Here is a 220,111-nt window from a genome sequence, read left to right as displayed (position 1 = left end):
TGGCCAGGGGGCCCATGTTGGGACTACAGCATTGCGGCAGCATATGCAGCGTTGCCATTTGGTGGCCTGGGAAAACCGTGATAAAGATACGGCGGTTCTGCCCGCCCCAGCCCCCGCTCCATCACCCGCTCCGTTACTTGCTCCGTCACCCGACGTCAATCGCCCTCTATCAGCCAGTCAAGGCTCCAACACCTCTGCTGAGGGGAGTTGTCGCTCGTTGGCATCTTCCGCTCGTTCTGATGCTCCTTCTCCTGCTACTCCTCTTCACAGATTCCGTCAGCAGTCTTTCTTGGAATCCCTTTCCAAGAGACAACAGTTTGCGAGCACGCACCCGACGGTGCAAAAGCTGAACGTCCTCCTGTCCAAGTTGCTGGTGCTGCAGTCCCTCCCTTTCCAAGTGGTGGACTCAGCACCTTTCCGAGAAATGATGGCTTGTGCCGCACCGCGGTGGAGAGTGCCAAGCCGTCATTTCTTCGCCAAAAAGGCAGTGCCAGCCCTGCATTCACATGTAGAAGAGATGGTGGGCCAGTCTTTGAGCATGTCGGTCTCTGCCAAAGTGCACGGCAGCGCCGACGTATGGAGCTGTAACTACGGTCAGGGACAGTACATGTCATTTACGACCCACTGGGTGAACGTGGTGCCGTCACAGCCGCACCAGCAACTTGGACAGGTCACGCCGCTTTTGCCTCCACGTTTGCACGTCCTTGGTCCGGCAAAGATGTCCGCCTCTACCACCTCTTCTTCCGCCGTGTCCTCAGCCGCCACCCCCGTGCCAAGTCCCATTACCCCACCGGCATATCACATGTGCAGGGCGCAACGGTGTCACGCTGTGCTGCACCTGGTATGCCTTGGCGAACGTAGTCACACAGGGGAGGAACTTCTCAGTGTAATGAACAGAGAAATCGACAGATGGCTGTCTCCGCGCAAACTTAAAATCGGAACCATGTTGACCGACAACGGAAAGAACATGGTGTCTGCTCTGCGTCAAGGAAGGTTGTGCCATGCGCCATGCATGGCTCACGTGTTCAATCTGGTTGTCAAGCGGTTCCTAAAATCCACCATCCCACTGCAAGACATCCTTAAAATGTCACGTAAACTTTGCAAGCATTTCAGCCATTCCTACACCGCAAAGCACACCCTCCTTGAGCTGCAGCGGCAGAACGGAATTCCACAGCATCGCCTGATCTGCGACGTTGCAACAAGGTGGAATTCAACCCTACACATGTTAGACCGCCTTTACGAACAGCGAAAGGCCATCACCGATTTCCTGATGTTACAAACGGATAAAGGTACTCCCCTGTGTAACTTCGATGTCAGCCATTGGCAGCTCATGCGTGACACCTGCCGCTTGCTCAGGCCCTTTGAGGAGGCCACGCTATTCGTGAGTCGGCAGGACTATGGGATGAACGACGTCATTCCTCTGTTGCACGTCCTGGAACAAATGCTGTTAACAATGGCTGGTCAGGGTGCGGTAGACGTGGCGCACAGATCTCAACGCCACATGACCCCTGTGGGGGCAGGACAGGAAGAAGAGGAGGAGGTAGAGGAGGACATTTGTGCTCAGGAATTATTGAGTGAAATGGGTGGTTTTTCCACTCAGCGGACAGGAGTGGAGGAGCAGGAGCATCTGGTAGAGGAGGAGGAGGAGACAGAGGACCCAGATGCACCGTGGCAGTATGCTGTGGAGATGGAGGCAGGGAGTCCCTCGCATTCCTTGGCACAAATGGCCCATAGCATGCTCGCTTGCTTGCGTAGCGACAGCCGAATAATAACCATCAGACAGAGGGATGACTTTTGGCTGTCCACCTTGTTGGACCCTCGCTACCGTTCAAAAATGGTGGCCTTTTTCACACCTGCTGAGAGGGAGGCCAAAATAACGTACTATAAAAACCACCTATGTAGTCAGTTGGTCTCTGCCTTTCTGCGCCAACATCCATCCTCAGACACTGTGGGCCCTGTGCGCTCGCGTTCCGCTGCCATGGCAGCAGGGGAGGGGTGGGGTGGTAGGAGCAGTGGCAGCTCCACCAGCAGCGGCTGCCTCAGTCTGCAGTCGATGATGAGTAGCTTTCTTCACCAGCGCAGTGAGGAAACTACTAACCAGCCGCAGCAGCAGCAGCAGCATCAGGTGGACCTGGAGCAGGACCTCAAACAACAGGCTTGGGCCTACTTGGACAGCACCCTGCCAACCGAGGTAGACAATCCCCTTGACTACTGGGCAACGAAACTTGACCTTTGGCCCCAACTAGCTGAATTTGCCCTTGAAAGGCTGTCATGCCCGGCCAGTAGCGTGGCATCGGAGCGCGTGTTTAGTGCGGCAGGAGGTATTGTAACTCCGCGGAGGACACGACTGTCCACCCAAAGTGTGGAGAGACTCACGTTTGTGAAAATGAATCAGGCGTGGATTAGTCTGGATTTCAAACCACCGGTTCCTGACACAACTGACTAAATCCGCCATGAATCATGCCCCAAACATGTGCCACTTTCAGGTCTCCTCACACTGCTGGTGGGTTCCATTTTTTGTCATAGGGTGCTGGCAGATTACGGGCCTCCCATAGCTGCTGCCAGGCCCCTAATCTGCCATGGGCCCCTGTACCGCCTCCTCATGCTGCTGCCAGGTCCACAGTGTCTCATGCCATGTGCCACTTTCAGGTCTCCTCACACTGCTGGTGTGTTCCATTTTTTGTCATAGGGTGCTGGCAGATTACGGGCCTCCTATAGCTGCTGCCAGGCCCCTAATCTGCCATGGGCCCCTATACCGCCTCCTCATGCTGCTGCCAGGTCCAGAGTCTCTCATGGGTCCCTGTACGGCCTCCCATTGCTGCTGTCTCCATCGCCACACTCTGCCATGTGCCACTTTCAGGTCTCCTCACACTGCTGGTGGTTTCCATTTTTGTCATAGGGTGCTGTATGGCCTCCCATTGCTGCTGCCTCCACCGCCACACTGTGGCTCCACACTCTGGTTTTGGCCCCGTGACTGCCCAAATGAGTGAAGTGTGCGGTGATTCTAAGATCGACGGCACTCATCTGCATGTCATACTGACTGTCAGTATTATTTCTCTTCCCCAGCAGACTCCAAGGGCATTTAAATTAAAGGTACAGTGTTCTGCACTAATATAAAGGCTCTCTGAAGCCTAGAAACACCCTTTTATAAGTTAAATTCGCAGCGAATATATTCGACTCGAATCGAAATTTTTTCACGAATTCGCCGAATCAGTCGAATCGAATTTTTGAATAATTCGCTCATCTCTAGACATGACATTTTCACCACATTGGTAACAACCCATGCAATCCATACATACAATGAAACCAAAACAAAGAAGTTCAAAAATTCAGGTATGTGTAGTAAAATGGAATGACACAGGGAAAAAGTATTGAACACGCTAACTGAAATATATTTAATACTGTGTACAAAATGTTTTGTTGGTAATGACAGCTTCACGACTCCTCCTGTATGGAGAAACTAGCCGCATGCATTGCTCAGGTGTGATTTGGGGCCATTCTTCCACAGAATTCTTGAAGTTTCCATGGTATTCTATGAACTCTGATCTTTAGTTCTTTCCATAGATTTTTTAATGGATTGAAGTCAGGTGATTGGCTGGGCCATTCCAGCAGCTTTATTTTCTTTGAAACCAATTGAAAGTTTCCTTTGCTTTGTGTTTGGTATCATTGTTTTGCTGAAATGCCCACCCTCATTTGATCTTCATCATCCTGGTAGATGGCAGCAGATTTTTATCAAGAATATCTTGGTACATTTTTCCATTCATCCTTCCTTCAATGACATGAGGTTTGCCAGTACCGTATGCTGATTAAACAGCCCCACACCATGATGCTCCCACCTCCAAACTTCACTCTATGGTATGTTTTTTTGGTTGTGATGTGTGGTGCCATTTGACGTCCAAACATGGTGTGTATTATGGCATCCAAAGAGTTAAATTTTAGTTTCATCTGACCAGACTATATTCTCCCAGTATATCACAGGCTTGTCTAAATGTTGTGAGGCAAACTTTAAACGAGCTTCAACATACTTTTTCTTCAGCAATGGAGAGCGTACATACAAGCCATGGTGGTTGAGTGCATTACTTATTATTTTCTTTCAAAACAATTGTACCTGCTAATTCCATTTCAATCTGAAGCTCTCCACAAGTGGTGCTTGGCTCTTGGACAACTCTTCTCATAATTATTTTCACTCCTCTGTCAGAAATCTTGCAAGGAGCACCTGATCGTGTATGGTGAAATGATGTTCTTTCCACTTCTGGATTATGGCCCCAACAGTGCTCACTGGAACATTTGGAAGTTTAGAAATCTTCCCAGATGTGACACTTTAGTAATGAGACACCTTTTTATAGGCCATCATTTGAGACTGAACCAGATGATATTACTTTGTACTGACAAGGGGCAGGATTGCTTTCTAATTACTAATAGATTTCAGCTGGTATCTTGGCTTTTCATGCCTTTTTGCGCCTCCCTTTCTTCATGTGTTCAATACTTTTTCCCTGTGTCATTCCATTTTATTACACATAGCTTAATTTCTGAACTTATTTCTTTTGGTTTCTTTGTATGTATGGATTGCAGGGATTGCAGGGGTTGTTCCCGACGTGGTGAAAGTTTCATGTCAACAGTTCCTGTAGAAATATATTTGCTGAGAAAACAGGTGACGTGTTCAATACTCATTTTACCCGATATATATATATATATATATATACACACAGTTGTGTTCAAAATAATAGCAGTGTGTTGAAAAAGTGAATAAAGCTCAAATTCCTTCCAATAGCTTTTATTTCCATACACACAAATGCATTGGGAACACTACACATTCTATTCCAAATCAAAACAAGAAGAAAAATATATCAAATTTGTGTTGCTGCTCTAAAAAAATTGAAGAAAAGTGAATATTAGACTGTTAAAAAAAATAGCAGTGTTTGTATTCTTCTTTACAAACTCAAACATTCACTATATAAACTGAAAAATGTTTGAAGATTTTGCTTTCCTTTGAATCACTTAATGAATATTTAGTTGTATAAGCACTGTTTCTGAGAACTGCTGTACATCTGTGTTGCATGGAGTCAACCAACTTCTGGCACCTGTGAACAGGTATTCCAGCCCAGGATGATTGGACTACATTCCACAGTTCTTCTCTATTTCTTGGTTTTGCCTCAGAAACTGCATTTTTGATGTCACCCACAAGTTTTCTATTGGATTAAGATCCAGAGATTGGGCTGGCCACTCCATAACGTCAATCTTGTTGGTCTGGAACCAAGATGTTGCACGTTTACTGGTGTGTTTGGGGTCGTTGTCTTGTTGGAACACCCATTTCAAGGGCATTTCCTCTTCAGCATAAGGCAGCATGACCTCTTCAAGTATTCTGATGTATTCAAACTGATCCATGATCCCTGGTATGCGATAAATAGGCAGAACACCGTAGTATGAGAAACATCCCCATACCATGATGCTTGCGCAACCATGTTTCACTGTCTTCACAGTGTACTGTGGCTTGAATTCAGTGTTTGGGGGTCGTCTGACAAACTGTCTCCGGCCACTAGACCCAAAAAGAACAATCTTACTTTCATCAGTCCGCAAAATGTTGCGCCATTTCTCTTTAGGCCAGTCAATGTGCTGTTTGGCAAACAGTGGGACTTTGCGGGGGCTTCTTGCAGATAGCTTGGCTTCACATAGGTGTCTTCTAATTGTAACAGTACTCACAGGTAACTTTAGACCTTCTTTGATCTTCCTGGAGCTGATTGTTTGCTGAGTCCTTGCCATTTTGGCTATTCTTCTATCCATTGGAATGGTAGTTTTTCGCTTTCTTCCACGTCTTTCAGGTTTTGGTTGCCATTTAAAAGCATTTGCGATCATTTTAGCTGAGCAGCCTATCATTTTCTGCACTTCTTTATAAGTTTTCCCCTCTCCAATCAACATTTTAATCAAGGTACGCTGTTCTTTTGAACAATGTCTGGAACGACCCATTTTCCTCGGAATTTCAGAGAGAAATACACTGTAACCAGCATGGACAACATTTGCTGCCTTCCTTCCTTAAATAAGGGCAACAATTGCCACCTGTTTTTCAAAGAATGAATGACCTCACTAATAGAACTCCACACTGCTATTATTTTGAATATGCCCCTTTCAATTAGTGATTCAATTACATAGAATCAGCAGCATGCATGTCATGACTGTTGGGTCTGTTGGAATTCTATTACTCTACTACACCTGCTAGTAAATTATTTGCCATGTAGAAATATCATTTCTACCAAAAACAGTGATTGATCAGGTTAGTGATGTCTGACTGCTATTATTTTGAACACAACTGTATATATATATATATATATATATATATATATATACATATATACACACACATATATATATATATACATACATATACACACACACACACCCTGGCCACTCCATCACAACCAACAACGCCACCATCAGCCCCACCCCAAAAGCCAGAGTACTAGGTGTCATTCTAGACTCCAATCTGTCTTTCCAGATCCAATCGCTGACAAGTTCATGCAGACTCCACCTCCGCAACATCTCCAAAATACGTCCGTTCCTAACTCCAGAAACTACAAAGCAACTCATTCACTCCCTTATCATATTACGACTTGACTACTGCAACTCCCTCCTCGCCGGCCTACCCCAACACAGGCTATCCCCGCTTCAGTCTATCCTGAATTCTGTGGCCAGACTCATCCACCTTACAAACCACTCCGTATCCGCCACCCCCCTCTGCCAATCCCTCCACTGGCTTCCGATTGCCCAACGCATTAAATTCAAAATACTAACATTGACGTACAAAGCTGTTCATAACACCAAACTACAGTCAGGTCCATAAATATTGGGACATCGACACAATTCTAACATTTTTGGCTCTATACACCACCACCACAATGGATTTGAAATGAAACGAACAAGATGTGCTTTAACTGCAGGGGAGGTACATATGAAAACTGTTGTAATTCCTACACCGTTCACCTGATTTGGATGTAAATACCCTCAAATTAAAGCTGACAGTCTGCAGTTAAAGCACATCTTGTTCGTTTCATTTCAAATCCATTGTGGTGTTGTATAGAGCCAAAAATGTTAGAATTGTGTCGATGTCCCAATATTTATGGACCTGACTGTACATCACCGACCTGATATTCATCTACCACCCAAAACGCACTCCCCGCTCCTCACAAGAAATCCTACTCTCCAGTTCTCTGGTCTCCTCCTCCCATGCCCGTCTCCAGGACTTCTCCATGGCTTCCCCCATCCTCTGGAACTCACTACCCCAATCCATCAGACTGTCACCTTCCCTCCTCACCTTTAGATGCACCCTGAAAACCCATCTCTTCAGAGAAACCTACCCTGCCCTCACCTAACTGCTGATCTCCTCCGCTCTCCCCACCACTCCATCCCCCACAGCTATTTCCTCCTGTACCACTTTCCCCTCCCTCCTAAATTGTAAGCTCCAAGGAGCAGGGCTCTCGAACCCCTCGTGTATTTTATTGTATTGTATTGTATCTCATGTATTGTCTCCCATTGTAATGTACAGCGCTGAGCAAACTGTTGGCGCTATATAAATACTGTGTAATAATAATAATACACACACACACATATATATATCTATATACACACACACACATATATGTATATACACACACACACTATATATTATATACACACACATTATTATTATTTCAGGTACTTATATAGCGCCATCAATTTACGCAGCGCCACACACACACACACACACACACACACACACATATATACACATACAGTGAGGAACAGAAGTATTTGAACACCCTGCGATTTTGCAAGTTCTCCCACTTAGAAATCATTGAAATTCACATTGTATAGTGGGGCAAAAAAGTATTTAGTCAGCTACCAATTGTGCAAGTTCTCCCACTTAAAAAGATGAGAGAGGCCTGTAATTGGCATCATAGGTGGACCTCAACTATGAGGGACAAAATGAGAAAAAAAATCCAGACAATCACATTGGCTGATTTGGAAAGAATTTATTTGCAAATTATGGTGGAAAATAAGTATTTGGTCACCTACAAACAAGCAAGATTTCTGGCTCTCACAGACCTGTACCTTTTTCTTTAAGAGGCTTCTCTGTCCTGCACTCATTACCTGTATCAATGGCACCTGCTTGAACTTGTTATCAGTATAAAAGACACCTGTCCACAACCTCAAACAGTCACACTCCAAACTCCACTATGGTGAAGACTAAAGAGCTGTCGAAGGACACCAGAAACAAAATTGTAGACCTGCACCAGGCTGGGAAGACTGAATCTGCAATAGGCAAGCAGCTTGGTGTGAACAAATCAACTGTAGGAGCAATAATTAGAAAATGGAAGACATACAAGACCACTGATAATCTCCCTCGATCTGGGGCTCCACGCAAGATCTCACCCCGTGGGGTCAAAATGATCATAAGAACGGTGAGCAAAAATCCCAGGACCACACAGGGGGACTTAGTGAATGACCTGCAGAGAGCTGGGACCAAAGTAACAAAGGCTACTATCAGTAACACACTACACCGCCAGGGACTCAGATCCTGCAGTGCCAGACATGTCCCCCTGCTTAAGCCAGTACATGTCCGGGCCTGTCTGAAGTTTGCTAGAGAGCATTTGGATGATACAGAAGAGGATTGGGAGAATGTCATATGGTCAGATGAAACCAAAATAGAACTGTTTGGTAGAAACACAACTTGTCGTGTTTGGAGGAGAGAGAATGCTGAGTTGCATCCAAAGAACACCATACCTACTGTGAAGCATAGGGGTGGCAACATCATGCTTTGGGGCTGTTTCTCCGCAAAGAGACCAGGACGACTGATCCATGTACAGGACAGAATGAATGGGGCCATGTATCGTGAGATTTTGAGTGCAAACCTCCTTCCATCAGCAAGGGCATTGAAGATGAAATGTGGCTGGGTCTTCCAACATGACAATGATCCCAAACATACCGCCCGGGCAACGAAGGAGTGGCTTCGTAAGAAGCATTTCAAGGTCCTGGAGGGCCTAGCCAGTCTCCAGATCTCAACCCCATAGAAAACCTTTGGAGGGAGTTGAAAGTCCGTGTTGCCCAGCGACAGCCCCAAAACATCACTGCTGTAGAGGAGATCTGCATGGAGGAGTGGGCCAACATACCAGCAACAGTGTGTGCCAACCTTGTGAAGACTTACAGGAAACATTTGACCTCTGTCATTGCCAACAAAGGATATATAACAAAGTATTGAGATAAACTTTTGATATTGACCAAATACTTATTTTCCACCATAATTTGCAAATAAATTCTTTCCAAATCAGCCAATGTGATTGTCTGGATTTTTTTTCTCATTTTGTCCCTCATAGTTGAGGTCTACCTATGATGCTAATTACAGGCCTCTCTCATCTTTTTAAGTGGGAGAACTTGCACAATTGGTGGCTGACTAAATACTTTTTTGCCCCACTGTAGGTGCATTACCACTCTGAGAGACAGAATTAAAAAAACATAATTCAGGAAATCACATTGTATGATTTTTAAAAAATGTGTTTGTCTTGCACAGCTGAACATACTGTAAGTATTTGAACACCTGAGAAAATCAGTGTTAATATTTGATACAGAAGCGTTTGTTTGCAATTACAGAGGTCAAACGTTTCCTGTAGTTCTTGACCAGGTTTGCACGCACTGCAACAGGGATTTTGGCCCACTCCTCCACACACATCTCCTCTAGATCTGTCAGGTTTCGGGGCTGTCGTTGAGCAACACGGAGTTTCAGCTCCCTCCAAAGATGTTCTATTGGATTTAGGTCTGGATACTGGCTAGGCCACTCCAAAACCTTGATATGCTTCTTACGGAGCCACTCCTTGGTTATCCTGGCTGTGTGCTTTGGGTCTTGTCAGGTTGGAAGACCCAGCCACGACCCATCTTCAATGCTCTGACTGAGGGAAGGAGGTTGATGCTCAAAATCTCACAAAAAATGGCCCCATTCATCCTCTCCTTAATACAGTGCAATCGTCTTGTCCCCTTTGCAGAAAAGCACCCCCAAAGCATGATGTTACCACCCCCATACTTCACAGTAGGGATGGTGTTCTTGGGATGCAACTCATCCTTTTTCCTCCAAACACGGCGAGTGAAGTTTAGACCAAAAAGTTCTACTTTGGTCTCATCTGACCACATGACTTTCTCCCATGCCTCCTCTGGATCATCCAGATGGTCATTGGCAAACTTCAGACAGGCCTGGACATGTGATCACTTGAGCAGGGGAACCTTCCGTGCAATGCATGATTTGAAACCATGACGGCGTAGTGTTCTACCGACAGTGACCTTTGAAACTGTGGTCCCAGCTCTCTTCATGTCATTGACCAGCTCCTCCCTTGTAGTTCTGGTCTGATTCCTCACCTTTCTTATCATCAGTGATACCCCACAAGCTGAGATCTTGCATGGAGCCCCAGTCCGAGGGAGACTGACAGTCGTCTTTAGCCTCTTCCATTTTCTAACAATTGCTCCAACAGTTGATCTATTTTCACCAAGCTGCTTGGCAATTGCCACAATTCCACAATTTTGTCTCTGGTGTCTTTTGACAGCTCTTTGGTCTTGCCCTTGGTAGTAGTTGTTGTCTGACTGACTGTGGGGTGGACAGGTGTCTTTAAAGAGCTTAGACAGGTGCTACTAAGTTAGATTAATGAGTGGAGTAGAGGTGGACTTTTTAAAGGCACAGTAACAGGTCTTTGAGAGCTAGAATTCTTGCTGTTTCTTAAGTGTTCAAATACTTATGTTCAGCAGTACAAGACAAATAAATTCTTTATAAATCATACAATGTGATTTCCTGAATTTTTTTTTAAATTCTGTCTCTCAGAGTGGGAATGCACCTACAATGTGAATTTCAGACCCCTCCATGATTTCTAAGTGGGAAAACTTGCAAAATCGCAGGGTGTTCAAATACGTCTGTTCCTCTGTGTGTATATATATATAATATATATATATACATATATATATACACACACACACACATATGTGTGTGTATATATATATATATATACACACACACATATATATATTCCCACATCCTGGTAGAAAAGCTGTTGGAGCAGTGGTCTCTCTGCAGAGGTCCAACAGGTCCTCTGCTGAGACTTGGGCCAGACATCCAAAACTATTGAAAGTGTTGGATGCAGGAGATTCGTCTGCCAGCAGTATTCCCTTAAAACAGCTAAGATTAGCACTTCAGACAGGTGGACAGGCAAGTATTAATTGCCTTCTTTTCTAAGCACTATTTAAAAAAAAATAGAATTGGCATAACAACATCTCTATTATTACACATGAATTGAATTTATGGCATACTTTATTGTGTTTTAAATATACATATATATCTTTCTAAATATACTTGTTCTCATACCAATCCCATGGCTTCAGTACTTTCCTTATCACTTGCCTGAAATAAAAATGCAGATTAGAATGTCTGACTTTTGCTGATCTGCATGCTATTAGATATGATTTTAGTCAATGAACCAAAACAATGACTGCACTATATTGGTTATTCAGTTTCTTTATCTAGAACATGTATAAAAAAAACTTTGAGATTAAGGCTTATGCACACTGGGCATTTTTGAAGCTACTTCTAGGGAAGTCTGGCGTTTTTTTCCTGCCTCTAATCTGCCCTGCATGTTATCATATGTGTTCATGTACATGTGGGCTTTTTGCAATGTCTTGTGACAGGTGAGTTTAGTGGCAGCAAAAAACCCAAATTCGCATCCTAGAGCAGCAGCGTTTTAGCAGAAAAAACACTTGATGTGCTTAAACACGCCTAAACGCTAGGCGCGTTTGGCTCTTTAGCGCTCATTTATTTTATGGTCAAAATAAATTGTTTATTCTGGTCAATGAAATTAATTAATGCCCAAAAGCTTGACACGGGTAAACACATGTAACCCTAGGCTCACACCTAAGCGTTTTCTGCCGCATTTTGCAGAAACGCAGTACAGTCCATTTAACATGATTTCCTATGGGACAGGTTCAAATCTCCACGTTTTCTCCGGACTTCTTTGAATGCAAAACATTGTGTTTTTTGGTTCTATAGACTTCAATGGGAATGCTGCAGAAAAGCATGTATTGTGTTTTTGCTGTGTTTTAAATCTGCCTAGCAACAAGAGAAAAAATTACCCTCCCCAACAAAACGCATAAAAAAAGCAGTCAAAAAACGCACAACGCAAATGCAAAAATGGCAAACGCAATGCAAAAGCCTCAAATGCAATCTGCATAGGTGTGACCAATTATAGGATATTGAGAACCGTGCTTTTTCAAAGTACAAGAGATGTAATTTTATCTTTTTTGTTTTGATAATTATACACTTTGTTAACTTTATTAAGAGAATACTTTTTTGACATAAGCCTCTTTGCCTTCTCAGTAACTTCTCAGGGGCGACTCTTTTTTTCTTCTATGCATAGGTGTGAATCTAGACTAAATGCGTTACACACTTTTACAAGCGTCAGATGTTTTTTTTGGCCAAAACGATGGTGCCAGGAGAAGGCATCTAGGGGTGTTATGAGGCCTAAAAAAAGTAGTAAATTTGGTAAAAAGGTAGTATAAACAGCATATAAAGTACAGTGTCCCCCATCAGTTTTCAGCAGATTAAACTACCCTGAACAAAGAATTCTCAGTGCTGGTTGGCTGTTATGGGCAAATGCAGGAAGACCCTGAAAGCTGGGGTGGGGTAATATTTTTACTTTTCTTCACATGTTCTATGGTATTATTGCTCACTGAGGAATAATAATAAATGCTTTTTCCATTAATGAAGCCGGAATATGTGAACTATGCAAAGTACAAATATATACAAAGTATTATATTTTCCTGTATATGTTGGTATTACATTTGGCTGTCTATTTAGCTAGTCACTAGAGATGAGCGAATCGAACATGGCGAAGTGGAATTCGTTTAGAATATTGGGAAATATTCGATTCGCGCCGAATCCGAAAATTAGCCAACTTCGGATGCACGAATCGAATTTTCCCAAAAATGGCGGCGACATGTGTGGCGACGGAGCGGGGATCTCTGGGAAGGCGCGCAGACAAGGCGCGCTGACCCATAATGCATTCATTCATGACATGTGATCGCATTAGCCAATCAGCAGCCAGCCAGCCAGCACTGTGTAATGGTGGAGCTATAAATTGCGGCCATCTTACAATTCTCCATTAGCCTGCGGTCATTCAAGAGAGACAGACCTGTCTGTTTTAGGGACAGAGTTAGGGCCAGAGAGACTTTAGGGCCACAGAATCGTTACTTAGGGACACAGAATTGTTACAGAGGGACACAGAATTGTTACTCAGGGACAGACACAGAATTGTTACTGAGGGACAGACACAGAATTGTTACTGAGGGACAGACACAGAATTGTTACTGAGGGACACAGAATTGTTACTTAGGGACACAGAATTGTTACTGAGGGACAGAATTGTTACTCAGGGACAGACACAGAATTGTTACTGAGGGACACAGAATTGTTACTGAGGGACACAGAATTGTTACTGAGGGACACAGAATTGTTACTCAGGGACACAGAATTGTTACTCATGGACACAGAATTGTTACTCAGGGACAGACACAGAATTGTTACTGAGGGACACAGAATTGTTACTCAGGGACAGACACAGAATTGTTACTGAGGGACACAGAATTGTTACTCAGGGACAGACACAGAATTGTTACGGAGGGACACAGAATTGTTAAGGAGGGACACAGAATTGTTACTGAGGGACACAGAATTGTTACTCAGGGACACAGAATTGTTACTCAGGGACACAGAATTCTTACTGAGGGACACAGAATTGTTACTGAGGGACACAGAATTGTTACTCAGGGACACACACAGAATTGTTACTGAGGGACACAGAATTGTTACTGAGGGACACAGAATTGTTACTCAGGGACACAGAATTGTTACTCAGGGACACAGAATTCTTACTGAGGGACACAGAATTCTTACTGAGGGACAGACACAGAATTGTTACTGAGGGACACAGAATTGTTACTCAGGGACACAGAATTGTTACTCAGGGACAGACACAGAATTGTTACTCAGGGACACAGAATTGTTACTCAGGGACACAGAATTGTTACCCAGGGACACAGAATTGTTACTCAGGGACACAGAATTGTTACTCAGGGACAGACACAGAATTGTTACTCAGGGACACAGAATTGTTACTGAGGGACACAGAATTGTTACTCAGGGACACAGAATTGTTACTCAGGGAAACAGAATTGTTACTCAGGGACAGACACAGAATTGTTACTGAGGGACACAGAATTGTTACTCAGGGACAGACACAGAATTGTTACTGAGGGACACAGAATTGTTACTGAGGGACACAGAATTGTTACTGAGGGACACAGAATTGTTACTGAGGGACACAAAATTGTTACTCAGGGACAGACACAGAATTGTTACTGAGGGACACAGAATTGTTACTGAGGGACACAGAATTGTTACTCAGGGACACAGAATTGTTACTCAGGGACACAGAATTGTTACTCAGGGACACAGAATTGTTACTCAGGGACAGACACAGAATTGTTACTGAGGGACACAGAATTGTTACTGAGGGACACAGAATCGTTACTGAGGGACACAGAATCGTTACTGAGGGACACAGAATCGTTACTGAGGGACACAGAATTGTTACTCAGGGACACAGAATTGTTACTCAGGGACACAGAATTGTTGCTCAGGGACAGACACAGAATTGTTACTGAGGGACACAGAATTGTTACTGAGGGAAACAGAATTGTTACTCAGGGACAGACACAGAATTGTTACTGAGGGACACAGAATTGTTACTCAGGGACACAGAATTGTTACTCAGGGACAGACACAGAATTGTTACTGAGGGACACAGAATTGTTACTGAGGGACACAGAATTGTTACTCAGGGACACAGAATTGTTACTAAGGGACAGACACAGAATTGTTACTGAGGGACACAGAATTGTTACTGAGGGACACAGAATTGTTACTGAGGGACACAGAATTGTTACTCAGGGACACAGAATTGTTACTAAGGGACAGACACAGAATTGTTACTGAGGGACACAGAATTGTTACTGAGGGACACAGAATTGTTACTGAGGGACACAGAATTGTTACTGAGGGACACAGAATTGTTACTGAGGGACACAGAATTGTTACTCAGGGACACAGAATTGTTACTCAGGGACAGACACAGAATTGTTACTGAGGGACACAGAATTGTTACTGAGGGACACAGAATTGTTACTCAGGGACACAGAATTGTTACTCAGGGACACAGAATTGTTACTGAGGGACACAGAATTGTTACTGAGGGACACAGAATTGTTACTCAGGGACACAGAATTGTTACTCGGACAGACACAGAAATGTTACTCAGGGACAGACACAGAATTGTTACTCAAGGACACAGAATTGTTACTCAGGGACAGACACAGAATTGTTACTCAGGGACACAGAATTGTTACTCAGGGACACAGAATTGTTACTGAGGGACACAGAATCGTTACTGAGGGACACAGAATTGTTACTCAGGGACACAGAATTGTTACTCAGGGACACAGAGTATGTCAGACAACACGCAGAGGAGTGGCAGAGGAGGCAATGTTTCAGGAGCGAGCAGACATGGCAGCAGATGAAGGGGTCGAGGCAGCACTAGTCGCAGCCAGAGGCCAGTGCTCCCGGTGTCATCCAGCGGTCGTGTCTCCACCGACAACCCTGCCGTCATCGATTGGTTGGCTCGGTCGTCTTCCTCTTCCTAGGTCACCTCTGACACCTACAGCCAACGGTCGGTGGGTACGTCAGACACAACCGTTAGTTGGCATGGCCCGGGAGCAAGCCCACTGAAATCACGTGTCCTCTACCTGCCCCTGTCCTTTGGTGTTTTTTCACCAAGCGAAGTATCGCATGCTGTGGGCTCAGCCCCACTGTACAGGAACGGGGGGAGACATCCGCCTCTTCAGCAGCCAGGCGAAGAAGTACTGGCGAGGAGAGTGGCTCGGTAGCCGGTCTAGAGACAGGTCTGTCTCCTGACCCACACGCAGCCGAGGGGGCTAGTAGTGAGGCGGAGACCCTAATTGATGATGATGAGGCTGATCGCACTTGGCAGCCTCGTCGTCATCAGGCTATTGCTTCCGCATCATCAGGAGAAGAGGGTGCCAGCTTGGCAGCGAGCAAAACAGTCGGTGGGTTGCCCAGGAGGCAGCAGGGTCGCAGCAGTGTCAGTGGAGGCAAACGGCCACGAAGTAGAGCACCAGCTCCACTGCAGCCTACCACCACGGCCAGTAGTGGTGCCGGTGTGCACGGAGGAAGTAGCAGTCAGCCAGTGAGGAGTAGCGGGGGCAAAGTTTCCTACTCGGCGGTGTGGCAATTTTTCGTCAAGCCGCCCGAGGAAGTAAACGTAGCCGTATGTCGACTATGTGGCCAGAAAGTCAAGCGTGGCCAGGGGGCCCATGTCTCCATCGCCACACTCTGCCATGTGCCACTTTCAGGTCTCCTCACACTGCTGGTGGGTTCCATTTTGTCATAGGGTGCTGGCAGATTACGGGCCTCCCATTGCTGCTGCCAGGCCCGTAATCTGTCATGGGCCCCTGTACCGCCTCCTCATGCTGCTGCCAGGCCCGTAATCTGTCATGGGTCCCTGTACGGCCTCCCATTGCTGCTGTCTCCATCGCCACACTCTGCCATGTGCCACTTTCAGGTCTCCTCACACTGCTGGTGGGTTCCATTTTGTCATAGGGTGCTGGCAGATTACGGGCCTCCCATTGCTGCTGCCAGGCCCGTAATCTGTCATGGGCCCCTGTACCGCCTCCTCATGCTGCTGCCAGGCCCGTAATCTGTCATGGGTCCCTGTACGGCCTCCCATTGCTGCTGTCTCCATCGCCACACTCTGCCATGTGCCACTTTCAGGTCTCCTCACACTGCTGGTGGGTTCCATTTTGTCATAGGGTGCTGGCAGATTACGGGCCTCCCATTGCTGCTGCCAGGCCCGTAATCTGCCATGGGCCCCTGTACCGCCTCCTCATGCTGCTGCCAGGTCCAGAGTGTGTCATGGGTCCCTGTACGACCTCCCATTGCTGCTGTCTCCATCGCCACACTCTGCCATGTGCCACTTTCAGGTCTCCTCACACTGCTGGTGGGTTTCATTTTGTCATAGGGTGCTGGCAGATTACGGGCCTCCCATTGCTGCTGCCAGGCCCGTAATCTGTCATGGGCCCCTGTACCGCCTCCTCATGCTGCTGCCAGGCCCGTAATCTGTCATGGGTCCCTGTACGGCCTCCCATTGCTGCTGTCTCCATCGCCACACTCTGCCATGTGCCACTTTCAGGTCTCCTCACACTGCTGGTGGGTTCCATTTTGTCATAGGGTACTGGCAGATTACGGGCCTCCCATTGCTGCTGCCAGGCCCGTAATCTGCCATGGGCCCCTGTACCGCCTCCTCATGCTGCTGCCAGGTCCAGAGTGTGTCATGGGTCCCTGTACGGCCTCCCATTGCTGCTGTCTCCATCGCCACACTCTGCCATGTGCCACTTTCAGGTCTCCTCACACTGCTGGTGGGTTCCATTTTGTCATAGGGTGCTGGCAGATTACGGGCCTCCCATTGCTGCTGCCAGGCCTGTAATCTGTCATGGGCCCTTGTACCGCCTCCTCATGCTGCTGCCAGGCCCGTAATCTGTCATGGGTCCCTGTACGGCCTCCCATTGCTGCTGTCTCCATCGCCACACTCTGCCATGTGCCACTTTCAGGTCTCCTCACACTGCTGGTGGGTTCCATTTTGTCATAGGGTGCTGGCAGATTACGGGCCTCCCATTGCTGCTGCCAGGCCCGTAATCTGTCATGGGCCCTTGTACCGCCTCCTCATGCTGCTGCCAGGCCTGTAATCTGTCATGGGTCCCTGTACGGCCTCCCATTGCTGCTGTCTCCATCGCCACACTCTGCCATGTGCCACTTTCAGGTCTCCTCACACTGCTGGTGGGTTCCATTTTGTCATAGGGTGCTGGCAGATTACGGGCCTCCCATTGCTGCTGCCAGGCCCATAATCTGTCATGGGCCCTTGTACCGCCTCCTCATGCTGCTGCCAGGCCTGTAATCTGTCATGGGTCCCTGTACGGCCTCCCATTGCTGCTGTCTCCATCGCCACACTCTGCCATGTGCCACTTTCAGGTCTCCTCACACTGCTGGTGGGTTCCATTTTGTCATAGGGTGCTGGCAGATTACGGGCCTCCCATTGCTGCTGCCAGGCCCATAATCTGTCATGGGCCCCTGTACCGCCTCCTCATGCTGCTGCCAGGCCCGTAATCTGTCATGGGTCCCTGTACGGCCTCCCATTGCTGCTGTCTCCATCGCCACACTCTGCCATGTGCCACTTTCAGGTCTCCTCACACTGCTGGTGGGTTCCATTTTGTCATAGGGTGCTGGCAGATTACGGGCCTCCCATTGCTGCTGCCAGGCCCGTAATCTGTCATGGGCCCCTATACCGCCTCCTCATGCTGCTGCCAGGTCCAGAGTGTGTCATGGGTCCCTGTACGGCCTCCCATTGCTGCTGTCTCCATCGCCACACTCTGCCATGTGCCACTTTCAGGTCTCCTCACACTGCTGGTGGGTTCCATTTTGTCATAGGGTGCTGGCAGATTACGGGCCTCCCATTGCTGCTGCCAGGCCCGTAATCTGCCATGGGCCCCCGTACCGACTCCTCATGCTGCGACGTTGCAACAAGGTGGAATTCAACCCTACATATGTTAGACCGCCTTTACGAACAGCGAAAGGCCATCACCGATTTCCTGATGTTACAAGCAGATAAAGGTACTCCCCTGTGTAACTTAGATGTCAGCCATTGGCAGCTCATGCGTGACACCTGCCGCTTGCTCAGGCCCTTTGAGGAGGCCACGCTATTCGTGAGTCGGCAGGACTATGGGATGAACGACGTCATTCCTCTGTTGCACGTCCTGGAACAAATGCTGTTAACAATGGCTGGTCAGGGTGCGGTAGACGTGGCGCACAGATCTCAACGCCACATGACCCCTGTGGGGGCAGGACAAGAAGAAGAGGAGGAGGTAGAGGAGGACATTGGTGCTCAGAAATTATTGAGTGAAATGGGTGTGTCAGGGATCCCCTCGATCCCCGCCGCGTTGGTCCCGGCGCAGGCGCAGTATGCCGCCCAGCGCAGGGACTCGAGCACTGGTTCCGGGCCGGCCGCGGCGTTCGAGTTCGCGCATGCGCAGTAGAAGCCGCGGCCGCCCGCTGGGCACCAATGGCAGCGCAGGGCGGGATATTTAAACGACCCTGAGCTGTCATTCAGTGCCTTCTGGTCTTTCCTGCATTCTGAATCCTGTGAACCTGTACCCTGTAAGTTATTGACCCGGATTGAACCTGACCTTGCTGTTTTCGCCTGTTCTGACCCTTGCTTTGCCTGACCTCTCTCCTGAATGCCCCCTATTGGATTTGACCTGCTGTTGCTGACCTGGCGTGTGACCCGACCATTCTATGCCCGCTGCCTTGTACCTTGCCGCCCTCTCTGTTACCGACCCGGCCCGTCTGACCCTGCTCATCCATCCATCCCGTGCAGTGGGGTCTTCTGACCTCCTCACATCAGACTCTTCCCCGTGGGAGCCCCTTGCGCATACTACTACCACTGACGGACGCACCCGGTAGTCACGACCTGGTCTCAGGGAGCTCCAAGTCCATCCCCACCATCAGGGGCCCTGGTGAACAAGCACCCTGGGACTTAGACTCCGTGCGCTGGGGACGCCTATTCAGTGGAGTGCTAGTAGTACCGCCGGGCGGTCCCTTACAGTACCAGAAGGCCATGACTGAGTCTAGAGGAGGTCCCTCGCCGCTGGAGGAGATCTGCAGGCACCTATCCAATTTGACACAGGCCGTATCGGCCCTGCAGGATAGATGTCAGCAGATTGAAACTCAATTCCAGGCCTGCACTATATCCGTTCCTGCCCCACAGGCCGCGGTCCCCACACCTCCAGCAGCCCCTGTGCTGGTGTCTGGGGCACTCGCACCACTCCCGGCGGCCGACCCCCGAGTACCCTTACCAGAACGTTTCCACGGGGACCGCACACGGTTCAGAGCATTCCGCGAGTCCTGCCTCCTCTATTTTGAGCTACAACCCCGAACCTTCGTGACTGAATCCGTGAAGGTGGGGTTCGTCATATCCCTCCTGCAGGGTGAACCCCAAGACTGGGCCCATCGATTACGGGGAAAAAATGACCCTCACCTTGGTTCGGTTGACAGTTTTTTTGATGCTATGGCCATCCTTTATGATGACCCGCAGCGGGCAGCTTCTGCTGAAGCTACTCTGTACACACTCCGGCAAGGCCGCCGAGCGGCGGAGGAGTACGCATCTGAATTTAGGCGGTGGATGGGGGATACTCGCTGGAACGAGTTCGCACTCCTGCATCAGTTCCGTGTTGGCCTATCAGACGGCCTGAAAGACGAGCTCGCCCGGGTGGAGGTACCTGAGACTTTAGAGGACCTAATAGCACTGACCATTAAAATTGACCGTAGACTGCGGGAACGCAGGTTTGAGAGGTCCGGCCAGGGTCATGGAAATCCCTGGGGATCATTTCAGGGTCCCAGTCAAACACCTAGGCCAGTCATCCAAAACCGGCCACCTGGAGACAACCCCGAACCCATGCAGCTCGGCCTGGCACGGCCTAAACTATCCCCAGAGGAACATCTGCGCAGACGATCCCAGAACCTGTGCCTCTATTGTGGAGAAGCTGGTCATATGGCGCGTTCCTGCCCGCAGAAACTGAGTAAGTGCACCTCTTCTTCCTTATCCCTTGGCAATGTTGGTCCATCCCAATACTTAGTGGTGCCCCTTTCCTTTCAGCTTCCAGAAAGGACCGTGGAAGTATCGGCCATAATTGACTCTGGGGCATGCAGCTGCTTCGTGGATATTAATTTTGCTCACCAGCAGGGTATTCCCCTTCAGTTGAAACAAAAGGGGTTCAATATTTATTTGGCCGACGGTTCTAGAATAAAATCGGGGGTAGTGAACCAGGAAACCCCCTCCATCACCACTGTCATTGCCGGCCAGCACCAGGAACTCCTCCGCCTGGATGCTATAGCTTCACCCCTCTTCCCAGTCATTCTGGGGCTCCCATGGTTACGGGCCCATAACCCCCAGATTGACTGGGAAACCGGAGTAATCACGTTCCCTTCCCCATACTGTCGGATATACTGCCGCACTTCGGGCCCGGGGACCCCCCAAATCCTCCTGTGCTCTGAGGTGGAAGCTGAATTAAAACAAGTAATCCCTGCGGCCTACCATGGGTTTCTAGATGTGTTCAGCAAACGGGGAGCTGATACTCTACCCCCCCACCGCCCTTATGACTGCCCCATTGACCTGTTACCCGGCTCAGAAATTCCTTTTGGGCGAATCTTCCCCCTTTCAGAGCCCGAATTGGGGGCCCTAAAGGAATATATCGAGGACAGCCTCCAGAAGGGGTTCATCCGCCACTCCACTTCACCGGCGGGGGCGGGAATCTTCTTTGTTGAAAAGAAGGACAAAACCTTAAGGCCATGTATCGATTACAGGGAATTGAACAGGGTCACGATAAAAAACCGTTACCCACTACCGTTAGTACCTGAACTGTTCCAAAGTTTAAAGTCAGCAGTAGTTTTTACCAAGCTGGATCTGAGGGGGGCGTACAACTTGATTCGCATAAGGGAGGGGGACGAGTGGAAGACGGCCTTCCGCACCCGCTTCGGTCATTTTGAATATCTGGTCATGCCGTTCGGGTTGTGTAATGCTCCGGCCACGTTTCAACATTTTGTAAATGATATTTTTAGAGATTTTCTGGATGTCTTTGTGATCGTTTATTTAGACGACATTCTGATTTTTTCCCCGTCTCTGGGGGAACACAGAATACATGTAGCAAAAGTATTGGGGCGGCTGCGGCAGCATGGGTTGTACGCCAAGAAAGAAAAATGTTGTTTTGAACAATCCAGCATTGCCTTCTTGGGCCTGATTATCTCCACCGCGGGGGTCGCGATGGATCCCCAGAAGGTCGCTGCAATACTGGATTGGCCTGAACCCACAGACAGGAAAGGCGTCCAGCGATTCATCGGCTTTGCAAATTTTTACCGGAAGTTCATCAAGAACTTCTCGGGTCCGGTCTCCCCCATTACTCAGCTAACCAAGCTGGGGACCCGATTCAGATGGACACCAGAAGCGCAGGAAGCTTTCGATGCCTTAAAGAAGCTGTTCACTTCGGCACCCATTTTGGGTCACCCAGACGCCGCTCTGCCCTACATCTTGGAGGTAGATGCATCGGAGAATGCGGTAGGCTCCATCCTCTCCCAACGAAAAGGCACCAAGGAACTGCTCCACCCGGTAGCGTTCTTCTCACGGAAACTGACCCCAGCGGAGAGGAACTATGATATCGGTGACCGTGAGCTACTAGCGATCAAAACGGCGTTAGAGGAATGGAGGTACCTGCTGGAAGGTGCGGTGCACCCCATCTTAATATTTACTGACCATAAGAACTTAGAGTATCTGAGAACTGCCAAGCGTCTACGCCCGCGACAGGCGAGATGGGCACTATTCTTTTCAAGATTCAACTTCCATATTACGTACCGGCCGGGATCAAAGAACACTAAGCCGGATGCGTTATCACGGATGTACGAAGACGCCAAGGAGACCCCAGTACCTGACACCATCCTATCCTCGGGTAACTTCTTGGTCCTTCAGTCGGACCTTCGTTCCAGGCTAATGGAGGCATCCACAAACTGCTCTACCCCAGGCGGAGGGCCACTCCAGAACAAGGGGGGACTCCTATGGAGGGAAGATCGAATTGTGGTGCCGGAAGAAGCTCGAACCCTGGTCTTGGGGCATTGCCACGACCACCCAATGGCGGGGCACTTTGGCCCAGAAAAGACCCTGGAACTTCTCCGACGCTCATTCTGGTGGCCAGACATGGCTAAAGATTGTAAGGGCTATGTCAGGTCCTGTGTCACCTGCCAGAAGAACAAGCCCTCAAGAAACAAGGTTTGGGGTCTGCTGCGACCCTTACCTATTCCTGAACGGCCTTGGCAAAAGATCTCACTAGACTTTATAGTCGAGCTTCCGCCATCCCGAGACCACACGGCAATCCTGGTAGTCGTGGACCGCTTGTCCAAGATGGCCCACTTCATCCCGTTGAAGAAGACCCCCTCGGCGGCCGAGACCGCGCGAGTCTTCATTCGTGAGGTAGTCAGGTTGCATGGGGTCCCCGAAGACATTGTCTCGGACCGAGGGGTCCAGTTCACGTCCAGATTCTGGAGAGCACTGTGCAAAGCCCTGGACATCAAATTATCTCTCTCTTCTGCGTTCCACCCTCAAACTAACGGTCAAACCGAAAGGACCAATCAGACCTTAGAGCAATATTTGAGATGCTATACCTCATTTACTCAAGATGACTGGCTGCCACTTCTTCCTTTAGCGGAATTTGCGTATAACAACGCCCGCCACTCAGCAACAGGGCAGTCCCCGTTCTTCGCCAACTATGGCTTTCACCCAGTCTTCCTCCCGGATTTGGTGTCGGAATGCCCAGTACCAGCAACACAAGATGTGGTAACGTTCTTCGCTGCGAACAATGAGAAGCTTCAAGTGGCCATCAGTCGGGCCCAGGAAGACTACAGGAAAGCATTCAACAGGAAACGGAGAGGAGATCTGGTATTGCGGCCTGGGGAGAAGGTTTGGCTGGCGACGTCCAATCTAAAGATGCTTTGCCCATCGAAGAAATTGGGACCCAAATTTATAGGCCCCTTCTGCATTAAACGGATGGTTAACGAAGTAGCCTATGAACTCGCCCTCCCTGACACGCTCAAGATCCACCCGGTCTTTCATGTGTCCCTTCTGAAGCCTGTGGTCCCAGATGCCTTCCCTGACCGGGAATCTAGACCCCCGGAAGCGGTAACGGTCGAAGGAGAAGAAGAATTTGAGGTTGAAACAATCCTGAAGTGTCGAAGGAGGGGAGGCCAGACCCAATTCCTTATCAAATGGAAGGGCTATGGTCCTGAGGACAATTCTTGGGAACCAGCCCATAATGTCCATGCACCCAGACTTGTCCGGAGGTTCTTTCGCGATCACCCGTGGTGGAGAGATCGGATGGGCATCCGGAGGTTGCCCGTAGGGGGGGGGCAATGTCAGGGATCCCCTCGATCCCCGCCGCGTTGGTCCCGGCGCAGGCGCAGTATGCCGCCCAGCGCAGGGACTCGAGCACTGGTTCCGGGCCGGCCGCGGCGTTCGAGTTCGCGCATGCGCAGTAGAAGCCGCGGCCGCCCGCTGGGCACCAATGGCAGCGCAGGGCGGGATATTTAAACGACCCTGAGCTGTCATTCAGTGCCTTCTGGTCTTTCCTGCATTCTGAATCCTGTGAACCTGTACCCTGTAAGTTATTGACCCGGATTGAACCTGACCTTGCTGTTTTCGCCTGTTCTGACCCTTGCTTTGCCTGACCTCTCTCCTGAATGCCCCCTATTGGATTTGACCTGCTGTTGCTGACCTGGCGTGTGACCCGACCATTCTATGCCCGCTGCCTTGTACCTTGCCGCCCTCTCTGTTACCGACCCGGCCCGTCTGACCCTGCTCATCCATCCATCCATCCCGTGCAGTGGGGTCTTCTGACCTCCTCACATCAGACTCTTCCCCGTGGGAGCCCCTTGCGCATACTACTACCACTGACGGACGCACCCGGTAGTCACGACCTGGTCTCAGGGAGCTCCAAGTCCATCCCCACCATCAGGGGCCCTGGTGAACAAGCACCCTGGGACTTAGACTCCGTGCGCTGGGGACGCCTATTCAGTGGAGTGCTAGTAGTACCGCCGGGCGGTCCCTTACAGGGTGGTTTTTCCACTCAGCGGACAGGAGTGGAGGAGCAGGAGCATCTGGTAGAGGAGGAGGTGGAGGAGACAGAGGACCCAGACGCACCGTGGCAGTATGCTGTGGAGATGGAGGCAGGGAGTCCCTCGCATTCCTTGGCACAAATGGCCCATAGCATGCTCGGTTGCTTGCGTAGCGACAGCCGAATAATAACCATCAGACAGAGGGATGACTTTTGGCTGTCCACCTTGTTGGACCCTCGCTACCGTTCAAAAATGGTGGCCTTTTTCACACCTGCTGAGAGGGAGGCCAAAATAACGTACTATAAAAACCACCTATGTAGTCAGTTGGTCTCTGCCTTTCTGCGCCAACGTCCATCCTCAGACACTGTGGGCCCTGTGCGCTCGCGTTCCGCTGCCATGGCAGCAGGGGAGGGGTGGGGTGGTAGGAGCAGTGGCAGCTCCACCAGCAGCGGCTGCCTCAGTCTGCAGTCGATGATGAGTAGCTTTCTTAACCAGCCGCAGCAGCAGCAGCATCAGGTGGACCTGGAGCAGGACCTCAAACAACAGGCTTGGGCCTACTTGGACAGCACCCTGCCAACCGAGGTAGACAATCCCCTTGACTACTGGGCAACGAAACTTGACCTTTGGCCCCAACTAGCTGAATTTGCCCTTGAAAGGCTGTCATGCCCGGCCAGTAGCGTGGCATCGGAGCGCGTGTTTAGTGCGGCAGGAGGTATTGTAACTCCGCGGAGGACACGACTGTCCACCCAAAGTGTGGAGAGACTCACGTTTGTGAAAATGAATCAGGCGTGGATTAGTCTGGATTTCAAACCACCAGTTCCTGACACAACTGACTAAATCCGCCATGAATCATGCCCCAAACATGTTATTATTTTTAACATAGGCCTCTGTATGGCCTTCAATTTAAGCTGCTTACGCTTCGCCACTCTGCCATGGGCCCCTGTACCGCCTCCTTTTGCTGCTGCCAGGTCCAGAGTGTCTCATGGGTCCCTGTACGGCCTCCCATTGCTGCTGTCTCCATCGCCACACTCTGCCATGTGCCACTTTCAGGTCTCCTCACACTGCTGGTGGGTTCCATTTTGTCATAGGGTGCTGGCAGATTACGGGCCTCCCATTGCTGCTGCCAGGCCCGTAATCTGCCATGGGCCCCCGTACCGACTCCTCATGCTGCTGCCAGGTCCAGAGTGTCTCATGGGTCCCTGTACGGCCTCCCATTGCTGCTGTCTCCATCGCCACACTCTGCCATGTGCCACTTTCAGGTCTCCTCACACTGCTGGTGGGTTCCATTTTGTCATAGGGTGCTGGCAGATTACGGGCCTCCCATTGCTGCTGCCAGGCCCGTAATCTGCCATGGGCCCCCGTACCGCCTCCTCATGCTGCTGCCAGGTCCAGAGTGTCTCATGGGTCCCTGTACGGCCTCCCATTGCTGCTGTCTCCATCGCCACACTCTGCCATGTGCCACTTTCAGGTCTCCTCACACTGCTGGTGGGTTCCATTTTGTCATAGGGTGCTGGCAGATTACGGGCCTCCCATTGCTGCTGCCAGGCCCGTAATCTGCCATGGGCCCCCGTACCGCCTCCTCATGCTGCTGCCAGGTCCAGAGTGTCTCATGGGTCCCTGTACAGCCTCCCATTGCTGCTGTCTCCATCGCCACACTCTGCCATGTGCCACTTTCAGGTCTCCTCACACTGCTGGTGGGTTCCATTTTGTCATAGGGTGCTGGCAGATTACGGGCCTCCTATTGCTGCTGCCAGGCCCGTAATTGCCATGGGCCCCCGTACTGACTCCTCATGCTGCTGCCAGGCCCGTAATCTGTCATGGGCCCCTGTACCGCCTCCTCATGCTGCTGCCAGGTCCAGAGTCTCTCATGGGTCCCTGTACGGCCTCCCATTGCTGCTGTCTCCATCGCCACACTCTGCCATGTGCCACTTTCAGGTCTCCTCACACTGCTGGTGGGTTCCATTTTGTCATAGGGTGCTGGCAGATGACGGGCCTCCCATTGCTGCTGCCAGGCCCGTAATCTGCCATGGGCCCCCGTACCGCCTCCTCATGCTGCTGCCAGGTCCAGAGTGTCTCATGGGTCCCTGTACGGCCTCCCATTGCTGCTGTCTCCATCGCCACACTCTGCCATGTGCCACTTTCAGGTCTCCTCACACTGCTGGTGGGTTCCATTTTGTCATAGGGTGCTGGCAGATTACGGGCCTCCCATTGCTGCTGCCAGGCCCGTAATCTGCCATGGGCCCCCGTACCGCCTCCTCATGCTGCTGCCAGGTCCAGAGTGTCTCATGGGTCCCTGTACGGCCTCCCATTGCTGCTGTCTCCATCGCCACACTCTGCCATGTGCCACTTTCAGGTCTCCTCACACTGCTGGTGGGTTCCATTTTGTCATAGGGTGCTGGCAGATTACGGGCCTCCCATTGCTGCTGCCAGGCCCGTAATCTGCCATGGGCCCCCGTACCGACTCCTCATGCTGCTGCCAGGCCCGTAATCTGTCATGGGCCTTTGTACCGCCTCCTCATGCTGCTGCCATGTCCAGAGTGTCTCATGGGTCCCTGTACGGCCTCCCATTGCTGCTGTCTCCATTGCCACACTCTGCCATGTGCCACTTTCAGGTCTCCTCACACTGCTGGTGGGTTTCATTTTGTCATAGGGTGCTGGCAGATTACGGGCCTCCCATTGCTGCTGCCAGGCCCGTAATCTGCCATGGGCCCCCGTACCGCCTCCTCATGCTGCTGCCAGGTCCAGAGTGTCTCATGGGTCCCTGTACGGCCTCCCATTGCTGCTGTCTCCATCGCCACACTCTGCCATGTGCCACTTTCAGGTCTCCTCACACTGCTGGTGGGTTCCATTTTATCATAGGGTGCTGGCAGATTACGGGCCTCCCATTGCTGCTGCCAGGCCCGTAATCTGCCATGGGCCCCCGTACCGCCTCCTCATGCTGCTGCCAGGTCTAGAGTGTCTCATGGGTCCCTGTACGGCCTCCCATTGCTGCTGTCTCCATTGCCAAACTCTGCCATGTGCCACTTTCAGGTCTCCTCACACTGCTGGTGGGTTCCATTTTGTCATAGGGTGCTGGCAGATTACGGGCCTCCCATTGCTGCTGCTAGGCCCGTAATCTGCCATGGGCCCCCGTACCGACTCCTCATGCTGCTGCCAGGCCCGTAATCTGTCATGGGCCCCTGTACCGCCTCCTCATGCTGCTGCCAGGTCCAGAGTGTGTCATGGGTCCCTGTACGGCCTCCCATTGCTGCTGTCTCCATCGCCACACTCTGCCATGTGCCACTTTCAGGTCTCCTCACACTGCTGGTGGGTTCCATTTTGTCATAGGGTGCTGTATGGCCTCCCATTGCTGCTGCCTCCACCGCCACACTGTGGCTCCACACTCTGGTTTTGGCCCCGTGACTGCCCAAATGAGTGAAGTGTGCGGTGATTCTAAGATCGACGGCACTCATCTGCATGTCATACTGACTGACAGTATTATTTCTCTTCCCCAGCAGACTCCAAGGGCATTTAAATTAAAGGTACAGTGTTCTGCACTAATATAAAGGCTCTCTGAAGCCTAGAAACACCCTTTTTATAAGTTAAATTCGCAGCGAATATATTCGACTCGAATCGAATTTATTCCGCGAATTCGCCGAATCAGCCGAATCGAATTTTTGAATACTTCGCTCATCTCTACTTTTAATGTTTTAAGAGTGTGGGAAATGTTACACAGAAAAAAGGGATGGGTTTTTAATTCACAGTTAATGCCACTAAGGAACACAAAATATTTTATCCCTGGACAGGAAAGTATCGCAGGGAAATGGATTATAAAGCAAGAGGCGCAACTGAGAGATATAATGGTTGGGGAAGAATTAGGATCATATAGAGAGATGGAGAAAAAAAAGGGAGAAGTTTTTAATAAGATGGATAGATTACGATATTATCAATTGAAACACTTTTTTGAGAGTCTCCCAAAGCCTATAAGAACTAGAAAAGAGTGGAATCCATTAGAGAGACTATTGGAGACACGGGGAAACGGGAGACACGGAATCGCGAAAATACACAAGATATTAATAGAATTAGACACTGACACAAAATTAATACACATAGAGAAATGGGAAAGAGGTATGGGAAGAGAAATAGTTGAGGAGGAGCAAAGGAAAATGCTTAGATTAATTCACGAAAACATTAGTATGAGGGAGGTGGAAATAAATTATAAGTGTTTGACGAGATGGCACATTACGCCTAATGTAGAACATAAATTGAATGGGGAAATTTCACGGTTATGTTGGAGAGGTTGTGGAGAGGTGGGCACGTGGTATCATGTATGGTGGGAGTGTTCAAGAATACAGGTGTTTTGGTGGAAAATAGTTTATTTAATAAGGAAAATCACTAGAATTAATATAGGATTAGACCCAGAGTTATGTCTTCTCCATATCACAGAGATCCCAGTGAAATTTTATAAGGTCTCGGGGATATGGCATTATTTGAGTGCAGCGAAGAGTTTGATACCTAGGTTTTGGAAAAAAAAGAGGTGCCAACTGAGAATTGGATGGGCAGAATGAATCAGATTTGTGGGACAGAAAAACTGTATTACATGCATATAGATAAGATGGAGATGTATAACACAAAATGGAAAAAATGGGAAGAGTATAGAGAAAAAGTGAAATATATGAGGATTTAATACCCCTAGAAATGGATTTAGAAATAATAGAAAGGTATGGTGTAAAGGAGAAGAGCAAGAACGTAGAGTAGGAGAGGGAGGGGGGGCGGGAGGGAAGGAAGTGGGAGGTTGAGGAAGGGGGGAGGGGAAAGAGGGAGGGTGGAGATGAGGGATTTAAATAATTTATGCAAATAGATATTGTTTGAATATCATTTTAATAGAAATGTGAAAGTGATTTGCATTGGAACTGATAAACTAATAAATATGTATAATAAAAAAAAAAAAGATCTTGTTGTGCTGTATGGTAGGTGTGCCTGAATTGCAAAACAGGTTGAAAATAATTACAAATCATTTTTCATAAGTGTATTAACAGTTTTTCTGGAGTTCAATTTTAGTTCCATTTTAGATGGAAAACTGATAGAAACAAAAAGTAACTCTTTAAAGGGACTGTCTTGTGGAGTTAAAACAAAATGTAGCAAAGTACAGTCTGCTAAAGAAATGACTCATCGCTCCTGTTCCTCCAATCTTTGATTTCTTAGTCAGAAATAAAGAGGCAATTGCTATCATACTTTTGGGTGAGATTCCTCGCTGCATACTGTAGTACCTTCCACCGGTCTCTGCGCCACTACAGACCACAGAAATGAAGTAAGGGTCTGCAGAAGGATCCAAAGTATGAGGAAGAGGAAGCAGACAACTTACATTCTTGGAAATTTCAAATGTAAAGATCATTTAGGTAGGTCACTGGAGCAAAGTGAAGATCTGAGAAAATGGCAGGGGGCAGGTAAGTAGAAGGCCTCTTCGTTTGCAGGTCATACTTTGTACCATTTATTTTAACCTTGTGTGGCTTTAACTCTAATAGTCAAACACATAGTATAAGTTGATTACTCTTGATTAGAAGGCAAACCTCTACTGTGGAAATATGACATAACAAAGCAGTTGCTTTCCTGCGAGATGTTGTGTCACATTGAACTGGAAGAACAGAATTTAATATTTGTGGTTGATGTTTTCTGATAAACAGGAAACACTTGATTACTGTGGATGACACATTGTAATCTAATCGTAGTACGATGACATTCTCTATAATGCTGAAAAAATTGAAGGATGTTATCATTCCATAAGATTATTATCATAAGCAAAACTGCCACAAACACTCTGAGCGATGCAAGCCAACACCTTAAAGGGAAAGAAGAGGGAAGTTTGTTGTTTATTTCTTTACATGGTAATTTTGGTAACAGCCGAATTCCAGAAAAATTAAAAACACCAACTACTGAAGTTAAAGTAGTAGTAAACCACCAAAAAAAAAATCAAAAAAATTTTCTCCCTGCAAGTTAAGAGCATAATGTGCATCGCACATATCGCAGAGCATAATACATCGCATACTAGCACATTATGAAAGACTTAACTGAAAATTAAGCCCTCCAGTGGAGTGCTGTCATGGCTCCCCGAGGCTTCAAAGTTCACCAGGTCATCCTTCTGGTTCGCGATCTGTGGCCATCTGATTGGCCAAGCCGCGATGTTGTCAATCCCACACATGTGGCTTACCTGTAGGTAAAAGATACAAAATTGGTTTCACTTCCACTTTAAAAATTCATTAAATCTGAACTTTGGACATAAATTTTAATAAATGGGTAAAAAGGTGCTTCATATCTATAAAAAAATAAGTCATCCAAGCATCATGAAAACAAGACTTCTTTAATTCACGTGAAGTCCTCTGTCCTCTTAGTGAAAGCTAAAGCCCACTGTGGCCTGATATCACTCACCTGATCCAAGCTCTGAAAAGATCCCGACCAGTTGGCTCAGGCTATCAGTTCTCAGTCTGGATCGATAGTACAGCCACCTAGTTGCGTATAAATTCTTTCTTTTTTTAAACCCATACATCTCTTATAAAGCGGAGACGATTCATCCAGCTCTGAGGGAACACCTCACTTTCTCCTCCAGGCTCTCATGAAGGGAGCATGCAATAATCTTCTTGCTTTCTGTCTTTATGCTCGAAAAGTGCGCCATCAGACAGGATCAATAAATTGGAGCTTAAACCCCATGACATCAGTCCCTCAGCTGACACATTCAGCAGGCCGAAGCTGCACACAATTGTAATGAAGTGCTGCTAACCATCCATGCAACATTTTGTCTTCTATCTCATTCTGCTTGAGCATGCGACTTCAGATATGAAAGATTGTTCAGAAATCAAAGTTTTTGACATCTGTCAATCTGCCAACAAGATTGGCTGCTCATCACATAATTTTACTGGAAAGAAAAAATCTCACATTTCCTATACACTGAAATAGACATTTCAATATACAGACAAATCTAAGTCATCAAAGATGACATGTTGGAGTTTTAGGCTGCACACTCCTACTGTTTGTCTTCCGTAAAAGGGTAAAACTTCTTCCCCATTTGTTGTGCCATTGCATTCAGACAAACTGATGTGAAGAGATTCACACATGACTTAGTGTAATAAGCCTAACTGCACTGTATCCATAGGGACACTTCTGTGCAAAAAAGATGAATCTCAAGAGGCCAGTCACATATTTTACCCTGAGAGAAAAATTACATTTGCTATACATCAAAAATTACATTTCAATCTACAGACAAATTGACAGAACCCAACGACTTACCATATATCTACTTTGCACAGTCCATAACATTAAAGAGTTTTTATTTACAGGGCTGGGTTTCTGGCCCTGCACTAAACCCTCCTCCTTTCTCAGCACAGACTTGAGACCGGCCTGGGTGGAGTTAAATTCGATGATCATATACTGAGAATCACTCCAAGCATACTGAACAAGAGAAGTGTTACTTACTGTGCAGAGCTTAGACATATGGAATAAGAACACAATAGCCCCACGTTCCCACAAAATATGGATTTCAAATGCTCCTACCATTCATAGGGGATCACCTTCTTATTTTGGCTCTGAGACGATTCAAACAGCTCTGAGAAAACACCTCACCGTCTCCTCCAGGCTACTGTCAGGAATGGACTCGCCAATGGTGGTGGGACTCATCTGCCGTGTGGGCTGCAGTACCAGGGCTGGCCAGCGGGTGCTTTCAGCAACCAGAAGCTCACTCCTGCAGTCAGCCATCACCTGAGGCTGATTGCAGGAGGTGTATTTAAGGAATGGCCAGACCGGCAGTCAGTGCTTTGGTGTATGTTTCCCATGAGCCCCTGTACCTGCATCCTGTCTGCTTCCTGCCTGATTCCGCTTTGATCCTGACTCTGAATGAACTCCGCCTGTCCTGACCCCGGCTATTCCTGACCACTCTCCAGCCTGCTCCTTTGGTACCTTGTCTGCCTGATTGTTCCTGACCCAGCCCTTCTGACTACGCTCTGCCTGCTCCTTTGTGTCTTGTCTGCCCAATGGTTCCTGACCCGGCCTGCCTGACCACTCCACCTCACCAGTCCTGACTGCTCTTGTCTGTGTACATTCCGTTATCAGTTGGAGGTTTGGTTTTGTTATATTGTGCGTATTATATTTGTGTATAACCTTTAATAAATGATATTGTTACACCATATTGGAGCCTGCGTTTCCCTGTGTCAGTTCACACATCTCTGGTCTTACCGGGAGCCCTGACACTCTCATGCATTTAATGATTTACCAAAACAATTATATTCAAGGCATGTCATGAACAATAACTGTAACAGTTGCTTGTTCTCTCAACCGAACTGTCAAACCATCAAATGTCTGGTGTCATACCGATCACATGTGCAGCACCATGACAACTGCAAATCATAAAGAGGCTAAGATGGCAGCTTCTGTGGATGTAAAGGACAGGAGGGTTTAGTTCTGCCTTAAGAACCGGTTCATAAGACCGGTTCCTGCTATGCCATCTACCCCCCTGGCCAATGGTCTTGTAATTTCCCCACTATAATTTTTGTTTGCAGTGGTAAAGACATAACATTGATGCCCACTGTAGGGGGCTAACTGCATTGTTTGATTGACAGACCAGGAGACTCCTGCTATATCCCACCTCTCATGATCTCACAGTACCAGAATCTGTTTTCACTTCAAGAACAATCACATTGTAGATTACAGAGTCTATTTTAATGTAGCATGCTTAACACAGCAAAAAAACAGCTGCCAGGTTTCTTACTCCATCTATGTCTTATTAGGGAGATTTCACTTCCTGTCTTGTAGACACAGCAAGAAGTGAGAGGATATCTTTCCAATATTTACGAGATGGAGAATGTGAGGTCACCGTCCTGCCTCTCCATCTGGTCCAATCAGAGAATGCCTTGCAATCATTCAGCAACACAGTCTCTATGGCGACCTTGCCAAGCAGCGGACCTTCTGTTTTCACAATGCATTAGAGCAGTCCTTCGGAAAGAGACCCAGAAACAATTGGAGATCAGTGGAGTAGGAGTCTGCTTTTAGCTTCTCCAGTGATCTCCAGATTCCAGAGGGATCAGCCAGGTATGGTACATGCATAGTTACATTGGTCCACGATGGACCTATATAACCACATATAAAATATCCATATATGGAATTCCTCTTTAATTACTGGGCCAAAAGCAAGGTTCTCACACACACACAAACTTCAGGACAAAGAAAATATTTTTTAAATTAAAACCCTTCCATTACATATGCTTCATATGCACTTTGTACAACACGACTTACAGTGAGGAACAGAAGTATTTGAACACCCTGCGATTTTGCAAGTTCCCCCACTCAGAAATCATGGAGGGGTCTGAAATTCACGTTGTAGGTGCATTCCCACTCAGAGACAGAATTTAAAAAAAAATTCAGGAAATCACATTTGTCTTGCACTGCTGAACATAAGTATTTGAACACCTAAGAAACAGCAAGAATTCTGGCTTTCAAAGACCTGTTACTGTGCCTTTAAAAAGTCCACCTCTACTCCACTCATTAATCTAACTTAGTAGCACCTGTCTGAGCTTTTTGACCCCACAGTCAGTCAGACACCAACTACTACCATGGGCAAGACCAAAGAGCTGTCAAAAGACACCAGAGAAAATTGTGGACCTCCACAAGGCTGGAAAGGGCTACGGGGCAATTGCCAAGCAGCTTGGTGAAAATAGATCAACTGTTGGAGCAATTGTTAAAAAATGGAAGAGGCTAAAGACGACTGTCAGTCTCCCTCGGACTGGGGCTCCAGATCTCACCTCGTGAGGTATCACTGATAAGAAAGGTAAGGAATCAGCCCAGAACTACAAGGGAGGAGCTGGTCAATGATATGAAGAGAGCTGGGACCAGTTTCAAAGGTCACTGTCGGTAGAACACTACGTCGTCATGGTTTAAAATCATGCATTGCACGGAAGGTTCCCCTGCTCAAGTCATCACGTTTCCAGGCCCGTCTGAAGTTTGCCAATGACCATCTGGATGATCCAGAGGAGGCATGGGAGAAAGTCATGTGGTCAGATGAGACCAAAGTAGAACTTTTTGGTCTAAACTTCACTCGTCTTGTTTGGAGGAAAAAGAAGGATGAGCTGCATCTCAAGAACACCATCCCTACTATGAAGCATGGGGGTGGTAACATCATGCTTTAGGGGTGCTTTTCTGCGAAGGGGACAGGGTGACTGCACTGTATTAAGGAGAGGATGAATGGGGCCATTTATTGTGAGATTTTGAGTAACAACCTCCTTCACTCAGAGCATTGAAGATGGGTCGTGGCTGGGTCTTCCAACCTGACAACGACCCGAAGCACACAGCCAGGATAACCAAGGAGTGGCTCCGTAAGAAGCATATCAAGGTTCTGGAGTGGCCTAGCCAGTCTCCAGACAAAAATCCAATAGAACATCTTTGGAGGGAGCTGAAACTGTGTTGCTCAGCGACAGCCCCGAAACCTGACAGATTTAGAGGAGATGTGTGTGGAGGAGTGGGCCAAAATCCCTGTTGCAGTGTGTGCAAACCTGGTCAAGAACTACAGGAAATGTTTGACCTCTGTAATTGCAAACAAAGGCTTCTGTACCAAATATTAACACTGATTTTCTCGGGTGTTCAAATAGTTATGTTCAGCAGTGCAAGACAAATTCTTTAAAAATCATACAATGTGATTTTCTGAATTTTTTTTAAATTCTGTCTCTCAGAGTGAGAATGCACCTGCAATGTGAATTTCAGACCCATCCATGATTTCTAAGTGGGAGAACTTGCAAAATCGCAGGGTGTTCAAATACTTCTGTTCCTCACTGTACATAGCAGCATTGTTAAGACTATGTAATTCACAGCACAGCTAACAAGACTATGTACCATACAACATTCAAGAGTATGTAATGACCTGAGTACTTGGCTTCAGAGTGTAACACAAAGCATGCAGGGCTCAAAACTGTATTTTGTGCACTGTATCAGTGCACAAGACTCAGGAGTGGGTGACACAAGCCAGCGTACAACCAAAAATTTCCTTCTCCCCTACACTCAGTCTCCCCTAGTACAGAGCTCTACCCTAACTTCCCCCCTCCCCAGAGTACTCCCTTCAATCCTTCCCTCCAGGAAAGAGCTCTCCCCCCAATACTCCCCCAGTACAGAACTGTCCAGCTGACCCATACCCTGTACCCCATCCCCACAGATCAGTACAGTGTCAGTGTTTTTTTTTTTTTTTTTTTGCACTGATAACTGTATTGGTGTCACTGGGGTTGTCAGTGACCCCCAAGTCGGTTCCCCCCCAGTGTCAGAATGTCCGCCGCAGTCCCGCCATAAGTCGCTGATCTCTGCTATTATTAGTATAAAAAAAATCCAGCATCTATACTGCCATTTGTAAACGCTATAACTTTTATGTAAACCAATTAATTTACACGTATTGGGATTTTTTTTAGCAAAGGCATGTCGCAGAATACATTTTGGCCCAAATGTATTACGAAATTTGATTTAAATTGTTTATACTAGACATGTTTTATAACAAAAAGTCCAAAATATAGTTTTTTCTCTCAAAATTGTCTTTTTTTTTATAGAGCAAAAAAAACCAAAACAAACAAAAATGCACAGGCGATCAAACACCACCGAAAGAAAGCTCAATTTGTAGGGCAAAAAGGATGTAAATTTCATTTTGGTGCAGCATTGCATGACCGCGCAATTGTCAGTTAAAGTAATGCAGCGCCTTAACACAAACCGCTTATGTAACCGTTTCCTGACCTACCTAAAGCAGAAATACTGCTAGAGTGGCACGGGTGCACAAAATCACATATATATACGTGATTCGCACTCCCGTGGATTTCACGCCCCTCCCAAATAGTGTCAGATTGCTGGTCAGTACACCAGTAATCACATTTAACCCCTTGATTGCCAGGAAGATGCTCATACACAATAAACCTCCATTGCTAGTATAGTGTCTGAATGGATCAATATCTTTGATCAGATCAGCACTATACCAGCATCCACATTAGTATAGTGTCCCCAAAAACGCAGCATTAGCGGGATTAACCCCAGCACCTGCATTAGGCCCTACGCTTACCCCCTTCTCCCCCAGCAAGTGCAGTCAGTAGGTCACTGTCACTTGATACATTGCACACAAAACTGCAGTGTTGGCAGAATCAGGCCTGATCTGTTAGCACTTGCCAGTAAATTGTACAAAAATACACTCTGTTGTCCTCGGGGTGACCCTGAATTTGACCGGCTCCACAAAATTCAGCCCCTCATAAATCACCTTAACCAAAAATTCGCAGATATCTATACTCCCCAGCAAAAAAATCTGCATTGATGAGTCTCTCATTAATTTCTCTGGCCACCTTGTATTCAAACAATTTCTTCCCAGCAAGCGTGCCAGATATGGGGTCAAGATCTAGAAGACCTGTGAGAGGGCAACAGGCTATACATATAAGTTTCAGATTTACGAGGGAAAAGAAGTCATGTGGAGCCTCCCGGATGCCCAGACTACATGGGGAGCAGTGGCAAGAAAGTTTGGGACTTGGTGTCATTCTTTTTCCATATGGGGTACCACTTATATGTGGACAATTTTCATTCAAGTGTGCCACTATTTAGACATTTGTAGAATCTTGGAACTGGCGCATGTGGCACAGTGCGATCTAATGTGTGCCCACCATTAAAAGTGGGTGGATGCAAGGTGGTATATTCTAACACTTTTTCTGGCAGAGATTACTTCTCTTTTTTCATTCAGCATACAGGCTGCATACAAAAAAAAAAAAAGAACATAGCATATATACCCATCAAGGACCAGGGACGTACTGGTACATCACTGGACTTTGAATGCTTATACCAGGATGATGCCTACAGCTGCAGGCATCATCCTGGTATCATTTTTTTCAGCCAGTGATCCGCTTTCATGTAAAAGCAATCCTAGTGGCTAATTAGCTGCAGGACTGCTTTAACAAGCAGCGGGAGATGATGCTCCCCATCTGCCTTCCACGGCCTTCTCGGGCAGTCCCGAAAAAGAAATTGAAAGCTACGAGCATTTCATCACTTCAGTTTCGCAGGATATAAACAGAGCCATTTGTAAATTGGGAAAGCATCTGATCACACCGATCTTGGTTTGATTAGATAATGTAAGGGCAGAGGAGATATCTAGAGTCTGATAGACCCCAGAGTTCTCAAAAAAGAATACATGACAATGCCCATTGAAGTTATAAGGGATATTTGCATTCCCTGTGATAGCACTAAAAGTGATAAAAAAAAAACTAAAGGGACAGTGAAAAATAATAATAAAAAAAAAAAAAATCACCCTCGCCCCCCCCCCCCGTGCATGCACACCTGCGTGCGTGAGCGTTGACTCTGTGCTGGTATGTAAACAGCGGTTGCACCATGCATGTGAGGTATCGCCGTGAATGTCAGATCAAGGGCAGTAATTCTAACACTAGACCTCCTCTGTAAATCTAAAATGGTAGCTTGTAAAGGCTTTTAAAACATTGCCTATGGACATTAAAAACATATGCAGTTTGTCGCCATTGCATGGGGCATGCGCAGTTTTAAAGCATGTTTACTTGGCATATCATCATCTTTTATATCTTACCAAATAATTAGCCAATATATTGTGTTTTTATGCATTAAAAGTAAAAAAAAGTTTTTAAAATTGTGTTTGAAAAATCGCTGCACGAATACTATGTGACATAACAAGTTGCAGCACCCACCATTTTATTCACTAGGGTGTTTGCTTTAAAAAAATATATATAATGTTTAAATTAATTTCCTAGCAAAAAATACAGATTTTTTTCAAAAAGTGTCAGAAAAGGCTTGGTCTTCAGGTAGTTTGAAGAGTGAGTGATGTGTGGCATAAACTTCTAATGCCCCCACCCCCAAAAACGACTCCTTTTTGGAAAGTAGACACCCCAAACTATTTGCTGAGAGGCATGTTGAATCAATAGAATTAATTTTTTTACCACAAGTTTTTGGAAAATGACAAAAAAATGTTTTTTATTTTTTTACACAAAACTGTCACTTAAATGATTTATTGCTCACACATGCCATGGGTATATGTGGAATTACTCCCCAAAATACATTCTGCTATTTCTCCCGAGTATGGGGGTACCACATGTGAGAAACATTTTGGCAGTCTAGCCAAGTACAGGACTCCAAAATCCAATAAGCACCTTCAGGCTTTTAAAAGGGCTTCATTTCCTCATTACACTTCCCGACTACCTATCACAGTTTTGGAGGCCCTGAAATGCCAGGATAGCACCCCCCCCCCCAAAATTACCACTTTTTTGAAAGCATTAATTCAAGGAATTTGATAAGCATGGTGAGTATTTTGCAGATCTTGTTTGTTGCCACAAGTTTTTGGAAAATGGAAAACAAAAACAAAAACTTTTTTTTTTAATATGTCAAAACCTTGTGAGAAAAATGAGATCTGCAAAATATTCACCATGCCTCTTTTTAAATTCCTTGGGGTGTCTACTTTCCAAAAAGGGGTCAATTGAGGGGGGGGAGGGGGTTTGTTGCTATCCTGGCATTTCAGGACCTTCGAAACTGTGATAGGTAGTGAGGAAGTGAAATGAGGAAGTTACTCACTTTAGGCTTTCAAAGTGGTCATTGGATTTCAGGCTCCTGTATGTGGCTAGGCTCCCAAAAAGTCTCACACATGTGGTATCCCCATACTTGTTAGAAGTAGCAGAATGTATTTTGGGGTGTAATCCCACATATACCTATGGCTTGTGTGAGAAATATATAATTTAACCGCCTCCCATATAAGGAGATGAAGGGCACAAGGCGGTTCTCTCGTTCTGGGAGGATGTCATATGACATCCTCCCACTCTAACCGCGCATGCACGGCGATCGGTGGTGCGCTGCGTCCCTCAGACACAGCGGATCACCCATCAAAGAAAAGAACTGAAGACGTCGGCTCGGTCATGTGATCAGCTGTGTCCAATCACAGCTGATCGCATGTAAATAAGGAAATGCCGGTTATCAGCATTTCTCTCCTCACGAGCTGTCACAGCCACCAATCAGTGCCGCCTGTCAGTGCCAGTCAGTGCCTCCTATCAGTGCCAGTCAGTGTCACCTATCAGTGCCAGTCAGTGCCGCCTATCAGTGCCATATATGAGTGCTGCCTTTCAGTGCCCATCAGTGCAGCCTACCAGTGCCTCCTCATCAGTGCCACCTATCAGTATCCATCAGTGCAGCCTATCAGTGCCCATCACTGCAGCCTCATTAGCGCACATCAGTGAAGGAGAAAAATCACTTATTTACAAACTTTTATAACAAAAACTAAGCAAAAATGTTTTTTTTTCTTCAAAAATTTCAGTTGTTTTTGGTTTAGCAAACAATAAAAAACCCAGAAGTGATTAAATACCACCAAAAGAAAGCTCTGTCTCAAAAAAATTATAAAAATATCATATGAGTACAGTGTTGCATGACCGCGCAATAGTCATTCAAAGTGTGACAGCGCTGAAAGCTGAAAATTGGCCTGGGCAGGAAGGGGGTAAAAGTGCCCTGTAGGCAAGTGGTTAAATGACAACTTTGTGTAAAAAAAAAATGTTTTTGTCATTTTCCAGAAACTTGTGGAAAAAAAAAAAAAATCTTCCATAGACTCAATATGCCTCTCAGCAGATAGCTTAGGGTGTCTACTTTCCGAAAAGGGGTCATTTGGGAGTGTTTGTACGATCGTGGTATTTTAGCACCTCAAGAAATGTGATGAGCAGTCAGAAAGGAAAAGCTGTGCAAATTCCATTATCTATACCATAGTGTGTAGATGCTACAACTTTCACACAAAGCAATCAATATACACTTATTGGGATTTTTTTTTTACCAAAAACATGTAGCAGAATACATTTTGGCCTAAATTTATGACGAAATTTTAGTTTTTTTGGATATTTTTTATGACAGAAATGAGAAAATACCATTTTTTCTCAAAACTTTTTTTTCTAGCGCCAAAAATAAAAAGCGCACAAGTGATGAAATACCACCAAAAGAAAGCTCTATTTGTGTGAAAAAAGGACATAAGTTTCATTTATGTACCATACTGCATGACCGTGCAATTGTCAGTTAAATTAGTGCTGCACTGTATAGCAATAAAATGGCGTAAATTGCAGTATCTATACCATAGTTTGTAGACGCTATAACGTTCACACAAAGCAATCAATATACACTTATTGGAATTTTTTTTTAACAAAAGCATGTAGCAGAATACATTTTGGCCTAAATTTATAATTAACTTTGAGTTTACTATATATTTTTTATAGCCGAAAGTAAAAAAATATAGTTTTTCTTCAAAATTTTCGGTCTTTTGTTGTATAGAGTGCAAAAAATAAAAAGTGCACAGGTGATCAAATACCACCGAAAGAAAGATCTATTTGTGTGAAAAAAAGGACACAAATTTTGTTTATGTCGCAAAATTATCAGTTGCATTAGTGCAGCGCCGAGTAGCAAAAAGAGGCCTGGTCATTAAGGGGGGTAAATCCTCTAGAGGGCAAGTGGTCAAAAGGGCAGCTCCCTTCCTTCATATTCACCATCTATTAAGGAACTTCTGCCTTTGCTTCAAGAAAAGTTTTGAATCCTTATATGCACCAAATATGTCCATCGAGCACACAGAAGATCAGTAACTGCAGTTAAAGGGACATTGGCCTATTTATTATTATACAGGATTTATATATCGCCAACTGTTTGCTCAGCACTTTACAATATGGTGGGAGACAGTACAGTAACAATACAGTTCAATACAAGAGGGATTCGAGGGCCCTGCTCCTTGGAGCTTACAATCTAGGAGGGAGGGGATAGTGGTACAAAAAGGTAATAACTGTGGGGGATGGAGTGGTTGGGAGAGTAGAGGATTCCAGTATTAGCTGAGGGCGGGGTGGGCTTCCCTGAAGAGATAGGTTTTCAGAGTGCGCCTAAAAGTGAGCAGAGTAGGCGATAGTCTGATAGATTGGGGTAGGGAGTTCCAGAGGATGGGGGAAGCCCTGGAGAAGAGCATGGGAAGAGGAGACAAGGGAGCTAGAGAGTAGGAGGTCTTGTGAGGAGCGGAGAGTACGGTTAGGGTGATATTTGGAGACAAGATTGGTGATGTAATTTGGGGCAGTGTTATGAACGGCTTTGTATGTCAGTGTTAGTGTTTTGAATTTTATCCGTTGGGCAATCGGAAGCCAGTGTTGGGATTGGCAGAGAGGGGTGGAAGATGCAGAACGGTTAGTAAGGTGGATGAATCTGGCAGCAGCATTCATGACAGACTGAAGTGGGGATAGCCTGCGATGAGGTAGGCCAATAAGGAGGGAGTTACAGTAGTCGAGGCGTGATATAATAGGGAGTGAATGAGTTGCTTAGTGGTTTTCGAGGTTAGGAACGGTCGTATCTTGGAGATGTTGCGGAGGTGAAGTCTACATGAGCTTGTCAGCGACACCTAGTACCCTGGCTTGAGGGGTGGGACTGATAATAGTGTTGTTGATCTTGATGGAGAAGTCGGGGGGGGGCGGCGCGGGCTGGGGGGAATACTAGGAGCTCAGTTTTGGAGAGATTGAGTTTGAGGAAGTGGAGTGACAACCAATCCGATATGTCACTTTGTAGGCTAGTGATACGAGTGGAGACTGAAGGGGTGAGGAGAGGGGTAGCGAGATAGATTTGTGTGTCGTCAGCATAGAGATGGTAATTGAAGCCATGGGAGTTTATCAGTTGGCCAAGGGAGGAGGTGTAGATGGAGAAGAGAAGGGGTCCGAGGACAGAGCCTTGAGGGACCCCAACAGAGGGAGTGAAGAGGAGGTGGCAGCATTATAGTTAACACTTAAGGAGCACTGTGATAGATAGGAGGAGAGGCAGGAGAGAGCGGAGTCTCTGAGGCCAAGAGAGTGTCGTTTTTTGAGGAGGAGGGGGTGGTCAACCGTGTCAAAAGCCGAAGAGAGGTCGAGAAGTAGGAGTACTGTATAGTGACCATTGGTTTTGGCGTTTAGTAGGTCATTGGTAAGTTTGAATAGGGCAGTTTCAGTGGAGTGTAGGGGGCGGAAGCCAGACTGTAACGGGTCGAGAAGGTTGTTGTCGGTGAGGTGGGAGCTCAGGCGATTATAGACTAAGCGTTCTAGGAGTTTAGAGGTAAATGGCAGATTTATAGAAGAGCTCTTATTTTATGAGAATTAGACTCAGCCCTCAGCCACTGAGAGCCCAAAGTGAGTAAGTCTTTCTGCTTGGTAGCTTTTTTTACTCCCTGGGGAAGAAACATCTCAGGACTGGGGCTATCATTTAAATTCTGAATGGCAGGACATCTAGAACTGATTGAGATTGTGCTGTGTTGTGACACTTACTTGAAGTTACTAGAGTGACAGCTGTTGTCTTATGCACATATTTTGCTGTTGCTTTGTTGTGCTTCCATTTGATCTCTATACAACCAAAATATCTGTGTCTATGTTATGGTTGCAGCCAGAGGATTTTAATAGTCACAGGTTTAAGGTGGTGTCAACAGGGGTTGGGCTTCCAGAGCGGGGTCAGGAAAGATAGGAAACCCAAAAATTACTCAGTGGTCCCTGAGGGGTAGTGCTCATATTTGATAGTGGTTTACATTAGCACCGGTAATCATGATTCATTTACATATTTTTTACTCCCAGCACGAGGCTTTTGGTTTTAACAGCTTTAGGTTCTGCCTTGTACTTGACAATTAAACCTTTAAGCATGCCCATTTTTCTGAAGTCCTGGTCTACATCCAGCTGGTAACAAGGAAATATGGGATGTTGGAATTGTGCAAGACTTGGATGTAGTTGGTGGAAACAAATAATTCACAGTATGGAGGAGATGCAGTTAAGAATTGGATCACCGGGAACCCAACAAAGATTGGTTATGTCTAGAGATGAGCGAATCGAACATGACGAAGTGGAATTCGTTCCGAAGATTTGGAAAAATTCTATTCGCGACGAATCCGAAGATTAGCAAACTTCGGATGCACGAATCAAATTTTCCCAAAAAAGGCGGCGACATGTGTGGCGACGGAGAAAATGGACAGAGAAGATGGGGCGGGGATCTCTGGGAAGGCGCGCAGACAAGGCGCGCTGACCCATAATGCATTCATGACATGTGATCGCATTAGCCAATCAGCAGCCAGCCAGCACTGTGTAATGGTGGAGCTATAAATCGCGGCCATCTTAGAATTCTCCATTAGCCTCCGGTCATTCAAGAGAGACAGACCTGTGTGTATTAAGGGACAGAGTTAGGGCCACAGAGACTTTAGGGCCAAAGAATCATTACTCAGGGACACAGAATCGTTACTCAGGGACACAGAATCGTTACTCAGGGACACAGAATCGTTACTCAGGGACACAGAATCGTTACTTAGGGCCACAGCTATCAAAGAATCGAAAATTTTAAGTGACAAACACCCTTTTTTTTTTGGTGGCTGTCGTGCACAGTTGGTGCTGCAGTTTGCCGATTGTGCAAAATAAACTGACTTTCCGCTTCACAACCACTATTGTACGTTCAAAGAGTTAAATCCATTTACACGCCGGCTGGCGGTAATATTTTTTGGGTGATTAGTGCATTCCAGTGACATAAACGTACAGTTTCCAGCCAACGGCAAGCTGCAATTGACCGATTGTGTACAATAAACTGACTTTCTGCTTCACAACCACTATTGTACGTTCAAAGAGTTAAATCCATATACACGCCGGGTGGCGGTAATATTTTTTGGGTGATTAGTGCATTCCAGTGACATAAACATACAGTTTCCAGCCAACGGCAAGCTGCAATTGACCGATTGTGCTAAATAAACTGACTTTCTGCTTCACAACCACTATTTTACGTTCAAAGAGTTAAATCCATATACACGCTGGGTGGCGGTAATATTTTTTGGGTGATTAGTGCATTCCAGTGACATAAACGTAGTTTCCAGCCAACGGCAAGCTGCAATTGACCGATTGTGCTAAATAAACTGACTTTCTGCTTCACAACCACTATTGTACGTTCAAAGAGTTAAATCCATTTACACGCCGGCTGGCGGTAATATTTTTTGGGTGATTAGTGCATTCCAGTGACCTAAACGTACAGTTTCCAGCCAACGGCAAGCTGCAATTGACCGATTGTGCTAAATAAACTGACTTTCTGCTTCACAACCACTATTGTACGTTCAAAGAGTTAAATCCATTTACACGCCGGCTGGCGGTAATATTTTTTGGGTGATTAGTGCATTCCAGTGACAGAAACGTACAGTTTCCAGCCAACGGCAAGCTGCAATTGACCGATTGTGCTAAATAAACTGACTTTCTGCTTCACAACCACTATTGTACGTTCAAAGAGTTAAATCCATTTACATGCCGGCTGGCGGTAATATTTTTTGGGTGATTAGTGCATTCCAGTGACATAAACGTACAGTTTCCAGTCAACGGCAAGCTGCAATTGACCGATTGTGTACAATAAACTGACTTTCTGCTTCACAACCACTATTGTACGTTCAAAGAGTTAAATCCATTTACACGCTGGCTGGCGGTAATATTTTTTGGGTGATTAGTGCATTCCAGTGACCTAAACATACAGTTTCCAGCCAACGGCAAGCTGCAATTGACCGATTGTGTACAATAAACTGACTTTCTGCTTCACAACCACTATTGTACGTTCAAAGAGTTAAATCCATATACACGCCGGGTGGCGGTAATATTTTTTGGGTGATTAGTGCATTCCAGTGACATAAACGTACAGTTTACAGCCAACGGCAAGCTGCAATTGACCGATTGTGTACAATAAACTGACTTTCTGCTTCACAACCACTATTGTACGTTCAAAGAGTTAAATCCATTTACACGCCGGCTGGCGGTAATATTTTTTGGGTGATTAGTGCATTCCAGTGACCTAAACGTACAGTTTCCAGCCAACGGCAAGCTGCAATTGACCGATTGTGTACAATAAACTGACTTTCTGCTTCACAACCACTATTGTACGTTCAAAGAGTTAAATCCATATACACGCCGGGTGGCGGTAATATTTTTTGGGTGATTAGTGCATTCCAGTGACATAAACGTACAGTTTACAGCCAACGGCAAGCTGCAATTGACCGATTGTGCTAAATAAACTGACTTTCTGCTTCACAACCACTATTGTACGTTCAAAGAGTTAAATCCGGTTTTATTTTTGGGGTGCTTATTGAATTAAAGAGTATGTCAGACAACACGCAGAGGAGTGGCAGAGGAGGCAATGTTTCAGGAGCGAGCAGACGTGGCAGCAGAGGAAGGGGTTGAGGCAGCACTAGTCGCAGCCAGAGGCCAGTGCTCCCGGTGTCATCCAGTGGTCGTGTCTCCACCGACAACCCTGCCGTCATCGATTGGTTGACTCGGTCGTCTTCCTCTTCCCAGGTCACCTCTGACACCTACAGCCAACGGTCGGTGGGTACGTCAGACACAACCGTTAGTTGGCATGGCCCGGGAGCAAGCCCACTGAAATCACGTGTCCTCGACCTGCCCCTGTCCTTTGGTGTTCCCTCACCAAGCGAAGTATCGCATGCTGTGGGCTCAGCCCCACTGTCCATACTGATTCATGGCCCCCTGTACCGGCTCCTCATGAACGTGGTTCAGCGGAATTGCATCACTTAACGGCAAATCGTTGACAAATGCTGGGACGTTCAGTGTTGTGCGCATTAAGCCAGACACCAAAGGGCAGCACAGACCTGTTATTACTCGCTCAAGCATGGCTGAACAAAACCAGTCTCTACCACAAATTGGACCCAGACCTGCCCAGGGTCTCGTAACTAGATTGCACGGAGGAGTAGAGTCCGTTATCGGAATTAAATAGACAAAACGCCACACCAAAAAGAGTGGCCATTTCCAACACTTATTCCAGAAAGAGGAACAACCCGTTTCATATACGGCCCGTAGACGTTTCACGTCTGCCACATTCAGTCGATTTAAGACGCAAGCTCCACTTCCTGTGGTCTCTGACCGTCGATATACCTTTAAGTGTCAGCTTTGAAGCTATATTCCCTCCGGAGCACTGACACTGGTGCCCTTCCGTCAACATGCCTTTAAGTTTCAGTTTTCAACCATATTCCCCACAGAAGCCAAACTCTTGGGTATCCCAGAAGCTGCTCAGCGGGTCAGGGCAATAAAGCTCCCGGTTCGCAGGTTGTTCCGTCTTATGGATGGAAGTACGACGGTATATGATCTTCGCACCCACGGCATTACCTCATAAAATTTCTGCATTGCATCTGCAATCACAACGCTGACTTCCCGGATCGCCACTCAGCCATTGGACTCTTGATAGTCGTCTCCCCACACTGCTGCTGGGGGGACTTTTTAACCTAGGCCTCTGTATGGCCTTCAATTGAAGCTGCTTCCGCTCCGCCACTCTGCCATTGGACTCTTGATAGTCGTCTCCCCACGCTGCTGCTGGGGGGACTTTTTAACCTAGGCCTCTGTATGGCCTTTAATTGAAGCTGCTTACGCTCCGCCACTCTGCCATGGGCCTCTTGGGTATCCCAGAAGCTGCTCAGCGGGTCAGGGCAATAAAGCTCCCGGTTCGCAGGTTGTTCCGTCTTATGGATGGAAGTACGACGGTATATGATCTTCTTCGCACCCACGGAATCACCTCATAGAATCTCTGCATTGCATCTGCAATCACAACGCTGACTTCCCGGATCGCCACTCAGCCATTGGACTCTTGATAGTCGTCTCCCCACACTGCTGCTGGGGGGACTTTTTAACCTAGGCCTGTGTATGGCCTTCAATTGAAGCTGCTTCCGCTCCGCCACTCTGCCATTGGACTCTTGATAGTCGTCTCCCCACGCTGCTGCTGGGGGGACTTTTTAACCTAGGCCTGTGTATGGCCTTCAATTGAAGCTGCTTCTGCTCCGCCACTCTACCATTGGACTCTTGATAGTCGTCTCCCCACACTGCTGCTGGGGGGACTTTTTAACATAGCCCTCTGTATGGCCTTCAATTTAAGCTGCTTACGCTTCGCCACTCTGCCATGGGCCCCTGTACCGCCTCCTCTTGCTGCTGCCAGGTCCAGAGTGTGTCATGGGTCCCTGTACGGCCTCCCATTGCTGCTGACTTCATCGCCAGACTCTGCCATGTGCCACTTTCAGGTCTCCTTACACTGTTGGTGGGTTCCATTTTGTGATAGGGTGCTGTATGGCCTTCCATTGCTGCTGCCTCCACCGCCACCCTGCGCCATGTGCCTCTGTCGTCTGCTCACGCTGCTGACGGCTTCCGCTTTTTAACCGAGGCCTGTGTTTGGCTTCCGAATACTGCTGCATCCACCGCCACCCTGCGCCATGTGTCTCTGTCGTCTGCTCACGCTGCTGACGGCTTCCGCTTTTTAACCTAGGCCTGTGTATGGCTTCAGAATAATGCTGCCTACACCGCCACCCTGCGCCATGTGCCTCTGTCGTCTGCTCACGCTGCTGCCAGGTCCATACTGATTCATGGCCCCCTGTACCGGCTCCTCATGAAATTCGCAGCGAATATATTCGGCTCGAAGCAAATTTATTCGGCGAATCAGCCGAACCGAATTTTTGAATAATTCGCTCATCTCTAGTTATGTCCACCATGATCTGCCATCTTGTGCACCAAGGCTTGATAAGGTTCAGTCTCCACTCATTGAGTAAGGGTGGGGGAGCCTGATCACAAAAAGTCTTTCATGTTTTGGGAACATAATAGATATGTATCTATCTTTTTGAAAAGCTTGGTGACACCACCTTGCGGCAGTTACATCACTTTTCATCCCAAGAGTTCGAGCAAATTCTGACCTGCATCTACCTGTTTTTTTTAAACTTAATGTGGAGGACTGACTATATTTTTATCATAAAGATTATTAAAAATGAAGAATTGCACATACGTAGAATAGCTAAATAGGAAGTATCAAAAGTGGAAATTCTGAGGTCATGGGTGAGGTCAGGTCAGGGCATGCTACTTGCTGCCAGCTACATGTGATAGTCAGGGAGAGTTCCAGGCTTCCGGAGAGCTTACTCCTGAAATATTTCTGCCACATAATTTCCCTTATGCTTAAATAAACTTCACAAACAAACCCCAGAATGTCTTTTTGATTCATATTTTTCCATCCATTCAAAACTGGACCCAAGGACACCGAATTGTCTAGGAGGTTCTTGCATTAGGACTCTTAGGGGACTCTAGCTGAGCATACAGTATCACCTGATATGCACATGCCTCTTCTAGGTTATTGGCACTCAGTGTAATAAAGAGAGGCTTGAGGAGACAACCATGTAGTACATACCTTCTAAAGCATGTTAGCAATGGCATCTTCCATGTGTGCCCCTGACAGATTCCTTCTATCAGCACTCATCCTGAACTATGTGCAGGATCCATTTAACCATTTTGCTGTCATTATCATACACATTATATTTTTCTGAAAGCAGAGACCCTGGAGAATAAAATAGTGGTAGTTCCAATTTTTTATGTCACAATATATTTGTGCAACGGTTTATCAAGCACAAAATTTCAGAGAAACACAGTTAAGAAAATAGAAGGCCACAAAAATGCAATATGTTACCCACTTTTTTTGGTAAAATATAAAAGTTGAGGATGTGTAACTTTTATTTTTTTACTTTTTTTTTCACTTTGACTAAAACTTTATATTCTGTAAGAGACAAAAAGTCCCCTATGTGATCTAATATTTTTAGGATAGGTGCTGTTTAATGAGACATGGGGGAGTATGTAATTTTGTGGCTTTAACCTGAAATAACCAACCTGTCAGCACGAGAGCTCCAAATGATATATTTATTCGTGAAGATACAGCTGTATAAGAGCATGCCCTCTGGCCACCTAGTGCTCTGATTAAGTTGCTCACAGTTCATATTTTTAAAGGGTTTCTTTAGCACAGGCTACACCCATCATTACTTATCAGTTTACCAACACCTTTAAGTATAGTGGACCAAAAGGAACATGTGTTTAAGAACACAGAAATTATTCAGACGCCACTTTAGCTGCCTATTACAAATAGAAAAATGCAATTTGTATTAAATGTTATACAGTATATATCAACTTATAATTGTATATATGTATATATGCATAACAATAATGGCCACTACTAGTATAATGAACCGTACACTAAGACACTCATGTACTTATGATATAATTGAACACTTTTATTACTGTTATTTCATTAAGATGTACTGTTATGATGGAGGAGATAGTAAGGATCACATTTAAACCTATACATTATTCCCTCCTTTTGACCTTTACTAATCATACATCTCGCTCCTAGCACACAAATGTGCACTGGAGGGCTGATTCTTCACTTTCATTATGCTTAACATTTTATCACACATTAGTTTTAACAATTACAATGCAGATAAGGGACATGTAGTCCAGCTTATTCACAAATGACCATCAGAGAGGCTGCAGAGAACAACAAGGTTCTCTACATTTTTAGCCTTCTTCTGACCACCTGCCAATCACTAGACCCACCTCCCTTTACCATTCACTGGTTGAGAAACCCAGAAGCATGACACCGAGGCGGCGAGCCCTATGATGCCTTCTTTTACTTGTCTCTCACAGACATGGCTCTCCACCTTCTGCGTCCTTTTGCCGCTCGGCTCTTCCCAAGTGGATGTTACAAAAGCTTCCTTACTAACTTGCCTATAGATGGACAACATCCCATCCCTGTCCTTTACCGGGACATATAGGTAGGCTAGACCCACCTGTATGCCGGAGGAATGCCTCCAACCGGGGCAGGTACACAAAAGGAGGATGCTGTCCCTATGCAATCACACCAGCAAACACTCATCTTTATTTGTATTTTAACTCTAAGCAATTCGCAAAGCTTTCACACGCTAGCTAATAAAATAACTTCAACTCTTATTTACCTATAGGTCACCCCTGCCATCCCAGGCACATAGTAACTGCCCTGCGTAGTCCTTATAGGAAGATGTAATTTCCCAAGTCATTCAGGTGTACCTTATCAAACTCTAATAGACTCGGTCCTGCTCATCTCCCACGGCATGCATTGTGCAATCCCCCAATCCAATTCTTCGCCTTGACACATTCCCCATTGAATATACAAGCTTTCTCGATCCTCTCCTTTCTCCACAAGGGTCCGGTTATAAATAATGACATTACTATGTGAGCTCTGGAGAACCTCCCCCTTATCCAATACACATCTTCCCTCATTCTACTCCACTGGACCTTAAATCATTACCCCCCAGGTGTATAATCACAGCATATGGGTGTAGTTGGTTATAGGGTATTGCTTCGATCACAAAATCTCGTAGACCTTTCCACAATAACCCTGATCTCCCCTCCCACCTTATCCTGACCCCTTGCTTTTTCATATCCCAGATTCTCTAGGCCCCTCCCAAGAGCCCTAACGTATGCTCTATTTATATATGAATGTCAGACAATTAAAATTTTTTTTTTCAATTTCTTGTATCCGGGGCCATGGATTGGGGTCTTGACTCCATCCACCGCTAGTTCCTGGTAGGTCAATTAATGCGGGTTTAGTCCTTTCTATTTCAGGACATATCTGGTGACGAACTGTGATTGGAGGGCCTTGGGCACCATCAAGCTGAAGCTTTTAAATCTCCATTTCATCAATAGGTTCAGGGTTGATTCCTGTATCTGTTATTCCAGGGAACACTGGTGTCAACACAGGTAGTTCAAGGAGTGCACCGAATGTGTGGTCAGGGCCTGGCTCATAGATGGGTGACAGCTTAGGCATCTCACCTTCTTCTATTCCGCTGTCCATTGTTCCTTTGAAGGCAAGCAACAAACACATCTGAATTTTTCTTACATTTCAATTGCTTATATACCTTCTTGCAAGCGAATATACTTAGCTTATAGCACACAAGCAAGCTTATTATCACTCCCAACACTATCTCTCCTATTTTTAATAATCCTAATAAAAATGTTGTAAACACTGAACCAATTTGATGGGTTCAACCATGATGTCCATGACAACACTCCTCTACCCTACTCAGATAAAGTTATGATTTAGGATGTCATGGACATCACCCTATAATTCTTCTGCTGCAGCCAAGTGGGCATTTATGTCATAACTTGTGTCAACCATATAGGTACAGCACTCCTGTTTTATTGCTACTCATAATTCTCCTTGAGATTCAAATAGAATGTCTAAACCCATATGGTTAGCAATCACCTGTCTTCTCATTTCTATCAGTTCTTCTGCTTCATCTTTTAGTGCTGCTAAGACATGATCCAGCATTATATCTGTTACATTTGCATAACTATTTATTCTTGTTGCCATCTCATGTCCCCACCCTGTCCAGGATGGAGCATAAGTCCATGCCTTAAATGCATCCCCAAATACTGATATGTTATATTTTTGTGCAATGTCAGTCATAGCATCTGAAGCAGCCTTTATTGAATATACCTTACCTTCTGTAGATCTCTTTTATCTATGTCCCTTTTGTTCTTTTAACAAATCAGACATATTTACTGGCCTCGTGGCATAAATAAGTTCTGCTATTATACAGGTACCATTGACTTTTAGGGGCAAACTTTTCCATGCTTTCCGTCCACACACGAAATCATATGGATTAGGTAGCACTCTTGCCCCGACATTTCTTAATTCTGAATTTACCAACTCTTTTAAGGATTGATTATACCTATTCACATCACTATCTACAGTGAAGAAAATAAGCATTTGATCCCCTGCTGATTTTGAATGTTTGCCCACTCACAAAGAAATTATCCGTCTAAAAATCGAATGGTAGGTGTATTGTAACACTAAGACAGAATAGCAACAAAAAATTAAAAAAATGCATGTCTAACAAATTATGCACTGATTTGCATGTTCCTGAGGGAAATAAGTATTTGATCCCCTTCACAAAACATGACTTGTTGGCAGACGTTTGTCAGATGTTACCTGTAGTTGGCCACCAGGTTTGCACACATCTCAGGAGGGGATTTGGCCCACTCCTCTCGGCAGATCCTCTTCAAATCATTAAGGTTTGGTGGCTGACGTTTGGCAACTCGAACTTTCAACTCCCTCCACAGATTTTCAATCGGATTAAGGTCTGCAGACTGGCTAGGCCACTCAAAGATCTTAATGTGCTCCTTCTTGAGCCACTCCTTTGTTGCCTTGGCCGTGTGTTTTGGGTCATTGTCATGCTGGAACACCCATCCACGACCCATTTTCAATGCCCTGGCTGAGGGAAGAAGGTTCTCACCCAAGATTTGACAGTACATTGCCCAGTCCATAGTCCCTTTGATGCGGTGCAGTTGTTCTGTCCCCTTAGCAGAAAAACATCCCCAAAGCATAATGTTTCCACCACCATGTTTGACAGTTGGTGGTGTTCTTGGGGTCATAGGCAGCATTCCTCCTCCTCCAAACACGGCGAGTTGAGTTGATACCAAAGAGCTCGATTTTGTTCTTATCTGACCATAACACTTTCAACCAGTCCTCCTCTGCATCATTCAGATGTTCAGTGGCAAACTTCAGACGGGCCTGGTCATCTGCTTTCTTGAGCAGAGGGACCTTGCGGGCATTGCAGGATTTCATTCCTTGATGGTGTAGTGTGTTACCAATTGTTTTCTTGGTGACTCTGGTCCCAGCTGCCTGGAAATCATTGACAAGATCCTCACGTGTAGTTCTGGGTTGATTCATCATTGTTCTCATGATCATTGACACTCCACGAGGTGAGATCTTGCATGGTGCACCAGACCTAGGGAGACTGACAGTTGTTTTGTGTCTCTTCCATTTGCGAATGGTTGTACCAACTGTTGTCACCTTCTCACCAAGCTGATTGGCAATAGTTTTGTAGCCCAGTCCAGCCTTGTGTAGGTCTACGATCTTGTCCCTGACATCTTTGGACAGCTCTTTGGCCTTTGCCATGGTGGAGAGTTTGGAATCTCTTTGATTGCTCCTGTGGACAGGTGTCTTTTATACAGGTAACAAAAAGAGATTAGCAGCACTCCCTTTAAGAGACTGCTTCTAATCTCAGCTTGTTACCTGTATGAAAGACACCTGGTAGCCAGAAATCCTGCTGAATGATAGGGGATCAAATACTTATTTCCCTCATGAACACGCAATTCAGTGCATAATTTGTTAGACATGCATTTTTTTTAATTTTTTGCTGCTATTCTGTCTCTGTGTTACAATGCATCTACCACTCAATTTTTAGACTGATCATTTCTTTGAGAGTGGGCAAACATTCAAAATCAGCAGGGGACCAAATACTTATTTTCTTCACTGTATATATGTGGTATTACATTCGTCAATGATTGCTTCAAGGTTTAATTAAAACAATTGGAGCATTTTTACATCGACACAGTCTGATTTAATATATTATAACACCCATTTAGTACAACTTGGATCTCACCTGGCACCTGGTAATCTGTGATACCCACCCTAGTTGTCCATTTAAGGTAATACCTATTCCTTTACCCGATATACCCTGGACTAACAGATCTTCGTCCTTGGCTGCCTTTCCTTGCTGCAAAGTTAATATACTATTTGTAGACAAATTTACTAATAAGGCATGATATAAGTCAGGGCTTGTCAGTGCCATAGCAATTATGGGTTTATGACACACACTAAGGGGAATCATAGTACATATCCAACAGTCTGAAAGATTAAATTGATTAGAGATCACCTCATGCAATGGAACCATCCTATTCAGGAAGGTTTGGCTTCCCACATCCATCGGGCCTAGGATCAGTATCATCAGGATACCCTGCCATGCTCCCATTCCTCTTCCACAGATGATTTTATTCTAGAAAAGGGACACAATTAATGTTTTTCCTAAGCACCGCCTGCCAAGATTATGGCCCCCCCCCCCCCCCCCGAGGCCTCATCCCTTAAGGCTGCTCAGGTACCATGGCCTTTTGCACGTTTGCAGTGTGATGTATGTACCCAAGCCTCCTTATCCTCAAGCTTTAAAGCTGTTGGGGTCAGCAATAAAACTTGATGGGGTTCTGTCCACCTGGGCTCAATAACTCTCCTCTGGTGCTTCTTAAGCATCACCCATTCACCTGGTTGCAACTTATGCGTCCCTTCAAGATCATATGGATCTGGAAGTGAGGTAAAGATTTTATTATGCAACTGATTAAGGTGTTTCTATAATCCTACTACCTACTCAGTGAGTGTACCATAAGATTTGGTTGAAGCCTGTGGATAGTACAAACCTGTCTTTGGCACGGATCCAAAAAGTATCTCATAAGGAGATAACCTTTCTTTCTGTTTAGGAGTGATTCTTAACCACTTCAAGTCCGGACACTTTCACCCCCTTCCTGTCCAGGCCAATTTTCAGCTTTCAGTGCTATCACACTTTGCCAATTGCGCGGTCATGCAACACTGTACCCATATGAATTTTTTAGCATTTTTTTGAGACAGATAAAACTTTATTTAGATGGTATTTATTCACCTCCTGGATTTTTTTTTTTTGCTATATAAATGAAAAAGTCCAAAAATTTTGAAAAAAAGTGTTTTTCTTAAAACATTTTTGCAAATAAATATTCTTTCTTCATAAATCTTTGCCAAAATTTATTCACACATCTTTTTAGTAAAAAAAAAATAACCCAAGTTAGTTTATACTCAAAAATTATAATTTTTCTAAATTTTTTTTATATTTTTACTTTATTTTCTTATATTATTTAATTTTTTTTACATACTGTCACCCTAGCAGTACAGTGTCACCACAGTGACACAGTACTACTTGTGGGGGGTTATGAAGATTTTTTTTTTTTTTTTTTTACACTGATTGCTTTTACACCTATAATGGCTGTAAGAGCAATAATTTCTCCTTCTCTCTGGCTGCATTCTTGCAGCCATTGAGAAATAATGTGTGAGCTGTGATTGGTCACAGCTTGTCACATGGTACAAGGCTGTTGAGAATAACCATGTACCATGTGACCTCTGTGATCATTCACAGATTTCACACGTAGTAAGCAATGATGTCAGAAGTGACATCTTGCTTATTACTCTTCATGTGATCATTGATTGGCCAATCAGTGATCACATGATCGGGACCTCACACGGAGGACACAGCGGGAACCGGATCGCGCACAAGCAGGGAGCGGGGAGGACGTTTATAAACGGCCACCTGCCCCTGCATTGCTCTCTTCCGGCCGTTTATATACACATGGCCGGACGGGAAGTGGTTAAAGAAAACAGTGCAATTGGTAATCCTTGTAACCAATTCAATCCTCTCTCAGCTTTAAGTTTCCCCAGCTTTGCTTTTAACAACCCATTATATTTTTCTACCTTGCCACTTGCAGCGGGGTCTTATGATGTATGTAAGCGTTGTTCAATATTGAAAGCTGTATTTCCTTCATTATTTGACCTGTGAAGTGTTTCCCTCTATCACTCTCTATTATCTCTGGAATTCCATACCTGCTTACTACTTCCTGTATTAGTTTCTTGACTGTTGCTGTAGCTTTTCCCACTGGGAAAGCTTCCAACCATCCTGAAAAAACATCTACGACTGTTAAACAAAATTCATACATTCCTACCTTTGGCAGCTGTATGTAATCTATCTGTAACCTCTGAAATGGGTATAAGGGTCTTGGGATATGACCAGACGGTGTTTGTACCTTTTTCCCTGGGTTAACCACTTGCCGCCCTGCCACTGTAGAAATACATCCTTTGGCAACATGAGAGGGGAGATGTGCCATGGAGCATAAAGCAGGATACATAGAATAAGGGGCACAGGTTCTCCCATCCTCATTATACCAAATACCTTTTCATCCTGTCTGCACCTGGCCTTTTTCCATTTTCCTATCTCTTACTCGGTGTAAGTAATGCCAGCTCATACCTGGTCAATCTGGCAGCAGACAAGTGTTTAGTATTGATATGATTCAACACCTGTTCTACTGCATGAAGGACCATAAAAATCAAAGTGTTTCCTAACACTATTTATTTCAGCAGTTTTTTCCACCATCACTGCTGCAGCAGCTGTGGCATTTACACATGGTGCTGCTGCACAAATGACAGGATCCAGTGGTTGACAATAATATCCCACTGGTTTGTATTTATCTCTATGTTTTTGTGCTAACACTCCGGATTCTTGATTGTTTGCCTCATGACAAAACAGATAATAATCTTTCTTGTAATCAGGCAAAGCCAAACATGCACTTGTCATAATAGCTCTTTTCAATGTTTCTACCGCTTGTTTCTGTTCCTCTGTCAACTCAAAATGCGTGACTTTACTAGATGTCAGTGCATATAAAGGCTGGGAAATCTGTGACATGTTTGGGATCCAGGTTCTGCAGTAACCTACAAGACCCAAAAATGCCCTGAGTGCCTTCTGATTCTTTGGTAGGGGGTGTGCCTATATTACAGCCTTCCTTTCTGATGTTAACGGTTTACCCCACTTAAAGATACAATGCCCCAGGAACACTACTTTTTCCTGGCACCATTGTAAATTTTCTTTTGAGATTTTACACCCTTGTCCTGCCAAGAATCGCAACAAACTCAGAGATGATCTTTCACAATTCTCAAAAGTATTGGCACATAAGCAGAGATCATCTACGTATTGAAGCAAGGTACATCCTGGGGGCATCTGTCACTGATCGAACACCTGTTTTAGTGCTTGATTAAACATACTAGGTGAGATGGATAAGCCTTGGGGGAGTCTCTTCCAGGTATAGGCTTGATTTTCAAACTGGAAGACAAAAAGATATGTACATGACTCCTCCATTCTTACTGAAAAATATGCATTTGCAATGTCTATCACTGTGAAACATGTTGCTTCACTAGGGATATTAGAGAGCATTGTATTTGGATTTGGTACTAAAGGGACACTGTTTTAATCACCTTATTTATTGCTCTCAAATCATGTACCTGTCTATATTTAACAGGTGCATTACGGCCTAAAGTTTTTTACTGGGTACAGAGGTGTGTTGCAAGAATTTACTTTCTCTAACACCCCTTTTTCCAAATACATTTTGATCTGTTCCCTGATACCGTCCTTCTGCTGCTGGGATAATGGATACTGTGGTAGTTTTGGCAGAGGAACACCTGGCTTTATCTCCACATTCACTGGAGGCACATTTAACACCCCCAAATCCTCTCTTGAGGTGGCCCAGAGTGTCTCTGGCAGCTCTTCAAGCACTGGGGGATGTTCCAGGTGTGATGCTGCTGCGACTAGCACATGCAGACCTGGCCAAAGCTTCTCCTTAATTGTACACTACACTCTTCTCCTAGAAGGTGTCTCTTTCCTGCCCCCAGGGCAATTTTCTTGCACCTTCTTCCTCACACAAAGAAGGTACACGTTCAACCCCGGAAGGCGAAACTGACAGCTGACTATTCAGGTTACCTGGATCACCCACTAACTGGCTTATGCTCCCAGAAACCCCACTCCTCCCCTGCTGCTACCACTTACTTGGGGTAGTCTCATGCACCCACAGTCACCCTCTCTAGTGTACTGTGACTCTGACACAGAACATGGAGGTAAGCCTATCTCTTACCTCTAGACTATTACCATTTACTTCCCTTTTATCCGTGGCACAAACTCACACTTTTTACTCATAACAGGAACTTAAGATCACAGATAATGAAACCCCTTTGCCTATCTGTCCAAATTTTCAGCCCCAAAATGAAAATACAATACAATAACATATGAATAATGCATCAATTAAAACCCCCAATCCATCACACATATCATGGGCCACTATTGGATAGCAAGTCTGGGTCAAATTGGATGGACCAAATGCGGTTTCTCCTGCGCTCCGGGACCCAGGCCGGTGGTGAGTAGATGAAATCAAAACTCCAAAAAAAATCACTGCAGAAACAACCCATACAACATTTCATTCACTCATGTGATTGACAATGACACATTAGTATTTCTAGATCTAGCACTTAGACATGAGAGTAATGGTGTGATATGCTCAAAAACACATTTTAAACCGACAGCAGGCAACTCCTACTTACACGCTAAGAGTAACCACCATCCCCAATGGATCCAGAATGTCCCTTTTGGACAGTTTTGCAGGCTTAAACGCACATGCACGCTCAAACAAGACTATATTGAACAGAGTCTTATCCTTAAACAGAAATTCAAAGAAAAAGGATACAAGGAAAGTCATATAGAGACGGCTTTTAAAAAATATTTAGTGATGTTTGATTCCAGTGTCCCTACAGAAATTGAACATAACTCTAAAAATACCACTGTCACCTTCAACAACAAGGAAGCAAATACTGTCCAAAAATTGGACTGTCCTTAAGAATGACCCCACTCTTGGTAATGTACTGCCTGATAAGCCTACGCTTATCTTCAGAAAACCGAGAGATCTTACGAGTCAAATAGCGCCAAGTAGAGTGTGTAAAACCACGACAGCCAACCCAGGCCCGTGGTCAATGATATTTGATCAAAAGGGTAGCTATAGATGTGGCATCTCAAACTGTGGCACCTGTGGGATCATATGTCATCGAAAACGAGAGTTCACAAGTACTGACGGGAAAAGGTATCCCATTAAACAATTTATAAATTGCGGCACCTCCTTTGTCATTTATGGCATAATTTGTCCATGTGGCTTATTATATGTAGGCCGTACCTCACGTTGCCTTAGGATCAGTGAGCATAAGAGTAGCATCAAACTAGGGAGAGATAAATACTCAGTTCCCCGCCATTTTAAAGAAAAGCATTCAAGCAACTATCACGGTATGAGAGTTTTCGGAATTGAGGCCATCACTAGGGACTTGGATAGTGGGAGGAGACACCAAGAGCTATCCAAAAGGGAGAGTTTTTGGATTTTCACATTGGGTACCCTGTCTCCAAGAGGACTGAATGATAACCTCGAAATTCATACTCTCATCTAATTTCCTGCTAGTGACAGACATATCTGGTGTATATTATTTGTCTGTTTAAAGGGAAAAAAAAAAAAGGGAAAGAAACATTTTTTTTTTTTTTTTTAATATAAAAATCTTTATTCTTATTATAATTTTTTACTGAAGTACCTATTACTTTATTATATTATATATATATTTATAAGATATACATTAGCCTTATGTATTATACACGATTATGGCACAGGTTGTGTGTATACATGTATGCATATATATATATATATGTATATACATACATATATGAAGAGGTGTGTGTAGGTGTTTTTTTATAAGCGTATATATATGCGTCTGTGTACATTTAGATTATATTTTTTACTCAATTATTTAATTATTTATTGTATATTTCCTATAAAATTATTTTTTATGAAGAGTTCTGATGGTGGGATTGCAGCTATAGGGTTTGGCTATCTTATTGGCAATTGCACCAACGATCTGTCGTTAATAATAATTTTTTACATACAGTTACAACCTATTGGCACGCATTCAATTGGGAATTAGCAAGTGGGGTGATAGAGAAACTAGGACCCTGTGGTGATCGAGCAGCGCCGCCTGATGCGCGCGCAATGGCCATTAGATGTGCCAGTGAGATCGCGCCGATGCCATTCTTAGTGCGCAGGCTGGTTCGCGCATGCGCATTTACTACCACGCCACAGCGGCGTGCGTTCCACAGGCTGATCCTGTCTGCAGCCATACTATTTACAGATTAAGATCTCCCTCTGCTGCCGAACAAACAACAACACAGAGATCCACAGGTGGATCCTGTCTGCAGCCATATCATTTACACAAGATCTCCCTCTGCTGCCGAACAGACAACAACACAGATATAACAGTTTCACTCGGAATATACCATCTTCTCCCTCCAATCTATATGAATCATCCCCTTGCTTGGTAATATGAATGAACGTCCATACTCTTCTTTTTTATATATGCTTTTATGTAAGAACATTGCATTATCTCTAATGAATGCTACTATCCCTATTAATTTTATTAATTTTACTATTTTAAACAAACACTCTGGCTGAATTGCCCACCTTTTATGAACAATCTTCAAATCACTAACCATCTATGGTTCATGCAATTGTGTGAGTTCCTGTTTCTATATTTTATGCATCTTACCATCAGTACAATGATAATAATAATTTTTTAATTTTTATTCTTGCATTTATAAGCTGCACTTATTAATGAATTATTTACCATTTTTTTTATTCTACACATTTATATACATCTTATTTTAATTTTACTTCCATGATTTATATTGCTTTATATATATCTTGATGATTAGTTACTGCACTTTGTTGACACCATGCCCCTCCTCCCAGCCCAGGACAGCCCAACCCATCAGGGAGGGCCCTATTTCAGTCTGGGGGCATAAATGGGAGCATACACTCTCAGTTCAGTCAGCTCTGAGGAAGAAGGCATGACCTTCGAAATGCGTCAGCTGTACTGAGTGCCTACCCCCATGATGGGATTCGCACTGGCCTCTTGCCTTTGAAGTCCCTTGGAGGACTTACATGCCTGTTTTTATTCGCTGTTTGTGAGTACCATTCTTTACTAAATAAATTTTGGTTACTGAGGTAATGCACAAGGTTGGTGCGCTTCTTGTTGTTTCACTTTAAATTGGATGGATTCATGGACAAAGCTTTGCAACCTCACATATTCTCCAGTCTCCTCATCGGTGATTTGATCAAGGTCACAGACACGAGGTGGAGTTAATCGTTGCCTAAATATAAAAATTGTCAGTAAAATCCAAGCAACAGCTCCCAATACAACCATTAAAATATCATATATATATATATATATATATATATATATATATATAAAAAGGAGTATGACATTTATCCAGTGTATTATTAATTTAAAACTTTCACCATTAGGCTTTACTTCTTATTCTACTTACCTTCCCTGTTGACAAAAACAAAATTACAGACCTTTTATTCCTACACTTTAGCACATTGAACGGTGTTATTTTTACTGGGTTAGTACATCTTACAACTTGGCAAGCAGCTAAAGTTCTCATATCAGCACAACCAGTTTCCTGGCTTCCACCCAGCAATAAACCAGGCCCGCCCAATGAGAACACTCAACTTTTGCAGTTAGTTCATTTTAACACTTCAGAATTAAAGGTAAGAAAATATAGATCATAGGGAGGTATATAGATAAGGACAGAAAGAGAAGGGGATCTTGAGCGGGCTTCGAGTCTGCTGTGGTACACTGACTATGCTTATTGACGACAGTCCCTGCCCCGGTGGTGCTTGGCACTTTCTTAATCTTAAAGAGTCTGAAAGATTAATGAATTGGTGGCCTGGGGCCTACCAAGGTTGTCCGCTACAACCTGTGAGCATCAAGGTACGCAACTTTGTGCTCGGGAGGGACCACCAGTATACAGCTTCGGTTTCCTTTGAAATTTTACCCAAGATGCTGTGGGTCAAAAGGTGTCTGTGCAGTATAAGTCAGTGTAGGAATGAATGTGAAACTTGATAGTAAAGATTATAAGACAGAACAGGCAGATAGAGGAAGAAGAATAGACAGTACTCTGCGTTTCTATTTGTTATTGTTATCTCTCTCTCATCTGCTCTGCAAGAGGGTCACTTACCACGACCACGTCTTACCCACAATCACTCACACAATCATAGCCCCTCCGTTGCAGTCACCAGCTGAAATAGTAATGACTGTTCTTCTGCCCATAAGGTCTTGGTCTCTGCTAGTCAGAGCCTGCACTAAAACCCACTCATACCGCAAGGTTGGTTAGGGAAAAGCAGTATTCACAGACAAGACAAATGATAGTCAATTACAATATTTGCATATGCTCTCTCATCTGGGTTCTTTTAATCATGCGTTTTAGCAAATGGATCACTACACACTCTCCATTCCGCAAGCACAGGCAAACTTTTTATGTGATAAACTCACCATAGGCCTTTTGTTTGTCCGTAGTTGTGAATTGTGGAGTCTGCAGTGACCCTTGCTTTTGCTAGATCCGAGTCACGGCACCATTAATGAGCATGCAATATTGTGGCTTCAACCTGAAATAATCAACCGGTCAGCGCGAGAGCTCCAAATTATATATTTATTGGTGAAGATACAGCTGTATAAGAGCATGCCCTCTGGCTACCTAGTGCTCTGATTAAGTTGATCACAGTTCACATTTTTATAGGATTTCTTTAGCACAAGCTACACCCATCATTACTTAACAGTTTACCAACACCTTTATGTATAGTGGACCAAAAGGAACATGTGTTTAAGAAAACAGAAATTATTCAGATGCCATTTTAGCTGCCTATTACAAATCGAAAAATGCAATTTATATTAAATGTTATATATATCAACTTATAATTGTGTATATGTATATATGCATAATAATAATAGCCACTACTAGTGTAATGAACCTTACTCTAAGACACTCATGTACTTACTTATGATATAATTGAACACTTTTATTACTGGTATTTCCTTATGATGTACTGTTATGATGGAGGAGATCGTAAGGATCACATTTATCCCTATACATGGGAGATGCCACACCCTGGGGGGATGGGCACCCTCTGGGAATTACAGAAAGCATTAGAAAACTGACTTAAAGTGTGTTGAAAGCCCACGCTGCCACCACTGTAAGCCTTATAACAGTGACAGTAAAAGGGTTAAAGCTGAAGATCTGTAATCCTTAATATAGGTTGTAATACAAAAGGGGTTATTTACTAAAATTGCATGGTGCATCTCTTTATAATAACCAGCTTCCAGGTTTTATTGTCAAAACGTAATGTTAAAAGCTGCATATGATTCTGATTGCACCAGTTTTAGTAAATCTCCCACTAAATGTATTTTTTTAAAGTACATGCAGTGTATGTGCCTGAATTTGACCTGGTATTAGGCTCTTGAGGTCCCTACAACAGGGCTGGAGGGTGAGAGGAAGAAGCAGCACAAACTGCCAACCAGTCCATGTAGACTGAAAAGGCTGATAGAAGTAGCGTGCAAAGTGATAGGGAGAGGAGCTCATCACTGTGCCACTTCTCCTTTCAATAACAGGCTAAGGGCAGGTCCAGGATTACGTCTGCTCATAACAAATGGATTAAATGTTGCTAGCTGACAGACTGAAGACACAAGAGTGCAAAAAAAATACTGTGGGGGAAATCTCCAGATTAAAGGCAAATACTGCTGAAAAAGCTGCATCCGCTCTCCTCCCTTCTTGTTGCTCACCTGGAATCGACATGTAAAATGTCACGTCCGTGTCCCCATGTCGATTTCCCCAGATGGCAATGCAGTCAGTGAAGCAAAGGGGGGACATCCAGGGTCTTTTAGACCCCAGATGTCCAATTAAAGAGAACTTGTCACCATATACAGATCATCACATATAGAAAATATAGGGTGCTGAACTTTGTCGCCATTTCACGGGCGCACAAAAATTTAAGGTTTGACATATTGGGTATCTATTTACTTGGTGCAACCTCATCTTTTATATTTTATCAAATAAAAAAATGGGTAATGCGTTTGTGTGCCCTAACATTAACTGTAGTGTATTTTTGTCATTTCTAAGACCTTTGTGGTAAAATCATGCTACATGAAGCACACTCTAGGGTGTCTGCTTCCAGAAAATATACAATGTTTTGGGGGTTTATGCAATCTTCAGGCCTAAAATGATTTTTTTAAACATACATGCAAAAAAATGCAAAAATGGCTCTTGCAGCAAAAGGGGTAAACCAAGAGATTAAAGTGGTTCTAAAGTCTTAAGATTTTTTACCTACATGCATTCTATGCATGAAAGTGAAAAACCTTCTGTCTGTAACAGCCCCCCACTTACCTGAACCTCCATCTTGATCCAGCGATGTCCACAAAAGATTTGATTCTCTGGGGACTCTCATTCCTGATTGGCTGAGGTGGCGAGAACCATTGGCTCCCACTGCTGTCAACCAAAGCCAGTGAGCCAATCAGGAGAAGGAGTGGTTGGGGCTATTTGCTAGGGGGGGAACCCAACAGGAGGGAGGGGCCAAGAGCGCCAGCAGGGGACCCAAGGAGGATCCAGGCTGTGCAAAACCACTTCACAGAGCAGAAAAGTATAACACGTTTGTTATTTTTAGGGACAAAAACTACAGACTTTAGTATCACTTTAAAAGGTAAATCAGAGGCAGCCTTAAAGGGAAATTACAGACCCTAAGAAACATACGAAGGAACAAATAACTACTTTACTCTTTGCAATGTATTCTTGTATTTCATCAACAGGCCATTTTCTAGTTCTTCTCCTGGGTGGATAACACTACATCCTTCCCCAGCGGCTCCTACAGAGGAGTTGCTGTGACTGTTTTGGAAAATGTGGAAAAATTTATACCGGCACGGCAGCTAAAAAGACAACTTAAATATGCAATTAACAACACATATATGGGGGGGGGGGGTTATGGAGTGTAATCACATCTCAGAAAATAGACAACAGTTTAGGATCCAACATGAAATCTGATTTCCCAGCATGCATTGGTCAAGCACATCATAAGAACATTTCCATAATATGGATACATTGACACACATTTTCATCATCATATATTAGAAGCGATCACATTTCCTGACATCTACAATGTAAATATATCTTATAGTTTATAAGTTAAAAAAACCTAAAAAAATGTTAGTGACCACATAATGAGTTAATACCCAACGCTGCTCATATACAAAATCATACCATTGATAAAACCATTTCAAAGAATCTAACCTTTCAGATATTAAACATATGTTTTCATTGATGGTATTAGTTCTGCAATAAGCTTCCACCAAATCAACAAAATCTCCATGCTAAAGCTGAAATTTCATCTGCTTTATTTACCTTCTGGGGTTCCTCCCTCCTCCATTAACATGCTGATAAATATGTCAAATAAAACATAGCTTATTTTAGATCTTTATCAGCCTTTTTAACATGGGGGAATCCTTGGAATAACTCTCCAGGCTCAAGAAACCCCTACTAATAATTAGTATATGTACAGCTCACAGTACATTAGCATGATGGTCCCTGGAAAGAATGTTCCTTACATTTGTGGTCACTGGAAACAGCCCCTCCACCCCATAGAGAGAAAAAAACAAGATCACTGGTGTCTGTAATTATATATTTGAAAGGCAGAAACTGCTCATTGCTTAAGAAACCTCTGAAGGAACCCAAGGGTTCCACAAAACACTGGTTGAGGAAGGCTGTTTCATACCTAGTGATGTTACTGTAATTCTCTATGCAATGGAGGCAGATCATGGCTAAATGTGAGGGACCAACATGTTTTTTCTTGAAAACACCACAGCACCCTGCCTCAGTACCCCTCAAACCTGAATATCTAGAATTATACAAAAAGCACACATGTTGCAATATGCATTACAAGAACAAAAAGATCAGTTTTAGGCAAAGAACCCGAACTACTGAAAGCAAAACGCAAGCAAATTTTGTATTTTTTATATTAGAATCTCTGCCGGGATTTAACTTATGTCTAGTCCTTAACAGAAGACTTTCCCTCATTACCTGTCCTGGTCAGAGGTGATCACCAGGGCATGAGGTTGGGGGAAATCCCTCCAACTGGGAGGCAGACAGAAACACAAAAATCAGTCTGTTGGAGCCTTCACTGTTACCATGTATGTACATGTTCCCCAACTCTTAAAAAACAAACAGTTTAAAGTGATATTAAAGGTTTATTTTTTTTAATTTGAAACAAAAAAGGTTATATTTACCTGCTCTTTGCAACCATATTGCACAGAGCAGTCACTTACCTCCTCTTCTGGAAGTCCCCACGCCTGTGCTGTCTGCTTACCTCTACTCTGGGTGCCCCCTTACCAAGCCGGGCTGTGTGTGTCCATAGAGACACAGTGCTGGTAAGCCACACCCTGCTCGTTCCTTACAGGAGTTTGACAGCAGCAGGAGCCTATAGCTGCCATTGCCATCAGCGTCTCCTGTGGAAGCAGGAAGTAAGAGAACACTGTTGCAGTCAGGACAATGCTGGATTGTAAGTGTTTAGGAGTGGGGAAGAACAGTTAGTGGGACCATTTTAACCTTAATGCAGGGAATGCATTAAGATAACAGGTTAAATGTATTTTTAAATGCAAGCAGTGTAACTACCCGAATTCGACCTGGTAGCCATCACTTGAAGTCCTTGTACAGTACAGCTGGAGAGTGAGAGGAGGAAGCAGTATAAGAAGCCAAATCAATTCAAATGCTGATAAGATGCATGCTAATAGGAAGAGAGAGCACAGTCACAGAGAAATAAGTTCATCACTAGGCTGCTTCCCCTTCCACCGCCAAGCCACAGGCTGGGGAGGGTCCAGGACAACCTGGGTTCAGAGGAAACGTGCTCAATGATACTGGCCATCAGACCGAGGCTAACGGCAGCAAAAAAAGGACTGTGGGGGTAATCTCTGGATGGAAAGTGAATACTGCAGCAAAAGTTGGCTTTTTTGAACTTTTACACGAGCTAACCATTTTTATCCTGTTATTTTTGGCTGGAGTTGTGCTTTAATATTAATAAGTAGATGATTGGAATTCCAGTTGAAGGAAATATAAACTTATGAAATATCTGAAAATAAAAAAAAACTAAATAAAAAGAACTGAAGCTAAAGTGTTTCTAAAGGCTGAAGATTTTTTCCCTTCATGCATTCTATCCATGAAAGCAAAAAATCTTCAGTGTGCAGCTTCCCGCTCAGTCCCCCCAACACCTGAGCCTGATTGTGATCTAGTGATGTGCACAAAAGCATCGGCTCACCCGCGTCTCACCCTCCTCGCTGAGCATCAGCCACTAGCAGAGGAGGGAGTGGGGCCAGAGAAAAGGTGCTGAGTGAATTATAGACACTCAGAGGAGGCTAGGGAGCAAGACTGCACAAGGGCCCCCAAACCAAGCAGCTCGCTTTGGGGGCGCTCAGCAGAAGGGAGGGGCCAGGAACTTCGGTGAAAGACATGAGAATGGGAGAATCGGGGGTGCTCTTTGCAAAACCACTGCACAGAGAAGGTAAGTATAACAGGTTTGTTATTTTTAAAAATATCTGAACCTTTAGTAGCACTTTAAATCCAAATTAAAGCAACAGCAAAAGCTACACAAAGACACCCCAACAAATGGTCACCAAGTCCTCAAACAATCTAAAATTTACTTGAGCTTACATTTTTGCTGACAACTACAGAACTCTATTATTCACAAGATACCCCACTGAATGCATTCCATTTCAAGGAGAAGCATAGCCAAAGCTGGCATCACTCAGCCGGTCCAGGCTCTGGAAAGATCCCAACTTTAAAGTCAGGATCCACCCAGTTGCCTGGACCAGCAGCTGGCTCAGACTCTCAGACAGAGAGAAGCCTGAGCCAGCCGCTCCCAGCTCCTCCACAGCCAAGCATTCCAGTGAGCACTGGAGGGGCAGAGCAGAGGCCAAGGGACAATATTTCTTCTTACTTTTAAGCAATTTTAAACCCTCATCTTTTAAAAGCACTTTCAGCAGCAGATAGTATGTTTTAATTCTTGCCTATGTTACTGTGTAAGCTGGTACCAAGACAGATGCCCCAGGCTTTCTATTTCATACTGGCTTTTTTAACAACAACCAGCGTCAGCTATTTTGCAAGCTAGCAAGTTAGTAGCTATAGCCACCAGCAGTGATCATTCTGCTCTATCTGTGGGGAAAGCTCCCTGCCGACAGAACATAATAGTGCTGTGGGAGGGATTCACTCATCAACACCGACTGTTGATGGGGGAATGGAGCAATGTACTTTCCTTCCACCTGGGGTGGAAGGAAATAAAAACTGCATAATCTATGGGCTGCTTAAAGGTTAAGTTCACCACTTATAACATGTTACACTCATATTCAGGGTGTAACATGACCGGCCCCTGCTACTCCCCGCTCCCCCGCTTTGACAGCTAGTGGGGGATCTTCTCCTCCGCTTTAAAAAAAAATCCTGATCACTTGCCCAGAGTAGTTCAATATCACAATGGTAACATTGTATTGCTTTGGTCACAGTGTGTGCTGAAAAATAAAATAGTAAAAAAAAGAAAAAATTTAATGAAAAATAAAAAAAATAGAAACATTTAACCACTTCCCGTCCGGCCGTTGTATATAAACGGCCGGACGGTGGCACTGCAGGGTCGGGTGGCCGTCTATAAACAGCCTCCCCGCACCCTGCTTGTGCGCGCTCCCTGGGAGCACGCATCACCGCGATCCGGTGCCCGCTGTGTCCTCCGGACACAGTGAAACACCGATCGTCGGACGGGACCTCTGTACGAGGTTCCGATCATGTGATCACTGATTGGCCAATCAGTGATCACATGCAAAGTAGTAAGCAAGATGTCACTTGTGACATCATTGCTTACTACGTGTGAAATCTGTGAATGATCACAGAGGTCACATGGTACAAGGCTATTCACAAAAGCCTTGTACCATGTGACAAGCTGTGACCAATCACAGCTCACTCAGTACTTCTCAATGAGTGCAAGAATGCACACAGAGAGAAAGAGAAATGATTGCTTTTACATCCTATATGGGTGTAAAATCAATCAGTGTAAAAAAAAAAAAAAAAAAAAAAAAAAAAATCTTCATCACCCCCCACAAGTAGTACAGTGTCACCATGGTGACACTGTACTACTAGGCTGACAGTATGTAAAAAAAAAAAAAAAAAAAAAAAAAAAATAATATAAAAAAATAAAATAAAAATGTAAAAAAAAATGTTTAAAAATTATAATTTTTGCTTATAAACTAATTTGGATTTTTTTTTTTTTACTAAAAAGATAACGGAATAAATTTTGGCTAAGATTTATGATGAAATATTATTTATTTGCAAAATTTTATAAAAAAAACACTTTTTTTCAAAATTTTTGGACATTTCATTTACATAGCAAAAAAAATACAAATCCCAGTGGTGAATAAATACCACCAAAATAAAGCTTTATCTGTCTCAAAAAAATTGGAAAAAATTCATTTGGGTACAGTGTTGCATGACCGCGCAATTGTCATTCAAAGTGTGATAGCGCTAAAAGCTGAAAATTGCCCTGGTCAGGAAGGGGGTAAAAGTGTCCGGTCTGGAAGTGGTTAAAAAAAAAGACAAATTCAATTATTAATATTTTCACCAAAGAAATGTAGCAGAATACATTTTGACCTAAATTTATGAAGAAATGTTATTTATTTGCAAAATGTTATAACAGAAATGAAGTGCGTTTTTTTTTCAAAAGTTTCAGGTGCTTTTTGTTTTATTTAGCAAAAAATAAAAAACTCAGTGGTGATTAAATACCATCAAAAGAAAACTATATTTGTGGGAAAAAAGGATACAAATTTCATATGGGTACAGTGTTGCATGACCGCACAATTGTCATTCAAAGTGCGACAGCACTGAAAGTTGAAAATTGGTCTGGGCAGGAAAGGGGTATAAGTGTCCGGTATTGAAGTGGTTAAAGAGAACCTGTCATTAAAAGAAGCTTATTGTTCCCTATGTGATGGAAAAAAAAGTTAAGTAAAAAATATTTTTCATTGTATGAAAAAAAAATTATAAAAATTACACCCAAACAAATAAAATTCTTCCCCCTAAAAAATTTTGAGGACATACAAAGGTACACATCGGGGCACCAACACATAAAAAAACTGTTGTGATACACATGTTGAATATTGATGTGAACAACAGAATCTACAAGATGCTAAACTGATGACCTATAGGGGGCTTTTAAAGTGTTGCCTACAGAAAATATAGGTTATAGGGTTTTATGCCATTTCACAAGTGCACGCAAATTTAACGTTTGGTATGTTGGGTATTTACTCGGTGCAACCTCACCTTTTATATTTTACCAAAAAATTGGTAATTATTAAATTTTTGTGCCTAAAATTAACTTTAGTGTGTCTTACTAAAAATTTTCATTTCCTAGACCAATACTATGTGGCATAAAAAATTGGAATTACCACTATCTAATTTTTCTAGGGTGTCTGCTTTCAGAAAATATATGTTTTAGGGGTTTATATAATCTTTAGGTCTGAAGTGATTTTGTTCAAATGTGTGCTAAAAAACCAGTAAAAACGGCTCTGGCAGTGAAAGGGTTAAAGGATAAGTTTCCCTTTTTAGGGTGGAACATGTAATATCAGCAGCAGCTTAGCGATCCCAGTTCTATGTGTGACAGCATTGAGTTCTGTGAATGAATCAACTACAAGCAGAGACATCCTTTGCGGATGACGGCAAAGATGTGGGGGCTTGTAGTTCTCAATGAAGCACCATGGTGCTGCTAGGTACTCTAGTATTTAATTGATTCTTCCTGTCAGTGTGAAATTGCCTGCCCATACCGTGTGCAATGTGTAGACAGACAGATTACACTGACAGTCTGCAGCAGCACTGCATTACACCCATGATCTGCTGATTGCTAGTGCAATGCTTTCCAAAATCCTAAAAATAAAAGAAAATGGAAAAAAAAAAATAGTAAATGCATATTTTTTTAACAGCAAAAAATGCACATTAATTACTATTTTTTTTAAAAAAGGTGAAGTTATTTTTTAACGGAGCAGACACTGGATGTTGATTTGGCTGCTCAGCATGCACTTGTACTGAGCACCCAAGTTTTTTTTTGAGAATAACCTGAGGGAATAAAGTTTTTTTTTTTCTTATTGGAGCCAGCGCCTCATTTACTTGCTCAACAGATGCGCTTCTGCTGAGCGTTTAGAAAGCCTGAAACTTACCTTTCCTGACATGCACCCAATCGGTGCTCATTACACTGCAAGGTCTCTCCCCTCCCTGCTAGTTCTCAATGATGGAAACAGACAGGGAGGTAAGGAGGAGATAAGCAGAGCAATGTTAAAAATATTAAAATTTAAGTCGCCATAAAAGCCCCAGACATTACTAAAAGCACCTCAGATTTAAATACGGTTTTGGTTATTTTTTTATTGTTTCAGGACGCTTCTCTCTCTCTTTCTCTATATATACACTGCTCTATAGTGGTGCTAGAATGTAACGGTGAGTAAATAGATACCTAACATGTCACGCTTTAAAATTGTGCACGCTGGTGGAATGGCTTGAAACTGCGGTACTTAAAAATCTCCATGGGTGATGCTTTAAAAATGTCTACAGGTTAGCAGTGTAAAGTTACAGAGGAGTTCTAGTGCGAGAATTATTGCTCTTGCTCCGATGTTCATGGTGATACTTCACGTGTGGTTTGAACACCATTTACATATGTGGGCATGACCTACGTATGAGTTTACCACTATGTGCGTAACTTTAAAATAGTGGTAGTTCCAATTTTTAATGTTATATCTGTTACTGAAATTTTGCGGTAATATCATGCAAGTAAGTGGCACAAAAAAGCAGTAAAATTGCCCAATTTTTTGCAAAATATAAAAGATGAGGATGCATCGAGTAAATAGATATCCAACTTGTCAAACCTTAAATTTGTGCGTGCTCATGAAATGGCGACGAACTTCAGTACCGTATATTTTCTATAGGCGACACTTTTAAAGTTATAGGTCCTTATAGGTCCTTATAGGTCATCAGTTTAGCGTTTGGTTTGCTGCTAGAATTATTGCTCTCATTCTGGTGAGTCCAGAGATATGTGACAGGTGTATCACAATCAAAGTTTTCATGCATAGGCGCCCCAACGTGTGCTTTTACGTTTGTATGTGAGTATATGTGGGGGTGGGGATCAATTTCTTTTTATTTTGGGGGGGGCTTTAATGTGCTTGGCTATAACTTTCATTTTTTTACAATTAAAAAAAATGTTTTTTTTTTTTACTCTCCCCTATGGGATTTTAAACAGGTTCTGTTTATTGAGACATCCAGGGGCTAAAAGACCCTGGATGTCTCCCTTGAATGTAGTGCAGTACAGAATGGCCATGGAGGCCGGGAATCTCTTGGACCTGGTAGTGACATCATAAGGTTAATTCTAGGTAAGGACAAGGGGAAGGGAGCGGATGTGCTTCACTATCCTCCCTCCACTATAGCCGATGGCGGTGAACCGGTCCTGTGCCTGCACATAGGCAAGCAGAGCCTGGGAGCCATCGTGAGGGAGAGGGGCTGGCACTGTGTGGAAGAAATTGGCGGCGGCGCTGCCGCCTGAATGCTTCCACCTGAAAGGTGAGCCCTGCTGCTTGCCTGCAGCAGGGCTAAAGAATGAAAATTAAAGAACCCGCCCGGCACCTGGAACTACATATCCTGGGCTTCGGACAATAAGAATTCAACATCCCTGAAGATTGCTTTCGGCTGGTGGAATTCCGGGGATAGAAAGATATATTGCATTTGCCTCTTATATTTTGCTTTTCCTACCCCCAGGTAGTGATACATTTGCTTAGTTTTAAGAAGCAGATTCCTCCTCCAGTGACTCAGTCTTGCCCTATGAAACCTTACCTCAGAACAGACTGCAAACGCACACTTTAACTCTACATGACACCTGGCACACAATTTACCCTGATAACGGGGACTATACTTTTTCTTTGGCTCTGCATCAAAAGTACTCAGGGATCGACTATTTCTTTCTTACACAGGCAGATCTTCCGTTCCTCCAAAAGGCTACAATATAGATAGTGGTGCACTGAAATGAACATTTTGGAGCCGAAACTGAAAATTCACGATGCCCTTGGCCGAAAAACAAAACCAAAAACGGACAGTTTTTTTTTTAAACCGTAATAAATATGGCTGGCAAATTTGCACTGAAGTCACTAAGGGGCATTTCTCCATGAAAGTCTATGTGACATGACTTTGCATGCATCGGCACCATTTTTCCTATTGGCAGAATGCTGAGAACACTATTTTTGGACGCCAATATATCTGTGCATCTGCACAAAAGGCTTGTGACCTAGAGCAGCAGTTCTCCCCAGAGGAGTTTTACACTGCATTATAATTAATATGTATAAAATGTGTACGTGTACATGTAAAGTGTAACATGTATTTTCTCTTTATACAGGATGGTTGTAATAGTTTTGAATTAGTTGTAGCTCTTGATGTTTTGAAAACTTTTTTTTTTAAATATATAATAGTAAAGATGCAAAGGTATAAATGTATAAAATGTAAATAAGTAAATATCAGATCTCGCTCCATTAGTTCCTTCCCCAGCCAGGGACACTAGAACCTGGAAATGATAATTTGATGACAGAGGGGGGACCCCAGTAGAGAAAGTTCAGGGCTACGCTGTACAAAACCATTGCACAGAGAAGATAAGTATAACATGTTTGTTAATTTAATTAAAAAAAAGACTTTACAACTGTTTAACATGGAAACGGCAGATAACCAAATAGACGTTTGCTGATCTCCCTTCCATCTACCCGATGGCACCCGCCATGCTGGTCCTGGGCTTGCTGATAGTGGCGGAGCCTGAAATTCTGGTGGAGGAAGAGCAAAGATCCCTGGCGAGTGACCCCAAAAGAGGAGGTTTAGGGCGGCTTTGTGCCATACAATTGCACAGAGAGGGTAAGTCTAAAAGACCCCTGATGTCTCACCTGCTATCTAATAACAAAAACATTTATTTGATTACTGAGTTACTGTTATAATGTTAACCAGTGCTGTTTTCTTTGCCGGAATGCCATTCAGCTGCAGCACTGATCTGTTTATTCTGACAGCAACAGGGTCTTGCTCTCAGAATACACATACGTGTATGCAGCACTGTTGGATGAGATTTTTAATCCACAGTTAAAAATGCCCAAGCATGGGGGCCTGGGGTGGCCAGTGGGTGGATGGCCCCTATACTTTGGCATATATTTTTAATGTTTTTTTGCAGAGATTTCTCCATCCACATCGATTGATGTGAATAGAGGACTCTATTAGTTTCTTTTTTTTTTTCGTTCAGCTAACGGGCTAAACAAAAAAAAAAAAAAGAATATTTTATGTGTGACCACCATTAGAAGTGGGTGGATGCAGGGTGGTATATTCTGATGGTGGGCATACCACACACTTTTTTTTGACGTCAAACGTCAGATACGTCACTTCCGGTCATGCGCACTAGGTGAAACGCACGCCGACCTACAAGGAGGTAGCCATTTCCACATGCCATGAGTCATGCAAAGGCTGTACAGGCGCCATGGAGAGGTTGGAACCCGTGATATGTCGGCTGATGTAAGTGGTGGTTCCCTGGATCCACACGGCAGTACCTATGAAGGTTTTCCTTTTTCTACTACCCATTGCACAGGTGGTGAGTGGACTGTTACAGGACATTAGATAAAAGGTCCCTTGCGACTTGCATGACAATATACGTCTACCATAGAGTGAAGGCTCTTACAAGTGACTATCTTTATATTGTTTGTCTTATTACAGGATGGGGACATTATGGTGTTTTTCATAGAAACAAGGCATATCATATATATGTCAACAGGCAGAAGATTCATTGGGCCTTATCTTGTTTCCAACAAAAAAGTGGTTTGCAGTCCACATGCTGTGGTGAAGAAACCATTTAAAGCAGATTTCTGCTACTGGCATCTATCTTTCCATCAAGGCAACAGGGACTCTTTCCATAATAAGAATCCTCAAAATCAGTCACGTTTTTTACAGATTAATGGGCCCCAACCACTTGTGCCGGTATAGGGTTGTACTGCATTATTTATGTTATACCCACCCATTGCCTAATATAGGCTTATGGTCATGCCTCTCTTTTGACGATTACTGTGCTCGCTGTATTGCATGCATGTGATATGATATACCCTCGGTATAATTTTTGGAAATCCCCCCTATATGGGGTATAACCTATATGGTTATGACATATGTCTATATATATAGCATGTGACATTGTATACCTATGGTATAATTTTTGTATACACCTCCTTTAGGAAGTGTTACCTATGTGCCAGTGCTGCAAGGACTTTAGACTATAGTGGTCATAGTCTCTGTAGCACATTTATCCAGACCGGTCTTGGTGTGATTTTATATGGTTTTAGGTCTGTGTGTATTGTCTCATACTGAGATTGCCCATATGTCAAATATTCATGTTTAATAAAGCATATTTTTTGGAAATTTTTCTGAGTATCACATTCTGTTCATAATGTAGCCGCTTTTCTGTGAATCTCTTTTCACAAACTTCTTTTTTCTGCATGCTTTTTGGCTACTGAATGGAAGCCATCCATTGGGTGATACGGTAATTCATTTTGTAACCTCTAAAAACTACCTTTATCTAAGTCTAAAAGACCCCTGATGTCTCACCTGCTATCTAATAACAAAAACATTTATTTGATTATTGAGTTACTGTTATAATGTTAACCAGTGCGGTTTTCTTTGCCGGAATGCCATTCAGCTGCAGCACTGATCTGTTTATTCTGACAGCAACAGGGTCTTGCTCTCAGAATACACATATGTGTATGCAGCGCTGTTGGATGAGATTTTTAATCCACAGTTAAAAATGCCCAAGCATGGGGGCCTGGGGTGGCCAGTGGGTGGATGGCCCCTATACTTTGGCATATATTTTTAATGTTTTATTTGCAGAGATTTCTCCATCCACATCGATTGATGTGAATAGAGGACTCTATTAGTTTCTTTTTTTTTTCGTTCAGCTAACAGGCTAAACAAAAAAAAAAAAAGAATATTTTATGTGTGGCCACCATTAGAAGTGGGTGGATGCAGGGTGGTATATTCTGATGGTGGGCATACCACACACTTTTTCTGGCAGAGGTTTCTTCTCTTTTTTTTTCCATTCAGCACACTGCTCTCCTGTATGTGTAGAGCAGTGGAGAACGCAGAGCTTTTATTTAAGGATTTTGAGGGCACACGGTGAAAATAGCAAGGTTTTGACAAACAAAAGTTAAGTGCGGAAGAAGGGCAGACTGGCAGTCAATGGGTAAGTCCGGGCACAAAGCAGAAAAGCAGACTGGTGGGCAATGGGTAAATCTGGGTACACAGCAGAAGGGCAGACTGGCAGGCAATGGGTTAAGTCCAGGCACACAGCAGAAGGGAAGACTGGTAGGCAATTAAAAAGTCCGGGCACACAGCAGAAGAAAGACTGGTAGGCAATGAGAAAGTCTGGGCACACAGCAGAAGGCAGAATGATAGGCCATGGGTAAGATAAGGCACACAGCAGAAGGGCAGACTGGTAGGCAATGAGTAAGTCCGGGCACACAGCAGAAGACAGACTGGTAGGCAATGAGTAAGTCCGGGCACACAGCAGAAGGCAAAATGGTAGGCAATGGATAAGGCTGGGGACACAGCAGAAGGGCAGACTGGTAGGCAATTAAAAAGTCCGGTCATACAGCAGAAGACAGACTGGTAGGCAATGAGTAAGTCCAAGCACGCAGCAGAAGGCAGAATGGTAGGTAATAGGTAAGTCTGGGCACACAGCAGAAGGGCAGACTGGTAGGCAATGAGTAAGTCCGGGCACACAGCAGAAGGCAGACTGGTTGGCAATGAGTAAGCCCAGGCACACAGCCCACCTGGGCACACCAGCAAGCTGTTATTATAATAATACTGTTTAAATATTATTATTATTTTATCTTTATAGCTATTTTCAGGTACTTTGTCATACATCGCCATTAGGATGCCGAGACCTGCACGTTGCAGATCCCAGGGAAGGCTATCATGTCAGGAAGGCCGAGAGTCTCCAATAGCCCATTGAAAAAGGTCCAGACTGCGACTTTGGCAGAGACAGGACGACGCTGCCCATCAACAGGGTTGCTCATCACCATCCAGCACCACCAGCCATGGAGCAGCACGGCGAGGAGCAGGCAATGTGTCCTATTTGTCTTGCAGGATATGAAGACAGCTAGCACACTACACTTTTGACCTGCACTCACCAATATCACACCAGCTGCATTCAATGATGGCTTCAGGAAAGTGCGACTTGTCCAATTTGCCGAGCTGCTATTCCTCAATAGCGCCGGAGACTCATAGCGGAGCATATAAACAGCAGGTTTGCCATTGAGAATGAAAATGCTGCTCTGTATCTGGTTTTAATCCGTATCTAACATATATTTTCTTTTAATACAGGATGCCTCTAGTTTGTGTTGTCATAATTGATCATTAAAAAAAAAAAAAAAATAAATGTATAAATTTGTAGTATAACAGCAATGGGTAAGTCAGGGCACACAGCAGAAGGGCAGACTGGTAGGCAATTAAAAAGTCCAGGCACACAGCAAAAGACAGACTGGTAGGCAATGAGTAAGTCTGGGCACACGGCAGAAGGCAGGATGATAGGCACTGAGTAAGTCTGGGCAGACAGCAGAAGGGCAGACTGGTAGGCAATTAAAAAGTCCGGGCACACAGCAGAAGGCAAAATGGTAGGCAATGGGTAAGTCTGCAAGAAAGATAAAATTCAGCGAGCGCTTAGATTCAAAGTAGCAGCTAGAACACTAAATGACCATATGTAAAAATATTAAATGTCCCACAGTGGTATGAATTATTCCAATGTGCTCTGTTCCGAGCAATTAATCCCCCAGGAACCCAAGGTGACCATCCCAGGGCACAGAGGAGAGATACCTGTTGCAGACCCTCACCGCAGACTTAAAGGGGACTTCTAGAAGTTGTAGAAGAGGTTGTTCCATTCCAGGCTACACCTTTCTCCAGAACTGAGGGAACCTTGGGCTTATCTGATTTATATGCGCAATTTTATTGCGCCTCTGGTGAGTGTGCAATTTTATCATTCCTTTTCGCACGTCACCGGACTACAGTCACTACTTGGATTAAGAGTAGTCACCTATTTATACAACTGTTTAATTTCAACATTGGAATAATTCATACCACTGTGGGACATTTAATATTTTTACATATGGTCATACGGACATTATCCATATATATTTTTTATAGTGATTTTTATTGTGTTTCACTGGTATAAATGATTAAAATCACGTAGATTTAGCGCTGCACTACATGTTTATATGGTTTTATAGAAGGTTTTACGGATTCCCTTTTTAGTGTTCTAGCTGCTACTTTGAATCTAAGCGCTCACTGAATTTTATCTTTCTTGTTGCCTTTTTAATTACCTGACAGCTTGAGCAGCTTACTATACATTTATCCAATTATGAGTATGGACATTTTTGAAATTAGATCCATGAGATCAGCTATCTCAGAGGATGTCTTCACTGTTAAGAATGACACAGATGACCTGAGGGGCTTATTTTTGCATTTAAATGTAGCCTCATCCAAAATCAGAACACTGTGGGATATATCTTTCTTAGAAAAATACATCAAAGGAAATATGGTCACAAGATCCCAAGATAGGTGGGATATTCCTTCGGAAACAAAAGATATAAATAGTGAGTCCGAATGGCAACAACTTTTTAATAATATGGGGTTGGACCTCTTAAAATTCCTTATTATTAGGGAAAAAAAAGAAACTTATACACCTAGATAACAAGTCCAAAAACGTCAGAGAAAAATTGATCCCTTACAAAGGTTCAGAAGATTACGTTGCAGAATCTAATAGATTAAAAAGCTATTTAGAAGGAGTTGAAAGAGATCAAAAAATAAAAAAGAGAAAAAAATACGCCAGAGACTCCAGGGACTATCAGGAAAAATGTATTTTTAAATGGCAAACACCCAAATTTGATCAAACATTTGATCAAACATAACAGATATGAACATTTACCACAAGTACCTGATGACAATATAGGTTCAAGAGACATAAGGTGGCACACTGTACATAACAAGAGGAAGAATCCGCAGAAGAAAGTTCAACACCCAACTAATTAGGGGAATAACAACAATTACCCAAATCGGGGGAACCAGAACCAACACAGACCCTATCCAAATAATACACCCATACGGAATAAGGGGACACCCCGTAATTTTAATTGGGATAATCAGCACAGTAAATTTATAACTATTCACACTACAGGAACGAGAACAACCGGGATAATGACTATGACTATAGGCCATATGATAACCGAGATGGGCCTCTTGCACAGTCCCATTTTTTAGGAGGAGCGAAGGCACGCAAAAGGAGCATCCAAACAGAGGAAGCAGAGGAGGGAAGAGGATCAATAGATCCAATAAAGGAGGATATAACAGATAAAGAGATCTTTAACCTAAGTGGAACTACCTTATCACAACAGGAACTAATAGTTCTCAACAAGGGCTTAAAATATGCCCCAAAAGCTAAACTTAATAAATTTCAGATGTATATTGATATACATAAGTTTACCAGGCGACTGGCAATAAAAAGGTATTTCTTGAATAAACCTTTATCGGCAAACCCTAACATACACAGAACATTAGGATCCAACTCAGGAAATGCCTCCCTTTTCAATCCCCCCCACAGACACAATCGCACATTATTATTTTCAAAGAAATGGTACTGAGGCACATGGAGTCGGTAAAAGTAAAACGGCCATATACCCATAATGATATAGAAGCAGGACTGAATACCTTATTAGAGAAGAAGGATCTTGTGATAAGACCTGCTGATAAAGGGGGTGGAGTGATTGTCCTAAATAAAACTAATTATATGAGAGAAGTCCATAGAATCTTGGACGATAAGGATACATATTTGGCACTAACGAAGGACCGGACCCACTCATAGGTTATAAACGTTCCCTGAAAAATCTAATCAATAAAGCTTATGATAATAACATCATTAGCCAAAAAGAAAAAGATTTTTTGTGTCCAAAGGTCCCCAGACTCCCGGTCCTTTATTGTCTCCCTAAGGTCCACAAGGACCCCATCAATCCACCTGGATGACCCATAGTTAGTGGGATCGGGTCTTTGTGCTCTAGAATTGGTCAGTACACAGACCATTACAACCAATAGTCTTAAATACGCCTTCGCACCTCAGGGATACAAAGCAGGTGCTGAATGAAATAAAGACCCTTACATGGGATTCTGATCGATTAACTTTTCTTGTAACCGCAGATGTTGCCTCTTTGTATAGCAACATAAACCACGAGGATGGCATGTCTGCGGTTGAACACTATCTGAATACAACAGATAATATTTCTGTGGCTCATAAGTCTTTCATTTTAGACCTACTTGATTTCGCAATGCGAAAGAACTATTTATGGTTCGACCAAAAATTCTATCTACAAACCAGGGGAGTCACCATGGGAGCAAAATTCGCTCCCAGCCTGGCCAATCTCTTTATGGCCAGGTGGGAGGAGGACATGATCTACTCCAGGGAGTGGCCAGAGCTCCTATTCTACAAAAGATATATAGATGACATCCTCCTCTTATGGCAAGGCAATGAAGAGGCATTAGTAAATTTCTTCGGGTCACTGAACAATAATAATCTTAATATTGAACTTTCATACAGTTGCAAGAAAAAGTATGTGAACCCCTTGGGATTACGTGGAGTTTTGCATGAATTGGGCATAAAATGTGCTCTGAACGTTATCTAAGTCACAACAATAGAAGAACACAGTCTGCTGAACATAATACTACACAAACATTAGATGTTGCCATGGTTTAATTGCACATAACATGTAAACATTCACAGTGCAGGGAGGAAAAAGTATGTGAACCTTTGGACTTAATAACTGGTTGACCCTCCTTTGGCAGCAATAACCTCAACCAAACGTTTCCTGTAGTTGCAGATCAGACATGCACAATGATCTGGAGTCATTTTGGACCACTCCTCTTCACAAAACTGTTTCAGTGTAGCAATATTCTTGGGATGTCTGGTGTGAATCGCTCTCTTAAGGTCATGCCACAGCATTTCAATCGGGTTGAGGTCAGGACTCTGACTGGGCCACTCCAGAAGGCGTATTCTGTGCTGTTGCAGCCATTGTTTTGTTGAATTACTTGTATGCTTTGGGTCATTGTCCTGTTGCATCACCCATCCTTTGCGGAGCTTCAGTTGGCGGACATATGGTCGTACGTTTTCCTGCAAAATGTCTTGATAAACCCTGGAATTCATTTTCCCATCAATGACAACAATCCGTCCAGGCCCTGCGGCAGCAAAGCAGCCCCAAACCATGATGCTCCCTCCGCCATGTTTCACAGTGGGGATGAGGTTTTGATGTTGGTGTGCTGTGCCTTTTTTTCTCCACACATAGTGTTGTGTGTTCTTCCCAAACAACTCAATCTTGGTTTCATCTGTCCACAGTATATTTTGCCAGTAGTGCTGTGGAACATCCAGGTGCTCTTTTGCAAACTTCAAACGTGCTGCAATATTCTTTTTGGACAGCAATGGCTTCCTCCGTGGTGTCCTCCCATGTACTCCATTCTTGTTTAATGTTTTCCTTTTTGTAGATGTGTCAACAAAAATGTTAGCATGTGCCAGAGATTTCTGTAGGTCTTTATCTGACACTCTGGGATTCTTCTTTACCTCATGCAGCATTCTGCGCTGTGCTCTTGCAGTCATTTTTACAGGACGACCACGCCTAGGGAGAGTAGCAACAGTGCTAAACTTTCTCCATTTGTAGACAGTCTGTCTTACCATGGACACATGAACATCAAGGCTTTTGGAGATACTTTTGTAACCCTTTCCAGCTTCATGCAAGTCAACAATTCTTGATCGTAGGTCTTCTGAGAGCTCTTTTCTGCGAGGCATGGTTCACATCAGACAGTGCTTCTTGAAACCAGTAAACCCAAAACAGGTGTGTGTTTTTTAAGGGCAGGACAGCTGTCAGCAACACATCCAATATCATCACACTGATTGGAGTCAAGGTTGGCTCACTCCTGGCTCCAATTAGCTCTGGGAGAAGTCATTAAGCTAGGGCCTCACATGCTTTTTCCTCCCTGCACTGTGAATGTTTACATGTTATGTGCAATTAAACCATGGCAACATCTAATGTTTGTGTAGTATTATGTTCAGCAGACTGTGTTCTTCTATTGTTGTGACTTAGATGACGTTCAGAGCACATTTTATGCCCAATTCATGCAAAACTCCACGTAATCCAAAGGGGTTCACATACTTTTTCTTGCAACTGTATACTTATAGTAAAGCTGAGATTCACTTTTTAGATATTACATTGGTTAACAAAGGGGGCTATTTAATAACAGAGGTGTAATTTAAGACGACAGACAGAAACAGCTACATCCTCACTGACAGCTGTCACCATCCCTCATGGCTAGCTAAAATCCCGAAGGGCCAGTTCATGAGGGTGAGAAGAAACTGTGCAGATATCAATACCTACCATGATCAAAGCTACCATCCTCAAACAAAGATTTTTAGAGAAGGGATATAACAAAGACACTTTAGACACTGAGATGGATAACGTAGCCAATATGAACCGGGACTCTATGTTATCCAATTCCATCACTCTTAAAGATAATACATTTTGCCCATTTTTATGTCGAGAGCCTTGCCAGAAAAAAACAGAAATTGTGTTCAGAAAGGCCCCCACACTCAGGAATAAGATCTCCCCCAATATTGATCCCCTTCAGAAAACTAACTTTTTTGCGAATATGAACGGCTTTTATCCATGTAATAAGTGTGTCATATGCAGATTAGAGGTACACACAATAAGAAAATTGAGTCATTCACATCCTCCCAGATGGGGAGAAAATATGACATCACATTTCTTATGTCGTTATGCAGTTTACCTTTTAGAATGTCCCTGCAAAAAACAATACATCGACTGCACCACTAGGAGACTGAGGGATCGGTTCAGGGAACATGTCAACAATATCAAAAAAGGATTGAAAGAACAATCATTATCCAAACACTTTAGATATTGTCATAATAAAGACCCGACAATGCTAAAATTTACTGGCATTGATATTGCTCAGGGTCATTGGCGAGGCACAAATAAATGTAGATTGGTTTCGCAACTAGAAACAAGATGGATATATGAGATGAGAACCCTGACACCCCATGGCCTGAATGCTGAGGTAGACATTAATGGTTTTATAGACAACAGTAATTTTATCCATTCTTTCATTTATTTTATCTAGAATTTTACGTCACACTTACATTTAGCTTTGTTCGTTACCTTTTATTTTTTGGTTATCCTGGTCAATACACTTCTATCCTGGTCTATATGTGTATTTACACATATGTATGGACCATTTATTTATTTTGTTTTTATTTTCTTCGTTCTTATCAATTCCTGTATACTCGCCCATGAAGCATTTGATCTTAGTACTGTGTTTTTAAGGTTTATTGTCCCATTCATATTATATTTACATTTTATATGATGTTTATATTATACGAGTATTTTAACGAGTATTTTTTACAGTTTTTAATGTGTATATATTTTTATACAGATACTCATGTACAATTGGTTTACCTTGAATATTTCTTTTATATGTTTTTCACACGATTACCCATGTAAAATTGGTTTTAGTGTTATACCAGCTAACGGCCTACCTCTACTTTATTATTATTTAATATTCCCTTTTATAGTTTTATTTTGCACATATTCATAGTATGCAAGGACACTAGTGGACTTTATCACATTCATTCTTTATTTGTATTAGTTTTAATGTGTTTCTAACTTAATAAAAAAGTTCTCTGCCCACAGTGCCCAAAACCTACAACAAAATGGCGCCCATGTGCTTCGCGCACATGCATTTGGTAGTTGATCGTTTTTCCTGATCTTACCCCTTTCCTTATAAGACACGATCTATTTGCAGAAATATTTATTACATCAGTAGAATTTGGGCCGTTGCTGTATGTGGGGCCGTTTCCTCGTTCGTGTTTGTCAGCTGCCTTTTGTGTACAGTGACTCACGAGGAGGCGTCTCTCTCCTGGACTGTCACAATCCACGAGGAGATGGCGCCTGTATCTTCGCGCAAGCACGGCTCATGCGGCTCGCTGGGAAAATGTCGCCCACAATCCCGCACGTTCGCATTTTGGCGCTGATCACCAGGAAAATGGCGCTGGTTTAATAACAGTGCCCAGTTACTATAAATAGCCCCAAATAGATGTCCAGCTGCTATGGCACACACCCCTTTTGAAAATGTACGGTTGGTAAGAAATGCATTAAGGAGGAGCCCTGCACGCTGAGACGTCACGCCGCCGGATCACGGAGGACCGATGGCCACCTTTTGTTACTAGCCGGTTAGTGCACCCAGTAGCTTATAGGCTGCATACCTATTTGCAGATTTCATTTCATTCCATGTTACCTATTCGCAGATGGTTTACTCCAAATTGACTCATGAATATTTTTTGAATGTGTGTTCATTCACTTTTTTACTAAATTAAATATTTTCTGTGAACTACTACACTATGGGCACCATTTTTTGCTATTTTCCGAGCACTTAATCCCCCAGGAACCCAAGGTGACCATCCCAGGGCCCAGAGCAGAGATACCTGTTGCAGACCCTCACCGCAGACCTAAAGGGGACCTCTAGAAGTCGTAGAAGAGGTTGTTCCATTCCAGGCTGCATCTTTCTCCAGAATTGAGGGAACCTCGGGCTTAGCTGATTTATATGAGCAGTTTTATTGCGCCTCTGGTGAGTGTGCAATTTTATCATTCCTTTTCGCACATCACCGGACTACTGGGATTAAGAGAAGTCACCTCTTTATACACCTGTTGAATTTCAACATTGGAATAATTCATACCACTGTGGGACATTTAATATTTTTACATATGGTCATACGGACATTAACCATATATATTTTTTATGGTGATTTTTATTGTGTTTCACTGGTATAAATGATTAAAATCACGTAGATTTAGCACTGCACTACATATTTAAATGAGTAAGTCTGAGCACACAACAGAAGGGCAGACTGGTAGGCAATTAAAAAGTCCGGGCAAAAGGCAGCAGACAGACTGGTAGGCAATGAGTAAGTCTGGGCACACAGGAGAAGGCAGAATGATAGGCCATGGGTAAGTCCGGGCACACAGCAGAAGACAGACTGGTAGGCAATGAGTAAGTCCGGGCAAACAGCAGAAGGCAGAATGGTAGGCAATGGGTAAGGCTGGGCACACAGCAGAAGGGCAGACTGGTAGGCAATTAAAAAGTCCTGCGCTCACCAATTTCACACCAGCTGCATTCAACGATGGCTTCAGGAAAGTGCGACCTGGCCCATTTGCCGAGCTGCTAGTCCTCAACAGCGCCGGAGACTCATAGCGGAGGACATAAACAACAGCAAGTTTACCATTGAGAATGAAAATGCTGCTCTGTATCTGGTTTTAATCCGTATCTAATATATATTTTCTTTTAATACAGGATGCCTCTAGTTTGTGTTGTCATATTTGATTATTAGAAAAAAAAAATAAATGTATAAATGTGTAGTATACCAGATCTTTTCTTTTCATACAGGATGCTTGCAGTGGTAGGCAATGGGTAAGTCTGGGCACACATCAGAAGACAGACTGGTAGGCAATGAATAAGTCCGGGCACACATCAGAAGGCAGAATGGTAGGCAATGGGTAACTCTGGGCACACAGCAGAAGGACAGACTGGTAGCCAATTAAAAAGTCCGGGCACATAGCAGAAGACAGACTGGTAGGCAATGAGTAAGTCCGGGCACACAGTAGAAGACAGACTGGTAGGCAATGAGTAACCCACCTGGGCACACAAGCAAGCTAACATTATAATAATACTGTTTAAATATTATTATTAATATTATATCTTTATAGCTATTTCCAGGTACTTTGTCATACATCGCCATTAGGATGCCGAGACCTGCACGTCGCAGATCCCAGGGAAAGCTTTCATGTCAGGAAGGCCAAGGGTCTCCAGTAGCCCATTGGACAAGTTCCAGACTGCTACTTCGGCAGAGACAGGACGACGCTGCCATCAACAGGGCTGATCATCACCATCCAGCACCACCACCACCAGCCATGGAGCAGCGCGGCAAGGATCAGGCAATGTGTCTTATTTGTCTTGCAGGATATGAAGACAGCCAGCACACTACACTTTTGACCTACGCTCACCAATTTCACACCAGCTGCATTCAATGATGGCATCAGGAAAGTGCGACTTGTCCCATTTGCCGAGCTGCTATTCCTCAACAGCGCTGGAGACTCATAGCGGAGGACAAAAAACAGCAGGTTTGCCATTGAGAATAAAAATGCTGCTCTGTATCTGGTTTTAATCCATATCTAACATATATTTTCTTGTAATACAGGATGCCTCTAGTTTGTGTTGTCATAATTGATTAAAAAAAATAAATAAATGTATAAATGTGTAGTATAATAGATCTTTTCTTTTCATACAGGATGCTTGCAGTGGTAGGCAATGGGTAAGTCTGGGCACACAGCAGAAGGGCAGACTGGTAGGCAATTAAAAAGTCTGGGCACACAGCAGAAGACAGACTGGTAGGCAATGAGTAAGTCCAGGCACACAGCAGAAGACAGACTGGTAGGCAATCAGTAAGTCTTGTAAAGGTTTTGGGAACCACAATTGGGCTCAGGGTTGAATGTCTGCTACTGCTCCTGATTTGAAATGTGGATAGGCGTGCACGCCGAAAATAATTACACTGACAACTGTCCAGTATAACCACTTTCACATCATCTGTTTATTGCAGGGCAGTGCTTAATCTTGTATACAAAGAGAACAATAGGGTATACGTCACTATTATGTAAATACAGTCACATTCTAAAAGGCACATATTGCTTGGCTGAAATACGGGAAAAGTGCAGAAACTTGATACTTCAGGCTCCTCGCCCGTTATCTCTTCACTCTCCCCCACACATATTCAAGGCCTAGGTACAAGATCCTCACAGCTCGACGGGAGGGGTTGAGAACATCACTCTGAACAAACAAGTTAAGGAGGACTGCAAAGCCCAGCAGACAAAATATATACGCACAACACATATATTTAGAAATATGAAAAAGTATAAAAGTAAATATATATAAAATGTATATTTTTAAACAGGAAACCGAATAGGCATTTTACCATATCCATCACAGTCCCCCCTTAAAATTACTATTTTACTCTGTCCCTATAAAGCCTAGCTCATCTGTCCTTATGTACCTTGGAACTCTTTTATGCTGTACGTTAGACAGGTGATGACTATTTCATCACCCCCCTTGCCACAGACTTTGTACATAAGGAAGTCAGATGCTATCCCTACAAAATTGTGAAATTGCTGTTGGCGGGGAGGGACCGTAGAGGAGTGAATGGTTTATCCTCTTCTATCGTAAGGGAGTCCTCCTCTTCTTGATGGAGAAATGTAGGTGTGTTGTTGTCTACAGCCTTGCTTATTAACTTCTTTACAAATGGTAGAATACAACATACAGAGCTAAAAGAACTAAAATTATTAATACCGTTACACCTATTTGGGCGAGCACTTTTTGCCACCCACTCATCCAGCTAAAATATTGATCCCACGGGTCTGTGATACCGGAGTCCTTCTTCAGCTCCACTGACAGATCTTTTAATTTCTTTATAGCCAGAGTAACCTTACCATTTGGGCCGGTATTGTCAGGAATGTAGGTGCAAGAGGTTTCCGTTCTTTTTATCATTTTACAGACACCTCCTTTCTCAGCTAACACATGTCTAAGGCCACCCGGTTCTGGAATGCCATACAGGAGGTGGGGGCTAATTGGTCAGCAATTCCCTGGAGGGCATCCCTGGTGTAATTCACAAACCTCTGTTGGTTATAGTATATATAGTTAATCCAATCCATATTTTTGTTAACAGTTATTATGGGGATTAACCACATGCCGCCCAGCCACTGTAGAAATACAGCGGCAGGGCGGCACGGCTGGGCAAAACCACGTTTTAAAACGTGTGTTTTCAAAACAGGTAGGGGGCCGCCGCCCTACCTGTCCCGCCGATCACAGCCGCGGATGTCAGTCGCCGGGTCACAGCTGGTCGTTACCGGCTATGTCCCGGCGATTAGCGGCAATCACTGACAGAGAGCACAGCTGCAGTAGCTGTGCTTTCTGTCAGTTCCCTGACAGCTCCTGACACGCTGATCGGGACAGAAGAGTTTATCTGTCCGGATGAGTGTGTGTCCGTGCAGTACACACCCCCGCCCCCTAGTAAAACACTCCCCTCACACAGTTAACCCTTTCACTGAATAATAAAGTTAACCCCTTCCTCCCCAGTGCCATTAGTACAGTGTCAGTGTTTTTTATTTTTGCACTGATCACTGTATTGGTGTCACTGGGGATGTCAGTGACCCCAAGTCAGTACCCCCCAGTGTCAGAATGTCCGCCGCAGTCCTGCTATAAGTCACTGATCGCCGCCATTATTAGTATAAAAAAAACCTAAAAATCCCAGTATCTTTCCCGCCATTTGTAAACGCTATAACTTTCACGTAAACCAATTAATTTACACGTATTGGGTTTTTTTTTTTTTTTAGCAGACATGTCGCAGAATGCATTTTGGCAGAAATTTATGACTAAATTTTATTTTTACATTTTTTTTACTGGACATGTTTTTATAGCAAAAAGTCCAAAATATTGTTTTTTTTCCTCAAAATTGTCAGCCTTTTTTTTTATAGCGCAAAAAATAAAATCCGCACAGGCGATCAAATGCCACCGAAAGAAAGCTCAATTTGTGGGGAAAAAAAGGATGTAAATTTCATTTATGTTCCGTATTGCATGACCACGCAATTGTCCGTTAAACTAGCGCAGTGCTGTTTAGCAAAAAAAATGGCATAAATTGCAGTATCTATACCATAGTTTGTAGACGATATAACTTTCACACAAAGCAATCAATATACACTTATTGGGATTTTTTTTTACCAAAAACATGTAGCAGAATACATTTTAGCCATACAGGTGCAGCAAGATGGCTGCTACCAGGAAGTGTACTGGGCTGGGGTGGTGGGAATAAAGTTGGCGTTAGACGAAGGGCAGGGCTGTCCCTGCCCTCCTTTGTTCTGAATTCTATCGTCATAGAGCGGTGGTTACAGCACACTTCCATTTTCAATCTTGTGATACACATACAGTGTACAATCGCCATTTTCTCAAATTTCTTCCAACCATCCTACTTTATGTAACGCTTTTGCAGTTCTATACCAAGCTTCTACCACATTCAGCAAACCTTTATCACATAAAATTCCTCTCTGTTCCTTCAATAATTTACGCCAGTCCTCCGGCTGCAATCACGCAACGCTGACCTTGAGCTCACAAACTTTTGCTACTTTAGATAACTTTTTAACTGCTTCCCTTCCTTCTCTCCTCTTCATAATATCACAGGCTAGCAATCCTTTCTGTGGTTTGGCTGTTTTCTGAGCCATCTCCCCCCCCCCCCCTCTCTCTGGGTCACCCAGCTCGTATCCAAGCTCTTGTCGCTCAGTTCTGTTCTTTCACCGTAGTCTCAGCTAACAGCTTCAGGGGCAGCGCGGGCAACTAATAGGTTAATATCCCTCCTCCGCTGCTTTCTGTTTTATCTCAGAACAAACAGTAATCCACAAATACACTAAGAACAGGATATTACACCTGCCGCCCCTTGCTCCGTGAAGCCTCAGCAGCTGAGCTAAACCCTCAGGGGTCTCACACCGTCAACCCCGAGTTACCGTCCGTAGACGCTTGTTGCAAGGTTTCGTCTTCCAGGGGCCAACAGCTCACCTGGTCAGAAAACTCGATTGCAACTTTCCTTTCAGTCTACTGAGTCGTCACAGTCGCTCAGGATGACAGACACTGAACAAATAATACACAGTCAGCAGATATCCAGTGGCAGGTTCGTTAAACAACCCCAGGCGAGGAATAAAAAAATTACCTGCCTCTAGATGGCCTCCGGAAGCCGACAAGACCGGCGACTAGACCGGACAGAAACAAATCGTACAGTGGTAATAGTAAAAGTACCTACCATACTCTCAGGGGGTGCGCAAATCCCTTTTGGTCTGTCCCGGCCAGCCGCTAAGTCCCTCGCGCGGTCTTCCGTCGACAGAACCTGGGGCCCCGCGTAGGCACCAGTTGTAAAGGTTTTGGGAACCACAATTGGGCTCAGGGTTGAATGTCTGCTGCTGCTCCTGATTTGAAATGTGGATAGGCGTGAACGCCGGAAATAATTATACTGTCCAGTATAACCACTTTCACATCATCTGTTTATTGCAGGGAAGTGCTTAACCTTGTATACAAGGAGACCAATAGGGTATACGTTACTATTAACTAAATAAAGTCACGTTCTAAAAGGCACATTTTGCTTGGCTGAAATATCGGAAAAAAGTGCAGAAACTTGATACTTGAGGCTCCTCGCCCGTTATCTCTTCACTCCCCCTCACATATTCAAGGCCTAGGTACAAGATCCTCATAGCTCGATGGAAGGGGTTGAGAACATCGCTCTGAACAAACAAGTTAAGGAGGACTGCAAAGCCCAGCAGAAAAAATATATACGCACAACACATTTAAAAATATGAAAAAGTATAAAAGTAAATATATATAAAATGTATATTTTAAAAAGGAAACCGAATAGGCATTTTACCATATCTATCACAGTCTGGACACACAGCAGAAGGCAGAATGATAGGCTATGGGTAAGATCGGTCAAAAAGCATAAGGGCAGATCGGAAGGCAATGAGTAAGTCTCAGCACACAGCAGAAGGGCAGACTGGTAGACAATTAAAAAGTCCGGGCACACAGCAGGAAAACGACTGGTAGGCAATGAGTAAGTCCGGGCACACAGCAGAAAGCAGAATGGTAGGCAATGGGCAAGTCTGGGCACACAGCAGAAGGGCAGACTGGTAGGCAATTAAAAAGTCTGGGCACACAGCAGAAGACAGACTGGTAGGCAATGAGTAAGCCCCGGCACACAGCAGACGGCAGAATGGTAGGCAATGGGTAAGATCGGGCAAACAGCAGAAGAGAAGACCGGTAGGCAATGAGTAAGTCACGGCACACAGCAGAAGGGCAGACCGGTAGGCAATTAAAAAGTCAGGGCACACAGCAGGAAAATGACTGGTAGGCAATGAGTAAGTCCGGGCACACAGAAGAAAACAGACTTGTAGGCAATGAGTAAGTCTGGGAACACAGCAGAAGGCAGAATGATAGGCCACGGGTAAGATCGGGCAAACAGCAGAAGAGCAGACCGGTAGGCAATGAGTAAGTCTCGGCACACAGCAGAAGGGAAGACTGGTAGGCAATTAAAAAGTCGGGGCACACAGCAGGAAAACGACTGGTAGGCAATGAGTAAGTCCGGGCAAAAGGCAGAATGGTAGGCAATGGGCAAGTCTGGGCACACAGCAGAAGGGCAGACTGGTAGGCAATTAAAAAGTTCGGGCACATAGCAGAAGACAGACTGGTAGGTAATGAGTAATTCCAGGCACACAGCAGAAGACAGATTGGTAGGCAATGAGTAAGCCCGGGCTCACAACCCACCTGGGCAGACAAGCAAGCTAACATTATAATAATACTGTTTAAATATTATTATTAATATTTTATCTTTATAGCTATTTCCAGGTACTTTGTCATATATCGCCATTAGGATGCCGAGACCTTCACGTCGCAGATCCCAGGGAAGGCTTTCATGTCAGGAAGGCCGAGAGTCTCCAGTAGCCCACTGGACAAGGTCCAGACTGCTACTTCGGCAGAGACAGGAGGACGCTGCCATCAACAGGGTTGCTCATCGCCATCCAGTGCAACCAGCCATGGAGCAGTGCGGCGAGGAGCAGGCAATGTGTCTTATTTGTCTTGCAGGATATGAAGACAGCCAGCACACTACACTTTTGACCTGCGCTCACTAATTTCACACCAGCTGCATTCAACGATGGCTTCAGGAAAGTACGACCTGTCAAATTTGCCGAGCTGCTATTCCTCAACAGAGCCAGAGACTAATAGCGGTGGACAAAAAATAGCAGGTTTGCCATTGAGAATAAAAATGCTGCTCTGTATCTGGTTTAAATCCGTATCTAACAAATGTTTTCTTTTAATACAGGATGACTCTAGTTTGTGTTGTCATAATTGATTAAATAAAAAAAAAAGTATAAATGTGTAGTATAATAGATCTTTTCTTTTCATACATGATGCTTGTAGTGGTAGGCAATGGGTAAGTCTGGGCACAAAGCAGAAGGGTAGACTGGTAGGCAATGAGTAAGTCCGGGCACACAGCATAAGACAGACTGGTAGGCAATGAGTAAGTCTAGGCACACAGCAGAAGGCAAAATGATAGGCCATGGGTAAGATCGGGCAAACAGCAGAAGAGAAGACCGGTAGGCAATGAGTAAGTCTCGGCACACAGAAGAAGGGCAGACAAGCAAGCTAACATAATAATACTGTTTAAATATTATTATTAATATTTTATCTTTATAGCTATTTCCAAGTACTTTGTCATACATCGCCATTAGGATGCCGAGACCTGCACGTCGCAGATCCCAGGGAAGGCTTTCATGTCAGGAAGGTCGAGAGTCTCCAGTAGCCCATTGGACAAGGTCCAGACTGCTACTTCGGCAGAGACAGGAGGATGCTGCCATCAACAGGGCTGCTAATTACCATACAGCACCAACAACACCAGCAATGGAGCAGCACGGCGAGGAGCAGGCAATGTGTCCCATTTGTCTTGCAGGATATGAAGACAGCCAGCACACTACACTTTTGACCTGCGCTCACCAATTTAACACAAGCTGCATTCAACGATGGCTTCAGGAAAGTACGACCTCTCCCATTTGCCGAGCTGCTATTCCTCAACAGCGCCGGAGACTCATAGCGGAGGACATAAACAACAGCGGGTTTGCCATTGAGAATAAAAATGCTGCTCTGTATCTGGTTTTAATCCGTATCTAACATATATTTTCTTTTAATACAGGATGCCTCTAGATTGTGTTGTCATAATTGATTATTAAAAAAAAAAAATAAATGTATAAATGTGTAGTATAATAGATCTTTTCTTTTCGTACAGGATGCTTGCAGTGGTAGGCAATGGGTAAGTCTGGGCACACAGCAGAAGGGCAGACTGGTAGGCAATGAGTAAGTCCGGGCACACAGAACAAGACAGACTGGTAGGCAATGAGTAAGTCTGGGCACACAGCAGAAGGCAGAATGATAGGCAATGGGTAAGATCGGGCAAAAAGCAGAAGAGAAGACCGGTAGGCAATGAGTAAGTCTCGGCACACAGCAGAAGGGCAGACTGGTAGGCAATTAAAAAGTCGGGGCACACAGCAGGAGAAAGACTGGTAGGCAATGAGTAAGTCTCGGCAAAAGGCAGAATGGTAGGCAATGGGCAAGTCTGGGCACACAGCAGAAGGGCAGACTGGTAGGCAATGAGTAAGTCTGGGCACACGGCAGAAGGCAGGATGATAGGCCATGGGTAAGATCGGGCAAACAGCAGAAGGGCAAACTGGTAGGCAATGAGTAAGTCTGGGAAGACAGCAGAAGGGCAGACTGGTAGGCAATTAAAAAGTCCGGGCACACAGCAGAAGGCAAAATGGTAGGCAATGGGTAAGTCTGCAAGAAAGATAAAATTCAGCGAGCACAGATTCAAAGTAGCAGCTAGAACACTAAATGACCATATGTAAAAATATTAAATGTCCCACAGTGGTATGAATTATTCCAATGTGCTCTGTTCCGAGCAATTAATCCCCCAGGAACCCAAGGTGACCATCCCAGGGCCCAGAGGAGAGATACCTGTTGCAGACCCTCACCGCAGACTTAAAGGGGACCTGTTGTAGAAGAGGTTGTTCCATTCCAGGCTATACCTTTCTCCAGAATTGAGGGAACCTCGGGCTGATCTGATCTGCTACTTTGAATCTAAGCGCTCACTGAATTTTATCTTTCTTGTTGCCTTTTTAATTACCTGACAGCTTGAGCAGCTTACTATACATTTATCCAATTATGAGTATGGACATTTTTGAAATTAGATCCATGAGATCAGCTATCTCAGAGGATGTCTTCACTGTTAAGAATGACACAGATGACCTGAGGGGCTTATTTTTGCATTTAAGAAATGTAGCCTCATCCAAAATCAGAACACTGTGGGATATATCTTTCTTAGAAAAATACATCAAATGAAATATGGTCACAAGATCCCAAGATAGGTGGGATATTCCTTCGGAAACAAAAGATATAAATAGTGAGTCCGAATGGCAACAATTTTTTAATAATATGGGGTTGGACCTCTTAAAATTCCTTATTATTAGGGAAAAAAAAGAAACTTATACACCTATATAACAAGTCCAATAACGTCAGAGAAAAATTGATCCCTTACAAAGGTTCAGAAGATTACGTTGCAGAATCTAATAGATTAAAAAGCTATTTAGAAGGAGTTGAAAGAGATCAAAAAATAAAAAAGAGAAAAAAATACGCCAGAGACTCCAGGGACTATCAGGAAAAATGTATTTTTAAATGGCAAACACCCAAATTTGATCAAACATTTGATCAAACATAACAGATATGAACATTTACCACAAGTACCTGATGACAATATAGGTTCAAGAGACATAAGGTGGCACACTGTACATAACAAGAGGAAGAATCCGCAGAAGAAAGTTCAACACCCAACTAATTAGGGGAATAACAACAATTACCCAAATCGGGGGAACCAGAACCAACACAGACCCTATCCAAATAATACACCCATACGGAATAAGGGGACACCCCGTAATTTTAATTGGGATAATCAGCACAGTAATTTTTATAACTATTCACACTACAGGAAGGAGAACAACCGGGATAATGACTATGACTATAGGCCATATGATAACCGAGATGGGCCTCTTGCACAGTCCCATTTTTTACGAGGAGCGAAGGCACGCAAAATGAGCGTCAAAACAGAGGAAGCAGAGGAGGGAAGAGGATCAATAGATCCAATAAAGGAGGATATAACAGATAAAGAGATCTTTAACCTAAGTGGAACTACCTTATCACAACAGGAACTAATAGTTCTCAACAAGGGCTTAAAATAAGCCCCAAAAGCTAAACTTAATAAATTTCAGATGTATATTGATATACATAGGTTTACCAGGCGACTGGCAATAAAAAGGTATTTCTTGAATAAACCTTTATCGACAAACCCTAACATACACAGAACATTAGGATCCAACTCAGGAAATGCCTCCCTTTTCAATCCCCCCCACAGACACAATCGCACATTATTATTTTCAAAGAAATGGTACTGAGGCACATGGAGTCGATAACACTAAAACGGCCATATACCCATAATGATATAGAAGCAGGACTGAATACCTTATTAGAGAAGAAGGATCTTGTGATAAGACCTGCTGATAAAGGGGGTGGAGTGATTGTCCTAAATAAAACTAATTATATGAGAGAAGTCCATAGAATCTTGGACGATAAGGATACATATTTGGCACGAACGAAGGACCGGAACCACTCATAGGTTATAAACGTTCCCTGAAAAATCTAATCAATAAAGGTTATGATAATAACATCATTAGCCAAAAAGAAAAAGATTTTTTGTATCCAAAGGCCCCCAAACTCCCGGTCCTTTATTGTCTCCCTAAGGTCCACAAGGACCCCATCAATCCACCCGGACGACCCATAGTTAGTGGGATCGGGTATTTGTGCTCTAGAATTGGTCAGTACACAGACCATTACAACCACTAGTCTTAACTAAGCCTTCGCACCTCAGGGATACAAAGCAGGTGCTGAATGAAATAAAGACCCTTACATAGGATTCTGATCGATTAACTTTTCTTGTAACCGCAGATGTTGCCTCTTTGTATAGCAACATAAACCACGAGGATGGCATGTCTGCGGTTGAACACTATCTGAATACAACAGATAATATTTCTGTGGCTCATATGTCTTTCGCATTGCGAAATCAAGTAGGTCTAAAATGAAAGAACTATTTTTGGTTCGACCAAAAATTCTATCTACAAACCAGGGGAGTCACCATGGGAGCGAAATTCGCTCCCAGCCTGGCCAATCTCTTTATGGCCAGGTGGGAGGAGGACATGATCTACTCCAGGGAGTGGCCAGAGCTCCTATTCTACAAAAGATATATAGATGACATCCTCCTCTAATGGCAAGGCAATGAAGAGGCATTAGTAAATTTCTTCGGGTCACTAAACAATAATAATCTTAATATTGAACTTTCATATACTTATAGTACAGCTGAGATTCACTTTTTAGATATTACATTGGTTAACAAAGGGGGCTATTTAATAACAGAGGTGTAATTTAAGACGACAGACAGAAACAGCTACATCCCCACTGACAGCTGTCACCATCCCTCATGGCTAGCTAACATCCCGAAGGGCCAGTTCATGAGGGTGAGAAGAAACTGTGCAGATATCAATACCTACCATGATAAAGCTACCATCCTCAAACAAAGATTTGTAGAGAAGGGATATAACAAAGACACTTTAGACACTGAGATGGATAACGTAGCCAATATGAACCGGGACTCTATGTTATCCAATTCCATCACTCTTAAAGATAATATATTTTGCCCATTTTTATGTCGAGAGCCTTGCCAGAAAAAACAGAAATTGTGTTCAGAAAGGCCCCCACACTCAGGAATAAGATCTCCCCCAATATCATTGATCCCCTTCAGAAAACTAAATTTTTTGCGAATATGAAAGGCTTTTATCCATGTAATAAGTGTGTCATATGCAGATTAGAGGTACACACAATAAGAAAATTGAGTCATTCACATCCTCCCAGACGGGGAGAAAATATGACATCACATTTCTTATGTCGTTATGCAGTTTACCTTTTAGAATGTCCCTGCAAAAAACAATACATCGACTGCACCACTAGGAGACTGAGGGATCGGTTCAGGGAACATGTCAACAATATCAAAAAGGATTGAAAGAACAATCATTATCCAAACACTTTAGATATTGTCATAATAAAGACCCGACAATGCTAAAATTTACTGGCATTGATATTGCTCAGGGTCATTGGCGAGGCACAAATAAATGTAGACTGGTCTCGCAACTAGAAACAAGATGGATATATGAGATGAGAACCCTGACACCCCATGGCCTGAATGCTGAGGTAGACATTAATTGTTTTATAGACAACAGTAATTTTATCCATTCTTTCATTTATTTTATCTAGAATTTTACGTCACACTTACATTTAGCTTTGTTCGTTACCTTTTATTTTTTGGTTATCCTGGTCAATACACTTTTATCCTGGTCTATATGTGTATTTACACATATGTATGGACCATTTATTTATTTTGTTTTTATTTTCTTCGTTCTTATCAATTCCAGTATACTCGCCCATGAAGCATCTGATCTTAGTACTGTGTTTTTAAGGTTTATTGTCCCATTCATATTATATTTACATTTTATATGATGTTTATATTATACGAGTATTTTAACGAGTATTTTTTACAGTTTTTAATGTGTATATATTTTTATACAGATACTCATGTACAACTGGTTTACCTTGAATATTTCTTTTATATGTTTTTCACACGATTATCCATGTAAAATTGGTTTTAGTGTTATACCAGCTAATGGCCTACCTCTACTTTATTATTATTTAATATTCCCTTTTATAGTTTTATTTTGCACATATTCATAGTATGCAAGGACACTAGTGGACTTTATCACATTCATTCTTTATTTGTATTAGTTTTAATGTGTTTCTAACTTAATAAAAAAGTTCTCTGCCCACAGTGCCCAAAACCTACAACAAAATGGCGCCCATGTGCTTCGCGCACATGCATTTGGTAGTTGATCGTTTTTCCTGATCTTACCCCTTTCCGTATAAGACACGATCTATTTGCAGAAATATTTATTACATCAGTAGAATTTGGGCCGTTGCTGTATGTGGGGCCGTTTCCTCGTTCGTGTTTGTCAGCTGCCTTTTGTGTACAGTGACTCACGAGGAGGCGTCTCTCTCCTGGACTGTCACAATCCACGAGGAGATGGCGCCTGTATCTTCGCGCAAGCGCGGCTCATGAGGCTCGCTGGGAAAATGGCGCCTGCAATCCCCAAACGTGCGCATTTTGGCGCTGATCACCAGGAAAATGGCGCTGGTTTAATAACAGTGCCCAGTTACTATAAATAGCCCCAAATAGATGTCCAGCTGCTATGGCACACACCCCTTTTGAAAATGTACGGTTGGTAAGAAATGCATTAAGGAGGAGCCCTGCACGCTGAGACGTCACGCCGCCGGATCACGGAGGACCGACGGCCACCTTTTGTTACTAGCCGGTTAGTGCACCCAGTAGCTTATAGGCTGCATACCTAATTGCAGATTTCATTTCATTCCATGTTACCTATTCGCAGATGGTTTACTCCAAATTGACCCATGAATATTTTTTGAATGTGTGTTCATTCACTTTTTTACTAAATTAAATATTTTATGTGAACTACTACACTATGGGCACCATTTTTTGCTCTGTTCTGAGCACTTAATCCCCCAGGAACCCAAGGTGACCATTCCAGGGCCCAGAGCAGAGATACCTGTTGCAGACCCTCACCGCAGACCTAAAGGGGACCTCTAGAAGTCATAGAAGAGGATGTTCCATTCCAGACTGCATCTTTCTCCAGAATTGAGGGAACCTCAGGCTTAGCTGATTTATATGCGCAGTTTTATTGCGCCTCTGGTGAGTGTGCAATTTTATCATTCCTTTTCATTCCTTTTCGCACATCACCGGACTACTGGGATTAAGAGAAGTCACCTCTTTATACACCTGTTGAATTTCAACATTGGAATAATTCATACCACTGTGGGACATTTAATATTTTTACATATGGTCATACGGACATTAACCATATATATTTTTTATGGTGATTTTTATTGTGTTTCACTGGTATAAATGATTAAAATCACGTAGATTTAGCACTGCACTACATATTTAAATGAGTAAGTCTGAGCACACAACAGAAGGGCAGACTGGTAGGCAATTAAAAAGTCCGGGCAAAAGGCAGAAGACAGACTGGTAGGCAATGAGTAAGTCCAAGCATTTAGCAGAAGACAGACTGGTAGGCAATGAGTAAGTCCGGGCACACAGCAGAAGGCAGAATGGTAGGCAATGGGTAAGGCTGGGCATACAGCAGAAGGGCAGACTGGTAGGCAATTAAAAAGTCCTGCGCTCACCCATTTCACACCAGCTGCATTCAACGATGGCTTCAGGAAAGTGCGACCTGGCCCATTTGCCGAGCTGCTATTCCTCAACAGCGCCGGAGACTCATAGCGGAGGACATAAACAACAGCAGGTTTACCATTGAGAATGAAAATGCAGCTCTGTATCTGGTTTTAATCCGTATCTAATATATATTTTCTTTTAATACAGGATGCCTCTAGTTTGTGTTGTCATAATTGATTATTAAAAAAAAAAAAATAAATGTATAAATGTGTAGTATACCAGATCTTTTCTTTTCATACAGGATGCTTGCAGTGGTAGGCAATGGGTAAGTCTGGGCACACAGCAGAAGGCAGAATGGTAGGCAATGGGTAAATCTGGGCACACAGAAGGGCAGACTGGTAGGCAATTAAAAAGTCTGGGCAAATAGCAGAAGACAGACTGGTAGGCAATGAGTAAGCCCGGGCAAACAGCAGAAGGCAGAATGATAGGCCATGGGTAAGATCGGGCACACAGCAGAAGGGCAGACTGGTAAGCAATAAGTAAGTCCGGGCACACAGCAGAAGACAGACTGGTAGGCAATGAGTAAGCCCGGGCACACATCAGGAGGTAGAATGGTAGGCAATGGGTAACTCTGGGCACACAGCAGAAGACAGATTGGTAGGCAATGAATAAGTCCGGGCACACATCAGGAGGTAGAATGGTAGGCAATGGGTAACTCTGGGCACACAGCAGAAGGACAGACTGGTAGCCAATTAAAAAGTCCGGGCACATAGCAGAAGACAGACTGGTAGACAATGAGTAAGTCCGGGCACACAGTAGAAGACAGACTGGTAGGCAATGAGTAACCCACCTGGGCACACAAGCAAGCTAACATTATAATAATACTGTTTAAATATTATTAATAATATTTTATCTTTATAGCTATTTCCAGGTACTTTGTCATACATCGCCATTAGGATGCCGAGACCTGCACGTCGCAGATCCCAGGGAAAGCTTTCATGTCAGGAAGGCCAAGAGTCTCCAGTAGCCCATTGGACAAGTTCCAGACTGCTACTTCGGCAGAGACAGGACGACGCTGCCATCAACAGGGCTGATAATCACCATCCAGCACCACCACCACCAGCCATGGAGCAGCGCGGCGAGGAGCAGGCAATGTGTCTTATTTGTCTTGCAGGATATGAAGACAGCCAGCACACTACACTTTTGACCTACGCTCACCAATTTCACACCAGCTGCATTCAATGATGGCATCAGGAAAGTGCGACTTGTCCCATTTGCCGAGCTGCTATTCCTCAACAGCGCCGGAGACTCATAGCGGAGGACAAAAAACAGCAGGTTTGCCATTGAGAATAAAAATGCTGCTCTGTATCTGGTTTTAATCCATATCTAACATATATTTACTTGTAATACAGGATGCCTCTAGTTTGTGTTGTCATAATTGATTAAAAAAAATAAATAAATGTATAAATGTGTAGTATAATAGATCTTTTCTTTTCATACAGGATGCTTGCAGTGGTAGGCAATGGGTAAGTCTGGGCACACAGCAGAAGGGCAGACTGGTAGGCAATTAAAAAGTCCGGGCACACAGCAGAAGACAGACTGGTAGGCAATGAGTAAGTCCGGGCACACAGCAGAAGACAGACTGGTGGGCAATCAGTAAGTCTTGTAAAGGTTTTGGGAACCACAATTGGGCTCAGGGTTGAATGTCTGCTACTGCTCCTGATTTGAAATGTGGATAGGCGTGCACGCCGAAAATAATTACACTGACAACTGTCCAGTATAACCACTTTCACATCATCTGTTTATTGCAGGGCAGTGCTTAACCTTGTATACAAGGAGAACAATAGGGTATACGTCACTATTATGTAAATACAGTCACATTCTAAAAGGCACATATTGCTTGGCTGAAATACGGGAAAAGTGCAGAAACTTGATACTTCAGGCTCCTCGCCCGTTATCTCTTCACTCCCCCCCACACATATTCAAGGCCTAGGTACAAGATCCTCACAGCTCGACGGGAGGGGTTGAGAACATCGCTCTGAACAAACACGTTAAGGAGGACTGCAAAGCCCAGCAGACAAAATATATACGCACAACACATATATTTAGAAATATGAAAAAGTATAAAAGTAAATATATATAAAATGTATATTTTTAAACAGGAAACCGAATAGGCATTTTACCATATCCATCACAGTCCCCCCTTAAAATTACTATTTTACTCTGTCCCTATAAAGCCTAGCTCATCTGTCCTTATGTACCTTGGAACTCTTTTATGCTGTACGTTAGACAGGTGATGACTATTTCATCACCCCCCTTGCCACAGACTTTGTACATAAGGAAGTCAGATGCTATCCCTACAAAATTGTGAAATTGCTGTTGGCGGGGAGGTACCGTAGAGGAGTGAATGGTTTATCCTCTTCCATCGTAAGGGGGTCCTCCTCTTCTTGATGGAGAAATGTAGGTGTGTTGTTGTCTACAGCCTTGCTTATTAACTTCTTTACAAATGGTAGAATACAACATACAGAGCTAAAAGAACTAAAATTATTAATACCGTTACACCTATTTGGGCGAGCACTTTTTGCCACCCACTCATCCAGCTAAAATATTGATCCCACGGGTCTGTGATACCGGAGTCCTTCTTCAGCTCCACTGACAGATCTTTTAATTTCTTTATAGCCAGAGTAACCTTACCATTTGGGCCGGTATTGTCAGGAATGCAGGTGCAAGAGGTTCCCGTTCTTTTTATCATTTTACAGACACCTCCTTTCTCAGCTAACACATGTCTAAGGCCACCCGGTTCTGGAATGCCATACAGGAGGTGGGGGCTAATTGGTCAGCAATTCCCTGGAGGGCATTCCTGGTGTAATTCACAAACCTCTGTTGGTTATACTATATATCCAATCCATATTTTTGTTAACAGTTATTATGGGGATTAACCACATGCCGCCCAGCCACTGTAGAAATACAGCGGCAGGGCGGCACGGCTGGGCAAAACCACGTTTTAAAACGTGTGTTTTCAAAACAGGTAGGGGGCCGCCGCCCTACCTGTCCCGCCGATCACAGCCGCGGATGTCAGTCGCCGGGTCACAGCTGGTCGTTACCGGCTATGTCCTGGCGATTAGCGGCAATCACTGACAGAGAGCACAGCTGCAGTAGCTGTGCTTTCTGTCAGTTCCCTGACAGCTTCTGACACGCTGATCGGGACAGAAGAGTTTATCTGTCCGGATCAGTGTGTGTCCGTGCAGTACACACCCCCGCCCCCTAGTAAAACACTCCCCTCACACAGTTAACCCTTTCACTGAATAATAAAGTTAACCCCTTCCTCCCCAGTGCCATTAGTACAGTGTCAGTGTTTTTTATTTTTGCACTGATCACTGTATTGGTGTCACTGGGGATGTCAGTGACCCCAAGTCAGTACCCCCCAGTGTCAGAATGTCCGCCGCAGTCCTGCTATAAGTCACTGATCGCCGCCATTATTAGTATAAAAAAAACCTAAAAATCCCAGTATCTTTCACGTCATTTGTAAACGCTATAACTTTCACGTAAACCAATTAATTTACACGTATTGGGTTTTTTTTTTTTTTTAGCAGACATGTCGCAGAATGCATTTTGGCAGAAATTTATGACTAAATTTTATTTTTACATTTTTTTTTACTGGACATGTTTTTATAGCAAAAAGTCCAAAATATTGTTTTTTTTCCTCAAAATTGTCAGCCTTTTTTTTTATAGCGCAAAAAATAAAATCCGCACAGGCGATCAAATACCACTGAAAGAAAGCTCAATTTGTGGGGAAAAAAAGGATGTAAATTTCATTTATGTTCCGTATTGCATGACCACGCAATTGTCCGTTAAACTAGCGCAGTGCTGTTTAGCAAAAAAAATGGCATAAATTGCAGTATCTATACCATAGTTTGTAGACGATATAACTTTCACACAAAGCAATCAATATACACTTATTGGGATTTTTTTTTACCAAAAACATGTAGCAGAATACATTTTAGCCATACAGGTGCAGCAAGATGGCTGTTACCAGGAAGTGTACTGGGCTGGGGTGGTGGGAATAAAGTTGGCGTTAGACGAAGGGCAGGGCTGTCCCTGCCCTCCTTTGTTCTGAATTCTATCGTCATAGAGCGGTGGTTACAGCACACTTCCATTTTCAATCTTGTGATACACATACAGTGTACAATCGCCATTTTCTCAAATTTCTTCCAACCATCCTACTTTATGTAACGCTTTTGCAGTTCTATACCAAGCTTCTACCACATTCAGCAAACCTTTATCACATAAAATTCCTCTCTGTTCCTTCAATATTTTACGCCAGTCCTCCGGCTGCAATCACGCAACGCTGACCTTGAGCTCACAAACTTTTGCTACTTTAGATAACTTTTTAACTGCTTCCCTTCCTTCTCTCCTCTTCATAATATCACAGGCTAGCAATCCCTTCTGTGGTTTGGCTGTTTTCTGAGCCATCTCCCCCCCCCCCCTCTCTCTGGGTCACCCAGCTCGTATCCAAGCTCTTGTCGCTCAGTTCTGTTCTTTCACCGTAGTCTCAGCTAACAGCTTCAGGGGCAGCGCGGGCAACTAATAGGTTAATATCCCTCCTCCGCTGCTTTCTGTTTTATCTCAGAACAAACAGTAATCCACAAATACACTAAGAACAGGATATTACACCTGCCGCCCCTTGCTCCGTGAAGCCTCAGCAGCTGAGCTAAACCCTCAGGGGTCTCACACCGTCAACCCCGAGTTACCGTCCGTAGACGCTTGTTGCAAGGTTTCGTCTTCCAGGGGCCAACAGCTCACCTGGTCAGAAAACTCGATTGCAACTTTCCTTTCAGTCTACTGAGTCGTCACAGTCGCTCAGGACGACAGACACTGAACAAATAATACACAGTCAGCAGATATCCAGTGGCAGGTTCGTTAAACAACCCCAGGCGAGGAATAAAAAAATTACCTGCCTCTAGATGGCCTCCGGAAGCCGACAAGACCGGCGACTAGACCGGACAGAAACAAATCGTACAGTGGTAATAGTAAAAGTACCTACCATACTCTCAGGGGGTGCGCAAATCCCTTTTGGTCTGTCCCGGCCAGCCGCTAAGTCCCTCGCGCGGTCTTCCGTCGGTCAGAACCTGGGGCCCCGCGTAGGCACCAGTTGTAAAGGTTTTGGGAACCACAATTGGGCTCAGGGTTGAATGTCTGCTGCTGCTCCTGATTTGAAATGTGGATAGGCGTGCACGCCGGAAATAATTATACTGTCCAGTATAACCACTTTCACATCATCTGTTTATTGCAGGGAAGTGCTTAACCTTGTATACAAGGAGAACAATAGGGTATACGTTACTATTAACTAAATAAAGTCACATTCTAAAAGGCACATTTTGCTTGGCTGAAATATCGGAAAAAAGTGCAGAAACTTGATACTTGAGGCTCCTCGCCCGTTATCTCTTCACTCCCCCTCACATATTCAAGGCCTAGGTACAAGATCCTCACAGCTCGATGGAAGGGGTTGAGAACATCGCTCTGAACAAACAAGTTAAGAAAGACGGCAAAGCCCAGCAGAAAAAATATATACGCACAACACATATTTAGAAATATGAAAACGTATAAAAGTAAATATATATAAAATGTATATTTTAAAAAGGAAACCGAATAGGCATTTTACCATATCTATCACAGTCTGGACACACAGCAGAAGGCAGAATGATAGGCTATGGGTAAGATCGGTCAAAAAGCAGAAGGGCAGATCGGAAGGCAATGAGTAAGTCTCAGCACACAGCAGAAGGGCAGACTGGTAAATAATTAAAAAGTCCGGGCACACAGCAGGAGACAGACTAGTAGGCAATGAGTAAGACTGGGCACACAGCAGAAGGGAAGACTGGTAGGCAATTAAAAAGTCTGGGCACACAGCAGAAGACAGACTGGTAGGCAATGAGAAAGCCCCGGCACTTCAGCAGACGGCAGAATGGTAGGAAATGGGTAAGTCCGGGCACACAGCAGAAGACAGACTGGTAGGCAATGAGTAAGCTCGGGAACACAGCACACCTGGGCACACCAGCAAGTTGTCATTATCATAATATTGTTTAAATATTAATATTTTACCTTTATAGCTATTTCCAGGTACTTTGTCATCCATCGCCATTAGGATGCCGAGACCTGCACGTCACAGATCCCAGGAAAGACTTACATGTCAGGAAGGCCGAGAGTCCCCAGTAGCCCATTGGACAAGACTGCCAATGCTACTTGTAGAGACAGGAGGACGCTGACATCAACAGGGCTGCTCATCACCAGCCATGGAGCTGAGTGGCGAGGAGCAGTGTGGCGAGGAGCAGGTAATGTGTCCTATTTGTCTTGCAGGATATGAAGACAGCCAGCACACTACACATTTGACCTGCGCTCACCAATTTCCCACCAGCTGCTTTCAATGATGGCTACAGGAAAGTGTGACTTGTCCCATTTGCCGAGCTGCTATTCCTCAACAGGGCAGGAGACTCATAGCGGAGGACAAAAAAAAGCAGGTTTGCCATTGAGAATAAAAATGCTGCTCTGTATCTGGTTTTAATCCGTATCTGACATATATTTTCTTTTAATACAGGATGACTCTAGTTTGTGTTGTCAAAATTGATTAAAAAAAAATACATAAATATGTGTAGCATAATAGATCTTTTAATTTCATACATGATGCTTGCAGTGGTAGGCAATGAGTACGTCTGGGCATACAGCAGAAGGCAGAATGATAGGCCATGGGTAAGATCGGTGAAAAAGCAGAAGGGCAGACCGATAGGCAATTAAAAAGTCCAGGCACACAGCAGGAGACAGACTGGTAGGCAATGAGTAAGTCCGGGCACACATCAGAAGGGAGAATGCTAGGCAATGGGTAAGTCTGGGCACACAGCAGAAGGGCAGACTGGTAGGCAATTAAAAAGTCGGGGCACACAGCAGGAGAACGAGTGGTAGGCAATGAGTAAGTCCGGGCACACAGCACAAGGCAGAATGGTAGGCAATGGGCAAGTCTGGGCATAAAGCAGAAGGGCAGACTGGTAGGCATTTAAAAAGTCCAGGCACATAGCAGAAGCCAGACTGGTAGGCAATGAGTAAGCCCGGGCTCAAAACCCACCTGGGCAGACAAGCAAGCTAACATTATAATACTGTTTAAATATTATTATTAATAATTTATCTTTATAGCTATTTCCAGGTACTTTGTCATAAATCGCCATTAGGATGCCGAGACCTTCACGTCGCAGATCCCAGGGAAGGCTTTCATGTCAGGAAGGCCGAGAGTCTCCAGTAGCCCACTGGACAAGGTCCAGACTGCTACTTCGACAGAGACAGGAGGATGCTGCCATCAACAGGGCTGCTAATCACCATACAGAACCAACAACACCAGCAATGGAGCAGCACGGCGAGGAGCAGCGCGGCGAGGAGTAGGTAATATGTCCTATTTGTCTTGCAGGATATGAAGACAGCCAGCACACTACACTTTTGACCTGCGCTCACCAATATCACACCAGCTGCATTCAATGATGACTTCAGGAAAGTGCGACCTGTCCAATTTGCCGAACTGCAATTCCTCAACAGCGCCGGAGACTCACAGCGGAGAACATAAAGAAAAGCAGGTTTAGCATTGAGAATGAAAATGCTGCTCTGTATCTGGTTTTAATCCGTATCTAACATATATTTTCTTTTAATACAGGATGCCTCTAGATTGTGTTGTCATAATTGATTATTAAAAAAAGAAATAAATGTATAAATGTGTAGTATAATAGATTTTTCTTTTCATACAGGATGCTTGCAGTGGTAGGCAATAGGTAAGTCTGGGCACACAGCAGAAGGGCAGACTGGTAGGCAATTAAAAAGTCGGGGCAAACAGCAGGAGAACGACTGGTAGGCAATGAGTAAGTCTGGGCACACAGCAGAAGGAAGAATGGTAGGCAATGGGCAAGTCTGGGCACACAGCAGAAGGGCAGACTGGTAGGCATTTAAAAAGACCGGGCACATAGCAGAAGCCAGACTGGTAGGCAATGAGTAATTCCAGGCACACAGATGAAGACAGACTGGTAGGCAATGAGTAAGCCCGGGCTCACAACCCACCTGGGCAGACAAGCAAGCTAACATTATAATTATACTGTTTAAATATTATTAATATTTTATCTTTATAGCGATTTCCAGGTACTTTGTCATATATCGCCATTAGGATGCCGAGACCTTCACGTCGCAGATCCCAGGGAAGGCTTTCATGTCAGGAAGGCAGAGAGTCTCCAGTAGCCCACTGGACAAGGTCCAGAATGCTACTTCGGCAGAGACAGGAGGACGCTGCCATCAACAGGGCTGCTAATCACCATCCAGCACCACCACCACAAGCCAAGGAGCAGCGTGGCGAGGAGCAGCGCGGCGAGGAGTAGGTAATATGTCCGATTTGTCTTGCAGGATATGAAGACAGCCAGCACACTACACTTTTGACCTGCGCTCACCAATTTCAAACCAGCTGCAGTATATGATGACTTCAGGAAAGTGCGACCTGTCCAATTTGCCGAACTGCAATTCCTCAACAGCGCCGGAGACTCACAGCGGAGAACATAAAAAAAGCAGGTTTAGCATGTAGAATGAAAATGCTGCTCTGTATCTGGTTTTAATCTGTATCTAACATATATTTTCTTTTAATACAGGATGCCTCTAGATTGTGTTGTCATAATTGATTATTAAAAAAAGAAATAAATGTATAAAGGTGTAGTATAATAGATTTTTCTTTTCGTACAGGATGCTTGCAGTGGTAGGCAATAGGTAAGTCTGGGCACACAGCAGAAGGGCAGACTGGTAGGCAATTAAAAAGTCCGGGCACACAACAGAAACCCGACTGGTAGGCAATGAGTAAGTCCAGGCACACAGAAGAAGACAGACTGGTAGGCAATGAGTAAGTCTGGGCACAAAGCAGAAGGCAGAATGATAGGCCATAGGTAAGATCGGGCAAATAGCAGAAAAGCAGACCGATAGGCAATGAGTAAGTCTCGGCACACAGCAGAAGGGCAGACTGCTAGGCAATTAAAAAGTTGGGGCAAACAGCAGGAGAACGACTGGTACGCAATGAGTAAGTCCGGGCACACAGAAGAAGGCAGAATGATAGGCCATGGGTAAGATCAGGCACACAGCAGAAGTGCAGCCTGGTAGGCAATGAGTAAGCCCGGGCACACAACCCACCTGGACTGACAAGCAAGCTAAATTAATAATACTGTTTAAATATTAATATTTTATCTTTATAGCGATTTCCAGGTACTTTGTCATAAATCGCCATTAGGATGCCGAGACCTTCACGTCGCAGATCCCAGGAAAGGCTTTCATGTCAGGAAGGCCGAGAGTCTCCAGTAGCCCACTGGACAAGGTCCAGACTGCTACTTCGGCAGAGACAGGAGGACGCTGCCATTAACAGGGTTGCTCATCGCCATCCAGCGCCACCAGCCATGGAGCAGTGCGGCGAGGAGCAGGCAATGTGTCCTATTTGTCTTGCAGGATATGAAGACAGCCAGCACACTAAACTTTTGACCTGCGCTCACCAATTTCACACCAGCTGCATTCAACGATGGCTTCAGGAAAGTGGGACCTGACCCATTTGCAGAGCTGCTATTCCTCAACAGCGCCGGAGACTCATAGCGGAGGACAAAAAACAGCAGGTTTGCCATTGAGGATAAAAATGCTGCTCTGTATCTGGTTTTAATCCGTATCTAACATATATTTTCTTTTAATACAGGATGCCTCTAGATTGTGTTGTCATAATTGATTAAAAAAAGAAATAAATGTATAAATGTGTAGTATAATAGATCTTTTCTTTTCGTACAGGATGCTTGCAGTGGTAGGCAATGGGTAAGTCTGGGATCACAGCAGAAGGGCAGACTGGTAGGCAATTAAAAAGTCTGGGCACACAGCAGAAGACAGACTGGTACGCAATGAGTAAGTCCGGGCACACAGCAGAAGGCAGAATGGTAGGAAATGGGTAAGTCTGGGCACACAGCAGAAGACAGACTGGTAGGCAATGAGTACGTCTGGGCACACAGCAGAAGGCAGAATGATAGGCCATGGGTAAGATCGGGAAAAAAGCAGAAGGGCAGACTGGTAGGCAATTAAAAAGTCCGGGCTCACAGCAGGAGACAGAATGGTAGGCAAGGAGTACGTCCGGGCACACATCAGAAGGCAGAATGGTAGGAAATGTGTAAGTCTGGGCACACAGCAGAAGGGCAGACTGGTAGGCAATGAGTAAGCCTGGGCACAAAGCACACCTGGGCACACCAGCAAGCTGTCATTATAATAATATTGTTTAAATTTTTTTAATATTATACCTTTATAGCTATTTCCAGGTACTTTATCATCCATCGCCATCAGGATGCTGAGACCTGCACGTTGCAGATCCCAGGGAAGGCTTTCATGTCAGGAAGGTCGACAGTCTCTAGTAGCCAATTGGAAAAGGACAAGACTGTTACTTCGGTAGAGACAGGAGGACGCTGCCATCAACAGGGCTGCTAATCACCATCCAGCACCACCACCACCAGCCACGGAGCAGTGCGGTGAGGAGCAGGCAATGTGTACTATTTGTCTTGCAGGATATGAAGACAGCCAGCACACTACACTTTTGACCTGCGCTCACCAATTTCACACCAGCTGCATTCCACGATGGCTTCAGGAAAGTGGGACATGTCCCATTTGCCGAGCTGCTATTCCTCAACAGCGCCGGAGACTCATAGCGGAGGACAAAAAACAGCAGGTTTGCCATTGAGAATAAAAATGCTGCTCTGTATCTGGTTTTAATCCGTATCTAACATATATTTTCTTTCAATACAGGATGACTCTAGTTTGTGTTGTCATAATTGATTAAAAAAAAATACATAAATATGTGTAGCATAATAGATCTTTTCATTTCATACATGATGCTTGCAGTGGTAGGCAATGAGTACGTCTGGGCACACAGCAGAAGGCAGAATGATAGGCCATGGGTAAGATCGGTGAAAAAGCAGAAGGGCAGACCGATAGGCAATTAAAAGTCAAGGCACACAGCAGGAGACAGACTGGTAGGCAATGAGTAAGTCCGGGCACACATCAGAAGGCAGAATGGTAGGCAATGGGTAAGTCTGGGCACACAGCAGAAGGGCAGACTGGTAGGCAATTAAAAAGTCGGGGCACACAGCAGGAGAAAGAGTGGTAGGCAATGAGTAAGTCCGGGCACACAGCAGAAGGCAGAATGGTAGGCAATGGGCAAGTCTGGGCACACAGCAGAAGGGCAGACTGGTAGACATTTAGACTGTTTAAATATTATTATTAATATTTTATCTTTATAGCTATTTCCAGGTACTTTGTCATAAATCGCCATTAGGATGCCGAGACCTTCACGTCGCAGATCCCAGGGAAGGCTTTCATGTCAGGAAGGCCGAGAGTCTCCAGTAGCCCACTGGACAAGGTCCAGACGGCTACTTCGGCAGAGACAGGAGGACGCTGCCATCAACAGGGTTGCTCATCACCAAACAGCACCACCAGCCATGGAGCAGTGTGGAGAGGAGCAGGCAATGTGTCCTATTTGTCTTGCAGAATATGAAGACAGCCAGCACACTACACTTTTGACCTGCGCTCACCAATTTCACACCAGCAGCATTCAACGATGGCTTAATGAAAGTGGGACCTGTCCCATTTGCCGAGCTGCTATTCCTCAAAAGCTCCGAGGACTAAAAGCGGAGGACAAAAAACAGAAGGTTTGCCATTGAGAATAAAAATGCTGCTCTGTATCTGGTTTTAAGCCGCATCTAACAAATATTTTCTTTTAATACAGGACGACTCTAGTTTGTGTTGTCATAATTGATAAAAAAAAAAAAAAAGTATAAATGTGTAGTATAATAGATCTTTTCTATTCATACAGGATGCTTGTAGTGGTAGGCAATGGGAAAGTTTGGGCACACAGCAGAAGGGCAGACTGGTAGGCAATTAAAAAGTCTGGGCACACAGCAGAAGACAGACTGGTACGCAATGAGTAAGTCCGGGCACACAAGAGAAGGCAGAATGATAAGCCATGGGTAAGATCGGGCACACAGCAGAAGGGCAGCCTGGTAGGCAATGAGTAAGCCCGGGCACACAACCCACCTGGGAAGACAAGCAAGCTAACATAATAATACTGTTTAAATATTATTATTAATATTTTATCTTTATAGCTATATCCAGGTACTTTGTCATACATCGCCATTAGGATGCCGAGACCTGAACGTCGCAGATCCCTGGGAACGCTTTCATATCATTAAGGTCGAGAGTCTCCAGTAGCCCATTGGACAAGTTCCAGACTGCTACTTCGGCAGAGACAGGAGGATGCTGCCATCAACAGGGCTGCTAATCACCATACAGAACCAACAACACCAGCAATGGAGCAGAACGGCGAGGAGCAGGCAATGTGTCCCGTTTCTCTTGCAGGATATGAAGACAGCCAGCACACTACACTTTTGACCTGCGCTCACCAATTTCAAACCAGCTGCATTCAACGATGGCTTCAGGAAAGTGGGACCTGTCCCATTTGCCGAGGTGCTATTCCTCAACAGCGCCGGAGACTCATAGCGGAGGACAAAAAAAAGCAGGTTTGCCATTGAGAATAAAAATGCTGCTCTGTATCTGGTTTTAATCCGTATCTAACAAATATTTTCTTTTAATACAGGATGCCTCTAGATTGTGTTGTCATAATTGATTAAAAAAATAAATAAATGTATAAATGTGTAGTATAATAGATCTTTTCTTTTCGTACAGGATGCTTGCAGTGGTAGGCAATGGGTAAGTCTGGGCACACAGCAGAAGGGCAGACTGGTAGGCAATTAAAAAGTCCGGGCACACAGCAGAAACCCGACTGGTAGGCAATGAGTAAGTCTGGGCACAAAGCAGAAGGCAGAATGATAGGCCATGGGTAAGATCGGGCAAACAGCAGAAGAGCAGACCGGTGGGCAATGAGTAAGTCTCGGCACATAGCAGAAAAGCAGACTGGTAGGCAATTAAAAAGTCGGGGCAAACAGCAGGAGAACAACTGGTAGGCAATGAGTACGTCCGGGCACACATCAGAAGGCAGAATGGTAGGAAATGGGTAAGTCTGGGCACACAGCAGAAGGGCAGACTGGTAGACAATTAAAAAGTCCAAGCACACAGCAGAAGACAGACAGGTAGGCAATGAGTAAGCCTGGGCACACAGCACACCTGGGCACACCAGCAAGCTGTCATTATAATAATATTGTTTAAATTTTATTAATATTTTACCTTTATAGCTATTTCCAGGTACTTTATCATCCATCGCCATTAGGATGCCGAGACCTGCACGTTGCAGATCCCAGGGAAGGCTTTCATGTCAGGAAGGTCGACAGTCTCTAGTAGCCCATTGGAAAAGGACACGACTGCTACGTTCCCCCACATATTTATTAGAATGCCCATGTTGGCTCCAATATGTGGGAAGAACGTCCAGGCCACTCCATAAAAGGTTGGGTGAACATGTCACTAATATTAGAAATGGGAAAAAAGATCATTGTCTTTCGAGACATTTTAAAGAATATTATAATTGTGATCCGAGTGGCCTGAGATTCTGTGGGATTGATAAAATAGAAACACATTGGAGGGGGGGTGATAAAATCAAGGCCATTTCCAAAAATGAAATGTTTTGGATTTTTGAGTTACAGACAATGAAACCAAAGGGCCTAAATGTAGATCTAGACCTGAATTGTTTTATTTCTAATTTTTAGTGAAAATTATGTATGAAGTAAGAGGGGGTTTAGTGAGATTAATGTTAGTATTGTTTTAATGAGGATTATTATAAAATATAAATAGAAGTAAATTTAATTAATGGTAAAAGAGTATGAAATAGTGAGAATGTATTCTATTTTATTTTATTTATTTTATTTACATGATTATTATAATAATAATCTGGAGGATTTTAGTGTTCATTTATAAAAATAAGCATTTAAGATATTTATGAAGCATTTTAGAATATTGTAATTTTAATGGTAAATGAATTTGTTTCTCTGGGGTAGTTAGAGTCCTTTTTTAATGGGGAGTTCTAATGTGATAATAGTGTTAATAGGAAATCAATTTATTTCTCTGGGGCAGGTAGAGTTCTTTTTGAATAGTGAGATTTAATGTGATAGGAGGTTATGAATTTAATATTAATATTGTCTAAAATAGATGTATTAAATTAATTATACTAATTTTAAGAAGAAGTGAATTAATATATAATAAGAAAAAAAGAGGGGCTTAAAGAAGTATTAGGGTTGATGAATTTTATTGAATGTATTTTGGTTTGATTCTTTATGAACTATAGGGTTGTACTATGTATAGAGGTATAGATAAATGAATTGCTTATGGAATATATGATTCTACTATATATGGTTTAAATTGTAGTAATTTATATGGATTAGGTGATCTATTTACATATACGCTGATGGGTTATCATGTATTTATTTATATAACTGTTTGGGCTAGTGGTAGTGATGTTCCAGTTGAAGAACGTAGATATAGGAAGTTACATCGGCGGATGTTCTATAGACAAGGACTTATCGGACATTACTGGCACTTTTCCATTTTTAAATATGGCGGTTGGATTTTCGTTGTAAGGATGAGGAGGGGTATAAATCGGACTCCTCTGCGTGACGGTCACACCCCTTAGGATTAAGTCGATGACGAAACGCGTCAAGGGAGAGTGACGTCAAGACGTTTACCGGAACCGGAAGTCGACCGGCGGCCATTTTGGAGAAGGGAAACGAACGTGTAGGAGTTCCTGGACGCTGTTCCGGATGGCTGTGAGGTTCCTTCCACTGTTTTAGAGCGATGTTTATAGTTATACAATGTGAGCAGTTTGAAAATAAAGTACATATTGTTAATTGGTCTGGCGGTATTACACTATGTTGGTCTATTTGCTTTCTTGGAGATATTGAGAGCAGAGTACCTGAGGATTCTAGAGGGTGTCGTGGTATCAGGATATACTTTTGATCCACAGATCTGACCCGTACAGTTCCTGGAGTGAGATAGGCATATGTTATGTGGATGGTTGGTAAGGGTACCCTGACTTAAATAGAAGTGTACACCATCCCGAGGTGTTTTTGGATTTTGCTGTGGCACAAAGGAATGTTATATATTCATTTTCACTGGTTGCCCACGGTTTTTTACTTTTTTTTCCACTTATTTTACACTTGGTTCACTGAGTCACTGTATGATTTATATAAAATCTATAGAAAGTGTATTTATTTATATAAAAAAAAGGGTAATGCACTATATGAATTTTCTTTTTTTGAGGTGGATGTGTTGAAAGAAGTGCTGTTCATCTTCTTGGAGTGGATTATTATTTTTGATTGCAATTTTTTGTAGTGAACATTGATTACTTTTGGTGATAATGACTTTGAGGGACTTTTGATTAATTTTGGATGTAAGGTTGATCAACACTTATTCACTATTATATAATTCCTCAACAGCGCCGGAGACTAACAGCGAAGAACATAAAGAACAGAAGGTTTAGCATTGAGAATGAAAATGCTGCTCTGTATCTGGTTTTAATCCGTATCCAACATATATTTTCTTTTAATACAGGATGCCTCTAGATTGTGTTGTCATAATTGATTATTAAAAAAAGAAATAAATGTATAAAATGTGTAGTATAATAGATTTTTCTTTTCGTACAGGATGCTTGCAGTGATAGGCAATAGGTAAGTCTGGGCACACAGCAGAAGGGCAGACTGGTAGGCAATTAAAAAGTCGGGGCAAACAGCAGGAGAACGACTGGTAGACAATGAGTAAGTCCGTGCACACAGCAGAAGGAAGAATGGTAGGCAATGGGCAAGTCTGGGCACACAGCAGAAGGGCAGACTGGTAGGCATTTAAAAAGTCCGGGCACATAGCAGAAGCCAGACTGGTAGGCAATGAGTAATTCCAGGCACACAGATGAAGACAGACTGGTAGGCAATGAATAAGCCCGGGTTCAAAACCCACCTGGGCAGACAAACAAGCTAACATTATAATAATACTGTTTAAATATTATTAATATTTTATCTTTATAGCGATTTCCAGGTACTTTGTCATATATCGCCATTAGGATGCCGAGACCTTCACGTCGCAGATCCCAGGGAAGGCTTTCATGTCAGGAAGGCCGAGAGTCTCCAGTAGCCCACTGGACAAGGTCCAGAATGCTACTTCGGCAGAGACAGGAGGACGCTGCCATCAACAGGGCTGCTAATCACCATCCAGCACCACCACCACAAGCCAAGGAGCAGCGCGGCGAGGAGTAGATAATATGTCCTATTTGTCTTGCAAGATATGAAGACAGCCAGCAAACTACACTTTTGACCTGCGCTCACCAATTTCACACCAGCTACATTCAATGATGACTTCAGGAAAGTGCGACCTGTCCAATTTGCCGAACTGCAATTCCTCAACAGCGCCGGAGACTCACAGCGGAGAACATAAAGAAAAGCAGGTTTAGCATTGAGAATGAAAATGCTGCTCTGTATCTGGTTTTAATCCGTATCTAACATATATTTTCTTTTAATACAGGATGTCTCTAGATTGTGTTGTCATAATTGATTATTAAAAAAAGAAATAAATGTATAAATGTGTAGTATAATAGATTTTTCTTTTCGTACAGGATGCTTGCAGTGGTAGGCAATAGGTAAGTCTGGGCACACAGCAGAAGGGCAGACTGGTAGGCAATTAAAAAATCCGGGCACAAAACAGAAACCAGACTGGTAGGCAATGAGTAAGTCTGGGCACAAAGCAGAAGGCAGAATGATAGGCCATAGGTAAGATCGGGCAAACAGCAGAAGAGCAGACCGGTAGGCAATGAGTAAGTCTCGGCACACAGCAGAAGGGCAGACTGGTAGGCAATTAAAAAGTCGGGGCACACAGCAGGAGAACGACTGGTACGCAATGAGTAAGTCCGGGCACACAGCAGAAGGCAGAATGATAGGCCATGGGTAAGATCGGGAACACAGCAGAAGGGCAGCCTGGTAGGCAATGAGTAAGCCCGAGCACACAACCCACCTGGGCTGACAAGCAAGCTAACATAACAATACTGTTTAAATATTATTATTAATATTTTATCTTTATAGCGATTTCCAGGTACTTTGTCATAAATCGCCACTAGGATGCCGAAACCTTCACGTCGCAGATCCCAGGGAAGGCTTTCATGTCAGGAAGGCCGAGAGTCTCCAGTAGCCCACTGGACAAGGTCCAGACTGCTACTTCGGCAGAGACAGGACCACGCTGCCATCAACAGGGTTGCTCATCGCCATCCAGCGCCACCAGCCATGGAGCAGTGCGGCGAGGAGCAGGTAATGTGTCCTATTTGTCTTGCAGAATATGAAGACAGCCAGCACACTAAACGTTTGACCTGCGCTCACCAATTTCAAACCAGCTGCTTTCAACGATGGCTTCAGGAAGTTGGACCTGTCCCATTTGCAGAGCTGCTATTCCTCAACATCGCCGGAGACTCATAGCAGAGTACAAAAAACAGCAGGTTTGCCATTGAGAATAAAAATGCTGCTCTGTATCTGGTTTTAATCCGTATCTAACATATATTTTCTTTTAATACAGGATGCCTCTAGATTGTGTTGTCATAATTGATTAAAAAAAGAAATAAATGTATAAATGTGTAGTATAATAGATCTTTTCTTTTCGTACAGGATGCTTGCAGTGGAAGGCAATGGGTAAGTCTGGGCACACAGCAGAAGGGCAGACCGGTAGGCAATTAAAAAGTCTGGGCACACAGCAGAAGACAGACTGGTACGCAATGAGTAAGTCCGGGCACACAGCAGAAGGCAGAATGGTAGGAAATGGGTAAGTCTGGGCACACAGCAGAAGACAGACTGGTAGGCAATGAGTATGTCTGGGCACACAGCAGAAGGCAGAATGGTAGGAAATGGGTAAGTTTGGGCACACAGCAGAAGACAGACTGGTAGCCAATGAGTACGTCTGGGCACACAGCAGAAGGCAGAATGATAGGCCATGGGTAAGATCGGGAAAAAAGCAGAAGGGCAGACTGGTAGGCAATGAGTAAGCCTGGGCACACAGCACACCTGGGCACACCAGCAAGCTGTCATTATAATAATATTGTTTAAATTTTATTAATATTATACCTTTATAGCTATTTCCAGGTACTTTATCATCCATCGCCATTAGGATGCCGAGACCTGCACATTGCAGATCCCAGGGAAGGCTTTCATTTCAGGAAGGTCGACAGTCTCTAGTAGCCAATTGGAAAAGGACAAGACTGCTACTTCGGTAGAGACAGGAGGACGCTGCCATCAACAGGGCTGCTAATCACCATCCAGCAACACCACCACCAGCCATGGAGCAGTGCGGTGAGGAGCAGCCAATGTGTACTATTTGTCTTGCAGGATATGAAGACAGCCAGCACACTACACTTTTGACCTGCGCTCACCAATTTCACACCAGCTGCATTCCACGATGGCTTCAGGAAAGTGGGACATGTCCCATTTGCCGAGCTGCTATTCCTCAACAGCGCCGGAGACTCATAGCGGAGGACAAAAAACAGCAGGTTTGCCATTGAGAATAAAAATGCTGCTCTGTATCTGGTTTTAATCCGTATCTAACATATATTTTCGTTCAATACAGGATGACTCTTTTTTGTGTTGTCATAAATGATTAAAAAAAAATACATAAATATGTGTAGCATAATAGATCTTTTCATTTCATACATGATGCTTGCAGTGGTAGGCAATGAGTACGTCTGGGCACACAGCAGAAGGCAGAATGATAGGCCATGGGTAAGATCGGGGAAAAAGCAGAAGGGAAGACCGATAGGCAATTAAAAAGTCCAGGCACACAGCAGGAGACAGACTGGTAGGCAATGAGTAAGTCCGGGCACACATCAGAAGGCAGAATGGTAGGCAATGGGTAAGTCTGGGCACACAGCAGAAGGGCAGACTGGTAGGCAATTAAAAAGTCGGGGCACACAGCAGGAGAACGAGTGATAGGCAATGAGTAAGTCCGGGCACACAGCAGAAGGCAGAATGGTAGGCAATGGGCAAGTCTGGGCACACAGCAAAAGGGCAGACTGGTAGGCATTTAGACTGTTTAAATATTATTATTAATATTTTATCTTTATAGCTATTTCCAGGTACTTTGTCATAAATCGCCATTAGGATGCCGAGACCTTCACGTCGCAGATCCCAGGGAAGGCTTTCATGTCAGGAAGGCCGAGAGTCTCCAGTAGCCCACTGGACAAGGTCCAGACGGCTACTTCGGCAGAGACAGGAGGACGCTGCCATCAACAGGGTTGCTCATCACCAAACAGCACCACCAGCCATGGAGCAGTGTGGAGAGGAGCAGGCAATGTGTCCTATTTGTCTTGCAGGATATGAAGACAGCCAGCACACTACACTTTTGACCTGCGCTCACCAATTTCACACCAGCAGCATTCAACGATGGCTTAATGAAAGTGGGACCTGTCCCATTTGCCAAGCTGCTATTCCTCAAAAGCTCCGAGGACTAAAAGCGGAGGACAAAAAACAGAAGGTTTGCCATTGAGAATAAAAATGCTGCTCTGTATCTGGTTTTAAGCCGTATCTAACAAATATTTTCTTTTAATACAGGACGACTCTAGTTTGTGTTGTCATAATTGATAAAAAAAAAAAAAAAAAGTATAAATGTGTAGTAGAATAGATCTTTTCTATTCATACAGGATGCTTGTAGTGGTAGGCAATGGGAAAGACTGGGCACACAGCAGAAGATCAGACTGGTAGGCAATTAAAAAGTCTGGGCACACAGCAGAAGACAGACTGGAACGCAATGAGTAAGTCCGGGCACACAGGAGAAGGCAGAATGATAGGCCATGGGTAAGATCGGGCACACAGCAGAAGGGCAGCCTGGTAGGCAATGAGTAAGCCCGGGCACACAACCCACCTGGGAAGACAAGCAAGCTAACATAATAATACTGTTTAAATATTATTATTAATATTTTATCTTTATAGCTATTTCCAGGTACTTTGTCATACATCTCCATTAGGATGCCGAGACCTGAACGTCGCAGATCCCTGGGAACGCTTTCATATCAGGAAGGTCGAGAGTCTCCAGTAGCCCATTGGACAAGTTCCAGACTGCTACTTCGGCAGAGACAGGAGGATGCTGCCATCAACAGGGCTGCTAATCACCATACAGAACCAACAACAGCAGCAATGGAGCAGCACGGCGAGGAGCAGGCAATGTGTCCCATTTGTCTTGCAGGATATGAAGACAGCCAGCACACTACACTTTTGACCTGCGCTCACCAATTTCAAACCAGCTGCATTCAACGATGGCTTCAGGAAAGTGGGACCTGTCCCATTTGCCGAGCTGCTATTCCTCAACAGCGCCGGAGACTCATAGCGAAGGACAAAAAAAAGCAGGTTTGACATTGACAATAAAAATGCTGCTCTGTATCTGGTTTTAATCCGTATCGAACATATATTTTCTTTTAATACAGGATGCCTCTAGATTGTGTTGTCATAATTGATTAAAAAAAGAAATAAATGTATAAAATGTGTAGTATAATAGATTTTTCTTTTCGTACAGCATGCTTGCAGTGGTAGGCAATAGGTAAGTCTGGGCACACAGCAGAAGGGCAGACTGGAAGGCAATAAGTAAGTCCGGGCACACAGAAGAAGACAGACTGGTAGGCAATGAGTAAGTCTGGGCACACAGCAGAAGGCAGAATGATAGGCCATGGGTAAGATCGGGCAAACAGCAGAAGAGCAGACCGGTAGGCAATGAGTAAGTCTCGGCACACAGCAGAAGGGCAGACTGGTAGGCAATTAAAAAGTCGGGGCAAACAGCAGGAGAACGACTGGTAGGCAATGAGTAAGTCCGGGCACACAGCAGAAGGAAGAATGGTAGGCAATGGGCAAGTCTGGGCACACAGCAGAAGGGCAGACTGGTAGGCATTTAAAAAGTCCGGGCACATAGCAGAAGCCAGACTGGTAGGCAATGAGTAATTCCAGGCACACAGATGAAGACAGACTGGTAGGCAATGAGTAAGCCCGGGCTCACAACCCACCTGGGCAGACAAGCAAGCTAACATTATAATAATACTGTTTAAATATTATTAATATTTTATCTTTATAGCGATTTCCAGGTACTTTGTCATATATCGCCATTAGGATGCCGAGACCTTCACGTCGCAGATCCCAGGGAAGGCTTTCATGTCAGGAAGGCCGAGAGTCTCCAGTAGCCCACTGGACAAGGTCCAGAATGCTACTTCGGCAGAGACAGGAGGACGCTGCCATCAACAGGGCTGCTAATCACCATCCAGCACCACCACCACAAGCCAAGGAGCAGCGTGGCGAGGAGCAGCGCGGCGAGGAGTAGGTAATATGTCCTATTTGTCTTGCAGGATATGAAGACAGCCAGCACACTACACTTTTGACCTGCGCTCAGCAATTTCACACCAGCTGCATTCAATGATGACTTCAGGAAAGTGCGACCTGTCCAATTTGCCGAACTGCAATTCCTCAACAGCGCCGGAGACTCACAGCGGAGAACATAAAGAAAAGCAGGCTTAGCATTGAGAATGAAAATGCTGCTCTGTATCTGGTTTTAATCCGTATCTAACATATATTTTCTTTTAATACAGGATGCCTCTAGATTGTGTTGTCATAATTGATTATTAAAAAAAGAAATAAATGTATAAATGTGTAGTATAATAGATTTTTCTTTTCGTACAGGATGCTTGCAGTGGTAGGCAATAGGTAAGTCTCGGCACACAGCAGAAGGGCAGACTGGTAGGCAATTAAAAAGTCGGGGCAAACAGCAGGAGAACGACTGGTAGGCAATGAGTAAGTCTGGGCACACAGCAGAAGGAAGAATGGTAGGCAATGGGCAAGTCTGGGCACACAGCAGAAGGGCAGACTGGTAGGCAATGGGCAAGTCTGGGCACACAGCAGAAGGGCAGACTGGTAGGCATTTAAAAAGTCCGGGCACATAGCAGAAGCCAGACTGGTAGGCAATGAGTAATTCCAGGCACACAGATGAAGACAGACTGGTAGGCAATGAGTAAGCCCGGGCTCACAACCCACCTGGGCAGACAAGCAAGCTAACATTATAATAATACTAATATTTTATCTTTATAGCGATTTCCACGTACTTTGTCATATATCGCCATTAGGATGCCGAGACCTTCACGTCGCAGATCCCAGGGAAGGCTTTCATGTCAGGAAGGCCGAGAGTCTCCAGTAGCCCACTGGACAAGGTCCAGAATGCTACTTCGGCAGAGACAGGAGGACGCTGCCATCAACAGGGCTGCTAATCACCATCCAGCACCACCACCACAAGCCAAGGAGCAGCGTCGCGAGGAGCAGCGCGGCGAGGAGTAGGTAATATGTCCTATTTGTCTTGCAGGATATGAGGACAGCCAGCACACTACACTTTTGACCTGCGCTCACCAATTTCAAACCAGCTGCAGTATATGATGACTTCAGGAAAGTGCGACCTGTCCAATTTGCCGAACTGCAATTCCTCAACAGCGCCGGAGAAACACAGCGGAGAACATAAAAAAAAGCAGGTTTAGCATTGAGAATGAAAATGCTGCTCTGTATCTGGTTTTAATCCGTATCTAACATATATTTTCTTTTAATACAGGATGCCTCTAGATTGTGTTGTCATAATTGATTATTAAAAAAAGAAATAAATGTATAAAAGTGTAGTATAATAGATTTTTCTTTTCGTACAGGATGCTTGCAGTGGTAGGCAATAGGTAAGTCTGGGCACACAGCAGAAGGGCAGACTGGTAGGCAATTAAAAAGTCCGGGCACACAACAGAAACCAGACTGGAAGGCAATGAGTAAGTCCGGGCACACAGAAGAAGACAGACTGGTAGGCAATGAGTAAGTCTGGGCACAAAGCAGAAGGCAGAATGATAGGCCATAGGTAAGATCGGGCAAACAGCAGAAGAGCAGACCGGTAGGCAATGAGTAAGTCTCGGCACACAGCAGAAGGGCAGACTGGTAGGCAATTAAAAAGTTGGGGCAAACAGCAGGAGAACGACTGGTACGCAATGAGTAAGTCCGGGCACACAGCAGAAGGCAGAATGATAGGCCATGGGTAAGATCAGGCACACAGCAGAAGTGCAGCCTGGTAGGCAATGAGTAAGCCCGGGCACACAACCCACCTGGGCTGACAAGCAAGCTAAATTAATAATACTGTTTAAATATTAATATTTTATCTTTATAGCGATTTCCAGGTACTTTGTCATAAATCGCCATTAGGATGACGAAACCTTCACGTCGCAGATCCCAGGGAAGGCTTTCATGTCAGGAAGGCCGAGAGTCTCCAGTAGCCCACTGGACAAGGTCCAGACTGCTACTTCGGCAGAGACAGGAGGACGCTGCTATCAACAGGGTTGCTCATCGCCATCCAGCGCCACCAGCCATGGAGCAGTGCGGCGAGGAGCAGGCAATGTGTCCTATTTGTCTTGCAGGATATGAAGACAGCCAGCACACTAAACTTTTGACCTGCGCTCACCAATTTCACACCAGCTGCTTTCAACGATGGCTTCAGGAAAGTGGGACCTGTCCCATTTGCAGAGCTGCTATTCCTCAACAGCGCCGGAGACTCATAGCGGAGGACAAAAAACAGCAGGTTTGCCATTGAGAATAAAAATGCTGCTCTGTATCTGGTTTTAATCCGTATCTAACATATATTTTCTTTTAATACAGGATGCCTCTAGATTGTGTTGTCACAATTGATTAAAAAAAGAAATAAATGTATAAATGTGTAGTATAATAGATCTTTTCTTTTCGTACAGGATGCTTGCAGTGGTAGGCAATGGGAAAGACTGGGCACACAGCAGAAGGGCAGACTGGTAGGCAATTAAAAAGTCTGGGCACACAGCAGAAGACAGACTGGAACGCAATGAGTAAGTCCGGGCACACAGGAGAAGGCAGAATGATAGGCCATGGGTAAGATCGGGCACACAGCAGAAGGGCAGCCTGGTAGGCAATGAGTAAGCCCGGGCACACAACCCACCTGGGAAGACAAGCAAGCTAACATAATAATACTGTTTAAATATTATTATTAATATTTTATCTTTCTAGCTATTTCCAGGTACTTTATCATACATCTCCATTAGGATGCGGAGACCAGAACGTCGCAGATCCCAGGGAACGCTTTCATATCAGGAAGGTCGAGAGTCTCCAGTAGCCCATTGAAAAAGGTCCAGACTGCTACTTCGGCAGAGACAGGAGGATGCTGCCATCAACAGGGCTGCTAATCACCATACAGAACCAACAACACCAGCAATGGAGCAACACGGCGAGGAGCAGGCAATGTGTCCCATTTGTCTTGCAGGATATGAAGACAGCCAGCACACTACACTTTTGACCTGCGCTCACCAATTTCAAACCAGCTGCATTCAACGATGGCTTCAGGAAAGTAAGACCTGTCCCATTTGCCGAGCTGCTGTTTCTCAACAGCGCCGGAGACTCATAGCGGAGGACAAAAAAAAGCAGGTTTGCCATTGACAATAAAAATGCTGCTCTGTATCTGGTTTTAATCCGTATCTAACATATATGTTCTTTTAATACAGGATGCCTCTAGATTGTGTTGTCATAATTGATTAAAAAAAGAAATAAATGTATAAATGTGTAGTAAAAAGCAGGTTTAGCATTGAGAATGAAAATGCTGCACTGTATCTGGTTTTAATCCGTATCTAACATATATTTTCTTTTAATACAGGATGCCTCTAGATTGTGTTGTCATAATTGATTATTAAAAAAAGAAATAAATGTATAAATGTGTAGTATAATAGATTGTTCTTTTCGTACAGGATACTTGCAGTGGTAGGCAATAGGATAGTCTGGGCACACAGCAGAAGGGCAGACTGGTAGGCAATTAAAAAGTCGGGGCAAACAGCAGGAGAACGACTGGAACGCAATGAGTAAGTCCGGGCACACAGCAGAAGGCAGAATGATAGGCCATGGGTAAGATCGGGCACACAGCAGAAGGGCAGCCTGGTAGGCAACGAGTAAGCCCGGGCACACAACCCACCTGGGCTGACAAGCAAGCTAACATAATAATACTGTTTAAATATTATTATTAATATTTTATCTTTATAGCGATTTCCAGGTACTTTGTCATAAATCGCCATTAGGATGCCGAAACCTTCACGTCGCAGATCCCAGGGAAGGCTTTCATGTCAAGAAGGCCGCGAGTCTCCAGTAGCCCACTGGACAAGGTCCAGACTGCTACTTCGGCAGAGACAGGAGGACGCTGCTATCAACAGGGTTGCTCATCGCCATCCAGCGCCACCAGCCATGGAGCAGTGCGGCGAGGAGCAGGCAATGTGTCCTATTTGTCTTGCAGGATATGAAGACAGCCAGCACACTAAACTTTTGACCTGCGCTCACCAATTTCACACCAGCTGCTTTCAACGATGGCTTCAGGAAAGTGGGACCTGTCCCATTTGCAGAGCTGCTATTCCTCAACATCGCCGGGGACTCATAGCGGAGGACAAAAAACAGCAGGTTTGCCATTGAGAATAAAAATGCTGCTCTGTATCTGGTTTTAATCCGTATCTAACATATATGTTCTTTTAATACAGGATGCCTCTAGATTGTGTTGTCATAATTGATTAAAAAAAGAAATAAATGTATAAATGTGTAGTATAATAGATCTTTTCTTTTCGTACAGGATGCTTGCAGTGGTAGGCAATGGGTAAGTCTGGGCACACAGCAGAAGGGCAGACTGGTAGGCAATTAAAAAGTCTGGGCACACAGCAGAAGACAGACTGGTACGCAATGAGTAAGTCCGGGCACACAGCAGAAGGCAGAATGGTAGGAAATGGGTAAGTCTGGGCACACAGCAGAAGGCAGAATGATAGGCCATGGGTAAGATCGGGCAAACAGAAGAAGAGCAGACCGGTAGGCAATGAGTAAGTCTCGGCACACAGCAGAAGGGCAGACTGGTAGGCAATTAAAAAGTCGGGGCAAACAGCAGGAGAACGACTGGTAGGCAATGAGTAAGTCTGGGCACAAAGCAGAAGGGCAGACTGGTAGGCATTTAAAAAGTCCAGGCATACAGCAGAAGCCAGACTGGTAGGCAATGGGTAATTCCGGGCACACAGATGAAGACAGACTGGTAGGCAATGAGTAAGCCCGGGCTCACAACCCACCTGGGCAGACAAGCAAGCTAACATTATAATAATACTGTTTAAATATTATTACTATTTTATCTTTATAGCGATTTCAAGGTACTTTGTCATATATCGCCATTAGGATGCCGAGACCTTCACGTCGCAGATCCCAGGGAAGGCTTTCATGTCAGGAAGGCCGAGAGTCTCCAGTAGCCCACTGGACAAGGTTCAGAATGCTACTTGGGCAGAGACAGGAGGACGCTGCCATCAACAGGGCTGCTAATCACCATCCAGCACCACCAGCCATGGAGCAGTGTGGCGAGGAGCAGGCAATTTGTCCTATTTGTCTTGCAGGATATGAAGACAGCCAGCACACTAAACTTTTGACCTGCGCTCACCAATTTAACACCGGCTGCATTCAACGATGGCTTCAGGAAAGTGGGACTGGTCCCATTTGCCGAGCTGCTATTCCTCAACAGCTCCGGAGACTCATAGCGGAAGACAAAAATAAAAATGCTGCTCTGTATCTGGTTTTAATCCGTATCTAACATATATTTTCTTTCAATACAGCATGCCTCTGGATTGTGTTGTCATAATTGATTATTAAAAAAATAAATAAATGTGTAGTATAATAGATCTTTTCTTTTCGTACAGGATGCTTGCAGTGGTAGGCAATGGGTAAGTCTGGGCATACAACAGAAGGGCAGACTGGTAGGCCATTAAAAAGTCCAGGCACACAGCAGAAGACAGACTGGTAGGCAATGAGTAAGTCTGGGCACACAGCAGAAGGCAGAATGATAGGTCATGGGTAAGATTGGGGAAACAGCAGAAGAGCAGACCGGTAGGCAATGAGTAAGTCTCGGCACACAGCAGAAGGGCAGACTAGAAGGGAATTAAAAAGTCGGAGCACACAGCAGGAAAACGACTGGTAAGCAATGAGTATGTCCGGGCACACAGCAGAAGGGCAGCCAGGTAGGCAATGAGTAAGTCCGGCCACACAGCAGAAGGGCAGCCAGGTAGGCAATGAGTAAGTCCAGGCATACAGGAGAAGACAGACTGGTAGGCAATGAGTAGGCAGGGCACACATAAGAAGGCAGAATGGTAGGCAATGAGTAAGTCCGGGCATACAGCAGAAGGCAGAATGATAGGCCATAGGTAAGATCGGGCACACAGCAGAAGGGCAGACTGGTAGGCAATGAGTATGTCCAGGCATAAAGGAGAAGACAGACTGGTAGGCAATGAGTAAGTCCGGGCACACAGCAGAAGGGCAGACTGGTAGGCAATTAAAAAGTCCAGGCACATAGCAGAAGACAGACTGGTAGGCAATGAGTAAGCCCGGGCACACAACCCACCTGGGCAGACAAGCAAGCTAACATTATAATAATACTGTTTAAATATTATTAATAATATTTTATCTTTATAGCTATTTCCAGTTACTTTGTCATACATCACCATCTCTAGTAGCCCACTGGACAAGGTCCAGACGGCTACTTCGGCAGAGACAGGACGACACTGCTATCAACAGGGCTGCTCATCACCATCCAGCACCACCACCACCAGCCATGGAGCAGCACGACGAGGAGCAGGCAATGTGTACTATTTGTCTTGCAGGATATGAAGACAGCCAGCACACTATACTTTTGACCTGCGCTCACCAATTTCTCACCAGCTGCATTCCACGATGGCTTCAGGAAAGTGGGACATGTCCCATTTGCCGAGCTGCTATTCCTCAACAGCGCCGGAGACTCATAGCGGAGGACAAAAAACAGCAGGTTTGCCATTGAGAATAAAAATGCTGCTCTGTATCTGGTTTTAAGCCATATCTAACAAATATTTTCTTTTAACCACTTCCCGACCGGCCGTTGTATATAAACGGCCGGACGGTGGCACTGCAGGGTCGGGTGGCCGTCTATAAACGGCCTCCCTGCACCCTGCTTGTGCGCGCTCCCTGGGAGCGCGCAGCACCGCGATCCGGTGCCGCTGTGTCCTCCGGACACAGTGAAACACCGATCGTCGGACGGGACCTCTGTACGAGGTCCCGATCATGTGATCACTGATTGGCCAATCAGTGATCACATGCAAAGTAGTAAGCAAGATGTCACTTCTGACATCATTGCTTACTATGTGTGAAATCTGCGAATGATCACAGAGGTCACATGGTACAAGGCTATTCACAAAAGCCTTGTACCATGTGACAAGCTGTGACCAATCACAGCTCACTCAGTTCTTTTCAATGAGTGCAAGAATGCACACAGAGAGAAAGAGAAATGATTGCTTTTACATCCTACAGTATATGGGTGTAAAAGCAATCAGTGTAAAAAAAAAAAAAAAAAAAAAATCTTCATCACCCCTCACAAGTAGTACAGTGTCACCATGGTGACACTGTACTGCTAGGGTGACAGTATGTAAAAAATAAAAATTAAAAAAAAAATAATATAAAAAAAAAAATAAAAATGTAAAAAAAAATGTTTAAAAATTATAATTTTTGCTTATAAACTAATTTGGATTTTTTTTTTTTACTAAAAAGATAACGGAATAAATTTTGGCTAAGATTTATGATGAAATATTATTTATTTGCAAAATTTTATAAAAAAAAAAACACTTTTTTTCAAAATTTTTGGACATTTCATTTACATAGCAAAAAAAATACAAATCCCAGTGGTGAATAAATACCACCAAAATAAAGCTTGATCTATCTAAAAAAAATGGTAAAAAATTCATTTGGGTACAGTGTTGCATGACCGCGCAATTGTCATTCAAAGTGTGATAGCGCTAAAAGCTGAAAATTGCCCTGGTCAGGAAGGGGGTAAAAGTGTCCGGTCTGGAAGTGGTTAATACAGGATGACTCTAGTTTGTGTTGTCATAATTGATAAAAAAAAAAAAAAAAAGTATAAATGTGTAGTATAATAGATCTTTTCTTTTCATACAGGATACTTGTATTGGTAGGCAATGGGTAAGTCCGGGCAAACAGCAGAAGACAGACTGGTAGGCAATGAGTACGTCTGGGCACAAAGCAAAAGGCAGAATGATCGGCCATGAGTAAGATCGGGCACACAGCAGAAGGGCAGCCTGGAAGGCAATGAGTAAGCCCGGGCACACAACCCACCTGGGCAGACAAGCAAGCTAACATAATAATACTGTTTACATATTATTATTAATATTTTATCTTTATAGCTATTTCCAGGTACTTTGTCATACATCGTCATTAGGATGTATGACAAAGTATGTCAGGAAGGTCGAGAGTCTCCAGTAGCCCATTGAAAAAGGTCCAGACTGCTACTTCGGCAGAGACAGGAGGATGCTGCCATCAACAGGGCTGCTAATCACCATACAGCACCAACAACACCAGCAATGGAGAAGCACGACGAGGAGCAGGCAATGTGTCCCATTTGTCTTGCAGGATATGAAGACAGCTAGCATACTACACTTTTGACCTGTGCTCACCAATTTCACACCAGCTGCTTTCAACGATGGCTTCAGGAAAGTGCGACCTGTCCCATTTGCTGAGCTGCTATTCCTCAACAGTGCCAGAGACTCATAGCGGAGGACAAAAAACAGCAGGTTTGCCATTGAGAATAAAAATGCTGCTCTGTATCTGGTTTTAATCCGTATCTAAGAAATATTTTCTTTTAATACAGGATGACTCTAGTTTGTGTTGTCATAATTGATTAAAAAAAAAAAATAAGTATAAATGTGTAGTATAATAGATCTTTTCTTTTCATACATGATGTTTGTAGTGGGAGGCAATGGGTAAGTCTGGGCACACAGAAGAAGACAGACTGGTACACAATGAGTAAGTCCGGGAACACAGCAGAAGACAGAGTGGTAGGCAATGAGTACGTCTGGGCACACAGCAGAAGGCAGAATGATAGGCCATGGGTAAGATCGGGCACATAGCAGAAGGGCAGCCTGGTAGGTAATGAGTAAGCCCGAGCAAACAACCCACCTGGGCAGACAAGCAAGCTAACATAATAATACTGTTTAAATATTATATCTTTATAGCTATTTCCAGGTACTTTGTCATACATCGCCATTAGGATGCCGAGACTTGCACGTTGCAGATCCCAGGGAAGGCTTTCATGTCAGGAAGGTCGAGAGTCTCCAGTAGCCCATTGGACAAGGTCCAGACTGCTACTTCGGCAGAGACAGGAGGATGCTGCCATCAACAGGGCTGCTAATCACCATACAGCACCAACAACACCAGCAATGGAGCAGCACGGCGAGGAGCAGGCAATGTGTCCCATATGTCTTGCAGGATATGAAGACAGCCAGCACACTACACTTTTGACCTGCGCTCACCAATTTCACACCAGCTGCATTCAACGATGGCTTCAGGAAAGTACGACCTCTCCCATTTGCCGAGCTGCTATTCCTCAACAGCGATGGAGACTCACAGCGGAGAACATAAAGAACAGCAGGTTTAGCATTGAGAATGAAAATGCTGCTCTGTATCTGGTTTTAATCCGTATCTAACATATATTTTCTTTTAATACAGGATGCCTCTAGATTGTGTTGTCATAATTGATTATTAAAAAAATAAATAAATGTATAAATGTGTAGTATATTAGATCTTTTCTTTTACAGGATGCTTGCAGTGGTAGGCAATGGGTAAGTCTGGGCACACAGCAGAAGGGCAGACTGGTAGGAAATTAAAAAGTCCGGGCACACAGCAGAACACAGACTGGTAGGCAATGAGTAAGTCCGGGCACACAGAAGAAGACAGACTGGTAGGTAATGAGTAAGCCCGGGCTCACAACCCACCTTGGTAGACAAGCAAGCTAACATTATAATAATACTGTTTAAATATTATTATTAATATTTTATCTTTATAGCTATTTCCAGGTACTTTGTCATAAATCGTCATTAGGATGCTGAGACCTTCACGTCGCAGATCCCAGGGAAGGCTTTCATGTCAGGAAGGCCGAGAGTCTCCAGTAGCCCACTGGACAAGGTCCAGACTGCTACTTCGGCAGAGACAGGGGGACGCTGCCATCAACAGGGTTGCTCATCACCATCTAGCACCACCAGCCATGGAGCAGTGCGGCGAGGAGCAGGCAATGTGTCCTATTTGTCTTGCAGGATATGAAGATAGCCAGCACACTACACTTTTGACCTGTGCTCACCAATTTCACACCAGCTGCATTCAACGATGGCTTCAGGAAAATGGGACCTGTCCCATTTGCCGAGCTGTTATTCCTCAACAGCACCGGAGACTCATAGCGGAGGACAAAAAACAGCAGGTTTGCCATTGAGAATAAAAATGCTGCTCTGTATCTGGTTTTAATCCGTATCTAACATATATTTTCTTTTAATACAGGATGACTCTAGTTTGTGTTGTCATAATTGATTATTAAAAAAAAATACATAAATGTGTAGTATAATAGATCTTTTCTTTTCATACATGATGCTTGCAGTGGTAGGCAATGGGTAAGTCTGGGCACAAAGCAGAAGACAGACTGGTAGGCAATGAGTACGTCTGGGCACACAGCAGAAGGCAGAATGATAGGCCATGGGTAAGATCGGGCAAAAAGCAGAAGGGCAGACCGATAGGCAATTAAAAAGTCCGGGCACACAGCAGGAGACAGACTGGTAGGCAATGAGTAAGTCCGGGCACACATCAGAAGACAGAATGGTAGGCAATGGGTAAGTCTGGGTACAAAGCAGAAGGGCAGACTGGTAGACAATTAAAAAGTCCGGCCACACAGCAGAAGAGCAGACCGGTAGGCAATGAGTAAGTCTCGGCACACAGCAGAAGGGCAGACTGGTATGCAATTAAAAAGTCTGGGCACACAGCAGAAGGCAGAATGATAGGCCATGGGTAAGATCGGGCAAACAGCAGAAGAGCAGACCGGTAGGCAATGAGTAAGTTTCGTCACACAGCAGAAGGGCAGACTGGTAGGAAATTAAAAGTCCGAGCACACAGCAGGAGACAGACTGGTAGGATAAGGATAAGTCTGGACACACAGCAGAAGGGCAGACTGGTGGGCAATGAGTAAGCCTGAGCACACAGCATACCAGCAAGCTGTCATTATAATAATATTGTTTAAATATTATTAATATTTTACCTTTATAGCTATTTCCAAGTACTTTATCATCCATCGCCATTAGGATGCCGAGACCTGCACGTCGCAGATCCCAGGAAAGGCTTTCATGTCAGGAAGGCCGAGAGTCTCCAGTAGCCCATTGGACAAGATCCAGACTGCTACTTCGGCAGAGACAGGAGGATGCTGCCATCAACAGGGCTGCTAATCACCATCCAGCACCACCAGGCATGGAGCAGCGTGGCGAGGAGCAGTGCGGCAAAGAGCAGGTAATGTGTCCTATTTTTCTTGCAGGATATGAAGACAGCCAGCAAGCTACACTTTTGACCTGCGCTCACCAATTTCACACCAGCTGCATTCAACAATGGCTTCAGGAAAGTGCGACTTGTCCCATTTGCCGAGCTGCTATTCCTCAACAGCGCCGGAGACTCATAGCGGAGGACATAAAGAACAGCAGGTTTGCCATTGAGAATGAAAATGCTGCTCTGTATCTGGTTTTAATCCGTATCGAACATATATTTTCTTTTAATACAGGATGCCTCTCATTTGTGTTGTCATAATTGATTAAAAAAAATAAATAAATGTATAAAATGTGTAGTATAACAGATCTTTTCTTTTCATACAGGATGCTTGCGGTGGTAGACAATGGGTAAATCTGGGCACACAGCAGAAGGGCAGACTGGTAGGCAATTAAAAAGTCCGGGCACAAAGCAGAAGACAGGCTGGTAGGCAATGAGTAAGTCCGGGCACACAGCAGAAGACAGACTGGTAGGCAATGAGTAAGTCCGGGCACACAGCAGAAGGCAGAATGATAGGCAATGGGCAAGTCTGGGCACACAGCAGAAGGGCAGACTGGTAGGCAATTAAAAAGTCCGGGCACAAAGCAGAAGACAGGCTGGTAGGCAATGAGTAAGTCCGGGCACACAGCAGAAGACAGACTGATAGGCAAGGAGTAAGTCCAGGAACACATTTTATCTTTATAGCTATTTCCAGGTACTTTGTCATACATCGCCATTAGGATGCCGAGACCTGCACGTCGCAGATTCCAGGGAAGGCTTTCATGTCAGGAAGGCCGAGAGTCTCCGGTAGCCCATTGGCCAAGATCCAGACTGCTACTTCGGCAGAGACAGGAGGACGCTGCCATCAACAGGGTTGCTCATCACTTCCAGCATCAACACCACCAGCCATGGAGCAGTACGGCGAGGAGCAAGCAATGTTTTTTATTTGTCTTGCAGGATATGAAGACAGCCAATACACTACAATTTTGACCTGCGCTCACCAATTTCACACCAGATGCATTCAACAATAGCTTCATGAAAGTGGGACCTGTCCCATTTGCCGAGCTGCTATTCCTCAACAGCGCCGCAGACTCATAGCGGAGGACATAAACAACAGCAGGTTTGCCATTGAGAATGAAAATGCTGCTCTGTATCTGGTTTTAATCCGTATCTAAGAAATATTTTCTTTTAATGCAGGATGCCTTTAGTTTGTGTTGTTATAATTGATTATTAAAAAAAATAAATAAATGTATAAAATGTGTGGTATAACAGATCTTTTCTTTTCATACTGGATGCTTGCCGTGGTGTGTAGTAGTTAAAGTAGTTAATGATTTGAAAAACAAAAAAAAAACAAAACCATACATAAATAAATGTATATATTTATGGCATAACAACTCCTTTCTTTTTATACAGGATGCTTGTAGTGGTTTTGTAGCAGTTCTAGTGGTTTATGCACTGAAAAAAAAAATGTATAAATGTACACATGTATAACATATCTTTCCTATTTATACAGGATGCTTTTTGTAGTAGCTGATATTTTGAAAACAGAAACAAAAAGCACCCCCTACATGGCCATTCTTTCTAGGTCATGTTTCAGCTCTTCTAGGAGGATGGTGACCATGCTTGCTAACTAATACACACAGCTACAGGGGTTGCCTATTCCACCATTCAGGGGTGTTGACATTTTTGAAAAAAATAAATAAATAAAACTTGCTCAGGGAGAAAATCAGTGTCCCAATCTACTTGTCCCTCATAACAATTTACCTGGCCAGAATAAAAAAAAATGTCTTAACCAAAACCGTATTTAAATCAGAGGTGATTTTAGAAATGTCTGGGTCTTTTAAAATCAAAAGGGGCTTTATGGCAACTTAAACATGTAATTTTTTTAACACTGCACTGTTTATCTCCTCCTCCCTTTCAGTGTAATGAGCACTCATTGGGTGCTCCTCAGGAAAGGGGAGTGCCGGGCTTATCCTTTATCCCTTTCACTGCCAGAGCCGTTTTTGCGTTTTTTGTACAAGCTTGGTTTGCTGCTAGAATTATTGCTCTCATTATTATTATACATGATTTATATAGCGCCAACAGTTTGCTCAGCGCTTTACAATATAACGGGAGACAACACATTAACAATACAGTTCAGTATATAGGAGGGATTTGAGGGCTTGCTCCTTGAAGTTTACAATCTAGGAGGGAGGGGCTAGTGGTACAAAAGGTAGTAACTGTGGGGGATGGACTGGTTGGAAGAGTAGAAGATTCCAGTATTAGTTGATAGATAGGTTTTCAGAGATTGTCTAAAAGTGAGCAGAGTAGGCGATAGTCTGATAAATTGGGGTAGAGAGTTCCAGAGGACGGGGGAAGCTCTGGAGAAGTCCTGGAGACGAGCATGGGAGGAGGAGAAAAGGGAGCTAGAAAGCAGGAGGTCTTGCGATGAGCAGAGAGTACAGCTTGGGTGATATTTAGAGACAAGATTGGTGATGCAATTCGGGGCAGAGTTATAAATGGCTTTATACATTAATTTATTTATTTCAGGTACTTATATAGCACTGTCAATTTATGCAGCGCTTTACACATATATATTGAACATTCACATCAGTCCCCAACCCTCAAGGGGTGTACAATCTAAGGTCCCCAACTTACATTCATACATACTAGGGCCAAGGAAGGAAACCGGAGCACCCGGAGGAAACCCACGTAAGCACAGGGAGAACATGCAAACTCCATGCAGGAGGCACCATGGTCGGGAATCGAACCCATTTTACTGCAAGGCAGACGTGCTAACCACTAAGCCATTGTGCCGCCTAGTTATTATTGTTAAAGTTTTGAATTTTATCAGTTAGGCAATGAGAAGCCAGTCGAGGGATTGGCAGAGAGCAGTGGCAGATACAGAACGGTTAGTAAGGTGGATAAGTCTGACAGCAGCATTCATGATAGATGGAAGAGGGGATAGCCTGCGATTCGGTAGGCCAATGAGGAGGGAGTTACAATAGTCAAGTTGAGATATAACAAGGGAGTGAATAAGTTGCTTAGTGGTTTACGAGGTTAGGAACAGGCGTATCTTAGGGATGTTGCGGAGGTGAAGTCTACAAGATTTGGACAGTGATTGGATTTGGGGGTGAAAGGAAAGATGGGAGTCTAGGATTACACCTAGTACCCTGGCATGAGGGGAGGGACTGATGATTGTGTTATTGATCTTGATGGAGAAGTCAGGGGAAGGGGCATGGGCTGGGGGGAATACTAAAAGCTCAGTTTTGGAAAGATTGAGTTTGAGGAAGTGCTGTGACATCCATGCCGATATATCGCTTACTAGGTTAGTAATGCGAGAGAAGACTGAAGGGGTGAGGTGAGGAATAGAAAGATAAATTTGTGTATCATCAGCATAGAGATGGTACTTAGAGCCATGGGAGTTTATCAAGTGACCAAGGGAGGAGGTGTAGATGGAGAAGAGAAGGGGTTCAATGACAGAACCTTGAGGGACCCCTACAGAAAGAGGGAGTGAAGAGGAGGAGGCAGCATTATAGGTAACGCTGAAGGAGCGCTGCGATACGTAAGAGGAGAACCAGGAGAGAGCAGAGTCTCTGAGGCCAAGAGAGTTTAGTTTTTTGAGGAGGAGGGGATGGTCAACCGTATCAAAAGTCGCAGAGAGGTCAAGTAGTAGTAGTAAGAGTACGGAGTAGTGGCCATTGGTTTTAGCTGTTAGTAGATCATTAGTGAGTTTTTGATGGGTCTTAAGTTGTTCATGTTGGTGGGGTCCAAGGAGGGATTTTTAAGTATGGGAGTGATGTGGCAATGCTTTAGAGGGGAGTGGAAGGCACCAGTAGAGAGGGAAAGATTGAAGATGTGAGTGAGGGAGTGTAGGATGGAAGAAGAGGGTGACCGTAGTAGTTGTGAGGGGACAGGATTCAGGGGGCAGGTAGTGAGACGGGCTTCTGAGAAAACCTTAGTGACCTCTTCGGTAGTAGCAAGGTCAAAAGAGGAAAGTGTTGAGGGAGGTATACTATAAGGTATGCTAAGTGGGATGGATGTCTGTGCAGTGGTGATGCCCCTATGAAATGCATCAATCTTGTTTTTTAAATGATTTGCAATCTCGTGAGCAGTGAGTGAGGTACTGGGTGGAGGTGGAGAAAGTAGCGAGTTAAAATTAGAGAAGAGACAACGAGGACTGGATGACAAGGTATTAATAAAAGTGACAAAGTAGGCTTGTTTGGCAGCATGAAGGGAGGAAATATATGTTAAGAAAGCAGATTTATATAGGGTGAATGCTTGCTGGGATTTGGTTTTACGCCACAATCGCTCCAGTGCATGACTATGTCGTTTAAGATTTCTGGTGTTGTCAGTCGGCCAAGGTTGTAACGGTCGGGGCTTCGTGTTGTTAGAGGAGCAAGTGAGTCTAATGTGGATGAAAGCGAACTGTTGTAGACAGCAGTGGCCAGGTCAGGGCAGGACAGGGGAGAGATTCTGTCATAGAGTTGGTCAGTTGCAGAGTGGAAAGGAGCAGGGTTCAAGTTGTGAAGGTTTCAGTGGGTAATTGTTTGCCGCTTGGAGGGACAGGTGTTTGAAGACGAGGACACTGTGAAGGTGATGAGATTGTGATCAGAGAGAGGGGTGTTTGTGAGGTTGTAGGGAGTGCAAAGATGGGAGAAAACAAGGTCTAATGTATTCCCATCAGAGTAAGTGGAGGACTGTATACATTGTGCTAATGCAAAAGATAAGGTTAGGTTGAAGAGTTGGGATGTAGCCGGGTTGTTGACATTAATAGGTATGTTAAAATCTCTGAGAATAATAGTGGGTAGTTCAGAGGAGAGAAAGTAGGGTAGCCAGGAGGAGAAATCATCAAGAAAGCGGGACACCGGTCCAGGAGACCGATAGATCACTGCAATCCTCAGAGAAATGGGAAAACAGCCGGATGCAGTGAGTCTCGAAAGAAGAGAAGGATGGAGAGGGAAGGTTAGGGAGGACTTGAAAACTGCTCAGTGGGGATAGAAGCAAATCTACTCCACCACCTTTCCGACCACTGGGTCTGGGTGAGTGGGTCAATAGGGATATTTCCCATGTTACATTGCTGGTCTGGGAAGAGATGCCTTCTTACTTGGTCTACCTAGGAGTAAGCGAATAGTAGGTGCTGCTGCAGACCTTGGGTAGTTCCAGCCATCCCTGTCAGAGTCTAACACCAGTGTGGAACCTGCCACAGAGTGAGGATCTCTTTAATTTCACCCTAGGCTCTGCATTATGTCACATGACACAGGGAAAGCTTGGGAGGTCCTTACTTACCTCACTACTCACTTATGCACCAACTAGTTTTCAGCTGTGACAGAGATGTGGCTGGAGTGAGGAAATATATATGGTATAGACTTCCTGGCAATGCAAACTGTAGCTCTGTAGAGATCTCTGATGATGGTTCTTCCAAATCAGTGAACCGTCAATGTAGTGGGTGGGTCGGGCAATCAGGTATGGGCACCACAGCAGCCTCCAGGTTTGTCTCAAGACAGTTTTAATTAAAAACTAAAAGGAAATATAAAATGGTTTGCTCAAAAGGTCCCATTGGTGTTGTTACCTGCAACCTTGATGGTTTTCCCATCGGTTTTTAAGCACATCTGCTGTGAACGAGGTAATAAAGCAGTGCTTCACCTATAACAAGAAGTTCTGCTTTAAGGACTCATCTCCTGCTACCTGTTAGGAACTGGAACCATTGGGAAAAGAGTACCCAATTTTGACAGGTACCCACTTCCATTTCCACCGCCTAGGCGATCAGAAGTGAAAGTTGTCCTCCAGCACCCCGTATTCTTCCGAGACACGCGACAGGTCCTAGAAGACTACGGGACCATTCACAATCACACATACGCAGTGGACACCTGGCTGAGGAGCCAAAGCTATCGCAGCTGGGTGCCCACACTTAAGATGTCGGGGACAGAAGATGGCAGGTGAACCTGGCTGGTGTGAAAAAAAGAGAAAAAGGAGAGAAGCGCCTCTAAGTGCAATAAGTCTTTTAATTCAAGTCTAAATGTAGAAACACTCACATGTGTGAAGTAATCATAAGCATAAAAACCGTGGTTAACAATAGTTAACGGTGGGGTGGTAACCCGGGTGAAGAGCCGTCATCTCTCTGCGATGTGGGGAGGTCAGCTCTCGGCTGGAACAGCGTGGTGGCTGGAGGGGGAACAGTGGTGAGGCCAGCCTTCATGCACGTCCTCCCTCAAAGCCGGATGGAACGCACGCTGGAACGTAGCGGCGGCGTGGCCGTGATGACGTCAGATCCCAGGGTGCACTGCGACGCGTTTCGGAGCATGCACTGGCCGTGGAAGGCGGAAGTGCACTCCTTTTTCAAGAGCCTTTTTCGGCTCTTCACCCGGGTTACCACCCCACCGTTAACTATTGTTAACCACGGTTTTTATGCTTATGATTACTTCACACATGTGAGTGTTTCTACATTTAGACTTGAATTAAAAGACTTATTGCACTTAGAGGCGCTTCTCTCCTTTTTCTCATCTACAGAAGTTGCTACAGCTTATTTGGAAGCCTTGCCCTCAGTGCCACACGGAATCCTACGCTCTTCATACAGTAGCCACTAATACCACCATCACCCATACTACCATTTCCCAGGACTTTGCAGTGTTTGCGCTGTTACAACCCTTCCTCATTTTTTCTGAACCTGGCTGGTGTGAATACACCACCGCTAGATCATAGGACAGGTGATTGGCTGTTTTTAAAAAGTCAGCAGCTACAGTTTATTTAATTATTTTCAAGTGTGAATGGAGCTCAACTTTAATCCATTATTTCTGAAACTCTTCCTAGGCCATATAGAAATCAGGCTACTAAGCAAAAGATTTGCAGGTTATTGAAAAGAAATAATCACCAAGAGGATTGCCCATAGTGTAAATGGTCCAGTCTAACAGAAATACAGGCAGGGAATAGACCTGTTTAGCTGGTATTGTATTGCCTTGTATAGGCTCTTAGGGTATTCATTATAGCAAACAATGCCTGTTTCATACCATGATACAGAAAAAGACACATACCACAAGTCTCCAGTAGATCCACCAGGGTATTTTGTACATTAGCTTGTAATGAATACAATTTTGCCTATTTGATTGGCAGGTTTAGGGACTTAAAGCCAGACACACAGACGATTTTTACCAAAGTGATGGTCGCCTAATACCCTGCCATTAATCACTAGTGATCACTACTCATACAGTTGCGTGTAATAACGTTCGATTGCATTTACCTGGAGCAATGTGCTAATGAATTAGTAATAATGATTAAAGATTAATAGCTACTACATGCTACACGCCATTGTCCCCTATGTGTCACAGTGGCTAAGGATTAATCCTAGGGCAATCAGGACAATGAACACTATACCAAAAATTGCCTGCGTGCACCCAACCTAACTCATATTACACTGACCATTTGTGTACATATGCCAAGCGGTTGCAATCTAACAAGATACAGAGCAAAATAATTTACAATAAGGTCTGTGGGAATCAGGCGCGGACTGACAGCTCATGGGGCCCCCAGGCAATAGGGGATCATGGGGCCCCTGTATCCTTGCCCAAACTCAAAAAAGCCTATGAAAAAGGTACCAGGGGCATCTCATGGGGCCCCCTACTGACCCCGGGCCCTCGGGCACTGCCCGAATTTCCAAATGGTCAGTCCGCCCCTGGTGGGAATACATTTTCACTGCATACAATATTTTGCAAATATCATACAGTATGTTCCATTTAAAATAAAATGTTGCATTGCATTAAAAAGGTTTCTCATGTAAAAATTATTTGATGGTAACGATTTGATCAATTAAGGTGGTGGGAATCTGCTTTCTAACTTGTGCCTACAGGTAAGCTTACAATAAGGCGTGATATTACCTGTAGGTACAATCAATAAATGTGCACCATTTAGGAGATACTGACATTGACAATAGCCGATGTCATAATATGCACATGTGTGGTTACTGTCTGCATTCAGGACACGCAGAGTGTTCAAATGACTGGAGCTCGTGAACCTGGAAGGAAGACAGAGTGAAGATGAGAGCCTAGCAGCAGTGATGGTGCATTGCTGGAGGGCTTCATTTGAAAGGCAAGTATGTCATAATGTGCTAATATGCGGTGGATACTAGCACATTATGACAAACCTGCAGGGGGGGCAGGTTTTTTCTGGCAAATTTACTACCGCTTTAATTTGTTAATAGATCAGTAAGGATGAAGATGACAGCCCCAAGGCCTTACATACAGTCAGCAATGGCAGGTCCCATTCTTACAGGTCCCGTTTAAAGCATATCTGAGCCTCAAAACCAAAATGAAATATATTGTACTTTACCGTTTCCTAGATGTCATGGCTGCATTACTTTTCTTTTTTCAAGCTATTCTCCCTTTATTTTCACTTCTTGTCCTAGGATAACAACAGTCACTCACTCTTTTGTAGCAGGACAACATAAACAAGAAAGGACTAGGAAACCCTGCCTGTTTCCTATTAGCCATAACATAGATGGATTTGGATCTGATGTTCTTAGAGAGCAATATTATTATTACTATTATTATTATTATACAGTATTTATAAAGCGCCAATAGTTCGCTCAGCGCTGTACATTACAAAGGGGGACAGAACATGTGACAGAACAATACCAATACAATGCAAAACATGAGGGGATCGAGGGCCCTGCTCTTTCGAGTTTACAATCTAGGAGGGAGGGGATGGTGGCACAGGAGGAGATAGCTGTGGGGGATGGAGGGGTAGGAAGAGTGGAGGAGGTCGGCAAGTTAGCAGGGGGTGGGGTAAGCTTCCCTGAAGAGATGGGTTTTCAGGGTGCGCCTAAAGGAGAGGAGAGTAGGTGATAATCTGATGGGTTGGGGCAGGGAGTTCCAGAGGATGGGTGACACCCTGGAGAAGTCCTGGAAGCAGGCATGGGAGGAGGAGACCAGGGAACTAGAGAGAAGGAGGTCTTGTGAGGAGCGGAGAGTGCGTGCTGGGCGGTACTTGGATATTAGGTCAGTGATGTAGTTCGGGGCAGTATGGTGGACGGCTTTGTACGTCAGTGTTAGGATTTTGAATTTGATCCATTGCGCAATCGGAAGCCAGTGGAGGGATTGGCAGAGGAGGGTGGCGGAGACAGAGCGGTTGGAAAGGTGAATGAGTCTGGCAGCCGTATTCAGGATCGACTGAAGCGGGGATAGCCAGCGGCAAGGCAGGCCAGTAAGGAGGGAGTTGCAGTAATCGAATCGTGATATGATGAGGGAGTGGATGAGCTGTTTAGTGGTTTCTGGGGTTAGGAACGTGCATATTTTGGCGATGTTGCGGAGGTGGAGTCTGCACGAGTTTGTTAAAGATTGGACTTGGGGTTGAAAGGATAGGTTGGAGTCCAGAATTACACCAAGTACTCTGGCCTGCAGGGCGAGTTTGATGGTAGCGTTGTTGGATGTGACGGAGAAGTCTATGGGGGGTGGTGTCCGGGCTGGGGGAAAGACAAGAAACTCGGTTTTGGAGAGGTTCAATTTAAGGAAGTGGAGTGACATCCAGTCTGATATGTCGCTCAGTAGGTGTGTGATTCGGGCTGAGACCAAGGGGGTGAGGTGGGGGGTTGAGAGATAGATTTGTGTGTCGTCGGCATAGAGGTGGTAGTTGAAGCCGTGAGAGTGTATGAGTTGGCCAAGGGAGGAGGTATAGATGGAGAAGAGAAGGGGCCCGAGGACAGAGCCTTGAGGGACCCCAACAGAGAGGGGGAGTGAGGGGGAGGTGGTAGCATTATAGGTAACGCTGAAGGAGCGTTGTGACAGGTAGGATGAGAGCCAGGAGAGAGCAGAATCTCTGAGGCCGAGGGAGTGTAGTTTTTTGAGGAGGAGGGGGTGGTCGACTGTGTCGAAGGCCGCAGAGAGGTCAAGGAGTAGGAGCACTGAATAGTGGCCATTAGCTTTGGCGGTTAGCAGGTCGTTGGAGAGTTTGAGTAAGGAAGTTTCGGTGGAGTGTAGGGGACAGAAGCCGGACTGTAGGGGATCGAGGAGGTTGTTGTCGTTGAGGTGAGAGCATAGGCAGGTATAGACTAGGCGCTCGAGGAGTTTAGATGTAAATGGGAGCAGGGAGATGGGTCTGAGGTTGTTCGGGTCATTGGGGTCCAGGGAGGGCTTTTTAAGTATGGGGGTGATGTGTGCATGTTTCAGAGGGGAGGGGAAAGTGCCGGAGGAGAGGGAGAGATTGAAGATGTGGGTGAGGGAGCGTAGGATGGAGGGGGAAGGAGGTCGTAGGAGTTGAGGGGATAGGGTCGAGGGGGCAGGTGGTGAGGCGGGCATCAGAGAGGATCTTGGAGACTTCCTCGATGGTAGTAAGGTCAAAGGTGCGGAGTGTTGGGGGAGCTTCAGTATGATGAATATATGGTGGGGTGGGAGAGGAGGTCAGAGCAGTGGTGGGGCAGTAGGAGAGGGGTGATGAGGGGGTAGCTGAGTGAGGGTGAAGGGGGTTGGAGAGAGTTTGAGCTGATAACAGTCAGTACAGGTAGAGGACATAGGAAGTTATCAGATCACAAGGTTTCCACCAAGATCAATAGGTATTTGTAACTCATCAGATATAACAAAACACTTTACAGTATTTAACTTCATTAATCAGACAATGGAGGTTTCTGTGCTTAGGAAGCATCAGAACAGTCGAACTTAAAGATCCATCAGGGTACAACCATCAAGGTCTTTCTGATCACAGAGCAAAGTGAGAAACTTGACTAGAGATAAGCCAGCCATAAACAAATCACAATTCAGCTGGTTCTAAACAACCAGATGAATTTCAATCCACCTATGAAAAGGCTGGTTGTACTGAAGTCAATCTACTGATCGACTTCAGTACAACCAACCTGTCGGGTTTTCTTCGTATGATCACTGTTGCTGGCTATAGCAAGCAGCAGTAATCATTGTATTCTGATGGCAGAGAAACCTCCTGCTGTCAGAATACAATAGTGCAGCGGGAGGGATTCCCCCATTAACACTGACTGTGTTGATAGGAAATCGAGCACTTTTCTTTCCTTCAACCCAAGGGAAAAAAAACTTGCATGATGTACGGCCAGATTTACACATAGATGTTAGATTAGATTTAGTAACAACATATGAATGTAAGTTGGCTATAGATGACCATCCTTTTTAACAATTTCTGTTCCATAAGGACTTCCTTATGGAACAGAAATTGCAAATATGGTTGGAAATTATTGGAGGAACTAAGTACTCCACCACACGGGACTGAACATCAGAATTCCATTGACTGTGAAGTCAAAACTAGGCAAAAAAGAATGCTTTAAACTGGCTGTAAATCTATACATATACCAAGTGAAGTGACCGGCCTCAAGTGATACACAAAATTCTCTTACATAATTTGCACCTGTTTATGTGCAGTCTTCTTTTCTCAACAACATCCCTTCAAAGTGCTGTATTTATAAAGTTTGTCTGAGAGTTCAGAAAAAGGAGGTGTGGGGCTGAAATTAAACTCTGTAGAGCTCAGTGAGGAGAGCACTGAAAGCTGATTGGAGAAAAGACAACACACCCCCTCCACACAACTCACAGGAACAGAGCTGAGGCTGTCAATCTGCTGGAGGTCCCTCCACTGTCACCATTTTCCTCTTGGTGTCAAGAAAACTTATCAGCATTGATTCAGGATGATAGAAGAGTAATAAAGCAGTAGACAGAAATTATATTTAGTGTGCTTAATTGAGACTAGTATGCACTATAGAGGGACATGTTTTGTTCATATATGACAGGGGTCCTCAAACTTTTTAAACAGGGGGCCAGTTCACTGTCCCTCAGACCATTAGAGGGCCGGACTATAGTTTTTTTTTAAAAAAAAACTATGAACAAATGCAGACACAGTACAGGAGATGACCAGAGACTGCGGACACAGTACAGAAGATGACCAGAGACTGCGGACACAGTATAGGAGATGACCAGAGACTGCGGACATACAATGGCGGTGGGAATACTGGGCCGGCCACTCCATAAGACGCAAAGACATTTCCCCCCAAGTGTGTCTTATGGAGCGAAATAGTGCCCCACCATTGCTGTCAGTGGGAGGAATAGTGCCCCATCATTGGTGTCAGTGGGAGGAATAGTGCCCCATCAATGGTGTCAGTGGGAGGAATAGTGCCCCATCATTGGTGTCAGTGGGAGGAATAGTGCCCCATCATTGGTGTCAGTGGGAGGAATAGTGCCCCATCATTGGTGTCAGTGGGAGGAATAGTGCCCCATCATTGGTGTCAGTGGGAGGAATAGTGCCCCATCATTGGTGTCAGTGGGAGGAATAGTGCCCCATCATTGGTGTCAGTGGGAGGAATAGTGCCCCATCATTGGTGTCAGTGGGAGGAATAGTGCCCCATCATTGGTGTCAGTGGGAGGAATAGTGCCCCATCATTGGTGTCAGTGGGAGGAATAGTGCCCCATCGTTGGTGTCAGTGGGAAGAAACGTGCCCCATCATTGGTGTCAGTGGGAAGAAACATGCCCCATCATTGGTGTCAGTGGGAAGAAACGTGCCCCATCATTGGTGTCAGTGGGAAGAAACGTGCCCCATCATTGGTGTCAGTGGGAAGAATCGTGCCCCATTACTGGTGTCAGTGGGAGGAACAGTACCCCATCATTGGTGTCAGTTCGAGGAATTGAGCCCCATCATTATTGTCAGTGGGGGGAGGAATAGTGCCCCTTCATTGGTGTCAGTGGGGGAAGGGGATAGTGTCCCAACATTGGTGTCAGTGGGAGGAATAGTGTCCCATCATTGGTGTCAGTGGGAAGAATAGTGCCCCATCATTGGTGTCAGTGGGAAGAATACTGCCCCATCTTTGGTGTCAGTGGGAAGAATACTGCCCCATCTTTGGTGTCAGTGGGAGGAATAGTACGTCATTGGTATCAGTGGGGGGAATAGTGCTCCGTCACTGGTGTCAGTGGGAGGAATAGTACCCCATCATTGGTGTCAGTAGGGGGGAATAGTGCCCCATCATTGGTGTCAGTGGGAGGAATAGTGTCCCATCATTGGTGTCAGTGGGAGGAATAGTACCCCATCATTGGTGTCAGTAGGGGGGAATAGTGCCCCATCATTGGTGTCAGTGGGAGGAATAGTGTCCCATCATTGGTGTCAGTGGGAAGAATAGTGCCCCATCTTTGGTGTTAGTGGGAGGAATAGTACGTCATTGTGTCAGTGGAGGGGAATAGTGCCCATCATTAGTGTCAGTGGGGGGGATAGTGTCCCAACATTGGTGTCAGTGGGAGGAATAGTGTTCCATCGTTGGCATCAGTGGAGGAAGGAATAGTGCCCCATCGTTGGTGTCAGTGGGGGGGAGGAATAGTGCCCCATCGTTGGTGTCAGTGGGGGGGAAGAATAGTGTCCCATCATTGAGTCAGTGGGGGGGAGGAATAGTGCCCCATCATTGGAGTCAGTGGGGGGTGGAATAGTGCCCCATCGTTGGTGTCAGTGGGGGGACGAATAGTGTCCCATCATTGTCAGTGGGAGGAATAGTGTCGCATCATTGTTGTCAGTGGGAGGAATAGTGTCCCATCATTGGTGTCAGTTGGAGGAATAATGCCCCATCATTAGTATCAGTGACACCAATGATGGGGCACTATTCCTCCCACTGACACCAATGACACGTACCTTGCTGACCCGTTCCAGCCTAGGTGCTACTGCAGTCAGCATACCTGGTTGCAGCAGCACCATCTGCACGGAACACTTACCGGTCTGCTGTCCTTCTTCACTCCGGCCTCTCTCTCATTCGATGTTCACGGGGCTGCTCGGCTCCGCCTCCTCGCAGGTGATTGGCCACCTGTGTGCCTTTCATGAGCTACAGTTCTGGCGCCCAATCACCGGTGAGGAGGCGGAGCCGAGCGGCAGGAGTGAGGGAGTGGCCGGAGTGAATGAAGGAGCAGCGCTTCCTGGACTGGATCATCGTGGGACTGGGACCGGAACCAGGTAAGGTACAGCAGCCCCCTGCCCGCCTCTGTACTTAGTTTCCCGCCCCTGCCGGTGGGCCGGATAAATGGCCTCGGCGGGCCGCATGTGGCCCGCGGGCCGTAGTTTGAGGACCCCTGATATATGATGTCTGAGGTTTACAACCATTTGAAGTTAATTTACTGAAAGACTGAATTGAAATAGAATTTTAGAATGGTCATCCCCATATGACATTGGATTTTCTTTTATCTCATTTGACAGGGACCCCTCCTTACTCTAGAATCCCTTCCACTTGGCCACTGCTGCATAAACAGTGTACCCTAAGGTCACATCACCGCACTGCGCTGAATTTATGCTTTCAAAACACCTAGTACACTATTTCTCCTTGCCCAAGGAATCTCTCCAGAATGTCCTGGAATACACAAGGGCAGCCTACCTGGTTCATCGCTGCCTCTGGATTACACCTTCTTCTTCCTTTACCCTATCCATACCCTTGACTCACTAGATTAGCTCCCCCCATCCGTGGTGTCCCATCTACCCCTTCTTCTGTCCCATCTCTCCCTCATCGCGGAGAAGTCTCCCTCCCCTCACCCTTTCTCATTGCTGCCCTACAAATTAGTGCCTATCGTTCTCCCAACATATGACTGCACCATCCCTGCTGATTCTCTTCCCAGATACCTGACACAACTCATGATGCGCTCACGTCACCTATATCTAGAATCCTTAAATTAATAACACTAAATGCGCAAGGGCTCAAAGTCCTCAAAAAGGGCTAAAAAAAAAACAAAACAAAAAAAAAAACAAAAAAAAAACAGCTCCTACTGTTGATGCGCAAACAACAGGCTGACGTAATGTTTAACCAAGAAATACATTTTCGCACTGATCACATCCCTAAGTTAACTAATCACCACTACCCCTTAGCACATTATGCAACTAATAACCCAACTAAAACCAAAGGGGTTTCCATCCTCATCCCCAAGCATGTCCCTCTAACGATTACCGAAACCTTGGCAGATGAGAACGCTTGGCATCTCTTCCTAAAAGACACCCTTTATGATAGACCAATTACCCTAGCAATACGTCATATTAAGACTTCCGATGAATGCCTCCTACTTTCCACAAATGATGTTGCTGCACAATTTGTGCAGTATTACCTCGATGACAGCTCATGGCTGACTTCCTTTCCCCAATACAGCCTGAAACCCTTGTCGCAGACTGATCTGGGAAACTTAGACTGAGCGCTCATGACAGAAGAATTGACCCTTGCCCTCAAACAACTGAAGACAGAGAAAATACCAGGCCCTGATGGCCTATCCGTGGCTTATTAAAAGAGTTTTGCAGATATTCTCACCCTAAAGCCCTAAATCTACATCACTGGCTGACCTCTTCCAAACAACATGGGTTTTTCCTATCCCTGGATGCGGAGAAAGAGTTTGACAGGGTGGCCTGGGATTACATCAGAGCAGTACTGGAAACGGATTGGCATCCAGAATCGAATGCTCAACTTCACCCTAGCTGTTAGGGAAGATTCATTCCAGTGCGCAGAACAGTTGTTCACAGCCATTTCGCGGGTGCGCATGCGCAAAAGCGTGCAAACTGGAGCTTGAACAAGTGTGCATGCACGCACAAACCCCAGGCAGCTATTTAAACTGCATCGTTGCCTGAGGTCCTTGCCACTTGGCCCATTAAGTTCTCTGAAGTACCTGAAACCTGTTCCTGTATCACATCTCTGTTACCGACTTGATCTTCCTTGACCTTGCCTGAACACTGCCTGTACTAACCCCTGGCATGTCCTTGGTTTTCTTCTCTGCCTGCTCCTTCTTATACAGCTATCTGCCAACTGTTGCCAACCCTGGCCTGATCTTGACTTTTCTGCCTGTCGTGTTGTACCTTGATCTGCTTTTCAGTTGCTAACCCAGACTGCCTGACCCTGCTCTCAGCATCTGAACCAGCCGACTTGTGTCACTTACTACAACGGTCTTCCGTCGGCACAGCCTGCTCCACAGCAAACACACAGCCTGATTATCAACAAAGCCAGCCTGCCTTTCAGCAAACACAGCCTGCCCACAGCAACACACTACCTGCTCATCCTCCAACCTCGTGCAGCTCTCCGGCATCCTGCAACAGAAAACCAGTCAGGCACTCGAGCCCACTCTGTGCTCAGGTGCTCCTATCAATACCAGGACTCCTAAGCCGGAGATGTAAGAGAAGCCTACCTCCACACGTCAGGCTCCACCACCAGGTACGTTACAAAAGCTCTCTATTCTGCTTCGACTGCACAAATTAGAGTTAACGGCCACCTGTCAGACGCCTTCTCCATATCAAAAGGTACTAGAAAAGGATGCCCATTGTCCCCACTCCTGTTTGTTCTGACATTAGAGACCCTACTAAGGCGAATCTGAGCTAATCCTAACATCAAAGGGATTACCGTTTCTGAACAAACATATAAAATAGCAGTGTTCGCAGACAACATTTTGTTTTTCCTCTCAGACCCACAACTCAACATCCCTAATCTACTAAGTGACTTTGCCCACTACAGCCCACTATCCAATCTACAGAAAACTTCTCTACGTCCTTTGTATTAAATAACTCCCTGCCATTAACTATCAAGGATGACTTCAAATCCAGTTTACCTTTTCTCTGGCAAACCCGGTCCATCACGTACTTAGGGGTCCAGCTGCCAATCGCCCACCGGACCTATATGAGTTAAACTATCTACCTCTCCTTGCAGATATCCAATGAGATCTCCAAAACTGGCATAAGGGACTTGACTCGTGGTTCGGAAGGGCAGCTATAATTAAAAATGAACTTATTGCTCCGTGTACTCTGTCTACTACAAGCAGTCCCCCTCAAACTCCCAGCAGCTTTTTTACAGCCCTCCGTAGAGCTTATGGAGACAAAAACGTCTCCGAATTAGCTTTGTTCTTCTCACAATACCCAAACTAAAATGGGAATAGGTTTACCTGACATTTATAGATAATATCTGGTGGCCACTTATCCAGGATCGTAGATTGGACCCTGCATGGGAAAAATGAAAGCCTGGGTACAACTGGAGAGTACTGATTCCAAGCTTTCCCTACACCTAATCCCATGGCTGCCTGCCCAACATGTCCCTACCAAATATAAGAATCATTCAATAGTGGGCCCACAGTGAGTTCCCTTCCGGAATGTCATCCCGCTTTCTGGCGGATAATTGGCCATACCAAAAAATATGTGCAGAACATTTCTTCCACAAGGGTGCCTTTTTATCCTACAAGGCACTTCAGGCCAAGATGCCTGATCACACATTCCCATTCTAGACATATGTACATTTATGACATTTTTTCAACTACCCCAACACCTCCTTCAATTGATCTTGTTCTCATACCCCTTTTAAAACCATCTGTTCCAGATCCTCACCACAACATCACGTGTATTCGGATATGTATTTACCTCTATTTTCCAACAATATGCTGAAGGTCAGCACAATGTGTCAGGAAAGAGAGCAGCAGCTTAACCTGGACTTAACCAATGAGAAATGGGACAGACTTCTAATCAACCTGCACAAGGGTTCAATAAATGTGACCACGCAAGAAACGGGTTACAAAATACTATCAGGTTGGTATAGAACACCCACACAGCTCCACAAATTTTATCCTACAACTTCCCCACTTTGCTGGAGATGCGGGTCTGAACCTGGTACCCGTTTACACATTTGGTGGTCATGCCTGGTACTGCAAACTTTCTGGTAAGAAATACATGATACTATTGCTAAAATAACTACCTATACATTCGATTTCACTCCAGCACAGTACTTGCTGCACCACTCCTCACTTTCAAAGCCTGCATGCCACAGGTCCTTGGCCATGCATCTGTTAAAACGCAGCTAGACACTGCATACCCCCTAAGTGGGGTTCTACCACCTTACCTACTTTATTCGAATGCTTTCATCGCATTCGACCAACGACTGACATGGAGGAGCTGATCCACATAGCTCAGGATACTCCTACAAAATTCACCTGCTTGTTGGATCCACTTCCAAGAAATGGTCAATTCCTCAACCTCATAATCCACACCCATGTACAAACATGGATTCTTCAGCACCTACTCTCATGAAATAACCCCTCCCTTCCCTTTTGTTTCCCCCTTTTAACCCCCCCCTCCCCCTCCACCCACTCAGGCTACCTCCATAGTACTTTCCCCTCCTCCCCAACCTTTAACACTTGCATTCCCTCTGAACATATGCTACCTCGTGCGGTGGTGTTGTACCCTATCCAAGGGACCCCATGAGTTTCTTCATTGTTCATTCTCATAATGGAGTACTATATGACAATTACGGTTGTTTTAACGTTACCAGCAATGTTATTCTTAATATGGCTAGTATCATTGATGGTACCTCTATAGATTATTATAATCACATACATTGCAACTTCCTGTCACAAATCCAGTTATATACCGACATAACCAAATTGATATTTCTAATATAGACACATGGAAGTTGCCCTCATTTCCTACCTGTACTTGTTCTTGTTCACCCTTTTGCTGTTTAACCTAGGTAAGACATAAAACAACATGATTCTCCTTTGAGGTCTTTAAACATTTTAATGTAAAACTTAATAAAATTCTTGGATAATTTTTTTATAATCGTCAACTGAATTTTTCTGTCACATTTGATCAAGGCAGCTTCAATTCCATATCCATGGAACTGAACAACCACATTAACAACCACAGGTTGCAGGGGAAAAAATTGCTCGATTCCCCCATCAACACAGTCAATATTGTTGGGCGAATCCTTTCCACCGTGCTATTGTGTTCTGCCACTTGTATATGTGTCCATTTTAGCTTAAGTCACTGATCTTTCTACAAATCAAGTTTTTTCCCCCCAGAGAAATGTATGGATAGATATACAGGTTTGCCTGGTTCAAAGAAAAACATTTTAAAAATTTTTTTTTTTTTCAATTAAGTTCTTTAGAGATATGGTTTGTCTCTACACTCTAACTGGCACAAATAAAAGACCTATACAAATCTAAAGAAATCAATGCAGCCACCACATCTACGAATTTGTGAACGGAAATATATTAAATGTTTGTTTTGGGGCTAAAGTAATATGGTTTGGTCAGCAGCCTGCCTGCCTAGCCTGTGACTGGACATTCAAGGAGACTAAGCATACTAATAGGGTTGTTGTTCTGCTTTCTCTTCCTACTAGCCTGTTGACTCTTGAAGATGTTTTCTGACAATGCTGTGCAAAAAAGTATCCCCTACAGGAGGCAGATATCACAAGAAAGTAAATAATTTATGTTAGCTGTGTAATTTATTTTTAATAAAGCCCCCCTACCCCAGGCCCAAGTTGCGCTTTAATACATACTGTAGCAAAATTAAATAGCATTTTCCATCTGACTAGAATCCAGCTTTACAGCGGAACTTTACCGTGGGCCAATGGTAGCCTGGGGTTCTGTGTGCTCCCAGCACACTGACGTAGCTGGGAGCACACCTGATCATGTGGCAGATCAGGCTCCTGATCATGAGACTGTTGTGAGAGCCAGTCTCAGCAGTCACATGATAGAGAAGCTGCTCCGATTCCTGGCATTGAAGCCCATTTAAAATTCCACCAGGAAGAGGTAAAGAGGTTCTCTCTGCAATAAAAGAGTCTTACCTTCCTGCTTGCCAGCTGCACAGGAGTTATGTCATCCCGCTGAACCAATCCAGATGGCTGAAGATGTTGAATTCTGAAGAACATGGGGTGAAGATGTTGGTGCTGGGGGAGGTTATTTGATGTTCCATCACTGACGGGAAGAAGAATAAAGCACACTTTAAGGGAACTTCACACAGTTGTTGAAAATGTCAGTTGAAAATGCAGCATATGCCACAGTCCTTGTGTCCAAAGGCCTCATGCACGCAGACATACGAGGGAAAGCATGATGTAAATATGGTCATATTTCTGCACTCGAGAAGAACAAGTGCTGCATACAACTGCCCATAGACATGAATGGCAGTGCACAGGTATATGCCAGTACTTGTGTAAACCAATGTATAGCATACAGAATAATTCCCGAAAGCAGACTTTTTGAATTCAAGGAATACATGCATACGCTATACATGGGTGTAGGCCATTGCCACCATATACCCACATACAGCCGCTCATAGCTATTCATTTCTGTTGAAGACGGTATGCAGCTCCGGGACTTACCAGACATATGCAATAATTATATCATACATGGCCCCGTACAGCCAAGCGCATGGGGCCAAATGAAAACTTCTCCTTGCCCGTGTAACGAGACTAAAATCTGGCTACCAATGAATTGCCCCATGCTGTCAGCCGAAGAATACAAAGCAAAACGCCCCGGCTATGTGACTCCAGCACCTAAGCAGAACTAAACACACAGGCTTGACTGTTGCCCCCAAAAAAGTTACATTTAAGGCAAGCTGTGAATGAGAACTCTCACATATGGCTGTTGCTCGCAGCCAAACTGGAAAACCTTCAAGTGGCTGGTGCCATAACACATCACATGTGCAGCACCAAGGCAACTGCGGGTCAAACAAGCCTAAGATGACAGCTTTCTTGCCTGTACAGAATAGGAAGGTTTAGTTCTGCTTTAAAGCGACTGCCAGCCAGAATGGATTAGAGGGTGGTCCCCTGCAAGCAAAAACACAGAAAAAGAAAGTATGTCAGTGATTAATTGCTGTGTTTTTCATTTCCGTAAATCATTTTATTCATTCAAAAAATGCCTTAACCAAAGGTTCCCATATATGCGGCCATTCGGGCCGCTTATTGCGCGGCCACGAGAGCCCCTTCATTTGAATAGATTCCAGTGCCCCAAGATACCCACGGAAGAAGTCCCTGCACTGCTTCTGAAGATGCAGCCCACACGGGAACCTCGGTTCCCAGTACAGCTGTATTTTCCGGTGCGGGCGGCATACCATTAGAACTAATGGCACCCGCCCGCGGGTCCGCATTCCTCTGTGCGGGTGGGGCGGCTGCACAGATTTTTGTGCGGATCCGCAATCGCACCACCCGATAGAAGTCAACTTTCTATCACAGCCTCCTCCCTTCTTTTAATCCTAGCCCTCATAGTTCTGTCGCAAATGTCCGATAACTGTCTATGATGGCATAAAAAAAAGTGTCTCTGGGCATACACAGGGCTATCTTTTCTTGTGTCTGAAAGCTGTAGGCTCCAGGCACACTGGCTTAAAAAAACGCTGCTCCTTAATGAGTTTAGCGTTTTGCCGGTAGAAGCAACTAGGTTATCATGCGCATTATGTAGTTTAGAGGCATTTTTTTAAGCACAGCATTTAGAGGCAGAAAAAACACGGTTTTGCGTTTTTTGAGAGCATTTTTCTGGCAGGAAAAATGCTAAGCGCTCCTAAATGCTGCGAAACGCTAGTACAAAACCACTCAAAATTAGCTTTTTTTTTCTGCCAAGAGCACTGGAGTAAGCCAGTGTGTATAGAGCCAAACAGAGCTGTGGGAGAAAAGGAATGCTTGGGAAAGAGGGCAACTAAAGCCAGCCATACATTAACCACTTCCCATCCGGCCCATGTAAATAAACGGCCGGACGGGAGCAGGCCGAAGCGGGTGGCCGTTTATAAACGGCCCCCACATTCACTGCCTGTGCGTGCTCCCTGGGATCGCGCTGCAACACGATCCGGTGCCCGCAGTGTCATAACACCGATCGCTCTACGTGACCTCTGTGTGAGGTCCTGATATTCACTTCCTGACATCATTACTACTTGTGAAATCTGTGTATGGTCACAGAGGTCACATGGTACAAGGATATTCACAACAGCCTTGTACCATGTGACAAGCTGTGACTATACTCAGCTCTCACAGTATTTCTCAATGGCTGCAAGAATTCAGCCAGAGAAGGAGAAATTATTGCTTTTACAGCCTTTATGGGTGTAAAAGCAATCAGTGTAAAAAAAGAAAACAAAAATCTTCATCACCCCCCACAAATAGTACAGTGTCACTATGGTGACAGTGTACTGCTAGGGTGACCGCATGTTAAAAAAAAAACAAAAAAAAACAAATAATAGTATAAAAAAATAAAATGTAAAGAAAAAATTTTGAAAAATTATAATTTTTGGTTAAACTAATTTGCGTTTTTTTTTTTTACTAAAAAAAAAAGCTGAATACATATTGGCCAAGATTTATGAAGAAATATTATTTATTTTCAAAATATTTAGAAGAAAAACACTTTTTTATTCAAAATGTTTGGACGTTTTTATTTATATAGCAAAAAATAAAAATCCCAGTGGTGAATAAATACCACCAAAATAAAGTTTTATCTGTCTCAAAAAAAATGCTAAAAAATTCATATGGGTACAGTGTTGCATGGCCGCGCAATTGTCATTCAAAGTGTGATAGCACTGAATATGGAAATTGGCCTGGACAGGAAGGGAGAGAAAGCGTCCGGACTTGAATTGGTTAAAGTGTATGCCTTGACAATAATGTATGCCGGGCTGCATCCCGAGATCTCAGCATTACTCAATTTCAGTTAATGAGCATGCACAGTGCCTCAAAGAAAGGACATTACTGAGGGGATTGTAGCTGTGAAAGGGTGGCTCCTGCATAATTAGTAGCAGTACCAACCAGAAAGTGGGCATAATCTGGGGCAGGACTAATGGCAAAGAAGGCATGATATGCGTTGGCCATGGGCAGGGCTGACAGTGACTTGGGAACTGAGATGAAGATGTCGGTAAGTTTAGGGTTTACTACTTTGTGGAAATCTATTTCTATTTTTCAGTTGGAAGGTTATAAACACTACACTTGCGCCCCCTGCTGGTGAATTAATGTACTGCATGGTATTCTTTCCTCTCCATGATGAACGTTTCTGAAAGCAGAATTAATTTTCTTCCACTTTACCTTTGTGTCTTTCTTTGTCTCTCCTCCTTTCTCTATACTTTCATACATTGTCTGTTGGTACCCTATATTTCCCTCTCACCCACCCTTCTCTCCTGCCTTCTTCTTTCTTTCTTCATTCTTTCATTCCTATCTTCATCTCCCCCAATGTTCCTTCTTTCTTTCCACTTGGTATTTGATTCTTGCTTTCCTTATTAGCAGTGGTGTCTTTCTTTCTTTCCTACAAATGCTGCAATTTTTACTCCCCACAAATGCAAGTCTAACAACCCATATAGGTGCACTGAAGGTGTTTTCTACCCTGAGCCCGGTGTCAGCCCAGTCCACAGTTTTTTACTTTTCCGTTGCCAACATGATGACCACTGGATGGGTCCAATCCACCGCAGTGTGCTAGAAATGTAGCTGATCACCACTAACTGTGCTCTGCAAAGGGCATATTTATGAATCAGTGGATGTGACATACACCAAACATTCAATAGAAGTGAATCAGTCACTGTAATGTAACACACATTCCCCAGGAAGATACACCTGCAGTGTCTCATGGCTTTATAAATATGCCCCTTGATGTCAGTGTGAGTCTCTACCATCTTCTGCTTCTGGAATTCAAAATATCTGTAAATGAAAGTAAGCAGTGCAGTATTTATTAGGACCAAATTATATCTAGCATATCACATCTGACGCTTGGCTGTCACCTTCATTAGGCTTCTTGTTCATAAAATCATTTCTAAAGTAAAGAAAGTCACAGCTGGCCAGTAACAAGAACAAGAGGTAAGTGACTCGCACCGACAACTCACACTGACACAGACAGTTCAGGTTTAACATCTGCTGCTCCAGGGGAAACGATCAGAGGAAAGACAAAAGAGCTGCACACATCAACTACAGATGATCAACATATGGACTGGCTGAAGTCATACTAATCAAAGAGGTTTCTGATTGGAACCCATTGCACCTCTTTTTGGGAGCGCACTGCAACAAACTAATGTCCATTGGAAGGTGTGCTTGGGTACTAAATGTATTGTTGAAGCGGAGCTATACTCACCTTCTCTCCAGCACTGTGATGTCCTGAAGCTGGCCAGGCCAAGATGACATCACTCCCGCACGTGTGCGAGGTCATTCATCTCCGAAATTCTATACTAAGCTGTTTGTGCAGAGGGGCAGGTAACAGGTCTGGATCTAGCCTGTCTGATATGGGGGTGCAGTAAAAAACATCAGGGGGGCAGGGGATACAAGGTCAACAGGGCAGTGTATAGAAGTCAATATGGCAGTGTATAGGGGGGTCAGCAGGGCAGAGAGAGAGGGAAAGCAGTTCGTAGGGCAGAATACAGAGGTCATTAATTTGTAGGGCAGTTTACAGCAAGATATCAAGGAAGTTTACAGGGCTTAGCAGGGAAGTGTACAGGGGGTCTGCAGGACAGAGGATGAGAGGTCAGCAGGAGAGGGTACAAGAGTCAGTGGGGCAGTATACAAGGTGTTCTGTAGGGCGCAGGATAGGGGTCAGCAGGGCAGAGGATTGGATAAGCAGGAGAGTATACAAGAGTCAGTGGGGCAGTATACAAGGTGTTCTGTAGGGAGCAGGATAGGGGTCAGCAGGACAGAGGATGAGAGGTCAGCAGGAGAGGGTACAAGAGTCAGTGGGGCAGTATACAAGGGGTTCTGTAGGGCGCAGGATAGGGGTCAGCAGGGCAGAGGATTGGAGATAAGCAGGAGAGTGTACAAGAATCAGTGGGGCAGTATACAAGGGTTCAGTAGGGCAAAAGATAGGGGTAAGCAGGGCAAAGGACAGGGATCAACATACGAGATAACAGGGGTCAGCAGGGTGGGGTGGAGGGGGTTATCAGGGCAAAGACAGGGCAGTAAGGCAGAAGACAGGGTAGTAAGGCAGAACACAGGGCAGCAGGGAAGAAAAAAGGGGGTCAGCTGGGCAGAAAGAAGGGGGTCAGCAGGACAGTGGTCAGAAGGGCAGTGTGTGGGGGTCAGCAGGATGGAGGACAGGGGTCAGAAGGGCAGGGTACAGAAGGTCAGCAGGGTAGAGGACAGGGGTCAGAAGAGAAGAGGACAGGGTCAAAACTGCAACATAGCAGCCAGCTATACACTGCAGATTGAGGCTGTGTCTGAAAGGGAATCTGATCTCAACTATGTGCTGTGTGGGGAGGAGGACATCTATTGACTGCCCTGTGTGTGGTGTCAGGACAAGGTCATCTAGTTTCCAGGGTGAAGATGACAAACCAATGCCCCCTATGTTTGAGCATCCTGTCTCAGCATAAATCCCCCCCTGAAAAAAATAGCACTAATCAGCACGCTCCCCCCAAGCATAACTTTTGTCAACAAGCCAAAATTCTCCCCAAAAAACAATGCAAAAACATCCTCCTCCTCCCAGTATAAACCCCCATCCCGGCACAATCTTCGCCCCCCAATCCCACCTCCAATGCCCCCAATATCCTCTCCAAGCAAAAATCTACCTCACCCAAAAAAATTACCCCTCCAAGCACACATTCACTTTCCCCTCAAATTACCCATCCAAGCACAAATCTCCCCAAAATTCTCCTCCTTAGCATAAATCCCCCCTCCCATCCAAGCACAAATTCCCCTCCAGTCCTCCCTCTTAACCCAAATTCCTTCACCACCTCCTAGCACAAATCCCCCCCACTAATTCCCCCTCCTAGCACAAACCTCCCCAACCCCCCCTTTCTAACACAAATCCCCCCCCCAATTTCTCCATCTAGCACAAATCCCCCCGCTAATCACCCTTCTAGCACAAATCCCCCTGCTAATCCCCCCCTTCTAGCACAAATCCCCATCCTTCAATCCCCTCCCTATGAAAAATTCCCCTAAATTATTACTTCTAGCACAACCCCCTGCCAAGGTACCCTTCCCAGCACAGATCCTGTCTCTTTCCAAATCCGTTGCTTCCTCTTAGCTCAAATCCCCTGCCCCCTCTTAGTTTAAATCCCCCGCCCCCTCCTAGTTTAAATCCCCCGCCCCCTCCTAGTTTAAATCCCCCGCCCCCTCCTAGTTTAAATCCCCCGCCCCCTCCTAGTTTAAATCCCCCGCCCCCTCCTAGTTTAAATCCCCCGCCCCCTCCTAGTTTAAATCCCCCGCCCCCTCCTAGTTTAAATCCCCCGCCCCCTCCTAGTTTAAATCCCCCTCCTAGTTTAAATCCCCCTCCCCCTCCTAGTTTAAATCCCCCGCCCCCTCCTAGTTTAAATCCCCCGCCCCCTCCTAGTTTAAATCCCCCGCCCCCTCCTAGTTTAAATCCCCCGCCCCCTCTTAGCCAAAATCCTCCGCCACCTCTTAGCCAAAATCCCCCGCCACCTCTTAGCCAAAATCCCCCACCCCCTCTTAGCTCAAATCCCCCGCCCCCTCTTAGCTCAAATCCCCCGCCCCCTCTTAGCTCAAATCCCCCGCCCCCTCTTAGCTCAAATCCTCCGCCCCCTCTTAGCTCAAATCCCCCGCCCCTTCTTAGCTCAAATCCCCCGCCCCTTCTTAGCCCAAATCCCCCGCCCCCTCTTAGCCCAAATCCCCCGCCCCCTCTTAGCCCAAATCCCCCGCCACCTCTTAGCCCAAATCCCCCGCCACCTCTTAGCCCAAATCCCCCGCCACCTCTTAGCCCAAATCCCCCGCCACCTCTTAGCTCAAATCCCCCGCCCCCTGCTACATATAGCAGATGACACAGGAGCAATCCTGTGTCATCTGCTATATGGGGAAGCGCTGTTCTGACAGGAGGAAGAGGCAGAGCTCTGCACAGTGCTACTCCATATAGCAGATGACACAGATTCGATCTGACCATCGGGCTGTACACAGTTTCATTACTAGCCATCTCCTCCAAGGACTGCTCATCCCCCAGCAGCAGCAAATGTAGAAAGGGAGCGGGTAATGAAACTGAGTACAGTCCGATGGTCAGAGCGATCCTGTGTCATCCGCTATATGGAGCAGCTCCTCTTTGCTCTCTCTTCTTCGTCGCTTTCTTAATTGCTCCAGGCTCCCTTTCCCTTGTCCCGGCTCTGAGTGTGGGGATGGGGGGGGGGGGCTCAGCAGTCTGGGGGGGCACAACTGAAATCGGGGGGGGAGACAGCCCACCCCAGCACCCCCCTATATACAGCCATGGCAGGTAACCAACTTTAATGCAGAAGAGACATTGTGGGGGTTATTTACTAGAGAGTGCAAAATCTGGTGCAGCTCCACATTGAAACCAGTCAGCTTCCAGGTTTTATTGCCAAAGCATAACTGAACAAGCTGAAACTGATTGGCTACCATGCACAGCTGCACCAGATTCTGACTACACCAGTTTCAGTAAATCTACCCCTGTATGTCTCTTTTGCATTAAAAATTCTGTCTGTTCATGATTTTTTTTCATTAACCGCTTAAGGACCACCCTATATCAAATATACTGCTATAGGGCGGCACCTGTGCACAGAATCACGTGTATATATATGTCATTTTGCAGTTCCAGGTAGGGGGTGCGAGCGCCCTACCCGCGCTGCCATTCGCGGCCACGGATGTCAATCACCGAGTCCCGGCCTGTAATTACCCGCTGGCGCCCAGTGATTACCGAGCATCTCCGACGGGCAGGAAGATTGTTTTGTTTACAACAATCTTCCTCCCTGTAAGCTCAAGCACACTGCTAGGGATGGCTGTGCACAGTACAGCCATCCCAATCAGTGTGCTTACAGTGAAGAACACACCCTTCCCAGTGAAGAACACACACTCCCAGCACACAGTTAACCCTTTGATCGCCCCTCACATTAACCCCTTCCTGCCCAGTTCAGTGGGGGGTTTTTTTTAGCACTGATCACTGTATTGGTGTCACTGGGGTGTCAGTGACACCAAGTTAGTTCCCCTCCAGTGTCAGAATGTCCGCCGCAGTAGCGCTAAAAGTCGCTGATCGCCGCCATTACTAGTAGAAAAAAAATCTCATTATCTATACCACCATTTGTAAACGCTATAACTTTCACGTAAACTGATTAATTTACATGTATTGGGATTTTTCTTTTTTAGCAAACACATGTCGCAGAATACATTTTGGCCTAAATTTATGACTAAATTAAATTTTTTTACTTTTTTTCTACTGGACATGTTTAATAGCAAAACGTCTGAAATATTGTTTTTTCTCAAAATTGTCGGTATATTTTTTGTTTATAGCTAAAAAAATAAAAAATGCACAGGTGATCAAATACCACTGAAAGAAAGCTCAATTCGTAGGAAAAAAGGACATAAATTTAATTTGGGTGCAGCGTTGCATGACCGTGCAATTGTCAATTAAAAGAACAAAGCGCCATAACGCTAAAAAAAATGTGGAAAAGGGGTAAATCCTCAGGAGGGCAAGTGGTTAAAGTTTCACTTTAAAGTGACACTAAATTCTAGTTCCAAAAAAATCTACACCATATTGCCAAAAGCATTGGGACGCTTGTCTTTACACACAAACATGAACTTTAATGACACCCAAGTCTTAGTCCGTAGGGTTCAATATTGAGTTGGCCCACCCTTTGCAGCTATAACAGCTTCAACTCTGTTGTTTCCTGTATCCCACGAGTCCTTTGGTTTCCTGAGCTCGAGGGACTTGGAAACTGGAAAAGACAAGAATGGGAAGTGTTTCACGCCATTTTACCGGAGTCCATGCTTATAGGAGGACGTGTCTGCAGTATCCTGCTGTGCTCTATGCTTGAGTAGCATATATATATATTGAAAATGTCCGTACAAATAATATAAATATATTTAGAGAGAATACCAATTAACAGAGATATATATTGGCTTGCTTCAAGTGCAGTGCTGTACAGGTTGCCTGATGGGGGCAGGAACTTCATTCATCCCCACCATTGCTATGGCAACCTGTACTGCACACGTCGCGCCGAGCAGTGTCTGCACTGCGCATGTGCGAGAACGAGTGTTGCATGCTGGGATACCCAGCAGCACGAATCTAGGAAATAAAGACCTGCGGGCTTCAGATGCCCACAGCCATCATGGCGCCGGCCTGCTTCACAGATCCTAGTAAATATTAACGATATTCAAAGTAATTACAAGGATTTTAATATTTCATTATTCCAATTGTTAATGATATTTGTAATGTCATCATGGATCTGCTTTTAAAAAAGTTTTCTTAAGGGGACTGCAACTCCGCTTTAACGGAGCGGACACCGGATGTTGATTTGGCTGCTCAGCATGCACTTGTACTGAGTACCCAAGTGTTTCTGAGTATGAGGGTAACCTGGGGGAATAAAGTTTTTTTTTCTTATAGGAGTCAGCGCCTCATTTACTCGCTCAACAGACGCGCTTCTGCTGAGCGTTTACAGAGCTTGAAACTTACCTTTCCTGACAATCCCCCAATCGGTGCTCATTACACTGCAAGGTCTCTCCCCTCCCTGCTAGTCCTCGATGATGGAAACAGGCAGGGAGGTAAGGAGGAGATAAGCAGAGCAATGTTAAAAATATTAAAATTTAAGTCGCCATAAAGCCCCTTTCGTTTATAAAAGCCCCAGACATTACTAAAAGCACTTCAGATTTAAATACGGTTTTGGTTATTTTTTTATTTTTCAGGACAAGTAGATTGTCATCAGGGACAAGTAGATTGGGACCCTGATTTACTCCTTAGACAAGAAATTTCTAAAAAAAAATGTCCACACCCCTGTATAGCCAGCTTAACCCCCTTCTGCCACCACCTCCCAGCCCTTTATAAGAGCTTCAAAATGCTGGGATGCAGACACTCTGATCACATGACCACTGTGATTGGCAGTCACATGATCGGAAAGCTCCCGTTCGCAAGTAGGCATTGGGAGCTTTCCAGGATCTGCCGGTAACTGTGCTGGGAGCGCACAAAAATGGTTACATTTGGGACATTTGAGCCCACCCATCTAGAAGGCACATATATGCATGCTAAAACCTGTCACTGACAGTAATGGACGAGAAAACTTTATAACAGAACCCCAAATAGAAGTATAAATTCAGCAAGTGTTAGAATCCTTAACTGCTTTATAAAAAAAATCAAAGCATTTTGGCTAAACTTATACTTTCATGAATACTAAATATAACCAGCAATAATAGCAGAGGAGCGAGTCTGAAAACTTCCCATTAAACCAGGGAATACCATCCGAATCAAAAAAGCATTTGCTCATAGCGCCATTTTAGTTTAGTAACTATTCACACTCCAGCTGGAATCTGATCGGTTGATATGGGCAACATCTCCACTTGTTTGATAGGTTTTTTTTTTTTTTAACGTACCGCCACTTCTAAAACTTAAACTGTTCTGATTGGGCAAAGCTTCAACACTTTCTGGTAGCACCAAATTTGCCCACCCCCTCCTGCCTCTTACACATGGGTACTGCACTATAGTGGTGCAGCGAAATTAAAATTCTGGTGCCGAAACCGAAAATTCAAAATGCACTTGGCCGAAAACCAAAATGCGCAGTTTTTAAAAATTAATATATATTTATTGGAAAAAAATACACTTTAATTAAAAAAATATATATATACCCCAATTTTTTTGTAAAATATGAAAGAGAATGTTACGGCGAATAAATAGATACCCAACATGTCACTCTTTAAAATTGTGACCGTTCGTGGAATGGCGTGCAAGTGCGGTACTTAAAAATCTCCATGGCTGATGCTTTAAAAATTTCTACAGGTTACCAGTGTAAAGTTACAGAGAAGTTCTAGTGTGAGAATTATTGCTCTTGCTTCAACATTCATGGCGATACCTCACATGTGTGGTTTGAACACCATTTACATATGTGGGCATGGCCTACGTATGTGTTTACCACTACGTGTGAGCACGGGGGGGGGGGGGGGGGACAGGGCACTTTAAACTTCTTTTTTTTAATTTCATGGTTTTTTTTCCTTATTTGCACGGTTTCTTTAAAAAAAATTTGAATTACTTTTACTCTTATCACAAGAAATACATGCATCCCTTGTGATAGAAATTAGTGACAGGTCCTCTTTATGGAGAGATATGGGGTCAATAAGACCTCATATCTCTCCTCTGCAGTGCAAAGCATTAGATAAAAAAAAAGCATTGATCTAGTGTTTAAAAAAAAAAAAAAAAAATGGCCAGAACGGGAAATGACATCACTCCGGTCCTCCATGGGCATAGAGGTGTGTGGGGGCCATCTTTCCTTCACACATCTCTATGCCCAGATCGATGGTTTCTCAGGAAAGGCTGAACTACCGAGTGGAGGCGGCGGCGAGTGGGCGGCGGCGATGGCAGGCAAGGTATTTTCGGCACCTGTATGGGTACTTTTTTTTTCATTTCGGCTGCTGGCCGAAAGGGGTGTTTTCCGAAATTTCGATGCATCCCTACTGCTCCATCACCATAATGGGTTTCTTCACAGTACAGCATGAAAGGACATGTAAGACAACAGGGAGTGACTACAAGCACACAGAATCACTAGGCATGACAACAAAGCTGCTCTGTTGAATGGCAGTAGGTAAGCATTGCCACTCAAGAAGGAATACAATTGGCAAAATAGAACTTTAACCGCCTCCCGCCTGCCATATAGTACAATGACGGGCGCAAGGCGGTTCTCTCGTTCTGGGAGGACGTCGTATGACATCCTCCCATTCTAACCACTCATGCGCGGCGATCATTGACCAATGGAAAGAGCCAAAGATGTCGGCTCGGTCATGTGATCAGCTGTGTCCAATCACAGCTGATCGCATGTAAACAGGGAAATGTCGGTTATCGGCATTTCTCTCCTCACAGCATTCCTCGGAGGGGACATCTACACTGATCATCAGAGCACTGATGATCTGTGTAGCCCCAGCAGTGCCACCTGTCAGTGTCCATCAGTGCCAGCTGTCAGCGCTCATCCAAGCCACCTGCCAGTGCCCATCAGTGCCACATTTCAGTGCCTACCAGTGCACAATGCCACATATCAGTGCCCATCTGAGCTGCCTTTCAGTGTCAAGAATCAGTGCCACCTATCAATTCCAGTCAGTGCCACCTATCAGTGCTGCCAATCAGAACTGCCTATCAGTGCCCTCCAGTGCCGCCTATCAGTGCCCGCCAGAGCCACCTATCAGTGCCCGCCAGAGCCGCCTATCAGTGCCATATATGAGTGCTGCTTTTCAGTGTGCATCAGTGATGTCTGTCAATGCCCATCAATGCCACCTACCAGTGCCTCCTAATTAGTGCCCATCAGTGCCACCTATCAGTGTCCATCAGTGCAGCCCAGGGATGGACTGACCATTCGAGCACTCGGGCAGTGCCCGAGGGCCCGGGGTCAGTAGGGGGCCCCATGAAATGCCCCTGGTACCTTTTATAGGCTTTTTTGGGTGTGCTTTGAGTGTGGTAAGGGCACAGGGGCCCCATGATCCCCTATTGCCCCCTTAGTTTTCACCTGATCAGTCCAGTAACACACCTCCTGTATTAAGAGCGTACCCACTCTGGATGGAAGAGCACAGGGGACAACTTTGGACAGCAGTGTTGCCAGTCTGGTGAGAGGGGAGGGTTAAATGTACTAGCAGATTTAAATACACTAAACAAACCAAGTCAAACCGCAGATTACACGTCAGTCTCACAAGCAGTTACAGCAAACTGTATTTTTTTTTAGCTTTTGGGATAAATAAAAGCTGATCACTGTAACCATCCCTGTCAGTGGCTAATAGTTAGTCTCAAACCTCTAACTGCTACATATGAAGGACAGCTGGTTCTGTTGAAAAATAGACTTAATGGCTCAATCACCAGATGAAAATAAAGGGAACAAAGCCTATAAAAGAAAACTAGTGCAGCCACCACCACAAATAAACATTGGGAAGTAAATGGGCTGCCCTATGCGTGACATGTTTACATGTGAAAATCGCACAAAATCAAAAATGGGAATGAGTGTTTCTGCTACAGCTTCTGCTCAGGATGTGAATGGAATGTGCTTGGGAGGAGGAGTGCTTTTAGGCAGCAAGAATGACCTGGGAGGACAGGTAAGGGGAAAAAAAAATAAAAATCTTCTTACCAAAGTCACATAGGAGTTACTTCATATCTAATGCTGATGCCACTTCCGTGAATTTCTATATTAGTCTACAGGGCTGAAATAAAAGGGCACCGCTGAAAAATGTCATTTCCCTCATTCTGCAATTGTGTGCAACCCAAATCCATCAGAAGTCACACTAGTGTGAGGGCCGGTTCACACCACATGCCGTCCAATACGTTTATTTGCTGCATCAATAGACGGTACAGTTTACACCATTGCAATACGTGCCAGTACAGTCCACAAAAGTACAACATGCTGCATTATTTCAGCAAAGAACTGCACTGGAACACATTACAGAGAAAAAAAACACAAAACAAAACACACACAGGAAACTTCAAGAAAAAAACAAAGAGGGGTAGAAATGCACTGAAACACATTGAAAATGTATAAAAATGAATCGGAATGCATCAAGAACACGAATGCAAAAAAAAGCATTCAGACTTTGTTTCTGTGGTGGGAACTGGCCCCTAAGGGGCCTAATTAGTGACATGTGCATTCCGGTGTGTTTTATGTGTTTTGCCGCATTCCAGCACAGTTCCATGCAGAAAAAAGGCAGCATGTTCTACTTTTGACTGTTCTGGAACGTGCTTGCACTGGTGAGAACTCTGCCACTGGAATCCATGTCAATTACTGTCTAAAAGTGTTTGATGCAGAAAAAAATGCATTAGACTGCATGTGGTATGAACGGGCCCTAAGACCATTTTAAAGATCGCTCCCTCTTTGTACATGCAGTGCTGGATAGGAAGAGTGTTACTGAAGGATCACCAGATGAAAGGGGTGGACATGAAATCTAATCCATCCAGCAAATGTGAACATGAAATCTAATGCCCATCTGAGGACTGGAACGCTGCAATATATTACATTTGGTTGTTGGGATTAGCTGGAATCCAACAGTGGAGGTCAATGCAAAAATGAAGTAAGGCCTCAAGTGTGGCCCCGACCCTTCCAGAGGATCCCACAATAGCAGTGGGTTTTAACACCTCAATGCACCAAAATTTTAGTTCAACTGCATTTTTTGCAACGTATTACAATGCACACTAGAGCAGCTGTATACAACGGCCACCAGCACTGGCGCCAGTGGACGCAATAAGAACTGCGCACCTCTGGCACCAGCGGACACAAACAATGCGCACCTCTGGCGCCAGCAAATGCCATGAAAGCTGCGCACCTCTGGCGCCAACGGACACAAAAGCTGTGCAGCATAGGTGTCGGCAGACGCAATGAAAACAGCCCACCTGTGGCGACAGAAGACGCAATGATAGCTGTACACATCTAGCACCAGCGGACACAAAGCGCACCACTGTCGCCAGCGGATGCAATGAAAGTTGCGCACCTCTGGCGCTAGCAGACGAAAGCAGTGCAGCATAGGTGTCAGCAGGTGAAATGAAAACTGCGCACCTCTGGCGCCAGCAGAGGCAATGACAAGTGCGAAAATCTGGCGCCACCCGACGCAATGACAAGTGCGCACCTCTGGCACCAGCGGATGCAATGAAAGCTGCGCACCTCTGGCGCCAACGGACACAAACAATGCGCACCTCTGGTGCCAGCAGATGCAATGAAAGCTGCGCACCTCTGGCACCAGCGGACACAAAAGCTGTGCAGCATAGGTGTCGGCAGACGCAATGAAAACAGCCCACCTGTGGCGACAGCAGACGCAATGATAGCAGTACACATCTAGCGCCAGCGGACACAAAGCGCACCTCTGGCGCCAGCGGATGCAATGAAAGTTGCGCACCTCTAGCGCTAGCAGACGAAAGCAGTGCAGCATAGGTGTCAGCAGGTGAAATGACAGCTGCGCACCTCTGGCGCCAGCAGAGGCAATGACAGCTGCGCACCTCTGGCGCCAGCAGAGGCAATGAAAGCTGCGCACCTGTGGCGCCAGCAGACGCAATGACAACTGCGCACCTCTGGCGCCAGCAGACGCAATGAAAAGTGCGCACCTCCGGCGCCAGCAGACGCAATGAAAAGTGCGCACCTCCGGCGCCAGCAGAGGCAATGACAAGTGCGCACCTCTGGCGCCAGCAGTCGCAATGACAACAGCGCACCTCTGGCGCCAGCAGACACCATGAAAATTGCGCACCTCTGGCGCCAGCAGAGGCAATGACAGCTGCGCACCTCTGGCGCCAGCAGACGCAATGACAGCTGCGCACCTCTGGCGCCAGCAGATGCAATGACAGCTGCGCACCTCTAATGCCAACCGACGTCATGCTAGCTGCGCAGCATAGGTGTCAGCGGACAGCCACTTCTGGCGATATGGGGTCGCGGCTGGAATTACTGCAATTCCAAATCAAACTGTAATCCTGGCAAAAAGGTGCGATTTTTGCTCTGCTCACCGCTTCGCACAAAGCTTCTGCTCCTTTTTAGGTGACAAGCGGATTGACGTGCGTTTCTCTTGCGCTGCAAAGCTGCACATTTGAGATGACATTAAAAATGAATGGCATACAAACGCATGTGGTGCGTTTTGCCAGGATTGCAGTGCGAGTTAGTGCAGTGATAGAACTGCGGCCATCCCTCCAGCGATACCAAATCGCCAGATGTGAATGGGGCCTACAGGAGAGATCATCAGCGCACTCCCAGCCGCAAATCCCACCACACAGGAAAGGAAAGCAATGAGCTCTGCCCTGTGCAGGCCGGGGATGGCAGACATGGATGGGGGAGTGATGGGGGGATCCAGGTATGTCTGCCCCCCGACTTTTCCTGGTCATGACCACCTCTATAGCCGACCACACACTCCATCCCCCTCCTCCTCCTCCATCCAGCACATCGCGGCCTACACCACCCTGGGCATTCTCCTCACCCCCTCCGGCCTTCTATATCCTGCAACCTCGGCCCCTCCTCCACAGCACACCGCGGCCTACACCATCCGCCATCCCGACCTCCATTACACCTCACCGCGGCCTTCTCCTCACCACCCCCGGCTCTCTGTCCCCCTCACCTGTTATCTACCCGGAGGCCAGAATTCCTCCTGTCGGCTCACTGCATTCTCAGATAACCAAGATGGCCGCCCGAGGAAAGAAAACGACCCGGATGGAGCTGATTGGGAAGGGAGACATCAGTGGCGATGTGCGGGATTACCGCTGAGGAGGAATTAAACTTATTGTAATTTTGCTGTCATCTAGTGGCGGTATTCAGGAATGACCATTAAAATGAGAACAGTACATAGAAAATATCAAATTTATTTAGGCATATGTTTCCATGAAAATTCATAGTAGGCCTCAAAAGTGACAGGGGCGGGACTGGCTGGGATTGGCTGTGGCTGGCTGTGACTGGCTGTGGCTCAAGTCACTCTTACGCCTTGGAAGAAGGGATGTATTTGATGTCATTACAGCAGGAATCCAGTGAGGAGTGGGAGTATCATGCCTCTTCTGGACACTGCCGTCATCCGGGATCATCTCTCAGACCTGGCTCCCCACTACCATCCACTGAGGAGAGCTCCGACCCTCAGAGCAGCCTATAGTCTGGCTGGGCGCACTGGATGCTAGGAGTTGCAGTCCTCCCCCTGCACAGCCTGCCGGGATTGTAGTTCGGGGAGGCGGGGGAAGGACTATAACTCCCAGCATGCAGTGCGCCCGGCCAGTCTATAGGCTGCTCTGATGGTTGGAGCTCCCAAAGCTCTCTGAAGTGGATGGTGGTGGGGAGGCAGGGCTGTTAGATGATCCCGGATGACGGCAGTGTCCAGAAGAGGCATGATACTCCCACTCCTCACTGGATTCCTGCTGTAATGACATCAAATACATCCCTTCTTCCAAGGCGCAGCACCGCCCCACTGTAAAGTGCCGCCCTAAGCAAGTTCCTTGTTTGCCTCGCGGCAAATTCGCCCATGATAGTGGTTGATGATTTGGAAAAAAAAAGTATAAAAATATAAATGTGTAGTATAACAGATCTCTTCTTTTCATACAGGATGTTTGCAGTGGTGTAGTAGTTATAGTAGTTGATGATTTGAACAAAACCATAAATAAATAAATGTATATATGTATGGCATAACAGCTCCTTTCTTTTTATACAGGATGCTTGTAGTGGTTTTGTAGCAGTTATAGTGGTTTATGCATTGAAAAAAAATGTGTATAAATGTACACATGTATAACATATCTTTTCTATTTATATAGGATGCTTGTTGTAGTATCAAAAAACAAAAAAAATGTGTAGCGCTCTAATATAACATTAAATTAAATATGATATACTCCAAAGATATATAAACAATATATTATTCAAAAAAAATATATTAAAAAAATATAGTTTTTAAAAAATGTTAAATAGAATATGAGTCCAGTTTAGGTATATAATCCTACTGCAAATCCATGCTTATTTCCACAACACAATCCGTGAAAAATACCAAATTATAAAATATATATATTCAAACAGTATTTTTTCTCATGTGCTCCTACACCAGTGTGTACTCACCTGATTTCTATGACCAAACCATTAAGTGAGGTCAAAAACAGCTTGTGTCCCTTTAAATGGACTTGTAGATGAATGGAGATATATATCCCTGTCCTAGATGGATGGATGGATGAGTGGAGTATTTCCCTTTTTCCAGCAGGGGTTCTTGATGTTTTCCAGAGACCTAGTTTCCTGGAGTCGGATGGATGAATGGACTTATCCCACTCTCCTCTAGGGGGTCTCTCCTCTTCTTTTAGATTTATCTCGCCATGTGCGTGAATGTCATTTTATAGAATTCCTGTTCTCTTGCATGCAATTTGGCAACGCAGCAGCTTTTGCTTCAAACACACTGTTCAGTGCAAGTGACATGAGTTTGGATCACATCCACACCTTGTGGCCAGCGGACTGCCTCTGCTTATTAACTCCTCTGTTGTCATCTAGCAACTTACATGAAGGTCCATCCATCCATCTAGGACAGGTATATATATCTCCATTCATCTACAAGTCCATTTAAAGGGACACAAGCTGTTTTTGACCTCACTTAACGGTTTCGTCATAGAAATCGGGTGAGCGCACACTGGTGAAGGCGCCCATGAGGAAAAATACTGTGTGGATTTTTTTTTTTTTTTATATATATATAATTTATATATTTTTTTTATAATTTAGTATTTTTCACGGATTGTGTTGTGGAAATAAGCGTGGATTTGCAGTAGGATTACTAAGCCGGACTCACATATGCTATTTAACATGTTTAAAAAATTATATTTTTTAATTTTTTTTTTTTAATCATATATTGTTTATATATCTTTAAAATATATAGTTTAATTTAATTCTATAGTAGTGGAACGCAACACGTCTTTATTTGTTTTTTTATTCTAGTGACACACGTGTATGTGTATGGTGTAGGCGACCCACATATTTGATTTTCTTATAATAATTTTTCACATCACACACACACCGGGCGGGTTCTTTTATTTTCATTCTTTAGTCCTGCTTTTTTTTTAAACTGTAATAAATATGGCTGGCAAATTTTTCACTGAAGTCACTAAGGGGTGTTTCTCCATGAAAGTCTATGTGACATGTCTTTGCTTGTATCTGCACCATTTTTGCTATTGGCAGAATGCAGAGAACACTGTTTTCATCCACCGATATATCTGTGCGTCCCTAAACAGAGCCAATTTTTGCACAAAAGGCTTGTGACCTAGAGCAGCAGTTCTCCCCAGAGGAATTGTACACTGCATTATAATTAATATGTATGAAATGTGTATGTGTAAATGTATAGTATAACATATCTTTTCTCTTTATACAAGATGATTGTAGTAGTTTTGAATTAGTTGTAGCTCTTGATGTTTTGAAAACGTTTTAAAAAAAAATACATAGATGTAAAGATGTAAAGGTATAAAATGTAAAAGCATAACTGTATGAAGTGTAAATATAAGATATCGCCCCATTAGTTTCTTCCCCAGCCAGGGACACCAGAACCTGGAAATTATATTTTGAGGACAGTGGGACCCCAGTAGAGAAAGTTCGGAGCTACTCTGTACAAAACCATAGGGAAGGTAAGTATAACATGTTTGTTATTTTAATAAAAGAAAAACTTTCCAACTGTTTAACAGGAAAGGCAGATAACCAAACAGACGTTTGCTAATCTCCCTCCCATCTACCCGATGGCACACGCCATGCTGGTCCTGAGTTTGCTGATAGCGGCGGATCCTGAAATTCTGGTGGAGGAAGAGCAAAGATCACGGGCGAGTGACCCCAAAAGAGGATGTTTAGGGCGGCTTTGTGCCATACCATTGCACAGAGAGGGTAAGTCTAAAAGACCCCTGATGTCTCACCTGCTATCCAATAACAAAAACAGTTGTTTTATTATTGAGTTACTGTTATATTGTTATTGTTTTACTGTTAACCATTGCCATTTTCTTTGCAGGAATGCCATTCAGCTGCAGCACCGATCTGTTTATTCTGACAGCAACAGGGTCTTGCTCTCAGAATATACATAAGTAAGTGTGTGCAGCGCTGTTGGATGAGATTTTTCATCCACAGTTAAAAAAAGAGCATATATGCCCAAGCATGGGGACCTGGGGTGGCCAGTGGGTGGATGGCCCCTGTGCTTCGGCATATATATTTTATAATATTTGTTGGTACATATTTCAATAAAAAAGTTTGTTCTATTGAGTCACTGTTATATTGTTATTGTTTTACTGTTAACCATTGCCATTTTCTTTGCAGGAATGCCATTCAGCTGCAGCACCGATCTGTTTATTCTGACAGCAACAGAGTCTTGCTCTCAGAATATACATAAGTAAGTATGTGCTGCTCTGTTGGATGAGATTTTTATCCACAGTTAAAAAGAGAGCATATATGCCCAAGCATGGGGGCTTGGGGTGGCCAGTGGGTGGATGGCCCCTATGCTTCAGCATATATATAATATTGTTTGGTACATCTTTCAATAAAAAAGTTTTCTATTGGGTTACTGTTATATTGCTACTGTTTTATTGTTATCCATTTCTATTTTCTTTGCAGGAACACCATTCAGCTGCAGCACTGATCTGTTTATTTTGATAGCAACAGGGTCTTGCTCTCAGTGTGTGCAGCGCTGTTCGATGAGATTTTTCATCCACAGTTAAAAAAGAAGATATATGCCCAAGCATGCGGGCCTAGGGTGGCCAGTGAGTGGATGGCCCCTATGCTTTGGCATATATATTTTATTATATTTTTTGGCACAGATTTCAATAAAAAAATTGTTTTATTGAGTTACTGTTTTATTGTTGACTATTGCGGTTTTCTTTGCAGGATTGCCATTCAGCTGCAGCACCAATCTGTTTATTCTGACAGCAACAGGGTCTTGGTCTCAGAATATACATAAGTAAGTGTGTGCAGTGCTGTTGGATGAGACTTTTCATCCACAGTTAAAAATGCCCAAGCATGGGGGCCTGGGGTGGCCAGTGGGTGGATGGCCTCTATACTTTGGCATATATTTTTAATCTTTTTTTGGCAGAGATTTCTTCATCCACATCCATCGATGTGAATAGAGGAAGCTCACAGGCTGAACAAAAAAAAGAATATTTCATGTGTGGCCACCATTAGAAGTGGGTGGATGCAGGGTGGTATATTCTAATGGTGGGCATACCACACATTTTTTTGGCAGAGATTTCTTCTCTTTTTATCATTCAGCCCACAGGCTACATAAAAAAAAGAACATAGCATATATACCCAACAAAGGACCAGCGATCTACTGGTACATCACTGGACTTTGAATGGTTATACCAGGGTGATGCCTGCAACTGCTTTTACAAGCAGCGGGAGAAGGTGAGAAGATGCCCCCCCCCCCCCCAGCTGCCTTCCACGGCTTTCTGGGGCAGTCCGTGCCATCGGGGGAACATGAGAATGCAGCCAGTGTTTCTGCCGGTTGACCATAGAGCTGTTTGGAGACTGGAATGGCGCCAATCATCTCTACAGTCTAAGATATCGGAAGCTACGAACATTTCATCACTTCAGTTTCACAGGATATAAACAGCACCATTTTTAAATTGGGAAAACATCTGATCACACCGATTTTGGGTAGATCAGATGATGTAAGGGACAAGGAGATATCAAGAGTCTAATAGAACCCTGATTTCTCATAAAAGAATACCTGTCATTGCCTATTGCATTCACAGGGGTTATTTACATTCCCTGTGATAACAATAAAAGTGAAAAGAAAAGAAAAAAAAAATGAAAGGGACAGTGTAAAAATAATTTTAAAAAACACCCTCGCCCTGCCCACACATGTGCAAGCGTTGACCCCATGCTGGTATGTAGAGAACAGTTGTACCATGCATGTGAGGTATCGCCGCGAACGTCATCATCAAGGGTAGTAATTCTAGCACTAGACCTCCTGTGTAAATCTAAAATGGTAGTGTCAGGGATCGCTCCCTCGCCGTCACGCATCTATGCGCCGGATCCCTGTTAGCCGCAGCGGTAGGAGTGCACATGCGCAAGAGCATGCGGTTGCGCGCATGCACACTAGCGTACACGTCACCACAAGGCGAGCTATGTAAATCACCAACACAGTTTAGCCTATGCCTTCTGGTCTATAACGTCCTGTACTTGATAACCTGATTCTGTTGTCTGTATCTGATCTGACCCTGACCAAAAAAGAACTCCGCCTGCACCGATTCGGCTTATCCCTGACTATCCGCTTGCCTGCTCCCTTGTACCTGATCTGCCCGATTGATCCTGACCCGGCTTGTCTGACACTGCTGCACATATGTTCCTGTATCCTGGTTGCCGCCATATCTACCTGCTGCTGCACCTACTTTCCTGCACCCGGCCTGCACCCTGGTTACCGCCATACCTACCTGCTGCCGCACCTACACTCCTGCATCTGCACCTGGTCTGCATCCTGGTTTCCGCCATACCTACTTGCTGCTGCACCCACGTTCCTGCATTCGCACCTGGCCTGTATCCTGGTTGCCACCATACCTACCTGCTGCTGCACCTACTTTCCTGCACCCGCACCTGGCCTGCATCATGGTTACTGCCATACCTATGTGCTGCCGCACCTACACTTCTGCATTCTGACTACCGCCATACCTACTTGCTGCTGCATCTACACTCCTGCATCTGCACCTGGTCTGCATTTGGGTTGCCGCCATACCTACTTGCTGCTGCACCCACATTCCTGCATCCGCACCTGGTCTGCATCCTGGTTGCCGCCATACCTACCTGCTGCTGTCCCATGTTCCTGCATCCGCACCTGGCCTGTATCCCGGTTGCCGCCATACCTGCCTGCTGCTGCACCCACGTTCCTGCATCCGCAACTGGTCTGCATCCTGGTTGCCGTCATACCTACCTGCTGCTGTCCCACGTTCCTGCATCCGCACCTGGCCTGTATCCCGGTTGCCGCCATACCTTCCTGCTGCTGCACCCACGTTCCTGCATCCGCACCTGGGCTGCATCTGGATCTCCAGTGCTCCCTGCTGTGCAGGTTGCACTCTTGTACTCTTGTGCTCTGGTCCAGATCATCAGGTGGCATTGTGCATTGTTAACCCCTTATGAGCCTGATCTTTACCATCTACATGAGAATGGTTTTATTCATGTTCACCAATAAATACTTTTTAACAGTCTACACTCAGAGGCGCTGTTTTTCTCTTTTTATAATTTCCAGTAACTATACCATAGTTTGTAGACGCTATAACTTTCACACAGACCAATTAATATGCAGTTATTGGGATTTTGTTTTTACCAATGACATGAAGCAAAATACATTTTCGCCTAAATGTATGATGCAATTTGAGTTTATTGCATATTTTTTATGACAAAAATAAGAAAAAAAATATTTTTTTCAAAAGTTCAGTTTTTGTTTATAGCACACAAAAAAACCCCAGAGGTGATCAAATACCACCAAAAGAAAGCTCTATTTATGTCAGAAAAATGACAAATTTCATCTATGTACAATATTGCATGAACGCGCAATTGTCAGTTAAACGAGCACAGCGCTGTAAAGCAAAAAAATGGTGTAAATTCCAATATCTATACAGACATTTGTAGACGCTATAACTTTCACACAAACCAATTAATATACACTTTTTGGGATTTTTTTTTTTACCAAAGACATGTAGCAGAATACATTTTGGTCTAAATGTATGAATAACTTGGAGTTTACTATATATGTTTAATAACCAAAAGTAAAAAATATAATTGTTTTTCAAACTTTTTTGGGTTTATAGCGCAAAAACTGAAAAACCCAGCAGTGATCAAATACCACCAAAAGAAAGCTCTATTTGTGTGAAAAAAAAGGACATACATTTTGTTTGGGTACAGCATTGCATGACCACGCAATTACCAGTTGAAATAGGAAGGGGGGACCCTCTGGAGGGCAAGTGGTTAATAGTTTCTGCCTTATCTGATTTCTGCAGTGCACATTTCTCACCACTAGATGTCAGTCTTGAAGAAAAGGATGTTTGTAAAGTAATACAACTGCTCCTTAACCCCTTGCCGACCGGGTACTTTTACCCCCCTCTTGCCCAGGCCGATTTTCAGCTTTTTTTTCAATTTGTGTCACACAAACAGAGCTTTTTTTGGCGGTATTTAATCTCCACTGGGTATTTTTATTTTATACACTATAAATGAAAAAAGAGCAAAAATTCTGAAAAAAAAAGTTTGCATTGTTTCAATTATAAAATTTTGCAAACAGGTAATTTTTCTCCTTCATTGAGAAGTGTTGATGAGACAGTACTGATGGGCACTGATAGGCTGCATTGATGAGGATTCACTGATGATGCTGAACTGATATGTGGCACTGACAGGCAGCAATGATGGGCACTGACTAGCAACACTGACTGATGGCACCGACTGGCGGCAGTGCTGGGAACTGATGGGCAGCACTGTTGGGCACAGATGAGCAGCACTGATAATCACGGCACTGATAGTCAGTGCCCTGATTATCAGTTCAGATGTCTGCTTTGACAGTTGCCAGTTACCGGCAGTACTTTCTTCACACTGTGACAGCAAGAGGAAAGTACTGCCGATAGTGTCAGTGGGAAGAATAGTGCCACATCACTGGTGTCAGTGGGAGGAATGGTGCCCCGTCGTTGGTGTCAGTGGGGGGAGGAATGGTGCCCCGTCGTTGGTGTCAGTGGGGGGAGGAATGGTGCCCCGTCGTTGGTGTCAGTGGGGGGAGGAATGGTGCCCCGTCGTTGGTGTCAGTGGGGGGAGGAATGGTGCCCCGTCGTTGGTGTCAGTGGGGGGAGGAATAGTGCCCCATCATTATCAGTGACACCAATGATGGGGCACTATTCCTCCCACTGACAGCAATGACACTTAACTAGCCGACCCCTATTCCAGCATGGTGCTGCTGCAGCCAGCATACCTGGTTGCAGCAGTACCATCTGCATGACACACTTACCGGGCAGTCAGCTGTCCTCCCTCCTTCACTTCGGCCTCTCCCTCCCTTGATTTTCGCGGGGCTGCTCGGTTTCGCCTCCTCGCCGGTGACTGGCTCCCTGTGTGCCTTTCCTGAGCTACAGTACTGGCGCCCAATCACCGGTGAGGAGGCGATACCGAGCGGCAGTGTGGACATCGAGTGAGGGAGTGGCTGGAGTGAAGGAGCTGCGCATCCTGGACTGGATCGTCGTGGGACTGCAGCCAGGTAAGAGACAGCAGCCCCCTGTCCGCCCCTGTACTTAGTGTCCCCTGCCGGCGGGCCGGATGAATGTGCTCGGCGGGCCGCATGTGGCCCGCGGGCCGTAGTTTGAGGACCCCTGGCCTAGACGATCTAAGCAGAAGTTCTCCTTCCCTCCTCCCTGCAATCTTCTGGGACACATCACAGGTTTCTGAAGACTGCAGGACCATTCACAAAACGCAATGGACTTGCGCATGCACAGTGGACAGCTGGCTGTGAGGCAACTGTCCACAGATAAGATGCTGGTGCCAGGAACCCAGAGGCTAGTGAAAAACTAGCCCTGGTGAGGATGCCAGTGGATCCTTGTACAGGTAAATGTCCATTTATTAAAAGTTAGCAGCTACAGGATTTGTAGCTGCTGACTTTTAATTTTTTCTTATAGACTGAACTTCCTCTTAAAAGTGGTTCTAAAGACTTAAAGTGGAACTTTAGTCAGAAAATTAAGTCATGCTCAGTTGCTCTCTATTTTTCCACATTGTGTTGAAAATATAGGAACTGATCTGCTGACACCCTAAAGATTTACTGCTGCTCAGGGGCTCTGGGCTTCAGCAGAACGGCAGCCTCCAGCAAGAAGAAACAGGAACAAAGCTGGAGGCAATTTACAACACACACTAATTTTGGTAGTGTAATTATTAATGTGGAATGTTCCTTGCTAAAGAACATTATTGCTTATCAAGTTGTTATGGGTAAAGTTCCACTTTAAGGGTTTTTTTACATTACTATATTCTCTGCATTAAGGTAAAATCTCTCCTGTGTCCAGGACTCCCCCAGCCCCACCTTATGCTTACCTGAGCCCAATCTCAATCCAGCGCTGTGACACAGAGCAGCAGCTCTCTCCTCTCTCTCCCCACAGGGCAGAGTTATAGCAGCGGGAGCCATTGGCTCCCGCTGCTTTCAATCAAAACCTATGATGAGGGAGCAGGACCGAGCCCTGCTGTCTGTGTCTATGAACACAGGCAACGTGGCTTGGGAGTGTGCCCACACAAGAGCCCCCATAAGAAGCATCTTCTTATGAGGGGACTCACCAAAGAGGAGGAGCCAGGGGTGCTAGTGGGGGACTTTAAAAGAGGCTATCGAGGCTCTCCTGTGCAAAACCACTGCACAGAGAAGGTCAGTATAAAATGTTTAGTATTTTAAAGAAGGTTTAGAATCATTTTAAAGTGTCACTAAAGGCAAAACAGTTTATTGTTTTGGGTGCAGTGGAGAGGGATTAAAAGACCTGTCACTTTTTTTTATTGCTGTCTGTGCTGTTGTTGGGGAGACTTACCATCTCTATTTGTCATTAATCTATAGAGATTAATATATATTTTTTGGAAAAAAATACACTTTAATTAAAAAAAAAATATATACCCCAATTTTTTTGTAAAATATGAAAGAGAATGTTACGGCAAATAAATAGATACCCAACATGTCACTCTTTAAAATTGTGACCAGTCGTGGAATGCCGTGCAAGTGCGGTACTTAAAAATCTCCATGGGTGATGCTTTAAAAATTTCTACAGGTTACCAGTGTAAAGTTACAGAGAAGTTCTAGTGTGAGAATTATTGCTCTTGCTCTGACGTTCATGGCGATACCTCACATGTGTGGTTTGAACACCATTTACATATGTGGGCATGGCCTACGTATGTGTTTACCACTACGTGCGAGCACGGGGGGGGGGGGGGGGACAGGGCACTTTAAACTTCTTTTTTTCATTTAATGGTTTTTTTTCCTTATTTGCACCGTTTCTTTAAAAAAAATTTGAATTACTTTTACTCCTATCACAAGAAATACATGCATCCCTTGTGATAGAAATTAGTGACAGGTCCTCTTTATGGAGAGATATGGGGTCAATAAGACCTCATATCTCTCCTCTGCAGTGCAAAGCATTAGATAAAAAAAAAAAAGCATTCATCTAGTGTTTAAAAAAAAAAAATTGTCCAGAACGGGAAATGACATCACTCTGGTCCTCCATGGGCATAGAGATGTGTGGGGGCCATCTTTCCTTCACACATCTCTATGCCCAGATCGATGGTTTCTCATGTAAGGCTGAACTACCGAGTGGAGGCGGCGGCGGCGATGGCAGGCGAGGTTTTTTCGGCACCTGTATGGGTACTTTTTTTTTCATTTCGGCTGCTGGCCGAAAGGGGTGTTTTCCGAAATTTCGATGCATCCCTACTGCTCCATCACCATAATGGGTTTTTTCACAGTACAGCATGAAAGGACATGTAAGACAACAGGGAGTGACTACAAGCACACAGAATCACTAGGCATGACAACAAAGCTGCTCTGTTGAATGGCAGTAGGTAAGCATTGCCACTCAAGAAGGAATACAATTGGCAAAATAGAACTTTAACCGCCTCCCGCCCGCCATATAGTACAATGACGGGCGCAAGGCGGTTCTCTCGTTCTGGGAGGACGTTGTATGACGTCCTCCCATTCTAACCGCTCATGGGCGGCGATCATTGATCAACGGAAAGAGCCAAAGATGTTGGCTCGGTCATGTGATCAGCTGTGTCCAATCACAGCTGATCGCATGTAAACAGGGAAATGTCGGTTATCGGCATTTCTCTCCTCACGAGCAGTCACGCTGACAGCTCGTGAGGAGAGGAGAGCCGGTAATCGGCATTCCTCGGAGGGGACATCTACACTGATCATCAGAGCACTGATGATCTGTGTAGCCCCAGCAGTGCCACCTGTCAGTGTCCATCAGTGCCAGCTGTCAGCGCTCATCCAAGCCACCTGCCAGTGCCCATCAGTGCCACATTTCAGTGCCTACCAGTGCACAATGCCACATATCAGTGCCCATCTGAGCTGCCTTTCAGTGTCAAGGATCAGTGCCATCTATCAATTCCAGTCAGTGCCACCTATCAGTGCTGCCAATCAGAACTGCCTATCAGTGCCCGCCAGAGCCGCCTATCAGTGCCGCCAGAGACGCCTATCAGTGCTCGCCAGAGCCGCCTATCAGTGCCATATATGAGTGCTGCTTTTCAGTGTGCATCAGTGATGTCTGTCAATGCCCATCAATGCCACCTACCAGTGCCTCCTAATTAGTGCCCATCAGTGCCACCTATCAGTGTCCATCAGTGCAGCCCAGGGACGGACTGACCATTCGAGCACTCGGGCACTGCCCGAGGGCCCAGGGTCAGTAGGGGGCCCCATGAAATGCCCCTGGTACCTTTTTTAGGCTTTTTTGGGTGTGCTTTGAGTGTGGTAAGGGCACAGGGGCCCCATGATCCAATATTGCCCGGGGGCCCCATAAATTGTCAGTCCGCCCCTGGTGCAGCCTGTCAGTGCCCATCACTACAGCCTCATTAGGGCAAATCAGTGAAGGAGAAAAATCACTTATTTACAAAATTTTATAACAAAAACTAAGAAAAAAATGTTTTTTTTTTTTCAAAATTCTCAGTGGTTTTTGATTTAAGAAAATATAAAAAAAAACCCAGAGGTGGTTAAATACCACCAAAATAAAGCTCTATATGTCACAAAAAATGATAAAAATGTCATGGGTACAGTGTTGCATGACCGCGCAATTCTCATTAAAAATGTGACAGCGCTGAAAGCTGGAAATTGGCCTGGGCAGGAAGGGGGTATAAGTGCCCTGTAGACTAGAGGTTAAAGTGGTTTTAAACCCAAAACCAAACGTAGTATATTGCAGCTTTCCAATCATTAGCTGTGGGGGCCGCATTCGTTTTTCTTTTTTCCCCCCTTAGTTTTCACCTGATCAGTCCAGTAACACACCTCCTGTATTAAGAGCGTACCCACTCTGGATGGAAGAGCACAGGGGACAACTTTGGACAGCAGTGTTGCCAGTCTGGTGAGAGGGGAGTGTTAAATGTACTAGCAGATTTAAATACACTAAACAAACCAAGTCAAACCGCAGCTTACACGTCAGTCTCACAAGCAGTTACAGCAAACTGTATTTTTTTTTAGCTTTTGGGATAAATAAAAGCTGATCACTGTAACCATCCCTGTCAGTGGCTAATAGTTAGTCTCAAACCTCTAACTGCTACATATCATATGAAGGACAGCTGGTTCTGTTGAAAAATAGACTTAATGGCTCAATCACCAGATGAAAATAAAGGGAACAAAGCCTATAAAAGAAAACTAGTGCAGCCACCACCACAAATAAGCATTGGGAAGTAAATGGGCTGCCCTATGCGTGACATATGTTTACATGTGAAAATCGCACAAAATCAAAAATGGGAATGAGTGTTTCTGCTACAGCTTCTGCTCAGGATGTGAATGGAATGTGCTTGGGAGGAGGAGTGCTTTTAGGCAGCAAGAATGACCTGGGAGGACAGGTAAGGGGAAAAAAAAAAAAAAATCTTACCAAAGTCACATAGGAGTTACTTCATATCTAATGCTGATGCCACTTCCGTGAATTTCTATATTAGTCTACAGGGCTGAAATAAAAGGGCACCGCTGAAAAATGTCATTTCCCTCATTCTGCAATTGTGTGCAACCCAAATCCATCAGAAGTCGCACTAGTGTGAGGGCCGGTTCACACCACATGCCGTCCAATACGTTTATTTGCTGCATCAATGGACGGTACAGTTTACACCATTGCAATACGTGCCAGTACAGTCCACAAAAGTACAACATGCTGCATTATTTCAGCAAAGAACTGCACTGGAACACATTACAGAGAAAAAAAACACAAAACACACACAGGAAACTTCGAGAAAAAAACAAAGAGGGGTAGAAATGCACTGAAACACATTGAAAATGTATAAAAATGAACCTGAATGCATCAAGAACACGCATGCAAAAAAAAGCATTCAGACTTTGTTTCTGTGGTGGGAACTGGCCCCTAAGGGGCCTAATTAGTGACATGTGCATTCCGGTGTGTTTTATGTGTTTTGCCGCGTTCCAGCACAGTTCCATGCAGAAAAAAGGCAGCATGTTCTACTTTTGACTGTTCTGGAACGTGCTTGCACTGGTGAGAACTCTGCCACTGGAATCCATGTCAATTACTGTCTAAAAGTGTTTGATGCAGAAAAAAATGCATTAGACTGCATGTGGTATGAACGGGCCCTAAGACCATTTTAAAGATCGCTCCCTCTTTGTACATGCAGTGCTGGATAGGAAGAGTGTTACTGAAGGATCACCAGGTGAAAGGGGTGGACATGAAATCTAATCCATCCAGCAAATGTGAACATGAAATCTAATGCCCATCTGAGGACTGGAACGCTGCAATATATTACATTTGGTTGTTGGGATTAGCTGGAATCCAACAGTGGAGGTCAACGCAAAAATGAAGTAAGGCCTCAAGTGTGGCCCCGACCCTTCCAGAGGATCCCACAATAGCAGTGGGTTTTAACACCTCAATGCACCAAAATTTTAGTTCAACTGCATTTTTTGCAACGTATTACAATGCACACTAGAGCAGCTGTATACAACGGCCACCAGCACTGGCGCCAGTGGACGCAATAAGAACTGCGCACCTCTGGCACCAGCGGACACAAACAATGCGCACCTCTGGCGCCAGCAAATGCCATGAAAGCTGCGCACCTCTGGCGCCAACGGACACAAAAGCTGTGCAGCATAGGTGTCGGCAGACGCAATGAAAACAGCCCACCTGTGGCGACAGAAGACGCAATGATAGCTGTACACATCTAGCACCAGCGGACACAAAGCGCACCACTGTCGCCAGCGGATGCAATGAAAGTTGCGCACCTCTGGCGCTAGCAGACGAAAGCAGTGCAGCATAGGTGTCAGCAGGTGAAATGAAAACTGCGCACCTCTGGCGCCAGCAGAGGCAATGACAAGTGCGAAAATCTGGCGCCACCCGACGCAATGACAAGTGCGCACCTCTGGCGCCAGCAGACGCAATGACAGCTGCGCACCTCTGGCGCCAGCAGGGGCAATGACAGCTGCGCACCTCTGGCGCCAGCAGGGGCAATGACAGCTGCGCACCTCTGGCGCCAGCAGGGGCAATGACAGCTGCGCACCTCTGGCGCCAGCAGGGGCAATGACAGCTGCGCACCTCTGGCGCCAGCAGAGGCAATGACAGCTGCGCATCTCTGGCGCCAGCAGACGCAATGACAGCTGCGCACCTCTGGCGCCAGCAGACGCAATGACAGCTGCGCACCTCTGGCGCCAGCAGAGGCAATGACAGCTGCGAACCTCTGGCGCCAGCAGAGGCAATGACAGCTGCGCACCTCTGGCGCCAGCAGAGGCAATGACAAGTGCGCTCCTCTGGCGCCAGCAGAGGCAATGACAAGTGCGCACCTCTGGCGCCAGCAGACGCAATGACAAGTGCGCACCTCTGGCGCCAGCAGACGCAATGACAAGTGCGCACCTCTGGCGCCAGCAGACGCAATGACAAGTGCGCACCTCTGGCGCCAGCAGTCGCCATGACAACAGCGCACCTCTGGCGCCAGCAGACGCCATGAAAACTGCGCACCTCTGGCGCCAGCAGACGCAATGACAGCTGCGCACCTCTGGCACCAGCAGAGGCAATGACAGCTGCGCACCTCTGGCGCCAGCAGAGGCAATGACAGCTGCGCTCCTCTGGCGCCAGCAGAGGCAATGACAGCTGCGCACCTCTGGCGCCAGCAGAGGCAATGACAGCTGCGCACCTCTGGCGCCAGCAAAGGCAATGGCAGCTGCGCTCCTCTGGCGCCAGCAGAAACCATGAAAATTGCACACCTCTGGCGCCAGCAGAAACCATGAAAATTGCGCACCTCTGGCGCCAGCAGAGGCAATGACAGCTGCGCACCTCTGACGCCAGCAGACGCAATGACAGCTGCGCACCTCTGACGCCAGCAGACGCAATGACAGCTGCGCACCTCTGACGCCAGCAGACGCAATGACAGCTGCGCACCTCTGACGCCAGCAGTCGCAATGACAGCTGCGCACCTCTGACGCCAGCAGACGCAATGACAGCTGCGCACCTCTAACGCCAGCAGACGCAATGACAGCTGCGCACCTCTAACGCCAGCAGACGTCATGCTAGCTGCGCAGCATAGGTCAGAGCGGACAGCCACTCCTGGCGATTTGGGGGTCGCGGCTGGAATTACTGCAATTCCAAATCAAACTGTAATCCTGGCAAAAAGGTGCGATTTTTGCTCTGCTCACCGCTTCGCACAAAGCTCGTCACCCAATAGAAGTTTCTGCTCCTTTTTAGGCGACAAGCGGATTGACGTGCATTTCTCTTGCGCTGCAAAGCTGCACATTTGAGATGACATTAAAAATGAATGGCATACAAATGCATGTGGTGCGTTTTGCCAGGATTGCAGTGCGAGTTAGTGCAGTGATAGAACTGCGGCCATCCCTCCAGCGATACCAAATCGCCAGATGTGAATGGGGCCTACAGGAGAGATCATCAGCGCACTCCCAGCCGCAAATCCCACCACACAGGAAAGGAAAGCAATGAGCTCTGCCCTGTGCAGGCCGGGGATGGCAGACATGGATGGTGGAGTGATGGGGGGCTCCCACTATGACTGCCCCCAGACCTTTCCTGGTCATGACCACCTCTATAGCCGGTCACACACTCCATCCCCCTCCATCCAGCACATCGCGGCCTACACCATCCTGGGCATTCTCCTCACCCCCTCCGGCCTTCTATATCCTGCAACCTCGGCCCCTCCTACACAGCACACCGCGGCCTACACCATCCGCCATCCCGACCTCCATTACACCTCACAGCGGCCTTCTCCTCACCACCCCCGGCTCTCTGTCCCCCTCACCTGTAATCTACCCGGATTCTTCCTGTCGGCTCACTGCACTCTGAGAAAACAAGATGGCCGCCAGAGGAAAGAAAACGGAGCCGATTGGGAAGGGAGACATCAGTGGCGATGTGCGGGATTACCGCCGTGGAGGAGTGAAACTTATTGCAATTTTGCTGTCATCTAGTGGCGGAATTCAGGAATGGCCATTAAAATGAGAACATTACATAGAAAATTATATCAAATTTATTTAGGCCTGGGTTTCCATGACAATTCATAGTAGGCCTCAAAAGTGACAGGGGCGGGACTGGCTGTGATTGGCTGTGGCTGGGATTGGCTGTGGCTGGGATTGGCTGTGGCTGGGATTGGCTGTGGCTGGCTTTGACTGGCTGTGATTGGTTGTGGCTGTGACTCAAGTCACTCTTACGCTGGGAGTCGAGCGAGTAGCATCGTTGGAATTTCTCCTGCGATCCACTGCTTTTCAAAGCGATTACCTGAGCTTTTTCTGCTTAATATCCAGAAATACTGCTCTTGTCATTATAATAATATTGTTTAAATATTATTATTATTAATATTTTATTTTAGAGCTATTTCCAGGTGATTTGCCATCCATCACCATTAGGATGCCGAGATCTGCACGTCTCAGATGCCGGGGAAGGCTCTCACGTCAGGAAGTCCAGGAGTCTCCAGTAGCCCATCGGACAAGATCCAGACTGCTGCTTCGGCAGAGACAGGACGCTGCCATCAGCAGGGCTGCTCATCGCCATCCAGCACCACCACTACCAGCCATGGAGCAGCACGACGAGGAGGGGGCAATCTGTCCCATTTGTTTTGCAGGGTACGAAGACAGTCAGCACTCTACAATCTTGACCTGCAATCACAAATTTCACACCTACTGCATTCTACAATGGCTTCAGGAGAGTGCCACCTGTCCCATGTGCCGAGCTGCTATTCCACACCAGCGCCGGATAATCACATTGGAGGGCATAAACAACCTGAGCCTTGAAGACATGATCAACAGCAGGTTTTTCATTGACAGTGTAAATGGTGTTATGTGTTTGGTGCAAATCCGTATCTAACATGTATTTTCTTTTCATACAGGATGATTGCAGTGGTGTGTAGTAGTTATTGTAGTTGATGATTTTAAAAAAAAAAATATATAAAAATATAAATGAGTAGTATAACAGATGTTTTCTTTGCATACAGGATGCCTGCAGTGGTGTGTAGCAGTTATAGTAGTCAGTGGTATATTTCTGATTTGTGCTGCCCTAGGCAACACAAAAAAAATTGCCCCCCAGCCCCGTGCACCCCCACTGTTTCAAGTGCACAAACATTTGCTGGGCAGAACTTAGTGGTCGGCCACATCTTTCTGTAAAGGTGTCAGTTAGTGGTATGAGCGTCGAGGTGTCAGTTAGTGGTATGAGCGAAGAGAAGGTGTCAGTTAGTGGTATGATCAGCGAGAAGGTGTCAGTTAGTGGTATGAGCGGTGAGAAGGTGTCATTAGTGGTATGAGCGGTGAGAAGGTGTCATTAGTGATATGAGCGGCGAGAAGGTGTCCATTAGTGGTATGAATGGTGAGAAGGTGTCAGTTAGTGGTATGAGCAGCGAGAAGGTGTCAGTTAGTGGTATGAGTCAGCCACCTGGCAGTCTCTGCTCAGTCTTGGTCAGTGTCTGGTCAGTCACCTGGCAGTCTCTGGTCAGCCACCTGGCAGTCTCTGCTCAGTCTTGGTCAGTCTCTGGTCAGTCACCTTTCAGTCTCTGGTCAGTCACCAGGCAGTCTCTGGTCAGTCACCAGGCAGTCTCTGGTCAGTCACCAGGCAGTCTCTGGTCAGTCACCTGGCAGTCTCTTGTCAGTCACCTGGCAGTCTCTTGTCAGTCTCGGTCAGTCACCTGGCAGTCTCGGTCAGTCTCTAATCAGTCTCTGGTCAGTCACCTGGCAGTCTCTGGTCAGTCACCTGGCAGTCTCGGTCATTCACCTGGCACAGTCGGTCAGTCACCTGGCAGTCTCGGTCAGTCTCTGGTCAGTCACCTGGCAGTCACTGGTCAGTCACCTGGCAGTCTCTGGTCAGTCTCGGACAGTCACCTAGCAGTCTCTGGTCAGTCTCGGGCAGTCTCTGGTCAGTCATCTGGCAGTCTCTGGTCAGTCTGCCTGTCAGCTCCCCCCCCCCCCCAGTAGGCATGAAGATCACTCAACAGGCAAGGCGGAGACCGAGTTAGTGGCATGAGCGATGTGAAGGTGTCAGTTAGTGGTATGATCAGCGAGAAGGTGTCAGTTAGTGGTATGAGTGGTGAGAAGGTGTCAGTTAGTGGTATGAGTGGAGAGAAGATGTCAGTTGGTGGTATGAGCGGTGAGAAGGTGTCAGTTAGTCAGTTAGTGGTATGAGCGGCGAGAAGGTGTCATTAGTGATATGAGTGGTGAGAAGGTGTCCGCTAGTGGTATGAGCAGCGAGAAGGTGTCAGTTAGTGGTATGAGTAGCGAGAAGGTGTCAGTGGTATGAACAGCGAGAAGGTGTCAGTTAGTGGTATGAGTCATCCACCTGGCAGTCTCTGCTCAGTCTTGGTCAGTCTCTGGTCAGTCACCTGGCAGTCTCTGGTCAGTCACCTGGCAGTCTCTGGTCAGTCTCGGTCAGTCTCCCGGCAGTCTCTGGTCAGTCAGCTAGCAGTCTCGTTCAGTCACCTGGCAGTCTCTGGTCAGTCACCTGGCAGTCTCTGGTCAGTCACCTGGTAGTCTCGGTCAGTCACCTGGCAGTCTCTGGTCAGTTTCGGTCAGTCACCTGGCAGTCTCTGGTCAGTCACCTGGCAGTCTCTGGTCAGTCACCTGGCAGTCTCTGGTCAGTCTCGGTCAGTCACCTGGCAGTTTCGGTCAGTCTCTAATCAGTCTCTAGTCCGTCACCTGGCAGTCTCTGGTCAGTCACCTGGCAGTCTCTGTTCAGTCTCGGTCAGTCACCTGGCACAGTCGGTCAGTCTCGGTCAGTCACCTAGCAGTCTCGGTCAGTCTCTGATCAGTCACCTGGCAGTCACTGGTCAGTGACCTGGCAGTCTCTGGTCAGTCTCGGACAGTCACCTAGCAGTCTCTGGTCAGTCTTGGCCAGTCACCTGGCAGTCCCTGGTCAGTCACCTGGCAGTCTCTGGTCAGTCTGCCTGTCAGCTCTCTCCCCCCCCAGTAGGCATGAAGATCACTCACCAGGCGGGGCGGAGACCGAGGGGCGGGGGCATGTATTGCCCATGCAGCCGCATTTCCCTTCCCTCTTCCACCTCTGTGACAGAGATCCCTGTCTCCCCTGGACACTGCCGTCCTCCGGGATCATCTCTCAGACCTGGCTCCCCACCGCCATCCACTGAGGAGAGCTCCGACCCTCAGAGCAGCCTATAGTCTGGCTGGGCGCACTGGATGCTGGGAGTTGCAGTCCTTGCCTTGCACAGCCTGCCGGGATTGTAGTTCGGGGAGGCGGGGGAAGGACTACAACTCCCAGCATGCAGTGCACCCGGCCAGGCTATAGGCTGCTCTGATGGTTGGAGCTCTCTGCAGTGGATGGTGGTGGGCAGGCAGGGCTGTTAGATGATCCCGGATGACGGCAGTGTCCAGAAGAGGCATGATACTCCCACTCCTCACTGGATTCCTGCTGTAATGACATCAAATACATCCCTTCTTCCAAGGCGTGGCGCCGCCCCATTTTAAAGTGCCGCCTAGGCAAGTGCCTTGTTTGCCTCGCGGCAAATACGCCCATGATAGTGGTTGATGATTTGAAGAAAAAAAAAAGTATAAAAATATAAATGTGTAGTATAACAGATCTTTTCTTTTCATACAGGATGTTTGCAGTGGTGTAGTAGTTATAGTAGTTGATGATTTGAACAAAACCATAAATAAATAAATGTATATATGTATGGCATAACAGCTCCTTTCTTTTTATACAGGATGCTTGTAGTGGTTTTGTAGCAGTTATAGTGGTTTATGCATTGAAAAAAATGTGTATAAATGTACACATGTATAACATATCTTTTCTATTTATATAGGATGCTTGTTGTAGTATCAAAAAACAAATAAAATGTGTAGCACTCCACTAATATAACATTAAATTAAATATGATATACTCCAAAGATATATAAACAATATATTATTAAAAAAAAAATATATAAAAAAATATAGTTTTTAAAAAATGTTAAATAGAATATGAGTCCAGTTTAGGTATATAATCCTACTGCAAATCCATGCTTATTTCCACAACACAATCCGTGAAAAATACCAAATTATAAAATATATATATTCAAACAGTATTTTTTCTCATGTGCTCCTACACCAGTGTGTACTCACCTGATTTCTATGACCAAACCTTTAAGTGAGGTCAAAAACATCTTGTGTCCCTTTAAATGGACTTGTAGATGAATGGCGATATAGATACCTGTCCTAGATGGATGGATGGATGAGTGGAGTATTTCCCTTTTTCCAGCAGGGGTTCTTGATGTTTTCCAGAGACCTAGTTTCCTGGAGTCTGATGGATGAATGGACTTATCCCACTCTCCTCTAGGGGGTCTCTCCTCTTCTTTTAGATTTATCTCTCCATGTGCGTGAATGTCATTTTATAGAATTCCTGTTCTCTTGCATGCAATTTGGCAACCTAGCAGCTTTTGCTTCAAACACACTGTTCAGTGCAAGTGACATGAGTTTGGATCACATCCACACCTTGTGGCCAGCGGACTGCCTCTGCTTATTAACTCCTCTGTTGTCATCTAGCAACTTACATGAAAGTCCATCCATCCATCCATCTAGGACAGGTCTCCATTCATCTACAAGTCCATTTAAAGGGACACAACCTGTTTTTGACCTCACTTAACGGTTTCGTCATAGAAATCGGGTGAGCGCACACTGGTGAAGGCGCCCATGAGGAAAAATACTGTGTGGATTTTTTTTTTTTTTATAATTTTTATATATATAATTTATATATTTTTTTACAATTTAGTATTTTTCACAGATTGTGTTGTGGAAATAAGCGTGGATTTGCAGTAGGATTACTAAGCCGGACTCACATATGCTATTTAAAATGTTTAAAAAATTATATTTTAAATTATTTTTTTTTAATCATATATTGTTTATATATCTATAAAATATATTGTTTAATTTAATTCTATAGTAGTGAAGCGCGACTCGTTTTATTTGTTTTTTTTATTCTAGTGACACACATGTATGTGTATGGTGTAGGCGACCCACATATTTGATTTTCTTATAATAATTTTTCACATCACACACACACCGGGCGGGTTCTTTTATTTTCATTCTTTAGCGTTTTTAAAAAATACATATATGTAAAGATGTAAAGGTATAAATGTATAAAATGTAAAAGCATAACTGTATGAAGTGTAAATGTATAAATGTAAATATCCGATATCGCTCCATTAGTTTCTTCCCCAGCCAGGGACACCAGAACCTGGAAATTATATTTTGATGACAGCGGGACCCCAGTAGAGAAAGTTCGGATCTACTCTGTATAAAACCATAGGGAAGGTAAGTATACAGTTGCAAAAAAAAGTATGTGAACCCCTTGGGATTACGTGGAGTTTTGCATGAATTGGGCATAAAATGTGCTCTGAACATCATCTAAGTCACAACAATAGAAGAACACAGTCTGCTGATCATAATACTACACAAACATTAGATGTTGCCATGGTTAAATTGCACATAACATGTAAACATTCACAGTGAAGGGAGGAAAAAGAATGTGAACCTATGGACTTACATACACTCGAGCTTACCATGCGGCGTTGCTCTGGGGGTCCCTGCAGCACTTACCTTGTCCTTCGCTCCCGCGATGTGTCCCCTGCAGCGTCCCCGGCCATCTCCTCCGGCCGATTCCGGCACCTGGCTTCTGTGTTCTGGTCCCTGTGACGTCGGGACGTACGTCCGGCGGAAAATTTTGAAATTTTTAAAAAATGTCATTTTTGCTGTCATTGCTGTTTCAATGCATTTCACATATACAGTTGCAAGAAAAAGTATGTGAACCCCTTGGGATTCCGTGGAGTGTTGCATGAATTGGGCATAAAATGTGCTCTGAACGTCATCTAAGTCACAACAATAGAAGAACACAGTCTGCTGAACATAATACTACACAAACAATAGATGTTGCCATGGTTTCATTGCACATAACATGTAAACATTCACAGTGCAGGGAGGAATAAGTATGTGAACCTTTGGACTTAATAACTGGTTGACCCTCCTTTGGCAGCAATAACCTCAACCAAACATTTCCTGTAGTTGCAGATCAGACCTGCACAACGATCTGGAGTCATTTTGGACCACTCCTCTTCACAAAACTGTTTCAGTGTAGCAATATTCTTGGGATGTCTGGTGTGAATGGCTCTCTTAAGGTCATGCCACAGCATTTCAATGGGGTTGAGGTCAGGACTCTGACTGGGCCACTCCAGAAGGCGTATTCTGTGCTGTTGCAGCCATTGTTTTGTTGAATGACTTGTATGCTTTGGGTCATTGTCCTGTTGCATCACCCATCCTCTGCGGAGCTTCAGTTGGTGGACAGATGGTCGTACGTTTTCCTGCAAAATGTCTTGATAAACTCTGGAATTCATTTTCCCATCAATGACAACAATCCATCCAGGCCATGAGGCAGCAAAGCAGCCCCAAACCATGATGCTCCCTCCGCCATGTTTCACAGTGGGGATGAGGTTTTGATGTTGGTGTGCTGTGCCTTTTTTTCTCCACACATAGTGTTGTGTGTTCTTCCCAAACAACTCAATCTTGGTTTCATCTGTCCACAGTATATTCTGCCAGTAGTGCTGTGGAACATCCAGGTGCTCTTTTGCAAACTTCAAACGTGCTGCAATATTCTTTGTGGACAGCAATGGCTTCCTCCGTGGTGTCCTCCCATGTACTCCATTCTTGTTTCATGTTTTCCTTATTGTAGATGTGTCAACAAAAATGTTAGCATGTGCCAGAGATTTCTGTAGGTCTTTAGCTGACACTCTGGGATTCTTCTTTACCTCATGCAGCATTCTGCGCTGTGCTCTTACAGTCATTTTTACAGGACGACCACGCCTAGGGAGAGTAGCAACAGTGCTAAACTTTCTCCATTTGTAGACAGTCTGTCTTACCGTGGACACATGAACATCAAGGCTTTTGGAGATACTTTTGTAACCCTTTCCAGCTTCATGCAAGTCAACAATTCTTGATGGTAGGTCTTCTGAGAGCTCTTTTTTGCGAGGCATGGTTCACATCGGACAGTGCTTCTTGAAACCAGTAAACCCAAAACAGGTGTCAGCAACACATCCAATATCATCACACTGATTGGAGTCAAGGTTGGCTCACTCCTGGCTCCAATTAGCTCTGGGAGAAGTCATTAAGCTAGGGCCTCACATACTTTTTCCTCCCTGCACTGTGAATGTTTACATGTTATGTGCAATTAAACCATGGCAACATCTAATGTTTGTGTAGTATTATGTTCAGCAGACTGTGTTCTTCTATTGTTGTGACTTAGATGACATTCAGAGCCCATTATATGCCCAATTCATGCAAAACTCCACATAATCCCAAGGGGTTCACATACTTTTTCTTGCAACTGTATTTTGCCCCTACTGCTTTGTCCTGTGCCCTGCCTGCATTTTGAATGTTCTTTCTGCCTGGAAACTTAGAAAAGTCCATGGCTTCCAAAAAGCGTCCCTTTACGTCAAAAGCGGTGTTAGAACAACGATAGTAAATCAGAACCACTTGCAGAATTGAGTGATAATAATTTGTGGGGAAATTCGTCATCAGACACTGAAAACGATTTTGCGACTTTGCTCAGCGATGTGCGAATTTGCCTCTGTATTTAAAATTTCGGTGTTTTTGGTTTGATTATATTATTGAATTAAATTTATTATTATTATATTATTTTTATGATTATTTATTAAATTATAATTTATGATTTCGTGTTTCAAATTTTATCCTACCCGGGATGTTTAATAGACTCTTGTTTGTACAGTTTTCAGTGAGTTATTCTTAAAAATTACTGCCTACAATAAAAAACTACATATTTCCATGCAAAAAAATGGTACCGCTTTCAGCACAAAAAAATCGGAAAGAATCATACCGCCAAGGAGGTTAAGGTCATGCCACAGCATTTCAATCGGGCTGAGGTCAGGACTCTGACTGGGCCACTCCAGAAGGCGTATTCTGTGCTGTTGCAGCCATTGTTTTGTTGAATTACTTGTATGCTTTGGGTCATTGTCCTGTTGCATCACCCATCCTCTGCGGAGCTTCAGTTGGCGGACAGATGGTCGTACGTTTTCCTGCAAAATGTCTTGATAAACTCTGGAATTCATTTTCCCATCCCAGGCCCTGAGGCAGCAAAGCAGCCCCAAACCATGATGCTCCCTCCGCCATGTTTTACAGTGGGGATGAGGTTTTGATGTTGGTGTGCTGTGCCTTTTTTTCTCCACACATAGTGTTGTGTTCTTCCCAAACAACTCAATCTTGGTTTCATCTGTCCACAGTATATTTTGCCGATAGTGCTGTGGAACATCCAGGTGCTCTTTTGCAAACTTCAAACGTGCTGCAATATTCTTTTTGGACAGCAATGGCTTCCTCCGTGGTGTCCCCCCATGTACTCCATTCTTGTTTAATGTTTTCCTTATTGTAGATGTGTCAACAAAAATGTTAGCATGTGCCAGAGATTTCTGTAGGTCTTTAGCTGACACTCTGGGATTCTTTACCTCGTGCAGCATTCTGCGCTGTGCTCTTGCAGTCATTTTTACAGGACGACCACGCCTAGGGAGAGCAGCAACAGTGCTAAAATTTCTCCATTTGTAGACAGTCTGTCTTACCGTGGTCACATGAACATCAAGGCTTTTGGAGATACTTTTGTAACCCTTTCCAGCTTCATGCAAGTCAACAATTCTTGATCGTAGGTCTTCTGAGAGCTCTTTTCTGTGATGGTTTACATCAAGCAGTGCTTCTTGAAACCAGTAAACCCAAAACAGGTGTGTGTTTTTTAAGGGCAGGACAGCTGTCAGCAACACATCCAATATCATCACACTGATTGGAGTCAAGGTTGGCTCACTCCTGGCTCCAATTAGCTCTGGGAGAATTCATTAAGCTAGGGCCTCACATACTTTTTCCTCCCTGCACTGTGAATGTTTACATGTTATGTGCAATTAAACCATGGCAACATCTAATGTTTGTGTAGTATTATGTTCAGCAGACTGTGTTCTTCTATTGTTGTGACTTCGATGACGTTCAGAGCACATTTTCTGCCCAATTCATGCAAAAATCCACGTAATCCCAAGGGGTTCACATGCTTTTTCTTGCAACTGTAACATGTTTGTTATTTTAATAAAAAAAAAAACTTTCCAACTGTTTAACAGGAAAGGCAGATAATCAAACAGACGTTTGCTAATCTCCCTCCCATCTCCCCGATGGCACACGCCATGCTGGTCCTGGGTTTGCTGATAGCGGCGGAGCCTGAAATTCTGGTGGAGGAAGAGCAAAGATCACTGGCGAGTGACCCCAAAAGAGGATGTTTAGGGCGGCTTTGTGCCATACCATTGCACAGAGAGGGTAAATCTAAAAGACCCCTGATGTCTCACCTGTATCCAATAACAAAAACAGTTGTTTTATTATTGAGTCACTGTTATATTGTTACTGTTTTATTGCTAACCATTGCCATTTTCTTTGCAGGAATGCCATTCAGCTGCAGCACGATCTGTTTATTCTGACAGCAACAGGGGGGTCTTGCTCTCAGAATATACATAAGTGTGTGCAGCGCTGTTGGATGAGATATTTCATCCACAGTTAAAAAAGAGCATATATGCCCAAGCATGGGGGCCTGGGGTGGCCAGTGGGTGGATGGCCCCTGTGCTTCGGTATATATATTTTATAATATTTGTTGGCACATATTTCAATTAAAAATTTGCAGGAATGCCATTCAGCTGCAGCACCGATCTGTTTATTCTGACAGCAACAGGGTCTTGCTCTCAGAATATACATAAGTAAGTATGTGCTGCTCTGTTGGATGAGATTTTTCATACGCAGTTTAAAAAGAGCATATATGCCTAAGCATGGGGGCCTGGGGTGGCCAGTGAGTGGATGGCCCCTATGCTTCAGCATATATATAATATTGTTTGGTACATGTTTCAATAAAAAAGTTGTTCTATTGGGTTACTGTTATATTGCTACTGTTTTATTGTTATCCATTTCTATTTTCTTTGCAGGAATACCATTCAGCTGCAGCACTGATCTGTTTATTTTGATAGCAACAGGGTCTTGCTCTCAGTGTGTGCAGTGCTGTTCGATGAGATTTTTCATCCACAGTTAAAAAAGAAGATATATGCCCAAGCATGCGGGCCTGGGGTGGCCAGTGGGTGGATGGCCCCTATGCTTTGGCATATATATTTTATTATATTTTTTTGGCACAGATTTCAATAAAAAAGTTGTTTTATTGAGTTACTGTTTTATTGTTGACCATTGCGGTTTTCTTTGCAGGATTGCCATTCAGCTGCAGCACCAATCTGTTTATTCTGACAGCAACAGGGTCATTTTTTTGGCAGAGATTTCTTCTCTTTTTTTCATTCAGCCCACAGGCTACATAAAAAAAAGAACATAGCATATATACCCAACAAAGGACCAGCGATCTACTGGTACATCACTGAACTTTGAATGGTTATACCAGGGTGATGCCTGCAACTGCTTTTACAAGCAGCAGGAGAAGGTGAGAAGATGCCCCCCCCCCCCCAGCTGCCTTCCACTGCTTTCTCGGGCAGTCCGTGCCATCGGGGGAACATGAGAATGCAGCCAGTGTTTCTGCCGGCTGACCATAGAGCTGTTTGGAGACTGGAATGGCGCCAATCATCTCTACAGTCTAAGATATCAGAAACTACGAACATTTCATCACTTCAGTTTCACAGGATATAAACAGCACCATTTTTTAAATTGGGAAAACATCTGATCACACCGATTTTGGGTAGATCAGATGATGTAAGGGACAAGGAGATATCAAGAGTCTAATAGAACCCTGATTTCTCATAAAAGAATACCTGTCATTGCCTATTGCATTCACAGGGGTTATTTACATTCCCTGTGATAACAATAAAAGTGAAAAGAAAAAAAAAATGAAAGGGACAGTGTAAAAATAATTTTAAAAAACACCCTCGCCCTGTCCACACATGTGCAAGCGTTAACCCCATGCTGGTATGTAAAGAACAGTTGTACCATGCATGTGAGGTATCGCCGCGAACGTCATCATCAAGGGTAGTAATTCTAGCACTAGACCTCCTGTGTAAATCTAAAATGGTAGTGTCAGGGATCGCTCCCTCGCCGTCACGCATCTATGCGCCGGATCCCTATTAGCCGCAGTGGTGCGAGTGCACATGTGCAAGAGCGTGCGGTTGCTCGCATGCGCACTAGCGTACACGTCACCGCAAGGTGGGCTATTTAAATCACCAACACAGTTTAGCCTATGCCTTCTGGTCTATAACGTCCTGTACTTGATAACCTGATTCTGTTGTCTGTATCTGATCTGACCCTGACCAAAAAAGAACTCCGCCTGCACCGATTCGGCTTATCCCTGACTATCCGCTTGCCTGCTCCCTTGTACCTGATCTGCCCGATTGATCCTGACCCGGCTTGTCTGACACTGCTGCACATATATTCCTGTATCCTGGTTGCCACCATATCTACCTGCTGCTGCACCTACTTTCCTGCACCCGCACCTGGCCTGCACCCTGGTTACCACCATACCTACCTGCTGCCGCACCTACACTCCTGCATCTGCACCTGGTCTGCATTCTGGTTACCACCATACCTACCTGCTGCCGCACCTACACTCCTGCATCTGCACCTGGTCTGCATTCTGGTTACTGCCATACCTACCTGCTGCCGCGCCTACACTCCTGCATCTGCACCTGGTCTGCATTCTGATTGCCGCCATACCTACTTGCTGATGCACCAACATTCCTGCATCTGAACCTGGTCTGCATCCTGGTTGCCGCCATACCAACCTGCTGCTGTCTCACGTTCCTGCATCCGCACCTGGCCTGTATCCCGGTTGCTGCCATACCAACCTGCTGCTGCACCCACGTTCCTGCATCCGCACCTGGGCTGCATCCGGATCTCCAGTGCTCCCTGCTGTGCAGGTTGCACTCTTGTACTCTTGTGCTCTGGTCCAGATCATCAGGTGGCATTGTGCATTGTTAACCCCTTATGAGCCTGATCTTTACCATCTACATGAGAATGGTTTTATTCATGTTCACCAATAAATACTTTTTAACAGTCTACACTCAGAGGCGTTGTTTTTCTCTTTTTATAATTTCCAGTAACTATACCATAGTTTGTAGACGCTATAACTTTCACACAGACCAATTAATATGCAGTTATTGGGATTTTGTTTTTACCAATGACATGAAGCAAAATACATTTTCGCCTAAATGTATGATGCAATTTGAGTTTATTGCATATTTTTTATGACAAAAATAAGAAAAAAAATATTTTTTTCAAAAGTTCAGTCTTTTTTGTTTATAGCACACAAAAAAACCCCAGAGGTGATCAAATACCACCAAAAGAAAGCTCTATTTATGTCAGAAAAATGACAAATTTCATCTATGTACAATATTGCATGAACGCGCAATTGTCAGTTAAACGAGTACAGCGCTGTAAAGCAAAAAAATGGTGTAAATTCCAATATCTATACAGACATTTGTAGATGCTATAATTTTCACACAATCCAATTAATATACACTTTTTGGGATTTTTTTTTTTTTACCAAAGACATGTAGCAGAATACATTTTGGTCTAAATGTATGAATAACTTGGAGTTTACTATATATGTTTAATAACCAAAAGTAAAAAATATAATTGTTTTTCAAACTTTTTGGGTTTATAGCGCAAAAACTGAAAAACCCAGCAGTGATCAAATACCACCAAAAGAAAGCTCTATTTGTGTGAAAAAAGGACATAAATTTTGCTTGGGTACAGCATTGCATGACCACGCAATTACCAGTTGAAATAGGAAGGGGGGGGGGTAAATCCTCTGGAGGGCAAGTGGTTAATAGTTTCTGCCTTATCTGATTTCTGCAGTGCACATTTCTCACCACTAGATGTCAGTCTTGAAGAAAAGGATGTTTGTAAAGTAATACAACTGCTCCTTAACCCCTTGCCGACCGGGTACTTTTACCCCCCTCTTGCCCAGGCCGATTTTCAGCTTTTTTTCAATTGTTTTCACACAAACAGAGCTTTTTTTGGTGGTATTTAATCTCCACTGGGTGTTTTTATTTTTTACACTATAAATGAAAAAAGCAAAAATTCTGAAGAAAAAAAAGTTTGCATTGTTTCAATTATAAAATTTTGCAAACAGGTAATTTTTCGCCTTCATTGATATGTGTTGGTGAGACAGTACTGATGGGCACTGATAGGCTGCATTGATGAGGATTCACTGATGATGCTGAACTGATATGTGGCACTGATAGGCAGCAATGATGGGCACTGACTAGCAACACAGACTGATGGCACCGACTGGCAGCAGTGCTGGGAACTGATGGGCAGCACTGTTGGGCACAGATGAGCAGCACTGATTATCAGTTCAGATGTCTGCTTTGACAGTTGCCAGTTACCGGCAGTACTTTCTTCACACTGTGACAGCAAGAGGAAAGTACTGCCGATAACCGGCAAGTGTATTTACATAGAGGTCAGCTGTAATTGGACACAGCTGATCACGTGGTAAACGGCTGCTGTGAATGGCCTTTTGCCATGTCCAAAGGACACAGCAATCACAGCACCAGCTGCAAACCGCTAGAGGGGTGCAGGGGGCGCATTCTGGGAGGATGTCATGTCACGCCCTCACAGAACTGGACTACCGCGCTGTAGCCGTATAGCTCGATAGTAAAGTGGTTGAAGAGGAGCTTCACCCAAAAGGGGAAGTTCTGCTTTAGGACCCCCCCCCTTCTCTGCCTAACTTGGCATGTAATTCTGGAGGGGGGGCACGTACCTAGTTTTGACAGGTACCCACTCCTACTTCTGCTTGGATCGCCTACACCAGGGGCCCTCAAACTTTTTAAACAGGGGGCCAGTTCACTGTCCCTCAGACCGTTGGAGGGCGGACTATAGTTTTATAAAAAAAAACAGTTGGTGTACTGTGTCTGCATTTGTTCAGAGACTGCGGACATACAACGGCGGTGGGAATACTGGGCCGGCCGCTCTATAAGACGCACAGACATTTCCCCCCAAGTGTGTCTTATGGAGCGAAATAGTGTCCCATCATTGGTGTCAGTGGGATTAATAGTGTCCCATCATTGGTGTCAGTGGGAGGAATAGTGCTACATCATTGGTGTCAGTGGGAGGAATAGTGCCCCATCACTGGTGTCAGTGGGAGGAATAGTGCCCCATCATTGGTGTCAGTGGAAGGATTGTGCCACATCATTGGTGTCAGTGGGAGGAATAGTGCCCCATCACTGGTGTCAGTGGGAGGAATAGTGCCCCATCATTGGTGTCAGTGGGAGGAATAGTGCCCCATCATTGGTGTCAGTGGGAGGAATAGTGTCCCATCGTTGGTGTCAGTGGGGGAAGGAATAGTGCCCCATCGTTGGTGTCAGTGGGGAGAGGAATAGTGCCCCATCGTTGGTGTCAGTGGGGGGAGGAATAGTGCCCCATCTTTGGTGTCAGTGGGGGGAGGAATAGTGCCCCATCGTTGGTGTCAGTGGGGGGAAGATTAGTGCCCCATCGTTGGTGTCAGTGGGGGGAGGAATAGTGCCCCATCGTTGGTGTCAGTGGGGGGAGGAATAGTGCCCCATCGTTGGTGTCAGTGGGGGGAGGAATAGTGCCCCATCGTTGGTGTCAGTGGGAGGAATAATGCCCCATCACTGGTGTCAGTGAGAGTAATAGTGCCCCATCATTGGTGTCAGTTGGGGGGAGGCATAGTGCCCCATCATTGGTGTCAGTGGAGGGAATAATGCCCCATCATTGGTGTCAGTGGGAGGAATAGTGCCCCATCATTGGTGTCACTGGGGGGAATAATGCCCCATCATTGGTGTCAGTGGGGGGAATAGTGCCCAATCATTGGTGTCAGTGGGAGGAATAGTGCCCCATCGTTGGTGTCAGTGGGAGGAATAGTGCCCCATCGTTGGTGTCAGTGGGGGGAATAAAGCCCCATCGTTGGTGTCAGTGGGGGGAATAATGCCCCATCGTTGGTGTCAGTGGGAGGAATAATGCCCCATCGTTGGTGTCAGTGGGAGGAATAATGCCCCATCGTTGGTGTCAGTGGGAGGAATAATGCCCCATCGTTGGTGTCAGTGGGGGGAATAGTGCCCCATCATTGGTGTCAGTGGGAGGAATAGTGCCCCATCATTGGTGTCAGTGGGAGGAATAGTGCCCCATCATTGGTGTCATTGGGGGGAATAATGCCCCATCCTTATTATCAGTGACACCAATGATGGGGCACTATTCCTCCCACTGACAGCAATGACACTTAACTAGCCGACCCCTGTTCCAGCATGGTGCTGCTGCAGCCAGCATACCTGGTTGCAGCAGTACCATCTGCACGACACACCGGGCAGTCAGCTGTCCTCCTTCCTTCACTTCGGCTTCTCCCTCCCTTGATTCCTGTGTGCCTTTCCTGAGCTACAGTACTGGCGCCCAATCACCGGTGAGGAGGCGGAGCCGAGCGGCAGCGCGGACATCGAGTGAGGGAGTGGCCGGAGTGAAGGAGCTGCGCATCCTGGACTGGATCATCGTGGGACTGGAGCCAGGTAAGAGATAGCAGCCCGCTGCCCGCCCCTGTACTTAGTGTCCCCTGCCGGCGGGCCGGATGAATGTGCTCGGCGGGCCGCATGTGGCCCGCGGGCCGTAGTTTGAGGACCCCTGGCCTAGACGATCTAAGCAGAAGTTCTCCTTCCCTCCTACCTGCAATCTTCTGGGACACATCACAGGGTTCTGAAGACTGCAGGACCATTCACAAAATGCAATGGGCTTGCGCATGCGCAGTAGACAGCTGGCTGTGAGGCAACTGTCCACAGTTAAGATGCTGGTGCCAGGAACCCAGAGGCTAGTGAAAAACTAGCCCGGGTGAGGATGCCAGTGGATCCTTGTACAGGTAAATGTCCATTTATTAAAAGTTAGCAGCTACAGGATTTGTAGCTGCTGACTTTTAATTTTTTCTTATAGACTGAACTTCCTCTTAAAAGTGGTTCTAAAGACTGAAAGTGGAACTTTAGTCAGAAAATTAAGTCTTTCTAGATCACTTCAGGTTGGTACCTTTTGCAGGTACAGCTATATAAAACCTTAAAGATAAGTGCCTATACGGTTTACAATCCAGTAACACACTGTCTCACCCTACTCTGCACATGCTCAGTTGCTCTCTATTTTTCCACATTGTGTTGAAAATATAGGAACTGATCTGCTGACACCCTAAAGATTTACTGCTGCTCAGGGGCTCTGGGCTTCAGCAGAACGGCAGCCTCCAGCAAGAAGAAACAGGAACAAAGCTGGAGGCAATTTACAACACACACTAATTTTGGTAGTGTAATTATTAATGTGGAATGTTTCTTGCTAAAGAACATTATTGCTTATCAAGTTGTTATGGGTAAAGTTCCACTTTAAGGGGTTTTTTACATTAATGTATTCTCTGCATTAAGGTAAAATCTCTCCTGTGTCCAGGACTCCCCCAGCCCCAGTTTATGCTTACCTGAGCCCAATCTCAATCCAGAGCTGTGACACAGAGCAGCAGCTCTCTCCTCTCTCTCCCCACAGGGCAGAGTTATAGCAGCGGGAGCCATTGGCTCCCGCTGCTTTCAATCAAAACCTATGATGAGGGAGCAGGACCGAGCCCTGCTGTCTGTGTCTATGAACACAGGCAACGTGGCTTGGGAGTGTGCCCACACAAGAGCCCCCATAAGAAGCATCTTCCTATGAAGGGACTCACCAAAGAAGAGGAGCCAGGAGTGCTAGTGGGGGACTTTAAAAGAGGCTATCGAGGCTGCCCTTTGCAAAACCACTGCTTAGAGCAGGTCAGTATAAAATGTTTAGTATTTTAAAGAAGTAAGGTTTTGAATCATTTTAAAGTGTCACTAAAGGCAAAACAGTTTATTGTTTTGGGTGCAGTGGAGAGGGATTAGTACACCTGTCACTTTTTTTATTGCTGTCTGTGCTGTTGTTGGGGAGACTTATCATCTCTATTTGTCATGTATACCATTATCATCAAAAGTGAAATGAAAGAATAATGCTGAATTTGGGCTGACATCAGAACACCTCTTGCACCCAAGAGGCACGGGTGCAGCATCCAGCCCCTCTGCCTGCAGCTTGTCATAGCCTATGGCAGGCTGAAATATGCTGAGAGTGGACAGAGCTGAATGCTGCATTGAGTGGTACACGTGCTTAGAGCCCTAGGTGTTTAGAAATAAATACCCAGCAGGCTAGATGCCCCATGTCCAAGGGACCTAAAATGTATCACATGCAATTATCTTTCCTAATATAATGTAGTAAACATTAAAAAAAAATGTTAGTAAAAGTAACTACCTAGTGGTCCTCAGCTTTAAAGCGCTAGCTCACCTTTTCACAAAAAAAGTGAACTAACTCACAATACCCTCCCCACATCCCTCTGGTCCATGCTGCATGTACTTTATCTCCATCTGCCACTCCAGCCAGTATAATGGTCAGGCACTTTGAAACATCACTACACCGCAATGGAGGCTGTATAACAGCAAAGTGTCAGCAATGGCAAGCACTCACTAGTCATTGCTGGAAGCATGGCCACAATACACAGTGATAACCCTTTTAAAGCTCCTTATTGGTGAGCGCAGTCACATGGCCAGCACTGATTAATGCACACACCATTGTGAGCAATATGCTGCAAGTGTTAAGCTGTAAAGTGCTGGAATATTATTCCAACTGGAGAGGGCACTTGAAGATGGGGATCGATAAAGTAAGAACTAGAGTGGCAGCAATGGTATTGTGGCTCGGAAAACATTTTCGTTTTTATGAAAAAGTCAACAAAATCTTTAAAGGTCAATAACTTAATAGAGAAGTTAGGATTAGGACAGACCTAGAGGAATCTTTAGAAAAGGTCAGTAATGGCTGCGCCAATGAAAACAAAAACAACAGCTCCTGCGCTCAGGGACCCAAATCATAAGTGGGGTGAATGGATCAATTACTATGAAAATTTGTCCATCAACGGATCAAAGGTTGTGCAGCTCTTACATAAAGCTGGGGAAACCCAACATAACTGCAATGAAGAACAAGAACAAAAGCGCACCAACCTTGCGCATTACCTCAGTAAAAAAAAGTGATTTTATTGAATTAAGATATATATACTCACAAAAGTGCCAAGGTTAGCTCTGAGGAAGAAGGGATCTCTCTTCGAAACGCGTCAGCTTCACTCTGAGAGTCTCCCCTCTCAATGGGATTCGCAGGTGTCTCCTACTCTAGTGTTCTGATTTTGGATTTTACATGCCTTATATATTCACCAGAGTAATATGCTGATTGTTAGAACCAGCATATAGCACTTGTTACTCTGGGAGCAATGATTAATATGGTGACAGCAACACTGAAGAAAAGTAATGCCCGTAGCGTAAATGACAGGAAAGAAGTAGCGCAGGGCAGGCATGACTAGGCCTAGAGTGGGTAAGGAAGGCTAGAAAGGGTTAAGTCAGTGCAGGGGGTTTGAAAATGTATAGGTGGGAGCTGGTTGGTAGAGGGAGAACGTGGGTGGTCTCTTTGGCACCTTTGGGTGGGGTGTCCTGGGTGGGGAGCGGTCAGTCGGAGCTGGACGTTGGTGAGTAAGCTTCAGTGAGCTTCCCTCCCACCATACCTACACCAGCATTATTAGGGCCTTTTTTTCCCTGAGAGACTGTGGGGGCTGTCATGGATGGTCTGGTGGCCCAGCTGCGTGAGGCGGCAGCCTCACGAGGAATAGACTGGCTGCAGAGCCGGGTCTCTGCCTTTCTGCAGGACCCGGGCTTGTCACTGTACCCGGGCTTATCACAGGGCCCGGGCTTATCACCAGAGGAAGGGGGGCGGGAGCGCCCACATGCTCAGAGGTCTCAGCCTCTGGAGCGCTTTAGCCCGGACTCCCCCTCCCCCAGAGCTCAGCGCCGCATCGGGAGCCCCGCTCGGGACCCTCCGGCCCCTTGGGCAAGGCACTCTCTGGCCTCTGCTCGCGGGGGAGCCGGGAGGAATCCCCATCTTCGGCGGAGCTCGGTGGGCGGGATTTCGTACGGAGGTAGCCCCTTCCCCCGCCCGTGCAGCAACGGAGACGGGTCGGCAACGGCTCCTCCACTGACGAGGTGCCTGTCAGGGAGGGAGCCCAACGTGGGAGAAGGAGCGCTGCGGCTGCCGGGCTGTCCCCTGCGGCAGTCGGCGGGCCCTCTGGGAAGCATGGAGCTGCGGCTCTGAAGAGGCACAGCCAGAAGGGCAGCATTGGGCAGAGTGCTGATAAGTGTGTGCCGGGACGGAGACCAAGGACGTCGAGGGGCGTGGCTGGTGCCAGGAGGAGGAGTCAGCAGCGGCACGGCCTGGAGGGACCCGTGGCTCCTGGGACGGGGAGGCCATGCAGCCGTCAAGAAGAGGACGGAAGATCGGAGGGCGAGCTGTCGGAACCCGATGCGGGTGCGACAGCTGGCCGCTCTGCGGCGATGGAGTCGGGACGCGTGGCTGATGGGACATCTCCTGAGCAGCCTGGTGAGTTCCCTGTTTTATTTTCTTCTGCACTTCGGGACCTGTTGGGGGGAGGCGGGGGCGCGGCCCGGGCGGAGAGGGATGCAGGCGTTCCCGAGTCAGGTTTAAGGGGGGGTCTCGGCGATTTTATGTCTGGTTTGAGGGATTTGTTGCGGCGCTTTGAGCGGGATGAAGGTAGGGCCTCGGGGCCTGCCTCAGCGTGTCTTCCGCCCCCGGGTGGGGAAGGGTTCGGGGTCCTAGAGCAGGAGGTGGGGGACGTGCGGAGCTCGGGGGTTTCTCCTCCTCCTGGTTCTGCGCCAGGGGTGGTTACAGCGGAAACAGGTGCTCTGGTTTCCGGGGTTGTAGATGGGGGTGCTGGGGTCTCTGGGACGGTAGGCGTGGCGGACTCGGCCAAGGGCAAGGTATACGTATGTTTTGAGGGCCCTTTGGGTGCGCACTTACCGTCGGAGGTTCGAGAGCGGATTTGGAGAGGGGAGTATGTGGAAATTTTCACGCTCTTGCCTTTGGAGCGTTTTCCGTTAGATGGGTCGCGGGTTGACGAGGGTAGGCTAGAGGACGCTGAGAAGCGGCGCTTTCGTTTTATCCCGCGTACATTTGCGAATTGGATGCAGGCATTTGCAATCATGGCCAGTGTCATTGGGGAGAAGACTCCTGAGCATTGCTCAGCTCTCTTTTGTTACCTGGATGCCATTAGCGAGGCTCACAGGGTTTACGGTGGGACCGCATGGCTTCGATACGACGAGCAGTTTCGGCAGCGGCGGGCTGTTCTCCCTTCGTTGCGTTGGGACCATAAGGACATTGGCCTTTGGATGCGCCTCATGACTCCCGTGCGGGCTCCTGGTCCGTTTTTTCAGGGCGGGGTCGGTGGTTCATTCTCCCCAGGACAATCGGCCTCAAAGCGTAGGGGTGTATGTTGGCAGTTCCAAGAGGGCGCGTGTCGTTTCGGGGGTCCTGCCGTTTTAAACATGAGTGTTCAGGTTGCGGCGGCTCCCATCCTTTGTCACGCTGTTTCAAGCGGGGTAGAGGCCTGCCCGGAGAGCATGCGAGTAAGAGGGACGACTCCGGTGAAAGTGGAAAGGATGCGGCCTTTCCTAAATAGATATCCGGATCAAGCAGCCGCCGGGCTGCTGTTGGCCGGTTTTTCGGAGGGTTTTCGTATCCCGTGTAGTTTGACTTCGATCCCCCCTTTAGCTCGTAACTTACGGTCGGCGGTGCAGCATGCTGAGGTGGTTTCGGCAAAGTTGAGTAAGGAAGTGGGGTTGGGACGTATGGGCAGGCCGTTTTCTTGCGCTCCGTTTTCAGACCTGGTGGTTTCCCCCTTGGGGGTGGTGCCCAAGAAGGAGCCGAATTCGTTCAGGTTGATTCACCACCTGTCTTTCCCCAAAGGGGGGTCGGTTAATGACACCATCGATCCGCAGTCCTGTTTGGTGTCTTACACATCGTTTGATGCGGCAGTTTTCTGGGTTCGTCGTTATGGGCGCGGTTCGCTTATGGCGAAGTCGGATATTGAGTCTGCATTTCGCTTGTTGCCGGTACATCCGGATAGTTTTCGTTTTCTGGGATGCCATTGGCAGGGCTCGTTTTACGTTGATAAGTGCCTTCCCATGGGGTGTTCGATTTCTTGCGCATTGTTTGAGCGGTTCAGTTCGTTCTTGGAGTGGGTGGTGCGGGATGTCTCCGGGATAAATTCGGTCATCCATTATTTGGATGATTTTCTTTGCGTGGGTCCGCCCGCTTCCAGGGTATGCGCGGTTTTGTTGGCTACGTTGCAACACGTTGCTGAACGTTTCGGGATTCCATTGGCTTTGGACAAGACAGAGGGCCCGGCTTCGGTGATGACTTTTCTGGGCATCGTTTTGTACTCGGATGCCATGGAGTGCAGGCTGCCAGGGGACAAGCTGTTGGCCCTACAAGGGGAAATTCGTGGGGTGCTGGGCAAGCGGAAAATTCAGCTACGGGCCTTGCAGTCGTTGCTGGGTAAGCTGAACTTTGCTTGTCGCATCCTGCCGATGGGGCGAGTATTTTGCCGACGGCTGGCGGCGGCGACGGCGGGAATTACTTCCCCTTTGCATTTTGTTCGTTTAACTAGGGAACATCGGGAGGACTTGCGGATTTAGCATACCTTTTTGGATGACTTTAATGGACGGGCGCTGCGGATGTCTGGACCAGTCAGTAATTTTGACTTGGAATTGTTCACGGATGCGGCGGCTTCCGGGGGCTATGGGGCCTTTTTTAGGGGGCGGTGGAGTGCGGCTCCGTGGCCTTCTTCTTGGGTCGCGGCGGGTTTCCTTAGTAACCTGGTGCTGTTGGAACTTTTTCCGGTGGTATTGGCGGTTGAGGTTTGGGGTGAAAATTTTAGGAATCAGAAGGTTAGTTTTCATTGCGACAACTTGGGGGTGGTTCAGGTCATCAACCGGGTCTCGGCTTCCTCGCAACCAGTGGTTGGCTTGCTTTGCCATTTAGTGTTGCGTTGCCTGCTGCTGAACGTTTTTCTCCATGCTGTGCATCTCCCTGGGGTTGATAACATCTTGGCTGACGCTTTGTCTCGTTTTCAGTGGGACAAATTCTGAGAGTTGGCGCCGGCGGCGGAGCAACACGGGGTTCCTTGTCCCGACTGGCTGTGGGAGATTGCCTTGGGGTCGTTGCAGGTTGGATCCGGAGGTCGGTGAGTGAGGCGACATGGTCTGCATACTCGAAGGTCTGGCGAGAGTGGCAGGACTTGTTACAACAAGTCGAGATAGATCCGTGGGGGCCGGAGGTAGGGGTGGCTGTTTTGTATTATTTGGCAAGGAACTTGGAACGGGGGGTGTCGGCTGCTGCGGTGGATAGGCGGTTGGCTGGCTTGGCCTTCCTCTTTAAGCTTCAAGAGTGTCGGGACTTCACAAAAGAATTTTGGGTACGACAGGCTCTTCGAGGTTACCGTAGGGCTTGTCGCAGTAAGGATTCTCGTCGTCCGGTGTCCTTCGAGTTGTTAGGATCGTTGTTTGAGCACCTGCGCTTTGTTTGCTTTTCAGACTTTGAGGTGTGCTTATTTCGGGCGGCCTTTGCGGTGGCTTTCTTTGGGGCATTGCGTATTGGGGAGCTTGTCAGTCCATCAAAATCCGATCTTGGGGGGTTGTTGGGGGATGATGTCAGGGTCTCTAGTGACTGGGTGGAGGTGTTCGTCCGTCGGTCCAAGACGGACCAATTGGGTCGTGGTGCGCGGGTGCTGTTTTTTTGCCCTTCCAACATCATTGTTGTGCCCGGTGCGGGCGGTTCGTGACTTTTTGTCCCGTCGTCTGGTGGGGCGTGGCTCTTTTTTCTTGCATGAAGATGGGTCCCCGTTAACTCGCTTTCAATTTGTGTCGGTTTTTCGACGATGTTTGAAGGTTGTGGGTTTGGATGCATCTTTGTATGCCTCTCACTCGTTTCGGATTGGGGCGGCTACTGAGGCCGCCCGGTGGGGTTTGTCGGATGCGGCGGTAAAACGTATTGGTAGATGGGATTCCCAGAGGTTTCGTTTGTACATTCGTCCGCATCTGTTGGGTGATTAAGGTTGGATCCCGGGTTGTTGTCCCTGGGGGGGGGGAGTTTGTCCTGTCTCTGTGCTGTTTTTGTTCTGGTGGTAGTTATTGTTCTTTTATTTCAGATGAAGCGGTGCGCCTGGTGTGGATCCTGGGACACTCCTACGTTTTTTGGGGGGCCAAGCGGGCGGATGTGAGGCCTAATGGGCGGCAGTTGGGATTGACGAGACAAGAGGCTTGCGTGCGATGGATAGGTGTGCCGGGGATGTTGTGGGGTCGTGTGGTGCCTGAAGTTTGGCGTTTTGCTAGTCTGGATAGGCCACCGGATGTTCTGGTATTGCATGCGGGGGGTAATGATCTGGGAGTTCGGTCCATGCGGGAGTTGGTGAGGGACGTAAAGATGGATTTTCTGCTATTGCGGAGGGATTATCCGGACATGGTGTTGGTATGGTCGGATATGGTAGCCCGCGCCTCTTGGCGATTGGCGCGGTCGGTGGAGCGGCTCAATAAAGCGCGGATAAAGGTCAACAAGGAGGTGGGGCGCTTTTTCATTCGGAATGGGGGGTTGGTGGTCCGGCATTTGGAGTTGGAGGTAGATACCTGGCGGTATCTGCGGAATGATGGGGTACATCTTAATGCGGTTGGGACGGATTTGTGGTCTCTGCGTTTACAGGATGGTGTGCAGAGAGCAGTCCGTTTGTGGTGGGGCACGCATGGGTAAGGGCTTACCCAGCGTGTTGTGGCGGTTTGTTGGTCTTTGGAGGCGGGTATTATCTTGAAGGTACAGAGAATGGTGTGGGACCCATCGGTGGTATGGTGTGCCCGGGGAACATTCCAGTTAACCAAGGTTTAACTGGAATGTGGTGGTGCTGCACTGCGGACGGTAAGGTTGTCTCCGAGCTGGGTGGTTGCGGCTGGAGGCCTGGTGGTATATGGGGTCCGCAGGTGCATTTCAGATAATTTGTGGATGGGGCCTTCGAAGACCAACAACAAATTGGTATGTTTTCTGTTATAAGGAATGGTTTGGTGTTTAAATCGTGTGGTTAATAAAAGGCCAAGTTGGCCATTTACTCCAAATCGGTGTCATGTTTTTATTTAAGTAAGAGTTATAGGTAAGGGGATCTGGATGAACCGATCTCTGGTGCACTAGTCATGAGGGATGAACTCCAACAGAAGATGTTCTGCAAAGCTGAAAATCCAATCCAAAGGTGATTTAGTGTCCAAACTGAGAGATGATCAGACCGTCACTCGAAAGAAAAAAAGTGAACAATCATGGTGCAGTATGTTTTAAAAAACATCAAACTTTAATGAAGAAATGCACTTACAAGCAAGGTGTCCAGACTGACACCAGTATAGACAGCTTGTGTAATGAATACAAGCGACTCAGACCCAGCTAAGCATGCACATGCAACGTGCAAGCAGACCAGGAGCGTGCTGAACGTCACATCCAAAGGCACCGCCCTAAGCTTTTCATCATCGACGCCCTAAGCTTTTCGTCATCGACGTCCTCATGGAGGATGTCGATGACGAAAAGCTTAGGGCGGTGCCTTTGGATGTGACGTTCAGCGCGCTCCTGGTCTGCTTGCACGTTGCATGTGCATGTTTAGCTGGGTCTGAGTTGCTTGTATTCATTACACACGCTGTCTATACTGGTGTCAGTCTGGACACCTTGCTTGTAAGTGCATTTCTTCATTAAAGTTTGATGTTTTTTAAAACATACTGCACCATGATTGTTCACTTTTTTTCTTTCGAGTGACAGTCTGATCATCTCTCAGTTTGGATACTAAATCACCTTTGGATTGGATTTTCAGCTTTGCAGAACATCATCTGTTGGAGTTCATCCCTCATTTCTTCAGTGTTGCTGTCACCATATTAATCACTGCTCCCAGAGTAACAAGTGCTATATGCTGGTTCTAACAATCAGCATATTACTCTGGTGAGTTTTATTTAACCATTTTTGGTGTTGGATTCACTTGGCGATTAATTATTTTGGACATTATTGACTATTTGAACTTTTGGACTTTATTTTTTTTGCTGGATTTCACTTTGATTTAAAAAATATTGCTTTTTTATTGTTTTGTCAGATTTTTTGTTACACTTTTGTATGTATTTAAGTGCAACCTATTTTTTTGAAGTTTTATATATCCTATACGTTTATAGGCTAGGTTCTGCAGCTTACTGTTGTCTTATATAATTTCCGTGGCGCTGGTTCTATACTTATGTATATATGGCTTATATATTGCAGTAAACCAGTAAATAATCTCAATCACAACTTGTGTAATAATATAGACTACTGCAGTAATAGCATATGTGAAATAAATAGTGCTCTAAAAACACCTCTCACTTAAGCTGGCCATACATTGTACAATTTTCTTGTTCAATTTTCTTTCGATTTATCTTCAACTATGTACTGCAAGGGATATATAAATAGGGCTACCCTGTTCAACTTGCCAGCCAGCTAACCAACAGCATTGGTCAGCAGCCCCAGTTTAAAAATGGCTTTTATCAGCAAGGAACATGGATAGGTATCACTTATCAAAAAGGGGGATAAGAAAGTCAGTTCAATTTGCCAGCCAGTTAGTCAACAACCAAATTAACCTGTCTAACAACATGCGTTTAAAAACAGGGGTTTTAGTTAGCACACATTTGCAAATACATTAAACGCATGTTGTTAGGTTAATTTGGTTGTTGGCTAACTGGCTGGCAAATTGAACTGACTTTCTTATCCCCCTTTTTGATAAGTGATACCTATCCATGTTCCTTGCTGATAAAAGCCATTTTTAAACTGGGGCTGCTGACCAATGCTGTTGGTTAGCTGGCTGGCAAGTTAAACAGGGTAGCCCTATTTATATATCTCATGCGATGCCCATCCGTGTTCACTGCTGAAAAAGCCAGTTACAGACCTGGGGCCCTGACCAGTCTTTTGAATGTAGTTTTTGTGGTCTTTTGGTGCACCGGATACCCTGGCTGCCATTGTGCTATATGCTGGGAGTCCGTGCGCTCCTGTACCTTTAACGAGGGGTGGGCTCCCTCAGGTCCAACTGCCCTTGGTCTATCCATTAAATGCATGTGCCTCTACTATGAGGACTCCCAAAATTTGTAGAGTTAGGACCACAGAATGTCGGGGTGCCGTGATGTGGCTTACGTATGTATTTGCAAATGTGTGCTAACTAAAACCCGTTTTTAAACGCATGTTCCTCAGACAGGTTAATTTGGTTGTTGGATAACTGGCTGGCAAATTGAACTGACTTTCTTATTCCCCTTTTCAATAAGTGATACCTATCCATGTTCCTTGCTGATAAAAGCCATTTTTAAACTGGGGCTGCTGACCAATGCTGTTGGTTAGCTGGCTGGCAAGTTGAACAGGGTAGCCCTATTTATGTACTGCAAGGATCTGCCTGATTGCATACACATTGAAAGAGATTAGGTTTGACCTCATATTACATGGTTTGGGTAAATCTAAAGGAAAATTGCATAATGTATGGCCAGCTTTGGATTTTAATAGCAAATGCCAGTGACCATAAACAATGTTGAAATAAAATAAAAACAATTATTATTATTATACAGGATTTATATAGCGCCAACAGTTTTCTCAGCGCTTTACAATATAACGGGAGACAATACAGCAACAATACAGTTCAATACAAGAGGGAAAGGAGGGCCCTGCTCCTTGTAGCTTACAATCTAGGAGGGAGGGGCTAGTGGTACAAAAGGTGGTAACTGTGGGAGATGGACTGGTTGGAAGAGTAGAAGATTGCATTATTAGCTGAGGGCAGGATAGGCTTCCTTGAAGAGATAGGTTTTCAGAGATCGCCTAAAAGTGAGCAGAGTAGGCGATAGTCTGATAAATTGGGGTAGAGAGTTCCAAAGGATGGGGGAAGTTCTGGAAAAGTCCTGGAGATGAGCATGGGAAGAGGAGACAAGGGAGCTTGCGAGGAGCGGAGAGGACGGTTTGGGTGATATTTGGAGACAAGATCGTTGATGTCATTTGGGGCAGAGTTATAAATGGCTTCATACGTTATTGTTAATGTTTTTTTAATTTTATCCATTGGACAATGGGAAGCCACTGAAGGGATTGGCAGAGAGGGGTGGTAGATACAGAACAGTTAGTAAGTTGGATAAGTCTGGCAGCAGCGTTCATGATAGACTGAAGAGGGGAAAGCCTACTATTCAGTAGGCCAATGAGGAGGGAGTTGCATTAGTCAAGGCAAGATATAACAAGGGAGTGAATAAGTTGCTTAGTGGTATCCGTGGTTAGGAACGGGCGTATCTCGGAGATGTTGCAGAGGTGAAGTCTACAAGATTTGGACAGTGATTGGATTTGGGGGTGAAAGGAAAGAAGGGAGTCTAGGGTTACACCTAGTACCCTGGCATGAGGGGAGGGACTGATGATTGTGTTATTGATCTTGATGGAGAAGTCAGGGGAAGGGGCACGGGATGAGGGGAATACTAAGAGCTCAGTTTTGGAAAGATTGAGTTTGAGGAAGTGGAGTGACATCCATGCCAATATGTCGCTTAGTAGGTTAGTAATGTGAGGGGTAGAAAGATAGATTTGTGTGCCATCAGCATAGAGATGGTACTTAAAGCCATGAGAGTTTATCAAGTGACCAAGGGAGGAGGTGTAGATGGAGAAGAGAAGGGGTCCAAGGACAGAACCTTGAGGGACCCCTACAGAAAGAGGGAGAGAAGAGGAGGAGGCAGCGTTATAGGTAACGTTGAAGGAACGCTGCGATAGGTAGGAGGAGAACCAGCAGAGAGCAGAGTCTCTGAGACCAAGAGAGTGGAGTTTTTTGAGGCGGAGGGGATGGTCAACCGTATCAAAAGCCGCAGAGAGGTCAAGTAGTAAGAGTACGGAGTAGTAGCCATTGGTTTTAGCTGTTAGTAGATCATTAGTGAGTTTTACTAGGGCAGTTTCAGTGGAGTGGAGTGAGCAGAAGCCAAACTGTAAAGGGTCAAGAAGGTTGTTGTCGGTGAGGTGGGAACTCAGGCGATTGTACACTAAGCGTTCTAGGAGTTTAGAGGTAAATGGCAGCAGGGAGATGGGTCTTAAGTTGTTCATGTCGGTGGGGTCCAGGGAGTGATGTGCGCATGCTTTAGAGGGAAGGGGAAGGCACCAGTAGAGAGGGAAAGATTGATGATGTGAGTGAGGGAGCATAGGATGGAAGAAGAGGGTGACCGTAGTAGTTGTGAGGGGACAGGATCCAGGGGGCAGGTAGTGAGACGGGCTTCTAACCAAATGAAAAATAAAACCGAATGAACATTGAGGTGTGAAGTCCCTCCTTATTTGCCTGGAAAGTTCATATATCAACAACACAAGACTTCTTTTGTGATTCAGGAACCATCACCATCCATAATAGAGCTCCAATGTGTCTTGCAATATACATCAATCATGCCACCTCAGTGCTCGCAGAACTCTCACCTTCATGGAGATATACATAGACCTATAAAGGTTAATGCATAGGGGTACCTCCACTGGACGAATCCTCCAACCTCCATGCATTTAAAGAGAGACTTCACATGTTAATTTTCATTTGGTTTTATTATTCATTTGGTTATATTTATTTTCTTTTATTTCAGTATTGTTTATGGTCACTGGCATTTTCTATTAACACCAAAGTGAGAGGTGTTTTAGAGCAATATTTATTTCACGTATCACTGTAGTAGTCTATAGTATTACACAAGTTGTTATAGAGATTATTTACTGGTTTTCTTGTATACTATTGCACATCACATCACATGTGAAGGTTACAGAATGCTGAAGGTATGGAACTGAAGGTACAACAGCGCAGCATTATACGATTTCATAAGTATCACTGATGTCTACCCTGACCACAGCCAGAAGAGCTTGCTGGCCTTTAGTATTTACTACACACAGCTCTGCTGCATCAACCAGTAAACTGGATGACCTAAGCTGGCCATACAGTTTTTTCTCCTTTTACATTAGTTTTTTGTTTGCCCTGATGAACAGATTTCTGCATCCACACGAGGTACATGGAGGAATCTCCCTGCTGAGACACTGTTTTAACAACATCCCCTGTTGCTGTCAGAATACATTGAGTAGTTGCTCCAGTTAACTGGCTGCAGCTGCTGATAGTCAAAACATTTTCCAATATGTCCCTTCGAAAGAAATCTTTTAGATAGTTATCTTCTGTAAAGCGGGGAGGACAACACACTGGAACAGACACATTTTGATCAGTGTATGGCCAGCTTTAGACTAGTTAAAACATCCATGTATACTGCCAGTAGGGATCAGCTAAGTGATTTTGGAAAAATTGCCAATTTTGATATCAGCAACACTTTGCCAAAGTGGTAGCTCCCAATTTAGCTTTTCATACTTTTTTTTTATTTTAATAGGTTATTGTTTTTGGTGTATTTAAAGAGAAACTTCAACCAACAACAGAAGTTCTGCTTCCCTGCCCCCCACCCCCTGTTTTCTATCACATGGTGACAGCTACCCGCTCCCACTTCTGCTATGAACGTCTAGGTGATCGCAACGGAAGTTCAGACCCCCCCCCACCTGCAACCTTCTGGGAGATGTCACAGGAGGCTGCGGGACGATTCAGATGGCGAGGCCTGGCTGACGCATGCGTAGTGGGAAGTCAACTGTGAAGCTGCAAATCTTGACTGACTTAAAGATAGTTTAGTTTACTAAAATGTAAACTCCAGTAAAATATTAGTATCATTAGCCCTTCACTCAAAAAGCAAGATTTAATTCCTTGTTTAGTTGTAGGGATTAACCTCCCTAGCAGTCTGATTATGTCCATATTTCTATGCTCAAAGCGGTACATTTTTTTGCATGGAAATATGTATTTTTTTTATTGTAGGCCTGTAATTTTTAGGAATAACTCACTGAAATCTGGCCAAACAAGAGTCTATTAAACGTCCCGGGTAGGATAAAATTTGAAACACGAAATCATAAATTATAATTTAATAAATAATCCTATAAATAATAATATAATAATAAATTTTATTCAATAATATAATCAAACCAAAAACACTGAAATTTGAAATATAGTGCCAAGTTCACGCATCACTGAGCAAAGTCGCAAAATCGTTTTCAGTGTCTGATGATGAATTTCATAACACTCAATTTTGCAAGTGGTTCTGATTTACTATCGCTGTTCTCTAGCTGGTCTAAAACCGCTTTTGACCTAAAGGGACGATTTTTGGACGCCATGGACTTTTCTCAGTTTCCAGGCAGAAAGAACAGTAAAAATGCAGGCAGGGCACAGGACAAAGCACTAGCAACAAAATGTATGTGAAATGCTTTGATACAGTAATGTTTTACTATGTGATTGTAGTGATTTTAGTGAATGTCACTTTTTGGCATTTTCAAATTTCCCGCCGTTCCGTCCCCATACGTTCCGGCGCTCGCAGGGGACAGAACCCAGATGACAGATGCCGGCATCCGCCAGATTACATTGTCGTGGACACTGCAGGAGGGACATCGTGGGAGCGCAGGACAAGGTAAGTGATCGAGGGATCGCGGAGCAGCGCCGCATGGTAAGCCCAAGTGTAGCTCGGGGTTACCGCTTGTGGTACTGAAACTTTACCCCAAGCTACACTCGGGAATACCGCCAGGGAGGTTAAGTAGAATCAAGAAATACTTAAAATGGTGCTAAAGTCAAAAAGGTTTTTACCTTAATGTATTCTCTGCATTAAGGAAAAAACCTTCTTGTGTCTGTGCCTCCCCCCACCCCTTAAAATACTTACCTGAGACCAATCTCGGTCCAGTGCTGTGCCCTCTGCAGCAGCTCCTCTCTGCTCTTTGCACAGGAGACTCAGCAGAAGCTGGAGATGCTGGTTCCTGCTGTTCTCATTTAAATACCAAGAGAAGGGAGTGGGGGGAAGGGCTGAGCCACGCTATATGTGTCTATAGACTTACACAGCCCGTCCCAGGATTGAGCCTGCTTGTTTGGCCCCATAGCAAGCAGTTTGCAGATGGAGAGGAGAAGGAGCAAACCGCAACAGCAGGAGACCCCAGCAGAAGAAGTTCGGATTGCTCTGTTCAAAACCATTGCACAGAGCAGTAGAGTATGACGTGTGTAATTTAAAAAAACATAACCTTTACAATCACTTTATGTTATATCTTGCTCCCACAGGCTTTTTGCTTGCTGTATGTGGTTGTTTTGTCATGGCGCCTTCAACAGCAGCACACACAATGGAGAAACAGTGGTTCTGCATTGTAGACAAGGATGTCAAGTCCTCCCACAGACAAGAACGGAATGGAGAGGTGTTTCTTTGCTCTACACCAGTGGTTCTCAACCTTTCTAGCGCCGCGACCCCTTAATACAGTTCCTCATTAGCGCCGTCATTGATGTCAGTGGGAGGAATAGTGCTCCATCATCGGTGTCAGTGGGAGGAATAGTGCCCCATCATCGGTGTCAGTGGGAGGAATAGTGCCCCATCATCGGTGTCAGTGGGAGGAATAGTGCCTCATCATCGGTATCAGTGGGAGGAATAGTGTCCCATCATCGGTATCAGTGGGAGGAATAGTGCCCCATCATAGGTGTCAGTGGAGGAGGAATAGTGCCCCATCATAGGTGTCAGTGGGAGGAGGAATAGTGCCCCATCATTGGTGTCAGTGGGGGGAGGAATAGTGCCCCATCATTGGTGTCAGTGGGGGGAATAGTGCCCCATCATAGGTGTCAGTGGGAGGAATAGTGCCTCATCATTGGTATCAGTGGGAGGAATAGTGCCCCATCATTGGTATCAGTGGGAGGAATAGTGCCCCATCATTGGTATCAGTGGGAGGAATAGTGCCCCATCATTGGTGTCAGTGGGAGGAATAGTGCCCCGTCATTGGTATCAGTGGGAGGAGGAATAGTGCCCCGTCATTGGTATCAGTGGGAGGAATAGTGCCCCGTCATTGGTATCAATGGGAGGAATAGTGCCCCGTCATTGGTGTCAGTGGGAGGAATAGTGCCTCGTCATCGGTGTCAGTGGGAGGAATAGTGCCCCGTCATCGGTATCAGTGGGAGGAATAGTGCCCCTTCATCGGTATCAGTGGGAGGAATAGTGCCCCATCATCGGTGTCAGTGGGAGGAATAGTGCCCCATCATCGGTGTCAGTGGGAGGAATAGTGCCTCATCATTGGTGTCAGTGGGAGGAATAGTGCCCCATCATTGGTATCAGTGGGAGGAATAGTGCCCCATCATTGCTGTCAGTGGGAGGAATAGTGCCCCATCATTGGTGTCAGTGGGGGGAGGAATAGTGCCCCATCATAGGTGTCAGTGGGGGGAATAGTGCCCCATCATTGGTGTCAGTGGGGGGAATAGTGCCCCATCATAGGTGTCAGTGGGGGGAATAGTGCCCCATCATAGGTGTCAGTGGGGGGAGGAATAGTGCCCCATCCTTGGTGTCAGTGGGGGGAGGAATAGTGCCCCATCCTTGGTGTCAGTGGGGGGAGGAATAGTGCCCCATCCTTGGTGTCAGTGGGAGGAGGAATTGTGCCCCATCCTTGGTGTCAGTGGGGGGAGGAATCGTGCCCCATCCTTGGTGTCAGTGGGGGAGGAATAGTGCCCCATCGTTGGTGTCATTTGGGGGAGGAATAGTGCCCCATCGTTGGTGTCAGTGGGAGGAATAGTGCCCCATCGTTGGTGTCAGTGGGAGGAATAGTGTCCCATCGTTGGTGTCAGTGGGAGGAATAGTGCCCCATCATTGGTATTAGTGACACCAATGATGGGGCACTATTCCCACTTACACCAATGATACTTACCTTGCAGACCCCTGCTCCAGCCTGGGCTCGCTCGCTCCCTCCCTCTCCCATGGTACCGACACTTACCTGTCAGATGTCTTCCTTCTCCGGCCGCTCTCCTCCTCTTCATTCGCTCGATCTTCGCGGTGCCGCTTGGCTCCTCCTCTCCAAGCTCCACCTCCTTGCCGGTGATTGGCCGCCTGTGTGCCTCTCCTGAGCTACAGTGCCTGCGGCCAATCACAGGCGAGGATTGATCTCGAGGTGTGTCCAGATGACAGGGGCGGCATGTGATCCCGCCCACAAATGGAGACGGCGGCGGCGGCGGCGGCGAGGAGCGGTGTCTCGGTTCCTAAGACCATCGGAAATATGTGTTTTCCGATGGTCTTAGGCGACCCCTGTGGAAGCGTCGTTCGACCCCCAAAGGGGTCGCGACCCCCAGGTTGAGAACCGCTGCTCTACACAGTGTTCTTCCCTTTTTGTGTATTTGAGTACTGTTGTTTTATTTACTCACATTTTTTTCATAATTTTGTAAACAAAATAAAAATAATAAATAAAAATAATGAGACCATCAAGGATCTGTTTTTTTTTTCACAAGTTCAGGTCCAGGATAGCTGGACCATTGTACCCATGTGGGTGTCAAAATACCACGGCCGCAGTGAAGGATTAGTGCATTTACGCTCTGTAACTTGGATGGAGGAATCCATTGGATTTTTTTGATTCAGCCCATAGGCTGAACGAAAAAAAAAAACAACTGTATGTGTTTGACCAGAATTATAAGACTTCAGGCACATGAAGATCTTTGTATAGTTCACATTGCAGCAGAGAAAGATAATGACATCACATACTACATGACTAGCAAGCAGTGACACCTGGCTCTCCTGTTATTTTGCAACTGACAAATCCCCAATTTTTTTTTTTGCTATATAAATCAAAAAGTCCAAACATTTTGAAAAAAGTGTTATTCTTATAAAATTTTGCAATTAAATAATCTTTCTTCATAAATCTTGGCCGAAATTTATTCCGTTATCTTTTTAGTAAAAAAAATAACCCAAATTAGTTTATAACCAAAAATTATAATTTTTTAAACTTTTTTTTATATTTTTATTTTATTTTTTTATGTTATTATTTATGGGTTTTTTTTTTCTGTCAAGCAAACCTTTCTGTGGTTGGCATGTTGCTTGCTCCCTGGCAGGAAACCAAAGCAGGTAGAGAAGTGCATATCTGGGGGAAAGGATGCTTACAAAGAACAGACATGGCATAGAGGGCAAAACTGCAAGAGAATGAAAAGGAGGGGTGTAGGTGAAGGAAGGGACTATTTCATGAAGAGTACTAGAAAAGTGGTAGAAGAGCAGTACAGGGGGTGCTGGTGGCGGACAAGAGGAGCAGCATAGAAGAGTCCTGGAAATGGGGGAGAGGAACTGTGAATGGGATGCTGGAGGAAGTCAGGAGGAAAAGTATATTAAAGTATTGGTGGTGGATGAGCAGTACAGAGTATGTTGGAGGTGGACAAGAATAGCTCCACCCATTACATGCTCTCTGTACTTTTTGTGACCACAATTAAATCAGTGGTCAGTAGAGGGGTGCCTCGCTTACATTAGTGGCCAGTAGAGGGGTGACGGTCAATGGGGATAATTCCCAGGTTATATTGCTGGTCTGGGAAGAGATGCCTTCTTACTTGGTCTACCTAGGAGTAAGCAAATAGTAGGTGCTGCTGCTGCAGACCTTGGGTAGTTCCAGCCATCCCTATCAAAGTCTAACACCAGTGTGGAACCTGCCACAGAGTGAGGATCTCTTTATTTTACCCTAGGCTCTGTAGTCACATGACGCAGGGAAAGCTTGGGAGGTCCTTACTTACCTCACTACTCACTTATGCACCAACTAGTTTTCAGCTCTGACAGAGATGCGGCTGGTGTGAGGAAATATAATGGTATAGACTTCCTGGCAATGCAAACTGTGGCTCTGTAGAGATCTCCGATGATGGTTCTTCCAAATCAGTGAACCATCAATGTATTGGGTGGGTCAGGCAATCAGGCATGTGCACCACAGCAGCCTCCAGGTTTGTCTCAAGACAGTTTTAATTAAAATTAAATGGTTTTCCCATCAGTTTTTCAGCACATCTGCTGTGAACGAGGTCATAAAGCAGTGCTTCACCTAAAACGGGAAGTTCTGCTTTAAGGACTCATCTCCTGCTACCTGTGAGGAACTGGCACCTTTGGGAAGAGAGTATCCAATGTTGACAGGTACCCACTTCCATTTCTACCACCTAGGTGATCAGAAGCGAAAGTTGTCCTCCAACCCCCCATAGTCTTTTGGGACATGTGACAGGTCCTAGAAGAATACACGACCATTCACAATCGTGCATGCGCAGTGGACACCCGGCTGAGGAGCCAAAGCTGTCCCAGCTGGGTGCCCACACTTAAGATGCCGGGGAGAGAAGATGGCAGGTGAACCTGGCTGGTGTGAATACACCACCGCTAGATCGTAGGACAGGTGAGTGGCTGTTTTTAAAAAGTCAGCAGCTACAGTTTTTCAAGCGAGAATGGAGCTCATCTTTAATCCATTTTTTTATAATCTCTTCCTATGTTTGCTTTACTACTGCTGAGGCCATATAGAAATCAGGCTACTAAGCAAAAGATTTGTAGGTTATTGAGAAGAATGAAAATAAATAATCACCAAGAAAACTCCCCATGGTGTAAATAGTCCAGTCTTACAGAAATACAGGCAGAGAATAGACCTGTTTAGCTGGTATTGTATTCCCTTGTATAGGCTCTTAGGGTATTCATTATAGCAAACAATGCCTGTTTCATACCATGATACAGAAAAAGACACATACCACAAGTCTCCAGTAGATCCACCAGGGTATTTTTTACATTAGCTTGTAATGAATAAAATGTTGCCTATTTGATTGGCAGGTTTAGGGACTTAAAGCCAGGCACACAGACGATTTTTACCAAAGTGATGATCGCCTAATACCCTGCCATTAATCACTAGTGATCACTACTCATACAGTTGCGTGTAATAATGTTCGATTGCATTTACCTGGAGCAATGTGCTAATGAATTACTGACAATGATTAAAGATTAATAGCTACTACATGCTACACGCCATTGTCCCCTATGTGTCACAGTGGCTAGGGATTAATCATAGGGCAATCTGGACAATGAACACTATACCAAAAATTGCTTGCGTGCACCCAACCTAACTCATATTACACTGACCATTTGTGTACATATGTCAAACCGTTGCAATCTAACAAGATACAGAGCAAAATAATTTACAATGAGGTCTGTGGGAATACATTTTCATTTCAGACAATATTTTGCAAATATCATACAATATGTTCCATTTAAAATAAAATGTTGCATTAAAAAAGTTTCTCATGTAAAAATTATTTGAGGGTAACGATTTGATCAATTAAGGTGGTGGGAATCTGCTTTCTAACTTGTACCTACAGGTAAGCTTACAATAAGGCATGATATTACCTGTAGGTACAATCAATAAATGTGCACCATTTAGAAGATACTGACATTGACAATAGCCGATGTCATAATATGCACATGTGCGGTTACTGTCTGCATTCAGGACACACAGAATGTTCAAATGACTGGAGCCCGTGAACCTGGAAGGAAGACAGAGTGAAGATGGAAGCCTAGCAGCGGTGACGGTGCATTGCTGGAGGGCTTCATTTGAAAGGTAAGTATGTCATAATGTGCTAATATGCGGTGGATACTAGCACTTTATGACAAACCTGCAGGGGGCCGAGGTTTTTTCTTGCAAATATACTACCGCTTTAATTTGTTCATAGATCAGTAAGGATGAAGATGACAGCCCCAAGGCCTTACATAAATACAGTCAGCAATGGCAGGTCCCATT

The 220,111-nt window shown here is 45.0% G+C and overlaps 2 protein-coding genes and 1 long non-coding RNA gene across 3 annotated transcripts; 2 read left to right on the top strand and 1 right to left on the bottom strand.

Moving 5' to 3' along the window:
• Window positions 1–30,662: 30,662 nt before the first annotated feature.
• On the bottom strand, window positions 30,663–167,200 carry LOC149441390 (uncharacterized). The gene is made up of 4 exons (XR_016307389.1): window positions 167,138–167,200; window positions 151,049–151,178; window positions 149,911–149,946; window positions 30,663–31,019 (listed from the first exon to the last, which is right to left on the bottom strand). It is a non-coding gene; the product is annotated as an uncharacterized LOC149441390 (long non-coding RNA).
• Window positions 167,201–203,661: 36,461 nt separating this feature from the next.
• On the top strand, window positions 203,662–205,155 carry LOC149441389 (uncharacterized). The gene has a single exon (XM_089657410.1). It carries the CDS (start codon window positions 203,662–203,664, stop codon window positions 205,153–205,155), a length of 1,494 nt encoding a protein of 497 aa, XP_089513536.1.
• Window positions 205,156–205,717: 562 nt separating this feature from the next.
• Window positions 205,718–207,507, top strand: LOC149441388 (uncharacterized). Its single transcript, XM_089657408.1, has 2 exons — window positions 205,718–205,796; window positions 206,667–207,507. Exons 1-2 carry the CDS (start codon window positions 205,718–205,720, stop codon window positions 207,260–207,262), a joined length of 675 nt encoding a protein of 224 aa, XP_089513534.1. The 3' UTR covers window positions 207,263–207,507.
• Window positions 207,508–220,111: the final 12,604 nt, after the last annotated feature.

The sequence above is a fragment of the Staurois parvus genome, unplaced genomic scaffold (genome assembly GCF_062004578.1).
Source record: "Staurois parvus isolate SC_StPar_1 unplaced genomic scaffold, SC_StPar_1.0 ptg000991l, whole genome shotgun sequence".
NCBI lineage: Eukaryota > Metazoa > Chordata > Amphibia > Anura > Ranidae > Staurois > Staurois parvus.
Note: the sequence above shows the minus strand (reverse complement) of the source record. Positions and strands in the feature narration are given on the sequence as shown.

What these genes read in the sequence shown, in the direction of transcription:
- LOC149441388 (XM_089657408.1), top strand. Translation starts at nt 205,718, where the DNA reads ATGGTCTGCATACTCGAAGGTCTGGCGAGAGTGGCAGGACTTGTTACA. An exon ending in TAGATCCGTGGGGGCCGGAG is followed by an intron (nt 205,797 to 206,666) that starts GTAGGGGTGGCT and finishes CTTTTATTTCAG; the next exon opens with ATGAAGCGGTGCGCCTGGTG.
- LOC149441389 (XM_089657410.1), top strand. Translation starts at nt 203,662, where the DNA reads ATGGCCAGTGTCATTGGGGAGAAGACTCCTGAGCATTGCTCAGCTCTC.